Source organism: Chlorocebus sabaeus, chromosome X, assembly GCF_047675955.1.
Source record: "Chlorocebus sabaeus isolate Y175 chromosome X, mChlSab1.0.hap1, whole genome shotgun sequence".
NCBI lineage: Eukaryota > Metazoa > Chordata > Mammalia > Primates > Cercopithecidae > Chlorocebus > Chlorocebus sabaeus.
The window spans coordinates 4,325,595-4,613,952 of record NC_132933.1 but is presented as its reverse complement, the minus strand read 5'-3'; the positions used below and the strand labels follow the sequence as shown (position 1 = coordinate 4,613,952).

The window sequence follows — 288,358 nt, the reverse complement described above, 5'->3', positions numbered from 1 at the left end:
TGGTGGCTCACACCTGTAATCCCAGCACTTTGGGAGGCTCAGATGGGCAGATTGCTTGAGCTCAGGAGTTTGAGACCAGCCTTAGCAACAAAGCAATACCCTGTCTCTACTAAAAAAAAGCACAAAAACAAAATTTAGCCGGGTGTGGTGGCGTGTGCCTATAATCCTAGCTACTTGGGAGGCTGAGGCATCAGAATCACTTGAACCGAGGAGGCAGAGTTTGCAATGAGCTGAGATCATGCCACTGCACTCAAGCCTGGACAACAGAGCCAGAGCCACACTCTGTCTCAAAAAAAAAAAAAAAAAAAAAGGATTTGTATAGATGGGGGTCTCACAATGTCTCCCAGGCTGGTCTCAAACTCCTGGCCCCAAGCAATCCTCCTGCCTCGGCCTCCCAAAGTGCTGGGATTAAAGGTGTGAGCCACTGCACCTAGCCCCTTATATGTTTTGAATATATCAGAGGTATAGTTTGCAAATATTTTCTCCCATTCTGTAGGTTGTCTTTTCATTTCATTGTTTGTTTTTTTTGTTGTTGTTGATTGTTTCCTTTGCTGTGCGGAAGCTTTGTAGTTTGATGTAGTCCCACCCACCTATTTTGCTTTTGTTGTTCATGATTTTGGTTTTATATCAAAAAATTCATTGTCAAGACTAATGTCAAGGAGCTTTTCCCCTATGTCTTCCAGGATTTTTACAGTTTCAGGTTCTTACATTTAAGTCTTTAATCGATTTTGAGTTAATTCTTATATATGATTGAAGACAATTTCATACTTTTGCATGTAGGCATCTAGTTTTCCCTAAGTCACTTATTGATGATAGCCTATTGTGTGTTCTTAGGACCTTTGTCACAGATTAGCTAACAATATATATGCATGAATTCATTTCTGAGCTCTGTATTCTGCTCAGTTGTTCTATGTGTCTGTTTTTATGCCAGTACCATACTATTTGGTTACTATAGCTTTGTAATATAATTTGAAATCAGGGAGTGTGGTGCCTCCAGCTTTGTTTTTCTTTCTCAAGATTGCTTTGACTTTTCAAGATCTTTCATGGTTCCATGTGAATTTTAGGATTGGTTTTTCTGTTTCTTTGAAAAATGTCACTTGAATTTTGATCAAAATTGCTTTGAATCTATAGATAGTTTTGGGTAGTATGGGCATTTTAACAGTATTAATTCTTCCAATCCATGAGCACAGGACATCTTTCCATTTATTTGTGTCTTCTTTGATTTCTTTCATCAATGTTTCATAGTTTTTAGTGTACAAGTCTTCCACCTCCTTGGTTACATTTCTTCCTTTTATTTTTCTTTTTGATTCTATTATAAATGGGATTGTTTTGTTAATTTTATTTTTTTGATAGTTTGTTGTTACTATATAGAAATGCAACAGATTTTCTTTGAGTTTGTATCCTGACAATTTACTGAACCCATTTATTTATTTTTACTTATTTTTACTTTTATTCTTATTTGTGAGACAGAGTCTCATTCTTTCTCCAGGCTGGAGTGCAGTGGCGTGATCTCAGCTCACTGCAACCTCCACCTCCCAGGTTCAGGTGATTCTCCTGCCTCAGCCTCCCAAGTAGCTGGGACTACAGGTGTGCACCACCATGCCCGGCTGATTTTTGTATTTTTACTAGAGACAGGGTTTCACCATGTTGGCCAGGATGGTCTCTGTCTTTTGACCTTGTGATCTGCCCGCCTCAGCCTTCCAAAGTGCTGGGATTACAGGCATGAGCCACCATGCCCGGCTGAACCCATTTATTACTTTTAATTTTTTTAGTGGAGTCTTTAGGGTTTTTTATATATAAGATCATGTCATCTATAAACAGAGACAACTTAACCTCTTCTCTTACAATGTGAATGCCTTAAGTTTTGTTTTTGACATTAAAGTCTTAAATCCGTCTAGATTTTTTTTACTGTATGGTGTGAGCTGAGTCCCAATTTTTTTCATATTGGTAACCTACTTTTTTTAGCTCTAGTAATTGAATAGTCTCAAATGCCTTCATATCTACCTTTTTGAATTTGCTGGGTTTTTTTGGAGGGGGGGAGTGTTATAGTAAACATTTATCTCCAAGAATGTCCACTTTGTCCTAGCTAAGTTAAGGAAAGTAGGATTTTCCACACGTAGAAGGTCATTTTATGAAGAATAGGCAGTGGTTGGGTTAGTTAATGGGTAAAACAAACAAACAAACAAAAACCAGAAAGAATAAATAAGACCTAGTATTTGATAGCACAATAGGGTGACTATAGTTAATAATGACTTAATTGTACATTTTAAAATAACTTAGAGTGTAATTGGACTGTTTGTAACTCAAAGGATAAATGCTTGAGAGGATGGTTACCTCCATCCTCCCTCATGTGCTTATTTCACATTGCATGCTTGTATCAAAGCATCTCTTGTACCCCATAAATATATACATCTACTATGTACCCACAATTTTTTTTTAAAGAGTAGGCAGTAGTGGTGGTAAAAGTGTATGACCACAACCACTTTTCTTGCTGTCTGGTGAGACTGGGGCTGGTACAGCTTTAGAGCACTGACTCAACCACACAACTCTGGATTCAAAGTCCAGCTCTTCCACTTTACAAGATGTGAAATCTTGGGAGGGTATTTCACCAATTTGAGTGTTGGTTTCCTTCTATGAAAAATAAGAGTAGGGATATGTTTACCTCATAAAACCACTGTAAGAATTAAAGGTGAGGATACATGTAAAGGGCCAAGCTGAGGGTTCAGCATACGTAGGTGCCTTGGGTAAGGAGAGCTGGGAGTATTGTTAAGTCCTTTAGCCCAAGTTGGCTGCCCCCACCACTTCCATTCCCATTTGAAAGTGTGGTCATGGTGTGGTAGAAGAGCATCCTTGATATATAAACCTATATAGCTTTATATGCCTATATACCTCTTATATACCTATACACTTATATATGCCTGTTGATACCTGTATCCTTTATATCCAGTGTTTGGGTAGAAGAAATAAGATGTTAGTGACTGAGATATTGCATGATAGAGTGTCAGAGCATGGTTGCAGCTACTGTTGGGGGTAATTCATGCAAATTCCTTTCAGGTTTTGCCACCTCTCATTGTTTATATTTTATTCTTTATTAAAGCTTCTGAACCATAGTCACTTTTAAAGCCAGGATGGTCTTTTCAATTGCCACTGAGGCCCTCAGACTGATTATTTCTCACTTTCTCAGTATTATTCTAGCACTGTTCACTTCTCTTTTATGGGGTACATGTGAGGTTTTGCTATAAGCATACAATGTGTAATGATCAAATCAGGGTAATTGGAGTATCCATCACCTCAAGCATTTATCTTTTTTTGCGTTAGAAATATTCCAATTCCATTCCTTTTGTTCTTTTGAAACATATAGTAAATTATTATTAACTACGGTTGTCCTACTGTGCTACTAAACACTAGATGTCATTCCCTCTATCTAACTGTATTTTTGTACCCATTACCCATCCTTTCTTTATACCTCCTCCCTGTTACCCTTCCCAGCCTCTAGTAATCATCATTCTACTTTCTATCTCCATGGGTTCAATACTTTTTTAGCTCCCACATTTGAATGAGAATATGCGATATTTGTCTTTCTATGCCTGGCTCATTTCGCTTAACATAACATCTTCCAGTTCCATCCATGTTGTTGCAAATGACAGGATCTCATTCTTTTTTATAAATGAATAATATTCTATTGTGTATATGTACCGCATTTTCTTTATCCATTCATCTTCTTTTGTCTTAACCTTTCATTTTCTTTCTAGTTCTAAGGTACCTGATCACTTTATTTCTCATTTTCCTATTATGAGTGTTATTTTATTTTTTACAACTTGAGAAATAGAAATTGGACTTTATAATTTATTTTATGTCTTATGCTTTCAAAGCTGAATTGTGAAACTCTCATTTCTCTGAGCACTCATTTTTCTTTCCATTGTACATGGGATTCTGTGTATTGGTGAATATATATATATATATATATATAGCATTTTTTCTGGCACTGTTCACTCTTTATACATATGTGTGTGTGTGTGTGTGTGTGTGTGTATATATATGACTTTGATTGAAGTATATATTTCCATGGTCATTAAAAACAGATCTTATTAAGCCATGTAGAAACAGATGCCCCTCACTCCTTGTTTTTAGGGTGCTATAGTACAATTTTTGACTGCTGAGGTCATTCTTAATATTATTTGCTTGATTTTTATCTCTTGAATTTCCTTAGGAATCATCCTTTCAGGAGCCAGCATACAAGGAAAAGGACCATGGGACTCTGTGGCCTTCTTAACGTCTGCCCATATACTTTTCTGGAAGGGTTTTGCTGTTTCACATGTCTTTCAGATGAGAAATAAAGTCCTTCCTCACCTATATACTTTCTAGATTTATTACTAATATTTTTCCTTATTGCTGCAAAGCATATTAGTAGATAATTATGTATTTTTACAAATTCAATTCGCATCTCTTGCAGGTACATGGAATTTGTAAATCATCTTTTTTGTTTTTTTGGTCTAAGGATATCAGTGACCGATGTCCCCAGGGAACAGCAGGGCTATTTTCTTGCTTTTGTAAACATTATACTCTGTTAGTGAGCATAGGAATGTGGTTTTGATAGAAAAACATGTTTGGCTTGTAGATGAGACACATGTAGGTACTCATTCTCACTGGGTGATAGTAAGGTACATTGAAAAGAACACTGGGGGGCTGGGTACAGTGGCTCACTCCTGTGATCCCAGTGCTTTGGGAGGCCGAGGTGGGCAGATCACCAGTTAAGGAGTTCAAGACCAGCCTGACCAACATGGTGAAACCCTGTCTCTATTTAAAATACAAAAATTAGCTGGATGTGGTGGCATGCGCCTGTAATCCCAGCTACTTGGGAGGCTGAGGCAGTAAAATCGCTTGAACCCGGGAGGTGGAGGTTTCAGTGAGCTGAGATCGCACCACTGCACTCCAGCCTGGGTGACAGAGCAAGACTCTGTCTCAAAAAAAAAAAAAAAAAAAAAAAAAGAAAGGAAGAAAGAAAGAAAGAAAAAAAAAAAAGTAAAGAACACCAGATTGAGAATCCAAAGCCCTAGGTACCATTGCTCCTGCCACCCTCATTAGCTGTGTGACCTTGGGTAACTCTTCTATCTCTCTTTACCTTAGTTGGCTCATGAACAGAACAGGAATATGGATCCTTGCCTGGCTAACTCATAGGGTCAGTATGTGAGTCATGCAACACAATGCCAAGTGGAAGCATCTTGACACTATTATTTGTGTCACCATCACCACTGCCAGCACTACCAGCATCATTATCATTAGTGGATACCCAAGTATTGAACAGGGAGAAAGTCTCACAAGGATGTCAATAAACGATGCACTGAAAATATAACAACAATAACACCCAACATTTGATGAACTGTTACTATGTGTGCCAGGCACTATGTGCTAAGTACCTTACATGTTTCATCTCATATAATGCTCACAACAATACCATAAGATAAGTGCTTGTATTTTCCACATTTTACAGGTAAGAAAGCTGAGGCACAGAGTGGTTAAGCATCTTGCTTAGGTCGGAACTGAGACTGAATCCAGGCAGCCTGCCTCTAAGCCTGTACAATAATACTCTACTCTATTAGGGTTCTCCTGGATCCCAGTAATACATAATGAGAGCTCTGCACATGTGAAGAATACCTTTACAGCTTGCAGAATATTTTCCTGTTATCTTATGTAAGTCTCATATCTGACTCATTTTATAGATTGAGTCAAATAGCTTCAATATCTTAGTCAAGGTTATCCAGCTTGTCAATGATAAATATTACCTAAACTCCAGCCAGTTCTCTTTCCACTGTCTGTCCCTGCGTCTTCAGGTGATTTGATGGATTCTTACCAGTAATCTCACTCCCCTGAACTCATTGTCCCATCTTTGTTTTCTTTAAAGAAAGAGGAATGCCAAAACCATAAAATTATATTCCTGATGAAAATCTTCTATAAAAATCAGTGTCTTGTTCGATCTTTTTAGTAGCTGGTTTCTCAGAGAATCCTAAATCAATACAGCTGGGAGGGGCCCTAGCCCTCTCCTGCATACAGACCACTGGGTGCTTATTGAATGATTCTGCAAGTCCCCATGTAAGAAAACTGTAACATAGCCTGTGGCTAAAAGGAATCCAACCGAATACTTCAAGCATATTAAAGACATAGTTATCTAATTATTCATTTGACACATGCTTGTGGCCATGTTGTACTGATATCCACAGTGTGTTTATTTGTGAGAGACTTGGCATTTGGTAAAGACACTTGACTAATTAGATAAAAAAGATATTCTGTTAATGCAAAGGCTGACACTTCACCCGTGTCAGGTCTCGGCAGTGATGGTCTCTATCAAAGAACTCATTCAGTGTTGTTTCTAGTTCTCCAGCTCCCCCAAAACAACCTGCAATATGAGGACTTCCAGTGCCCTCTCTTCTCCCACTCCTGTTTTTTATTTGTTTACCATTCTTTGCAAGGTGGGTGTTTTCAAATACAACTTGAAATTCAAGTGGAAAAAGCAAGACCTCGGGAGTTGTGTGTCTGAAGCAGGTTAATGAAGCATCTCTAGTCGATAATCAGACAGTGAAAAATTAATCAGTCACGACCTTTCTGATCCTTCAGAACACACCCTTAGGTCACTGCCTCATTAAGATCTTCAAATCATTTATTTTATTCAGGAAATATCTTTACCTTTTAAAGTAGGCTGCATGAGGTAAGAGGTAAGAGGATGTTCCTCCCCAGAGCAAAAATTGGCACCATTTTAGGGTTTTATTTTTTTTGTGCGCTTTTAAAAAACTTTACTTTTTATTTTAGATTCAGGAGGTACCTGTGAAGGTTTGTTAAATGGATTTACTGTGTAATGCTGAGGTTTGGGCTTCTAATGATCCCATTGCCCAAGTAGCAAAACATAGTACCTAATAGAATCAATAGGTAGTTTTTCAATCCTTGTCCCTCTTACCCCCTCCCCGCTTTTGGAATCTCCACTGTTTATTGTTCCTATCTTTGTGTCCATGTGTACCCAATGTTTAGCTCCCATTAAACATGACAACATATGGTGTTTGGTTTTCCATTTCTGTGTTAATTAGCTTAGGATAATGGCCTGCAGCTGCATTCATGTTGCTACAAAAGACATGATTTCATTCTTTTTATGGATGCATAGTATTCAATGGTGTATATGTACCACTTTTTTTTTTTATCCAATCTATCATTGATGGGAACCTGGGTTGATTCCACATCTTTGCTATTGTGAATACTTTGACTCTTTTGATTCTTTCCTTGCTCTTAGTGAGTTTTCCCCACAGAAGTTCCAAGCTGTTAGTGATGGCTCAAAATGAGCTTTTGGAAATTCAAATCTGAAAACAGAAAGGGCTCTCAAAGGCCTGTTCCTGGAGCCCTCCAGGAACAAGGCTACTCAGTGTGTATCCTCAGTCTTCTTTTTTTCCTCAAAGAAAAAACTACTGTGGTATTAAAATGCTAAAGCTCCATTGACTCAAGAGCCACAGTTTGGAAAGACTGTTTCAGTCAGCACAGGATTATAGTGTCCAACTCTTTGCAAAGAGGAGCTCAGTAGCAGTTAGAGTGTCCAGGGCCTAATTTAAAAGACTATTTCAAGAAGTGAGTTCTAATTATCTCTGGAGATGATCAAATAGGGGTTGGATTACCTCTTGGTTGAGTGCTGTCAGAGGTGTGGAGTGACAGAGAGTTGAACTCAGTGGCTGTTTAAAGTCTCAAACAGCCTTAAAATTCTAGGACTTCACACTTTTTACTAATGGAAGATCTATACAGGAAAGCAAACCTAGCAAACAATTGGAGAATTTGCATGGTGAAAATAGTCTATGATTTTTTTCTAGGCTAAGTTCCCCTAATCTTACTTTTATGAAATTAAATTTGGATAATTGCAGTAGTTCAGGACTGGTCAAGACCCTAACCTCAGGGAATATCTAGGTAAAGTGAAGTTCCATAAGAAAGTGTTAAGTAATTGAAATCCAGATATCTTGCTCACTTGTTTTTTCCCATCCATTGGACAATTTCATTATCTTTGTGTCCCTTGGATCTTCTTCCAAGGAAAAACGTGCCTTGGCTTGTGAACCAAGGGCATGTTCTCCTCGGCAGCTTTCAGTCAATGGTTGTGCACAATGAGCGCACTAGGGCCTGGCCAACTTTGTTCAGTGTGAGACTCCTCTAAGGGGTAGTCTTTGCTCTGGAGGTCTCCATTGGTTTGGTCAAGATTTTGTCATCTCTGCATCCCAGTCCTTGGATCTCCCTGCTCAATCCTGCTTACTCTTCTCGTTCCTTTCTTAGGTGTTTGGTGCAACCTAAACAGCATTTTGCCATTTATTAGGTTGCACCAACCTAAATGGCATCAATGCAATGTACCTTTTTATTCTGCCCGGAGTTTTTTGCCCTGTCTCTCTACCTCTTTTCTTAGCTCAGGGAACTAGGTCAATGGTGACTAAGAGATGAGCTTGTTCATCTTTATTTCTGGACCTTGATGAATGCCAGTGGGGCATTGTGGTTAAAAGGATAGGCTTTGGGGGCAAGCAAACCTCTCTGTGTTCAAGTCCTTAACTTAAAGGATCAAGGTGAGATGAAAAGACATAACATATGAAAAACAAATGGTAAGCACTCAATAAATGCCAGCCAGTGTAGGGGACAGCTGTCAGCAACCTCCACCCATGGGGCTTCTCCCGTCTCTCTTTGCTCTGTAGAACTGAAGAGGCTTCCTGAGCAGAAGGCAGTCACACTGGGGAAAGCAGAATGGAGTCCTTGGATCTTCCAACAGGTCTCACTTTTACAATACCTTCTAAAAGCATCTCATCCCATTTTATCAAACTTTAAAGTGGAGAGGATTCATGTCTGTCATTCTCTCTGCCCTAGGGCAAAAGATTTCTTCACCTCTTTCCGTTCTTTCCCTGTCTTTTACTGTCTGATGATGAATTTGCTGATACTTTGTGATCATCACCTCTTCAGTGTTGTTCAGATGTTCTATCCAGCATCTCCCCAGCATTTCTTTGTGCCTTCTTCCATACCTTTTACCACTGTGGGTCCCTCTAAGTAGAAGGCTGGGTGAGAGAATTCCCTCACTGCTCTTCAGAGATCCCACTGGTGAGGCCATTTGGGCATATCCAATGCTCCTTCATGAAAAATTCATGGGCTTCTCCTCTAACTCATTTCCATCTCCAAGGGTTGATTAGAAAAGAAAAAGGAGAGAAGAAGATGGTAGCATGAAAGAGTCATGTGCCCTTCCATTTCTTCCATTACTCTTTGACTGCTTCCCATCTGAGAGTTCCCAAAAGAGTGATGGGAGATGTAGACAGAGGGTCTTTACTTTCCTTATTGTTGTTGCAGCCCAACCTGAGGTCAAGGCTACAGAGTCATTCAAAACCTTTTTTTCTTTTTGAGTTTGCAAGCTATTCTGATCCTGCAACAAACACAAATCTCAGAGCAAACAAATCCCATAACACAGTGTGATAAGGTAGCAATGCGATGAGGAAGAAAGAACATCTGACTCCTGGTTTATCTGCGGGCCTGCTCCTGAGTAGCCAAATGACCTTCGGCAAACCCCTTCTGCTTTGTGGACCAGTATTCCATGTGTGGAATTAGGAAGTTGGACTAGCAAGAGGCTGTTAAAAGAAAACTTTAGACAAATTAAATTTAACAGAGTTTAGTTGGGCAAAGAATAATTCATGAATTGGGGAGCCCCAGAACCAGAATAGGTTCAGAGAGACTCCAGCACTGCCTTAGTGTGTAAGAAGATTTATGAACAGAAAAAGGAAAGCAAAGTGCAAAAATGGAAATGAGAAACAGCCAGATTGGTTACAGCTTAGTGTTTGCATTTTTTGAACACAGTTTGAAAAGTTGGCCTCCTGTGATTGGCTGAAACTTGGTGATTGGCACAAGAGTAGTTAGTATACATCCAGTTAAGTTACAGTTCACTATGTATGGAGCAACATTTAGGTTGAATTTAACATACATCAGGAGGTATATCTGGACTAAATTTAACAAGGCAGGGCCTATGCTTCATTGGTCTTATACTTTTCCAGAAACTAGCACATATCTTGGCACATGGTAGATATTCATGATATATTGTCTCACTTTGAAAGCCCTTCCAGTGCCAACATTGTATGATGATGGATCAAAGATATTCCCTGTGATATTGAGTTAAGGGAGTAACTTTTAACCAGGGGGAGGATGGAGGAGTAGTTGATGAGTGTCCCAGGATCACTGATCCATCCTTTGAGGGCTCTTATCTCTTTCTTGGGATAAGGCAATAGGACTATGAGACTGTTGCTAATGCCTTTGCTACCCCAGGCCTGTCTTGTCCATCCTTTCTTTCCCTCCACCTTGCATGATCCAGGTGTTTATGCTTTGAAGTGTACCTAAGTGTTCAGTTGATATTGTAAATTAGTGAAAATTCTAATTTAAGGAATCAATTTGGCACCCGGAGTATATCCATTCTAAACACATTCTGGCTAGTTTGGTTTCTAGCTAAATCTTTGTGAAAAAGCATCCTTGTTTAATACTCCAGAAGCCCTGGGAGATTTCACAGGCAAGCGTGAAGGCACTCTAAATAGCTCATTTGGGGGCCTATTTGAGGGGGAAAGAAAGAAATCCATCCTAAGTACCCATCAGTGATTCACAAAAATAGGTCACATTTCTTAGCACATTTTTCCAGTGTTATTTTTAGAAATTATTGTTTACAAAATGAGTGAATCTATTCAATACAGGATCTTTTAAAAATCTTGCTACATTATAAAATGTGTTTTTGAGAACAAATTGTTTTCTTCCTAACAGGAGCACTTATTTATATTTTTGCAGTGTTAAGCAATGGGAAAATATGGTATAAACATAATATAATATGATATAATTCTATAAACAGATTTTCCCCTTAGCACAACTCTTTATGACAAGATCAGATATATCAAGCAAAGAAATATTAATGAAGATGTTCTTCTGTGCAATATGATTTAATTTTGAGCTTTTTCTACATGACTCACAGATATTTGTTGCCAGTGTTTTAATTCAAACTCTATTCAAAGGCCTCCAATAGTTACAAAAAGTCATTAACAATATTATTTCAAGAGAAACATGAAAGTCAAAGCATCAGGATTTATGTTTCAGTTGCTATTGGAAAGCAAGTGCTTTGAAGGGGAGAGATGTCTGGAATTGTCAGGAAGTCTAATTAAATTGACAGAGTTTTGCCAATTATTGCATGAAATGTGCTGCAAATGGTAGAAAACTGAAAGGGGTTTCTGAGAAGCAGAAAAGGAGCAGAGTCCAAGACTGCTAATGGGGTTGATCTACCTCTAAATAGAAACTATTAGAGGCAGAGAATGAGAGAATAAGAGAAGATGTGAATTTGAGAGAGCTTAGCAAATGCCTAGGCCTGGTGCAACATACTTTCAAACAACAGTTTAAGCAGAACAGAAACAATTGGATTTTACCTCACACGTTTAAAACAAAAACTCAGACATATGTTTTTCTGAAGCTTCCTCCTACTTGTCCCCATCCCTTAGGATGATAGAAACTTCAGATATCAGTTAGATGACAAGTCAGTGATTCTTGTCACATGCCAGTAGGTCAAATCTAGTTTAAGGAATAAAACTTCCTAATTAGGAAGACAGACATAAACACATCCTTTATATTTAAATGATCATAAAGAAAGAGGGTCTGCAGATGCCAAGGCCTTTTTCCCCCTCTTCACAGTAGCTACCTTCTTTAAGAGCCAGCTAGGTATCAGGTTGGGGCACTTGGGGCCCGGACATCTTTCTTATTGCTTAGTGCATCAGTCTGTTCTCAAACTGCTATAAAGAACTACCTGAGACTGGGTAATTTATGAAGAAAGAGGTTTAATTGACTCCAAGTTCCACAGACTTAACAGGAAGCAAGACTGGGAGACCTCAGGAAACTTACAATCATGGGAGAAAGGCAAAGGGAAAGCAAGCACCTTCTTCTTATGGCGGCAGAAGAGAAAAAGTGTGAGCAAGGGGAGAAGTGCCATATACCTTTAAACAACCAGATCTCATGAGAACTCACTCATTATCAGGAGAACAGCATGGGGGAAGTCCACCCTCATGATCCAATCACTTCCCACCAGCTCCCTCCCCCAACATTGGGAATTACAATTCAAGATGAAATTTGGGTGGGGACACAGAACTAAACCCTATAATTCCACCCTTGGCCCCTCCCTCATCTCATGTCCTTCTTGCATTTCAAAACCAATCATGTCTTCCCAACAGTCCCACAAAGTCTTAGCTCTATCCAGCATTAACTCAAAAGTCCAAGTTCAAAATCTCATCTGAGAAAAGGCAAGTCCCTTCTGCATATGAACCTGTAAAAAAAATAAATAAATAAAATAAAATTTGTTACTTCCAAGATACAATGGGAGTACATGCATTGGATAAATGCTCCTATTCCAAAAGGGAGAAAACAGCTGACAAAAGGGGCTACAGGCCTTTTCCCATGCAAGTCCAAAACCCAGTAGGACAGTCATTAAATCTTAAAGGTCCAAAATAATCTCCCTTGACTCCATGTCTCACATTCAGGGTGTGTTGATGCAAGAGGTAAGCTCCCAAGGTCTTGTGCAGCTCTGCCCCTGTGCTTCTGCAGGGTACAGCCCCCATGGCTGCTTTCATGGGCTGGCATTGAGTGCCTGAGGCTTTTCTAAGTTCACAGTGCAAGGTGTCAGTGGATCTACCATTCTGGGATCTGGAGGATGGTGGTCCTCTTCCCACAGCTCCACTAGACAGTGTCTCAGTAGGGACTCTGTGTGGGAATTCCAACCCCACATTTCCCCTCTGCACTGCCCTGGTAGAGGTTATCCATGAGGGCTCCACCCCTGCTGCAGACTTCTGCCTGGACATCCAGACATTTCCATCCATCCTCTGAAATCTAGGTGGAGGCTTCTGAGCCTTAACTCTTATGCACATCCGTAGGCCCAACACCACATGAAAGCTGCCAAGGCTTGGGGCTTGAGCCTTCTGAAGCAGTAACCTGAGCTGTACCTTGTCCCCTTTTAGCCACGGTTGGAGCTGGAGTGGGTGGGACACAAGGTGCCATGTCTGGAGGCTGCCAGAGCAGTGGGGCCTTGGGCCTGGCTCACAAAACCATTTTTCCCTCCTAGGCCTCCAAGCCTGTGATGGGACAGGGCTGCCACAAAGGTCTCTGACATGACCTGCAGACATTTTCCCCATTGTCTTGGCTATTAACATTAGGTTCCCCTTTACTTATGCAGGTTTCTGCAGGCAGCTTGAATTTATCCCCAGAAAATTGGTTTTTCTTTTCTACCACATGGTCAGGCTGCAAATTTTTCTAACTTTTATGCTCTGCTTCCCTTTTAAATACAATTTCCAGTTCCAGATAATTTTCATTCATTCATATGAGCAAACACTTTTAGAAACAGGTCACATCTTGAATGCTTTGCTGCTTAGAAACTTCTTCTACCAGATACCCTAAATCATCTCCCTGAAGTTCAAAGTTCTACAGATCTCTAGGGCAGAGTTAAAATGTTGCCAGTCTCTTTGCTAAAGCATACCAAGAGTGACCTTTACTCCTGTTCCCAACAAGTTCCTCATCTCCATCTGAGGCCACCTCAACCTGGACTTCATTGTCCATATCACTATCAGCATTTTGGTCACAACCATTCAACAAGTCTCTAGGAAGTTTCAAACCTTCCCATATCTTCCTGTCTTCTTCTGAGCCCTCCAAACGGTTCCAACCTCTGCCCGTTACCCAGTTCTAAAGTTACTTCCACATTTTCAGGTATCTTTATAGCATTGCCCCTCTCCCAGTACCAATTTTCTGTATTATCCGCTCTCACACTGCCATAAAGAACTACCTGAGACTGGGTAATTTATAAGGAAAAGCAGTTTAATTGACTCAACATTCTGCAGGCTTAATAAGAAGCATGACTGGGAGGCCTCAGGAAACTTACAATCATGGCAGAAGGGCGATGGGGAAGCAAGCACCTTCTCATGGTGGCAGGAGAAAGAGAGAGAGTGAGGGGTAAGTGCCACACACATTTAAACCATACGATCTCATGAGAACTCATTCGCTATCTTGAGAACAGCGTGGGAGAAGTCTGCCCCCATGATCCAACCACCTCCCTCCAGGTCCCTCCCCCAACATTGGGAATTACAATTCAACATGAGATTTGGGTGGGGGTACAGAGCCAAACCATATCACTTAATATCATTGGCAGCCCCAGAAAGCATTCACTGTGTTCTGTGTTATTTCATACATTTGTCAAGGAAAACAAACCAGAATCTTCACAGATTTTGTCCCACAGCATCCTCAAACCAGCCCTGTGGTAGAGCAGAAATGGCTGTCCTGATTTTTCATATGATGTAGCTGAGGCTCAGAGAGGTTAAGTGACTTGCCCAAAGCAAAAGAGTCAGTTAGTGGCAAAAATTGAACTTGAAAGTGGCCCTGATTCCAATCTCTCCTTGACAGCAACTCTTACAGTAGATTTATTTTTCCTGATTTCATTGACTTCATCCTTGGCATTGGACCCAAAATAGACCAGCAAATAAAATGGAATCAATGGAATTAGAAACTTTGTTAAGATAACTGTAATGTTGAGTCTATTTATAAACTGTCCAGATGCCCTGTTTCTACAACTTTTGTTCAAAGTTTAAAATTGAACATTTTCTTTATAGCTCCTGTCTCATACACCTAAAGTTCAGACCAGGAAGAGTCATGGAAAACTCCAGAGAAAGATAGAGAGGAAAAAAGTACTTGTTCCCAGAACACCTTGTGTAATATGAAAGGGAGAAGGCTCACACCAAGATCCATGGAGCACAAGAGATTGGTGGCTACAGTCCCTCACCATGAGTGGGTAGGTATTATTCTGCCATTTAAGCATTTAACAAAGTGACACTCTCCCCTTGACAATATCTATACATGGCAAATAGGAATCAATCATTTCAGGCCCCTTGGGGCTATTTGCTAAGTAATCCATCAAATAGCTGAAAGGTTAATCCAATTTGGTGGGCGTGATGATGAAATACAGTTATTTGAATCATTTGCATCATATACTCAAGTGGATAACTGAAGAGTTGATCAGAACCAAACTGCCAAAATAATTGAAAGAAGACAGATTTGCTGTGGTGTGACCTTTGGGTGCAGCAGGTGGTGGGCAGAACAAGGGCTCACAGACATGAGGAAGGCAGATTCCTAACCCAACCCCAGAAAGACCTTCCAATCAACAGGGCTGCATACATGGGCACAGACTGACTCCATGAGAGAAGAGGCACCTGCCACGTCCAGGACACTGCTTGTAGACAGTGAGACCCTTTGGCAAGGACTCTGTGGAGGAGATTCCTAGGTCTGGTGGGAGGCTGATCTGAGTTCCTTACCCTTAAAGATACTAAGGCTTCTATGATTACAGCACTACACCAGCTTATCCTCTATACTGGGGACTGCCAAGGACAAGACCATCATAAGGGTTCCAGAACATGGAACTGGTTCTACAAATGGCAAATATGTTCCATGTAGATACGGCCTGAGTTTCTCCTTGGACGTGAATAATGTATTTAAGATGGTGATTATAAATTTATTGAGGGGAGGGACGACATCTTATTCACCTACTTTGTGTTAGACACTCTACTGGGCACTTAAGGGAGCTATGAAGGTGAGGAAAGTACAGCCTCTACCCTAAAATCACTATGGCCAGTGTGGGGAGGTGAGTAGCACACTCTATAAAATGTTTGTAAATAGCACAAATCAAAGACAAAATATGAAAAGTGCCATGATAGAAGTTTGCAAAACTCTAGGAGCACAGAAAATGGAGGCTGATCAACAAGGAGGATCTGTGAAGATATCGTGAAGGAGGCAGCATTGGACCTCAAGAGATGAAAGGAATTTTGACAACTAAGGGAAAGCACTAGAGGAATAGGGAGCACTATGAGCAAAGACTTAGAGGTAGACAACGGAGGTACAGTAATGCCAAGTTGGAACCAGGCTGCCTGGATTTGAATTCCAGCTTGGCCACCTGGTAGCTATGTTTTTTAGCAAGTTGCTTAGCCTCTATGTGCCACTGTATCTAATCTTTAAAATTAGGATACTAATAGTATCTCCCTTATGGGGTTGTTTTGAAGATCACATAAGTTAATCTAGGTAAAGCATCCAGAACAGTGTCTGAGACTCAGGAAGCATTATCCATTATTTCTTTGTCATGAATGCAGTAGTCAAAACCCATTTATAGTTTTGCTCTTATCACATTCTGAGGTAATAAGTGTCTTGCTTTTAATTGTCTGCAGCTTAATGAGGCAGACAATGAAAATCGGACCACCGTTTTTCCTAATTAAAGTGTTGGAAGAACATAAGTCATCCCCAGTTTACTGATGAATAGGCTGTGCACCAAAAGCTTATTTGTACATCCTACTTTTGGAACTCTGAGGACATTTTTCCATAGAAACATTGCATTCAGTTATGTGTGACTGCACTAGTCCTCCAAAGCTAGGTAAGACACAATGGAGGAAAATACCGGGTCTAAGGGCACCAATGGGAGTTCTAGAGTCTTCAAGCAGAAATTTCCTTTTATGGAGTGGTAGGCAAAGGAGAGACTTACTCAAAGTTGGTAATGGAACAAGTCACTTCAACTCAACTACCATTTCCTAAACAAACCACTGTGCCAGGCACTGTGCTTGGTGCTACAGGAGGATTTTGGAGATGAATTTTGTGTTTTTTCTTTGAGTGTTGTAATTGACTGAGTCTTTTCCCTCCTCCCTATTTCCTGGTCTTCAGTCCCCTCAGGCTATACCAATGCTTTCACTCCAGCATTTTTTTAGGTGTGTTTCCTAACCCACTTCAGTAACAAAGAAAAAAAAAAAGGTTGCTGGGGGTGAAGGGTCAGTTTATAAGGCAACTAAGTGTTAGAAGGAAAGCAACTGAATTGAAAACATTCACCTTGAAGTTGGAGCTACAAAGTAGGCAGGTCAATCCAGTCCTCCATCCACCCACTGGATACTCCACTTACTTTTTTATTCTGCCAAACCTGTGTGCTCTGAGAAAGCAACAAGTTATTTGCACAAGGATTTCCCCCCAGTTAAATGACACTTCAGCTAGGAAACAGGGGCAAAGATGGAGTGGGAAAGTGCTGAGATGATGATCACTTTTAAGTCAAGGACTGGATTTGGCCTGACTCATCCATCATCTTCATTCATTTTCTTGCAACTTGTGTGTGTGTGTGTGTGTGTGTGTGTGTGTGTGTGTGTGTGTGTGTGTGTACTTGTTAGACTGAGGGAGGGAGATGGTCTGAAGTTCATATATAGAGAGCCCTCATAGCAACATCCCCTACCTTGATCACATTGACCCAACATCTAGCTGATAGGCCTAGCAGCTGACCCAATATCATTTAAGATCTGGAAAGGTGGAATTGGTGACAAGCGTATAGCCCCAGGTCTGTGATGTATTGGCCCCACTCCCCACAAGCCTCAGGTTTGTGATGTATTGCTCCCTGCTCCCCACAATGTGCTCAGTGAGGGAAAAAAGTCTTCTCCCAGAGGTGATGAAAAGTTTGACATGGCCAAGAAAGTTTCTGTTTAAATGAATTTTCCATAACAAAGGGTTGAAATTAAAACCTAGCCTCTAGGGTTTCTGATTTCAAAATAAGCAAGTCTCTGGTTATTGTCATATATCAATGCCATGTCATAGAGAAAGGCAGAAATATTTTTCTGCAAAAGCTAATGCAGACAGGCAGCAAGTTCCCTTTTAGCTAAACTTATTTAAAAACTCTCAAGAGAACAAATCTGAATTGATCATGGAACAATTGATCAATGGTGACTAAGTGTGGCTCCACATTGATTTGTCTTGCATAGCAATAGACCTAGCTAAATGACAAATAAACCCCAAAGCCACTCCCTTCAGCAATATGTGAGTGCAACTCCCACCTCGATACTTTTGACTTGTTTAACCTTTATATTGTATTAATTTTTTTCTGAAGAGACTTTTCCTCTTAGAACAGAGGGAAAGTGACGCATAGTGAACAGTCAATGCGCTTCCAAATTTAACTGGTAATTTTTTAAAGCGAAACTTATATTGACTTTTAAAATGTAGAAAATTGATGAAGGCAAATGAATCCTCAGATCCATTAAATGAAATCAGTTTTTGTTTTCCAGTTTGCTAAGATAGAATCTCGGAATAAGACAGATATAATATTGGAGACAGCCAACAAAAATATTTGAGGTAACAGAAGGAATGAAACTTTTTAATCAAATGCCTAATCAAAGTTTTAATCAAACATTCTCTGATGGCTCACCAACGGAAACATTAAATGAACATAAAATATGCTTTAGTAATGATATCTCTACTGTTTGGGAGCAGGTATGTGGGATGGGGGCCTTTACTGGTCCCACAGTTCCTGGGCCTATCTTATGTACTGTTCCTGGTCTGTGGTTTTCTGTCACAGTCAGTGCTTCCCTACTGCTGACCTCAAAATGCACACACTGTGCTCCTGCTGTAGTGTGTGGAGGTCACGATGGAAGGATTGAGAGTAAATTTCTGCTTTATAGGCTTCTTTTCCTCTGCTCAACTCTTAAAAGTCAGTGAGTCTCAGGGTTATTCTGCCCTAGACTGTCCTTTTTCCCCAGACCACATGTTCTCCAGGATAAGCTCAGTCAGTTTTGTGGCTTCAGTTACTAACTACACATATGATGGTATAGACCCAACTACCTACTGGTCATCTTTATCTGAATGGCCTTCAAATTCAGCACGTCTTTCCCGTAAACTTTTGTATTTCTGATGCTAAATGATATCTTCATCTGCTAATCACCCAAGCCAGAAACCTGAAAGTCATCCTAGACGCCTTTGTGTCTTCCAAATACTATCTATCATTAACTCCTATTGATTCTATCTTCTGAGTACCCTCTCTAATCTGTGAATTTTTCTCCTTGTCTACTATACTACTTTTAGTCCAAGGCACCCTATCTCTTGCCTGGACCTCCACTTTCCCTTCACCCACTTACAATCCATTATCCACACTGTACCCAGAATGATGCTGCTAAAGTTAACTAAACAAAGCAAAATCACAATCTGATCCTGTCACTCCCCTCCCCTTGAGAAATAGGCATTGCTCCCCACTGACAATAGAATCAAGTTTAGCTTTGTCTTCCAGCACTGGAGGCCTCCTTATTTCTGGAGCAAACCATCTTGCTTCTTCCAGCCCTCTGCACTTCTAGACACTCTATCCTCTTTGACTAAATTCCCAGTATAGCATAGTGGTAGTTAAGGTAACAGGTTTTGGTATCAGATAGATCTAGGTTCAATTCCTGGCTCTGCCTTCTACCTGAACTAGCTGTGTGGCCTCAGTCAAGTTAATCTCTCTGAACCCCAATTTTCTCATCTCTTAACTGGAAATAACAAAAGCACTTACTGCACAGAAATAAGTGAGCTAGTACTTGTGACACACATTATTATTCCCTGCTTTCTCAACTGAGTGAGTGCCCAGCTGAGACCCACCTCAAATATCACCTCTTCTGTAAAGGTTTTCTTGGCTAATGGCACCATAGTTGGTCTTTTTCTCCTTTGCATTCCATTGGACACTTTTGTGCACTCACAGTTTTTGCCACTTGCCCACTTGCAGTGTAAGTATTTGTTTGTACCTCTGTGCCCTCCTTAGCACCTGGCACAATAACCAACACAGTGAGCATACAGTAAAGCATTTGTTAAATGCTGAATGAGTGAGGTTGATTTTGGAATGTTAGATTTGTCCTCTAGATTTGAAGGCATAGTATATCACAGAGCAACCTCAGCAATGAGGAGGAAGGGATTCTCTTAGTGCTGCAGTTTTCCTTCAGTATTTTTATTTATGAAATAGAACTGTTTGCCAAGTTTTTGTTTATCTGTAATTCTGACTAGTTCTCCCTCTCTGTCCTGTGAGGGGAGAGTTTCAGTGATAATTCCACCTAAACATTCAGAGCTGTCAACATTTACCTACACCCCTCTGCTCTGCCAGAGATTGTATCTGGAGATGCCAAAGGCAAAGCCATACTCAGCCCAGACCATTTTTCCTTCCCTCTGTGATGATTATCCTACACGTGGCCCTTACCCTTTCTGGGCCTCAGTTTCCCCCTCTGTTACCCAAAGCCTCACTGGATAATCTCGAAGGCCCTTCTCAGGGAGGAAGTTACCTGATGATAACTAACATTTGCCTGTGTTATGATTATAAAACACACGTTATCTCTATGAAATAAAATCCATGAGGTATTATCATCTCTATTTGTTCAAATTAAACTGAGGCTGGAATAACTAGATCAGTCCTACAACTCCCACAGAAGTTGCAGGCAGCTCCTATGAATCCACATCCCTTGCTGTAGCCTGTTGTTTAAGGTCTTCCATGTAGACCAAGCTGAGCAACATGTGTGTCTGTGGTGTGCAGTTGAAAAAGCCATGTCTTAACTGGGCGTGGTGGTGGGTGCCTGTAATCTCAGCTACTCCAGAGGCTGAGACAAGAGAATCGCTTGAACCTGGGAGGAGCTGAGATGATGCCACTGTACCCCAGCCTGGGCGGCAGAGCAAGACTCCATCTCAGAACAAAAACAAAACAACAACAACAGAAAAGAAAAAGCCATGTCCATTGCCACAGCTGTTCTCAGGACCATCATCGTGGAGGGAAGGGCACAGAGCATTGATGAAGACCCCAGGTGAATTTAGGGGAGAAAGTGCTTAGTCAATGGGTGGTCTTTGGGAGAAGGTGGCTGTGGATCTAATTCTCTCAGACCAGTGATAAAGCAATGAAAACAAAGAAAAATAATGGAATAAAACAGAACACGGAGATCCTCAGTTCAGCTCATAGAGGCAGAAACTATTTTTACAGAATTGGGTTACATCAATACAATGTTTCTGAAGACATCTTAGATTCATAGATTTAATTACTGTCCCATATCTCCAAAAGCAGGTCACCCCAAACTGAAAAAATGCTACCTTTGAGAAAGGAACTGGGTTATATATTCCACTGACTCACATGATTTTTTAATTGGAAAAGGTATTAGAGATCACTTAGTCTAACACCCTTATTTTACATACACAGAAACTGAGGTCTAGAGAGGTGAATTGACTTGCTGAAGGTCACACAGAAAATCAGTAGAGAAGTGAAATGAGGACCTGGGACTCCCAACTCCCAGTCTAAGTCTCTTTTTATTACACCTTGTTTTATTTATTTAAATCCAGATGCTAAGTGTGACAATACCTCACCGGAAGAGAAAGGAAAAAGGAAAGATTTATTTACATTTCTGTTTAAAACAGAAAAAATGCTAAAACCAAAATGACTCCTAGATTATAGCCATTAATCAGTTAAAATAATATGAAAATATCACAGTCACCATTACCAGCACCTCCTCCCCACCACCACCACACCCATGTACACATACACCCTGTTTGCCATGAAAAATTCAGATCTGTTAGTGATCAAAACCAGCTCTGGGTCTGGAACAGCCTTTTCTGGGAATATATATACAAACTTTGGCAGGAGTTCAATCAGCGCAGCTCAAACATCCACACCCACACCAAATCCTGGGCAATATCAGTCTCCTGTCAAATGCAGACATTTTCTGGGAACTTGGGGATGATGATTATGGCAACCTGTGGCCCTGAAGGCCCACAGGCCAGTCTAGGTGGATTTGATTAAGCCAATGGGTGTAGCAGAATAAGCTTTAACATTCCATCATTTTATCATTCTTCATAAAGTTAAGTATCAAAAATATTCTCATTAGGAAAATTATCCTATATTTCATATCTTCTCAAAAGCTGAAATTCAGACTTAGAGGAAGAGTTGGTTTGTTTCCTATATTTCATTACTTTCACATTCTTGTGAGCATGATCTTCACTGGCTTAGGATTTTGAACACTCTAAAAGGGTCATTTCTAAAAGGTAGGTAAAAGTGATGATGTGGAATCAGTGTTACATGAGATTATGACTTTTGCTATGGAAGCAGGACCTTGGATGGCATTTGTTCTGCTAAGTGTAGGGTTCATGGGGTTCTTCACTCAGGCATTTGGATGCCTGAGTGGCTTACTGGATGGAGCAACAAGACTAGCTCGAGAGTCCACTTGCTGAGGATGGGGTAAGATGGTGAGAGCTCCCATCCCCATGCCAGGCTCTGTGGTTCAGGGACTGAGTAGGGTTAATCCTAAGAGTGAAAGATCTTCAGTTCTTGAGATTGAGTAGAGCTTGATCAGTTAAGGACTGACATCAACTCTCAGTAAGTAGGTGGCCAAGTGGAGAAGAAGGAAGAGGACATAGAAAAGCGAAACCATGAAAGATTAGGAAATGAAATTGCAAAGGAAATCCTGGTTTTAAAAAAATAGTAGGGAATTGATGAACTTGAAGGTAATTCCATAGAATTAGCTAGGAACGAAGTGGAAATATTCTGGGAAATGCCTCACAGACCCAATTACTCAGTTACTATCTTAAGTTGACCAAAAGAGGAAATAGGATTTCCCGAAACGAAGGGCACCAGAAAGATGCCCCAACCCTTGCTCTTTTATAGACTTTGAAGCCAATGGGTGAAGTTTATATGACAAAGAGTATGTAAGTCCAGGTGCAAAGAAAGAGCTTATTGAAAGGACTTAAAATGATAAAAGACAAAAGAATCGGGCTGTTGGGGAAAGTGATCTCTAATACTGAACTTCAAAAGTGTATGAGTGCATCAGTGGCTTAAGTGGCCAATAGGGCCAAGGATTGCAGAGAAGAGGAGGAGGAAGCCAAAGGAAGGGGAGCAGAGGAGGGGAAGCGAAGCTTAACTTCGATGATGCTTGAACTCAAATGGAAAATAATCAGTCCTATGTGAGGTTTTCTATAGAAACCACAGGCAATATAAAGTTCAAGCCGAGGCAGCATGAATGAGCTTCACTTCATCACCTCATGTCTTCACTTCATCACCTTATCCCTTCACCTATCATGACTTTATCAATGAAATCTGGCTTTTGCCCCTGCTACTCTCAGATTGTTCTGGCAAAGGTCGTTCATTCATCCATGCAACAAATATTTAGTAAGGACCTACTCATTGCTTTGCACTGAGCTGGGCACTTGACATTCAGACAAAATTAGACAGGGTCCCTGCCCTCAAGGAGCTTCTAGTTGTGTAAGGAGACATATTTACGTAAACAAGCAAGCTCTCTCAAGTCTTTAATGGTCTGCAACAGGAATTTTTGCCTGAATGGCATTGTCCCCAGGCACTCTCATGTTTTAATGTCTTTGCTCATGCTGGTGCCTCTGATTACAATGCCATTTACACCCTCCTACCTCCTGTTCACCATTCAAGGTGTACATCAAATATCACTTTCTTTATGTAAATAATTGTTCTCTCCATTTCTATATCTTTTTCTCCCAACTCTTTCTAAAAATCTCTGCCTCATCATATTTACTTGTTTGCTTATAGCTCTCCCCCTCTATAGAGAGGGTCAATTAACGAATTTATCTCTGTATCTCCAGTGCTCAAAACTATATATACTTGGGAATGAATGAATGCATGCATGATTAAATGAGCTGGCCGATGAGCTTAACCACTGTAACACTAGTTAACTAAGTAACTGCCTCTCAATTCTCTCTAACCTTCATGAACGTCCAGGGCAGTTTGGGGTGTGTGTGTGTGTGTGCACGTGCACATGTATACTATTGTTTTGTTGTTTGTTAATCAAGTTTTTAAGCTATCATCTTTGCTCTCCACCTTTTTTCGGCTCTAATGGGGGTAGCTGGAAGTCTGGCAGAACTGGTTTTGAGGCAGCAGAATATCCACAGTGGGTACTTATCATCTAGGACTAAAGCACTCTGAAGAGAAACTGATCCTCAAACCTGCTGCTCAGAGACCCAGGGATCCCAATTCTAGGCTTCAGAGTCTCAAGTTTATGTTACCATCACTCCTTGAAACAATGAGTGTTTATCCCCTTATCTCCTAGCATGTTGCCAAGAGGTTTTCATTGTTGAGTTCCTTTCCATTTCTTCTGCAGATCTCAGCAGGCTCCTGTGGCACTTTGTCACAGTGTTTTCACCAGTCATCTTGCTGGACCTCTTGGCTCTTCTGTGAGATGGTTGTTGCTAACATAAAATGAAAGTCAAGGTTTTATATAAAATTCCTCTGTATTGTCCTTAAATTATAGAAGAACTCATTAGATTTCAACAGAGTTACTCAGATATAAAAATTAAATTTCAGAGAGCCTTCTGTGCTTCCTCTTGGTTTTCACTTGACACCAGGCATTCTCTACTTAAAGATAAAGCATTAAAAATATAATTTGGAGATTTATTTATATCATTTATTTACATCATATGATGAGTACTTACTATGTTCCAGACACTGTTCAGGTTTCTGAGGCTACATACAGTAACATATAATACAGATCACAGGATCTTCCTTTATAAGGTTTACAGCCAAGGGTATATATAATGCAGGCAGCTATGAAAGTGGGGTGAGGATGGCAATGGGGAGATGCGCAACAGCAAGTAACCTGTCAAATACATAAAATCACCGCAATTTGTTAATAAGTGCTATGAACGGTGTGATCAAATGTAGATCTTCCAAGAACAGCACATTTTAAATTATATAAAAATTAGTTCCCGTAAGTGCCTACTGAAACATCACTGAGAAGACAGAAGAAGGAAAGAATAAAGAAAGAAATAGAAAAAGGCACCTGGAATTTTAATTATAGTCGAACCACTTTCAGAGATTCGTTGAAGGCTCTGAGCAAGGGAGACAATGCTATTTCTAAGTCTCCTTGGTGTCCCATAGCTGTCTGTCTCCACTGCCAGGAGAACTACCTGTAAGATTGCTCTGCCATTGGCTCTCAATGGACTTTCTCAAGACTTCCCTGGTTACATATCCGATGGCTATGAGCCCCACCACCCCACTACCCCACCACCCCATTTCCCTGACATAATTTCCTTTAACTTCCTCAGTCAAGTCTTTTAGTTGAAGGGAATGTTTTAATTTTATTTAAACTTTAAAAATTGTCAATTTGGTGACTTATTAGACAAGTCATCCCCTACATTTGAATACTTTGTTATCTTCCCTTGAAGAATCACAGTGAAAGATATGAGAGGGAGACAGTGTGCTAGTGAAATAACCATCATATAGGGAGTTAGGATATCCAGTTTCTAGTCCTGGTATAGCCATTTACTCACTCTCTGACTCAGAGAAGACCATAGTATATCTCTAGGCCTTTGAATCTCCACCAGGACAGTGGGGGAGATGGGTGTGTGTGAAAAATTCAGAGTAAGCAAAACTTAGAAAATCAAGACAAGGCATTTCAAATAATCTAGTGTAGTGCTTGGCTACAAAACTATTCACAAAATCTTAGCCCATCACAGAACTCTGTCCTTACACAACATGCCATGCAACACTGGCCCTAGAAAGCAGCTGCACTGTTTTCTTGGCTGACACCAGTTTGGACATCCTGGATTAGTACACAATCTAAATAGTTACGAAATACTGAAATCCAAAGTGATTTCTGTGTCTGAAAAGACTAAATACAACCAATGCTATGCTCTGGGTTGCTGAATAGCAACAAGAATGACCAGTTATTTTGACCAATGATTTAATTTCAGGTGTTCCTTTCCATGTGGAAGTGATTTCTAGGTGTGCTCAGCCTGGGTCCTTCCCCAAAAGAAGATGGTGCTCTCATGTGTTCTCAGATGGGCTGCTTGCATGTCCTCTTACCTGTATAGAAAAGAAAGCCTGTGTTTTTCTTCTTCCTGCTTCTGTATAATAAATTGCAAGACTAAAACTGAGCTGTTCAATAAATATTTCTTTTTATTACTGGAACTACCAGAGACCCAGGGCTTGGCTCTGTAATTTATGATGGTGTTTGCTCTCTCACTCTCTGCTAAGTTTTTCAAGATATAAAAAGTTTTGGCAGGGTCTGCTAGGTCTGATTTGAAAGCCAACTCTTATTTCTTCTATCTATCTCGGTGTGTCTCCCAAATTCATCATCTTTTCTTCTCCAGTCTCAGTGACTCTTCCCATGGTCAGGCCTTTATCATCTCATATCTAGACCATTGCAGTCATCTCCTCACTACTCTCCTTATGGTACTCTTTCTAGAACAGAACTCTGATTCCAGCACTTTTGCTCAGAAACCTTCCATGACTCCCCATTTCCTATGGAATTAGGTCTAGATTCTTCTATTTTTCATTCTCAGCTATATTCCTAAATTGTCTCCCACTGTTCAACTTCCTGAACTCTCTTTTATAAATTATGAAATATCTCAGATATATACAAAAGTATGGAGAATAACATAGAAAATACCAATGTGGTCACCACTTAGTTTTTTCAGGTCCTAAGAATTTGCACATTTGATTCAGATTTCTCTCTCTCTCTCTCTCTCTTTTTTTGAGATGGAGTTTTGCTCTTGTTGCCCAGGCTGGAGTGCAGTGGTGTGATCTTGGCTCACCGTAACCTCTGCCTCCCGGGTTCAAGCGATTCTACTGCCTCAGCCTCCCGAGTAGCTGGGATTACAGGCATGCGCCACCACACCCGACTGATTTTGTATTTTTAGTAGAGACGGGGTTTCTCCGTGTTGGTCAGGACTGGTCTCGAACTCCTGCCCTCAAGTGATCCACCTGCCTTGGCCTCCCAAAGTGCTGGGATTATAGGCATAAGCCACCATGCCCGGCCCAGATCTCTTTTTTAAGACAAATACTAAAGGTCTGATTGATGCAATTCCCTCCTTACTCCAATTCCTCTGACTTCCCAGAGTTAACCACTATCTTAAAATTGTCTTTTTTATCATTCCCATGTATGTTTCTCTAATTTTACTAAAAGTTTACACATTCTTAAACTATATATATTATATATATAAAATATATACATATATAATGATATATACATATGTAACTATATATGTATATACATATACATATACATATAATTGTTTTGTATGTGTTTAAACTTTATATAAATGACAACACACTTCAGCCTCCTGCAATGTGCTTTCTTCACTCAATATTGTGTTCTTGTAATTTTTCGTGTTGATACATATACCCTATAACTCATTTATTTTTACTGCTGTTATAGTATTATTTTATGAATATACTTCAACTTATCTATTCTCCTGTTTCTTTTTAAAATTTTTTTTACTATTGCAGAAAATATTGCCATGAATATTTATGTACAAGTCTCCTTCTGCACAGCGAGAAATTGTTTTTCTAGGATATTCCCTTCTTAGGTCTGGAACTGCTAGGTGTTCATTTTCAGTTTTACCCGATATTGCCATACTGCTTTCCTAGGTTGTACCATTTTATACTCTTACTTGCTATTAGAGTTCCAGTTCCTACACACCCTTAAGATATTTAGTATTTTCAAGTTTTTAAATATGCGTCTATTATATGAATGTGAAATGGCATTTTATTGTAGTTTTACTTTGTGTTTCTCTCATTGCTAGTGACGTTGAACATATTTTTATATGCTTATGGCCATTAGATTTCTACTATTGCTTGTTAATATTAACTGCCCATTTTTTGCATTGTTTTGTCTTTTTCTTGTTGATATTATGAGTTCTTTGCTAATTCTGGATATTAATATTTTATAAGTTATATATATTATATGTGTCTTCTTGTTTGTGACTTTTCTTTTCACTCTTCTTATGGTGTATTTTATTGAGTAGATATTTTACATTTTAAAATGGCAAAATGTATCAATCTTTTTAATGGCTTGTGTTTTTTGTGACTTGGTTAAGAATCCCTTCCTTAATCTAAGGCCATATGACATTTCCCTACACTTTCTTGTAAAAGTTTAAAATTTGCTTTTCACATTTAGTACTCTAGCCCACTTGGGATTACTTCTTGCATATGGTTTAAGGTAACAATAGATACATATTATTTATATTTTTATTTGTCATTATGTGAATACCTAATTTTCCCTTGCCATTTATTGAATAGTTTTTCTTTTCCTGGTTTTTTTTTTTTTTTTTTTTGAGATGGAGTTCTGCTCTTGTTGCCCAGGCTAGAGTGCAATGGCACAATCTCTGCCCACTGCAACCTCCGCCTCCCAGGTTCAAGTGATTCTCCTGTCTCAGCCTCCCGAGTAGTTGGGATTACAGGCATGTGCCACCACACCCGGCTAATTTTGTATTTTTGGTAGAGACAGGGTTTCTCCATGTTGGTCAGGTTGGTCTCGAACTCCCGACCTCAGGTGATCCGCCCGCCTTGGCTTCCCAAAGTGCTGGGAATCCAGGCGTGAGACACCGCGGCCAACTTCCTCACTGTTTTTCATACATCTCTTTTATATATCATTTCTGTAAATGTGTGGTATGTGTCCGAGTTCATTATACTGTTTCATTGATCTGTTTGCCTATCCCTATGCAATACCACATTGTCATAATTATCATTGTTTTAGAATAAGACTTGACATCTAGTAGAGAAAACCCCTTACCTTGTTTTACTTCTTAAGATTTTGCTAGTTATTTTTGGCCCTTTGATTTTCTGTATAAATTTTTTAAATCAGCTCATCAACTACCACAAAAAGTTAAGATTTTGGCTGAAAGTATGTTTCACATATAGAATAATCTGGAGAATTGACATCTTTATGATATTTAGTTTTTTGCATCCATAAGCATAGTATATCTTACCATTACTTAGGTCTCCTTTCATAATTTTTAAACAATGTTTTAGAATTTTATTTATAAAGATTTTGCATGCACTGTCATAGATTTTTGCCTAAGAATCTTATAATTTTGGTTGCTATTGTAAATAGTATATTTAAAAATTATATTTATATCTTACCATTACCTAAGTCTCCTTTTATGATTTTTAAGCAGTGTTTTAGAACTTTATTTATAAAAATTTTGCATGCACTTTCATAGATATCTAAGAATCTTATATTTTCAGTTGCCTTTGTAAATAGTGTATTTTAAAATTATATTTTCTAATTGTGTGTTCTTAATTTGCTTTCTAATCCATTGTAATCAGGATCTTACTTTACTATTCTGCTAAAATCATTCTCATTTATAGCTCCCAACTTAAAAAAAAAAGTCAAATGGACACATTTCAGGCCTTAATTTTTGTAGCATTTTATATGCTTGATTACTTTCTTATTCTTGAAACAACTATTCCTTCGTTTCTCTCCATGAAATCATGTTCCTGTTTTTCTCCAACTTTTTGCCAGTCTTTTATAAGTTCTTACATTTCTTTGTAAATATTTGTTTCTTAGTTCTTGACTCTCTTTTCTCTGATCATGGGTGATTTTTCATGGCATCTGCCACTCCATCTATGCAGTGAATCTATACGAAACTCCTCTAGCCTGAGATCCAGACCTATAAAGTCAATCACCGCCTGGAATTTCTACTTGGATTTACCATAGGCTTCCTAAACTCAACATATCCAAAAGGTAACTCAAAATTTTCACTTTTCAATCTGCCTTTATTCTTGCCTTCTCAATATCAGTGAATGAATCCTCCATCCACTCAGATGCCAGAAACTTGGGAGCCATCCTTGACTCCTCCATTCCCTTCACTTCATCACCTGCTTTGTGGATTCCACTTTGACATAGCAGTCAAAGTGAACATTCCAAATTGTAATATGATAATATCACTCTCTTGATTAAAATTCTTTAGAATTCCCTATAACCTGACTTTCAAGACCTTTCCTGTTCTAGCCTTGCTAGTGTTAACACAGCCTTCCCCAATAGGCCGTTGTCTATCTTTCTAGCCTCATCTCAGCTCATATCTAGTTCTCTTATATTTGCTCTCATGGTTAATGACATACTACCTCAGTTGCCTAGGTCAGAGACCCAGGATTGATCCTTGATTTCTACTGCTTTATTCATCCTATTGGCCACCAAGTCCTGTGTATTCTTTATCCTAATATTTCTCATGATTATCCATCTCCTTCTATATATAATGCCAATATCCTAATTCAGTGTACATCACATTCCCTTTCATGTTCTTGATTCCATGTGCACAGTAGAGTACTTGCAGTCCCTAAAAGCACCACACCATTTCATATCTCCATGTTTCTGAACAAACTTTGCCTTTCCCTCTTTCATAAATGCTTTTCTTTCTTCCTTCTCAACTTAGCTTCCAGGCAAATGTTTCTCCAACCTTCAAGACTTAGCTACTAAGTATCCCCTCCTCTAGGAAGATGATCTTGACTCTTTTAGGTAGAGCTATTAAGACTGGGAACAACTTGAGGGCAAGGGTTGTGTCTTACTTAGTCATCTCTGTATTCTTAGACTCTTGCACAGGACTTAGTGTAAAGTAGATACTCAAATGTGATGGTTGGAAGACTTGAATGATCAATGTTTCTTCTGTACCACTAAGCTGTCACAAACGGACTACTTAACCTTACCTGAACACACAATGAACCCTCCTGCCTTGTTAATTCTGTTGTACCACTTGCCTGTCTTCTTCCGTTAGCACTGGCCCAGTAAGCTTGGATTATCATTATACTACAAACTCTTTAAAACAGGTTTTAACATGCCCATGGCAGAGACTTGGAGAGAGCAAGCTTGTGTCTACAAGCAGATTAGAATGATATAAATGTCTCAGCAACACCTTCTTGGTCCTGCACTGAAGAACATTTTCTCTTTTTTTCATACAATAGTTTTAGGTACATGTATTAAACCAATCACAAAACAACTCAACCATACCCAGCTGCACATCCTGCACATGTACTTCAGATCTTAAAATAAATATTAAAAAAATAAAGTAGAAAAGTATCATTAATAGGAAAATAACAGCCAATGTAAGAAAAAGGGAAGCTTAAATCTAAAACAAAGTGAGACTTGCTAAAAATTGATAAAATGGTAACTGGAGGAAAGGAGAGGCCATTTAAAGTTTACGTTCTGATTAAACATGCACTCAACAGTGGAAAAAATGTCCACTATAAGAAGGCATTATAGTATTAGAAAAAGAAAAGATGCTTAAGTCCTATTTTGTTTTAATCTTTTCTGTCAAACAGAATCTTCAGGGGCACGGGGAAGGCTACATGTAAAAGACTTGAACTATCACATAAGTGAACTGATGAAAAAGCATCTAGGTGTTCTAAGTAACATTATATTCCCCTTCCTGAAGGACATTTTCTTTCATCCATTAATCCATCCACCTATCCCCTTAATATGTATCTGAGGTGATTTCTGGGAAGAAGAAAGTTGTTTCCAAGTTCGCTGGAGGTTTCCCTAAGAGTGGACTGGAATCTGTGAAGACGGGAGTTTCAAACTGCCTAATCTATTAAGAGATCCTGAGTTTATCCTCCTTGAGGTGACCACACACCATTGTTACCAAAGTAACAAATCACAGACAAATATTTGACATCAAGGATCTTCCCAATTCTAGTCTCTAACCAAACAACATTGTTTCAGAGAGTCATAGAAAAAAACAAAAACAAACAAACAAAAAAACCTTTCTGAAGTAGAAGGTCATCAATGAGATGTAGAAAGAGCATTGAATCAGGAGTCAGAGAAAGCAAACTGTAGTCCCTTCGCTGCCATCCATCAGTCTTGTTACATCTCTGCACTTTGACCTTCCCCAGCCACAATACAGGGAAAACAAAAGGAGCCTACATAGCCAACTTCATGAGACATCCTAAAGGAGCAGTAAGAGAAGAGATAGGAGCCTTCCTTGTGTTAGTCATCTGGAAACTGATTTTATCCTCCCTGCTAGACAAGCAAGATCTTTAATTTCAGGAATTGTTATTGTCTTCATTCCATCAATCAACAAATCTTTATCAAGTGCCTACTATAGGCCAGGCACTAAACTACGTGTTGGGGATACAGCAGTGACCAGGAGAGACAAAAATACCTGCTCTCATGGGGCTCACAATTTGAAAAGGCAGACAGTGAAAAAGCAACTGTGAAACATGATGAGAGTTGTGAACAGAGGAGCACAGGATGTGATGAGAGTACAAAGAAGAGGCTGCAGACACAGTGGTGATAACAACCACTCTGGTGCTTTCCCAGCCCTGCTCAGCAGAAGGTAGGATAGCCCCTCCTCTGAGACCATCTCCACGTGGTGCGCTATACAAACTTGATATGAACATGCATAAAGTATCAATAGTATTTTAATACTATGGTAAAAATACCCTCCTGAATTGCAAACCCAAATATATAAACCACGTTTTATTCTCTGATAGATATTTATGGAGTTCCCTTTTGTACCATGCAGCATTCTAGATGCATAAGACAAGGTTTCTACCTCACAGGGCTTACACGCTTGTGGATTTGTTATGGATTTTTAAAAATAGTGACACAAGTTCCGTCTCGGTGGCTCACACCTCTAATCCCAGCACTTGGGGAGGCTGAGGTGGGCCGATCACCTGAGGTCCGGAGTTTGAGACCAGCCTGACCAACATGGTGAAACCCCGTCTCTATTAAAAAAAAAAAAAAAAAAAAAAAAAAATTAGTTGGACAAGATGCCTGTAATCCCAGCTACTCGGGAGACTGAGACAGGAGAATCGCTTGAACCTGGGAGGCGGTGGTTGCAGTGAGCTGAGATCGCGCCACTGCACTGCAGCCTGGGCGGCAGAGCAAGATTTCATCACACACACACACACAAAAGACACAAAAATATATTTAAAAAATAGTAGCACCTTTGTTCTATTTAGGAAATAGAACGAAGTGTTAACAACTGTGGTTGCTTTTGAGAGATGAAACTACCGTTTTTTTGGTTCCATGTTTCTGTGTTTTTCAAGTGTTATATAATGAGCACAAGTTACTTTTACAATGTAAAAAATAAATGTTATTAAAACCTTTAAAAATTAGAAAATGGTGACATATATTTTGCAGCTATACACCAAAATAGGACATTTTTCAAACCGATTTTAGAAGCTTGATTTGTTGTAGCCTGAGCCAGTGCCATTCATAAATTCTCAGTTTCCAGCTTGTGGTTTTAGTTACCATGGAAAGGCACAAGGCAATTAGAAATACACCTTTGAAACTGTATGGAAATATAGTCTTCTGTGTACGACTCATGAAAAATCAAAGTTCAGAGAAATGGTATAAAAAACACCCAGCTATCAAATGTACAAGATAAATATTTTGTCTCTTTTCTCCTAACAAACAAGAAAATAATGAGAAGAAACATGATTCTTATAATATTTTAGCAAGAGATATGAGGGAGAATAAAAGAGAAAAGATGAAAAGAAATCATTGCGTAGAAGAAGCAACAATTACCAAAGAAAAGGAAAATAAATAAAGGGAAAAAGAGCAAGGAGGGAAAGGGAAGGATAGGCTAAGAGATGTTTACATGTAGAAGTAGACATGAGCAAGGCTTGCAGACAAGCACATTAGGACCCCAGAGAACTGACAATGGTGCCAGAGTTTATGTTCAATGCCAGAGTGAGTGAGTAAATATGCCAATTGGCTAGTTTTAGAGTTTGGGAAGAATTCAAGAAAGATCAAGAACCTGAAGTAAAAGATACAGGGCTCCAAGGCAGTCAGTTGAAGTAATGAGGTACAGCAGTGAAAGGGCATTGAGCCCTATGCTTGGCATCTAGGGGTAACCAAGGGGGTGGGGGGGCATTTACTTGCCCTTGAGTCCAAGGGTGAGAAGTGTGAGCCACTGTTCAGCACACTGGGGAAAGGCTGCACACTGGGACAAGGTCTATGAGCTGCAAAGTGGTTTTCCACCCACTGGCTTGTCAGACTCACCAAACCACGAGGTGGTTAGGATACTATCTATCACCACTTTTACAGGCAGAAAAACTGAGGCAAACTGAGAGCAGTAACATGGCTCTTGGTGAAGATCATGCACTGATGAGGCTAGACTAAAATTGGCTTTTTAGTGTGGTAGCTCTTCCCCTGCACCCCCATTTATCTCAAAATGAATTGATCCTGAGAAGAGCTATAGCTGTACCCAGGTAACTCACCACTCACCAAAGCACAGCAGCTATCATCATCCCCCACTCTACATGCGCGCGCGCACACACACACACACACACACACACACATACACACACACAGGAGAACTGACCCAGATCCAGCTTGGAGCTCTCCTAAGCCCAGGACGGAACTAAGGCTCCAGCAATGATGTGCATTCCTCAGATAGAAAGCACAATGGCCTAGAGACTGTGGAAGCCCAGGAAGCATCTCTTGAAGAAATAACAGGACTGCTCTGGGTTTCCTGCCTTGGTGATAATGGTGGATGCAGGACCATAAAGCACATCTGAGGACTTGAGCAATTAGTCAGAGTAGAGAGGTGTGGGGCAGGGTGTGCAAGCCTCTCATTTGTATTTACTTAGGGGAGGGAAGTACTGGTTACAGGCCCAAATCTTTCACCAACAGGCAAAAAAAAAAAAAAAAAAAAAAAAAAAAAAAAAAAAAAAAGCCTTGTCCAGAGATGCAGGCTGCAGAAGCGCCTCGTCACATTCAAAGCAAATGGGAAGAGAGGGGTCTGGTACCAGTTTAAATCCAGTGAGTGTCCATCACCTGAGACTATGAAGAGTCTGAACTTATTGGATGAAGGGCTTTGGGGTGAAGAAAGCAAATTCTTTCTTTATCTTTGCTTAAAAATCATGTGTGCATTTGTGCAATAGTTCTGCCTCAACAGGTCTTACCTGCCACTCTGTTCTCCAGGAAAGCAGCAGAGTGGGATGAGACAGTCCCGTGTCAAGAGTAGAGGGCAGAGTCCTGCAGTCCAGTCCCAGCAGAGCAACTTAGCTCTTGGGTAAGGAAGCCTGTCTGTGGTCTGACACCTCTAAGCTTCCCTTTCCCGATCTTTCAGATTGTGGGGAGGGGCAGGGTAATGCCTACCTATTAGGGTTCTTATGAGAACAGGAGAAAAGATGTCGAAGTCCCTTGGGCCAAGAGGCTGTTGGAGCAAGTGTGAGTGGGCTTGGGACCTTAAGGCTCCTGGCTCCAGAGAGGTGGGGAAAGTAAGGATCAGGTAGGGAGGCACCTGCCCAAGGTCACCAAAGAAGTCACAAATTTTCCAGCACCTGGTGAGGCTGGCATTGTCAGAACCCTAGCCTCTGAAAGCCCCTGAGCAACACTGAATGTATAGCCAGGGCCTGGTCAGGAGGCTGGGGTGTTGTCTAGGCAGCTGTTTGCAAGAAATAGCCTCTGCCAACACCCTTCCTTTCCCTGCCAGGGAAGGAAATGAGAGAACTGGGCTGCATTTACCTATTTCAGGTTCCAAAACTTTCAACTGTTTTTAGACAGTAAAGGAGCAGCTAATTTTTTTTAATTGAACAAAAGACAAAAAGAAGTTCAAGACATGGCCAAGTATGTATCTTATTCCCTCCAGACACATAGCCTTGATTCTACAACCTTAAACGAGGGGAGACGATAACTCTATAGTGACAGCATCCAGACGTGCCCAGTAGCAGACCACAGGCAAAGACAGCTCAACAGCAAAGCCCTTATTTCCTGTGTCTCTGCCCTAAGACAGGATGTCACCATGTCATGCAGAGCCCCTGTCTGTGAGGGCCATAATTCTATTTGTCCCCTGAATACTATTGGATTTTGGTCCCAATTACCATAAGTGCATATTTATTGAGTTATTTTATTTAAGAAATAAAGGGACAAGCTAGCTATGGAGCAATTGAGATAATCAACCGCTTTTGACATTTCAATCTGTGCAACTTCCTCAATTTGTACTCTGACCTTAAAGCTTCCTGTGCCCCAGGGTCGTGCTCCCAGAAAGATTTCCGTATCTCCTTCCAAGACCTGTACCACGTGCCCACACCCGCTCCCAGCCCTGCTACCCTTGTACTTGAGTTCTCTCGCTCCCTCAGGCGGCAGCAACAGCATCACCCCATGAGCACCACACTTTTGACTTTACAAGGTTCTTGCACATGTTAGTTCCTGTGACCTCGCAACAGTCCCGGGTAGATGGCAGAGTGAGATTTTAGTCCTTGTTCACAGGAGGAAATTAAGACTAAGAAAGGGGCAATAGCACCAAAAGCACACACCTGGAGGTGCTAGAAGTGGTGGAAGAGCTTAAAGTCATTGCCATGCCCTCTGCTTCCTAGCTGCATCTGCATCTTGCATCCTTTGGAATGCTGGGAACACCTGGAGATTCCGAAGGACTTCTTTTGTTCATGTCACTGCAATGAAGCCTTCCTTGGAATCACAGTGTGTAAGTGCCACATGAAAAACAAAACAAAACAAAACAAACCTGAAATTTGTACACCCATGTTGAGAGCAGCATATTCACAACAACCAAAGTGGAAACAGCCCAAATGTCCATTCATGATGAATGGATAAACCAAACATGGTACACACATATAATGGAATATTGTCCAGCCGTAAAAAGGAAGGAAATTCTGACACATGCTACAACATGGATGAGCCTTGAGGACATTATGGTCAGTGAAATGAGCCAGTCACAAAAGGACAAATACTGTAGGATCCAAATTTGGAAGGGCCTTAGAATAGTCAAACTCATGGAGACAGATAGTAGAATGGTGAGTGCCAGGAGCTGGTGGAGGGGGAGTGGGGAGTTAGTCATTGCTGGGTATAGAGTTTCAGTTTGGGAAGATGAACAAGTTCTGGAGAGGGATGGTGGTTAACACTTAAAGATGGTTAAGACAGTAATTTTATCTTATGTGTATTTTACCACAATTACAAATGTATATAAATATAAAAATCTTGAGTGTCCACATCCCTTCTCTCTTCCTCTCATTACATCACAGTCTGTTGAATCCTTTAGTGCCCACTGACTGCATGAACCATAAAGGCCACACTCCTGAGCTCAGTCTACATATTTACCCACCTCTTTTCCCTTTTGTGCATGTGATGCTGCAACCAATCCGATTTTTCCAGTCTCCTGCCTGGAGGGAAAGGATTTCGGTGCCAGTGTTCTGGGAGCCAAGAGGGTCAAAGCTGACAGGGTTCTCTGCTTTCAACATTTGGGTTACATGTTTTGTGAAGAGGCTACTGTCCTCAACTTTTCCTGGTGTCCCCAGTCTGGAGACCCTCTGTTTAATCCTCTCCAGAGAAAAACTTCACCATGCCCCAGTCTTGAGGTAACCGGGGCTGCCTGTTCTTGAGCCTGTGGAAAATTCTGTGATGTAGATTACATTGCTTCTCAGTCATCCCCACTGCCAACCTGGTTTCAGCTTCCTTGGGTCAGCTAAGTCAGCTACTCCTGGTTCATCTCTTAGCTTCTGAAATGTTGTTATGCTTGTCTCCCTTTCCATTATTTCTGTCACTGTGAGATTGTTTTAAAAAAATACTGATTCTCCCCTACTCTACTCATGATGGGGTTGTGTTCTGATAAAACCCATGGTAAATTGAAAATGCACATTTGACTTACAATATTTTCAGTTTACAACAAGTTTATCTGGATGTGATCCCATCTTAAGTTGACGAACATACCGAATATGTATTGCTTTTGTACCATCCTAAAGTTGAAAAATTGTAAATTGAACCACTGTAAGTTAGAGATTGGTATAATCCTTTACTGTGCTTTTGGGAGGGAGCGAAATTTAGATGCACATGACCATTCTACCATATTTACCTGGACTTTGGTCTGAATATTAAATAACTAGCAGAACTAATCCAGGAGACACCGGGAAGACAGCATTTCAGACAGAAGGGGCAGCATCAGTGAGTTCTTGGAGCTGTAAAACAGTGTGGCCTATGCAGGAAACCTAGGTGACAGAGGGCGCATGCTCTTTGTAGTGTACTGTCATAGCCTTCCTTTGCCAGACTCAAAGTTGGACACAAGGGGCTTGGAAAGCTGTATTGATGGCTGGTAAGGACCAGACCTGTACCAGGCTCCATAGCACATACTCCCACTGCTGTCTCCAGACTGTGGCTTGCACTCCATCCAGATCATTACTAGCCAGGCCATCTATTCTCAGAACATGGGTTTCTGCCTGCTTTGGCCTGGTTGAATTGATGAAGCAATGAACTGGTTTCTTCACTTATTTGAAATTTGAGAATTTAAGTTTTTGTTTGTTTGTTTGTTTGTTTGTTTTTAATAATGCCTCAATTTAGGGTTGCTTTGATGAATAGATAGCCACAAAATAGTATCAGTGATTACACAGGCACCAAGAAAAATGCAAATGCTGTGCCTTGCTCCCATCACGCCTGCCACTTTTTGCCATGAAGTGTAAAATGCAACTGCTGGGTGCCAGCAGTGGTTTTTCAAAAGGCTCATTCAGTTCCTTTTTAACTCCTAAGTCTTGTGGCTTTCACTAGCATAACCTAACCTAACCTAACATAACAGCACTTCAGATGTGACCCACACAAAGTTCAATCATCCAATGCAGAAATCAATAGAAAAATAAAATATGTGCTTAGGTGGATTGGTTTGGTTGCAGGATTGGGACTAAGGTGAGGTGAGTAAGTCACGTACCTTATGCACAAGAAAAGGGGATAGTCAATATAAATAATATTTCAGTGCAATATTTTAAAAATTCAAATTGACAAACTATGCCCAAGAAATGGGCAGCTTGTTTTTGTAACTGAGGTTTTATCAGACGTAGGGCCACGATTAGAGTGAGACAAATGAGACATGGTTGTACAAGTGCAGGGTTGGATTCTGTCTTGATTTTAAATTTTCGTATTTTGCTCATGGAATTTTAGCATTAATTTTGAGTTTTATAATATTATATTAAAATATAATTTATTTTAATTACTGAGGTTTTGGGTGTCCCTTTAATTTTTGCAGCTGAGGTGAGTGTCTCCCCTACCCCACCCTAGTCCTGGCCCCCCTTGATGAAACCAAACTGGAAGCTGCCCTCCAAAGGCTTCCGTTCTTCAACCTGGGGACCTCCTCTGTTAAACTCAAAGGTACAAATGAATTCCTCCTCAGAAACAGCTAAGGGGAACAGAGTATCAGATTATGAATCTTGCCTGCATATGGTACTCTTAATATCCATCAATCTTTCCTTTTTCCTTTGTTACAGTCAAGTCCCAGAAGAAGTTAAAATGTGGACCTTCAAACCAGTAAATACAAAGATCAAAGTCTAATTTAATTATGATCAAAGTCTAATTTGATTATGACATACACATTAAACCTAACTTGAGAGATGGACAAATGGGACAGTTTGGGTGGAACATGTGTATATACAGATATGTCCCCATCTATGCTTTTTGGCATAAACTATCTTAGACTCAGGTGAAATCCCATCTCTATGTAAAAATTTTTGAATTTATGGTATTTGATTATTTTCTAAAGAGATAGAGCCTCTTGAAAGTATGGTTCTGCTTTGAGCACATAGGCATAATTGAGATTGAGCATAGGAACATCCCATACATGAAAGAGCTGAACCAGATCACCTAAGACATCTGGAGATATCTTTAAAGTGTGAAGCTGCTAATACTTGCAATGATGGACACACATCCTTTGCAGCATGGGTGCAGTTGCTTTCTGGGCTCCAGTGACTTCCTTAGTGCTATTGTAATCTACTAAGTAAATGAGCATTTTCTAATAAAGAGCAATTTGTCTAATAAGCAGGGTTGGTTACTCACTGTGGCAACACAGCACGTGATTAAAATTACACTAGCAGAATAAAGCAGAGCAATTGAGTCATTGGCAGCCCCTTCCCATAACCTCATTTAAGTCTTTGTCCTTCCTCAGAATAGAGCTCTAACTACAAACTGCGTACAGAAGCATCAGGCATTGTCATGCCTTGTGATGGCTCCCATCCAGTGCCAGCAGGACTAACTGAAGCTTCAGGCCCCAGAGAATAGGGTCAGCCCCAGAAACAGTTAGGAAGGTGGAACGTGGTACCAGGAAAACAGCAAGCCATCAGTACTGGGGAGTCAGACCTCAAGTAGTAGCCATACTGCCAAGTAGCCATGGCCCGGCCACAAGAAATTGAGGAACCAGCAAGCCTCAGGGCAAATTGATCAGATTTTCTTTAATTAGTCATGTTTGCAGCTAAGACCTGTAAAAAGAGTTGGTGGGGAGAGGAAAAAATAGATTGGGATTTGATATTTATTACCTGAAACATCTGCCTTGAGTTTTAGAGGATGTCAAAACCAAAACTAAATTGCCAGGTAGATATAGAGGGCTGTTTAATATTTTAGTTGGTAGATTTAATTAAAGAGGTTAGGAAAATCAAAGTATAATTCATTTTGGACTAGCCAAATAGAATGCATCTGATTAATTTCTCAGCAGGTAGAAGGGCCTCAGTCATCATGTTAGCTTTGAAGGAAGGACTCAGGCCATGGGGGAAGGCCTGACAAGAGCAGGGCATGGCTTCTGTCTTAGGAACTGGGCTGCATTTCAAGACAAGCCCTTGGCCCTGGACATGAGATTCAGTTGTAATGACGGGGACATGAAGGGAGTCTTGCTCTCCACTGGTAGCAGACCTGAGTCTTGGGTATAAGGTAGGAGGAAGCAAGGAGGACTTGGCGTTAAAGTCTTGTTGCCGCTGGCTTCTGCCTCAGGACATGGGTTCTGTTGCCAGGTGTGTGCCCAGATGGGCCCAACTCTTGCTGAGGCTGCCAGTTAGGCAACTACTCCTGTTAGTTTCCTAGGGCTGCTGTAACAAAATACCAGAAACGTCGTGGCTTAAAACAACAGAACTTTATTCCTTCACAATTCTAGAGGTTTGAAGTCTGAAATCAAGATGTCGGCAGGGCCACATTCCCTCTGAAGGCTCTAAGGGATAATCCTTCCTTGCCTCTTCCAGCTTCTGGTGACTCCAAGCATTCCTTTCTTGTGGCCACATCACTCCAATCTCCGCCTCCATCTTTACATGGCCTTTTCCCCACTGTGTGTGTCTTCTCCTCTTCTGTCTCGTATGGGGACACTTTAAATCCAGGATGATCTCCACGTCTCAAGATCCTTTGTTTAATTATATCTGCAAAGACCACTTTTCCAAATAAGATTGCAATCACAGTTTCCAGGTGAACATATCTTTTGGAGGGACACTACTTAAGCCACTTCACCCTGAATTTTGAGTTTCCTGTTCATTTTGTCTGTGTGGAGATTACTTGAATTGGCACAGTTGGTGTGGCTGCCCAGCTCCTTTCAGAGTGTTCAGAAGCCTCACAGATATCCAGTGCTATTGCTCAGTGGGCCCAATTGTGGACAGGTCAAGGCCCAGACATTGAAGGCATAGTTCTGACACTCTCATCATCTCTCATCACACTACAGCAGGGGTGTCTGCCATAATTGCTACTAATCATAGTGAATGCTTTTAAAAATGGTTTTACAATCTTTTTCTGGAAGAAGATTTTTTTCCTCCATTCATAATAAAATGAGTGTTTTAATGAGCAAGAGGGCATTCAGCTCCACACCTCCATTTCTGTTAATTTTAATTTTTTTTTTTTTTTTAGATGGAGTTTCTCTCTTGTCGCCAAGGCTACAGTGCAATGGCATGATCTCAGCTCACTGCAACCTCTGCCTCCCGGTTTCAAGCAATTCTCCTGCCTCAGCCTCCCAAGTAGCTGGGATTACAGGTGCCCGCCACTATGCCCAGCTAATTTTTTTTTGTATTTTTAGTAGAGATGGGGTGGCACCATGTTGGCCAGGCTGGTCTTGAACTCCTAACCTCAGGTGATCTGCCCACCTTGGCCTCCCAAAGTGCTGTGGTTACAGGTGTGAGCCACCACGCCTGGTCTTCTGTTCCTTTTAAATTAGCAGGTACATGCAGGGGTAAGAGCCTTTGCTTGGACATCAACAGATACGGGTTCTCAACTCAGCTCAGGCACTACCAAGGTGTGTGACCAAAGCATATGTATTTTCCCTCTCTGGGCTCAATATTCTTCAACTGTGAAATAAAGGATTAGGAAACGTGTTCTCTGAGGACTCTTCCACAATCGAGCCTCCTTACCTTTCCATTGGTGGTGCTTCTGGAGAAACTGCTTTGCACCAGTCAAAGCCAAGCTGAATTTAGACAATGATGTGAATGTCCATGTCTCCTACACCAGGACTTGCTGACCTCACTCCACTTCCCTACTCTAGCCCCCAGATGTAGTAACATTCATTTCGGATAATTAGTCTCTCCAGTGGGCCTGCCTTGACTCACGTCTTAGCCCCAGGACTCCAATGACCTTGTTTCCTAAGACACCTGAATCCAATGGCCAGACCTTTCTTCTGAGAGGGGAGACTGAGGCCAGAAGAACCACATGCATGACTGCAGTGGCTCTCCCCATACACCCAGACACACATAACATGCGTTTCTCAGGTACGAACTCCTGGAGCTAGTTTATAATTATTTCTCAAGTTCTCTGAGTTTGACTCATCTCTTTTCAAATAAATGGATGTTTTCCTGTGGCTCAGTTATTATAAGTGTTCTTTCCACATTGAAGTTAGTAATATATGCTCACTAAAGAGGGAAACAAGATTTAGTTTTACAAATTCCATCAACAAACACAGATGAAACAGAATCACGGTTCTGTCAATATTTTCGATATAAGAAAAACATGACATGTTTCTCTTCAAAGCTACTTCGACAACTCCCTTCCCACAGGCCTTTGCATGTGAAGGCTGCACTTACTCCCACAAATTCAGAGGGCTCTGGGATGAGTAGAAAGTGGTACCCAGGTTCTGCATCCATCCCCATCACTTACTGGCTTCATAACCTTGGACAAGTCATTTCCCATCTATGAGCTTTGCATCTCTTCTCTGAAGACAGGGTCATGGTGTGCCTGGCCTGGCTACCTGCTTAATCCACAGTGCCACCAGTACCATCAGAGACTAAGGCCACCACTAGGAAATCACAACCAACCGTCCATTGCTGTCCACTTTATCCACTAGACAGGGTCTCCGAAGTACATGACCCAGGGCTACGACTCACATGGAGTGCACTGTGAACAGAGCTCCCTGGAGTGTGGCACTGGGAAGAGGACTGGCCTATATCACAATCTGAGGCAGACAGAACTGCTTCTAGGTCTCCTTGTTGTATGGAGGAAAAAAATATTTGATTGGCCTATGGGGTCTCTAACTTACCCTCATGCTTAGATAACATTTGGTGGTCTATAAAATGGTTTCAAATCAATTATTTTACCCTTTCAGCCATCCTATTAGGCAGAGCTTATTATCTTCATTTTCTAGAAAAGAAAAGTAAGGATCAGAGAAGCTGACTGACTTTCCAAAAGTCTACAACTCATAAGTGATGGACCTGGAGCTTACACCCAAGAGTTCAGGCTTCCAGATGTTCTTCCCACAATTCAAATAAACTCTGAGTTTGAGGATGTGAACAATGCAGTTTTTTACATATAAGCTTAGAGAAAATTTTATCCATATGTTTATTAATTTATTTATCCATCTAATATTTATTGAGCAAATACTAAGTAGAGGTTTCTGCTGTCCCAGGTGGGGCATTGGGCTCTCCATTTAAACTGAGGGTCAATCAAGTCAGATGTCATTTTTGCTTCTTTTTTCTCTTTCAGTCATAGACATAAGCTTGTAGTCAGAAGATCAGAATTTTGTTTTAGAATAATTTCAACATCTCTTTGTAAGGAGGATTGTCTTCTAATTTTCCATCTATTTTTCTTTGCTATCTGAAGTGGCTGTGTGCATAGTAGTTAAGAGTACAGACCATAGATTACGGACCTAAATTGTTTGAGTTCAAATCTTACCTCCACTACTTGCTAGCTGTGTGACCCTAGGCAGGTTACATATCGTCTCTGTTTTCTAATAAGTAAAATAGGGATAATATCAATAAGCCACCATATAGGGTTGAGGGGAGAATTAAATGAATTAGTATTTTCCAAGTGCTTAAAACACTGCCTCACCCATGGTAAATACTGTATAAGTATTTGTCATTATAACCATCATTGTCCTTATGATAAGAAGATAGAAAAGAAATGAGGAAACACTCAGGAAAATCACAGGGAAAGTGGGAAGCAGAGCAGCATGATATAATTAAACATAAGCAGACAGACCTTATTAAATTATTTGCAGTATCTCACCCTCTGCCACAAGCAGCAACAAATCCAATAGAAAAAGATGCCTTATGTCTGTCCTGCTTTCTATTGTTTGGTTTTGATGACAAAACCCATCTGTTAGAGACAAACAGTCAGAAAGGGCTGTTTTTGACAAATGCAGTGCAGAGGGGTATATAACTGCTTGAATGGAGGATTACACCTGTAGCCACCATGCCCAGGGCAATCTCTTGTCCTCCCTACCCACCTGAGATGTGTTGGTTCATGACAATTCCCTTGCTTAAGGACACAAATTAATTAATCTAGGAAAACAAAGCTCTTTTCTTTCATCCAGATTTTTAAGTCCCAACAAAGTTCTCAGTATGGTTTCTTCTTCTGTGAATTCATCACCACTGTGGAAAATAGGTAAGAACGCTGGACCACCCAGGAGTGAGATAATCTGGGATGGAGCCCTGGCTCCACCACTTGCTGGCTGTGCGACCTCTGGCAATTTGCCTCTGCTCTCTGCACCTCTACACCCCACCTTTGGTAGACTTTAGGGCTGAGGCTTAGCTCTGAAGTTAGGGAGTTTGATGATGAGATTATTTAGGTTACCTCTAGGAGGGAGATGTCTCTCATCCCAACTTACTCCAGGGCTTCCTGCCAGGCAGAAGCACCTTCCTCCATCCCTGTATCAATATCACTCCTCAGGCATTGTATCACCCTTGTGTTACAGCCATTTCTTCTAATAGCCAGGAAGTACCTAGATGGTGGGGGCTGTGTATAATTTTTCTGCTTTCACCTTCTCCTAGAGTACTTGATTAATATTCGTGACATATGAACAAATGAGCAAAGTGGAGCATATATTGCACAAGCCTGAACTGTGGTATGGTGCAGGGATCCCTAGCTAAGAAGCAAAAGTTTAGCTAACATTGGTGCTTGCTGCCCATGGGTCTTTGAGCTGAGCCTGTCTCACACTCTGGACCTCAATTTCCCCATTTGTACCATCACATGTCTCTAAGGCCACTTTTGAGAGCTTTCTGCTTTTTTCTACCAATGTGTACCCATGTCTCCTCTTTGTACACACACTGAGCGTCTTCTGGAGGAGACCGAGACTCTCTTCTGAGGTTGTCATGGTTTTACCCTTCCAAAGAGAGCAGCTCCTACTTTGGGGTCCTGCATCTGACAGCAGCTCCCAAATCTCTGAATGCACCAACCCCATAGGCTCAGGATGTATCCCTCTCCAAATCCATTCTTTTGCCCTGAACTCCACCCCTGACCCAAGTGGCAGAGTTGGGAGAGTTTGATAGATCAGTCAGTGGTTCCCCAAATTGGCTGCATGTCAGAATCACCATGAACACACATATAAAAATACAGATAACTGAGCAAACTCCAGTCTCTGCCAAATTTAACTTTCTGGCATGTGCCCAGAGATCTGTATTTTTAAGTCCTATCAGCTCGACACTGGATCATCACTCACCATTGGAGACCCATTGGACCATATTACTCCAAACATTTTAGCATCCGTGGTGACAGCTTCTTCACTCCTGTTGTTCTAGAACAGGGCAAAATATGTCCTCCATTCTCTCTCCCATGCCATCCCCTCAGAGTTTACTGTTGCCAAGATATAGCAATTGTATCAGTTCATCAGGGGAACCAGGCAAAACAACCTTGAGTTATTCACAAATGTCTTATTTTGTGTCACATAACAGCTTTCATCTTTATGCTGGTAGGTCTCAGGTTTCAAAGGGCTGCATTTTCACTATGCCGGGTGAGAAGTTTAAAGTTTCCCAACACAGACATTGTCTCCTGCTATAGCCCATGGACATATTTGCACTGGAAATTAATGGGAGGTTTAGAAAAACAAAAAGTGTTTATGAGAAATGCACCACCCTCCTCCTGTCAGGTTTTACATAATGATAATGCTTTCAGGGTGTCTAAGATGGGTGTTTTTTCTTTTTCAGAGTTGGGGCAGGGAGCAACAGAATTTGGGAGAAGAGGATACCCATACTACTCAAAAAGAGGAAGTTTGAATCCTAACATCACTGACCCCTTACTGGAAGATAAGCTTGGGAGAGCACTGACTTGGGAGTCAGCAAAGTTGAGTCATAATTCTAGCTCTGCAGCCAGTTTGCTGGAAGGTCCAGCCTTTGATGGTCCCATCGGTAAGTATCTCTTGCATGAAATCTAAAGGCAGCATCAATATGGGCAGAATAGTCATGGTCTATCCTATGCCCTCATCTACTCTGCAGCTTCCATCCCAGGACTGTGACCATGCATGTCACTTTCATAGGGACAGTGTACATTCTCAGTTCAAAATCAGCATTCAGTAGCCTCTCTTGGGTCCTCAACTGAAGGTTTCTTGAAAGCTTGTGAGATACTGCAGGCCAATAGCAAAATGTGAACTCAAGCTCCCTGTTGCCAGCATTCCACAGAAAGGATGTTTCCCACACACAGCAAAGCACAGACAGAGAGTATCTGGCTTCTGTTTCCCCTCTACCCTGCAAAACAAAACAAAACAAAAAAACAAAACAAACAAAAAAGCCATCCACATACAACCCCCTAAACCAAAAGCTATCCTAGAAGTTACTTCACCTAGAGGGAATACTTTTCACATTTCTGTTTGTTTGGTGGTGGGGGCAAGGTGGGAGAATTAATGATATTGGGAGGAGGGGGACATTCTCAGAACACTCTTCTGTGATGAGCAGTAACAGTTCAAAATGTGAGCCGCCTGAAGCGCCCAGCGATGGGACACAAGAGCTGGGGCCAGCCATTCATTAAGGAGCACCTGGGCCTGACTCATGTGCAGGAACCGCCTCAAACTTCTTGGTTTCCACTGGCAACCTGGCATCCAGAACTGCTGTGCACGGGCTCTGCAGGGGCCCCCATAGCAAGCATAGTGAGGCTGCCTTCCAAAGCACAGCCATCAGCCTCACAAGCAGTCCCGAAAATGGCCCCAAGATTGCTCCATTTAGATTGCTCCATTTAGAGGAGTCAACATGCCCTGCAAAGGAGGCATGCTGAGCCACACAACTCCTGGCATCTCTGTCTCAGACGCTGTCTCTCTGCTCCCCCTTTTGCTCTCTCTGCTCCTGGGATTGCATGAGCAGGGAAGGCGGGAAGGACAGAGGCATTATTCACAGAGAATTTACCTTCATCTATTTTATTCCAAAATCAGTTGAGAAAATGATAGCTCAAGTGCTACCTTTCTAGTTAGCCATAAGCGGTTCTTCTAGAAGTGCCCATTTTATTATTGAATAAACATCTGAGCTGTGTTGAAGTTGGCACAAACTGCAAGAAGACTACTCAGCTTGGAGGAATCTGTTAGTTTTTTCTTTTTCTGTTTTTTCTAATTGATCTATGGGTGACACCAAACCCACATGTTTATATTCCTTTTTCTTCATTGTGAAGAATAAATAATAGATTGTGATTCCCTGATTAAAGTTGAGACCTAAGCAGGAGGAGAACGTGCTCAGGTCACTACTGTCGAGACCTGTAAGGAGGGAAAGATTCCAGACACTGCTCATACCTCAAAGAAGTGACCTTTCGCTATGAATTAATCATTTGGAGATCGTATTTCTCATGTGCTTTACTCACAGGAGGAATTGATTAGAGGCTGAAATTAATTGCAAACTGGGATTAACCATTTCCTTTTATACTGTGGTTAAAATTTATTTTTTAGCTGTAGTTGCCTTAATGCCTTTATGCCAAGGTTTTTCTTTACTGTACTGCTAATTCCAGGAAATTCCCCGCAGTGAATGGGCATGTCTGCCCACTCAGTCACTCAAAAAAACATGAAGCCTGAAAGGTAATAAACTAAACACTGCCCCGGATTAGCAGAGTCTGGGCAGGGCAGAAAATGTTTAATTCTTAATCAGAAATGGATTTGATTGCTTCGTAAGTTTGAGGGCAAAGGCTGGAGCAGCTACAGTGAAAGTTATTCACAGTGACTGAAAGGGGAGAAAATACTGAGTGGCCCAATTCATAGCCAGTTTAACCTGAAATAACAAGGCAAGATGGTTACCCCAAAGTGGATGTACTTTTTGGATGCCTTTTTATTGATGACACGGAGTGTCCAGTTAAGCGGAAGGTGGAGAGTCTTATGCCCTCTGCTCTGGGCAAACACCATTTGGAATTCTGTGGGGTATTCTATGGACCACCCTTCCAGGGTAGCGGGCAGCCAGACTATAGCACAGCCCAAGAAAGTGTTACAGAGCATATCAGAAAGAATGCATGTTTCTGTGGGAAACTTTGTTTGAATTTCTCTTAAGAAGCTCACAGTTTCTGTGTAAGTTACAGTAAGAAAATGTAGTCAATAGGAAGCAGCATAAGGGAGGCCTAGAGAAATGCTAAGTGCCATTCAGAGGAGGAGTGCCCACTTCCACCTGGAGTAGCAGGGCTGGGGGCCTCTCTAGCTTTGTAGGGAAGGGGGCTTTGGTAATTGCTCTCTCCTCTGACCTCCCACAGCACATTGTTTACTCCTGTGTTAGAGTGCTCAGTATACTGGACTGCAATTGTCTGTTTATGTGTCTGTCTCTCCAATTAGCCCTCAAGCCCTCACAGGGCAAGGGGCATGCTTTGTTCATCTCCCTATTCCCAGGGCCAGACACAATTTCTGCACAGTGAAGGGCCTCAGGGAAGCTTTGCTGAACCTAGCAGGGAAAGCAAAACTTCTGAAAGCAGTGCTTTGGTTTTCTCTATAAGGAAGTAGGTGATTCATTCCACCCATAGCAGTGGGGGTTGGAGATAGATATCTGTGTAGGGGTTTGTGTCGTCTCCCCAACTGGGCTATGAGCTCCTTTCAGGAGGACTGTGTCCCTCTTGTCTCACTGTTTCGTGAGCACCCACCCCATCCCTGTGTCTGCCCAGGGACAGGGAACTCACTGGCAGGGAGTTCCAAGGTGATGGGATCCCTTCTCTTCCTACAAATTCATAGAAACATGGGTAAAACACAACTCCAAATTGCTTTTAATACTTGGTCCACACCTCAGAGATTACTTGCTTGTCAGCTACAAGGTGTGTGTTTGGGGCGGGGGGGAAATATAACTTTACAGTAGAGAGATTAGGCTGTCATTACCTTAACCCAGGCAGCAATCTTGGCACCCTTAATAATGGGACAACCAGATCTCCTAATGTGATGCAATAGGAAACACAAAGCATCCCCTATGAAATATTCTTGCAAGAAGTCAAGCCATTAAACCTTATTTTCGATTTACAGAAAATATAGAGACAGAGGATCAGGTTAAACAATCACAAAGAAATAATCAGTCAAAGCTAGAACATTGGAGAATGTACAACATAGCTGTACAAAAAGTTTCTACAAAAAGTCAATGTCAAAGGGATGGTTCCAGATTAAAATGGAATAAAAAGACATAACAGAAAGTGTCTTTCGTCATTGGTGTGTAATTCTTTGGATCCTGATTTTTTTTAAAGCAGCTATAAAATGTAGTTTGGAAATAATTTATGAAATTTGAATACTACTTGATAATAGGTTGATTTTCTTAAGTAAAATATTGGTATTATGGTTATATAGGAGAATGTCCTTATTTTTAGGAAATATAAATTAAACTAATTGGAGGCCAGATGCCATGATGGCTGCAACCTATTGTGAAATGTTTCAGAGAACTAATAGATAAAGTAAATGTGGCAAGAAAGAAAAAATACTTTTAAATCTCGAATATGAGTGTTTGGGTATTTGTTACACTATTCTCTCTGTCTTTCTAAAACAGAATTCTTAAAAATAAAGAATAAAATATAGCACAAAATTTGAAGGAAAAAAATGTGAAAATTTCTGATCACCTCAAACACAGAAAAGCAATAAAGGCAGAGCATTAAGTATAAGTAAATCTTGGAGTAGTACTTAGAAAATGTGAACCTGATATAAGTGCCAGGTGCTGGGCATTGGGTTCCAGGCATAGAGAGGACATATGTTCGGAAGACATGTCCGTGTTATGTAGAGGAGTTAGAATGACTTCCTTGCATAAAGGCCAGAACCTTGAAGAGTCCTTCTTCTCATAGACTGGAAAAAAGTCAATCACCCAGAGAAGGAGTAAGGAAGCTTCATGTCCACCCAGGCTTTGGAGGGACCCCATGAGAAATATCTCTTATGAGAAATCTCACACTTCCCATAGAAATGGGGTCAGAATTTATAAAACTTGCATGGGACAGGAATCACAAGTCAGGCCATCATTGTGAAAGTTGGTCTAAAGCCAAAGAAACTTCTGGGATTCTTGGCAAAAGAAAGCACCAAGACTGTCTGTAGAGACTCACAAACCAGGGCACATTGTCCTTCAACATAAGTAACCCTCACTAAATATGCCCTCACCCTAAAATAAAAATTGCAAACTGCACAAGAAAATGAACCTTTATGAGAGAGACTCAGCAGACACAGTGGAAGAACTATCCAGCTAAAATCTTAGAATAATGGAACAATCTGAAAGAAACTGTAAAGCACATATATTTAAAATAATGACAGAGATAAAAATAAGCCATAATGAAAGAACAGGACAAGGTGACAAAAGAAGACTTGAAAAAGAATCCTGGTTCTTCTCAAAATGAAACATAGTTTTAAATTGAAAAACTCAGTGGATGAGATAGCAGATGGGACACTGCTAAAGAAAGAAACAGTGAACTGAAAGATAGAGCTAAGAAAATCACCTGGAATGCAAGAAAGAGATACAAAGAAGTGGGGAATTTGAAAGTGTCATTAGGAAATTTAGAGAATAGAATAAGAAGAGCCAACATATCTAGTAGGTGATCCAGGAGGAGAAGATATGGACAGAGTGGGGAGACAGAGAGAGAGAGAGAGAGAGAGAGAGAGAGAGAGAGAAAGACAGAGAGAGAGAGAGAGAGAGAGAGAGAGAGGATATATTTGAAGGAATAAAGACCAATTATTGAAATATGATACAAGTGCTTAGATGGAAGAATCATACTGAGTCTTAAGCAGAATAAGTAAAAACAAATCTATCCCCTAGACACATTATGATGAAACTTCAGGACATTGAAGACAAAAATCTTAAAAGCTTCCAGGGAGAAAAAAATAAATATTACCCTTAAAGAAATGACAACTAGACTGAATATAGACTTTTCGTCAAAAAATAGATGCTAAAAGACAGATGAATATCTTCAAAGTACTCAGGGAAAAAACTGTCAACCTTGAATTCTATGCTCAATTTAATTAACATTTAGAAGTAGAGCAAAATACATTGTCAAGTGAATAACATTTCAGTAAAATTAGCAAATCAAATCCAGCAATATATAAAAATGATAATACCTCATGACCAAGGAGGACTTATCCCAGGAATGGAAGGCTGGTTTAATACTCAAAAATCAGTCAGTATAATTTACCATATTAACTAAATAAAAAAGAAAAATAATATGATCATCTCAATCAGTTCAGAAAAAGCATCTGGAAAATTCAATATCTATTTATTCTTAACAAACAAGCCCCAAAGCCTCAGTGGATCACGAATAGAAAGAACTTCCCCAATCTGATAAAGGCTGAATATTCAGAACTGACAACAAACACCTTACTTGATAGTAAAACCCTGGATGCTTTGTCCCTAAGATCAGGAGCAAGGCAAAGATGCCCATTCTCACCATGTTATACAGTATTGTACTGGAGGTCCTAGATAGTGCAAAATGACAAAAAAAAAAAAAAAAAAAAAAAAAAAAAGAAAAGAAAGAAAAGCATACAAAATAAAAAAGTAAAACCGTTTTCATCCATAAACTATGACTATATTCACAACATTTCTAAGACATCTAAAAACTTATTAGAAGTAATAAATGAATTTAGCAAAGTCACAAATATAAGATCAACATGCAAAATTCTAGTAACGGATAATACATATACATACTTGCAACAAACAATTGGAAATAAAGCTTTTAAAAATAACATTTACAATAGCATCAAAAACCGTAAAATACTTAGGAATGAATATGCCATTCTTCCATGTTGAAGCTACAAAACGTTGCAGAGAAAAATTAAAGAGAATCTAAATAAATGTAGAAATATGCCATGTTTGTGTATTGGAAGACTCAATATGAAGATATTGTTTCTCCTCAAATTGATCTATAGATTCAACACCAATCTAGTCAAAATCTAAGCAGACTTTTTTTTGGCAGAATTAAACAAACATATTCTAAAATGTATATGGAAACACAAAGAACCTAGAACAGTCAGACAGAGACTGAGGTTACTATTTATTCTTTCATTTAATGTTTGTTTATTTATTGAGCACACACTATGCATCAGGCTGTTCCATACCTTGGCCATAAAACACTGAGACAAAGACATAGATATTTGCCTAAAGACCTACTAAAATATGAACTCAAGTACAGAAATTAAACTGAGAAATGAGTGGAATGCAAGAAGCAATGATGGACAAGAAGCTGGTAAACATATTGGTACGAATACAGGCTGCACAAGGTAATATCAAATGAAAACTAATTGTGTTGCTTTGATATGTTGGATGCTACACTAGGCACGTTCAGAAATAGATTGATCAGATTCAAGGATGAAAGCCCACAAACGACTTCTGGTCTAGTAGGGGAGACGAAGTAAACAGAGAAATCCAATGGAGGGGCAACATCTACATAGGGCACAGAGAATACATAAGAGGAGAATGTCTGTACTATCTGGGAGCGTACATCCTGGAAGAAATTCATGGAGAAGATGATGGTTCAGTACACTTAGGGAACCATCAGGTTTGATAGTGGTTGGGGCGGGAAAAGGAATGAGTTTCCTGTACCAGGGCGAGGGGTTTGGACTTTAGCATTTATCCTGAAAAGGCTGCTTGCTACCTGCTTTGTGAATTTCAGATAAGGGTTGTGATTATTATTTTAAACTCTAGAATTCAAAATAATAATTAAAAGCCACACATGGCTTTGCAGATACAAAGCATTATGTATATAGTCTCTTACTTCGTCTTCACAGCAACCCTGTGATGTATAGAGTCCTAAATAAACAGGGATTCAACAAAGTTCAAGAATTTGGTCAAGGACATGTCATTGCTAAGTAGATGATTTGGCCTAGAATCTGGCATTTTGGACCTCCAGTGCAGTACATTGTTCTTAAATTAGGCTGCCCCATCAAGCACTACACTTGCTCCAGGACAGTGACAGGCTGAACTAGCAAGAATGTGTGAAGGTCTGTTTCTATTGTGAAGATATCCATGGCTGAATAATCCATAACTTATTTAGTGAAATTTTTAGTGTTCCTGATGGTCAGAAAGTCCTCCCTTATGTCTTATCAAAACAAGAACTGTTTCAGTGAAAGCTTGTTTCCTCTTATTTGATTTTTCACTAACAAAAGGGACTACCTTCATCAGATTCCTTTTTCTAATGTCCCACTCCATCCATATGATTGCAAGAAAAATGGAATGTAGATGCTTTCAAGGAGATAGTTTATCTTGCTATATGACTGTCCTTCTTCTCTTTCTAACCTGTTCTTTTTTTACTGATCCAGACACTCTTTCCTATTGTCATTTTTCTCTAAGTTTTGGATTTGACATGTTCTTTCTGGAGCAATTTCTGCCTATTAATCAATCATTAAATATTTCTGAAACACCTACACTGTGCTTAACACTTCACATTCCTAAAAGCAGCAATTTTGACTTGATGTTAAATAGCATTAAGTTTTAGAATAGTGATAGCTGACACCCCACCACACACTCTACATCAATTCCATGTAGCCTGAGTGGGTGAAAACCTCTTGTCAAATTGGAGTTTTTAAATTGGACAAATACAGCATGTATTATTTTCCTGTTGTATAATCAAGGGATCATAGTCATTTCTACTTGTAAACTGGCATTCTTTTAATTTCTTGCGAAAGTCAGAAGTATTTCATCTTACAGAAAAAGTGACCACTTCCCCCTCTTCCCACCCACACTGGTTTTTTTTTTCTTAGCTTCCCTGTGTATGGGGGGAAAGGATGGGTACTACTCTTCCGCCAATTCAAGAGATTTATAATTCTCAGGTCATCATTTTTTCCTTCTTTTCATCTTTCTTTCCTTTCCTCACTCGCTGCTTCTGTTTTCCTCTTTGCTTCCATCCTTCCCTCCTTCCTTCCTTTGGTTCATTCATCCATTACACACTCATTAGGCATTATATTCCAGGTTCTAGGGGCACAGAGGTGAATCAGACAAGGCCCTTACCCTTAATTTGCTCTTAGTCCATAGGATAAACAAACAAGTAAATAGACAATGATGATATGATATAGCCCGTGAATGGGGAAAGCAGAAGGAGCTTGTGGAGAGCAGAGTAAGGGTAAGGAAGAGGTGATGGCTCGGGTCCTCACGAATCAGGACAACCTTCCATAGACTCCTCTGAGGAACAGCAAGCACTACAGCCATCAACATTTTGCCTTACTTCAACATTCCTTAGTGCTTCTTTCACTCCCCACACCAAGTGAAGGGCACAGTGATAGCTTCTGTGAGAGCTACCAAGGTGAATAAGACAGAGTTCTTCCCTCTTGGGGTTCACAATCTATTAAGGGAGACCACCAAGGACACAACTGGGATCCCTGGCAGACTGTGAGAAGAGCCATCAATGGAGATACAGTGTGCCATGGGAACCCAGGGAAAGCAGAAGTTCATTCCTACTGGAGGGATATGAGAAGTCCATAACCCAAAAGATATTTCAACTTTCCCTTTTTGATATTGAGTTATATTTTCCATAATTCAGCAAAGATTTGAAGACATGGAAAATTGTACTCGATTTGAGAAAGTCTCTGTGGTTCACTTTAGTGCAACAATCTTCTTCACTTTATCTCCTGCTGTCAACTACTCGCTCTGGCCTGTACATAGATGTCAGCTAAACTGTGGAAATCAAGAGAGACTGAGAGCCACCTTTCTATAGTGGTCCATGTGTCAGAGGGGGTTAGGGGAGCCTGGAAGTGACTCTCAGGGTAGTTGAAACTTAGTTACAGGGCTTAGAATGTATGGAACTTCTTGCTCTGTTGCTCATCCATCAAGTAGCACCTATAGATTTCTTAGTTTATTGTCATTGTCTTACCCCTGAGGCAGACTCCAGTGACAGAGGCTTGCCCAGGTCAGATGCAATAATAATATATTTAACATGGCAATAGGCAACTGCCATGTATGGCACAGTTGTCAAGGGATGGACTTTGGAATTCCACAGAACTGGGCTCAAATTTTGTCTCCATCCTTTGTTGGCTGTGTGACCTTGGGTAAGTTACTTGACCTCTTTGTGACTCAATTTCCTCATTCACCAAATGGAGATGTTAGCATTTGCCTTAGGCAGTAGGTGGAGAATTTTCTGAGATATACATGCAACATTCTTAGCAGAGTGCCTAACACATAGTATACACAAGCTAGTGTTATCATTATTAGCATCATCCAAGATTTTAGGTGTAGCTGTCTGAGTTTTTACTTACTCAATTCTCACATTGTCCTGAGGTAAGGAACAGACCTTTTCTGCACTATGAATTCAACTTTTACATGACACATAGTCCTCTTCTTGGTCTACATACTCTCCTTGGGCAACCTCTCTCATCTACTCTCATGGTTTCAATTGTCACCTATATGCTGGTGATTCTTAGATATTTGTTTTTAATCTAAACCTCTCTCCTGAGAACCCAGATCCACATACCCCACTGTCTTTTGCTCATCTTAACTCATATGTTTCTTAAGTACCTCAACCCTATGTGTCCAAAACCGAACCCTCCTCCAGGAGTTGTCAGTCAGTAGAGGAAATCTCACTGCAGGGAGCGATATATGAGTTGAGCCTTCAAATAAGGGTGATTGATTTTAATTTAAATTTGGTAAAAGGAGACGGAAATCATTCAAGTGAAGGACAAGTGCATGGAGGCAGGAAAGCTTCAGGGTATACAGTGGAGAGCCAGGTTTGATTACGTATCTTCAAATCTTCCTTCTTAATGTTTTATTTCACCCCTTAGTAAATACCTGGCTCCTGATGTGTTTTTCCACATCTGGATGTCTGAAAGCTGCAGAAAATCATACACTGCTGCTGCGATGTCTGGGGCCAGACTGAAATGAACTAGTTCCTCGCCAACTAAAGTTCATGGTCTAAGGACTCCATGGGATGCTTCATGTTCAAACATGAGCCACACTGTCATCACCTCCCTCCCTGGTCTAATGGTACCAAAGTGAAAATAGAAAGGTCTTGTCTCCATTGAGAGTCTCTGAATGCCCCGAATTATCATCAGGGCCCATGGAAATGATTGAATGACTGTGCAATACCATCCACCAACAGCATTCAATAATCCTTACTAATGTGAGGACCCCATTTTAGAAGAACTAAACATGGATACCAGGTTCTATTTCAATGGAACCACCTCATCTCTAAAGTGAAGAATGGACAATCTGAGTAGTAACCACAATTATGTACCACTTGCTAAGTAAGTGCCAAAGCTGCATAATCTTTTATGGTGACGGTTATGGTTTCAGGCACAATAAATGGCAAGTCATTGATCCTAAGATACCAGTTGTAAGTATCTATCAACTGTTTGAATTCAATCATATCATCTATTATTTCACAAAGCGTGACTTTTTGTTACTTAAGACTGCACGATTGTGTGACTGTATTAGTTTCTAACGAGCAATTATTCATTTGTGAAAATCTTTAAATTATTCTCCTAGGCAGCAAAGAAGACATGCCTCTTCTATGTGCCATAGAAAGAACTGACTTGGGACCAGCCTGGAACTGGTTGCTGATCGGCTGTGGGTAACACAGACTGGCAACGCTTTGGGAGTACATTGCTGTGACACATACAAATAAGATGCAGAGACCAAGAAAGTCCATGGCATTTCTCCCAAGATAAAAAGAAAAAAGAGAAAAAACTGACCTTCCACTGTTAGATGAACACATGACTCCAATCCTCCCCCTGCATCTCTTCATACCAATGATCCCCAGAGGCTATGGTTACCTTGGTTAGCTACTCCAGGTGGTGGCAAGTTTCCTTGAAGAATTCAAGCCCAGGCTGGATAACCACATAAGATTTTTAGGAGAGGACTCAAGCATCTGAACATTCAAAAAGCATGACTTTTTGTTACCTAAGACTGCACAGTTGTGTGAATGTATTAGTTTCTAACGAGCAATTATTCATTTGTGAAAATCTTTAAATTATTCTCCTAGGCAGCAAAGAAGACATGCCTCTTCTAAACAGGGCCACCTGTACAGTGATTAGTAGTTAGTTTTCTTCAGGTCCAGACACAAATTGAAACAGGGCTTCTGAGAGCAATTAGACAAATGGAGGTATTCTTGTGTGGCTTAGGCCTTAAATCCTTTGGGATCTCACTTCTCGGGTCTTTTCTTTTTAATATTATGTGCTTGTTTGTGTCCCTTTTATTTGGCTGAAGATGGAAACAAGTGGGGGCCAGAAAGCCAGTTTATCCCTCAGGAGCAGGAAATTAGAAGATTGGGTACCGCCTTTAGGATTAACTGTTCCTTGAGGCCCAGGCTCCCCAACTAGTCATCAATCCTCTGGACATGTTTCTGGCCTTCTGCCCAGGATGTTGTTCAGAGGAAAAAATCTAACTATCTGATCAGAACAACTGGAGAGCTGTGCCACAAGTTTTCCATCTGTAAAGTGGGCATATCCCCTCTAGCTCTGTCATTCTGTGGTTCTATATTTAGAAATACTTTGCAGGGTTTCCTCTTAAAACCAGCAGCTGTATGGTTGTGCCTGGTGACAATAAAAATCTTAAAATGGGCCTGTGTTGGACCTAGAACCACAAATACCATTTGACCCAGCAATCCCATTACTGGGTATATACCCAAAGGAATACAAATCTTTCTACTATAAAAACACATGCACATATGCACACATATGTTTATTGCAGCACTATTTACAATAGCAAAGACATGGAACTGACCCAAATCCCCATCAATGACAGACTGGATAAAGAAAATGGGGTACATTTACACCATGGAATACTATGCAGTCATAAAAAAGAATGAGATTGTGTCCTTTGCAGGGACATAGATGAAGCTGGAAGCCATCATCCTCAGCAAACTAACACAGGAACAGAAAACCAAACACCACATGTTCTCACCCGTAAGTAGGAGTTGAACAATGAGAACACATGGACACAGGGAGGGGAACATCACACACTGGGGCCTGTTGGGAGATGGGAGGCAAGGGGAGGGAGAGAATCAGGACAAATACCTTATGTATGTGGGGCTTAAAACCTATATGACGGGTTGATAGGTGCAACAAACCACCATGGCAGATGTATACCTATGTAACAAACCTGCACAGTCTGCACATGTATCCTGGAACTTACCAAAAAAAAGGGCCTGTGTCTTGTGTTACAGCTGGTAGATGCTGTACTGCAGCAGATTGGTTTGCTTATTTCCTCCCTTCCTCCCATTCTCTCACCCTCCCTTCCTCCCAGCTTCTCTTCCTTCTTTTCTCCCTTTCTCCTTCGTCCCTTCTTCTCTTTTTTCTTTTGTTTCTCATTCCCTCTTCCCTCCCTCCCTCCCTCCCTCCCTCCCTCCCTCCCTCCCTCCCTCCCTTCCTTCCTTCCTTCCTTCCTTCCTTCCTTCCTTCCTTCCTTCCTTCCTTCTTCTTTTCTTTCAAGATTATTATTTCCACTGGATGTCAATACTTGCTTCCAATTTTAATTCCATGCATGCACACAGCAATCCTCTTACACCATGGTATGAGGGAATAATCATAGGAGTTCAGTGATGACAATTTCCCTTAAGACAGCACATAGCAAGGAGAGTCTTGAATTCATTAAGGAATTTCCCCCAATTAATTAAGAGGTGGGTGAATGCAGGCTATCCACCTGACATAAGCCAATATATGTAACTTTTAACTGTGCCCCATGTGTCTTTTATACACCTCTCTGTACTTTTTACCTTCTTCTTGCCCATGTTTCAGTATGATTTTTTTCTTTTATCTTCCAGCTTATTGACCTTCCTTCAGCTATGTCTAATCTGCTGCTAAACTCATATATCAAACAGTTTTTTCAGTTACTTTAGCTTTTGGTACTAGAATTTCCATTTAATTATTCTATATGACTCTCAGTTCTCTCCTGATAATCTCTAATTAGCCATGTGATTTCTTGAACCTATTAATCATAGTTATTTTAAAGCCCATGTCTGACAGGTCTAAAAGCTATATCTTGTATGGATAAGATTTTATCATTTATTTTTTTCTCTTGGTTTTGGGACACATGATTTTGTTTCCTGGTATGCTTGAAAATTTTTAATTAAATACTAGACTTTGTTTATACATATATCAAGAGATAATCTGAGGAGCCAGATGATGTTGTCTTCTTGAAGAGAATTTACTCTGCCTTCTTACAGGTAATAAGGGTAGGAGCAGATTACCTAAATCTAAGGAAGTCGTGAGCTTATTCAAGGCTGGGCTTCAATCTTTGCAAGAATTAGTAACTTTCTTCTTCACTCCTAATCTTAGTTGTAGCCCTTTAGCAATCACAACCTAAAACCTGTTTACAAGATCTGCTCCTTGGTGGGCCCTAATTGCCAATGTTCGACCCTCCAACCTCAAAAGACTGTGGAAATCTACTCAGCCCCCCAACCTCTTAGCTACTGCTTGGAATTGGCAAAAGCTTTTAGTAGAAAAGTTGTGTCAAATGTCAGGCTCACCTCTCTGTCTCCCTTCTTTTTTGGCACCTTGGTCTCTTTAGTCCTTGCTGCATTGGTAGCTCCCTACTGTCTTCAAATGTATTTTTTTTTTTTTTTTTTTTTTTTTTTTTTTTTTGCCAAATTTTGTTCAGCTGTTCTAGTTGTTCTCAGCAAAAAGGTCTGTCTGCAAGAAGCAATTCTGGCTTTATCAGTACATTTCCTCCTATGTCATTTGGCCTTGATTCTAGTAATATTTGGTAATTTTAGGCAGCACAACAGATCTTCAGCTCATCTTGCATATTTTCTTCTTGAGACCTGGAATAAACCATTTTCAAGGAGCTCTGGCGTGTTTCAATGAGAAATAGTATTTAAAGACCACTAGCTGGGCATGAGGAATGTTCTTTACTACTGGCTTGCATTATATCTTTGTCTTTTCAGTGGACAGAGCAAGAAAAAATATACCTTTTGGAGAGCACAAACTAAGGAGTTCATACTGAAAATTTCAATTAATGAAAAAACTATAGTGCATTTTACTTAATATCTTTTATCTGTAATGGATATCATTTTTCTCTTATGCTGAAAATCATTTTTCCTAATAGCATTCACATATATACCATTTGTTTTATTCTAATATATGTGTGCTGAAATAACAATACCATCATAACTACTAACAAAAGACTAAATGTAATTTAATATTTCTTTCTGCTTGTCTTCAATATATATTCCACCAGGGATATACAGTCAAAACACTGTTTCAAAAATCTTCAAATTATTCTGTTTTGTATGATTATGCCATCAACTTGATATACAGATAGATTCATTTATTTGAATTTGTTTTCAGCTTTATGGGATTGGTTTTTTCTCTTTGATTTGATTTTGTTTTTAAATTGCATGAAATATTAAATGGCTCTAAGTTCCAAAGTATAAAACAAAAGAAATTCAGCTTCCATCTCTGTTTCCTCTCCCCATTCTCTATTCTCTCTCTCTCTTCACCTACAGGCAGCACATTTTTGTTACTTTTTTATTTATTCTTTCACAATGAAATATATGTATTTTACTATATATATATATATATGGAGACAGAGAGAGAGAGAGAGATTGCCACATTTGGGACAAAATCTAGATTCCATCCTTAATGCTTCTCTTTTCCATACCCTACAAATTCTATCTATCGATAAATCCTAGGGCTACCTCCAAAGTATATCTCGAGTCCAAGGAGAGCTACCTTCATCTCCTACCTGGAGGGCAGCAACAGCCTCCAGCTGCTCTTACTCCTGCACCTGCACCTCCCACCTCCCAACACACTTTCCCTGCTGCAGCCAGAGGCAACCTTTCAAAGCATTTTGCAAAGAGAGCACTAATCTGTTCTTTCCTGTTGTCAGCCCTTATTGGGACCTGAAGGCCCAGCAAGCCCCTGAACCCTGCATCCAGCATGTATCAGACTCCCACCTTCTTCTCTTGGCCCGCTTTCCACCCCTTGCTAACATGCACCCTAGACTGCCAACCACACTGAAACCTGTGCCTTGATACACTCCTGAGAACATGCTAGATCTTCCCAACTAGAATGCTTTTCCCTGAGCCTCAGTTGGATGTACTCACAGCACAGTCCTGTTTTTAAATCCTCATATTTGGCATAACTTTATAGTTATCTGGTGAGAAAAGACAGTATCAGAGAGGGACATAAACTTGCTTAAGTGCCTACAAGAATTTTTCCCACTTGTTCGTTTAACAAAGTGTTCTTGAGCTGTGTACCAAGGTCCCTCCTTAGACATGTAGAAAATGGAGATGATTTTGCTTGGAGCTGCCTTACCCCTAGGCGGTCCTGGCTGTGAAAGACCTTATCTAATGCAAATTGTGAAGACAGAGGCACTGCTATGAGCACCTGAAGGAGCATCTGCTGAGTGTCCCTACCAAACCCAGCTCTCTCCGGCGCCCCGCCCTTCCCCTGTCTGGCCTAGTTCTCAAGGTCAGCTCGCAGGCGAACTAGCCAGCGAACTGTCCTTCCTGCTGCTGCTGGGGTGATTTATAAAGAGCCTTGGCTGTGACTCCTTCATGATGGCCTTGTCCGTGGAGCCTTAGCCACACCTGCCCTTTTAAAGAAGGTGGCGTGTAGTTCCGTGCCAAGGACTGCGGCGAAACCAAGCTGGTGTCCTCACCACCAGCAGCCTCTCCCTGCATCCCATTGTCCAGGTTCCTGGAGCCCCAAGACGACCAGGGTGCCCAAAGAGCCCCGGAGTGTATCCCAGCCTGTGCCCTCCAGGCGGCACAGAACGGCTCCGCAGTGCCACCTAGAGGCTTCCAGCGCCAGCCAGAGGAGAGAGTTTTTGTCTCTGTGGGCTTTGGAGGCTAGCTGGGCAATGGCTAGCACTTAGGAGGTTTGGAAGTGTACCAGGGTGAGCTATATTTGGAGAAGTTCTTTTCTGGATGTATGGCTGTACATTCAACACCCTCGGAGCCTGTCTTCTATAGCTACCTCTCCACCCCCAGTGCACACACTTAGGGCCACTGTGACTCACACAGCTATGGAGAAACCCAAGAGCTGTCTCCAAACCTCTAGTCTTAACCAAATGGTAGAAACAGGAGAGCAAGTCCTGCAACACACCCCAGTGCAAGAGTTGTTCAGTAGATGAGATAAAGATAGCATTCCCAACAGAACCGAAGTGAAGGGACCATCAGTGAGATTGTTGGGACAGCTAGCTAGCCATTTCTAAAAAGGACATTGAAACTTCCACCTTGCACCATGCACTCAAATTACATCCCGGTGGATTGAAGAGTGCAATGTCATACTAGAAGAAAATATTGGTACCTATTTGTATAGGCTTGGAGGGAGGATATTCCAAATACAATACCAAGCACAGAAACTATAAAGGAAAGAGACTGATAAATTTGACTCAAAATTTACAATCTTTTGTGCATTAAAAGAAAAAAAAAGGTATTGATAAAGTTAAAAACCAAAATAACGTACTTGGAAAATGACCACACATCTGAAAGACAGTGACTAATATCCTTAATATATAGGCAGTTTTTACAAATCAATAGGAAAAAGACAAATGCTCCAGTGGGAAGATAGGAAAAATACATGAACAAGTAATTCATGAAAAGACAAACAGACTACTAGGAACATTAAGAAATGTTCAGCCTTAGTAGTAATCAAGGGAATGCTAATTAAAACCACACAGAGATTATATTGTTTTCAACTACCGAATGAACAAAAATTTCAAAGAGAACTAACTCATGGAAGGGACAGATGAGGCAGAGATCAGGCCTGCCCACACATGGCTATGGGAGGGAGCAGTTGCGAGGCCTTTCTGGAAGGCAACTTGGTGTCATGGAGTAAAAGCCTTAACAAATATTGCACATCTTTGTGCTCACCAGTGTCACTTTTAAAAACTTATCCTACCGACACAATCTGTGGAAAGATATAACTGGTCAGGGATGTTTGCAGTAGTCTTGTTTTTAATAAGGGCATAAAAAGGAAACAACTTAAGTAAATATATATTTATTTAAAATAATAAGATAGGTGTCTTCTCATCAACTTGGAAAGGTGTTCTGAGATATCATTAGGTGAGAAACACAAGTTACAAGAAAATTGTATGTATAATGTAATTTATTTTATGTAAATACAAATGATGTATATATTACATAGATAAAAACAGATTGAGTCATGCAGCACAATATTAACAATGATTGCCTTGAGAGGGAATGGAGATTATGCATTGCCTTTTTTACTTTTTTTGGCTTATTGATATTTTCTTTTTATTTCAACATAGAAATATCCATACTGGCTCTTTTCTTACCTTTAGTTTTTCTTTTACTTTCTTAGAATATTTTTTAATTATAAGAATAATACAGGCTTGTTGTAAAAATTCAAATCCGACAAAAGTATATAGAGGCTTTCCCTCTGACCACCCCATTCCCCAGAGAGGATCACTCTGAACAGATTGGTATATATATTTTCCAGACATTTGTATGCACACATAAACATATATGTATGTGTATATTTTAATATAAATAGGATCACACTGTATACACTGTGCTGTAACCAACCTGCTTTTTTTCACTAAATAGTATGTCACGAACATCTTTCTATGTCAATACGCATAGATCTACCTTATGTTTTTGAAAAAATATGCTTTTCAACAGCTGCATATTATTACCTTGTACAGATATATTCAAATCTTTACTTTCTGATTTATGTACAATGATATGTACTATTTGTGTAATGAAAATATTAAAAAAGTTTTGTTGGAAAAAACAAAAAAAGAAGAGAGAGGGAGAAAAGAAGGAAGAGAGTGAAATGATATTGCTTGTTCACCTTCACTTTCATGTGAATTTGGGGCTTCTTCTACTTGGGAGATAGCTTTGATTCTAGAAAGCTGTCATGGTTTGACGAGGTACAGAAAAAGTCTCACTTGATCCATGATTAAACAAAAGAATCCCAGGGGTCTTGGGACTTCTGACGGGCTTTCCCAGCCCAGGTCACCAGGCTTGGAGAGGAGGCCGTGTCAGAGCAGAAGTTCTATATGGGACTCTACAGACATTTACACAAGAAAACAATAAAACTTAGAAGCAAAATCAATAACAACAACAATTATAGAAGTGAAACAAACCACTTTTTTCTTTTGCTTTTCACCTATATTTATTAACCATTTGTATTTATTCTTTGTTTTTTTCAATTTTTCCAGCTTTATTGAGTATAATTGCCAACTAAAATTGTATAAATTTAAGATGTACAACATGATGATTTGATAACATATATATTGTAAAATTATTACTACAATCAAAGTGGTTAACACACCCATTGCCTCACATTTTTTTTGTGTGTGTGTGTGTGTGGTGTGTGTGTGTGCGGTGAGAACTTTTAGGATCTATTTTGTGGCCAGGCACAGTGGCTCACTTTGGGAGGCTGAAGCGAGTGGATCATGAGGTTAGGAGTTTGAGACCAGCCTGACCAACATGGTGAAACTCCGTCTCTACTAAAAATACAAAAATTAGCTGGGCGTAGTGGTGCGCGCCTGTAATCCCAGCTACTCAGGAGGCTGAGGCAGGAGAATCGCTTGAACCTGGGAGGCAGAGGTTGCAGTGAGCCGAGATTGCACCACTGCACTCCAGCCTGGGCAACAGAGCGAGACTCCACCTCAAAAAAAAAAATCTATTCTCTAATCAAATTTCAAGTATATAATATAATATTAGTAACTATAGTCACCAAGATATACATTAGATCCCCAGAAGTTAATCCATCTTCAAACTGAAAGTTTGTACCCTTTGACCAACATCTGTTCAATTCCCCCACCAGCCAGCCCCCATCACCAACATTCTACTCTCAGTTTCTATGAATCTGGCTTTTTTAGATTCCACATACGAGTGAGATTATACAACAGTTATCTTTCTCTGTCTGACTTATTGCACTTAGTATAATGCCATTAAGTTTCATCCATATTGTTCCAAATAACAGGATTTCCTTTTTTAACGTCTGAACAATATTCTCTGTGTGTGTGTGTATGGTGTGTGTATGTGTGTGTTTCACATTTTTTTAAATCCATTCTTCTGTCAACAGACATTTCGTTTTTTCCCTTCTTGGCTACTGTGAATAATGCTGAAATGAATATGGGAGTGCAGATATCTCTTTGAGGTACTGAATTCCTTCCTTTTGATCTATACCCAGAAGTAGAAGTGTTCGATCATATGGTGATTCTATTTTTAATTTAAGAAGCCTCGATACTATTTTCCATAGTGGCTGTACCAATTTACATTTGGACGAACAGTACACAAGGGTTCCCTTTTCTCCACATCCTTGCCAACACTTATTATCTCTTGTCTTTCTGATAATACCATCGTAACAGGTATGAGGTGATATTTCATTTTGGCTTTGATTTGCATTTCCCTTATGATTAGTGATGTTGAGCACCTTTTCATGCACCTATGGGGCATTTGTATGTCTTCTTTGGAAAAATGTCTATTCAAGTTTTTTTTAACTCATTTTAAAATCAGATTATTTGTGAGAGTATTTATTTTTGCTATTGAGTTGTATGTGTTCCATATATATGTTGGATATTAATCCATTATCAGATATATGGTTTGCAAATATTTTCTCCCATTCCATAGGTTGCCTGTACATTTTGTCATTCCCTTTGCTGTGCAGAAGCCTTTTAGCTCAATGTAGTCCTTGTCTAGTTTTGCTTTTGTTGTTTGTGCTTTTGATGTCATATCCAAAAAAAAAAAAAAAAAAAAAAATTGGCAAGACCAGTGTGAAAGAGCTTTTCTCTTATGCTTTATTCTGGGAATTTTATAGTTTCAGGTCTTACATTTAGGTCTTTAATCCATTTTGAATTAAGTTTTGTGAGTGATGTAAATTGTGGTCCAGATTTTTTCTCTGCATGTGGACATTCAGTTTTTTCAACACCATTTATTGACGAGACTATCCTTTCCTCATTGCGTATTCTTGGCACCCTTGTCAAATATTAGTTGACTGTCTATGGGTGGATTTATTTCTGGGCTCTCGAGTCATGAATAGTCTATGTCTGTTTTTGTGCCAGGACCATGCTGTTTTGATTTCTATAGCTTTTAGTATACTTTGAAATTAGGGAGTGTGGTGCCTCCAGCTTTGTTCTTCTTTCCCAGGATTGCTTTGGGTATTCAGGGTGTTTTTTTTTTTTTTTTTTCTGTAGTTCCATAGGGATTTTAGAATTGCTTTTTCTATTTGTGTGAAAAATGCTGTTAGGATTTTGATAGAGATTGCACTGAATCTGTGGATCACTTTGGGTAGTATGGACAGTCTAACAATATTAATTCTTCCAACTCATGAACATGGGCTATTTTTCCACTTATTTGTCTCTTCCTCAATTTCTTTCATCAATGTCTTATAGTTTTCAGTATGAAAAACTTTTCACCTCCTTGGTTAAATTATTCTTAAGTATTTTCAAATCACCTTCTAATCTCTTGCCCAGACACAGGACAAAAGCTCCCCATAACTCCCTCCTCCCACACCCAAGTGATCTGAACTCTGAGCAAGACCTTACTCTAAAGATGGCCCAGTTTGCCTGCCTTCTTTTACAGATGAGAAAATGGAGGCCCTAAGAGGGGCAGGGCTAAGGTCAAGGCTAGCAGGGAGTCTGGGGCAGAGCTGGGCCTAGTACCCAGCAAGTCTGACTTCTGATGTGCTCCTTCCCTTCCCTTTCCTTTCCTTCCCTTCCCTTCCCTTCCCTTCCCTTTCTTTGTGTATTTACCAAGTCTATTTCAGGAATAAAACTTATTTTTTTCATCATAAAGCATACACATACTAATTACGCAAAACTTGGACAGTAAACATAAAAGTTAAAGGAAGAAAAGTACTCAAGCCACCACTTTTCTTGGCACAATTTCCCCACATCTCTCCTGCTCCTGTTTTCTGTATTTTTGTATTTCAGTTATTTTTCACAGTTTCAGGTCCACTGAGAGCTTCTCTTCTTACTTCCAGCATACCTTTGTGTGTGTATATGAACTTTTCTTTTTTTTTGTTTTTGTTTTTTAATTTTTTTATTTCTTTTATTATTATACTTTGAGTTCTAGGGTACATGTGCATAACGTGCAGGTTTGTTACATATGTATACTTGTGCCATGTTGGTGTGCTGCACCCATCAACTCGTCATTTACATCAGGTATAACTCCCAATGCAATCCTTCCCCCTCCCCCCTCCCCATGATAGGCCCCGGTGTGTGATGTTCCCCTTCCCAAGTCCAAGTGATCCCATTGTTCAGTTCCCACCTATGAGTGAGAACATGCGGTGTTTGGTTTTCTGTTCTTGTGATAGTTTGCTAAGAATGATGGTTTCCAGTTGCATCCATGTCCCTACAAAGGACACAAACTCATCCTTTTTTATGGCTGCATAGTATTCCATGGTGTATATGTGCCACATTTTCTTAATCCAGTCTGTCACTGATGGACATTTGGGTTGATTCCAAGTCTTTGCTATTGTGAATAGTGCCGCAATAAACATACGTGTGCATGTGTCTTTATAGCAGCATGATTTATAATCCTTTGGATATATACCCAGTAATGGGATGGCTGGGTCGTATGGTACATCTAGTTCTAGATCCTTGAGGAATCGCCATACTGTTTTCCATAATGGTTGAACTAGTTTACAATCCCACCAACAGTGTAAAAGTGTTCCTATTTCTCCACATCCTCTCCAGCAACTGTTGTTTCCTGACTTTTTAATGATTGCCATTCTAACTGGTGTGAGATGGTATCTCATTGTGGTTTTGATTTGCATTTCTCTGATGGCTAGTGATGATGAGCATTTTTTCATGTGTCTCTTGGCTGTATGAATGTCTTCTTTTGAGAAATGTCTGTTCATATCCTTTGCCCACTTTTTGATGGGGTTGTTTGTTCTTTTCTTGTAAATTTGTTTGAGTTCTTTGTAGGTTCTGCATATTAGCCCTTTGTCAGATGAGTAGATTGCAAAAATTTTCTCCCATTCTGTAGGTTGCCTGTTCACTCTGATGGTAGTTTCTTTTGCTGTGCAGAAGCTCTTCAGTTTAATGAGATCCCATTTGTCAATTTTGGCTTTTGCTGCCGTTGCTTTTGGTGTTTTAGACATGAAGTCTTTGCCCATGCCTCTGTCCTGAATGGTATTGCCTAGGTTTTCTTCTAGGGTTTTTATGGTATTAGGTCTAACATTTAAGTCTCTAATCCATCTTGAATTAATTTTCGTATAAGGAGTAAGGAAAGGATCCAGTTTCAGATTTCTACTTATGGCTAGCCAATTTTCCCAGCACCATTTATTAAATAGGGAATCCTTTCCCCATTTCTTGTTTCTCTCAGGTTTGTCAAAGATCAGATGGCTGTAGATGTGTGGTATTATTTCTGAGGACTCTGTTCTGTTCCATTGGTCTATATCTCTGTTTTGGTACCAGTACCATGCTGTTTTCTTTACTGTAGCCTTGTAGTATAGTTTGAAGTCAGGTAGCGTGATGTCTCCAGCTTTGTTCTTTTGACTTAGGATTGTCTTGGAGATGCGGGCTCTTTTTTGGTTCCATATGAACTTTAAAGCAGTTTTTTCCAATTCTGTGAAGAAACTCATTGGTAGCTTGATGGGGATGGCATTGAATCTATAAATAACCTTGGGCAGTATGGCCATTTTCACAATATTGATTCTTCCTATCCATGAGCATGGTATGTTCTTCCATTTGTTTGTGTCCTCTTTTATTTCACTGAGCAGTGGTTTGTAGTTCTCCTTGAAGAGGTCCTTTACATCCCTTGTAAGTTGGATTCCTAGGTATTTTATTCTCTTTGAAGCAATTGTGAATGGAAGTTCATTCATGATTTGGCTCTCTGTTTGTCTGTTACTGGTGTATAAGAATGCTTGTGATTTTTGCACATTAATTTTGTATCCTGAGACTTTGCTGAAGTTGCTTATCAGCTTAAGGAGATTTTGGGCTGAGACAATGGGGTTTTCTAAATATACAATCATGTCATCTGCAAACAGGGACAATTTGACTTCTTCTTTTCCTAACTGAATCCCCTTGATTTCTTTCTCTTGCCTGATTGCCCTAGCCAGAACTTCCAACACTATGTTGAATAGGAGTGGTGAGAGAGGGCATCCCTGTCTTGTGCCAGTTTTCAAAGGGAATGTTTCCAGTTATTGCCCATTCAGTATGATATTGGCTGTGGGTTTGTCATAAATACCTCTTATTATTTTGAGGTACATTCCATCAATACCGAATTTATTGAGCGTTTTTAGCATGAAGGGCTGTTGAATTTTGTCAAAAGCCTTTTCTGCATCTATTGAGATAATGATGTGGTTCTTGTCTTTGGTTCTGTTTATATGCTGGATTATGTTTATTGATTTGCGAATGTTGAACCAGCCTTGCATCCCAGGAATGAAGCCCACTTGATCATGGTGGATAAGCTTTTTGATGTGCTGCTGAATCCGGTTTGCCAGTATTTTATTGAGGATTTTTGCACCGATGTTCATCAGGGATATTGGTCTAAAATTCTCTTTTTCTGTTGTGTCTCTGCCAGGCTTTGGTATCAGGATGATGTTGGCCTCATAAAATGAGTTAGGGAGGATTTCCTCTTTTTCTATTGATTGGAATAGTTTCAGAAGGAATGGTACCAGCTCCTCCTTGTACCTCTGGTAGAATTCGGCTGTGAATCCATCTGGTCCTGGACTTTTTTTGGTTGGTAGGCTATTAATTATTGCCTCAATTTCAGAGCCTGCTATTGGTCTATTCAGGGATTCAACTTCTTCCTGGTTTAGTCTTGGAAGAGTATAAGTGTCCAGGAAATTATCCATTTCTTCTAGATTTTCCAGTTTATTTGCATAGAGGTGTTTATAGTATTCTCTGATGGTAGTTTGTATTTCTGTGGGGTCAGTGGTGATATCCCCTTTATCATTTTTTATTGCGTCAATTTGATTCTTCTCTCTTTTCTTCTTTATTAGTCTTGCTAGCGGTCTGTCAATTTTGTTGATCTTTTCAAAAAACCAACTCCTGGATTCGTTGATTTTTTGGAGGGTTTTTTGTGTTTCTATCTCCTTCTGTTCTGCTCTGATCTTAGTTATTTCTTGCCTTCTGCTAGCTTTCGAATGCGTTTGCTCTTGCTTCTCTAGTTCTTCTAACTGCGATGTTAGAGTGTCAATTTTAGATCTTTCCTGCTTTCTCTTGTGGGCATTTAGTGCTATAAATTTCCCTCTACACACTGCTTTAAATGTGTCCCAGAGATTCTGGTATGTTGTATCTTTGTTCTCATTGGTTTCAAAGAACATCTTTATTTCTGCCTTCATTTCGTTATGTACCCAGTAGTCATTCAGGAGCAGGTTGTTCAGTTTCCATGTAGTTGAGTGGTTTTGATTGAGTTTCTTAGTCCTGAGTTCTAGTTTGATTGCACTGTTGTCTGAGAGACAGTTTGTTATAATTTCTGTTCTTGTACATTTGCTGAGGAGTGCTTTACTTCCAATTATGTCGTCAATTTTGGAGTAAGTGCGATGTGGTGCTGAGAAGAATGTATATTCTGTTGATTTGGGGTGGAGAGTTCTATAGATGTCTATTAGGTCTGCTTGCTGCAGAGATGAGTTCAATTCCTGGATATCCTTGTTAACTTTCTGGCTCATTGATCTGTCTAATGTTGACAGTGGAGTGTTGAAGTCTCCCATTATTATTGTATGGGAGTCTAAGTCTCTTTGTAAGTCTCTAAGGACTTGCTTTATGAATCTGGGTGCTCCTGTATTGGGTGCATATACATTTAGGATAGTTAGCTCTTCCTGTTGAATTGATCCCTTTACCATTATATAATGGCCTTCTTTGTCTCTTTTGATCTTTGTTGGTTTAAAGTCTGTTTTATCAGAGACTAGGATTGCAACCCCTGCTTTTTTTTTGTTCTCCATTTGCTTGGTAAATCTTCCTTCATCCCTTTATTTTGAGCCTATGTATGTCTCTGCATGTGAGATGGGTCTCCTGAATACAGCAGACTGATGGGTCTTGACTCTTTATCCAGTTTGCCAGTCTGTGTCTTTTAATTGGAGCATTAAGTCCATTTACATTTAAGGTTAATGTTGTTATGTGTGAACTTGATCCTGCCATTATGATATTAACTGGTTATTTTGCTCATTAGTTGATGCAGTTTCTTCCTAGCCTTGATGGTCTTTACATTTTGGCATGGTTTTGCAATGGCTGGTACCTGTTGTTCCTTTCCATGTTTAGTGCTTCCTTCAGGGTCTCTTGTAAGGCAGGCCTGGTGGTGACAAAATCTCTAAGCATTTGCTTATCTGTAGAGGATCTTATTTCTCCTTCACTTATGAAACTTAGTTTGTCTGGATATGAAATTCTGGGTTGAAAATTCTTTTCTTTAAGAATGTTGAATATTGGCCCCCACTCTCTTCTGGCTTGTAGAGTTTCTGCCGAGAGATCTGCTGTTAGTCTGATGGGCTTCCCTTTGTGGGTAACCTGACCTTTCTCTCTGGCTGCCCTTAAGATTTTTTCCTTCATTTCAACTTTGGTGAATCTGACAATTATGTGTCTTGGAGTTGCTCTTCTCGAGGAATATCTTTGTGGCATTCTCTGTATTTCCTGGATTTGAATGTTGGCCTGCCCTACTAGGTTGGGGAAGTTCTCCTGGATGATATCCTGAAGAGTGTTTTCCAACTTGGTTCCATTTTCCCCCTCACTTTCAGGCACCCCAATCAGACGTAGATTTGGTCTTTTTACATAATCCCATACTTCTTGCAGGCTTTGTTCATTTCTTTTTCTTTTTTCTTTTGGTTTCTCTTCTTGCTTCATTTCATTCATTTGCTCCTCAATCGCTGATACTCTTTCTTCCAGTTGATCGAGTCGGTTACTGAAGCTTGTGCATTTGTCACGTATTTCTCGTGTCATGGTTTTCATCTCTTTCATTTCGTTTATGACCTTCTCTGCATTAATTACTCTAGCCATCAATTCTTCCACTTTTTTTTTCAAGATTTTTAGTTTCTTTGCACTGGGTACGTAATTCCTCCTTTAGCTCTGAGAAGTTTGATGGACTGAAGCCTTCTTCTCTCATCTTGTCAAAGTCATTCTCCGTCCAGCTTTGATCCGTTGCTGGCGATGAGCTGCGCTCCTTTGCCGGGGGAGATGAGCTCTTATTTTTTGAATTTCCAGCTTTTCTGCCCTGCTTTTTCCCCATCTTTGTGGTTTTATCTGCCTCTGGTCTTTGATGATGGTGACGTACTGATGGGGTTTTGGTGTAGGTGTCCTTCCTGTTTGATGGTTTTCCTTCTAACAGTCAGAACCCTCAGCTGTAGGTCTGTTGGAGATTGCTTGAGGTCCACTCCAGACCCTGTTTGCCTGGGTATCAGCAGCAGAGGCTGCAGAAGATAGAATATTGCTGAACAGCGAGTGTACCTGTCTGATTCTTGCTTTGGAAGCTTCCTCTCAGGGGTGTACTCCACCCTGTGAGGTGTGGGGTGTCAGACTGCCCCTAGTGGGAGATGTCTCCCAGTTAGGCTACTCAGGGGTCAGGGACCCACTTGAGCAGGCAGTCTGTCCCTTCTCAGATCTCAACCTCCGTGTTGGGAGATCCACTGCTCTTCAAAGCTGTCAGACAGAGTCGTTTGCATCTGTAGAGGTTTCTGCTGCGTTTGTTATTGTTTACTGTGCCCTGTCCCCAGAGGTGGAGTCTACAGAGACAGGCAGGTTTCCTTGAGCTGTTGTGAGCTCCACCCAGTTCGAGCTTCCCAGCGGCTTTGTTTACCTACTTAAGCCTCAGCAATAGCGGGCGCCCCTCCCCCAGCCTCGCTGCTGCCTTGCCGGTAGATCACAGACTGCTGTGCTAGCAATGAGGGATGCTCCGTGGGCGTGGGACCCTCCCGGCCAGGTGTGGGATATAATCTCCTGGTGTGCCCGTTTCCTTAAAGCGCAGTATTGGGGTGGGAGTTACCCAATTTTCCAGGTGTTGTGTGTCTCAGTTCCCCTGGCTAGGAAAAAGGATTCCCTTCCCCCTTGTGCTTCCCAGGTGAGGCGATGCCTCGCCCTACTTCAGCTCTCGCTGGTCGGGCTGCAGCAGCTGACCAGCACCGATTGTCCGGCACTCCCTAGTGAGATGAACCCAGTACCTCAGTTGAAAATGCAGAAATCACCGGTCTTCTGTGTCACTTGCGCTGGAAATTGGAGACTGGAGCTGTTCCTATTCAGCCATCTTGCTCCCAACAACCCCAACTAATGAACTTTTCTTTTTGTTCTCTCACATTTGTGGATTTAGAGCAAGGCATGCAGCTATCATCTTTACACCACAAATCTGTCTTGCATCCTTTCCACTGCAGCCTCCAGGGCCAGGTTTCATCTTGTTTACCACATACTTTGTCATAAAGAGATTTGTGGTTTAATTTTGGCACCAAATGTAACATTGAAACCTTCAGCATTTTAGCTTTATCACTCAAGTCCTACTTAATTCTTGGAGTTAATTCTGTGGATATGAGCTGAAGAAGAGGCAAGATCCTCGCAAAGGAGTTACAAGTGCATCTTCAATGAAGGGAGAGTTCCCCACCATTGTGGGTGCCCGGGGTTCTCCTGCAATTAATTACATGGAGTCTTTTTGCCCAGTGGGCAGGGTAGGCACTCCAATTTCAGCAATTAGGAAAACTCAGATTAAATGGGTGGGTCATGTCTGTAAGGCACCCAAAAGAGTCTGCTGATAGTAAGTTGCTACATCAAATAGGTGCTACCATCCAATGTGCCCAAGGTTTGAGACACCAAGTTCCATAACAAACAAGTCAGACACCCATACAATCATTTATCTTGTTGAAATAGTTGTAGATAATTCCTAGCAGCCAAAAGTGGAGGCTTGGGGACAGGCTGTCTTCCTGTGATGGCTCTACCCAGAAAATAAATAGCCAGACTCAGTTCATTTCCCCTCATTTGCAATCAACTCTCTTGTGGAGAGGTCCTCACATAGCCTGGGCTGTGCATCTGCTATAAGAAGTGCATATTGTTGAAAAAGTCACACCCAATGACTCTGTGCCCTGTTATACATCACTCAGGTGGTCTCTGCGAGTGGGCTGCCTTCCTGTTTTATAATAGCAAAGCCACTTTATTTACATGGGAAATATGCCAGACATAAATCCCAGTAAAAAGAAGAGGTCCCTTTGGAAAAAGAAAGAGGCCAAGAAAGAAAGCTTGAACTGTTGGCCCCAAGATTTCACTAGAGAAAAATGCCTTCAAAGGAAGCTGTCCATAGTGAATTTCTTTGTAAGGAGATGGCAGTTAAACTGTAGAACATAAAAGACAATAGGAGTGGTGAGAGAGGGCATCCCTGTCTTGTGCCAGTTTTCAAAGGGAATGCTTCCAGTTTTTGCCCATTCAGTATGATATTGGCTGTTGGTTTGTCATAAATAAGTCTTATTATTTTGAGATACGTCCCATCCATACCTAGTTTATTGAGAGTTTTTAACATGAGACGCTGTTGAATTTTGTTGAAGGCCTTTACTGCATCTATTGAGATAATCATGGGGTTTTTGTCATTGGTTCTGTTTATATGATGGATTACGGTAATTGATTTGCATATGTTGAACCAGCCTTGCATCCCAGGGATGAAGCCAACTTGATCATGGTGGATAAGCTTTTTGATGTACTGCTGGATTCAGTTTGCCAGTATTTTATTGAGGATTTTTGCATGGATGCTCATCAGGGATATTTGTCTAAAATTCTCTTTTTTTGTTATGTCTCTGCCAGGCTTTGGTATCAGGATGATGCTGGCCTCATAAAATGAGTTAGGGAGGATTCTCTCTTTTTCTATTGATTGGAATAGTTTCAGAAGGAACGGTACCAGCTCCTCTTTGTACCTCTGGTAGAATTCGGCTGTGAATCCATCTGGTCCTGGACTTTTTTTGTTCGCAGGCTATTAATTATTGCCTCAATTTCAGAGCCTGTTATTGGTCTATTCAGGGATTCAGCTTCTTCCTGATTTAGTCTTGGGAGGGTGTATGTGTCCAGGAATTTATCCATTTCTTCTAGATGTTCTAGTTTATTTGCATAGAGGTGTTTATGGTATTCTCTGATGGTACTTTGTATTTTTGTGGGATCAGTGGTGATATCCCCTTTATCAATTTTTAACACATCTATTTTATTCTTCTCTCTTTTCTTCTTTATTAGTCTTGCTAGCAGTCTATCCATTTTGTTGATCTTTTCAAAAAACCAGCTCCTGGATTCATTGATTTTTTGAAGGGTTTTTTGTGTCTCTATCTCCTTTAGTTCTGCTCTGATCTTAGTTATTTCTTGCCTTCTGCTAGCTTTTGAATGTGTTTGCTCTTGCTTCTCTAGTTCTTTTAATTGTGAAGTTAGGGTGTCGATTTTAGATCATTTCTGCTTTCTCTTGTGGGCATTTAGTGCTGCAAATTTCCCTCTACACACTGCTTTAAATGTGTCTCAGAGACTCTGGTATGTGTGTCTTTGTTCTCATTGGTTTCAAAGAACATCTTTATCTCTGCCTTCATTTTGTTATGTACCCAGTAGTTATTCAGGAGCAGGTTGTTCAGTTTTCATGTAGTTGAGTGGTTTTGAGTGACTTTCTTAATCCTGAGTTCCAGTTTGATTGCACTGTGGTCTGAGAGACAGTTTGTTATAATTTTTGTTCTTTCATATTTGCGGAGGGGTGCTTTACTTCAAACTATGTGGTCAATTTTGGAATAAGTGTGATGTGGTGCTGAGAAGAATGCATATTCTGTTGATTTGGGGTGGAGAGTTCTGTAGATGTCTATTAGGTCTGCTTGGTGCAGAGCTGAGTTCAATTCCTGGATGTCCTTTTCAATTTTCTGTCTCATTGATCTGTCTAATGTTGATGGTGGGGTGTTAAAGTCTCCCATTATTATTGTGTGGGAGTCTAAGTCTCTTTGTAGGTCTCTAAGGACTTGCTTTACGAATCTGGGCACTCCTGTATTGGGTGCATATATATTTAGGATTGGTAGCTCTTCTTATTGAATTGATCCCTTTACCATTATGTAATGGCCTTCTCTGTCTCTTTTGATCTTTGTTGGTTTAAAGTCTGTTTTATCAGAGAGTAGGATTGCAAGCCCTGTTTTTTTTTTTTTTTTGTTTGTTTGTTTGTTTTGTTTTCCATGTGCTTGGTAGATCTTCCTCCGTCCCTTTATTTTGAGCCTATGTGTGTCTCTGCATGTGGGATGGGTCTCCTGAATACAGCACACTGATGGATCTTGACTCTTTATCCAATTTGCCAGTTTGTGTGTTTTAGTTGGAGCATTTAGCCCATTTACATTTAAGGTTAATATTGTTATGTGTGAATTTGATCCTGTCATTATGATGTTACTTGGTTATTTTGCTCGTTAATTGATGCAGTTTCTTCCTAACATTGATGATCTTCACAATTTGGCATGTTTTTGCAGTGGCTGCTACTGGTTGCTCCTTTCCACGTTTGGTGTTGGAAGTTCTGGCCAGGGCAATCAGGCAGGAGAAAGAAATAAATGGTATTCAATTAGGAAAAGAAGAAGTCAAATTGTCCCTGTCTGCAGATGACATGATTGTATATTTAGAAAATCCCATCATCTCAGCCCAAAATCTCCTTAAGCTGATGAGCAACTTCAGCAAAGTCTCAGGATACAAAATCAATGTGCAAAATTCACAAGCATTCCTATACACCAATAACAGAGAGCCAAATCATGAGTGAACTCACATTCACGACTGCTTCAAAGAGAATAAAATACCTAGGAATCCAACTTACAAGGGATGTGAAGGACCTCTTCAAGGAGAACTACAAACCACTGCTCAATGAAATAATAGAGGACACAAACAAATGGAAGAACATTCTATGGTCATGGATAGGAAGAATCAATATTGTATAAATGACCATACTACCCACAGTAATTTGTAGATTCAATGCCATCCCCATCAAGCTACCAATGACTTTCTTCACATAATTGGAAAAAACTACTTTAAAGTTCATATGGAACCAAAAAAGAGCACGCATTGCCAAGACAATCCTAAGCCAAAAGAACAAAGCTGGAGACATCACGCTACCTGACTTCAAACTATACTACAAGGCTACAGTAAAGAAAACAGCATGGTACTGGTACCAAAACAGAGATATAGACCAATGGAAGAGAACAGAGCCCTCAGAAATAATACCACACATCTACAGCCATCTTATCTTTGACAAACCTGACAAAAACAAGAAATGGGGAAAGGATTCCTTATTTAATAAATGGTGCTGGGAAAACTGGCTAGCCATAAGTAGAAAGCTGGAACTGGATCCCTTCCTTACACCTTATACAAAAATTAATTCAAGATGGATTAAAAACTTAAATGTTAGACCTAAAACCATAAAAACCCTAGAAGAAAACCTAGGCAATACCATTCAGGACATAGGCATGGGCAAAGACTTCATGACTAAAACAGCGAAAGCAATAGCAACAAAAGCCAAAATAGACAAATGGGATCTAATTAAACTAAGGAGCTTCTGCACAGCAAAAGAAACTACCATCAGAGTGAACAGGCAACCTAAGGAATGGGAGAAAATTTTTACAATCTATCCATCTGACAAAGGGCTAATATCCAGAATCTACAAAGAACTTCCAGCAAGTCTGCATTTTGAGCCCCCAGAGTTCACATCTGAGATGGGCGTGCTTCCAATAAGAAGCACTGGGATGAAGGTGTGGGGAACTCACTGTGGGTGGTGGGGAGGAAGAGAGCACTTTGTCCCAGAACAAGCAGACCCCACTGATTGCCCCCTACCCCAGGGCTGACCCTGCCCTAGCACTATATGATGAGCAGAAGTGCATGTCACTCTTATATCAGTGTCAGTGGTAGGTAGACTCTATTTGCCCATTTCACAGAATAGAATGCAGAAGCAGATAGGTTAGGTGTCACACAGCTACCAAGTTGAGAAGATGTGAACCAAGCTGGTCTGATTCCAGAATGTCCTGTGCAAATCTCTTAGTTCTATTGCCTGCTGGCTAGACCTGCTCTGTACTGATGAAATCACAAAGAAGTTAACTTTTCCATTACAATCCCCTCATTTGAGACTGACCATTATTCCAACCCACCCATTGATTGTAGGGAAATTGCTCCTTGGGTCAGTCCAATATAAACTCCTCCATTTGGTTTCCTCTGAGAGAATATCACGGAGATTAAAATAAGAGGACCCTAAGGAAGAAGTGCCTTTTATTGTATTTCCCTAAAGCATCATATAGTTTAGCAAAGGGAATTGTCTCATTAATCCTCGTCACCACACTATGATGAAGGCGTGGTTAGCCCCATTTTGCAGATGAGGAAAGTGGGCAAGGGGGATGTCACCCAGGCAGCTGCCCCAGTCCAGGCATTTGTTCCTCCCAAGACCTGTCTCCCCTATGCCCCCGGGAGGGTATTCCGTTTTTGTCTATCAAGGGGACTAGTTCTTATAGAGATCTAACGATGAGATTGTTGCATGGATGGATTTTGTCCACTTTTTTTCTCGGTGCATTTCTCAAGGAGTTCCTAAAGCAAGACACAGACACCTGGTTCCTAAACAAATAAGATGGTTGGGTTGCCATTTAGTTTTCCCCCCTTCTTACGACATCAAAAGAACCCAGAGGAGAATAGGAGGGGGCCGAGCTGGGCCCCCTGCATGCAGTCCCACCCCTCTTTGCTTGCGCCCAGTGCAGGGTGGTACTCCACTGACACTCGGCTTCCCTGGAGTTGGAGACCTCGCCTGGGCCTGCTGAAAAGCACAGCACTCTTCCTGATATGGGAATGTGCAGAGTGGCCCGTTGGCTCCCAGGTGACTCACTTAGGCTGGGGGAGATTAAAGAGGGCTTGGAGCCAGGTTAAACAAATCATCGCCCGCTGCCTCCAGGGCCGCAGTTGCCCTCCGGGACACTGCCCTCGAAGAGCACCTGACAGGGCCAGGCGTGGTGGCTCACACCTGTAGTCCCAGCTCCTCGGGAGGCTGAGGTGGGAGGATCCTTGAACCCAGGGGTTAAAGGCTGAAGTGAGCTGTGATTGCGCCACTGCACTCCAGCCTGGGCAACAGAGCAAGACCCTAAAAAAAAAAGAAAGAAGAAAGAAGAAAAGAAAGAAAGAAAGAAGGAAGGAAGGAAGGAAGGAAGGAAGGAAGGAAGGAAGGAAGGAAAGAAAGAAAGAAAGAAAGAAAGAAAGAAAGAAAGAAAGAAAGAAAGAAAGAAAGAAAGAAAGAAAGAAAGAAAGAGAGAAAGAGAGAAACCTGCCTTCCAGGATGTCCTTACCCTCTCCATGACCAGGGCCACAGACAGGGAAGACAGGTTGGGGACAGAAGAGATTTCTTAAATGACCTTTTACTGCTTGTAAGAGTAAGTATACACATTCCAGACAATTCGTAAAACCACGAGCACGGGAAAATATGAAACAAAAAATACCTCTCACTCCCCAACCAGTGTGAACCACTGTCAACTTTTTGTTGCATATGTAATACATATATATTATATATAAAATATATATAATATATATATAAATAACATATATACATACATACATATCTATGTAAATATACTGGGATTTTATAAAATTGGGGTTACCCTCACTATCCAGTTTGGATCTTGATGTTTCAAACTTAATATGATTTGAAAATTTCCCAATACCATTCAATAGTGTTTAAAACATGAATTAAAACAGCTCCATTATATGAGTATGCCAAATTAATGTAACCAGTCCCATATTTCTGTACATTTAGATAGTTTTCAAATTGTCACCTTTATTAATATCACTGTATTAAATGCCCTTGAACACAGTAATATGTAATATTTAATGATCAAATGCCAGACATTTTGCTAAAAACTTTACATGGATTCAGGGTCATCGTATATGTGTCCTTAGCAAAGGTGCTAGCCAGGGTGTGAAGTGCGTGCTTAAATCAAGCCCACTCTTCACTCTACAAGCAGAGTAACCTGGAGGAAGAGGCACAGCCTTTATCTTTGCACAAACGCCCTGTCCATTTGCCAAGCCCCTGGACATTTGCCTGGAAAAGAAGCAATTTATAAGCAGAGTGAGGGTGACTTTTTTTGTATTTCCCTAAAGCATCATATAGATTAGCAGCCCTAAAGGAATTGTTTCATTAATGCTCATCAGTACACTATGATGAATGCACGATTAGCCCCATTTTGCAGATGAGAAAAGTGAGATGTGCTAGTCTGATGACTTCCTTAGAACAAATGTCCTGAAATAGAATTGACCGGTATACATGGCCAAGTGTCCTACAGAAACATGCACATTTATACCCCCATCAGCAGTATAAGAGGTAGATGTTTTCTCTCCCTTGTCAACACTGTGAAGCAAAAAGCAAATATTTGCCAGACCTGTGGGTGAAAAAGTCTTGTTATTTTTTCCATTGTGTTATTTTTGTGGTTTACTATTCATTTCTATTACTTCTTGTGTGATTATTCTATTCCAACCTTTTACTCACTTTCCTCTTGGGAGGTCTGTGCTGTCCTTATTAATTTGTGATACTGTTTTATTTTAAGGATATTATTCCTTGGTCTGTAATGTTGGCTCCAAGTGCTTACTGCCAATTGTATCTCTCAGGTTAGGTTCATTACTGGGTATTTTATATTGTGATGTGAATGGGAGCTTTTATTTTCCATTATGTGTTCAAACTAATTGTTGCCAAATTATATTATCAGCAAGTTTTGGATTTTTGTGTATTTTAATCTGTGCCCAGTCACTTTACAGAGCTCTTGCATTGGTGCCAATAATTCTTCAATGGGCTCTTTTAATGGGCTCATGAAAAATTAAAGCAAGTAGGAATAAATCAAACAAGAGATGTGCAGGAGTATTAAAGAAAGCCTAAATAAAATAAGAAATATATCATGTTAATGGATTGGAAATCTCAACAATGTAAAGATGTTCATTCTCTTCCAAACTGATTTGCAGATTCAATGCATTTCTAATAAAAATCCCAACATATTTTTTTTTTATTGTACTTGACAAGCAGAATCATAAGTTTCTATGGGAGAACAAATGTCCACAAGAAATGCCAAGGTATTTCTGAGGGAGAATAAGGTGAGGGGCCTGACCTTACCAGGTATCAGAGTTGTCTTTTTAGATCATTGGGGTGCAAAGGGGAATGAACGACTTGCAAATTGGCAATGAAACAACCGATTATATATATAGAGAGAAAAGTGAACTTGGATCCCTAACTCTCAGCATACAGAAAAATAAATTCCTTGTGAATTAAAGGATTAAATATGAGTTTCCAGGTCCAGAAAAAACAGAGGAAATGCATTCCTCCCACTAATTACAATGGAAAACCATGGACAAAATATTTAATTATCTGAAGACTCTGAAAGATGGATAAAAGAGGGTGTACTGGCTACCTCAGGACTGAGGGAAGACCAAGCTGTGAGTTCTCTGGATGTGTTTTTGTTTTTGTTTTTGTTTTTTTGTTTTGCCTCATAACATAGGTACTAGAACAGCTCACAACTTAGAAACATAAAGTCCTAAGGAAATCCTATACTCTGTGGCCAGTCCTCTCTAGAACTGGGAAAAAGGCAGCCCTACAGGAAAAAAAAACCCCTTTAATTAATCTCCGTGCTCCAGGTAAACACCACAAAAGGAACCTGCAATACCCGCCCATTTGGTATTGCTGAGACTGGGAGGTAGAGCCCTGTCAGCGCCCCCTGTCCTGCGCTAGTGAGCTGGTGCCTCGCCCCCTCCTCACCTGGCCCCATCTTATTCAAAAGTTAACTCCAAGTGAATCACAGATCTAAATGTAAAGCATACAACTATAAACCGTTTAGAAGAAAACAGGGGAAAATCTTCTTGCTCTAGGATTCTTAGACATGAAACCAAAAGCATATCCATTAAAAATGTGATAAACTGGCCTTCCTCAAAATCAAAAAGACTTGCTTTGCAAAAGACATCACTAAAAAGAATAAAAAGACAAGCCACAGACTAGGAGAAAATATTTGCAAGTCACATATCTGACAAAGGACTTGTATCCAGAATATATAAAGAGCTCTCGAAACTCTGCAGTAAGAAAGCAATCAATTCAATTGGACTAAAAGACTTAAACTGACACTTCACCTAAGAGGAAATCAGGATGGCAAATAAGCACATGAAAAGATGCTGGCTAGCATTACTCACTAGGAAAACGTAAAACCACAATAAGACATCAGTACACACTCACTTGAATGGCTAAAACAGAAATAATAAATAATAAAATACATAGGCCCGGTGCGGTGGCTCAAGCCTGTAATCCCAGCACTTTGGGAGGCCGAGACGGGCGGATCACGAGGTCAGGAGATGGAGACCATCCTGGCTAACACGGTGAAACCCCGTCTCTACTAAAAATACAAAAAATGATCTGGGCGAGGTGGCGGGCGCCCGTAGTCCCAGCTACTCCGGAGGCTGAGGCAGGAGAATGGCGTAAACCCGGGAGGCGGAGCTTGCAGTGAGCTGAGATCCGGCCACTGCACTCCAGCTTGGGCAACAGAGCGAGACTCTGTCTCAAAAAAAAAAAATAAAATAAAATAAAAATAAAATATTGTGATAATATTAAATGCTGAGGATTTGGAGAAACTGAATTATTCATATATACCTGGTGGGAACGTAAAATGCTACTACCACTCTGGAATACAATTTGGCAGTTTCTTAGGTTTGGCATTTTCTTATAAAGTTAAATATACAATTATCATATGACCTAGCAATCCTACTCCTGTATATGTATCCCAGAGAGATACATCTTATGTTCATTCATAGACCTGTATATGAATGTTCCTAGTAGGTTTATTTGTGATAGGCAAAAGTTGTAAACAACCCAAATGCTACTCAATGGGTGCTATAGTTTGAAGGTTTGCCCTGTCCAAACCTCATGTTGAAATTTCATCCCAATGTAAGAGTACTGAAAGACAGGGCCCTTAAAATGTGACTGGGTCATGAGGGCTCTATGCTCATAAATGGACTAATCCATTCATGGGTTGATGGGTTATCCTAGAAGTGGGACTGGTGGCTTTATAAGAAGAGGAACGGAGATCTAAGCTAGCATACTCAGTCCCCTCACCATGTGAGACCTGCACGGCTTTGGGATTCAACAGAGGGTTCCCACCAACAAGAAGGTCCTCACTGGATATGGCACATCAACCTTGGACTTCTCAGCTTCCATAACTTTAATACATGAATTCCTTTTTTTAAAATAAATTACCCATTTTCTGGCATTCTGTTATAAGCAATAGAAACACAGACTAAGACAATGGGTGAATGGATAAAGAAAATATGATCCACCCATATAATGGAATACTACCGAGCAATAGAAAGGAACAAACTATTGATAAATGCAATAACACTGATGAATCTCAAGGGCATTATGCTGAGTGAAAAAAAAAAACCCCAGTGTTAAAGAGGTTACATACTGTATTATCCCATTTGTATAACAACCTTGAAATGATAAAACCATAATGAACACACCAATGATTGCCAGGGGTTAGGGTTGAGGGAAGGATAGTATAATGGAGTATACTGATTGTGCTGGTGGTTAAACAAATGTATACATAGGTTAAGTTACATAGAACTATGCACTAAAGTTAAAAAGTATGTATGTAAAAACTGGTGAAATCCGAATAAGATCTAAAGGTAATAGTATCATACCAATGTCAATTTGCCAGTTTTGATCATTAGATTATGGTTGGGTAGACATTATCATTCAGGAAAGCTTGGGAAGAGTGTAAGAATTCGAGGTACTTTTTTTTTTTCTTCAATTTTTATGAGTCTAAAATTACTTCAAAATAAAAAAAATGAAACCACAGAAGTGAAAGGCAAAGCTACAGGTATTTTGTTTGGCAATACAAGACCATGTCTTTGTAACTTTGAGTTAGGAAAAGATTTCTTACACAAGATGAAAAAAAACCCACAAAAACACAAACGATAAGGGAAAAAATTGATAATGTAAAATATGCTACTATTAGGAACTTCTGTTAATCAAAATAACCCCGTATGTTGTTTCCCAGAACAGCATATGGCATGGGGCCTTTTAAATAAAGTTAATAAAATAAGCAAAACTTAAAACTATACGATTTAGGCATACATAAATATGTAAGAATTTTTAAACAGTAATTAAACAGTAATTTTGTGTTGAGAAACACAAAATTTAATATAGTGATTAACAATGAGCAGCATAGTAAAATGGTTAAGGAGCAGACTGCCTGGCTTCAATCAAATTCTGGCTTTGTCACCACATGCTTGTGTGACCTTGGCAAGTAACTTAACCTCTCTGTGCTTCTGTGACTTGTGTGTATAACATAGCTAACTCACAGGGTTATGGTGAGGTTTAAGTGAGTTAGTAAACATAAAGTGCATAAAACAGCACCTAGCACCTAGGGAGAGCCAGAAAAGTGTTAGCTACTAGTATTATTTTGAGGAAATGAATGGCAGAGGGATGGAATAGGTGAGAAAACTGTTAAGTGAATTTACTACTAATGCTTTAGTTCTTGGATTGGCAGTGGGTTCACAAGTATTTATTATGTTATTAAAATAAAAAAAGAATAAGACTGTCTTCTTTTGAGAACTGTCTGTTCATATCCTTTGCCCACTTTTTGATGGGGTTGTTTGTTTTTTTCTTGTAAATTTGTTTGAGTTCTTTGTAGGTTCTGGATATTAGCCCTTTGTCAGATGAGTAGATTGCAAAAATTTTCTCCCATTCTGTAGGTTGCCTGTTCACTCTGATGGTAGTTTCTTTTGCTGTGCAGAAGCTCAACAGACACATGAAAAAATGCTCATCATCACTGGCCATCAGAGAAATGCAAATCAAAACCACAATGAGATACCATCTCACACCAGTTAGAATGGCGATCACTAAAAAGTCAGGAAACAACAGGTGCTGGAGAGGATGTGGAGAAATAGGAACACTTTTACACTGTTGGTGGGATTGTAAACTAGTTCAACCATTATGGAAAACAGTATGGCGATTCCTCAAGGATCTAGAACTAGATGTACCATATGACCCAGCCATCCCATTACTGGGTATATACCCAAAGGATTATAAATTATGCTGCTATAAAGACACATGCACACGTATGTTTATTGCAGCACTATTCACAATAGCAAAGACTTGGAATCAACCCAAATGTCCATCAGTGACAGATTGGATTAAGAAAATGTGGCACATATACACCATGGAATACTATGCAGCCATAAAAAAGGATGAGTTTGTGTCCTTTGTAGGGACATGGATGCAGCTGGAAACCATCATTCTTAGCAAACTGTCACAAGAACAGAAAACCAAACACTGCATGTTCTCACTCATAGGTGGGAACTGAACAATGAGATCACTTGGACTCAGGAAGGGGAACATCACACACCGGGGCCTATCATGGGGAGGGGGGAGGGGGGAGGGATTGCATTGGGAGTTATACCTGATGTAAAAGACGAGTTGATGGGTGCAGCACACCAACATGGCACAAGTATACATATGTAACAAACCTGCACGTTATGCACATGTACCCTACAACTTAAAGTATAATAATAAATAAAAAAAAAAAAAAAGAAGAAGAAGACATAAGATATTCTAGCATGAACCAATGAGAAAAGTGAAAAATTAGGAGAGTGAAAGGACAGGCCACACAATGGAGACTATATAGATTGCAATACATTAAAGTCTAGAATATATAGAGAAAAGTGGTAAACAAACAAGGAAAAGGCAAACAACCCCACAATAACAATAACAACAAATGGGCAAATGGCATGACCAAGTACTTCATGGAGGGGGAAGCCCAAGTAGTCCATAAACATCTAAAAGGATGCTCAAATTAAATAAATGCAAATTAAGATCACAGCAAAATACCCACGTTTTGCTAATTTGCTAGGGCTTCCATAACAAAATAGCACAGACTGGGTGCCTTAAACAAGGGAAATTTATTTTGTCATGGTTCTGGAGGCCAGAAGTCCAAGATCAAGATGGTAGCAGGTTTAGTTTCTTCTGAGGCCTCTCTTTTTGAATTGCAGATGGTCAGCACCCGGTCTGTGTGTTGTCTGTGTGCGAATCTCTTTTTGTAAGTACACCGACACGTTGGGTTAGAGCTCACCCATATAATCTATTTTATCTTAATTACCTCTTTAAAGGTTCTATCTCCAAATATAATCACATTCTGAGGTACTGGGGGTTAAAACTTCACCATGTGAATTTTGAAGGGACACGATACAGCCCCTAACCCACCAGAATGGCAATGTCTGTCTTCAGGAGAAACTTATGCACCTAGGCACCTGGAGATACGTATACGTACAGGAACATTAATAACTGGGGCTGGACACAGTGGCTTACGTCTGTAATCCCAGCACTTTGGGAAGCCAAGGCAAGAGGGTTGCTTGAGCCCAGGAGTTCAAGGTCAGCCTGGGCAACATAGCCAGAGCCTGTTATCAACAAAAATAAAAAGTAAAATATTTAGCCAGATACGGTGTTGTGTGCCTGTAGTCCCAGCTACTCAGGAGGATGAAGTGGAAGATTCACTTGAGCCTGCACGGTTGAGGCTGCAGTGAGTCATGACTGCACCACTGCATTCTGGCTTGGGGAACAGAGTGAGAACCTGTTTCGAGAAAAAAAAAGAATATTCATAACTGCATGTTTGTTATAGCAAATGTCTGTCATTGTTGAAAGTGTTAACAATTATAGTAGATGCATACAATGTGATCCTGTCTAGCAGATAAAATAAATGAAAGACAGTTACATGCAACAACATAGATTAATCTCAGGAGCATCACTTTTGGCCAAAAATAAATCAAGTCAGAATGATACACGCAATGCAATATAAAGATCAAAATCAAATGAAACTAAGCAATATAATGTTTAAAAATACATATGTGTGTTAAACTTAAAGAAAATCAAAGGAACATAAAAATAGAACAGTGATCAGTCCTGGGAGAGAGAGGAAAGGGATATATTTTTAAAAAATAAACTTGAGTGGTAATAATGTGAGCGATGTTATTCTTTTTGTCTTACATATACTTTATAAATATTTTCTATTTACTATTTTATTTTAAAATGATCATCAAAAAAAACTAGACATCTGAGGAACAGTAAAAAAGAGTTTTGAGTTGAACTAATAATCACAATTCTTTACAAACAATGAAAGGATTCTACTTGTTCTCCCAACCAACATTCCTTGCCAGACAGCCTCTAAAATGCCCTCCAAAGATCCTCACCTGCTCAGATCTGTGTCCTTATGCAATCCCCTCTCCTAGAATGTGGTCTAGACCTAGTGATTCATTTCTAATAAATAGAATATGGCAAAAGTGATGGGATGCCACTTCCAAGGTGAGGTTATAGAAAGACCATGACTTCTATCTTGCTTACCCTGTCTTGGTCTCTCAATTCCTTGCTTGCTCTGATGGAAGCCAGCTGCCATGTTGTGAGTGCCCTACAGGGAAGCTCATGTGGTAAGGAACTGAGCCACAACTGGGCAGTGAGGACTTGAGGCCCTCACCTCACTGGCCTGGGAGGAAGTGAATCCTGCCAACAATCATGTAAGTAAGTATAGAAGTAGATTCTCCACAAGTAAGGCCTTGAGATGACTGTAGCTCCAGACAACACATTGATTGCAGCCTTGTGAGAGACCCTGAGATAGAGGATCCATGCAAGCAATGCCTAGAATCCATGACTCATACAAACCATGAGATAAGACACCTTTGTTGTTTTCAGTCATGAAGTTTTGGGGGTAATCATTACAGAACAATAGATAACAAGCATAAAGCCCACTTCTAGAAATGTATCTGAAGGAATTAGACATTTCTACAAAACATGTGTATACATGTATGTTCATCACACAGATATTTATAATAGTGAAAAAACAAAAATAACCTAAATGTTCAACAATAACAGAATGGTTAAATAGATTATGATATATTCACATAATATCATATCCGGCAACCATTAAAAATGATACTATGTTACAGACATTAATAGATAATAAGGGACTACAAACAACACTATGCCTATAAATTTCAAAACTTAGGTGAAATAGACTTATGCATTGAAAGACACAAACTACCAACATTCATTCAAGAAGAAATAGATAACTAGAAGTCTTACATCTTTTAAATGAATTGAACAGAATTTGAGTTAGAAATCTTCCCACAAATTAAGCTCCAGGCCCATATGGCTTGATTTGCAACTTCTATCAAACATTTAAGGAATATTTAATGTCTACTCTACAAAAACTTCCAGAAAATAGAAGGTGAGAGGATACTTCTTAAATTATTTTGTGATGCTAGCATTACCCCAATGTCAAAACTACACAAAGACAATATAAGAACGAAATCCCAAAAAACAAAAAACCAATATCCCTCATGAACATAGTGTAAAAATCTTTAACAAAATATTGGCAAATGTATCAAGTAATATACAAAAATAATAATATGTCATGAGCAGGTGATATTTATCCTGAAAATGCAGTTGGTTCAATATTTAAAAAGCAAATCAATGTAATCCACCCTATGAACTATCAACAGTCTAAAGAAGGAAAAACCACATGGTCACACTTCCATTCATAATGAAACTCTCAGCACACTAGGAATAAAAGAGAACCTTATCTTCTTGACTAAGGGCATCATCAACAACAAAATATGCTCCTAAGAACATAATTTGTAATGAAAGACTAAATGCTTCCCCCTAAGATTTGAAGTAAATCAAAGATGTCTACTCACATCACTCCTAGTCAACATCATCCTGAGAGTCCTGGTCAATGCAATAAGGCAAGGAAAATAGATAGTACCTTCAGATCGGAATGGAAAAAATAAAGGTGTCTATATAAACAGACAACATGATTGTCTATGTAAAAACTCCCAAGAAATCTGCAAGAAAGCTACTAGAACAGGATACAAGGCCAATTTACAATATACAACAAAATCAACTGTATTTCTATATACTAGCAAAACAGCCACTGCAAACTGAAATTTTTAAAAAGTATTAATTTTAAAAAAGAAGAGCAAGGTTGGAGGACTGAGACTATTAAATTTCAAGACTTACTATAAAGCTATAGTAAACAAGACAATGTAGTATTTGTGAATGGACTGATATATAAATCAATCAAACATAACAAAGTCCAGAAATAAACAAACATAGTCTACTGGTTTTTGACAAGACGTGAAGAAAAGACGGAGAAAGTATAGTATTTTTAACCGATGGTGCAAAGTAATGAACTTGAACCCATATCTTACACCATTTACAAAAATTACCTCAAAATTTTTCCTAGGCTTAAATGTAAAACCTAAAACTATAAAATTTCTGAAAGTAAATATAGGAGAAAATCTTTATGATTTTGTTTAGATAGGGCACACTAAGTACAAACCACAATAGAAAAAAATTGATAAAACGTACAAATTGAACTTCATCAAAATAAGAATTTTAATTTTCAAATTTGTGCTCTTCAAGATATACTGTTAAGAAAATAAAAAAGACAAGCCACAGAAAAGGAGACAACATTTGCAAAGCACATATCTAATAAAGAACTGGTAACCAAAATCCATAAAGAACTCTCTAAGCTTATATGGTAGGCTGAATAAAGTCCCCAAAGTTATCCAGGTCTTAACCCCTGAAACCTGTGAATGTTACCTCATGTGCCAAAACTGGACATTGCAAATGTGATTAAATTCAGAGCCTTGGCTGGGCGCAGTGGCTCATGCCTGTAATCCCAGCACTTTGGGAGGCCGAGGCAGATGGCCAGGAGATCGAGACCATCCTGGCTAACACGGTGAAAACCCTTCTCTACTAAAAATACAAAAAATTAGCTGGGCACAGTGGTGGGTGCCTGTAGTCCCAGCTACTCGGGAGGCTGAGGCAGAAGAATGGCATGAACCCAGGAGGCGGAGGTTGCAGTGAGCGGAGATCATGCCACTGCACTCCAGCCTGGGTGACAGAGTGAGAGTCCATCTCAAAATAAATAAATAAATAAATAAAATAAAATAAAATTAAGAGTCTCAAGACAGGGAGATTATCCTGGATTATCCAGGTAGACCTTAAATGTAATCACAAGTGTCCTGACAAGAGGGAGGCAGAAGAAGATTTGACTACAGAAAAGAATGCAATGTGACCACAGAGGCAGAGTTTGGGGTGATGAGGACACAAGCCATGCAATACCAGCAAGCCATGGAATGCCAGCAAGCTGGAAGAGATAAGGAATGAATTCTACGCTAGGACTTCCAAAAGGAACCAACTCTGCTGACATCTTAACACCTCAGACGACTCAGTTCTCACTTTTGGATTCCAGAACTGTAAGAGGATATATTTGCGTTATTTTAAGCCACTAAATTTGTGGTAATTTGTTACAACAGCTCTAGCAAGCCAATATAGCTCAGCAGTGAGCAAATAGTCTAACCAGAAAATCAGCAGCAAAAAACTTGAACTGACATTTCACCAAAGAGGAGATAAGAGAGATAAGAATGGCAGGGCCAGGGCAGTGGCTCACGCCTGTAGTCCCAGCAGTTTGGGAGGCCAAAGTGGGAGGACTGCTTGAACCCAGGAGTTCGAGACCAGCCTGGCTAACATGGTGAAACACTAATCTCTACAAAAAAATATAAAAATTAGCCGGGCATGGTGATGCATGCCTATAGTCCCATCTACTCAGCAGGCTGAGGTGGGAGAATTGCTTGGGCCTGGAAGGTCAAGTATTTCAGTGAGCCAAGATTGTACCATTGCACCCCATGCTAGATGACAGAGTGAGACTCTGTCTCAAAAAAAAAAAAAAAAAAAAAGAAAAGAAAAAGAAAAAAGAAAACAGAAAACAGAAAAAGAAAAAGGCCAAAAGCACATGAAAAGATGCTCCACATCATTGGTCATTAGGGAAAAGCAAATTTAAACTACAGTGAGATATTACTACACACTTACAAGAATGGCTAAAATTAAAACAATACATATCACAAAGTGGAACAACTAGAATTCTAATACTTTGCTTGTGGCAATGCAAAATGGTGCAGCCACATTGGACATCAGTTTGGTAGTTTGTTATAAAGTTCAACACTCATTTCCAATACAACCTAGCAATCCCCCTGCTAGATACTTACCCAAGAAAAATAAAGACATGGCCATAAAGCAAACAAATAAAATAAACAAACAAACAACAAACAACAACAAAACCCTATCTGTGACGTTTATAATGATTTTTTAATGATCATTAAAATCTGGCAACAATCTGGTGTCCCTCAACTGGTGAATCAATAAACACACTGCAATATATCCATAAAATGGACTGCTATTCAGCAATAAAAAGAATAAATTACTGATATGCAACAGTGTAAACTAATCTCAAAAGGCATTATTCTAAATAAATAAGGTAGACACAAAAGTCTACACACTACATGCTTCCATTTATATGACATTCTGGAAAACTAAAATTACTGGGACAGGAATCAGATCATTGGTTGCCAGGGATCTGATCTGGAGGTGGGAGAAGACAATTGCCTACAAAGGGGCATGAGGAACTAGTTGTAATAATCGGAAAATTCACTCCCTTGATTATGGTGATAAATGGCTGCATACGTTTGTCAAAATTCATAGAACTGTACACCTAAAAGGGATGAATTTTTCTGTAAGAAATTTTAACTCAATAAATAAAGAAAAATTTAAAATTGGTACAAACACTAACTTGAAAAAAATAACAATGTAGATCGATGTGTATTGACATTGGAAATTGAATATGGCTAAATGAAAAAAAAAGTTTGCAACACAGCAATTGAGGGAAAAATAATGGTATGTGTGTGTGCTATGGCCTGAAAGTTTGTGTCCCCCTCAAATTCCTATGTTGAAATCCTAATCCCCAATGTGATGGTATGAGGAGTTGGGGCCTTTAGGAGGTGATTTGGTCAAGAGGGCGGAGGCCTGGTGAATAGGATCAGTGCCTTTTTAAGAAGAGACGTAAGAGAGACGATCTCTTTCTCCATCACTTGAGCAAACGATAAGGCAGCTGTCTGTAAACTAGGAGGAGGGCCCTCACCAAGAACCTGACCATGCTGGCACGCTAATCTAAGACATGCAGCCTCCAGAGCTGTGAGAAATACATGTTTGTTGTTTAAGCCACCCAGTGTATGGTATTCTGTTCTAGCAGCCAGGACTGACTAAAGCAGTGTCTATTTACATGCACACATACACACACGTGCATATGTTTATATATCTGGAAGGAAATACATAAAACATGAACAGAGGTCATACATAGTTGTTAGAATCTCTCATTCACTTACTCGCTCCTCGATGTGTGGCCCTGGAAAAGACACTTTCTCTCTTTTGACCTTAATTCCTACCTGAGTGAAGTGACAGAACTGTACCAACCTTCCCAGTCTACTCCAAATGAAATGGTCCCCCATCACTCTAAGTCCCCTTACTCTGCTCTGTTTTTTTCATGGCCAGCTTTGCTGCCTGACACTGTCTTATATATGTGTTATATTTATCGCCTGTTTGTCCCACTAGAATAGGGAACTCTATGAGGGAAGAATTTAGGCCTGCTTTGTTCATTACTGTTGTTTCCCAAACACTGAGAACAATGTGTGGCATTTAGTAGGTGCTTAACAAATATTTATTGAATAAATGATTGAATATATCTTCCTGAGTGGTCCTTGTAGAATTTGTCACCTTCTCAAAAACTTTCATGATCTTGAGGACCTTACGATCAAATTGCAGGGACACAATCCAAAAATGAAATAGCACCTTAGTCACTACAAACAGCATTGGAACAGAATGTAGGGCAGGAGATAGGTGTTGAGGCAGGAAGCAAAGGGTGGGGCTGGGATTGGCAAAATGACTTTTGAGTAACTTTTGTATAACTGGAGCTGTGGGGCTGCAGATTAGGATATGCCTTGATCTTTCTTATAGCTCTCATATCCCTGCAGAACATGACTTTATCCTATAGCTCTTTCTAGAGTCATTGCCCAAGAAACTCAGAAAAGTCTCTCTGAATGCCCCACAGCAAAACCCTCTGTACTTCATGCATCATTAAAAATCCAGAGCACTCCAAGTCTGTTCCACCAGCCTTCCCAGGTAAGAGGAAGCCCAGGTTAGGAAAAAAGTGATGTGGTCCCATCGAACGGAAAGGTGGGAGCCAAGCTTCATACTGCAGGCCCTCATTAGCTAAGATCACCAAAGGGCTTTGGCTCCCCTAGCTGCCTCCGCGCCAGCTTCAAGGGTCATGTTTGCTTTGCAGAGGCTCGGCTGCTGCCAGACTTGGCCACAAGTGTTTACCCTGCTGTGCTGGCAAAGGCCCCCGTTCCTCAGCAGCTTCTGTGCCTTCTCTAACTCAACAGCAAACAGCTTTTCACCCACAAGGCACCTGGCCTCTAAGAGCTCTCTTTCTAAGGATGTCCTCCTGTCCCCAAAGGACGCTCACGAGTGCATGCAACCTTGGGTGCCCTATCAAAGTTGGAGGGATGGTGAGCTGGCCAGTCCCATGCTGCAGGTCTCAGCTGAGGCAGTCAACACACAGGTCATCTCTTTGTGAGAAACACTCTGACCATCTTATCTATAATCGAGACTCCCACCTTCCTACTCTGAACTTCCCTTTACTTGCTCTGCTTCTGGACATAATTTCTTACCACCTAACATGATTTCCTTTGTTGCTGTTAATTGTCTGTCTCCCTCCACTAGAATTTAAGTTCAATAGGAGCAAAATTTTGGTTGGCTTTGTTCACTGATGTGAGCAGAATATATATTCACAGAGCATAAAATAATAGCCAGGGCTTATATAAAGCACACTATGTGCCAAACACTGTTTTACACACTTCATATCAATTAAATTATTTAATCTTCATAAGAACCTATGAGGAAGGCACTATTAGGATACCCATTTTATAGATAAAGAAACTGAGGCGCAGAGAACAAAATAATTTGTGTAAGATCACATAGCTAGTGAATGATAGAATTGGGATTTGAACACAGGCTTACCCTTCCTTAACCACTAGGATATACCACCACAAAACAAAACAAAACAAAACAAAACAAAACAAAACAAAACAAAACAGTGCCTTGCACATAGTAGGCACTCAGTAAATGAATGTAAGAGTAAATCCATGCATGAAACTACGAAGTGCCTGCCTTGTGTGGGGAATCTGATCTGCTAGTCCACCACCACAGCCACCCTCCCCAACTACCTCTCCCTAGGAGACTCTTGTTTTCTCACCAGTCTTTCCTTCCTCTCTCCCTTCCTTCCTCTCCTTCCCTTCCTTCTTTGCTCCCTTCACTTCTCCCTCCATTTCCTCTCCTTCTCTACATTCCTTCCCTCCTTTCCTGGGTGATGTTGGAGAGGGAGTGCTGCTTTATAAAGTGCTATAGCCGGGCAGCCAGCCCCTCTCCGATCATTCTTTCCTTTGGGCCACAAATGCCCTCTGAGCACCTGTAACACAGGCACTAAAGGAACCAGGAACATACATGAAACCAATTCTTTGAGTGCAATAAAGGAGTGATCTGAAGGGAGGTTGGGGCTGGGAGAGACACACTTCCCAAGAACTCTGATATTAAAGCACACTGAGATGATTGTTGAAGAAGGGGGACAGCTAGGGTCCATGGGAACGATGAGTTAGGACTTGGACACTAAAAATTACTCCATGCAAGAAGTGGCATTTTAGCTGAACTGTTAAGTATGAACAGGAGTTTGAAAAACATCGATGGGATGTGCATTCCAAATGATGGGAAAATCGAGGCACCTGAAGGCCACTGGAATTGTAAATTTGGGGTAGTGCATCCCCAGAAGAGATGGTCCCCTCAGAGGATATAGACTAGGCTTGTGGGCCATGCTTGTTGGCCAAAGAAGGTGTTCCCAGGGTCTGCCCCAAGTTGCAGACCTGTGGCACCTGTTCAGCATTTCCCAGCACCCTCCCTACAGGGAAGATGTTTTTTCTTGAACTTCCATGTCACACCTGATCCAGGTATAGGCTGCTGGGCATCTCACTGTTACTCTTGCTTATGTTATGTCACTGGAACCCAACTGGGCCCTCTATTGTCTTTTCCCTCCCTCCCTCCCTTCCTTCTTCCTTCCCTCCCTCCCTCCCTTCCTCCTTCCTTCCTTCTTCTCTCTTTATTTCTCTCTCTTCTCCCCCTGCCATGGTCTTATTTCTAGCTCATGTCTATATTGATTTCTTACCTCCAGCCACTCCTGGGTCTAATTTGGGCCCTGCTGCCTTGCCTGGTTAGTGGCTGGTTTCTCACCCCACTGTTATGGCCTCACTCGGCACACTGTCAAGCAGGCAGGCATGCAGCAGCAAGCCTCTGGTATGTTCCTACTATGTGCCAGGCTTCGGGCCAGGGAAGGCACCCCTCTCCTCACCCCCTGCAGCTGGTGCTTCACCATCTGGGAAATGAAAGGGCTGGATTCTGTGATCTTGAAAGTTCCTTCCAGCTGCAACCTTCTAGGGGAGTAACTGAATGCCCTCCTTTTGAAGCTCCGAGTTCTGTAGGAAAATGATTACCATAAAAATGTTTCCAGGTTGGTGCACTGGCTTCTGTCAGGGCCTCACTGTTTGACAACTGCTGTGCAGACTTAAGTGATATTTACACACAAAAATGTTTTACCGTGGGACACCATCATTACCCTGGTGTCAGGGGCCAAGGATAACACCCCGTCACAGGCCTTCCCTGTTATATGAAGAAAGATTCATTCATTCATTCATTCAGCTAAGCCCAACTGTGTACACAAGTCTGTACTAGGTGCTATAAAAAATATGCCTGATCTCACCACAGGCTCAGAGAACACAAAACCATCCACTTTGTGGAGGAAGGGACTAGTCATCTAGAGTAATCCATCCCCTCCTCCACCCTAGGGCAAGAACCTCTCTGCTCCACCCACTGCCCACAAAGGGGACAGAAGTCATTAAACCACAGCTCGAAAAGTCTCATAGTTAGAGTCCCTCTAGTCCCACCCTCATCTAGTTCTGACACTTGAGGAGGTCACATAGGAGCCCAGAGACATATTTGCTCTCAGATCTTTTTACCTCCAGTCCAGTTATTTTTCTCCTATGGCCAACCTGCTTCTTTTATCAGGTCTTTGCAGTTGATCAGGTGACTATTGCACCCATTAGGTCATCAGATCCTCATAATAAACCATTTCCAGATAAGATAAACAAATGTTCAGAAAGAGATAGTGTCTTGTCCATGATCCCACAGCTAGAAAATGGTGGGGGAACCCAGACTCAAGTACAGGCCTTCAACTCCAAGTCTAGTTCGCTCCACTGCAACCTGGCTGCTTTCCCACTGGATCCTGTGTGTCTTCCTTGTGGACACATAGGTGAGATGAACCAAGGATCAACGTGGGGACACACATTTGACTCTAAAAAATCCGCCAGGGGCAGGTCAGAGAAGACTTGGCAGTGCTTGCATAGATATTTGGGGGGCTTGTTGACAGTCAGGTCAAGGCAGTGTGATATGGTCACCGACAAGTCTCAGGCAAGGTTAACAGAGGTGAGCATCCTGAATGGGGAGAGAGGACACTTATGCTGACCTCTGCCACTGATGGACTACTCATGGAGGCAAGACATGCTAGTAGACTATCTTGGAAGACACCGAGCTCCTTGTTCCTGGAGGGCAAGGGGTATATAGAGTCTGGATTACCAGTTGGCAGTCTGCAATTCTAGAAAGGATTTTTGTGTGTGTGGTGTCGTGTGCTTCTACGGCCCCATGTATTCCCAGAGGCAGCACCTGCTCTAACTTGTCTTGTAGCTCTCAGGGCCTTTTTGAGAGGTGAGGTAGGGAACTCTGGCTGTCTGGGCTCAGCCCTGAGACATATGGAAAGCCTGGTTCCAGTGTCATATGTCCAAATGGAACATGAGGCACCAAAGTGGAGGTGACACTCCCAAGGTAATGTGCATTTTAAGTGCACTAGATCAGATATGTACCCAAAGAATCTAATGGGGAATTACATTTGGAACACATTTTGTAAATTCTCCTTCTTCTGGCTTCAATACATTCCTTAACCCTTCCTTAACAACTAGGTTATTAGAGTTCTTATAACAGCAGAGTTTAGTGGGTAGAGGAGCAGGAACAGGGTGGGTGAGGGTTGGAGGTGAGGGATGGGAGCCAGAAAAGTGGCTCTAGTAAGATTCTCACTGCAACTCAATGTCACAACTTTGACTGAGAGTATGTGTTCAAAACCCTGTGCTGTGGGCAGCACAGAGATAAAAAAGCCGCCAGCCATGATCTCCTCTCCCCAACTAGTGTACAGTCTAGTGGGAGAGACTAGAAGTCCCAACTAGTTGTAATAGGAGTTAGAAGAGATCAAGTTCTAACTTGTAGGCCCAAGTGCCATAGATGCTGAAAAAGGAGATGGCACTTGGGAGGTGGCAGAAATGGGGGCAGCAGCAGCACTTCAGAGGCAGACACAGCACAAGTCCACTGAGGACCAGCATGTTTTGGTTTTCCTACAAAGTCATCCAAGGTGTGTGTGTGGTGAAGAGACAGTATGGAGAGTGCAGGGATAGGAGGAACTGTGTATGGGAGAGCACCCTGGAGAGGTGGGTATGGTGGGGCCACATTTTGGGTAGGACAGACACACACAGATACACACACACTCACACACTTCTTGGCTTTTAGCACATCTATGTTGTAAAGGCAAATACAAATTAAGATACTTAATTCTTTCTGTTGAAAAATAAGAGAAGTGACTCCTCCTGTTCCATTTTATTAAATAATTTCTTTTTCTGTTGTTTTCAAATGTATAGAAATCTTCTCAGTGATTACATAACCCTCTTGCCACTATCATAAGTCAAGAATGTTTCCTCAGGGACCTGGGAGCCATCTTTTCGTAATGTGATTATCAAGGAAGATAATGTCTGATCTCCCAGTTTCCTGGAAGAAGATGGGCCTAACCTCCACTGTCATCTGACTTCAAAGCTTCAAAGGATAGGCTGACTCTCTTATTAGAGGTAATGCAGCTGGTGTCTTTAAGTTGAAGCCAATGCTTATTTACCATTCCAAACATCCCGGGGCCTTTAAAAACTATGCTAAATCTACTCTGCCTGTGCTCTATAAATGGAAGGACAGAGCTTGGATGACAGCACATCTGTTTACAGTATGGTTTACTGACTATTTTAAGCCCACTGTTGAGACTTTCTGCTCAGAAACCAGAGAGATTCCTTTCAAAATATTACTGCTCATTAACAATGCATCTAGTCACCCAAGAGCTCTGATGGAAATGTACAAGGATATTAATGTTGTTTTCATGCCTGTCAACACATTCATTCTGCTGCCTATGGATCAAGGAGTAATTCTGACTTTCTAGTATATTATCTAAGAAATACATTTCATGAGGCTACAGCTGCCATAGATACTGATTCCTATGATGGATCTGGGTAAAGTAAATTGAAAACCCTCTGAAAAGGACTCATAATTCTAGATGTTGTTGAGAACATATATGATTCATAAGAGGTCAAAACATCAACAATAATAGGAGAGTAAAAGAAGTTGATTCCAACCCTTGTGGATGACTCTGAAGGGTTCACGACTTCAGTGGGGGAAGTCGCTGCAGATGTGGAGGATATAGCAAGAGAACTGGAATTAAAAGTGGAGCCTGAAGATGTGACTGAATTGCTGCAATCTCATGATCAAACTTAAACAGATGAGGCGTTGCTTCTTATGGATGAGCAAAGGAAGGGGTTTCTTGAAATGGAATCTACTCTTGGTGAAGATGTTGTGAATATTGTTAAAATGACAGCAAAGTACCTAGAATATTTTATAAACAATTGATAAAGTGGCAACAGTGTTTGAGAGGACTGACTCCAGTTTTGAAAGAAGTTCTGTGGATAAAATGCTATCAAACAGCATTGCAAACTACAGAAAAATCTTTCATGAAATGAAGAGTCAATCGATGCAGCAAACTTCATCGTTATCTTTTTTTAAGAAATTACCACAGCCACTCCAATCTTCAGCAAGTACCACCCTGATCAGTCAGCAGCCATCCACATGGAGGCAAAACCCTACACCAGCAAAAAAATTACCACTAGCTGAAGCCTCAGATGATCATTAGCATTTTCTAGCAATAAAGTATTTTTAAATTAAGGTATGTACGTTGCTTTTAGACATAATGTTACTGTACACCTAACAGACTATACTATAGTATAAATGTAACTTTCATATGAACTGAGAAACCAAAAAAATTATGTGACTTGTTTTATTGCAATATTCGCTTTATTGTGCCGGTCTGCAACCAAACTGCAATACCTCTGAGGCATGCCTAGTGTGAGGTTTCTTTCTGTTCTTGCAGTACTTTTAGTTGGTTGCCTGTGATTCATATCACATTCTGATTTAAAGTTTATTCATGAAAATTGTTTTCTTTCTCTTCCTCTTCTACCTTTACGGACAGGTTATCTGGGCTGGGAGAAGATTTTGTTTTTATTTCCCCCAAGATGTAGACAAACTCACATGCATGCACACACACACACAGTCACACATACCCTCACACACACAGTGAAGCACACTCACATACTCAAATGCACACACACTCATATACACAACCCCACAAGCTAGCACACACACTCCCTTCACTCTGCCCCTCTTGGAAGGCGATTTCTTCTTCCCAGGACAGGAGCTAGAGGTGCAGCCTGGGACCACTAAGCCAAGAAGCCAAGGACCAGGCATGCCCAGGCCTGGAGCACTTTATTCATCATTTACGTCTTTTTATTATACATGCTCGAATCACCAGCTCCTCCTTGCCTTGCTTCTCCTGGGTTTCATTTGCCTCTTGCAGCAGTTTTTTTCCTCTCTCGAGTGTTTCTAACTTTTTCCACCCAATTATAGAAAAAGTAAGAACCAAGAACAGCGAAAACAACCAAAACAAAATCTATAGCTATTTCGCATTGAAATTCTGCAAGAATTTTGGGTTTTCCCTTGGGTTTCTCTCATCCACTCACGCATTCACCAATTATATATTTATTTACTCAAGGAGCGCAGCTCAGGCCGGCGGTGCCAGCCTCCACGGGATGAGGAACTAGACACTCTGATTTCACCCAGGCACCTGCTAGGTGCAGGGTGCTCAGTCTGCAGCCAGCTCTAGGTCCCGCCCCTTCGCGTTGGGCTGCGGGTGGGCGGGGCTGCTCCGCCTGCCCAGACCCGCCCACGGTCGGCAGGAAAGACATGCTTCTCCGGACCAATCAGAGTGGCCCGAGCTGGGAGCAGGCCTTGCCCCGCCCTCCCCTGCCCCGCCCACTCGGCGCTGGGAAAAGCCTCGTGGAAACCCAACTCCGAGGTCTCTGGCTCCGGAGCCTCGTGCTCCACGGTGAACAGTGTTTCCAGAACCCTAGGGCTCTGTCTTGGTGAGCCCAGGCCTAGCTCTCTCCGCGCCGACACTTGCTCTTTTATTCAGCCCACTGGTTGCAAGCGCCTCCTCAGAGCCTGGGCCTTTCGAGGAAAAGGGGCATGGCCTTGTCACATCTGTCTTCAGGGTGCCCTTGTCCAGTTGCTCTTCTGGTAGGGTAGCCTCTGGGTGCAGGCCAATCAGGAAAGCACTTGATCCAGGATCTTTCACCTGGGGGTTGGTAACTGGAGCGCTGCTGCCCCTCACAGGCAGGAGATCCTCTGGTTGTAGCAAACCACTGGTGTGCCAGGGGACATGGGATCCTAGGCTGAGCTGGCACCACGCTGGTCAGGCGGTGGGGCCCATTTCCTGACCCCCAGTGCCTATTTCTGTTTGCCGGAAGGCCCAGGGGCTCCACTAGTGCCCCAAAGGTGGGTCAAGTTAGTGAGAACAGTCCTGAGGCATGAACCCTGAGCATTCCCTGACTCCACTGGCAAGTCCCTTCACCAGCTCAGAGATTCCAGCTTAGCTATCTGGCAGACAGAGCTGGAAGAGGTAGCCTGACGTAAATTTTAGGGCATTCAAGAATCAGGAGGCAAGGAGCATTGTGAGGCCCTTACCAGACTGAAATTTCCCTTAGTTTCAGTATTTCTAGTATTTCAGTATTTCATTTCATTCTGGAAATGAAATGGAGATGGTATAAATTGTAGGGATTGTGAACACGCTATTTAAAATGAAGCACAAGACACATGCTTTAGGGCAGCAGTGGTGGCCAGAGGTTGATGTGAGGTAAGGAAGACCCTTGAGTAAAACCCAATTCATCGCCTGGGGTGAAGGGCGGCGCTGACAATGAAGGTTTTAACTATAATAACCCCTTAGATATTTTTTTTTTCTATAAGTGGAACTATGCTTTTTCACCAGGGGAATATTTTACCAATTTTTTTTAAAAGACATCACAGCCTACATTACAAAGAAGCCAGTTTCTCTCTCTCTCTCTCTTTTAATATGAGTTTTGTTGATTGTACAGTGGAGCTTATTTCTATTTTCCTTATGTCTTAGTTTTAAAAACACAGTGCTGTTCAGGTATAGGCCTTGGCAAGTATCAGTTGGTGTTTCAATATGGTTGTTCCATCCAATCCCACAGCCAGCCACCCAAAAGGAAACTTCAAAAAACTTAAGTTTTTTCAGGTAAGTAAAGCAATTTGGGGTTGCAAAAACATGTCTTTGGGTGTATACTTTTCACGTCACTGGGTTAATACAGAATTTTTAACAATATGGTGGAGAAAACGTGCCTTACAAGTAGTACAGAAGTTTACAACAAGATGGTGGAGAAAACACTAGACAGAATTAGGAACGATACATTCTCTAATTCTATCACTGACCTAGGGAATTTGGGGCAAATCACTTCCCATCTGTAGCTGTCAGTTTTCTCAAGTAAAATTAAAGTACCAAACTGGGGCTCTTTCCGTTTGAGAATCAGTTTCTGACTTTAAGGGGCTTTGGGAAGTCTTCACCAGACTCTGAAGTTTTCCCTGGCTTCAGTTTTTCCACTTATGAAGTGGGGATGGTATAAATTGTAGGGATTGTGAATATGCTCAGTAAAATGAAGCACAAGACACAGGCTTTAGGGCAGCAGTGGTAGGAAACTGCTACTATGGTTTCTTCTGTAGTGGCCACACTCCCTAACACACCATTTCATTCCCATGGCAACGGCTCTGTATGGGCTCCACTTGCCTCTAATTCTTTTGTAGCACTGCAGGTAGGAGGTTTTAGGGCTCTGTTGAGAGGGCTGACTGCTGGCTAGATTCTTTCCTTCTCGTACAGATTCTGAGTTTATTTTTAAAGTTCTCTGTCTACCTCCGTGAGCTCACAGTAAATATTGGTAGAGTGTGTAAGTCAGCATAAAAAAGAGATATGGCTGGGCACGGTGGCTCACGCCTGTAATCCCAGCACTTTGGGAGGCTGAGGCAGGTGGATCATGAGGTCAGGAGATCGAGATCATCCTGGCTAACACGGTGAACCCCCATCTCTATTTAAAAAATACAAAAAATTAGTCGGGCGTGGTGGTGGGCGCCTGTAGTTCCAGTTACTTGGGAGGCTGAGGCAAGAGAATGGCATGAACCCGGGAGGCGGAACTTCCAGTGAGCCGAGATCGTGCCACTGCACTCCGGCCTGGGTGACAGCATGAGACTCTGTCTCAAAAAATATAAATAAATAAAAAAATAAGAGATATCAGAGCTTTTGTTTATATTTAAAAACACTACTATGTAAATTAGATTAGATGAGCAGTTTGTCCCACAGCAAATCTCATTTATGAATGGTTCCTGTTTGAGTTATCACACAAGTGCAACTTAGGCTGTTAATGTGGGAGTGTAAAAGTGCCAGCCTGAGAGTCAGGAGTCAAGCTACGTCCCACTAGAAAAATGTGTGACTTCCCACAAGTCCTGTCCCCTCTCTGGGTCGCAGTTTTCTCATCTGTACAAAGAAATGTTTAGACTACTGTTACGGGTTGAATTGCCGGTCCCATCACCCACACCATCCCCAAATTCATATGCTGGAATCCTAGCCCCCCAGTACCCCAGAGTGTGACTTTATTTGGAAACAGCGTCGCTGCAGATGTAAATAATTAAGTTCATACAGGTGTAGGGTGGGCCCCTAATGCTTTATGACTGGTATCCTTATAAAAAGGGAAAATTTGGACAGAAACACAGACGCAGGGAGAAGGCCGTTTGAAGAAAAATGCAGAGATCAGGGTGATGCTTCTACAAGCCAAGAAATACCAAAGATTGTCAGCAAACCACCAGAAAATAGAAGAGGGACCTGGAACAGTCCTTCCTTCACAACCTTCAGAAGGAACTAGCCTCGCCAACATCCCCGTCTCAGACTTCTAACCTCCTAAACTGGGAGATGATTCACTTCTGTTGTTGAAGCCACTTAGTTTGTAGCATTTGTTATGGCAGCCTCGGCAAACTACAACAACGGTGGTTCCCAATTTTTTTTGTGGGGGCGGACAGAGTCTTACTCTGTCACCTAGGCTGGAGTGCAGTGCAGTGGCACGATCTTGGCTCACTGCAACCTCTGCCTCCTGAGTTCAAGTGATTTTCTGCCTCAGCCTCCTGAGTAGCTGGGATTACAAGCATGTACCACCATGCCAAGCTGGTTCCAAATTTTTTCACCATCAAGAACTATTTTGCTCTTTTTCCTTTTGTGGACCCAATTTATTTATTTAACAAATATTTATTAGTTCCTACTATATACCAGGCCCTACTCTAGGTACTGGGGAATAATAAGTCACAATTCCACTCCCCTACTTATGTTCATTCTATGTTTTAAAAGATTTATTCTACTAAGTATACTGTGGCTTATTTTCATAGTAATTTGTGAACAGTCTTTTCTTATGGGATAACTAGGATAACCTCATCATGATATAGTAAGTGCCAAAAATCAAAGAACGGTGATATTTTAAGTAGCTTTGGATGCCTTATAGAAAGTAAATAGATTAGGTTTTTAAAAATATTAAAAACTGCCTTCAGAATGACGATTACTACATTTATGGGTCCCTAGGACCTCACTGCAGGCTGATTAGCTAGAGCAGGGGTCAGCAAACTCTTCTATAAAAGGATCAGATGGTGAGAATTTTGGGTATTGCAGATCACTTTGGGCATTGCAGATCATACCATCTCTGTCACAACTACTCAACATTGCTGTTGTAGGCAATACAAACAAATGAGAATGGCTGAGCTCCAATAAAATTTTATCAATAGATGCTGAAATTTGAATTTCATATACATTTCACGTGTCATGTTATTCTTTTGACTTTTTCAACAATTTAAAAATGGAAAAACCATTCTTACCTCGGGGCTGTAGAAAAACGGGTGGTAGGCTCCATGTATTGGGTCTGCTGGCTCAGTTTGCCTACCCTAGAGCTAGATTCTATTTGTACCCCAAGTTCTTACATTAGGTGGTTCTTATTTACCTAAAGGTCTAGATGAGGCCCAGAGAGAGATTACTATTATTTTTATTAAATATTTTACAGTTTTTTTTTTTTTTTTGGAGACGGGAGTCTTGCTATGCTGCCCAAGCTGCTCTGGAACTACCGGCCTCACGCAATCCTCCTGCCTCAGCTTCCCAAAGCGTTGGGAATTACAGGCGTGAGCCAGCACACTCAGCCCTAGAGGGGGATTATTCAGTTTGAACTAAAACCCGGACTTCCTGCTGCCCAGTCCATTGCCCTTTCCACCACTCTAAGCTGCTGGTTTAGTCATAATTTCAGATGTGGTCTTTGTATCCATGTGGTGCAGAAAATAGCTGTGTGGTCAGCGGCCCTTTCCAGGCGCTGACCATGTAAGGGCTGTCCTCTTATTAGCAGCCAGTGGCAACCTAATTTTGTCAAGCCTGACTCCAGGCTTACCCACCCTTTCGTTTTCACCTCTCTTGGGTTGCGCAGGCCCGGGAGGCCCATCTGTTCTTACTATTTGAGTCCCTGTTGTCTCACTGGCGGCTTTCTGAGCAGCTGCAAAATATGTTTTTAACTTTTAAGTGGAAGTTGGGGGTCACTGGCATCGAGTCTGGAACAGTCACTCTCAGCAAGAGCTCTCTGAACTCTGACATTCTCTAGTTTTACGGACTCGGGTGAGTGTTTAACTCCTCCCAGCTGCCAAGGGCTGAACTTCCTACCACTGTGGGCAGTAATTAATGAGGCATTTATTTGCTCAAGTAGTGGCGAAATAATGCGCATTGCTTTTTTGTGTTGTCGTCGGCGGAATACGCTCAGTTGCCTAGCACCACAGCCCTCTGGCTGGTAGTCCCTCCTCGCGGCTCATCCGCTCGGGTCTCCTTGCCGCCCCCAGCTCGGCGACCGGGACGCAGACGAGGACAAGTGTTCGCCCGAGCTCAGGGGGCTGCGTAGCCGCCGCCCGCCCAGGAGGACCATGCTGCGCGGCAAGTCCCGGCTCAACGTGGAGTGGCTGGGCTACTCGCCAGGCCTGCTCCTCGAGCACAGGCCCCTCCTGGCAGGGCGCACGCCGCGGAGCCACCGCCGGTAAGTCATGTGAGCGCCCGCCCAGTATCCGGCGCCGACGCCGGCGCCGGCGCCCGCGCCCGCCACAGCCCTGCGTCGCCGCGCCGCGCCTGCGTACTGTGGCCCGCCACCCGGCGCGAACCGGCACTTCCGGCGCGAACCGGCACTTCCGGCGCGAACCACTACTTCCGGTGCGAACCGCCTCGACCGTTCACCCGCGGAGCTTACTGAGCGCGGCTGCCGAGCCCAGTTCCGCCGCCGAGCGCTTGTGCCGGCACGGCTACACCATGGAGCGCCCAGATAAAGCGGCGCTGAACGCACTGCAGCCTCCTGAGTTCAGGTAGCCCTGAGCGGGGCCTGGACCGCGAGGCGGACTGGCTGCAGCCTGGAGCAGGGCCTGAGGGAAGGCCCTAGCTGAATGGGTGGGCGTGAGGTCTGGACTCCGGGGACCTGGTCGCAGGGAGGGGGGTGGGGAAAGCAGGTGGGGCCTGAGATGTCTAAACGCCCAGCCCCGACTTTTCGCTCTGGAACAAGGGATCCGGGGTCATGGGGAATAGGTCAGTAGGCCTTCAGCTCATGCTTCTATCCTAGCACTTCCTCTCGCTATCGTCTATATTGCAGTCTCTTTCATTACTGCAGGGTCAGCCTTCTGAGACAGGAACGCGGTCTCCTTCATCTCCGTGTTCCCTAGGGGGCCTGCATAGTCGGGGCTTAATAAATGTTTGCCGTATGAATGAAGGAGTAGAAGGGAATAGTCCCCCTGGTGTGGGACTGCTTCACTTGGGGAATCAGTAAGATAGAGGCTGGTGGCTGAGCTAAAGGAATGTATGAGAGAGCAGTTGGTTCTGGCCCACCTCAGTAGGCAAGGTAGTGGTGAGGGAGTTAGCTACCATTCGTTAAGACCTACTGTATACCAAGCTCATTTCACGTGCTTTAGATACATTATCTGAATTCTTAATTTATCTGACTGCTTGATTTCCCAATTTTGAAGAGGATGCAGTTGAGGGTAAGTGACTTGAAACTGATGATGAGTGATTACAGAATTAGGCGACAAAGTTAGTAATTGAAGCTAACGTTTGAGCAAGCTCAAGCTCACTGACTCCAAAGCCCCTTAGAGCGCTGTGATGCTTTCTCTTTCCAACAGGGTCATTGTGGGGTTTTTTTTGTTTTTTGTTTTAACTTTTATTTTAGGTTCATGAGTACATGCGCAGGTTTATATAGGGAAACTGCATGTCACGGGGGCTTGGTGTACAGGTAATTTTGTCACCCAGGTAATAAGCGTAGTACGCGATAGGCATTTTTTCTGATCCTCTCTCTCCTCCCAGCCTGCACTCTCAAATAGGCCCCAGTGTCTGTTGTTCCTCTCCTAGTGTCCATCTCTTCTTGTTTAGTTCCCATTTATGAGAACATGCAGTATTTGGTTTTCTTTTCCTGTCTTAATTTGCTTCGGATAATGGCCTCCAGCTCCAGTCATGTTATGTTGCTGCAAAGGACATGATCTCATTCTTTTTTATGGCTGCATAGTGTTCCATGGTGTATATGTACCACATTTTCTTTATCCAGCCTCAGTGTGGGATTTTTAAAAATTATTCATTTATGAGAATACCAACATATTTTTATTAGATACACTTAGAGCATAGTCCTTCTAGACTGATTCTGGTTTCCTAATGGAATTTGCAGTGAATTTTGGCTGTGGAAGAAAGAATTCCTGTTGTCTTACTTGCTACAGAAGGGAATGTGGTAGGCTCTGTCTGCTCAATGTTAGCTGCAGAAGTTTGTATGAAGTGGGAAAACTAGGTGGTGGTATAAATGGAGGCAGAGTAAGGTTCATCCTGAACTTTTTCCTTTGTGTGAGGACAACTTTAATTCCAGCCTTTCTCATTCCTCATTTCCAACAAATCTCTGCTCAGTAACACCCAAAGATACATAGGATAAAGCAATTGAATAGCATTAGTTGCTTTGTCTTGGAATAAGCCACTGATTTTACCCAAGGTGGCTTGTGTCAGCAAAACCAACAGCTCTTGTGGCTGGAAGCCAAGGAGAAAATGTCCTATAAACAGTAGAGGAAGTTTGCTAGTTTTCAAAAGTTTGTATGTACATTTTGGCTTAATGCTTAGTCCCATATTAGTGAGGTCACAACACAGAAAAGTAGTCACATTTTTGAAGTTTGAGGTAAAGAGAGAAGTGAGAAGGAATTAGCTATAAATTATTAAGGTATGCTGTGTATAGATTGTGTGGGGGCTAGAAATTAACATGTAGAAAGGTTATATTTGGGTGGTGCGATTATAAGTGATTTTGTTTATTTTAAAACATTTTTATGGTGTTACATCATCTTTTCAATAATAAACTTTGTAAAAGCCAGGCCAGATAATAGATACTCAAGAGAGGTCATGTAAAGAACAAAACAATCAGTTAACACTTCCTTTCTTTTCCTTTAACAAGTTAGATAATCTGAAAGTTGGATTCCTAAAACATACTTCTTTACTCACCATAGAAACACCAAAGTCAAGTGCTTTTTTTAGGGTCCACAAAAGAATTGGCCAATTAGTGACTCTCTGTATTTTTTGTAGATTCTGCACTGCAGACACTCATATTCTTCATGAGGATTACACAATAAATTCCCCTAAATATTTACTAGTAGGAAACAGTTTAAGGGAGCTTATGTATATTAAATGAGAGTTGTATAGCTCAGTAATCAAAATGAGGCCTGTTAAAAGATGATCCATTTAAGTACCAAAATAAAATATTAGAACTTTTTTTTTAACAGCAATAAACATTTAATTTCTCACACATGTGCAGAGCATGTGATCAAGAAATAGGCATGAGGTTATATTTAATATATATTTTACTCAATGTTTTTGTGGGTCTTTCGTTCAGGTTATTTTTAAATAAATTTCATTGTGTGTATTTGAGGTTCACAACATGATGTTATGGCATACATATAGTAAAATGATTACTGTGGTGAAGCAGATTAGTGTATCTGTCATCTCACATACTTTTGTGTGTGTGTGACCAGAGGCAGCTAAAATCTGATTTACGAAAGTCCCTAATACCATGCAACTTTATTGCCTATAGTCCTCTTGTACATTAGATATCTAGGCTTGTTAATCCATATGTCTACTGCTTTGTGTCCTTTGATGTACATCTCCCTATTTCCTCCCCTCCAGCCTCCCACCCCCACCCCCATGGTAACTACTGTTTTATTCTCTGTCCCTGTGTAGTTGACTTTTTTTTTTTTTTTTTTTTTTTTTTTAAAAAGATTCCACATGTAAGTGAGCTCATGTAGTATTTGTCTTTCTGTGTTTGGCTTATTTTCCTTAAAATAATGTCTTCCAGGTCCATCCATGTTGTGGCAAATGGTAGATGTCCTTTTTTAAGGCGGAATAAAATATTCCCTTGTATATATACACTACTGTTTCTTTATTTTGTCTGTCTACATACACTTAGGTTGTTTTCAAATCTTGGCTATTGTGAATAATGCTGCAGTGAACATGGAAGTGCAGATATTTTTATGAGGTAGTGATTTCATCTCCTTTGGTTATATTCCAGAGGATAGATTACGGGGCTGTGTGGTAGTTCTATTTTTAATTTCTTTAGGAACTGTTTTCCATAATGATTATACCAATCTGCATTTCCATCATAATGTACTAGGGTTTCTTTTTCTCCACACTTTTACAAACATTTGTTATCACTTGCCTTTTTGATAATAGCTGTCCTTAGAAGTGTGAGGTTATATCTCATAGTGGTGTTGATTTGCATTTCCCTGATGATTTAGTGATGTTGAGCACATTTTTGTTTATCTCGTGGCCATTTTTATGTATTTGGAGAAATGTCTGTCCAGCTGTTGTCTATATTTTAATCAGGTGGTTTTTCTGCTGAGTTGTAAGAGTTCTTTATAAATTTTGGGATATTAACCCCTTTTCAGATAGGTGGTTTGCAAATATGTTTTCCTAGTCTGTAAGCTGCCTTTTCATTTTGTTGATTGTTTCCTTTGTGGTACAGAAGCTTTTTAGTTTGATGCAAGCCCCTTTATTTATTTTTTCGTTTGTAGCCTGAGCTTTTGGTGTGATATCCAAAAAATGATTTCCGAGGCCAATGTTAAGGAACCTTTCCCTCTATGTTCTTTTATGTCTTAAAACTTTTATGTCTTAAAACTTTATATCTTTGTGTTTTAGTTATTTTATCCATTTTGAGTTGATTTTTGTTTATGGTTTAAGAGTCCAGTTTTGTTCTTTGCATATAGAAATCCTGTTTTCCCAGTACCATTTATTGAAGAGACTATCCTTTCCCCATTGTGTTCCTCTTAACACCACTGTCGAAGATTAGTTGGCCATATATGTTTGGATTTATTTCTGGGCTCTATTCTGTTTCATTGTTATATGTTTCTGTTTTTATGCCAATACCATATTGTTTTGATTAGTATAACTGTAATATTTTAAATCAGAAAGTGTGACGCTTACAACTTTTTCAGTGTTGCTTTGGCTATTTGGGGCTTTTTGTGGTTCTGTATGATGAATTTTAGGATTGTTTTTCTATTTTAATGAAGAATGCTACTGGCATTTTGATAGAGATTATGTTATATCTGTATGTTGCTTTGGGTACTGTGGACATTTCAATAGTATTAATTCTTCCAATCCATGAACACAGGATATCTTTACATTTATTTGTGTCATCTTCAATTTCTTTCATCAGTGTTTTATACTTTTCAGTGTACAAGTTGCTCATCTGCTTGGTTAAATTTATACCTAAGTTTGTTTTTTTTTTTTTTTTTTTTTAAATAGAGTCTTGCTCTGTCACCCAGGCTGGAGTAAAGTGCCCCAATCACTGCTCACTGCAGCCTTGAACTCTGGGGCTCAAACAGTCCTCCCACTTCAGCCTCTTGAGTAGCTGAGATTACAGGCACGTGCCACCACGCCCAGCGAATTATCAAAAATTTTTTTTGTAGAGGTAGGTTTTTGCTATGTTACCTAGGCTTGTGCCAAATTCCTGGCCTCAAGCCTCAGCCTTCCCAAAGTGCTGGGATTACAGGCATGAGCCACTGAGCCTGGCCCCTAAGTATTTTTTTTAATGCTATTATAAATGAGATTGTTTTCTTGATTTCTTTTTCAGCTCAGTAAAAAGGATGCGGAAGTTTGTCAAGTGCTCTTTCTGCATCAACTGAGATGATCCTACTTGGTCATAATATATAATCTTTTTGATGTATTGGTTTTATTTTTATTATTTATTATTTATTTATTTCTTTATTTTTTGAGACGGAGTCTCGCTGTATCGCCCAGGCTGGTGTGCAGTGGCGTGATCTTGGCTTACTGCAAGCTCTGCCTCCCGGGTTCACGCCATTGTTCTGCCTCAGCCTCCCGAGTAGCTGGGACTACAGGCGCCCGCCACCACACCCAGCTAATTTTTTGTATTTTTAGTACAGATGGGATTTCACCATGTTAGCCAGGATGTTGTATTGGTTGTGTGTGTGTGTTTGTTACAGAGTCTTGCTCTGTTGCCCAGACTGGAGTGTGATTTTGGCTCATCGCAACCTCTGCCTCCCAGGTTCAAGGGATTCTCGTGCCTCGGTCTCCCAAGTAGCTGGGACTATAGGCACATGCCACCACGCCCAGCTAATTTTTGTATTTTTAGTAGAGACTGGGTTTTGCCGTGTTGGTCAGGCTGATCTCGAACTCCTGGCCTCAAGTGATCCGCCTGCCTTGGCCTCCCAAAGTGCTGGGATTACAGGTGTGAGCCACCACACCTGGCCTGATTATTGTTGAATTTGGTTTGAAAATATGTTATTGAGGAATTTTGCACCAGTGTTCATCAATGATGTTGTCCTGTAGTTTTCTTGCTGTGTCTGTCTGGCTTAGGTATCAAGGTGATTTGAGCCTCTTAAAACATGTTTGCAAGTATTCCCTCTAGCTCGATTTTTCACCCATAACAGAAGTTCCTATTCCAGCTGGGGAGGGCACACTGTTCCATTCGCTCTGCCTACCTCCTTCTGTGGTCTGGTGTCTGGTGCTGGTGGTCAGGGTTGCTGCATGGACTCAGGGACTGGTGCCACTGTCCACCGTGGCTTCCCTGGGCCAAAGCTCCGATTCCAGTGGGGCAGGGCATGCTGGTGCATCAGCTCCACCTGGTTAGTTTGCTGGTCCACTGATCCACCCGTGGTGCCTGCCGAGTTCCCTGGTCTGGTGTCTGGTGCTGGTGGTCAGGGTTGCTGCATGGGCTCAGGGACCAGTGTGACAGTGGCTTCCCTGGGCAAAAGCCCTGATTCCAGTGCGGGAGGGCACACAGGTGTGTCTGCCTCCTTAGTTCCCTGGTCTACTGTTTCATACTGGAGAACAGCAAGCTGGTGGCTTCCCCTGATGGAAGCTCCGATTCCAGCAAGAGAGGGCGTGTTGATCCACCCATGGTGCTTACTGCATTCCCAGGTCTGGTGTCTGGTGCTGGTGGACACACTTGCTGCATGGGTCGGGCACTGGTGCCACTGTCCACCGTGGCTTCCCTGGGTAGAAGCTCCAGTTCCAGAGGCAGGGGCACTGAGTTTCTTCACTTATTTTGTTCACCCAGCTTGTTGGCAGTTGATCTGAGGCGCCCTGATGCTTTGTCTCACACTGGATATGAATGACAGTCCCTGAAGGTGGTGTATAATCTTCATGTTCCAGCTCAAGAAATTCCCACTACCCACAGCTGGTTCTCTAGGATCTTCGGATTACGAGTCTCTGCCTGTGATCTTCCTCCTATATAGCATCTCATTTGTGGATGTTTATAGTTTTAGGGACATAAGAGTGTTTGGATATGGCTGTGCAGGTTCTGATTTTCTCTTTGTTTACTTTATTCCAGAAATGAAAGCTCATTAGCATCTACACTGAAGACGCTCCTGTTCTTCACAGCTTTAATGATCACTGTTCCTATTGGGTTATATTTCACAACTAAATCTTATATATTTGAAGGTAATCTTAGACCCATTAAAACAAGACGTTTTCCCCTGATTTAAGAATCTGTGCTTTTATGACCTCTTTATATCTGTAAACTGGGTAGTCTTATTTTTTTTTCTTGTTTAGCCTTTCAAAAAATCATATTGCTCATAATGAGTCTTTATGAAATAACTTGTTATTTCAGCTTGACAGTTTTCTTATGGTTTTCTGTGAAATAGCTTGCAAATCCTTTCTCTTAGTGCCCTTTAAAGAATAGGAATTGGCTGACATGGGAGGAAGAATTTGGGGGAATGGACTTCTAGTGTCAGATAATGGAAGGAAGAGAGAATGAAGTCCCCTTTTTGATGTTGAAGTCTTTTTTTTTTTTTTTTTTTTTTCCGAGACAGAGTTTCACTCTTGTTGCATAGGCTAGAGTGCAATGGTGCAATCTCGGCTCACTGCAACTTCCACTTCCCATGTTCAAGCGATTCTCCTGTCTCAGCCTCCTGAGTACCTGGGATTACAAGCACCTGCCACTACACCCGACTAATTTTTGATATTTTTAGTAGAGACGGGGTTTCACCATGTTGGCCAGGCTGGTCTCAAACTCCTGACCTCAGGTGATCCACCCACCTCGGCCTCCCAGAGTGCTGGGATTACAGGTGTGAGCCACCATGGCCGGCCTGAAGTCTTTATAATTATGGTTTTGTTTAAAATAATGATCTTAATATATAGAAGGTACTCATATCTTTTAGTGAATACTTTATTACCACCCAAAGTATTACTTTTTAATTGCCTGACTAGTTAAATAAATATATCATAAAAATTAGGATGATTTGGGTTTTTTTTGTACTTTGGTAAATTTTGCAATAAAATGGAAACTGTTTTTTTTCTCTTGATAGGCGCCCTTGGGATGTCCAATAGGGACAGCTATTTTTACGCTGCTATTGTTGCAGTGGTCGCCGTCCATGTGGTCCTGGCCCTCTTTGTGTATGTGGCCTGGAACGAAGGCTCACGACAGTGGCGTGAAGGCAAACAGGATTAAAGTGAACATCACCTTTTGATAGCATTAAATTCATTTTTTAAAATGATAAATGCTGGAGGGGGGACATCTGATTTGAATAAAGTTGAAAGAACATGTTAAAGTCAGGCTTAAGGAGGCACGTTTGAGTAGTGTAAATTTTGATCCTTCTAATGTGTTGGTTTGTATATTCAGTTTTAACTGTATGAATCTGATTTGCAAATGAGAATTTGGAAAAGTTAAATTAGTTACAAATAAATATGTTAATTACACAATATTCTAGAAGGAATTTTATCTTCTTTCAACAAAACGTGTTTTATAGTATTCTGACTTACGGTTGCTTTTGACTTTTACTCCTTTGGATATATTAAGAGGCACACAGTGAAGCAAATTAAACTCCACTTTATGTTGGAATGCTTTCCTTAGCATGAAAATACCAGGTCCTTGGATTTGGGATTTTAATTTCCTATGGAAAGTTGCTTAAATTGTGGACACTGGAATTAATCTGAATGTCACTAAGGAATTTCACATGAAGTGTAATCCCTAGTCAATAGGAATTTTCCATTACATTATTTTATGGGAAAACTAGGCTAAATTATATCCATTCAGGTAAAAGGACTTTAGCTTACTGAAGGATCAAAAGAGCAAAGCAAAGATCTCACTACTCAAACACTCAGCCTGCTTCCTTCAAGTCCCCTTGCAGGCCAGCTTTGTGCTTTGCAGACCAACTTTTTAATGAGATACTTTGCTTCCTCATTCAACATTGAAGCTAGGCTTCAATTAAAAGGTTCGAGGAGGCTCCATTTAAAATTGTTTTTCTACTATTTTTTAAAATTGTGTATATGATAGGAATTTGCATTTAAATATGTTCATTTTTGCATATGTTAGGAGTGGAAACAATCTTGAAAGCATCTTTTTTTCACCCAAAAAGTATTCTCCTTGGGCTTATCTGATGGAAAAAAACCTTGATTTTATTTTCGTATCTTTAGTCTGTGTTCTTTCTAGTTATTTGGTAATAATTGTGTGTAATCTAAAAACACTCCCCCAAATGTTTGTTTTTTAATTATAAAATCATAATATATGTTCTTTGTAGAAAACTGGAAAAATACATATTCAAACAGGAAAAAAAATCAAAATTCCCCATGATGTTGCCATCTGAAAATAACCTATATTTTGGTTTATATCCCGTATGCATTTTTGAAAGCCATTTCTTAATGCTAGTTTGATACACACTAAAAGTTTAGCTTACAAATTCAAATTCTGCCAGCTTTTCCTGACAGCTGTTTGCATTTTTTCAGATGAGTGATTATTGGCCATTTTCTTTTTCTTTTTTTTTGAGACAGTTTTGCTCTGTCACCCAGGCTGGAGTGCAGTGGCGCAATCTCGGCTCACTGCAACCTCCGCCTCCTGGGTTCAAGTGATTCTCCACCTCAGCCTCCCAAATAGCTGGGACTACAGGTGCCCGCCACCACGCCTGGCTAATTTTTTTTCTATTAGTAGAGACGGGGTTTCACCATGTTGGCCAGGCTGATCTTGAACTCATGACCTCCAGTGATCTACCCGCCTCGACCTCCCAAAGTGCTGGGATTACAGGCGTCAGCCACCGCGCTTGGCCTTATTGGCCATTTTCTAAATAAGCACATTCTATCTTTATTCTCTTAAAATTCAAATTTTCTGTTACTGATAATCCTAATACTTAGGATTCTTGCTTAAGCATGTGAAACCATTACCAATTTGTTGTTCACATTTATTATTTTTTGTGTTGTGAAACTGGACTAAAGGAATAGAGGGATGATTAGTCATAAAAGTCAAATAGGCATTCGTGTTTAACTGTTGAGAAAAGTGAAAGATCGCTATGATTATTATGGAACTGTTTAATTCTTGCTTAAAGACTACAATTTTAGTATAATGACATTTGAGTCTAGGGTAGTGTGTGGTAGATTTCTAGATGGTCCCTAATTAAAATGTATTGTTGTATTTACAATTGTCCACCTAATTTCTTTTTATATAATGTCAAGGTTTTTCTTGTGCTTTTGGGATCTTATGCTGTTTGTAAAATGTTACTGTCCAGTGTTGGATTATTATGTTTGGTTTCAGGCATTTGCTGAATAGGTAATGATATATGGGTATTTTTCTGCAAGTATTTAAACCAGGGGCACATGCAAAGGCAGTTGTAATTTCCTCTTGGAAAAAGCACCAAATGTTTGAAGGTTAAAATCGAATGCTAGGTTTGATATTTAGGATTATAATAAAACAGGCTTGTTTTCAAAGCAGTTAGTTTATTCCTAGAGTTTTAACTGTTAACTCACTAGTTTACTGCTGTTTTTGACTATGTTAAATAACATATGGTATTTGACAAATAGATTTACTTTTCAAAAGGTCTCACTAGTTTCCTTTTACACAATGTATATACTTCAAGATATATAGAAAGGAAAGCTACAGTTGAGCCCTTATACATGTTTTAAGGTAGAAATATGTTCCCTATTGTTTGAAAATTGATTGTAAGAATAACCTCAATTATATAACTTGAAATGCCAGTCCAAACTACTGATTTAACCCGATTTACGGTAACACATTACCTTTCTCACCTCCTGTTTTGCCCTGGAGAATGTAGTCCTTTTTCTCAGTTGTGTTGAGAAGTGAAAAGTCTGCTGTAGAATGCATCTGATGTCATTAGTTCTTCAAATGGGTACCATTGTACATGTAACAGTAGAATTTGGTTTGGGGTTGTTAGTGAAAAAAAATTGAAACCTGCCATTAAACCCCATGTTTCATGGAAATCTAACAGAAATACATTGTAATAATTAGAATATTTTCTTTTCTTTTCTCTCTCTCTTTTTTTTTTTTTTTTTTTTTTTTTTTTTTTTTTTTTTTTTTTTTTTTTGAGACGGAGTTTTGCTTTTCACGCCCAGGCTGAAGTGCAAGTGCGCAATCTCAGCTCACTGCAACCTCCACCTCCTGGGTTCAAGCAATTCTCCTGCCTCAGTCTCCTGAGTACCTCGGATGACAGGTGCGTGCCACCATACCCAGCTAATTTTTGTATTTTTAATAGAGATGGGGTTTCGCCATGTTAGCAAGCTAGTCTCGAACTCCTGACCTCAGGTGATCCACCTGCCTCTGCCTCCCAAAGTGCTGGGATTACAGGTATGAGCCACCGTGCCTGGCCTAATAATTAGAAATTTTCATCATGAAAATGTCATCAGCTTTGCCAAAAGAAACAACCAATTGACTTGTTTGGCGTTTGTTTTCCATTTTCATGTCAATTTTATGTATACAGTTAGAATACCCAAGGAGACCACTAAAATCAGTTAAATAGGGTATATCCAAAGAAAGATGAAACCCAAAAGTACATAAAAAGGATTTAAATCGCATTTCAGATGTACCTAGTGTGTATTTCTTATCTCTAGACAAGTTTATTTTTATTGTTTATGCCCAAGTGAAGTTGTAAACTTATGGTTCAACTCTGACACAGAATTTGTCACTTGTCTGAGGTCAGTGGCAGGTTTCTCTGCTGTCAAGCACTCTGTGTCACCCACCAGATTAGTATAACTATTAATTCAGACTCTACTCCTATGTTTAAGATAATTTTTACAAGAGCTGGTAAAGCAGCACATTAGTAACCTGACAAGATTTCTTTTTCCCTTTTCAGGGGGAAAGGGTCACCTTAAAAATAAATTATTTTCAGGGACTTTGGGAATCTAATGATAAGTATTACACATAATCTATGAATAGCTTAATCCTTTATATATTCCTTAAAATAGGAATTCCTCGACATCACTCCTGGCCACACTTTACTTGCCTGTGTTGTTGCTATGTGTATTTGAAAGTAATATCTGCATTCCTTTTAAGATATTCTATAAGTCATATTTGTCAGTTATACAGAGTAGTCTTCCTTTTTCCCACGTTCAGTGTAATCTCACTGAACAGTAATAATAGCAATAGCTAACAACATCTGCACAGCACCTTACAGTTTGCAAAGAACGTTCACACATTCTCATTTGAGTTTTGCATAGTGAACCTGTTACGAGATGTCTCTTGACGTCGATGCTAAAAGTGTTAGAATCTTTAAATCACTAGAGTCATTGAATATGCTGTAGTATTGAATAGTGCCCTGACTAGGGGGAGGATTTAGATGTGCTGCATTTCAAGCCGTGTATAATCATCAAAATGGGGGGCTTGAGTTCTTTAGCTACTTGAATCCGATTTACTTCTGTTAAGTGATGCTTTTCTAACCATTATCTGGATGGATTTTGTATTCACTATATTGTAGCCTGTAATTTGTATAAATTTACCATCTGTTGTCATTAAAAAAAAGTGTCTATAGTGCTACTTTGATGTGTCCTGATTCAATTAATGTTTTATTAACTGCTCTGTTTTTAAAAATTTGTTTGCTTCTCATTTTATAACATGTAGAATATGTACAGAGCTCACTTTAAAAATTTGTTAGTTGGCCTCTGTGCTATGTAGATTATATAGAGAGCTGTCAAGGATAAGTTTTTATGCAGTAAATGTCAACCAGAAATGCTCAAACTGATTGGGAGTGTGGGCAGGGGGGGTTGTTGAGCTGTAAAGGGCTGGTTATACTTCATCTGGGGTGGGCTTCAAATGCCCCTAAAGGAGAGTTGAGAAATACTTATGGCTAATTAAATGTGGGAGTAGATAATTCCTGACGACGCCCACATGCCATCCCCTCATGACTAATGTCCTGTGTCCTTTGTCCTCTAATCACCCGTTGATTGCACTCCAGCTCCTTCCTGTGCTTCTGAGGACTCCAGCTAATTCTTATTAATAAATATTAATATCTCCTTCCCACATTTGAGACATCTCAGTATCAAAAAATTTTATAGGTTATGAGATGTCCAGGGAACTCAGGAAACAGGTAATGGCATTGCAGAAACCACAGGACAGCGGTTCTGAAAGTTTGCTGGAATCACCTTGTAGGTTTTATTAAAAATAACTGATTGCCCAAACCCAGCCCAAACCTTCTGAATCGGAGTCTGTGGGTGTGGGGGCCTAGAAAGCTCTTTGGGGCTGGGCGCAGTGGCTCACGCCTGTAATCCCAGCACTTTGGGAGGCCGAGGCGGCAGATCATGAGGTCAAGAGTTCGAGACCATCCTGGCCAACGTGGTGAAACCCTAAGTCCACTAAAAATACAAAAATTAGCTGGGCACAGTGGTGTGTGCCTGTAGTCCCAGCTACTCAGGAGGCTGTGGCAGGAGAATCACTTGAACCCGGGAGGTGGAGGTTGCAGTGAGCCGAGATCGCACCACTGCACTCCAGCCTGGCAATACTCTGTCTCAAAAAAAAAAAAAAAAAGCTTTTTGGAACAGGCAGTGATCAACATGAAGCTGGATTGAGAACTGCTGGAGATTTAGAATTGTGCCTCTCCGCGTATGTTTGGTAAATATAGGAGAACATTTGTTCGCAACCTGGCAACCCAGGGATGCTTTTCCTCCAAAAGAGGATCCAGCAGCCCTGAGGGAAGGGATACTACAAATGGCACACCCTCGCCTGGAGCCCAGCTTTTATCCTCGCCTGGAGCCTCAAATTGGTTTCTGCTGCCTTTCTTGTGCCTGTGGTCACTGCCACAAGCAACTAGAAGTTTCCTTCAAAAATAATAGATCAGGCATACCATGCCTCTGCTCAAAATCCTCCCAATGGCTCCCCATCTCACTCAGGAAGATTTAGACTCCCTATGTGGCCCCCAAGCCAGGCCACTTCCCTTCATTTCATTCCCACCCCACTTGCTCACCACTTGCCAGCCTCCTGGACTTCTTGGTGTTCACCGAACCTCCCATACTCAGTCCCATTAGCTGTTCCCTCTGCCTGGTACCCTCTTCCCAGATATTCTCACAGCTGGCTCTTCCTCACCCTCCAGGTCGCAATGCTCATGCCACCTCAGAGAGGTTTCCCCTGACAACCTAAAGCAGTGAGACCCCCATTGCTATCACAACACTTAATACTGCATGAAATTATTTTATTAGCCACCTCCTTCCACTAAGATGTAAATGCAGGAAGGTAGGCACTTTGTCTTATTCATCACTGAATCCCTAGGACCTCAGAGTTGCATGAGAGTTTGGCCAGCCCCTACTAAGTGGGAAGATAAGCATACACGCCCCCTGTGCCAAATTGCCTGCTCTGCCTCAGGAAGAAGACCAAAATGGTTGGAGGGGTATCAGATTTTTTTCCTCCCATCTGTATCTGTAGCTCTCTGTTCCCAGGACTCTGCATTTTGCTCTGAAGCCCTAAAACACACCCCCTTTCTCAACCACACCCAACCCCATCCCTCACCATCACATCTGTGGTTTTTTGCACATAAGCAAAGCAGCAGGGAAGCTGGATGTGCTCTTCATGGATGTGGGGGCAGGGCTTTCCCATTTAGCATGGTTTCATAGAATGCTCTTGATGTGTCCTGCAGACACAGGTCCGGGAAGACCCACCAGTTCTCTCTCTTGCTCTGTTGCTGCGATTCTGCAATTATTTGCCATGTTATCATGTTTAGCTCTGGCCTGTGAACATGCACATAAACAGAATGAATTAGAGTAGAAACAATATGATTTTCTCAGCTATGTGTAAATTATAAAAATATACATTTTAAAGAAAAATATACATTGGATAGCCAGATTTTGTTGCTTTAAAAATATTCACAATAGAAAATGAAACTGGGGGCTGTGAAAAATGAAGTCTGTTCACATGTCTACCATTTCTTTCATAAGAATTGTGTGTAGGACAGGCCAAGGGCACCATGCATTTTTTCCTCTACCATTTCTGCTGTAGCTAGCTAGAGACACAGTCCTCTTCCATCCTTTACTCACCCTCCCTCCGAACTCACTTCAGACCAATTAGAATTAAGATAAAAAGTTGAGTGGGAAATGAATAGAAAGCCCAGGAAAATGGAATAAGCAAGGAAAGTTAAACAAGTTCTTCCAAATGGCTTGAACAGTCTGGTGGGGACTGTCACCTGTGGTAGACAGAATAAGATGCTCCAAGATTACCATTCCCTGTCCCCTTCCCTACAGCTTCCTTGATTAGATGACTGTACTGAGTTTCCTGTGACTGCTGTAAAAGAGTACCATGGACTGGGGGACTTCAACAACAGAAGTGCATTGTCTCCCAGTTCTGGAGGCTGGAAGTCCAAGATCAAGGTGTAGGCAGGGCTGGTTCCTTCTGAGGTCTCTCTCCTTGGCTTGTAGATGACCATCTTCTCCCTGTGTCTTCTCTTGATCTTCCCTTTGTGTGGTGTTTGTGTCCTAATCACTTTGTTCAAGGACCCCTGTCACACTGGATTAGGGCCCATCCTAATGACCTTGTTTTACCTTAGTTACCTCTTTAAAGAGCCTATCTCCATATATAGTCACATTCTCAGGTACTAGTGGTTAGGACTTCAACATATGAATTTTTTAGAGGGGACACAATTTGGTATATAACAGTTATGTTACATGGTGTGCTAGGCAGAATGATGACCTATCAAATATGCTCATCTGATTCCTCAGAACCTGTAAACATGTTACTTGATCTGGCAGGGGAGAATTAAGGTTGTAGATGGAATTAAGTCTGCCTCTCAGCTGACTTTAAGACAGGGAGAGTATTATCAGTTTTTGGGGTGGGCCCAGTGTTATTTGTCACAGGCTCTTGTGATTGGCTAAAAGTATGGTGCCCCAAAGATATATTCACTTATTATTTCCTAGAACCTGTGGATATTACCTTATGTAGGAAAAGAATGAGTATTACCTTATACGGGAAAAGTGATGAAGGATGTTGAGAGGGAGTGTTTATCCTGGATTATCTGGATGGGATAATTCTTAATAATTTTTAAAATCCTAAATGCTATCACATGCATACTTAGAGAGCAGAGGGAGTTTGAGACATACCCATGAGAGGAGGTAGCCATGTGAAGATGGAGGCAGAGATGGGAGTGAGGCAGCCACAAGCCAAGGAAGCCTGGGGCCACCAAAAGCTGGAAGAGGCAAGGAAGGATTCTCCCCCAGAGCCTCTCGGGGGAGTGTGGCTCTCTTGATGCCTTGATTTAGGATTTCTGGCCTCTAGAACTATGAGAGAATACATTTCTATTGTTTTGACCCATTTATGCCAGAAGTTGCAGATTTTTTGTGTGTGAAAAATCAGACCTTGGTGATGACCTTGAGCAGTAGGATATAAATAACTCCTATAAGCTTAGTGTTCCAATAGTGAAACACTAGGGATAAATGGGTTAAACCAACAAGTGTGTGAAAATTTGTTATGACTGCCATAAGGAACTAATATGGGTCCTTAAAAGTGGAAGAGGGAAGTTCAGGAGGAAGTCAGAGTGATGTGATGTCAGAAGGATTCAACCTGCTATTCCTGGCTTGGCTGATGGAGGAGGAGAGCTGCAAACCAGGGGCTGTGGGCAGCCTCTAAAAGCTGGAATCCCATGATCACAGTTCTCTGGCTAGGTCACCAGCTTCTCAAAACACCAACAACACAATGGTGTGCTGAAGAATTTGAGAGGGAACCTCATGAAATGGTTCTCAACCCCTACTCCCATTTCTGCCTGAGTGAATTCTAGAGGTCCATGCATTTCCATGCAGTTAGGCACCATGTCAATACATTTTCCTCCCACTCTGCCCAGTGCCTGGCACAGAATAGGTGTCTAAGGCATGTGGTGAATGAATGGATGCCATTCCATATTATGTCCCTTTTTAGAAATCTTTCTATTTAGTTTCATATTAATATGTGCTCTGTTCTCTTAAGCCTCTAAGGCAGCTAGGCCTGACATGTAGGGGACTACTAGTGGTGAATGACCTCCAGAACTAGGCCCCATCTCTGTCCTCAACACAATGTTTTCTACATAATGCACATTCTTCATAACTGATATCATTTGACCACACAGTTATTTATGTCTCAGAAGTCGATGTCATTTTCATTTTAGAAGATGTATGTTCTTTCTGTTAATGCAGTAGGTTTTACAAGTTTAATCTGTAGCTATTTCAAAATATCAAGTGATCATTTTAATGTTGGTTGTTATCTATTTCATTTAGCTTTGATTATTACTACTAATAATGACTCTTTATAATAACCTTCATATAATGTTATGATTATCTATAATCCAACCATAGACCATTGGGGTGGCTGTTTTAGGAGGACCCTTCTAGCTAGAAATAACAGATGTTTTGCTTGTCACATTGAACTCAAGGAGCAAGCTTCCTGAACTCTGACCACATAATAAAATACATATAATCATTTGAACAAAAAACATTGGTATATTGAATATTTAATTTTTTTCATTTTCATTATAAATATGCAATGTGTGTTATAGCAGCCAGAATGTAGGTTTTTGTTTTTTTAAGAAAATGAATAAATAAAAATAAATATGCTTTTTTTTTTTTTTTTAGTGCATTTCATGAGATCTTCTCTCTAACTTCTTTGGGATAAAGTGATTATCTTTCATATTCTAAAGAATGTTTAGTGGATTTTCTTAGAAGCTATCAGACTTTCCCTTGTAAGCTAGCCCAGTGGGCTGTGTTGTACTTCCTAATCCAAAATCTTTGAGTTGTATAAGATTCTAAAAGAAAATGACAGCATTAAAAAAAAAATTAATGTACTTTATATTTTAGAGGAGTTTTAAGTTTATAGCAAAATTAAGCAGAAAGTACAGAGTTTCCATATGTCCTCCTCACCTGCTCGCACACCCCCAGCCATCCCTACCATCAACATGAACCTAACACTGACACATCTTTATCACCTAAATTCCATAGTATACATTAGGGTTCATTCTTGGTGTTGTACATTTTTAACAAATGTATAATCACATGTATCCAGCATTATAGTATATCACACAGAATCGTTTCACTGCCTTAAAATTCTCCTGTGCTTTACCCATTCATTCCTTCCTCCACCCAAGTCCCTAGCAACCGCTGATCTTTTTACTGTTTACATAGTTTTGCCTTTTCCCAGAATGTCATATTGTTGGAATCTTACAATATGTAGCCTTTCCAGACTGGCTTCTTTCACTTAGCAATATACATTTAAGCTTTTTCCATGTCTTTTTGTGGCTTAATAGCACATTTATTTTTATTGCTGAATAATATTCCACTGTCTGGATGTACCACAATTTATCCATTCACCTGCTGAAGTGCATCTTGATTGCATCCAAGTTTTGGCAATTATGAATAAAGCTAGGATAAGCATTCATGTACCGGTTCTTGTGTGGACATAAGTTCTTAACTCATTTGGATAACTATCAAGGAGCAAGATTGCTGGATCATATGGTAAGAGTATGTTGAGTTTTATAAGAAACCACCAAACTGTCTTTCAGACTGGCTGTACCATTTTGCATTCCTACCAGCAATGAATGGGAACTCCTCTTGCCCCCATACCCTCACCAGTATTCAGTGCTGTCAGTGTTCTGGATTTTGGCCATTCTAATAGGTATGTAGCAGTATCTCATTGTTGTTTTAATTTATAATTTCCTGATAACATATGATATGGAGTATCTTTTCCTGTGCTTGTTTCCATCTGTATATCTTCTTTAGAGGGGTGTTACAACACATTTTAATAACAAGTATTTTAATCAAGACTTTTAAAAAACTGAGAATCTTTTCAAATCTTTTAAAAAATCATCTTCTTTGTTTTGGTTGCTGTTTCCTGTTACCAGTAATAAGAAACATTTTGTAAAATCTAAAGTCTGAAATGAAATATATGAATCAAAAATGCCTGATGTTTGGGAAGCACATTGATTAAGGAGATGAAAGACCTGGCTTCCCATTTCATCTTGCCTCTAAGTGTGTGATCTTTTAGGCAAGTCACTTTCCTTTCTGAATCTTGGTGTCTTCTGTAAAGTAAAGGGAAGGACTAAGATGATTTCTAAAGTTCTTGTGGCTCTGAGTTTCTTTTGTTTTTGTATTTTATGTGAGTCGCTAGAGTGACCACTGTCAACATATAAACATCTGAGCCTTTTGACTGCCTCATGATACATTTAATATCGTTATCGTGAAAATTTTCCATGTTTCTTGTCCGTGCTGAAATGAAGAGCTTTGAATGAGGCTGAAACCTAGCAACCAGCTCTCCTGAAATATCTCATTGAATTTTTTTGTTTGTAGAGAGTATTAGGAGAGAGTATAGACAGCAAAAATGGCAACGATGCTTCAGCGTTAATTTCATTTGATGACTCACCTATTCCGTCATCCAAAGATGGCATTGATCTAAATTGTGACCTTTTCTTCTATCTCATATCATTAAAATAATGCCAGTAAAAGGGCAGTGACTCACCACTGGAGCAGATTCTTCTTGAGAAAATTAGCAATGCACTGTCATGGAAAGCTTGGGCAAAGGATCTTGTATTAGCCTCACCTGGTGAGCAAGCAGCATCCTTTGCCCAGCTCATTAAGTGCCTCTTCTATAATATTTCCTGTGGATTCAATCTAGCCTGACTATGTTATTTTGTTAATTCTCTCCCATTTTGGCAGCATTTCCAGCTTTGAATGCACAAAGTAATTTTCCACCAAATCAGTTGTTAATCGTCATTGCTTCCATAGTTGGAAGGGGCTTAGGGAACTTGTTTTGCACTCTGGAACCGTCTTCATATGTAGTTTATGGAAATAGATTTCCCTATGGACATATATATTAATTGTAGTCTCTACTTGTGGAAGTAGATACTTGAAGTGACAGAAGTGTTGAAGTTACTTTTTTCCGCTTACCAAATGAGTACATCACAGGGAAAAAAAAAACCTAGGAGTTTGGGTCTGAAAAGTATGGCCAGGTAATTATACGCAGTTTGCTTATTATTTCAACATACCCTAGTCTTATTAAATTATATGTCATGGCAATGTTTAATAATAGCTGTCTCTTGTGTTCAGTTTAATCTATACTTCTCTAGCCTACCAAATTCTAGAAGACACTGGATGTAAGTGCTTATATTCCCTTTGTAAAATAGTAACATAACATTACATGTACTTGAAAACGTGATAAATACCTCACACAATTGGAAGAAACCATCTCAGAATCATCTAGTCTCACTCTTCATTGTACCGATAAGACCCAGAGGGCAGAAGTAGCTTGTTGAGGGTCACACATCAAGTCATGAAAAAGCCAGGATGACAACTTAGTTCTCCAACTCCCAGACCAGCTCTCTTGGTATCTCAGGAGCCCCTTGGCATCAGAGTTCTTGGCGATAATGTTGAGTGTTCACGAGAATGTTAAATATTCTGTCTCATCTGCTTACGAAATGTACAAAACATTTAAAAACATTGCTATCACAAATGGTCTGACTGTATAAGCCCTTGGATTTAAAGGGAGTAAATTAAAATATTTTAAAACTTTACTTATATGTCCCTTCTTGGTCCTCAGTAAATGAGACGCTTTTAGATTATATAAATCAGCAAGGTTGATTTCTACAAGATACACAAACAAATTTAATGTTATAACTTCATGGAACACCACATATGGACTTCTGCTGTGGCATAAAGTACTAAGAAAGGCTTTTCCTCAGAGTTGGTAGAAACAAAATCACTAATGAGTGATTAGAATGGATCCTTGGATCCTTCTGCTGAATAAGGAGCCAATTAACACTTTTTGGAGGTAACATTAACTCTTGGATCCCTGGGCTAGGCTACTAGTTATTGTCTGTTCATCCTTTTCATAAATTCATTTCCTAGTAGATATGGATTTTCTTTTCTCTAGAAGTTTACATACTTTCACAAGAAGTGTGCCTGAACTAAAGATAAATAAGTTGACTATGTTTCAGAATAGTTCTAAATGAATTTTAAGAAAACTTAGGGCAATACAATAATTGGTTGAATCATCCAACTAGAGTAAAACTTCGGAGGCTATGAATAGCAGTACTTTTACTGGTTTCAATATCTATGGGGAGGAGTTGATTAGATTGAATTCCATCAGTCTCACCCTAGTCTGTGTCATTCTTGAATTCATTTCTCTGGGGCTGATGCTGTAGAGGTCAGACTTTTTATTCATTCATCCAGATATTAATTTGTGAAATATTTAATGAGTATATTCCATGTGCCATGTGCTGGGGTACAGAGAGGCATGAAAGACGTGGTGCCTGAACATGAATAGCTCCTGGACTGGAGAGGGAAAATGACAAGTAAGTGAGGATACCCCCTTTTTTGAGGGGTTCCAATTGATATATGCAAGTGATAGGCAGATGGGAGTCAATTCTATGGGGAACACACAGGAATCAATTTCCCTAGGATCAGAGGAAGTTCACTAAAAGTTTTATAGGTGAGATGACACTTAGTTGCTTGGAGAAAGTAATGGAGTTGGCAGTGGGACGTAGGGGTAGGGTAGGATCTGGGAAAGGGCATTTCAGGTCCAGAGCAGAGGAGGAGGTGTGATACCAGGGTAGGAAAGGGTGAGAAGGACTAGGATTGGGGAGGTGACAGGACAAGGATACAGAGGACCCTGTGGATGCTGTGCTTGGCCAAAAGGGAAAGAACTTCGAAATGGCCAGAGCAGAGCTGGAAGGACAGAGAGGCCAGGGCAGAAGTGCAGGGCTAAGGGGCAGGAAAGTAGACAACAGGTTTCCAGCGAAAGGTTTTCAGCAGGAGAGGGACAAGATCAAACCTGTACTATCAGAAAGCTTCCTTACCAACAGCAAGAAGTGACACTACAAACTGTGCTGCAGTGAACTTTCTCCTTGGGCATGAGGGAAACCATAGAAAAACAACCAACTTCCCTCCCAGGAGAGGAACAATGGGATGAACTATGGCCTACTCATGTGGCTGTTTGCCCTTCATAATTCACAAAAGTGATGCACCAATTCTTTGTGTTTCAACATGTATAATATTGAGGGAAGAAAAGTAAGTTGAGTGTTTATGTTTAAAAGAGCTATAACTCCTAGTGTTTTTGTTTGTTTGTTTTTTTTCCCTACTCTGAAGAAATGGAGTTATTCGTGAGCAAGAACAATGTCATATATGGGTCCATTGTTTTGCAGTTTACAATGTGCTTTCATATCCACTATTTCATTTGACCCTCAACTCTGGGAAATAGGTACAACTGGATTCATCTGCATTTGACACATGAAAACACTGGGACACAGAGGGGACAGTCAAAGGCTAGACTGGAACTTTGTGTCCTCTCCTCCTAGGTCAGAACAGGGCTGTCCCTACAGAAGAGCATTGTCTTTAAAGGTTGACATGTTTACTTTTGTTTTTCTTTGACGTATACTCAGCTAAGAGCCCTCTTTGTTTTTTTCTTCTTTAATATTGCATGCAAACTTCACGTTATTTCACATTTTAAAATATCTTTCATTTCTTTTACTATTTTCATACCTAAAAACCAGGCAGTAATTTGTGCTGTTCACTTATTTTTTAAACAATTGCATGCAACTGTTTCGATTCATCTTTAAAAGCTTATTTCCACAGCACATAACAAAGTTAATTAAATTGCTTTTTGAAGCAAGGCTGCTTTGTTTCCCACTGCAAGATGACTCATGAGGTCTGACTGAGTCTCATTTATATTCCTCCCCAGCAGGTAATTTAAATGTGATTTATACGGAAAGGAAAAAAAAGAAAAAAGAAAACAAATGAAGAAAATTACCCCTTGCTTACGTCTTTAACAAGTTATTCTGGATGTGGAGTTAGATAGGAGAGAGCCGCCATGTTTCTTTTGGTGCCCAAACATTCTTGTTGACAGCGGCATTGAAAACTGGCATCTTTGTGCCCCGGGTTGTATAAATGGTGCAGGGAAGGCGGATTTTGGCTCAACCTGAAGAAACACTGATTCTCTGAGATGCCCAGTGGTGGTACCAGCTGGCTTGGGTGGCATTGAGCTCCCTAATGCATGGGTGTGATTCTCTGACAGAGAAGGTTGCTTGGTGGTGTTGGGATAGGGAAGATACCCTAAAGGACTCTTTATTTAGCAATGCATGGGTCCTGGCATATTGAAGGAATAGGAAGGAGCCCAGCCAGCCTGAATGGTGGGAGACTGGGGAGGGTAAAGTTGGGTAGTAAGGTGTGGCAGAATGATGGAGTTTCCTGAGTAGAAACAATATCCTGAATTAAGTTGTCATTTTGTCAAACATTTTTTATTTTATACTTAGAAACTTCTTGGCAGTTGGGAACCACACAGTAGACAGGCAATGAATGTTTGCTGAATGCACACCTGCAGGATTAGGGACAGGAAGAATGGCTGAATGAATGGACACCAGCATGACCTACAGGGGTGGAAGGAAGAGCCATGGGAGGGATTCAGGATGCCTTTTCATGGATTTGGGAAGGTTAGCTTTGAACTAAGGGAAACTTGGAGCCTGCATTCACTAATGTGAACATTGTGGTTTTGTTTTCTGAGTTGTGTATGGGCCAAGTGAGCATTTCACTGGGGTCTTCTAGTCGAAGTAGGTTTCAGGGGATGTCCAAGTAGCCCTTTTGTTTTATTTTTCCAGAAAGCCATCAAAGTGGATCTACTGAAATATATTGCCATTCCCTTCCTAACTGCCCCATTACCCTGACAGTCTCTTCCAATCCCTGCATCTGCCACTTTTATTTTTTTCCATTTTCAAGGGGCATGTCTGATGGAAAAGTATTAAGAAGTATACAGGGTTACAGGTCCCAAAGGATGCTTTTGGCTAATTCTCATAATCACTCTGTCCTTTACAGTCCTCATGGGTGAGTGGAGACAACACCCATGTGTTGCACACGGATTTGTACAAAGTTTAGCCAGATGACACGTGGGAGTTGCTTTGTATGCTGCAAGGGTGAATTCAAGGTGCCTTTATTTGAATTATTAATTCTATTTGCTGATTAATGGTTCTTATTTTAAAATCAATTCTGGAAAAGTCCCCAAATAAAATGAAAATCCTTTCTCAGTGCTAGTATAGTACACTTTTGGAGATGACAGCTTTCACTCAACGGCTACATTCTACAGAAAACAACTGCAATCTAAGAATATGAGCCTCTAATACAACTACCTTTGAGTCTGCACCCATTTCATTACCCTTCCAACCACAGCACAATTACCTCCCAAGCTGTTTGCTGACAATGCTTATTAACCACAGGCCTGGGAATAGACAGACAGATCCAAGTCACATCACTTTACCAGGCCCGACACTCAGATAGTACAGCAGAAACCTCTTATCATTTCCATTGGTCATTCCTCAAGCAAACTCTAAAAGAAATCCAACATTTTCTGTGTCCACAGAAAATGTTTCTCCCCAAGAAAATGTTCCAAACTTTCCTCCTATCTGTGTCTTCTAGCTGTCAGCCCCTATGCTTTCCTTGCATGTATTTTCTTCTACATAGCTACTGAGTCCCAGCGGGCCTGACATTGGTTCTTCACCTAGTGAATTTGAGAAGTGAACCTCACTGCCCCCCCAGGCCGTCGATACATAACTGCTGCTGAATATTAGGGATTAGCTGCAAAAGTCTCGGGAAGGCCTTCTCATCTTTCTGAGTATAACATTCTTTCCTACCAAGTACCTGCAAACAGTAAATAAAAGAATGATTCATAATATAATAACGACTACCCCCTCATTATTCCTTAATCTTTTATTCATCTCCTTTATGAACTAGGGGCATATGCTAAAAAAGAAGATATTATTATTCTTCCTGCCTGCATAATAAAAAACAGTAATTATCTGGTGAAATGCATCCCCCTTCTCTACAGGGAATGACTGCTTCAGGACTTAACAAAATGAGAAATTATGACATCACTGAATCTACTTTTAAAATTAATATGAAACTCTTGTCACAAAAATATGGATCTTCCCAATGGGGAAAGATATGACTAACATCAAATGAATCAGAAATATGAAAGTGTCAGGCTGTCATTTACCTGAGCAGTTTGTTTTGGTTCTGTACGAAGGCACCTTGGAGGCATTTGGCAATTGGGAAAACAAGACCAAAAATCAAAATCAAAACCAAACAAAAAACAGCTGCTTCCCAAATTCTTATTAGATGGCTGTATGTTCACTGACTTCTTATCAACAAAGCTGGAACCAACAAAGCTGCAGAAGAGATCACATAATCTTAGAGATTGATGAATCTAGAAGTTTCTCAACTATTGTTTTTTCTCCTTTTAAAGAGAACCTCTTTTCCTTACAAACTTAATGCAACATTTTGGGAGACCAAGGTGGGAGGATTGCCTGAGCCCAGGAGTTCGAGATCAGCCTGGGCAACATGGAAAAACCCTGTCTCTACTAAAACAAATAACAAAAATTAGCTGAGTGTGGTGGCACATGCCTGTAGTTCCAGCTACTTGGGAGGCTTGAGCTCTGGAGGCAGAGGTTGCAGTGAGCTGAGATCTTGCCACTACACTCTAGCCTGGGTGACAGAGCATGACCCTGTCACAAAACAAAACAAAACAAAAAAAACCCACAGGTTGTTATGGGAAAGTTTAGTGAGCACAGCTACCCTGGCTGAAATGCAAGCACACATGCCTGTTTGTGTATATGTGCGTGCACGCACATGTGTATTGGGGGTTCAGCGATATTCTCTCACACCCACCACTCCCACCAGCAACCCCTGAGTCCCTTTCTGGGAAGCTCATCGCCTTGAGGAGCTTGGAAAAAAGATTAGTCCATTGCAAACTCACCTAGTAAAGGAGGGCATGGAGCTTCTCAGCTGGCCCAGGACAGGTCTGAGTCAGCTGGCCAAACCAGAACTACAGTTGGACTGGGCCTTCCAAGCCAGGCCCATGCACCCCAAGGTGGGCTCCCAAGCTGGCCATTGAAGAGTGTTGCTATCATTAGCCAGCTTCACATTTCTGATGTTAAAAACTTCCCTGCTCTGATGTATGTGGACCCAGTCAGAATTGAATCCTAGGCATGAATAATCAGTGGTCCTTTTGTCTTTGATTAATTTAGTGACATTTATTCTAGAAAGGAAGCTTAGAATCTTGGAACATCCCTCCTCATTAATAATAAATTTTCAATTTTGTAATATAAACATAATTCAAGACCTGATTAAAATGTCCCACATTTTTTTCAGTAAGAAAAAAGCATTTATAACTTGATTAAATTGCTCGCAACTGTTTGGAATGGAGAAGCTTTGACAGAGCTGGGCAGTCATATTTCAGAGCCTGTGTATATGGCATTATCTACTCTGTTTGTATGGATGGTGATAATGGAGCCAGCTGGGATACTGGATCACGTGCTATTTTCAGTGCATATCTGAGACGTTAATTCAATTTAGTTGATCTCTCCTTCAACTCAAGTGCTTGGCCTGCCATCATTTAATTGATGAAACCTGGGACAGAACTAAAGGCTATCAAAATAAAGCTCAGATTAACTTTGCTGGTCAGTCTACTGTCTTGAAACTAAACTACAGAATTAATAACATACCACCAGTTCAGTTCTCTGGCTAAGAGAACCACTATAGGTGCTGTGCAATGGGCTCCCCGAGTTCTGGAGCCATTGCAAAGGAAGGTGCCAGGGTCTGGACCAGGAGCACAGCTGACCTACCCCACGCCATCTGCAATGCCCTCCTCTTTCCAGATCAGCTGTGCCGTCATAATGGAACCCAACCCCACATACCATCTGACTTGGCTCTAGGTGAGCAGTGCTATTCACTTCAGTTCAACAAATTACACCAAGTGTCTGTTTTTGACCAGGCTCTGTACATGGCAGCAGGGACCTGGAGATGGATAAGCATGGCACTATGTGTGTCTAGTGAGGGGCGGAAGGACAGAGGCATAGATTGACAGGCTAATACCACTTGAAAAGTACACCAAAGGAGGGATGGACAAGGTACTTTGGGGGCATAAGAAGAAAGCTGCTAGCTGGGCTCGATGGCTCACACCTATAATCTCAGCACTTTGGGAGTCCGAGGTGAGTGGGTCACTTGAGCTCAGGAACTTGAGACCAGCCTGGGCAATGTGGGGAAACCCCATCTCTACAAAAAGTACGAAAATTAGCCCGGCATGGTTGCACTTACCTATAGTCCCAGCTACTCAGGAGGCTGAGGTATGAGGACCACTTGAGCCTGGGAGGTGGAGATTGCAGTGAGCCGAGATCGTGCCACTACTCTCCTGCCTGGGTGACAAAGCCAGACCCTGTCTCAAAAAAAAAAAAAAAAAAAAAAAAAGAAGAAGAAGAAGAGGAAGAAGAGGAGGAGGAGGTTGGGAGGAGGAGGGGGACGGGGAGGAAGAGGAGGAAGAAGAGAAAGCAGCTAACCCAGGTTGCAGGGCAACAGCAGCAAAATCAGGGGTTAAGGGAAGCTTCTGGGGTGCAGTGATGCCTGGGCTGTCTTTTGTAAAAATTAAAAATATATACCCCCCTTTTTTTTTTCCATCAGAGGACATGTATTTCTACAATGGTAGGAAGCAATGACTACTTCCAAAAAGGAAAAATAAAACGTTGTAATACCACCACCAGAGATAACCACTGCCTGTATTTGAAGTACATCCTTTCAGTCTATCATTTATCTCTCTATAGGCGCAAATGCTTTAAAAATGTAAGTCACTCATATAGTAAACAACTGATTTGTTGCTTCCTTTTAAAAAATCTAACAGAATGAATAAATATCTCTTCTTTTTTCTCTTTATGTTTTAATATACAAATAAAAATTGTATATATTTTTGGTGTACAACATGTTTTGAAATATGTATACATTGTGGAATGGCTAAATCAAGCTAATTAATATATGCATAACCTCACACACTTATTTTTTTGTAGTGAGAAAACTTGAAGTCGACTCTCTTGGCAATTTTCAGGAATACAATACATTGCTATTAACTATAATCACCATGATGTACAATAATCTCTTGAATTTGTTCCTCTTGTCTAACTGTAATTCTGTATCTTTTGGCCAATATCACCTCATACCCCACTGCCTAACCCTCAGCCCCTGGTAACAACCGTTCTATTCTCTGCTTCTAGGAGTTCCACTTTTTTTTAGGTTTTACTTATGAGTGAGATCATGTGGTATTTGCCTTTCTGTGCCTGGGGTATTACAGAAATGACTTACTGGTATGAGACTCTGAGACTAGGTTATCAACGGCATTGCTTCTTCTTCCTGGCTCTCTTGGGTTACTTGTTCTGAGAGAAGCCAACACCATGTCATGAGGACACTCAGGCAGCCCTGCGGGAGTCTATGTGGTATGGACCTGAGGACTCCTGGCAACAGCCAACACCAATTTGCCAGCCATAGGTGTGAGCCACCTTGAAGCAGATGATCCAGCTTCATTTAAGCCTTAAGATGACTATAGCTCAGTAGACATCTTGACTAAGCAACCCACAGAAAATATGAAATAATCATTATTTATTGTTTCTGTAAGCCACTCAGTTTTGGGCTAATTTGCTATGCAGCAATAGATAACAAATGTAATTTTACTGTATTTTGCATTTCTTTGATTTTTTCTTTCAGTAGTAGATCTTTCTTATTGTATATAGGATGTACATGATGATGTACATTACGTTTTGATATACAAATATATATTGAAGTGATTACTACAGACAAGCAAATTAACATAACCATCATCTCTTATAGTTACCTTTCCTTTTTTTGTGGCAAGAGTACAAAAACATCTACTCTCTGGGCAAACTTCAAGTATACAATATGACATTAGTAACTCTAGTCCCCGTGTTGTACGTTAGATCTCCAGACTCAGCCTGCAGAACTGCAACTTTGTGTTCTTTGACTTTCGTCTTCCCATATCCTCTGTGCGCCTGCACCCTGCTCCTGCTAACCACCATTCTACACTCTATGTATTCAGTGTTTTTCTTTGATTTTTAGTGAAGTTTACATTGATTTTCAAATGTCTACTGACCACTTTCTTTTCCTTCTCTAGTCTATACCTTTGGTCAGGGTATGGTCTTTTTGCATTGATTTTAAGATCTTCATATATTTAAAGTATTAACATTTTGCATGTCTTAAACCTGATATTTTCCCTCAGTGTTTATTTTCCTGAGATGAATCTTGAAGGCAGGAGACAAGAATGGGAGAGGCTGTGAGATTGCAGGCAAAGGTGACGGCAAAAGCAAAAACATAGAGGAGAGAGGCATCCTAGGATGTGTGAGGAAGTCACGGGGAGGTAGATGAGAATAAGGAGGGAGCTTGGGAGTGGTAGGAAACTAGACCAGTGCTTCTCCAAGTGGGCATTCATAAAAATCACAAGGAAATCTGATTAAAATGCCAATTCAGTAGGTTTGGGGTCAGGCTTGAAGCTCCCAGGTGATGCAGATACTGCTGATCTGGGACCACACTTTGAATAGCAAGGATTTAGAGAAAGAGAAGATAGTTTGTGGAGGAAATTTTTAGAAATAGAAATATGCAAAAATACAAAGTTAAAATTATGTCTAGTTTCACAACCCAGAGATAACAACTATATACTATACCAATGAGCAGGCCCTTGTATTGCAGAGACATGGATATCTTGATATATATGTTTTGAAGGTAGCACTTAGCAATGCTTGTTGTGGGATCAACTACATTTCGGGAATGAGGGAAAGGAGGTACTTACGGTTTCTGGTGTGACCGACTGAGACTGATGACTGAGGGAGGAGCAGGTGATTTTGGAGGATGAAGGAGAGAATGGATTCTGCTTTAGACCTTCATTAAACCTGAGGTACTTGTCAGTATATTGAGAGGGCAAGAGGATACCCAATAGGTATTTGGTTATCCTGGTCTGGAGCTCAGGAGACAGGAGAAGCCTAGTATAGAGTTTGGAGGGGAAAACCATTACCTTGGTGCAGAGGTGAAGCATGGCATTCATGAGCTCCCCTGGGGAACTGTGTAGACTGTGAAAGGAGAACGGGACTCAGAAGAGAGCCCCAGGAGTCCAGGCTTTAAGAGGCAGGTGAAGGAGAGGAGTCCAGGAAGAAGACCAAGAGGGATGAGGATCAGAGTGTGTGGCTTCAAGGAAAAGGGCATGATCAACAGTGTCAAATGATGTTTTGAAAACCACGAGGATCAGGGCCGGAAATGGCCATTTCTGTGAATGTGACTGGGATTCAGGTTACAGCATTAAATGGAAGTGAGACCAGCATGGACAAGGTAAAGCTCGATTGTGGGGTGGGGGGAGGTAGGAGTGAGAAGCAGTGGGGGCTGGGTAGTCAAACTGGGAAATCATATATATCTTAGAATTCAATGATGTAGATTAGATAGATTTTTTTTCTGAGCTTTGGGGATATAAAGGCAGCACAACTGATTTCTCAGATAATAGATTAACTTTTATTCTTTCTTGAGAGAGAGATAGTAGCTAATAATATTTGGTACTCTGAACTGTTACTCTGTGCCAAATTATATATGCATATGTGCTCATTTTTACTTTTCCAGTAACCTCAGAGGTATAGCCCATTTAAAAGTGAAGAAATTAAGGGTCAGAGAACCGAAGCAGCTTGTCCAAGACTACACAGCCAGTATGTGGCAGAGCTGAGGTTTGGACCAAGGTCTGGCTGACTGAAATCCCTGCTCAACTCTTCTGCTTATAATGCTTCTCTGAGGGCTTGGTGGTGAGAAAGAGCCAGGGTCAACATCCCTGGCTTGGATCATAGCAGGCAGTATTGTAGTTAAGCAGGACAGTTGTGCCACCAGATTTTGTTCATTGCACAAGACTCTTTTCCCCCACAATTTAGTCATATGCTCTGTTCTGGCAGTATATATCAGAAAAACTCTTGAAATAAGCAAGTTGTGGTTGTGTTTTGTTCTCTCAGCTTCCAGGGCTCCATATTCTTCTGGTTTTCCTCTTACTACACCGGCTCCTCCTTTGCCCTCACTTCTGACAGTTCCTCCCCATCTAATCTGAAGGTTAGAGAGCCATATGGTTCATTCCTTAGGCATTCTCCCTTCTCTCACTATACTCGTTGCCTTTCTAATCTTATTTAATATCATGGATTTCAAAACCATGTATGTACTGTGCCCCAACATACATCTCCAGCCCAGGCCTCTCCCATGAGCCCTAGACTTGTACACCCAGCTGTGAAGTATGCATGGCCACTGGGTATGCAATAGACATCTCAAATTAAATCCCTCATCTGCTCCCCTGAATTTGCTCCATCTGCAGACTTCCACGTCTCAGAAAGTAGCAGTTGTTCAGGCTAAAACCTTGGAGTTTAAACCTTTGAGAAATCTCTCTTTCTCATACCCTAAATTCAATCCATTGACGAATTCTGTCTATATTTCCTTCTAAATACATAGATCCACTTCTCACTACCACTCCTGCTTCCACTGCAGTTCTAGTCATCCTTACCATCTCTCCCTTGAATCACTCCAGGAGCCTCCTGGCTACTCTTCCTGCTTCTGCCTTGCCCCATTCAGTCTTTTCTCTGCACAATTGCCAGAGTGATGTTTGAAGAGTAAGATTTACATCATGTTACTCTTCTGCACAAAACTGTAGCTTAGAGTTCAGCCAGAAGTCCTATATCATCTTTCAGCCACTCTACCCCATCTCCTGTTACTGTTCTGATTTTCTCTTCCCCTTGCACCTGAATGAACGAGGTTGGAACAGGGAATGCAATTTGCTTCAAAGAAAAGGTAAGGCACGTGGAGTGTAACATCAGATATGAACCAAAGAAAGACAGAGTGGTTTGTGGGACATGCAAGAACTTTGCTTCCTAAGTATAGTCGGCCCTTTGTATACATGGGTTCTGCATCTGTGGATTCAACCAACTGTGACTAGAAAATATTATTAATAAATGGTTGGTTGCATCTGTACTGAACATGTACAGACTTGTATGGTTGTCATTATTCCCTAAACAATTCAGCATAACTATTTACAAAGCATTTACGTTGTATTAGGTATTATAAGTAATCTGGAGAAGATTTACATTATATGGGAGGATGTAAATAGGTTATATGCAAATATTATGCCATTTTATAGAAAGGACTTGAACATCCATGGATTTTGGTATCCTAGGGGGGTCCTGGAACAATCCCCCATGGATACTGAGGGGCGACTCTGGTTAGGGAACCCAACAGTTCTCACAGTGATTCATGGCTAAAGAGCAACCAGGTGCCTCCAGTGATGATTAGGAATTCTTTTATAGACAGAGAGAGACTTTGTTATACTGAGCTTTCGGGTGTTGTAATTTTTGCTTGCTTGTTTGATATTGTTTTGCATCTTTTAGTCCCCTAAGGTGTGCCACAAAAAAACTGTAATAATCAAAATAGGCTATAAACACAAAAATTTGAGGACCACTTGTCTTGATTACAGTATTCTTAAACCTAACAAAAAACCCCCACAAAACAGTAGCAATTTTAGAGCCTGATGGCATCTGAGATCGACCAGTCTTGCCCCCTCATTTTATAGATTGGGAAGTGGTCTAAGAGAAGTGACGTTATGCAGTGTCACCTAGGGGGTCCTAGCCCATGCACCCATGCTGCCTCCTCTTGAGCTGTTGTAATGAAGTTTCCTAGCACTAGTTTGGAAATCAGTGAAGTACTCTGAAATACTTTAATATTTTCCAGATATCAATGATCTTGAAAATGGGTTCAACTTTTTTTCTAATTTCACATGGACTTGAAGTAATTTGAGGGTAAGTGCTCTAATCAGCTACAATTCATGAGAAGTTTTGATTTAAGTATTGTCAGTTGATTTCTGCCAAGGTGGTATTTTGAAATCAGTACATTATTTCAAGTGCCAGTAGAACATAGGGCTGTACTCATGTACTCTACCATCAGGGGAAGTTTAAAAGCTCCTAATGGATCAGTGGATTTTGAGTGAAACGGAGGTTATTAAAACCTTTATGCAAAAATGGATCAGAAAATAATGTCATGATTGTAACTCAAAAGCGATTATAGATTCACAAGAATAAACAGGCTTAAATTGCTTGTAGACATCTAATCATGTGTACTAACTTTCAACTTTTCAAATAGAACATTCTGTTATTAGTTTTTGAGACTTTGCTTGCATTTTGGGAGATATCAAAGTCAATGAGAAAATGCCAGACTTAACTAAACTACATCACATCAGTCAATGGATGTTAGTGAGAAACCTGGTCTGCTGTTGATTCTCAACAGTGTCAAGCCCAGGAAGGAGCTAGACGTGTTAAGCTAGAAACAAGCTTAGTCAAGAAGCACTCATGAGCTGCCTACTATGTACCCTAGCACTGTGTTAGACGATGTGAGGGGTCCCAAAGTAGAAGTGATCCTCAGTCTGCTGGAAGGAAATGAAACCAGAAGACATGGTTGTGTCTGCAGTCAAGTGTGAGATGAAGAGTGTGGGCCTTGTAGCAGGACAGTCCTGAGTTCAAATCATGCCTCTACATATCATAGCTGTAAACCCAGGTAAGGTATTCTAACTACTCGGAGCCTTGATTTTCCCATCTGCCAACTGGGGTTAATAATTGAGGCCACTGTGGTGAGGATGACATGAGATTGTATGTGTAAAATCTCCATACTTGGTATATACTGAATAAGTGTTAATTTCCCTTCTCCTGTGTGGCTCCTGTATGTGGAATAGTCCCTGACATTCAGAATGAGGCAATTAATGAGCATCTTTCCATCTGAACCCTTGAGAAGAGGGAGATAAATGTGTCCTGAACGCTGGGCTGGAATTGAAAGAGGAGACTGATAGAGGGGGTAGGAACTGATAAAAGTTGAGATGGCCAGACAAACCAAGAGCACTACATAGTCTAACGCTTCCCAATTATTTTTCATATAAGTACCTACTTAGAAAATGATAATATTGTACCATACATTGAGGTTGGACAAATGAGGCTGTTTACAGCTTGAAGTGTCCTTCCCACAGACTGAACCCCTGCTTGAGAGACTGCTCAGTCAACAGAAGGGCTGAGGAAATCAGTATCTACACAAGTCTGTGACTAATATGTAACCCACATGTTGGGAAGCTCTGGTAATAGAGAACTTAAAGGTTCAATGACCTGCACTGTTCCCCTTTGATCCTCTTTGAAACGAGGTAGGGGCTGAATGAATGACACACTGATCAGTCAATTCCCTACACCTGACTTTGCAGTGGCCAAAGATGGCTGGTGGCACTGTTTTCCAAGGTATGATGCCAAGGATGGGGGCGAGGGGGGCACATGTACACCAGGAGTAAGGAGCAGATGGAAAAATGGTTTGGTCCCCTATCCTGTATTTTCTACTTTCTGTAGGTAAGCTCATTGTACTGGCCTGCCCTAAGCCACTGAAGTTCTCTCTGCATGACCCATAGTGCTTTGCATATCCGCATTCAATAAACACATTTTGAGTTAGATTGAACAGATAACGCAAAAGACCTTGCCCTGCATGTTTGGGCTTGTGTCCTACACAGATGCAGGTGTGCAGGAGTGGGGAATCTCCTTGAATTCATCACTTCTCTACTGTCCTTTTTCCTTTTCTGTAAACCTTAGTCACTGGGTCCAGGATTCACTTCTAACATAATGACTTCCCAACTGCAGTTACACTTGGCCCTAGTGGCCTCTCCCAACGAAAAACAACCCAACAGTGAAGTTTTGAAAACTAGACCTTTTATAAAGGAGGAAATAGGAACGAAATTCCAACACATACTATAATATGGATGAACCTTGAAGATATTATGCTCAGTGAAATAAGGAGTCACACAAGGACAAATAGTATACAAAAATCAACTCAAGATGGATTAAAGATTTAAATGTGAGATGTGAGACATAAAAATACTAGAAGAAAACCTAGGGAAAACTCTTTTGGACATTGTTCTAGTGAGAGAAAGTAGAATGGTGGTTGCCATTTTACTGGGGGGTACTGGGGTGGGGGGAATGGAGAGTTAGTGTTTAATGAGTGTTGAATTTCAGTTTGGGAGGAAGAAAAAGTTATGTGGATGGATGGTGGTGATGGTTGCACAACAATGTGAATGTACTTAGTGCCACTGAACTGTACACTTAAAAATGGTTAAGATGATAAATTTTATGTTATGTGCATTTTATCACAATTTTTTAAAATTTTTATTTTATTTTATTTTAAGTTCCAGGATACATGTTCAGGACGTGCTGGTTGCATAGGTAAATGTGTGCCATGGTGGTTTGCTGCACCTATCAACCCATCACCTAGGTATTAAGCCCCACATGCATTAGCTATTTATCCTGGTGCTCTCCCTCCCCCTGCCCCCTATGATAGGCCCCAGTGTGTGTTTTCCTCCCTGTGTTCCTGTGTTTTCACTGTTCAGCTCACACTTATAAGCGAGAACATGCAGTGTTTGGTTTTTTGTTCCTGCGTTAGTTTGGTAAGGATGATGGCTTTCAGCTCCATCCATGTTCCTGCAAAGGACATGATTTTTGTTTCTTTTTATGGGTACATAGTATTCCATGGTGTATGTGTACTACGTTTTCTTTATCCAGTCTATCAGTGATAGGCATTTAGGTTGATTCCATGTCTTTGCTATTGTGAACAGTGCTGCAGTAAACATACATGTGCACGTAACTTTATAATAGAATGATTTATAATCCTTTGGGTATATACCCAGTAATGGGATTGTTGGGTCAAATGGTATTTCTGGTTCTAGGTCTTTGAGGAATCGCCATACTGTCTTCCACAATGGTTAAACCAATTTACATTCCCACCAACAGTATAAAAGTGTTACTGTTTCTCCACAGCCTCGCCAGCACCTATTTTTTCTTGAATTTTTAATAATCTTCATTCTGACTGGCATGAGATGGTATCTCATTGTGGTTTTGATTTGCATTTCTTTAATGATCAGTGATGTTGAGCTCTTTTTCATATGTTTCTTGGCCGTACAGATGTCTTCTTTTGAGAAGTCTCTGTTCATATTCTTTGCCCACTTTTTAATGGGGTTGTTTTTTTCTTGTTAACTTAAGTTCCTTGTAGATTCTGGATATTAGACCTTTGTCAGATGGATAGATTGCAAAATTTTTCTCCCACTCTGTACGTTGTCTATTCACTGTGATGATAGTTTCTTTTGCTGTGCAGAAGCTCTTTAGTTTAATTAGATCCCATTTGTCAATTTTCATTTCTGTTGCAATTGCTTTTGATGTTTTTGTCATGAAATAGTTGCCCATGCCTATATCCTGAACAGTATTGCCTAGATTTTCATCTAGGGTTTTTATAGTTTTGGGTTTTACATTTAAGTTTTTAGTCCATCTTGAGTTAATTTTTGTATAAGGTGTAAGGAAGGGGTCCAGTTTCAATTTTTAAAAAGGAGAGGAAAAAAAAGAGATACCAGACTGGTCTGCAGACCTCAGAGAGAGAAAACTTCATGAAGGTTGAGCAATAACTTTTAGTCTTCATTTTGATATTAAGAGAGAAAGCTCATATATGTCTGAGTTAATGCAGTTTTCAGTCACATTTTGTAATGATGAACTGAGTCATTTCACTTTATTTTCCACTTCTGGCTTCTTTCCTTTACTTTTGAAATGAATTTAAAATCTGCTTGGATAGGTGAAATAACCCATTTCAGTTGGACTCACTGTCAGGCCTCATGGATACCTAGAAATGGGATGAGGGTGGGGAAGAGGACATGGCGGGAGGCACAACAGCTGTCACCCACTATGCCATCACAGCAAGACCTTGGGGCAGTTCCAGCCTTGTGGGTTAGTCCTTGGAAAAGATACTCATCTTGCTGTCTTCCCCATCGCCTCTGCCTAGGGCTTCTGGCAACTCTAAGAACTGAGTCTCAACTAAGGCTCTGCCTTGTGAATTTGGACCAGTCCTTTGTGGGACCAGATGGTTTCTAGGAGCCCTTGCAGCCCTGAAAGTCCACGGGTCCAAGCCTCAAAGTTTCTTACCAGTAATAGGCTGCCCAATGCCGGAATGGTGCTTTTCCCAGGGACCAGATTATGTGCTTGGCAGGTGTTATGGGCTGAATTGTATTCCCCCTAAAAAAGATACGCTGGAGTCCTAACCTCAGTAGGTGACTCAACTCAGAATGTTACTTTATTTGGAGATAGTGTCTTTATAGAGGTAATCAGGTTAAAATGAGGGCATTAGGGTGGGCTGTAATCCACTATGACTGGTGTCCTTATTGAAGGAGAAAATCTGCACACAGAGACAGACACACGCATAAGAAGAATGCCATGTGAACACACAGGTAGAAGATGGCCATCTACAAGTCAAGGAGAGAGAGGCCTGGAACAGATGGTTCCCCTGCAGCCTTCTAAAGGAACCAACCCTCTGGAGACCTTGATTTCCAACTTATTACCTCCAAAACTGTGAGACGATGCATTTCTGTTGTTTAAATCACCCAGTATGTGGTACTTAGTTACAAGTAGCCCTAGAAAACCAATAGAGCAGGTAAAGCAGGGCTCCATCTCAGTGGTCATTTCTGTCTCTTCTTACCAGGTAGATTCTAGAAATGGACGGAAGGAAAAAAGGCTGGTGATGAAAGCTTTCTTTTACAAAGGATTCCAAGCAACTTTCTTGGTACAGGGACTGCATGAAGTATCCTCACCTCAATGATTCATCACTACAGCACCAGAGCCTCTCGGAGAGAAGGGAACTTTTCTGATTTACACAAACCTCTTCTTAATGCATTCTTGTCACTTACAAAGGGAACTAAAATTCAGTGCTGACATGGAGGGGCTGTTCTGAGGAACTTAGAATACTGAAGACTTAATCATATGGACTCTTGATGTTCCCTAATCAGTGTAACTTGGCCATTGCTAAGATTTTAGTAAGTCCATCAACAGCCTCTCACCTCCTCTCAGTTCATTATTGTGTGCAGCTAGAGTGCCTATTATGGGAAATATGCACTGTCATCAGCAGCTTAGACATAAAATTATGCTCTGTATATGGTTGGTCAAAGTACCTCTACTCAGTGTATCATAATTTTTCAACTAGGACCAAGGAAATTACTGTCTGATTATTCTCTTCAGATTTCCAATCCAGTGTCTAAAGACTTGACCAAAATAGGTTTTTGTCTAAAAAGCTTGATCTTGATAAATGAGATAAAGAGCTTTTCAAAGTGTTTTAGGGAACAAATTTCATCTCATCAAAGTACAGTGTCTTCCTCACAAATTCTTTTTGGCTTAATTTGTCTCCAGTAAGTTCCCCTGCCTGAATTTGTGCAAAATGTATAGCAGTTGCGGTAGCAAAGATGTCGTATTAGAAATTAAAAGAAATATGTTGATTTTCTACTGGAATACTGGTGTTTCTTCAAAGTTTTTTTTTTTTTCAAAGAACTGTCACAGAGAAGCAGCAAGGTGAGCATTAAACAAGTTACCCAAGTTTGTGTTTACTAAGTGGTTCTGTCTTCAGTGGGTCAGTCCTGTTCTTTCTCTCCAGTCTATCCTAGGCCATCTTGTCTACTCCCCAGTCACCATCTTTATGCCATAATGCCCAAATACATGCCTCCAGCCCAGACCTCTCCTCTGAATGCCAGACATGAAAAGCCACCTGCCTTTGGGGTACCTCCACTCAGTTGTCCCCCATGCTCCTCAATCACCACCATCCTGTCCCACCCAACCTACTTCTCTTCGACTATGTAGCATCTCAGGGGATGGCACCCATTGCCTTGCCAAGCACTTAGCAAATCCTTCACCAATTCCCATCGTTAACAACTTTCTCTTTATCCCGATATCAGTAGCCAAACCTTGTAAACTCAATCTTCTAAATCCCTTTCCAGTCCTTCCACTCGTCTCTGTCTTTGATCTCTCTACAATTAGTGTTGTGCCCTGAGCAAGGTGATAACCATCTGGGATTCACATTTGCTGTGGAGGATTCAGATAATGGCCTCAAGTATGAGAATAACCTCAAGTTTCTGTAGGTAGGCATTCCCACGGAGCCTTTCCCACCAGCAGGCATGAAGAATGGGTTTTTCCTTCTTAAGTGGAGGTATGGGGCAAGAGGAAAAGAGAGAAGCTCTTCCATGTGGCACGAGAGCAGGATGAATGGTGCTGGTGCATCGTACCCTTCCACCCCTAGAGCCTGGAACTCTACCAGAGGAAGATGGAGCAGGAGCCAACATATTCCCTTCCTGCTTTGGAGGCATTTTCCATCTGCTATCTGGGAGAAAGTGTGGGAGACAGGATGGGGCCTGATCCTAAATTAGGAAATAGATGGGGTTTGTCTTTCGTGTCTCCCACCTTCCTTTCTTTATTATCTTTTGCAGTAACTTAGGCACATAGCACCCTCATGCTGGTCTAAGGTGCCCACAGCCCTTGATTGCTGCCTGACCTACCTCTTCAAAGCTGTCCTGGATCCTAAATTAACTCCTTCACCTCCTCCATGTATTCCTCTGTGGGATGGTGAATGGCTTTGGGTAGGCAGTGGAGGTCGGCATTGTGATCACACCTGAGAATGGTCATGGCAAAGGTCTGATGGCTCACAGCCCTAACAGAGCCTGATTCTTCTTTAAAGGAGAAGGGGTGTCTCTAGCCCATCTTTTACCACCTTTCTTCCTCCTACTTCTCTATTCCTGCTGTAGTGTTCAGAGTTTGGACTGTACTAGAGAAGTGTTTGTGGTTGATTGACCTTGTTCCCAGGGCTTTGTTTTCTATTCTCAGCCCTACTTGAGAGAATACCAATGTGGAGGCATTTACCTTTAAGGTGAGATCAGAGAAACTGGGCTGTCAGCTGGGTGCAGTGGCTCATGCCTGTAATCCCAGCACTTTGGGAGGCTGAGGCAGGTGGATCACGAAGTCAAGAGATCGAGACCATCTTGGCCATCATGGTGAAACCCTGTCTCTACTAAAAGTACAAAAAATTAGCTGGGCATGGTGGTGCATGCCTGTAGTCCCAGCTACTCGGGAGGCTGAGGCAGGAGAATTGCTTGAACCTGGGAGGCAGAGGTTGCAGTGAGCTGAGATCGCGCCACTGCACTCCATCCCGGCGACAGAACGAGACTCTGTCTCAAAAAAAAAAAAAAAAAAAAAAGAAAGAAAAAAGAAAAGAAAAGAAAGTGGGCTGTCATCTGAGCTTACTTCTCTTCATGTTACTAATGAAATGCTAGCCCCAAGGGCTTGGTATTCACATGGCATAGTCCTTTTCTACGCACATTGTCAGTCAAGTACACTGGCAGATGACCTGGTTGGGTAGACAACAGCAATGGTGTGCTACTGCCACTTACTTGCTCCCAAACTCAGCTTATCTACAACTGTTCTCTTTTCCATCCCACCTGATGATTTACCAGTCCTTTGGCTTATGTTAAAAAAAAAAAAAATTAAGGCTAATTTTAGAGCACCTTTAGGTTCACAGCAAAACGGAGAGGAAGATACAGAGATAGCCCATATACTCCCTGCCCCGGTACATGCATAGCCTCTCCCACAGTCAACATCCCCAACCAGTGTGGGGCATTTGTTGTGATCAGATTAATTTTTAAATTATGAAATATGTTAGACATACAAATGAGCAAAAAAAGAGTAATGCAACCAAAGCTTACATACCCACTGCTCAGCTTTTGTAATGAAACAGTACAAATGCAATTGAAGTCTCTCATCCACCCAACTCTGATTTCATTTTCCTGCCTCCTCCCCAAAGAAATCACTATTCTGAATTTAGTGGTCTTCATTCCCATGCATTTCTCCATACTTTTACTCAAAATTTATGTATCCATAAAATATGTAATATTATTTTACACGTTTTTAAGTCTCACAAAATAGTATCATACTATAAATTACCCTTCTGCAACTTGCTTTATATCAGTCATTATCTGCTCTTAAGATCCATCCATGTAGATATATATGTACTTTTAGTTCATGTATTTTAACTACTGTATAGTATTCCATTGTAGGAATGTACTACAATGTATTACACATTCTCCTCTTGATGGACTTTTTAGTGTTTTCAGTTTTCTGACCTTACAAACAAGTGTTGCTGTGAATATTCTTATTCTTATCTCTTGGTGCAATAATTTCTCTAGGGCAGTTCTTTCTTCTTTTTAAAAAACTTTTTTTTGAAATAATTTTGGACTTACAGAAAAGTTGCAAAAACAGTACAGAGTTCTTATATACTGTTCACTCAGTTTCCTCTAATATTAATATCACATAACTATAGTACAATAATCAAAACCAAAAAATTAACATTGGCACAATACTATTACTAACTTATAGGCTTTATTAGAATTTCAGCAATTAAGGCAATGATTTCCAAACTTTACGTTGTGGCCCATTATTGCAGTGATTTCCAACTTTGGCTACACATTGGAACCATCTGGGGAACTTCAAAAACTACTGATGCTGGGGTCACCCCCTGAGATATTCTAACTTAATTTGTTTTGGTCGTGGCCTCAGCAATGGAAATTTAATAGCTCCCCCAGACGATTGTAATATGCAGCCAAAGTTGAGAAACACTGCATTAGTATATCATGAGATCAATTTAATTGGTTGTGCTAAGTAGTAAAAAAATAAAATGGAATAGAAAATATCATATGGCTTTTCATGCAGGATAAACATTCTTGCAGAACATTTTTGCTTCGACCATAAATATATATATTAGGCTACAATGTAAAATGAATTTCATACTATGACTCGTGAACCAAAAAGATTTTAAGCTGCTATCTAGGTTATAGATCTAGAAATAAAATTGTTAGGTCACAAAATACATGCATCTTCCATTTTACTGGATGTTGCCAAATACAGTTCTGAAGTGTTTCTACTAAATTACATGCTACCAGCAGTGTATGGGAGCCCCAGTTGTCCCACTTCCTTGCCAGCACCTGGTATTTTCAGACTTTTAAAATTTTTGCCCTGCTGGGCATGGTGGCTCACGCCTGTAATTCCAGCATTTTAGGAGGCCAAGGCAGGAGGACCACTGAACTCAGGAGTTCAGGACCAGCCTGGGCAACATGGTGTAACCCCATCTCTACAAAAAAAAAAAAAAAAAAAAAAAAAAAACTTAGCCGGGCCTGGTGGCGCATGCCTGTAGTCACAGCTACTCAAGAGGCTGAAGTGGAAGGATCACCTGGGCCCAGGAGGTTGAGCCTGCAGAGAGCTATGATCTCTGCCATTGCACTCCAGCCTGGGCAACAGAGGGAGACACTATCTCAGAATAATAATAAATAAAGTTTTTGCCAATCTGGTAGGTGTGAAATGGTTTCTTGTGCTTTAGTGGGCATTTCTCAGGCCTGTAGGATAGTTGATAAACTTTTTACATGTAAAGTGATCAGGGTTCCTCTTTGAGGAATCGCCTGTTTGTGTCTTTTACCCATTTTTTTTTTAAAACAGATTGTTTTGTAGTTTATTGGTCTATATTCTGGATACCAATCCTTTGTTAGAATCCTGTACTGCACATATCTTCTAGCACTCTGTGGCTTGTCTTTTCATGTTTGAAATGCTATTTGTTGCACAGAATTTTTGTTTGAATGTAGTCACATGTATTAATCATTAACTTTATGGTTTGTGCTACTTATGTTTTTAAAAGAAATCTTTCCTTATCCTGAGATCATGAAGACATTCGCCTCTATTTTCTTTTAAAAGCCTTCAAGTTATGTTTCTTACAACTGACTGTTGTGTCTTTAACGCCTCCTTCAATTTTATTTTTTAATGAGGTCAATGTAGATTAACATGCAGTTGTAAGAAATTATACAGAAATCCCTTGTACACTTTGCCCAATTTCCCCATATGTAGTTTCCCCATTATAGAGTAGATCAGTCTACTGATCTTATTCACATTTTTCAGTTTTACTTGTGTGTGTGTGTGTGTGTGTGTGTGTGTGTGTGTGTGTGTGTGTATGTTAAATTCTGTAACATTTTATCCCCTGGATAATTATTAATGATCACCATCAAGACACTGAGCAGTTCTTCCATTATTGTCACCAGGAACCCTTGTGTTGCCCTTTATAACCACACCCACCTCTCTCTAGCATCCACACTCTGGTCCCATTCCTAATCTATGTCAAACACTAACCTTCTCTTCATCTCTACAATGTTGTCATTTCAAGAATGTTATATAAATGGAATCACACAGTATGTAAGTTTTCATGTTTGGCTTTTTTACTCAGCATAAATCTTTATAGATTCATTCAGGTTGTTGCATGTATTGTTAGTTTATTTCTTGTTTTTGGTGAGTAGAATCCCATAGTAGGACTGTATATCAGTTTGTTTATCCAGTCAGCCATTGAAGGACATCTGGGTTGCTTCCAGTTTAGGGCTATTACAAATAAAGCTTTTATAAACATTCATGTACAGGGCTTTGTATGAACAAACATGTTCATGTCTGTGGGATAAATGCCCAAGAGTGCAATTGCTGGGTCGTGTGGGAGTTGCATGTTTAGTTTTATAAGAAATTGCCAAACACTTTTCCAGAGTGACTATACCATTTACCAGTAATGAATGAGTGATCCAGTTTCTCTGTATCCTCACCAACATTTGGTGTTGTTACTACTTTTTATTTTAGTCATTCTTATAGGCATGCAATGATATCTTATCGAGGTTAGAATTTGCATTATCTCATGGCTAATGATGTTGAGCATTTTTGCATATGCTTTCTGCCTTCTGTATATCCTTTTTGGTGAAATGTCTTTTGTTGTCTTTTTCTTACTGGATTATTATTTTTTATTGTTGAGTTTTGAGAGCTCTTCATATATGCCAGATACAAGTCCTTTGTTAGATATGTGGTTTTGAAAATATTTTTTTCCAGCCTGCAGCTTATCTTTTAATCTTCTTCATATGGGCTTTTGCAAAGCAAAAGTTTTAAACTTTGATCAGGTCCAATTTATTGACATTTTTTCCATTTATAGATATGCTTCTGGTGTCAAATCTATAAAATTTTTGCCTAGTCCAAAATCCCAAGAGTTTTCTCTTATTTTTTCCTAAAGTTTTATGTTTTACATTTAACGTTGTGATCTATTTTGAGTTGATTTTTGTATATGGTATGAAGTGTTGGTGTATGTTCATTTTTTTGCCTATAGATGTCCAATTGCTCCAGCACCATTTGTTGAAAAGGCTCTCCTTCCTCCATTGAATTCATTTTGCACCTTGACAAAAATCAATCAGGCATATTTATAAGGACCTCCTTGGGTTTTTAACCTATTTAAGGTTTTTACTGGCTCCAGGTCCCAATATACATAGCTTAATTTCCTCTCAGATATATAAAAAGTGAATCATCATTTTGTAATAATACCAACATGGTAATTAACATGAATTTTGCAACAATACCTAATTAAATACTGATCATGTAGTGTGCATTTAATTTGATCATTGTTGGTCTCTCTCAACTCCTCAGGGGTCTAATTTTAACAATTAAATTAGCCTGGAGCCATAGAGAATTATAAGATGAATCAGAACTCAAATGTAGAAAAATACAATGTTTTACCTTAAGAGACTAAGAAGGAAAACTTCAAAACTGTTAGATCATAGAAATATCAAATGGAAAACAGCAGGTGGAAGTGGCCTGGCTATGAGGTTCTGTCAGCAACTAAAACTAAAGGAGTTTTTCTATTCTACCTACTAAGTGGGCCTTTACTTATTTATGGTTATATTGCCCTACACAGCAGTTGTGTTATTGGAAATTTGTGTGTATGTCATCCTCTAGTGTGTAATGTACTAGAAAGATCCCTTTCTATACTAGGAAACAGCAGACCCGGCATCTAGTCCCAGTTGTGACTCTAACCCGCTGTGTGACCTTGTAACAGCTTAGATCTCTGGACTTCTTTTAGCTCTGTACAATGCAGTTCAATTTAGCAAATACCTTGAGTGTCAACTCCATGACAGATCCTGCAAGATACACTGAGATGAGCAAAACACACTTTTTTTTTTTTTTTTTTTTTTTTTTTTTTTTTTTTTTTGAGACAGAGTTTCATTCTTGTTGCCCAAGCTGGAGTACAATGGCACAATATGGGCTCACCGCAACCTCTGCCTCCCGGATTTAAGCGATTTTCCTGCCTCAGCCTCCTGAGTAGATGAGATTACAGGCGTGCACCACCATATCCAGCTAATTTTGTATTTTTAGTATAGATGGGTTTCTCCGTATTTGTCAGACTGGTCTCAAACTCCCAACCTCAGGTGATCCGCCTGCCTCAGCCTCCCAAAGTGCTGGGATTATAGGCATGAGCCACCGCACCCGGCTGCAAAACACACGTCTTAATTTCAAGTGACTTTCTGGCTTATAGGTTATGCCTACAATTTAGTGAGCACAATAGGTTAGCTGCTATGCTAAGTAAGGGACATGTCTTATGTCCCTTAATCTTCACACTAATCTTGTGAGGTAGGAGCTGATATCATTCCCATTTTACAAATATGAAAACTAAGACTTCGAGGGGTTAAACAACTTGTCTATGGTCATGCACTTGATGGCTCTTCAACCACCACATCAAGTTCGGGTGGACAGAATATTAATAGCTCACTTTGATCTGGGCTTCATATGCAAGTCAAGATCTTAATCTGATAGGACTGAGGGTAGCATTTTGACCAGCAGAAGGAAAAAGAGAAGTTAGATATATTTATTAGCACTTTACAGATGGAGAAGTTTAAGTATTAAAAAGTTGTATAGCTTGCCCGAAGTCCCAAGATAGTCTGGGACTCAAAGCCATGCTGTTCTTTCTTCTGTAGGGGAATAAGGGCTCCTGCTCCAGGCTAAAGCCAACCTCTTCACTTGTACTGTGGATCTCAACTCCTCCTTCTTGAGGACCTGGCTCTTCATCAGTTATTCTTTGTCATCTATAGGAGTCATCTCTTTCTCTGGGCTGCCTCTCTTCCCCATATGAAATTAAATATTTTTATGTCAAAAAATCTTCCTGTGTTAAATATCCCTCCTCTCATCCTGACCTGAACTGCTTCTGAAGCTACTGAGCTATCTCCTACTTTCACATACTTCTGGAAGGAGTTGTCTACCTTCATTCAGTGTCTCTAATTCCTCTTCTACCACTCACTCCCCTCCCACTGCAATCTGGCTTCTGTCCCCAACACTCTTACCAAAGTCATCAATTACATCCTTGTCACTAAGCACATATTTCCTTTCTCATCTTGCTTGATTTTTCTGCAACAGTCAATGAACTTGACTATTGCCTCTTTTCTGAAACAGTTTTTCCCTTGACTTATGATATAGTTTGGATATATTTTCTCTTCAAATTTCATGTTGAAATTTGATCCCTAATGTTAGAAGTGGGCCTAAAAGGAGGTGTTTGGCTCAGGGGGGCAGATCCCTCATAAATGGCTAGGTGCTGTCACCACATGGTAATGAGTGATTTCTCACTCTGTTAGTTCCCATGAGAACTGCTTATTAAAAAGAGGCTGGCACCTTCCTCCTCTCTCTCTTGCTTCCACTCTCATCATGTCATGCCTTCTTCCCTTTGCCTTCAGCCATGAGCGGAAGCAGTCGGAGGCCCTCAGAAGAAGCAGATGCTGGTGCCACACTTCTTGTACAGCCTGCAGAACTGTGAACCAAATAAACCTCTTCATTTTACAAATTACCCAGCCTCAGGTGTTCCTTTATAGCAACACAAAATAATTAAAACAGCTTATAAGATATAGTGTTCTTCTGTCTCTTTCTTCCTTCTTATCTCTTCTTCCCTGTCCCCTTTATAGGTTCACTGTCTCCCCATTTAGTCACATTGTATTATTCTTTTTATGTATTGCTGCATTCAATCTACTTTGATTTTGTTAAGGACTTATATTTCTGGCCATAAAGGATATTGGTCCATAGTTTTCTTTTCTTGTAATGTCTTTGTCTTGTTTTCTTATCATAGGGTAATATTAGCTTCTTAAAGTGAGAATGTGTTTTTCCTCTTCTATTGGCTGGAAGAGATTGTGTAGAATTGGTGTTAATTCTTTAAATGTTTGGTAGAATTTTCTAGTGAAACTATTTGGGCCTGGAGAGTCCTTTTATGGGGCTTTTAAATTTTGATTTGAGTTTATGTAATAGTTATAGAAGCTGGGTGCAGTTGCTCATGCCTATAATCCCAGCACTTTGGAAAGCTGAGGTGGGTGGATCGCTTGAGCCCAGGAGTTCAAGACCAGCCTGGGCAACATGGCAAAAACCCATCTTTACAAAAAATATAAAAATTAGCCTAGCACGGTGGCACACACTTGTAGTCCCAGTGACTTGGGAGGCTGAAGTAGGAGGATCCCCTGAGCCCAGGAAGCCAAGGCTGCAGTAAGCCATGATTGCACCACTGCATTCCAGCCTGGGCTACAGAGTGAGATCCTATCTCAAAAAAAAAAAAAAAAAAAAAAAAAAAGCTATGGAGCCATTTACATTATCTATAATATGGTTTGGCTGTGTCCTCATGCAAATCTCATCTTGAATTGTAACTCCCACAATTCCCATGTGAGAAGGAGCCTGGTGGGAGGTAATTGAATCATGGGGGCAGGTCTTTCCCCTGTTGTTCTCATGATAGTGAATAAGTCTCTCACGAGAGCTGATGGTTTTAAAAGCAGGAGTTTCCCTGCACAAGCTCTCTCTTTGCCTGCCACCATCCACGTAAGATGTGACTTGCTCCTCCTTGCCTTCTTCCATGATTGTGAGGCCTCCCCAGCCATGTGGAACTGTAAGTTCATTAAACATCTTTCTTTTGTAAATTGAACAGTCTTGGTTATGTCTTTATCAGCAGCGTGAAAACAGACTTATCCAATCTATTTCATACTGAATGAATCATGGTAGTTTGTGGTTTTTAAAGAACATGGTCTATTGGTCTATATTATCAAATTTATATGTGTAAAGTTGTTTGTAATATACTTATTATCATTTTGATGTCTTCAGGGTCTCTCATGACATCTCTTGTTTTATTTGTGATATTGGTCATTTGTGTTTTCTCTCTTTTCTTTTCGCTATCTGCCTTGCTAGAGGTTTGTCAATTTTATTGATCTTTGCAAATATCCCATTCTTTTTTTTATCTTTCCATTGTTTTTCTGTCTTCAATTTCATTGATTTCTGCTCTTATCTTTATTACTTCTTTCCTTCTGCTTGCTTAAAGTTTATTTTGTTCTTTTTTTTTCTGTATTCCTAAGACAGGAGCATAAGTTATTGATTTGAAGCTTTTCCCTTCCTTCCAATATGTGCATTTAGTGCTCAAAAGTTTTCTCTAAGTTCTTCTTTAACTATTTCCCACAAATTTTGATATGTTGTATTTTCATTTTCATTCAGTTCAATGTAGTTTTTATTTCCCTGATATTTCTTTTTTTGACCCATGGACTTCTTTTTAGACTCATTTAGAAATGTATTGTTTACCTTCTGTGTATTCATAGATTTTTAAAATTATCTTTCTGTTACTGATATCTAGTGTAATGATTAATACTGAGTGTCAACTTGATTGGATTGAAGGATACAAAGTATTGATCCTGTGGGTGTCTATGAGGGTGTTGTCAAAGGAGATTAACATTTGAGTCAGCAGGCTGGGAAAGGCAGACCCAACCTTAATCTGGGTGGGCACAATCTAATCAGCTGCCAGCACAGCTAGAGTATAAGCAGGCAGAAAAATGTGAAAAGAGAGACTGGCCTAGCCTCCCAGCCTATGTTTTTCTCCCTTGCTAGATGCTTCCTGCCCTCAAACATCAGACTCCAAGTTCTTCAGTTTTGGAACTTGAACTGGCTCTCCTTGCTCCTCAGCCTGCAGATGGCCTATTGTGGGACCTTCTGATCATGTGAGTTAATACTTAATAAACTCCCCTTTATATATATATATATGTATTCCATTAGTTCTGTCCCTCTAGTGAACCCTAAGTAATACAGCTTTTGGTTCCAGGAGTGGAGTGTTGCTGAAAAGATATCCAAAAATGTGGAAGCGACTTTGGAACTGGGTAACAGGCAGCGGTTGGAACAGTTTGGAGGGCTCAGAAAAAGACAGGAAAATGTGGGAAAGTTTGGAACTTCCTAGAGACTTGTTGAATGGCTATGCCCTAAATGCTGATAGCGATATGGACAATAAGGTCCAGGCTGAGGTGGTCTCAGATGGAGTTGAGGAACTTGTTGGGAACTGTGGCAAAGGTGACTCTTGTTATGTTTTAGCAAAGAGACTGGCAGCATTTTGCCCCTGCCCTAGAGATCTGTGGAACTTTGAACTTGAGAGAGGTGATTTAGGGTATCTGGCTGAAGAAATTTCTAAGTAGCAAAATTCAAGAGGTGACTTGGGTGTGTGTAAAAGTATTCAGTTTTAAAAGGGAAATAGAGCATAAGTTTGAAAAATTTGCAGCCTGACAATGCGATAGAAAACGAAATCCCATTTTCTGGGGAGAAATTCAAGCAGGCTGCAGAAGTTTGCATAAGTGATGAGGAGTCAAATGTTAATCCCCAAGACAATGGGCAAAATGTCTCCAGGGCACGTCAGAGGTTTTCACAGCAGCCCCTCTGATCACAGGGCCAGAGGCCTAGGAGCAAAATGTGGTTTTGTGGGCCAGGCTCGGGGTCCCTGAGCTGTGTGCAGTCCAGGGACTTGGTGCCCTGCATCCCAGCCGCTCCAGCCATGGTTGAAAGGGGCCAATGTAGAGCTTGGGCTGTGGCTTTAGATGGTGCAAGCACCAAGCCTTGGAAGCTTCCATGTGGTATTGAGCCTGTGGATACACAGAAGTCAAGAATTGAGGTTTGGGAACCTCTGCCTAGATTTCAGAAGATGTATGAAAACGCCTGGATGCCCAGGCAGAATTTTGCTGCAGGGGCGGGGCTCTCATGGAGAACCTCTGCTAGAGTGGTGCATAAGGGAAATGTGGGGTCAGAACCCCACACAAAATCCCTGCTGGGGCACTGCCTAGTGGAGTTGTGAGAAGAGGGCCATCTTCCTCCAGACCCTAGAATGGTAGATCACCGACAGCTTGCACCATGCGCCTGGAAATACATCTAGCTTGACTCCATTTTGGTCAGAAAACATACTCACTATATGAGTTCAATTCTTTAGATTTCTTGGGATTTGTTTTTGTATCCTAAAATAGAGTATATCTTAGTATATGTTACACAGGCCTTTGAGGTCAGATAATGTCAGTTTTCTGACTTTGTTCTCTTTTTCTTTTTCTTTTTTTTGAAATGGAGTTTCGCTCTTTTTGCCCAGGCTGAAGTGCAATGGCGTCATCTCAGCTCACCACAACCTCCACCTCCCGGGTTCAAGCGATTCTCCTGCCTCAGGCTCTCAAGTAGCTAGGATTACAGGCATATGCCACCATGCCTGGCTAATTTTTGTATTTTTAGTAGAGACGGGGTTTCTCCATGTTAGTCAGGCTGGTCTTGAACTCCCAACCTCAGGTGATCCACCCGCCTTGGCCTCCCAAAGTGCTGGGATTACAGGCGTGAGCCACCGCGCCCGGCCTGTTCTCTTTTTCTAAAAATTTGTTCGCTATTCTAGCTCCTTAGCCTGTCTATATAAATTTTTGAATTTGTTTTTTGTATCTACTATATCTACTAAAAATTTCCTGAGATTTTTATTGTGATTGCTTTGAATCCATAGATCAATTTGGGGAAATTTCACATCTTAGCAATATTGTCTTTCAAACCATGGATACAATATCAATCCATTTAGTTAGTATTTCTTTCATTTCTTTCACTAGTGTTTTGTAGTTTTCAACCTGTGGATCCTGCACAGATATTTTTTAGACTTATACCTTTTTCATGTTTTTGATGCTTTTGTAAATGATACTTTTAAAACTGCAAATTCCAATTGCCATTACTAGTACATGGAAGTACAATTAATTTTTATATGCAGTGCTTTTCTCATCAGCCTTATGAAACTTAGTAGTTCTAGGAGATTTTTGGTAGATGCTTTAGGATTCTCTATGTAAATATGTCATCTGGAAGTAGAGACAGGTTTATTTCATTTCTTTTAATCTGTTTGCTCTTCTTTTTCTTTTTCTTCTTTTACCTTATTTTATGGGCTAGGACTTGCAGTACAATGATGAATAGGAATGGTGATAGTGGACATCCTTGCCTTTTTTCAAATCTTAATGGGGATAACATTCAGTCATTCACCATTAATTATAGCGTTGACTATAGATACTTTTGCAGATTCTCTTTATCGGGTTCATGAAGCTACCTTATATTCCTAGTTTACATAAAGTTTTATCATGAATAGATGCTGCGTTTTATGCAGGGCTTTCTGTGAATCTATGGAGATGGTCACAGTCAGAGCTGTTTTTTCTGCAGTCTATTAATATGGTAAAGTGGTTGATTTTTGAATGTTGAACCAGCCTCAACTCCCTGGAATAAACCTCAGTTAATCATGTTGTATTACTCATTTTATAATTTGCCGGATTCAATCTGCTATTATTTTTTTAGGGACTTTTGTATTTTTGCTTATGAGGGATGTTGGTGTTTAATTTTCTTTTCCTGTAAGTCTTTGATTTTAGAACATGGGTAATTTTGACCTTATAAAGTAAGCTTGGAAGTGCTCTCTCCTATTCTATCTTCTGAAAGAAAATGGGTAGAATTATTATTTTTTATTCCTTAAATGTTTTATAAAATTCACTAGTGAATCCATCTAGCCCTGGAGTTTTTTCTTTATTGGAAAATTTTAAATTATGAATTCATTTTTTATAGATATAGGACGATTTAGGATATAAATTTTTTCAACAGACATCGATAATGTGAGTTGTTTCATTTCATCTAAGGTGTTAAATTTATGGACATGGATTTATCTGTAGTATGCCCTTATTATCTTTTTTAATTCCAGTGGGATCTACATCGATATTTTCTCTTTCATTACAGATGTTGGTAATTTGTATCTTCTCTGTTTTTTCTTGGTTACTCTTGCTTTCAGGAGATCTATCAATTTTATCAATTTTTTTTAAGAATTAACTTTTAGCTTCATTGATTTTTCTCTATTGTTTTTCTATGATATTGATGGATTCTTGCACTTATCATCTTTTAAATTTTATTTTCCTTGGGTTTAATTAGCTATTTTACTCTGGTCTTAAAGTGGAATCTTAGTTTATCAATTTGAAACCTTTCTTCTTTTCTAATATATGCATTTAATGCTGTAAACTTCCCTCTAAGCATTGCTTTATCTTCTTCCACAAATATTGATATGTTGTATCTTTATTTTCATTTTGTTGAAATATTTTGTAATTTCTTTTGAGACTTCATTTTGACCCATGGCTATTTAGAAGTATATGGTTTAATTTTTAAATATTTGGAGATTTTCTAAATATCTTTCTATAATTCATTTCTAATGTTACTCTGGAATATACTTTCTATGATTTCTGTGCTTTTAAGTTTAAAGCTTGTTTTGTAGCTTTATACTCTATCTTGCTGAATATTCCATAAGCATGTGAAAATACATATGTAGTCTGCTGTTGTTGGGAGGCGTGTTTTATACATATCAATTTAGTCAGGTTGGTTGATAATGTGTTATAGATATTTTATATTCTTAAGAATTTTTGGCTTGCCTTCTCTACAAATTACTAAGAGTGTTGAAGTCCCGAACTATAATTGTGGATTTACTGTTTCTCCTTTCAGTTGTATTGGTTCTTGCTTCATGTATTTTGAAGCTATGTTGTTGAATGCATACATCCTTAGAATTGTTACATCTTCTTCTAGAATTGACTCTTTATCCTTCTTTGTACCTGATAATATTCCTTGTTCTAATTCTATCATGGTAGGCAGAATAATTAGCTCCCAAAGAAGTCCATTTGGTAATGTCCAGAACCTGTGACTATGTTAGGTTACATTGCAAAGGGGGATTAAGGTTGCAGATGGAATTAAGATTACTAACCACCTGACCTGGAGATGGGGGAGATTATTCTTGATTATCTGGGTGGGCTCAATGTAATCAAAAGGGTCCTTACAGGTGGAAACAAAGGGCATAATAGAGAGAACCAGGGAGATGGTGTTGTGAGAAAGACTTGGTCCAGCATTGCTGACTTTGATGATGGAGTAAGGGGACAAAAAACAAAGAATGTGGGAACCTTTGGAAATTGGAAAGGACAAATAAATGGATTCTTCACTACGGCCTTCAGAAAAGAACACAGTAGCCAGAACAATCAAGCAAGAGAAAGAAATAAAAGGCATCCAAATTGGAAAACAGGAAGTCAAATTATCTCTGTTCAATTATCTCTGACAATATGATCTTATACCTAGAAAACCTTAAAGACTCCTCCAAAAGACTCTTAAATTTGATAAATAAATTTAGTAAAGTTATTGCTTACAAAATCAATGTACAAAATTCAGTGACATCTATATACACCAATAACAACTGAGCTGAGAATCATATCAAGAAGGCAATCCCATTTACAATAGCTACAAAAAATAAAATACCTGAGAATATATTTAACCAAGGAAATGAAAGATCTCTACAAGGAAAACTACACAATGCTGAGGAAAGAAATTATAGATGACACAAACAATTGGAAAAACATCCTATGTTTATGGATCAGAAGAATTAATATCATCAAAATGACCATACTGCCCATGGCAATCTACAGATTTGATGAAATCCCTATCAAAATACCAATGTCATTTTCACAGAATTAGGAAAAACAATCCTAAAATTCATGTGTAACCAAAAAGAGAGCCTGAATAGCCAAACCAATTCTAAGCAAAAAGAACAAAGCTGGAGGTATTACATTACCTGACCTCAAATTATATGACCAGACCTCAAATTAAAATATTATTTTGTTTATATAGTAAACAAAACAGCATGGTACCGGTATAAAAGCAGATACATAGATAAATGGAACAGAGTAGACAAATCAGAAATAAGCCACATATCTAGAGGCAATGGACCTTTTACAAAGTTGGCAAAAACATACAGTAGGGTAAGGACACCTTTTTCAACAAATGGTACTGGGAAAATTGGATTACTATATGCAGAGGAATGAAACTGGAGCCGTATCTCACATCATATACAAAAATCAACTCAAGATGGATTAAAGACTTAAATGTAAGATCTGAAACATAAAAATACTAGGGAAAACTCTTCTGGACATTAGTCTAGACAAATAATGCATGACTTAGTCCTTAAAAGCACAAGCAACAACAACGAAAACTGACAAATGGGAGTTAAAAAGTTTCTGTACAGCAAAAGAAATAATCAACAGCGTGAGGAGATAACAAGCAGAATGGGAGAAAATATTTGCAAGCTATGCATCTGGCAGGAGACTGATATCCAGAATTTATAAGGAAATCAACTCATCAACAACAACAAAGCAACCCTATTAAAAAGGAAGCAAAGGACATGAATCAACAGTTTTCAAAAGAATTACATAGAAATGGCCAACAAGCATCTTAAAAAATGTTCACCATCACCAATCATCAGATAAGTACAAATTAAAACCACAAGGAGATCATTTTACACCAGTCAGAATGGCTATTGTTAAAAAGACAAAAAAAAAAAACCCAAAAAAACAAAAAAAACCATGTTGGCCATGTTGGCAAGGATGTGAAGAAAAGAGAAAGCTTATGCACTATTGATGGGCAAATAAATTAGTACAACCTCTACGGAAAACAGTATGGAGATTTTTCAAAGAACTCTTGCAGGAGTGAGGTGGTATCACATTGTGGTTTTGATTTGCATTTCCCTGATCATTAGTGATGTTGAATATTTTTTCATATGTTTGTTGGCCATTTGTATATCTTCTTTTGAGAATTGTCTATTCATGTCCTTAGCCCACTTTTTGATGGGATTTTTTTTTTTTTTTTTCTTACTGATTTGTTTGAGTTTGTTGTAGATTCTGGATATTAGTCCTCGGTCAGATGTATAGATTGTGAAGATTTTCTCTCACTCTCTGGGTTGTTTGTTTACTCTGCTGACTGTTCCTTTTGACATGCAAAAGCTCTTTAGTTTATTAGGTACCAGTTTTTTATCTTTGTTTTTATTGCATTTGCTTTTGGGTTCCTGGTCATGAAATCCTTGCCTAAGCCAATGTCAAGAAGGGTTTTTCCAATGTTATCTTCTAGAATTTTTATAGTTTCAGGTCTTAGGTTTAAGTCCTTAATCCATCTTGAGTTGATTTTTGTATACGGTGAGAGATGAGGATCCAGTTTCATTCTCTTACATGTGGCTAGCCAATTATCCCAGCATCATTTGTTGAAAAGGGTATCCTTTCCCCATTTTATGTTTTTGTTTGCTTTGTCGAGGTCAGTTGGCTGTAAGTATTTGGGCTTATGTCTGGGTTCTGTATTCTGTTCCACTGGTCTATGTGCCTATTTTTATACCAGTACCATACTGTTTTGATGACTGTGGCCTTATAGTATAGTTTGAAATCAGGTAGTGTGATGCCTCCAGATTTGTTCTTTTGCTTAGTCTTGCTTTGGCTATGCAGTTCTTTTTTGGTTCCATATGAATTTTAGAATTTTTTGTTCTAATTCTGTGAAGAATGATGGTGGTAATTTGATGGAGATTGCATGAATTTGTAGATTGCTTTTGGCAGTGTGGTCATTTTCACAATATTGATTCTACCCATCCATGAGCATGGGATGTGTTTCCATTTGTTTGTGTCATCTAAGAAATCTATGATTTCTTTCAGCAGTGTTTTGTAGTTTTCCATGTAGAGGTCTTTCGACTCCTTGGTTAGGTATACTCTAAGTATTTTATTATTATTATCATTATTATTATTATTATTATTATTATTATTATTATTTTGCAGCTATTGTAGAAGGGGTTGAGTTCTTGATTCTCTGCTTGGTCGCTGTTGGTGTATAGAAGAGGTACTGATTTTTGTGTATTAATCTTGTATCTGGAAACTTTGCTGAATTCTTTTATCAGTTCTAGGAGCTTTCTGGAGGAGTCTTTAGGGTTTTCAAGGTAAATGATCATATCATCAGCAAACAGTGACAGTTTGCCTTCCTCCTTACCAATTTGGATGCCCTTTATTTCTTTCTCTTGTCTGATTGCTCTGGCTAGGACTTCCAGTACTATGTTGAAGAGGAGTGGTGAGAGTGGGCATCCTTGTCTTGTTCCAGTTCCCAGAGGGAATGCTTTCAACTTTTCCCCATTCAGTGCTATGTTAACTATGGGTTTGTCATACATGACTTTTATTACATTAAGGTATTTATTACATACAGAAAGATCCCTTGTATGCCAATTTTGCTGAGAGTTTTAATCATGAAGGGATACAGGATTTTGTTGAATGCTTTTTCTGCAACTATTGAGATGATCATGTGATTTTTTATTTTAATTCTGTTTATGTGGTGTATCACATTTATTGACTTGTGTATATTAAACATTCCCTGCATCACTGATATGTAATCCACTTGATCATGGTGGATTACCTTTTTGATATGTTATTGGGTTTGGTTAGCTAGTATTTTGTTAAGGATTTTAGCATCTTTGTTCATCAAGGATACTGGTCTGTAGTTTTCTTTTTAGATTATGTTCTTTTCTGGTTTTGGTATTAGGGTGATGCTGGCTTCATAGAATGAATTAGGGAGGGTTCCTTCTTTCTCTATCTTGTGGAATAGTGTCAAAAGTATTGGTACGAATTCTTTGAATGTCTGGTAGAATTCTGCTGTGAATCTGCCTGGTCCTGGACTTTTTGTTGTTGTTGTTGGTAATTTTTAAATCACCATTTCAATCTCACTGCTTGTTATTGGTCTGTTCAGGGTATCTAATTGTTTGTGATTTAAGCTAGGAGGGTTGTATTTTTCCAAGAATTTATCCATCGCTTCTAGGTTTTCTAGTTTATGTGTGTAAAGGTGTTCATAGTAGCCTTGAATGATCTTTTGTATTTCAGTGGTGTCAGTTGTAATATCTCCTGTTTCGGTTTCTTAGTGAGCTTATTTGGATTTACTCTTTTCTTTTCTTGGTTAATCTTGCTAATAGTCTATCAATTTTATTTATCTTTTCAAAGAACCAGCTTTTTGTTTCATTTGTCTTTCGTATTGTTATTTTGTTTCAATTTCATTTAGTTCTGCTCTAATCTTGGTTATTTCCTTTCTTCTGGGTTTGGGTTTGGTTTGTTCTTGTTTCTCTAGATCCTTGAGGTGTGACCTTAGAATGTCAGTTTGTGCTCTTTCAGTCTTTTTGATGTAGGCACTTAGGGCACTGCCTTTGCTGTATCCAGAGGTTTTAGTAGGTTGTGTCATTATTGTCATTCAGTTCAAAGAATTTTTTAATTTCCATCTTGATTTCATTTTTGACCCAATGATCATTCAGGAGCATGTTATTTAATTTCCATGTATTTGCATGATTTTGAAGGTTCCTTTTTGAGTTGACTGCCAGTTTTAGTCCACTGTTAGTTTGTTAAACTAAAACAAGTGGCTGTTAGTTGGGTTTTATTCACTCAGCAAATGAGTAGCTGCTCAGGCACTGTTGTGGGGGATTGGGATGTATCAGTAAACAAAACAGGCAAGGATCCCTGCCCTCATGGGGCTTCCATCCTTGTTGGGCATGGGAGGGCAAACAGCAAACAACAAACAATAAATATAATAAATAAGGTGTTTGTGATATGATAGAACAGAGAAAAAAGGGTCAGGTGAAAGATCTTTGAAGTACTAGCAGAGGTGGGAGGTATGGTGAGGGTTATAACTTTAAGTAATCTCTAAGGTGCTTACTAGCTTTTAAAATCTGTGATTCTATAGTGTTTATTCATTTAATAATCATTATCACAGCAATTTAATATTAAAATACTTGTCCACAAATATATTTTAAAATTCATCATTTTTTTAAGATATCTTTTGAGCGTGCAATCTCTCCAGTGCCCTGTGCTTTCTTCTCAGGGTTTGCAGCACTATTCACAATAACCAAGATATGGATTCAATCTGTGTCTATCAATGGATAAATGGATAAAGTATGGTACATATACACAATGGAGTACTATTCAGCTATAAAAAATAATGAAATCTTATCATTTGTAGCAACATGAATGGAACTGGATATTACAATGTTAAGTGAAATAAGCCAGGCACAGAAAGACAAATATCACGTTTTCACTCATATGTGGAAGCTAAAAAAGTAGATCTCATGGAAGTAAAGAATAGAATGATAGATACCAGAGAGTAGGAGACTCACCTAACACACCTAACACATAAGGACTCACATAAACCTAAAGTAAAGGGGTGGAAAAAGGCATTTCATGCAAATGGACACCAAAAGCGAACAGGGGTAGCTATTCTTACGTCAGACAAAACAAACTTTAAAGCAACAGCAGTTAAAAGAGACAAAGAAGAACATTATACAATGGTAAAAGGCCTTGTCCAAGAGGAAAATATCACAATCCTAAGCATATATTTGCCAATACTGGAGCCTCCAAATTTATAAAACAGTTACTATAGACCTAAGAAATTAGACAGACAGCAACACAATAATAATGGGGGACTTCAATACTCCACTGACAGCACTAGACAGGTCATCAAGACAGAAAGTCAACAAAGAAACAATGGATTTAAACCATACCTTGGAACAAATGGACTTAACAGATAGTTACAGAACATTTCATCCAACAACCACAGAATATACATTCTATTCAACAGCACATGGAACTTTCTTCAAGATAGACTATATGATAGGCCCGAGCCTCAATACATTTAAGAAAGTTGGCACTCTCTGAGACCATAGTGGAATAAAACTGGAAATCAACTCTAAAAGGAACCTTCAAAACCATGAAAATACATAGAAATTAAATAACCTGCTCCTGCATGAGCATTGGGTGAAAAACGAAATCAAGATGGAAATTAAAAAATTCTTTGAACTGAATGACAATAATGACACAACCTACCCAAACCTCTGGGATATAGAAAAGGTGATGGTAAGAGGAAAGTTCATAGCCCTAAACACCTTAATCAGAAAGACTGAAAGAGCTCAGGCTATTTTTGTGTTAGTATTTGCAATCTTTTTCTGTCTGTTTTGCTCCAAAGCGTTTTTCTTTGTACAAGTGAGAAATCAGTTTCAAATGATGGTTTACACATAGAGGTGATCTTTACCTTTGACTAACTCTTAGAATTTGTCCGGGGTTTACATGTAGAGGTAGGTGATCTTCAGCCACTCTTTAAATCCACTCTATGGATTTGCCTATTCTGCAATAAATGGAATGATATGATATGTGGCTTTTTGTGTCAGTATTGTTTCACTTAACATAATGTTTTCAGGGTTCATCCATGTTATAGCATGCATCAGTGCTTCATTCCTTTTTATAACTGAATACTATTCCCTTATATGAATATACCATATTTTGATTATCCATTCACCAGTTAATGGGCATTTGAGTTGCTTCCACATTATGGCTATTATGAATAATACTGCTATGAACATCTATGTACATGTTTTGTGTGGATGTATGTTTTCAATTCTCTTCAATTACTAGCTTCAATTACTGTAGCTATGAGTAGAATTGCCAGGTCACATGGTAGTTCTATGTTTAACTTTTTGAGGAACTGCCAATTGTTTTCCAAAGTGGCTGCATCATTTTACATTCCAACCCCCATGTGTGAGAGTTGTAATTTCTCTACATCTACAATAATGCTTCTTAATGTTTACCTTGGATTATAGATATCTTTCAGAGGGTGAAGTGGTATCTTATTATGGTTTTGATATGTATTTCCCTAATGGCTAACTATGTAGATCATCTTTTCATGTTCTTCTTGGCTATTTCTATATCTTCTTTTAAAATTGTATGTCTATTTAAATTTGTTGCCCAATTTTTATTGGATTATTTGTCTTTTAATTTTGAGTTGTAGGAGTTCTTTATATATTCTGGATGCTAGAGACTTAACAGATATATGACAGGCAAATATTTTTTTCCCATTCTGTTGGTTGTCTTCTCGCCTTTTCAATAGTGTCTTTTGAGCATAAAAGTTTTAAAATTTGATGAAGTCCAATTTATCTGTTTTTTTCTTTGGTTGCTTATACTTTAGGTATCATGTCTAAGAGACCATTGCCTAAAACGCCATTGCCTAATCCAAGATAACAAAGATTTATACTTACGTTTTCTTCTGAGAGTTTATAGCTTTTGCTCTTACAATGTAAGTCTTTGATCCACTTTGATTTTTTTTTAATATGGTGTGTGATAGGGATCCAACTCTATTCTTTTCCATGTGGATATCCAGTTTTTCCAGCACCATTGTTGACGACACTATTCCTCTCTTATTGTCTGACATTGGCACCTTTGTCAAAAATAAGTTGATCATAGATGTATGGGCTTATTTAGTCCATTGATCTATATGACTGTCCTTATGTCAGTACCTTATGTCAATAGGTAGATTTATAGTAAGTTTAGAAGTGGAAAATATGAGTCCTCCAAATTTGTTTTTCTATTTCAAGATTGTTTTGACTATTTTGGGTCCCCTTACACTTCCATATGAATTTAGGATCAGCTTGTCATTTTTGCAAAAAAGAAAAAAAAGTGAAGCTGGAATTTTGATAGGCATTGTATTGAATCTGTATATCAATTAGGGGAGTATTGCCATCCTAAAAATATTAATTCTTTTAATCCTTAAAAATGAGATATCTTGGCCAGGCATGATGGCTTATGCCTGTAATACCGGCCTTTGCGAGGGCCAAGGCAGGAGGATCACTTTAGCCCAGGAGTTGGAGACCAGTCCTGGCAATATAGCAAGACCCCATCACTACAAGAAATAGAAAGCTAGCTGAGCATGGTAGCCCATGCCTATAGGAGGCTGGGCTTGGAGGATTGCTTGAGCCTGGGGGCTGAGGCTGCAGTGAGCCATGATCATGCCACTGAACTCCAGCCTGGATGACAGAGTGAGACCTTGTCTCAAAAAAACAAAACAAAACAAAACAAAACAAAACAAAACAAAACAAAACAATAAAACAGTCTTTTACCATTTATTTAGGTCTTTAATTTCTTTCAGCCATGGTTTGTAATTTTCAGTGCATAAGTCTTGCAATTCTTTTGGCAAATTTATTTCTGAGTGTTTTATTTTTGTTGAAACTATTGTGAAAGAAATTATTTCATCTCATTCCTTGGTTGTGTTAATTCTACTGTTGAGTACATCAAAGGTCTTCATCTCTGTTCCTGTTTTTCATTTCTAGAATTTCCATTTGATTCTTTCTTTTTTTATTTCAATTTCTTTCTTTCTTTTTATTTCAATTTATTTCTTTTTTATTTCAATTTTTTATTTCTTTTTTATTTTCAATAGCATTTCCATTTGATTCTTTCTTTTTTTTATTTCAAAACTTATTTAAAAATAAGTTTTTTAGTGGTGATTTCTGAGATTTTGGTGCACCCATCACCCGAGCAGTGTACACTGGACCCAACGTGTAGTCTTTTATCTTTCACCCCCCTCCCACCCTTTCCCTCAAGTCCCCAAAGTCCATTGTATCATTCTTATACCTTCATGTCCTCATAGCTTAGCTCCCATTTATGAGTGAGAACATATGATGTTTGTTTTTCCATTCCTAAACTACCAGAAATCCCACTCCTCAGTATCTACCCAGAGGAAAAGAAGTCATTATACGAAAAAGATACTTGTACATACATGTTTAGAGCAGCACAATTTGCAACTGCAAAACTGTGGAACCAGCCCAAATGCCCATCAATCAATGAGTGGATAAAGAAAATGTGGTACATATATACCATGGGATACTACTCAGTCATAAAAGGAACAAAATAATGGCATTTGCAGCAACCTGGGTGGAATTGGAGATAATTTGATTCTTTCTTACAGTTTATACTTTGCTGGATTTTAAGCTCTATCGGGAATGCAGATAGTCAACAAATCTTTGGACTTTCTATCACGATCACTAAGGTATCCCAAGCACATAGCCCATTGTCTCGTAAGTACGCAATGAATAAATACTGACTTGAATGCAGTAGATATTTGAGTTTTTCTTATAACCTTATAGAACCTGGAGGAACCCAGGGTCAATCCTAAGGAGTCTTGACCTTTTCTGGAATGGGGAAGGCAGACTAAATTAGGGCTTCTTAACCATCCACAGAGAAGAACCAATTGAAAACTAACACAGGAATAGAAAACTAAATACCATATGTTCTCACTTATAAGTGGGAGCTAAATGATGAGAACACATGGACACATAGAGGGGAACAACACACACTGGGGACTATCGAGGATGATGGGTGGGAGAAGGGAGAGGATCAGGAAAAATAACTAATGGGTACTAGACTTAATACCTGGATGATGAAAATCTGTACAAGCCCCCATGACACAGTTTACCTATGTAACAAACCTGCACATGTACCCCTGAACTTAAAATAAAAGTTTAAAAATTTTTTCTAATCATCACAAATGCTTTTCAAAATAAAATAAAAACAAATTACTATAAAAATGAAAAATATATACAAAATACAAACTCATCTTTTAATTATTCAACAGACATAATAGTATTCTGTCAAATGGCTATATACATGTATCAATGCTTATTTTCAATTTCTATACCTGCCTTATTATACTGGAAACCAATATTTTTGTGTACTGGCACCAGTCTGTGAACCACACTTTGAGTAGCACTGGGTTGAGTAATTTCTGGGGTCTACAGTGTGGATCGCCTTCTCACAAGCATTTCAGGACACTGAGTCCGGTAGTTGAGGACGGATAAGACCAACAGCATCCTGCAGAGTTCAAGTTACTAAATTCCAGAGTGTACTGGGAGTTCATCTAGAAAGCAGTACTGTTGAACAGAAAACATACAATTTCCATATGGGCCAACATGTTATGCATTACTGACTGGGACATCTGGGAGAAAACCAGAACTCACATAGGTGTCTTAGCTAGAGCACTCATATTAACAACATGCATTTTTGCTTGTACTAATATACTAGGGGAAACACTGTTTTGCATTATGTGAAACCTACTACATAGAGCCAAAATTCAAATTAACAGCTACTATTTCAAAGCAAATTCACCCACCCAAAATATCTTGGCCTCAATTTTCACACATTTCCCTTATTAAGTATCACACTTCAAAGTCATTCAGTGTTATATTATTATTTTCCAGGATAAATTTCCTCTCCTTTCTCTTTTGTTTTTTTCTTCCTGGTTGATGGATATTAGGAGCTTAATCACAGAATATACTTGCAGCATCAAGACAGTGTGACTTGTGGCACTAGATGCAAACACAGACACCAAAAAGCATTTTAAAATGCATTGCACTTCCAGGGAGAAGTACTTCATAAAGGGATAAGACAGGCATTTTTACTCCAGGGTGCACAATGACCCCTCCTCAATCAGGCAAGGCACATGGAAGCCCAGCTGTCTTGAGAGGAGGCAGATAGAACCCCTTTATCCTTGAATGACTCCAAGTACCAGTGTTTGCTAATAATTTTCAACAATGTTTGGCTTTGTTTTTTCAGTATTTTTAGTTTTTATCTTAGAACCAGAAATATCTTTTTCTCTTCACTTCTGGGCCATGACCGTGCAAAATACTGGGGAAAAATATTCATAAAATAGGTAATGAAATTTTCCTAATGGGAAGAAATGTACTTGGAGTCTACAGTGCTTACTTAAGAAACAGTGCTTACTTAAGAAACATGTTGTTGAAGAATAGGGCAAAATTCTGGCCGGGCGTGGTGACTCACACCTGTAATCCCAGCACTTTAGGAGGCCAAGGTGGGTGGATCACTTAAGGTCAGGAATTTGATTGAGACTAGCCTGGCCAACATGGTGAAACCCCATCTCTTTGAAAAATACAAAAATTAGCCAGGTGCAGTGGCACATGTCTGCAAATCCCAGCTACTCAGGAGGCTGAGGCATGAGAATTGCTTGAACCCGGGAGGTGGATGTTGCAGTGAGTTGAGATCACACCACTGCACTCCAGCATGGGTGACAGAGCGAGACTCCGTCTCAAAAAATAAAAAATAAAATAAAATAAAATAAAATAAAAAATCTTACGGATTGAATTGTGACCCCTACCCCTTAAATTCATGTTGAAATCCTAACCCCCAGTACCTCAGAAATGTGATTTTATTTGGAGATAGGGTCTTTATAGAGGTAATCAAGGTAAAATAAGGTCATTGGTGTGGGCCCTAAGTGAGTATGACCATTGTCCTTATAAAACAGGGATATTGGGACTCAGATATAGAAACATATAGAGGGAACAGAATGCTAGATGCTGTGGAAAAATCAGCTATTAATATAGATGTGTCTCTGTCCTTCAGAGAACTTCCAGTCTGCTTTTGGGGACTGAAATGAAAATTTTGCTGTAGTGAATGGATGAAACTCTGGCCTTTTATTAAAGATTCATTTATTCATTCATCTATTCATTCAACAATTCATTCCTTCAGTACCAACTCTGTGGCATACACTGGGGATAGAATGGTAAATAAGGTCCCTCTATCCTCTCCCCTCAAGGGGAAACAGACGGTAAACAAACAATGGTGAGAGACCAGGAGGGATATAAAAAGGATGGATGCTTTGTGCAGGTTGGGGCAGCAGGGAAAGGTGGTGGGTGGGGCATTGAAGGCCAAGTTGGGACCAGAAGGATAAGTAGGAGTTCACCAAGTAAAAGGGGGATGGGAATTACAGGCAGAGGAGGGGTTTGGGGGGTGGTTGTCAAGGCTTTCTTCCAACATTTGGTCCCAATACGGGCAATCTGGTTTCTTGGGACACCCAGCCTGCCTGAGTGGGAAGAGCCCCTAGAAACTGGTTTTTAGAGGAAGTCTGAAGCCATGCAGATGTGAAAATGCATGAAGTATTTGAAGAACATGCATTTAATCTCATCTGGCTGGTTCTGGGATGTGGGAGCAGAAAAGAGGAATGTGAGTGTGTGTGTGTCTTCATCTGTCTTAGGGAGATTACTTGACATTGAGTTTGGAAAGGTAAATTGGAAAAGGCTTGCCAAGACTTGAATGTCAAGTTAACAAGTTCAGGCCTTATCCTGAAGGTTGTAGGGGGATAGTTCTTTGAAAGGACAGATATGTATTTTGGAAAGGGAAAGCTGACTGTATCTAGAGTATGAATGGATTGGCCAACTAGTTTAACCTTTGTGTCCTCTTCTGGAACATATGCTCCATGGGAGGAGGGACTGGGTGTGTTTTGCTTATCATTGAATCCTCAGCACAGTGCCTAGCATGTACTAGAGCCTCACTAAATACTGTTTGAATAAATGAATGAATGAAGTTGCTAAAAGTGTTCAGACAAGAGATGGTACAAGGTTGAACTATGCAGTGATGAGTGTTTCATGTGATATTAAGGATATAAAATCAATGGAACCAGATAATCAAAATGGACATACACTGTTTAGTGCTAGACAAGCATTCAGTAAGTAGTAGCCCTATTAGCTTTGCATCCGTGGTGAAATCTAAGCTAAGGTTTCTGGCTTGGGGTTCTAGGAACATGTTGGTCCTCAGTACTCACCAACAGTGTGAGAGTGGGTGAGCATGGAAAGGAAGATAATGAATTTAGTTAGACAATGAATTTGAGGAACTGTCGAGATTATTGGCAGTGATGATCCAGGAGGCACTGTAAACAATCCTTAGGTATTCTGTGCTATTATTAGCAGCAGTACCATGTGGCAACCAAGGCCAAATAACATAAATGCAAATGTCACTATCATCCTGAAGGCTTGGATCTAATTTGGGTCCTGGGCAGTGTGGCTCTCAGGAGCCTATGGTCAGGAGAGGCTCTCCATAGGGTTAGGGTTAGGTTAGATGAGCTTCTTGCTGAGATTTTGGGGAGTTTGAGAATTTTTTTGACTTGAGCTTGGAAAACAGAAAATGATGATGAGGATGAACAGTCAGTGTCATCAAGAAGAGGACTATTGAGTAGGCTCACTCATGGTTCATGTTCAGCAGATTGACGTCCTGCCTCTTCTAGCTCTCAGGACATGAGAAAGAACAGGTACATGACACCTAGGACTCCTTTTGCTCTTTGAAATACCTGAAGATTTTTAAACAACTGCAGATATCTAGACTGGATTCCAATCTGATGGTGAGAAAATAGTTGAGTCCAGTCAAATTATGTCTTCTTTCCTCCTGGCCAGCTGGTTCCCCCTGGTCACTATTCTCCTTCTCACCCCTAGCAAACCCCACCTGCTCAGCTGCCTGCCTGCCTGTATGTCTCCCCACCCACCTGGCTGTCTGGCTGCACAGGCTCTCAAGTGCCCTCAGGCTGCTTCAGTTCCAGCTGGCATTGACTGCCTAGACCACAAAAAGGATTATTCTTGTAGTAATTTACTTTCAGTCTCCCAGTGAAAAGAAAAGTCACCCAGTAAAGATAATGTTGTCAATGTAGCCAATTCTGCTCTTCATAGTTCCTGGGGATTTAGTGAGAATGGGTGGTGTTTTAAGAATCACCCAACTACTTGAGCCCAGGATGGAAGGCCTGTTCCCCTGGGGCTTCTGTGAAGCCCATTCTGGGGAAGAGATGAGGTAACCTGACTGGGAAAGAGGATGGCCAGGCTGGGCAATGCAACACTCCTCTCCATGGGATACTGATTTTATTTTCCACCTATCAAGCATATTTCCACCGTTTGCCATTGGGTAGTCAACAGTGGAGAGACCCAGACTTTTCCCAAGCCATGGAAGTTGGCTGGGCATGTGAGTACCCTACTCTGATTCTGGGCACACAAGGTAGGTGTACCATTAGTGGTCATGGCCAAACTGAATCCTACTCTTAAATCAAGTGCTGGTCTCACTTATTAGCTCCTGTCCTTAGATTCTTCTGGGAAGATTTCTTTGCTCAGCTTTTCGCAAAATACTGCCAGGGGAAGTTTGAAGTGTGACTGGTACCTCCTCTGGCTAGCTGCTCACACTGAATTCTGTGGAGAAATCCTTGAGCCTGGAGATATCTCAAGTCTTGTTCTCATTTACCTCATCGGATAAAATTTACATTGACCACATTACATTTTTAAGGTAGTTTGGCCGCCACTATCTCATTAAAGTGCACAACAATCCAGTGACAGTCACACAGAGCAAGAACTGTCACACCACTTTATGAAGGAGGAAGCTTAAGCTTAGAGAGGCGAAACAAGCGGCCCCAGGTGAAACAGCTCAGAACTGGCTGAACTGAGACCTGAACTTAGATTATTTACTTCCAAGGTCAGTACTTTCATTCCTTTACACTAGCAGGCACTTAGTCTGTAGAGGATCATGTGAAGCTAGCAGACAAATGACATTCATAAGAGTCATAATGGGGGAGGGTGGCAGCTGAACTAGACTTGATGTTTTGCTGTGCTGCATTGCAACTTTGCCCAAGTGGTATGGGGTCAGGCTACTTTGATTTTCAGCTCTTCAAGAGTTTCTCTTCTGTAAAATATTGGTGCCTACTACAGATCAGCTAGCCCACAAGCATGCACTCTAGTCTTGGAAATTCAAATCAGAGTACTTTGATTTTCACAAAGAAAAACTGATTTATTTTATATCTAGAGTTATAGAATTTCAGAGCTGGAAAGTAATTTAGATTATTAATCTAATTGCCTCAATCAATGAGCTAGGAAACTGAGGCTCAGAGGGGAGTAAACTAGTCATGGACACAGCTAGTTAATAGCAGAAATTATCTGTAGGGATCATGACCTCTCTTTAGTTTTCAGAAGGTTTTCCTTGTCAATCTTCATCATTGGGAGTAGGACCCACAGTAGATCTGGATGGGCTCTAAGGAAGCTGCCCATTCTATTTACTTTTTTACTCTGGGATTCTTTGGACTTAGCTGCATGCAAGTGAGATGGCTACTGATGAATCAGGGGGAGGCTTTAGGATAGGGTGGGCGAAGAAGACTGTCAGTAAAGCTCATGGGGTCAGATCAGACTGGGCAGGAAGCCGGGACCCACCAATTAGGTGCTTTGTGACTTTGGACAAGTGACAACCACAGTTGTGACTCTGATCCCTCCCTTGTCTATAAGATGAGTATAATACACACTATTGACAATAACAAATTAGGGAACAACGTATATATACACACACACATACACACACACACACATGCACAGATATGTGTGTCTATCAAAATACATATTACTTATGTAATTTTTTGTGCCCAGAAGTCATAAAAATATTCTTATAAAATTTCTTCTGAGTTTTAAAGATTTTATTTTCATAATTAGTTTTTTTATCTGCCTGAAAATTGACAAAGATTTTGGTATGATGTTAGAGGAAGATGTGCTTTTATGTTTTTATCTTTTTATAGAAAGATAACCACTCATCCAAGGATTATATACTGAATGTGCTGTTATTTTCCCTACTCATTTCCATATATGTGAGGAGCTGTTTCTAGAGTCTCTGTCTTGTTTCATTTGTTATGAGTTCTCTTGCATTGCTTTTCTTCTTCAAAATATTTTGGTTATTCTTAATATTTTACTCTTAAAAATTTTTATGAGATACATAATACATACAAAAGGGTATATACATTATTTGTGTACAGTTTAAATTATAAAATGAACAGATAGCTAGTCCCTTGAAAATCCCTATAAACTTCTACCATATCATATCACTCTTCATCTCTCAGACTATAAGCTAGCTATCCTTAATGTTAGGTTAAATAATTTATCTGCTTTTCTTTATACCTTTGCCAACTGTTGATGTTGTTTAGTGTTGTCTGTTCTTTAATCTTATATAAATGGAGCCATATTATATTTTCTCTTGTGACTTGCTTCTTTTGCTATTCATTGTGCTCCTGAGATTCAGCTTTGTGAGATGCATATGATTATAGCTCATTCATTTTCACTGCTTTCAAAGTATTGTCTATTCTACTACTAATGGGCATTTGGGTCATTGTTTCCAGTTTATGCACATTGCAAACACTACTTCTATGACTCTAGATGAACATATGAAAGAATTTCTCCAAACTAAGGAATATATGGATGGATAACCTGCAAACAATGACCCAAGTACCTATTAGTAGTAGTAGACTGTTAAATACAGGTCCCTTTGTATAGCTCCTGATATTAAAGGGAATGATTTTGAATTTTCATCATTAATGATAATATTGCTATGTTTTATTTTCCTTTTTTTACGTGCCATTTATCAAATTAAAGAAGTTTTCTTCTATTCCTAGTTTTCCAAGATTTTATATCATGAATCAATTTAAAATTTTGTTGAGCTTTGCTTATACATCTTTTTAGATGTTTAGATTATATGGATTGTCTGTGTTACTGAAGTGAATTACATTATTTGATTTTCTAACCTTGAATGCTGGGCTAAAGTTTACTGGGCCATATTTTGCTTAGGATGTTTACATCTCTGTTCACGAGGGATATTCATCAGTAGTTTTCCTTATTATGTCTGTCAGGTGTTGGTATCAGAGTACAGCTGGCCTCATGGAATATGTTGGGACATACTTCATCCTGTTCAATTTTATGAAATCATTTGTGCAGAATTGGAATTACACCTTCTTTTATGTTTAGGTAGAATTCACCAGGTAAGGTATCTGGGCCTGTAGTTTTCTTTGTGGGAAGGTTTTAAGTATGAATTCAAATTTTAAAAAATGTATATCCAAGTTGTCTATATACCTACCTACCTATATCAGGTATATATTATATATCAGATATATCTATATATTATCTGTATTATATATCAGGAGACATATGTATATATGTTTATTCAGATTATCTTTTTTATATCTGTAGATTCTGGAGTGATGCCCCTTCTGTTATTCCTGATATTAGTGATTTGCATCTTCTTTTTTTCCTGGTCGGTATGGCTAGGTTTATCAATTACACTGATGTTCTCAAAAACTAGCTTTTGAATTTATTAGTTGTCTCTATTGCTTTTGTGTTTTTCATTTTATTGATTTCCACTCTGGATTTTCATTATTTCTTTCCTTAGCTTACTTTTGGTTTTATTTGCTCTCCTTTTTCTGGTTATTTAGTGTAGAACTTAAGAAACTTCTAATAAAGATCTTTAGTTGTATTAATATCCCTCTGAATATTGCTTTATTGCCATCTCATAAATTTTGCTATAATGTATTTACATTTTTCCTTTTATTTAGACAATTATCTTTTGAAAGGATTTAAGTAATTTAAGAATGATATGTATTTATGCACATAATTACTATTTCTAGTGCTCTTCATTTCTACATGTAGATCCGTATTTGCATCTGGTATCATTTTCCTTCAGTCTAAAGGACTGAAGGAAATGTTCTTTTGATTTTTGTATGTCTGAAGAGCTCTTTATTTTACCCTTATTTTTGAAAGAAATTTTCACTGGATACAGAATTATAGGATGACAGTTATGTTTTTTTCTCAAGATTTTATAGTTTAAAGCTTCACTGATGTCTTGTTTCCAATGAGAAATCTGCTGCCTTTGTTTTTCTTTATTGTATTTTTTTTCCCCTTTGTTTTCTTCCTCTGTGCATAACATGTCTTTTGTTGTCCTCTGGCTGCATTTAGGATTTTTCTCTTTTTTTTTTTTTTTTTTTTTTTTTTTTGAGACGGAGTCTCACTCTGTTGCCCAGGCTGGGGTGCAGTGGCGCAATCTCGGCTCACTGCAAGCTCCACCTCCCGGGTTCACACCATTCTCCTGCCTCAGCCTCCCGAGTAGCTGGGACTACAGGTGCCCACCACCACACCTGGCTAATTTTTTTGTATTTTCAGTAGAGACAGGGTTTCACCGTGTTCGCCAGGATGGTCTCAATCTCCTGACCTTGTGATCCACCTGCCTCGGCCTCCCAAAGTGCTGGGATTACAGGCGTGAGCCACTGCGCCCGGCCAGGATTTTCTTCTTTATCAGTTGTTTTGAGCAACTGGTTTGTCTGTGTATAGTTTTCTTCATGTTTCTTGAACTTGGGCTCAATTGAGCTTCTTGGTTCTATGAGTGTATAGTTTCATCAAATTTGGGAAATTTTTGGTCATTATCCCCTCAAATATTTTTTCTGTTCCCTCCATCTCCTGTGGACTCAATTCTACATATATTAGGCTGCTTGAAGTTGTCTGAGAGTTCACTGGTTATTTGTTCTTTTTCTTTTCTTTCTTTTAGTCCTTTTTTCTCTGTGTTTTACTTTTGGATAGTATTTATTCCCATGTCTTCCAATCTTCTGCAATTTCTACTCTGCCATCAGTTTTATTCAGTGTGTTTTTCATCTCTGACACTGTAGTTTTCATCTAGAAATTCAATTTAGGTCTTCATTTATATCTGTCATGTCATTACACAATGTGTTTGTTCTTATCTGTACCTTTTTGAATATATAGAATACTGTTATAATAACTGTTTTATTCTCTTTGTCTGATAATTTTAACATCTGTTTCAGTTTGGGGTTGGGTTTGGTTAATTTTTCTCCTCATTCTGAGTCTTTTTTTTTTATTGTTTCTTTGCATGCCTGGTAATATTTGATTGGATGCCCTACATAGTGTGTTTTATCTTGTTGTGTGCTACATATTTTTAAAAAACAGCTTATTGAAGTAGAATTCACATACCATATAATTCATCCATTTAGAGTATGCAATTAAATGGTTTTTAGTCTATTCACAGATATGTGCAACACAACCATAGCCAATTTTAGTACATTTTCATCACTGTAAAAAGAAGCCTTATATCCTTTAGCTATCACCTCCTATCTTCCCATTACTACTCCGCTTCCCCCCAGGCCATAAGCAACCACTAATCTACTTTCTGTCTCCATAGACTTACCAATTCTGTGCTTTCAAATGACTGAAATCACATAATGTGTGGACTTTTGTGACTGGCTTCTTTCACTTAGTATATTTCATTGTATAGATATAACATATTTTGTTTATCCATTCATCCATTGGGTTGTTTTCACTTTTTGGCTATTGTAAATAATACCACTGTAAACATTCCTGTACAAGTTTTGTTTGAGTATATATTTCATTTCTCCTGGATATGTACCTAGGAATACAATTACTGGGTCATATAGTACCTCTATGGTTAATTGTTTGAGGAACTGCCAGACTGTTTTTGAAAGTGGCTCCCCATTTTCTATTAACATCTGCAGTATGTGAGGGTTCAGATTTGTCTGCATTCTTGCCTGTAACATTCTTGTTGTTCTCTGACGTTTATTCTAACTATCCTAGTGGGTATGAAGTGGTATCTCATTGTGGCTGTGATGTACATTTCCTTGATGACCAATGACGCCGAACATCCTTTTATGTGATTATCAGTCATTTGTATACCTTCCTTAGAGAAATGTCTATTCAGATCATTTGTCTAGTTTTAAATTGTACTGTATGTTTTTGTAAAAGTTATTTATGTGTTCTAGATACAAGTCTTTTACCAGTATATAATTTACAAATATTTGCTCCCATTCTGTGAGTTATCCTTTCGCTTTCTTGATTGTATTTTTTGAAGCAAAAACGTTTTTAATTGTAATGAAATCCAATTAATCTATATATTTTTGTTGTTGTATTAGTCCATTCTCACACTGCTGTAAAGATACTGCCTGAGACTGGGTAATTTACAAAGAAAGGACGTTTTATTGATTCACAGTTTCACATCGCTGGGGAGGCCTCAGGAAACTTACAATCATGGCGACAGGCAAGACAGAGCAAAAGAGCGAGGAAGTGCCACACTTAAAACCACCAGCTCTCATGAGAACAGCATGGGGGAAACTAACCCCATGATCCAATCACCTCCCACCAGGTCCCTCCCTCGAAACATGGGGATTACAATTTGAGATGAGATTTGTAATCTCAAACCATAGCCAAACAATATTATTCCACCTCTGGACCCTCCCAAATCCCATGTCATTTTCACATTACAAAACTAATCATGCCTTCCCAACAGTCCCTCAACCTCTTAACTCATCCCAGCATTAACTCAAAAGTCCAGGTTCAAAGTCTTATCTGAGACAAGGTAAGTCTCTTCTATCTATGAGCCTATAAAATCAAAAGCAAATTAGTTACTTCTAAGATACAATGGGAGTTCAGGCATTGGGTAAATGTTCCCATTCTAAGTGGGAGAAATTGCCCAAAACAAAGGGGCCACAGGCCCCATGCAATCCCAAAACCCAGCCAGGCAGTCATTAAATCTTAAAGCTCCAAAATCTCCTTTGACTCCATCCAGAGCACACTGATAGACCGGGTGGGCTCCCAAGGCCTTGGGCAGCTCCACCCCTGTGGCTTTGGAGGATACAGACCCTGCAGCTGCTTTCATGGGCTGACATTGAGTGCCTGGAGCTTTTCCAGGTGCACGGTACAAGCTATTGTTGGATCTACCATTCCGGGGTCTTGAGGATGGTGGCCCTTTTTTCACAGCTCCACTAGGCGGTTCCCCAGTGGGGACTCTGTGTGGGGGCTCCGATCCCACATTTCCTTTCTGCGCTGCCCTAGCAGAGGTTCTCCATGAGGAGCCCCTGCAGCAGAACATCTGCCTGGACATCCAGGTGTTTCCATACATCCTCTAAAATCTAGGCGGAGGTTCCCAAACCTCAACTCTTGTCTTCTGTGCACCTGCAGGGCCAACACCACATGGAAGCTGCCAAGGTTTGGGGCTTGCAACCTCTGAAGCTATGGCCCAAGCTGTACCTTGGTCCCTTTTAAGCACAGCTGGAACTGGAGCGGCTGGGATGCAGGGCATCATGTCTCAAGGCTGCATATAGCAACTATTTTTCCCTCCTAGACTTCTGGGCTTGTTATGGGAGACACTGTCTTGAAAATCTCTGAAATGCCCTGGAGGCATTTTCTCCATTGTCTTGGCTATTAACATTTGGCTCCTTGTTACTTATGTAAATTTTTGCAGCTGGCTTTAATTTCTCCCCAGAAAATGGGTTTTTCTTTTCTACCACATGGCCAGGCTGCAAATTTTTCAAACTTTTACACTCTGCTTCCCCTTTAAACATAAGTTCCAATTTCAAGCAATCTCTTTGTGAGTATATATAACTATACACTTTCTGGAAAAAACAGGTCACCCCTTGAATGCTTTGCTGCTTAGAAATTTCTTCTGCCAGAAATCCTAAATCATTTCTCTCAAGTTCAAAGTTCCACAGATTTCTAGGGCAGGGGCAAAATGTTGCCAGTATCTTTTCTAAAGCATAATATGAGTGGCCTTGGCTCCAGTTCCCTTTAAGTTCCTCATCTCCATCTGAGACCACCTCAGCCTGGACTTCATTGTGCCTATCACTATCAGGATTTTGGTTACAACAAGTCTCTAGGAAGTTCCAACTTTCACTCCTCTTCCTGTCTTTTTCTAATCCCTGCAAACTCTTCCAACGTCTGCCAGTTACCCATTTCCAAAGTCACTCCCACATTTTCAGGTTATATTTATAGCAGTACCCCACTACTTTGGTACCAATTCTGTGTATTAGTCTTTTCTTACACTGCTATAAGGATACTACCTGAGACTGAGTAATTTATAAAGAAAGTATGTTTAATTGACTCACAGTTCCTCATGGCTGGGGAGGCCTAAGGAAATTTACAATCATGGCGGCAGCGAGAGAGAGTGAAAGAGTGAGGAAGTGCCACACTTAAAACTTTCAGCTCTCATGAGAACTTTCTCACTATTAGGAGAATGGCATGGGGGAAACTGACCCCCATGATCCAGTCATTTCCCACCAGGTCCCTCCCTTGACAGATGGGGATTACAATTCGAGATGAGATTTGGGTGGGGACACAAAGCCAAACCATATCAGGTGTCATACCTAAAACTGCTTTGCCAAATAAATCTAAGATCATGAAGATTTACCTGTATGTTTTCTTGTACATATTTCATATTTTTAGCTCTTACATTTAGGCTTTTGATCCATTTTGAGTTGAACATGCTTTATATGGTATGAAGTAAGTATACAACTTCATTCTTTTGCATGTGACTATCCAGTTGTCTGAGCAACATTTGTTGAAAATACTATTGTTTCCCTACTGGATAATTTTGGCACCATTGTTGAAAATCAGTTGACCATAGATAGATATCTAGGCTTATTTCATGACTGTCAATTCTATTGCATTGACCTGTATGTCTATCCTTGTGCCACTACCATACTGTATTGATTACCATTGCTTTGTAGTATATTTTGTAATTGAGATGTGCATTTTACTTGGTTATTTCTTTTCAAAACTGTTTTGACTATTTTGGATTTCTTGCAATTCCATATGATTTTAAAATCTGTTTGTTAATTTCCACAAATAAGTCAACTGGGATTCTGATAAGGATTGCTTTGAATCTGTAGATCAAATAGAGATCATTGCCTTCTTAACACTGTTGTCTTCTGATTCATGAACATGGAATGTTTTCCCATTTATTTATATCTTTAATTTGTTTCCACAATGTTTTGTAGTTTTTAGAGTATAAGTTTTGCAGTTGTTTTGTTAAATTTTTTCCTAAGCATTTTATTTTATTTTATTGATGCTATTGTGAATGGAATTACTTACTTAATTTTATTTTTGGATTGATGTTTACAAATATATAGAAATACAATTGGTTTTTGTATACTGATCTTATATCTGCAATCTTGTTGAACTTGTTTATTAGTTCTAATAGTTTTTTAGTGCATCCCTTAGTATATTCTATATATAAAATAAGATGATATAATTGGTGAATATAGGTAGTTTTATTCTTTCTTCTCCAATCTTAATGCCTTTTATTTCTTTTTTTTGCTTAACTTCCCTGGATAGCACCTCTAGTGGAATGTTGAATAGAAGTGGTAAGAGCAGACATCCTTGTCTTGATCCTGATCTTAGGAGGGAAACATTTATTAAGTATGATGTTAGCTATTTTTTTAAAAAAACTTTATTTTTAGAGCAGTTTTAGGTTCACAGCAAAATTGAAAGTACAGAGAATTCTCATATATCCCCCTGCTCTCATACATGCACAGCCTCCCCCACTATCAACATTCCCCACTAGAATAGTACATATGTTACAAGCAATGAATACATTGACACATCATTATCACCCGAAGTCTGTCATTTACATTAGAGTTCACTCTTGCATTGTATATCCTGTGGGTTTTGACAAATACATAAAGCCACATATCTACCATTATACTGTCACACAAAGAGTTCCACTGCCATAAAATTTATCTGTGCTCTGCTTATTCATCCCTTTCTCTCCCCTAAGCACTGACAACCACTGATCTTTTTATTTTCTTCATAATATTGCCTTTTCCAGAACGTCATATAGTTGGAATCATATAGTATCTATCCTTTTCAGATTGGCTTCTTTCACTCAGCAATATGCATTTAAGTTTATTCCACATTTTTTCATGGCTTGATAGCTCATTTCTTTTTGGTGCTGAATGATATTCCATTGTCTGGATGTCCATAGTTTATTTATTCATTTATCTACTGAAGGACATCTTGGTTGCTTCCAAGTTTTTGGTAATAGTGAATAAAGATGCTATAAACATTTGCTTGAAGGTTTTTTTGTGGGCACAGGTTTTCAATTCATTTGGGTAAATATCCATGAGCACAATTTCTGGATCATAGGGTAAGAATATGTTTAACTTTGTAAGGAACTGTCAACTGTCTTTCAAAGTGGGTGTTCCATTTTGCACTTCCATCAGCAATGAATGAGAGTTCTTGTTGCTCCACATCCTTGCCAGCATTTGGTGTCATCAGTGTTCTTGTCATTATAGTGGTGTACAGTGGTATCTCATTGTAGTTTTGATTTGCAATACTCTAATGACATATGATGTTGAGCATCTTTTTACATGCTTATTTGTCATCTTCTTTGGATATAACTTCTTCTTCTTCTTTTTTTTCTGTTGAGATGGAGTCTCGCTCTATTGCCTAGGCTGCAGTGCAGTGACATGGGGTTGGCTAACTGCAACCTCCACCTCCCAGGTTCAAGTGATTCTCCTGCCTCAGCCTCCTGAGTAGCTGGGATTACAGGCGCCCACCACAATGCCTGGCTAATTTTTCTATTTTTAGTAGAGACAGGGTTTCACCATCTTGGCCAGGCTGGTCTTGAACTCCTGACCTCGTTATCTGCCTGCCTCGGCCTCCCAAAGTGCTGGGATTACAGGCGTGAGCCACCACGCCCGGCCTAGATATACCTTCTTTATGTATCTTCTTTGATGAGGTGTCTATTCAGGTATTTTGCTCATTTTTAAATTGCATTGTTCATTTTCTTATTGTTAAATTTTTAGAGTTCTTTGTACACGTGCAATGTGTTACCTGGATATGTTGCATGATGCTGAGGTTTGGGGTACAAATGATCCTATCACCCAGGTGCTGAACATGGTACCCAATAGGTAGCTTTTCAACTCTTAACTCTCTCCCTCCCCCAAGTAGTCTCCAGTGTCCATTGTTGCCATCTTTATGTCCATGAGTATCCAAATGTTTAGCTCTCACTTATAAGTGACAGCATGCAGTATTTGATTTTCTGTCCCTGCATTAATTCACTTGGGATAATGGCCTCTAGCTGCATCCATGTTGCTGCAAAGGACATAATATCATTCCTTTTTATGGTTACATAGTATTCCATGGTATATGTGTGCCACATTTTCTCCTGGATAACATTTTCTCTTTCTTTATCAGATATGTCTTTGCAAATATTTTCTCCCAGTCTGTGGCTTTTCTTCTCAGCTATGGATTTTTTTGTAGATGCTCTTTATCAGGTTAAAGAAGTTTTCTTCTATTCTTAGTTTGCTGTGTTTTTATCATGAAAGGGTGTTAGAATTGTCACATTTTTCTGAATGTATGGAGATAATCTTGTGATGTCTTTTATTCCATTGGTGTGATATGTTACTGTGATGGTTAATTTTATATGTTCATTTGGCTGGCTTAAGGGATACCCATATAGCTGGTAAAACATTATTTCTGAGTGTGTCTGTGAGGGTGTTTCCAGAAGAGAGATTAATATTTAAATCAATAGACTGAGTAAAGAAGAATCATCCTCAGCAATGGGAGTGGGCATCATCCAATCATTTGAAGAACTGCATAGAACAAAAACATGGAGGAAGAGTGAATTGGCTGTCTTTGAGCTGGGCCATATATTTTCATTGGCCCTTAGACATGAGAGCTCCTGTGTTTTTGGCCTTTGAACTCCAGCTCTTATACCAGTGCCCCTTACCTCCTCAGGCCTTTGGCCTCAGACTGAGGGTTATATCATTGACTTCCTAGTTTTCAGGCCTTCAGACTCAGACTCAATTATACCACTAGCTTTCCTAGTTCTCTAGCTTGCAGATGGCATATCATGGGACTTTTCAGCCTCCATAATTATGTGAGCCAATTCCCATAATAAATCTCCTCTTACATATATGTGTTGATATGGTTTGGCTGTGTCCCCACCCAAATCTCATCTTGAATTGTACTCCTATAATATCCACATGTTGTGGGAGGGACCTGGTGGGAGATGGTTGAATCATGGGGACGGTTTCCCCCACACTGTTCTCGTGGTGGTGAATGGATCTCACGAGATCTGATGGTTTTGTAAAGGGTTTCCACTTTTGCATCTTCCTCATTCTCTCTTTGCCTGCTGCCATCCATGTAAGACAGGACGTGCTCCCCCTTGCCTTCTGCCATGATTGTGAGGCTATACTAACTTTCAGTTAGTGAACCAACTTTGCATTCCTGGGATAAATCCTACTTGGTCATGGTAAATGTATATGTTGCTGGATTCAGTTTGCCTATGTTTTATTGAGTGTGCTGGATATTTTTTCCATTCTTGTAAATGATCTTGAACTTTTTTCATAGTAAACAGTTCTATCCTTTCAGATCTTTCTTTAATATTTTAGGAAGGAACAGGGCAGCATTTATTGTAGGGTTAGTTATTTCCTACTACTGAGGCAAAGCCCTTCAGGACACCGTATGCCCTGTGAATCATGAGATTTCCAGGCTGGCTGGTGGGAACTAGCTCTATTCCCAGCCCTATGTGAATTCCAAGAACAGATTCCTTGAATTCTTTGAGAGATTCCTTCTCTAGCCTTGGTTAGTTTTATTATGTGCATATGTTGATTAGTACTCTGCCAAATGCTCAAGAGAGACTCTCTAAGAATCTCCCTAATTCTCTCTGTGCATGTCTTTCTTCTTTGGTGCTCTGTAAGGCTAACTCCAGCTGCCTTGGCCTCCTCACATTCTCCGCATCTTTCCTCATTTTTAGGGAAACACAAAACAATTGTGGTGTAATGAAAAAAGAACTGGGCTGACAGTGAAGAGACCTGGTCTCTCTAGGCTCTGCCATACCATTACCTTATTGTGTGACTTGCCCCTCTCTGAGCCTCAGGATTCCTGTGTTTAACAAGAGGAATGCTTTAGATGATGCTTCAGCTCTAAAATGCCTAACAACTTACATGTGTCACATGCTTCACAATTTACAAATAACTCTCATGTATTTTCTCCTTTGTTCCTCCTTTAGATAAGTCTGCATGGTAGTCAGGGTAAGGGTCTTGCTCTTTTACAGGGAAGGAAACTGAATCTCAAGGATGTGGTATCACAAGCCTAATAAATAGTGGTATTTGGACTCAAATTCAGGCTTGTCTCCTGAAATCCAATGATATTTCCACTTCATACCCTAGATCTGATGATACTGGAGTTTCATTTGTTCACTCAACTAATACTAATTGATCATATATTATGTGTTCTAGGCTCTGCACTTTTGGGGCACTAGGCAATTTCAAGAATATCCCAGTAGGCCGGGCGCAGTGGCTCACACCTGTAATCCCAGCACTTTGGGAGGGTGAGGCAGGTGGATCACCTGAGGTTAGGTGTTTGAGACCAGCCCGGGCAACATGGTGAAACCTCCATCTATACTAAAGATACAAAAATTTGCCAGGTGTGATGGCGCGAACCTGTAGTTCCAGCTACTTGGGAGGCTAAGGTGGGAGGATCACTTGAACCTGGGAGACAGAGGTTGCAGTGAGCCGAGATCGTGCCACTACACTCCAGCCTGGGCGAGAGTGAGACTCTATCTCACACACACACATAAAAGTCCCAATACTCACCAGAAAATAGCACCAACAACATGAGCCAATTCTTGAGAAGGATGTTTTTGAATTAACAGACAGATGGTCAGGAGAGTTTATTCAGTGTACAAAGCCCCTCTTTTTTTTTTCCTTCCCATTTCAACTAAGATATCAGCAGAAGTAGCCCAACCCAAATAGGCTTTTTTTTTTTTTTTTGGAGGGGGTTTTTTGGCGGGTTATTTTCCAGTTCTGAGCTTGCTCAGTATGGTATTTCTTACCCCCTCTTGGAGGCTCTGCATATGCTGAGCAGTTTTCTTATTTTGCAGTTACTATTTGGAGAACATTTGATGTTGCAGCACAAATATGTCACTGGTATTACAGAGAGCCACTGTTGGCAGCAGCGGGGCTAGATCTTGATGTAAATCAGCCAAATGTCCCTGGGTCTGCCACTGTGATTCAGAGACCTTTCTGATATTCTCTTACAGGCTTTGCAGCAGTAGATTTGTGGCGGTGCTTTTTCCCAACTCTCCAAATTGCACAGTTCCTCCTTCCATGGCACTCAGGCTGCCACAGCTCATAAGAGCCTTTATAAAGACCATCTGGGAATCTGGCATTAGGAAGCTTCACACAAAGGATTGTTCTTGCAGGAGTTCATTCAATTATTCAGCAAGCATTTGTTGAGTACCTATTTTGTTCCAGGTAGTATTCTAGGTAATTGAGATATATCAGTGAATAAAGTAAAGGTCCTGGCCTCATGAAACTTATATAATAACAAGAAAAAACAGATATCAAACCTGATCCTGGCCAGGTGTGTTAGTTCATGCCAGTAATCCCAGCACTTTGGGAGGCCAAGGTGGGCAGATCACTTAAGTTCAGGAGTTTGAGACCAGACTGGGCAACCTGGTGAAACCCCGTCCCTACGAAATATACAGGAAAATTAGCCAGGTGTAGTGGTGCACCCCTGTAGTCCCAGCTACTCAGGAGGCTAAGGTAGGAAGATCACCTGAGGTTAGGACTGTTCAAGGCTGCAGTATTCTATGATAGTGCCACTGCACTTCAACCTCAGTGATTGAGTGAGACCCTGTCTCAAAAAAAGCCCCCCTCAAACCCCAAAACCTGATTCATATATGAATTTTGTGATACTATTTTAGAAGGCCATAGTGTTTATAAAAATGAAAAAGTAGAACAGGGCAAGGTAAATTGAGAGTACAATGTATGTGATGAGGGGGATGTGGTGAAGTTGGGACAGGATGCTGTATTAAGTAGGATGGTCAGGATAGGTCCTATTGAGAAAGTGACATTTAAACAAAGACTTGAGGAAGTTACCCTTAGGAAATTCTCAGGGAAGAGGGCAATATCAGTGCAAAGGTTCTGAGGCAAGAGTGAGACTCACATGTTTGAGGAACAGCAAGGATACCAGTGTGGCTAGAACAGAGAAATCAAGGTAAAGTGGTAGAAGAGGATTAGACAGGTAACTGGAAAAGGGATAATATAAGGCTTTACAGGACATTTGAAGGACTTAGGCCTTTTCCTTTGAGTGAAATGGGAAGCAAAGGAGTGACATGATCTGATTTAACATGTTAGAATGATGTATTTGGCTGCAGCATTGAGAATATACTATAGGGGCCAAGGGCTGAAGCAGCGAGACCCTTTAGAATGTGAATGCAGTAGTCCGAGTAATAGATGAAAGTGGCTTGGACCAGGGTGGTAGCACTGGAGTTGGTGAATAGTGGTAAGATTCCGGATATATTCTGAAAGTAGAACCATCAGGATTTGCTGACAGATTGTTGTCATGTGAGAGAGGTGGCAAGTTTGATGCCAATGTTTTTGGCCTAACCAACTGTAAGAACAGAATTGCATCCAATGAGAAAGGGAAGGCCATGGGTAAGGCAGATCAGAGGAAAAGGTTAATAATTTAGTTATAGACTTGTTTAGTTTGAGATACCTACTTGATCTCCAAATGGAGATATCAAGTTAGCAGTTAGGTAAGTCTGGAGAATGGAAAATAAATCTTGGCTGGAGGTGACTGAGAATTAGTAGTGGGTAGGTAGTATTTAAACCCATGAGACAGAATGAGATTACAAAGGTAGTGAAAGTAGAGAAGAGGTTCAAAGACGTTTTCCTGGGGCACCAAAAGATAAGAAGATGAAGATAAACTGAACAGTCCTATATTTATTAAAGGCACTTTCATATTGGAAAGAAGAAGTAAAACTGTCACTATTCACAGATGACATTGTTATCTACATAGAGAGCCCTTAAAAACATCTATTAAAAATCCTACTAGATCAAATGGTATTTCTGTCTTTAGGTCTTTGAAGAATGGCCATACTGTCTTCCACAATGGCTGAACTAATTTACACTCCCACCAACAGTGTATAAGCATTCCTTTTTCTCTATGACCTAGCCAGCATGTAATTTTTTGACTTTGTAACAGTAGCCATTCTGACTGGTGTTAGATGGTAACTCATTGTACCATTAGACCCAGCTATCCCATTACTGGGTATATACCCAAAGGAATATAAATCATTCTATTATAAAGACACATGCAAGTGTAAGTTCACTGCAGCACTATTCACAATAGCAAAAACATGGAATCAACCTAAATGCCTACCAGCGATAGACTGGATAAAGAAAATGTGGTACATATACACCATGGAATACTATGCAACCATAAGAAGAATGAGATCATTTCCTTTTCAGGGACATGGATGGAGCTGGATGTCATTATCCTTAGCAAACGAATGCAGGAACAGAAAACCAAATACCGCATGTTCTCACTTAGGAGTGGGAGTTAAATGATGAGAACACATGGACACATCGAGGGAAAGAACACACACTAGGGTGTTTTGGAGGGTGGAAGTTAGGAGGAGGGAGAGGATCAGGAAAAATAACAAATGGGTACTAGGCTTAATACCTTAGTGATGAAATAATCTATATAACGAGTCCCTATGACACAAGTTTACCTATATAACAAACCTGCACTTAAGTTTACCTATATAACAAACCTGCACTTGTACCCCTGAACTTAAAATAAAAGTTAAAAAAAAATACTAGAACAAATTTAACAAAGTTGTAAGATCAAAGGTCAATATACAAAATGAATTGCATATGTATAGACTAGCAATGAATGAAAACAAGTTAACAAAAATAGTATGATTTATAGCAGCACTAAAAAACACAGGAAATATTTATATATAAATCTAACAAAATATGTACAAAATATGGTAAAAACTATACAATATTGAGAAATAAATAAAACATCTAAATAAATGAAGAGATATGCTTTGTTCATGAATTGGAAGACTCAATATTGTTAAGATGTTAATTCTACCTCAATTTATGTATAGATTCAACACAATCCCGATAAAAATCTCAGAAGGATTTTGTCTTTTTTTCTTTTTAAAAAGGAATGACCAAACTGATACTAAAATGTATATGAAAAGGCAAAGACTCTAGAACAGTCACACGTTTTTTGAGAATGAACTAATTTGGTAGAATCACACTAACTGGCTTTAAGACTTACAATAAAGCTGCAATAATCAAGACAATATAGCATTAGTAAAAGATAGCATTGATCAGTGGACCAAGATATAGTCAATAATGGACACACACATATAACCATTTATTTTCAAAAATGGTTCAAAAAGAATGTAATGGAAAATAATAATGTATTTAACACTTGCTGAAACCACTGAATATTCGTGTGCATAAATATTCACTTCAACCTCAAAACATAAACAAAAAATAAGACAAATTGATTATAGACCTAAATGTAACAGCTATAAGAATGAAATTTCTAGAAGAGAACCTGATATGGTTTGGCTGTGTCCCCACCATGTCTCATCTTGAATTCCCACATGGGAGGGACCAGATGGGAGGTAATTAAATCACAGGAGTAGGTCTTTCCCATGCTGTTTTTGGGGTAGTGATTAAGTCTCACAAGATCTGATGGTTATTATAAGGGGTCGTTTTCCTGCACAAGCTCTCTTCTCTTGTCTGCTGCCATGTGGGACCTGCCTTTCACCTTCTGCCATGATAGTGAGGCTTCCCCAGCCATGTGAAACTGTGAGTTCTCCACTAAACCTCTTGCCTTTGTAAACTGCCCAGTCTCGGGTGTGTCTTTATCAACAGCATGAAAACGGACTAATGCAGAACCTAAGCTAAAATCTTTGTAACCCTGAGTTAGGCAAAAATGTCTTATATATGACACCAAAATCATAATACTTTTACGGAAAAAAAAATTTGATAAATTAGACCTCATCAAAATTTAAAACTCTATGAAACACACTGTTAAGAGAATGAAAAGACAAACTATAGATTTGGAGAAAATATTTCAAGACACATACCTGATAAAGGATTTGTAACCATAATATATTTTTAAAACTCTCAAAGCCGGATAATAAGAAAACAAACACCCCAATAAAATATTCAAAAATGTTTGCAGAGACACTTCATCAAAGAAGATATTTGGATGGCAAATTAGCACATGAAATGATGTGCTCAGCATCATTACTCATTAGGGAATTGCAAATTAAAGCCACAATGAGATACACACCTATACTAGTGGTTAATAAACTATAATTCTACATCTTGAAAAGGAAGCAGAGCAACTGGAAATCTCACATATTGCTGGTGGGAATGCAAAATGGTACCAACTCTTTGAAAAACATTTTGGCAGTTTCTTGTATAGTTCAATCTGCAGTACCTATACAACCCAACAATCCCACTCCCAGGTATTTGCTAAAGAGAACTTAAAACTTATGTTCACACAAAACCCTGTATGTGAATGTTTGTAAAGACTTTATATATAATTTTCAAAACTAGAAACAACACAAGTAGTCTTCAACAGATGAAAGGATAAACACATTGTAGTACTTTCATACAGTGGAACGCTCTACCAAACTATCAAGGAATGAACTACTGATATACACAACCACATTGATGATTCTCAAATGCATTATGCTATGTGAAAGAAGCCAGATACAAATGGCTACATACTGTATAGTTTAATCTACATAACATTCTGCAAGAAGAAAAACTAAAGGGACAGAAAACAGACCAACAATTGTCAAAGGGTGGGAATACTGAAAGGGTTTGACTACAAAGGGGCATGAGAGTATTTTTAGGACTGCTTGAACTGTTTCATATCTTGATTGTAATAGTAGTTACACAACTATGTGTTCATCAGATATCAGGGCTATACACTAAAAAGGATGAATTTTATCATATGTAAATTATACTTCTGAGTTGAAATACGATATAGCCTATTCTTCAGGTTGCTGGAGTTAAATGAACATAAATGAAGTCAATGAACGTGAAGCAGTGTTTGTAGTAGGAAAGACCAATTGCCTTTTTTGCATTGGGTTTCTGTTCCTGGGTGTCTTACACAGCAGTTAAAACCCTGTATTTCAATTCCAAGTGCTAGTACTTCAAAGTGGTCACCAATCCTGACCACCACTGTTAAATGTACAATGTAAAATTGTCCCGGATTCTGATGGTCTTGGTGAGGAAATAGAATGTGGATTAAAGCAGTCACACAAAGTGTTTGGCAGTACAGGTATACTTGAAGTCCTGATAAATGTTTCTTGGGTTATTCGTTTCTTTCTCATAGGGTTTGCACCTCTGTTCTATCTGTAACAAGAGGGCAGCTTTGAGCTGTGGCCCAATGGAAAATGGAAAATTCTGGAAGGATTTTTGAATGTGCCTATTGTACAAATTTAGCCAAACAGACTTTTCTTGACTTTTCTACATAGTTTGCTCCAGTTTGCCTCTGTGGGCTTTTGTTTAGATAGCAGCTTTAGAGAATTACAGCTTCCAGCCTCAGACCTCCAGATTCTATCTTTGCACATGTTGAAATTAGTCCCTGTTAATTTAGAGGCTTCAACTTGAAAATTCCCTCAGACCTCTTATGGGGCCCACTGAAAGGAGGCAGCCTGCTTTGGCCTCTGCTCTCCTGCTCTCTCTTGAATTTACAAAGTTCCAAGCAAACAAAAGAATTATGGCACCTTGTCAGGCACAGAGGAAGGCTCTACATTTGTCCCAGGTCCTTGGAGCTCCCAGTTCTCTTTATTGGCTTTGAGAGAAACTTTCAGTGGGGCCTAGTTAGACAATAGTCCCTAATCCATCATCATTAGATGGATTATAGTAGAAGAAATCAGCCTTAGACTCCAGAGTTGCCTGTAGCTTATCTTAATGGCACAAGAGCATTGAAATTTGTGTCTCTAATTAGCCAACCATATGGTTTTGCTGCATACATGAGCCCTACCAAATGGAGTCAATCAAAGTTTATGGGCTTGTTTCCATTCAGTCCCCAGCGTCATCTGCCCTTTCCCAACTCTGTACCATTGCTGTTGCTGTTCCCTCTACCTGCAATACTCCCTCACTCCCAACCTTCCTAGTTATGCCTGTTGAAATTTTCCTATTCTTTAAGGACGAATTTCCCACCCTTCTCTTCTAAGAAGTCACCCCAAGACTTTGCCCAGAAACACTCCCTTCACTGCCCTTCCTGAGTGATACATATGTTTCTGTCTTAATGTTCCATCTAGACCATGAGTGATGTGAGTAAAAAGACAAGGTCTTAGTCATGTCTATTCCTATCCATGCCTCGCCTTCCTCCACCTTCAACTCCACATTTCATCTTTGGGTCTACCACAGTGACCTGCTCAGAAAGGCCAATCAGAAAATGCTGACGTGGAAAGCCAGAATTCAGGATGAGCAGATGATTGAAATTCTACTTTCTGCATTAGCCCATGGGAAATTAGACAGGTTTGGAATGTGTGCCATGTGGCATTCAAGTATCTAATATTGTTTTGAAGTGTTTAGAAGTCTAATATATAAAGCTCAGTCATAATTAAGACTTCAAAACTCTATAGATTCATTCCATTTACACATAGAAATTAAAAAAAAAAAACCCCACTTCAAACAAGCATGAATGTCTGCTTGAATTCGAGAAACTTGTGGATCCTGATTGTTTAAAGAAAACTTCAAAGCAGAAGGCAACTGATCAGTATTTAACTCGAAGAGTTCATTTGATTACAGGTGAGACACACAATTCCCTGTATAAATGGCAGCAAAAGCTTTGCATTGTCAATTAGAGAAAGGAACACAAATCTGGAAGTTGAATTCATACCTTATCTGATTTGAAACCTGAATTCTTTGCTGTTGAGATTTATATGAGATTAGATTTCTCTGCTTAAACACTAAATCAAACTTAACAGGAAGAGATATTGCAGATAAACAATGTTCTCTCAAACGGTGTTTTTAATATTTTCATTAAATGGAAATCTAGCTGAGCTTTTTATTGCAGACATTGATGGCTCTATAAATTTTTATGAGATATGCACTAGAATTCGTGCAACCTTATTAAGAGGGAGTGCTCCTTGCTGACTTAGGGATGCAGCATGGGTTACAAAGGTCTGAGTTAGCACCCAGGAAGGTCTGGGTTCCAGTTCCAGCCCTACTACTGACTTGAGCAAGTCTCTTCTCCTTCCTAGGTCTTGGTTTTTACATCCAGAGATAATTGATTTATGTTTTTATTTTCTTTCAGCAGACCTTGGGCAATGAAGTAAAGATAGTTAAGTTGCAGTTCTCCCACTGTTTTTTTGTTTGTTTGCTTGCTTTTTGTTTTTCTGAGACAGAGTCTCAATCTGTTTCCCAGGCTGGAGTGCAGTGGCGCGATCTTGGCTCACAGCACCCTCCGCTTCCTGTGTTCAAGTGATTCTTCTGCCTCAGCTTCCCAAGTAGCTGGGACTACAGGCCCGCGCCACCACGCCCGGATAATTTTTATATTTCTAGTAGAGATGGAGTTTCACCATATTGGCCAGGCTGGTCTTGAACTCTTGACCTCGTGATCCGCCCGGCTCGGCCTCCTGAAGTGCTGGGATTACAGGCGTGAGTCACCGTGCCCGGCCTCTCCCAGTTTCATGTTATTACTCAGTATTTCGTTTGTTCTCAACCACACCCTATAGTTTTTAAGAATACTAAAAACTTAAAGACTGACACGGCATCAATACTTTTAAAATGTCTCTGGCATTTCCTCTCTCTGGATACATTAACTTTTGCATCATTGCGACTAATCAGTATTAAAGCCCAACAAGAACATGTCGGACTTCTCTCAATTTCCTCAGTTGCATTTGTTACTACGGAGAAACATCATTGAAAGTATTGTATTAAAGCAGCATGCTTTAACTTTCTCATTCTCCACCTGTGCCTTGAATTCACTGTTTAATGCATGCCTCTGCCATGTTGTGGCAGTGAGGAATCAAGAAGATGCAGGCATCAAAGCATGCTTGGAAATTGGATTGCCAGCACTCAGAATCTGGTGAATATGCCACTAACATCAGCAGAGATCTATTTCTGTGGGCCTTGACACGATATATGATGCCATCATGTCTTGGTACCCAGCGACCGTGGCCTGGTCACCGAGATTTGGAAAAATATCCAGTTTTGACACATAGACAAGTCATCCAGATGTCAGCAGAAATTACTTACCTTTCATCCAGATAGTTTGACTTCATGTATCTGGGCCTTATTGAAGTGAGGTTTATTCAATTTGAAAGGACCATTTTGATGCTTTGTGTTGACTGGCTATCCAGAGACAGTTTCCTTTGTGGGTTTGAGTGCTGAGTTGGGAATCTCACTATAAGTGAATAACTTATGGAAACAGAAATCTCATGCCTGATGAGTTAGCCCTGCTGTTCAGAGACATGCTTCTCCATCTATCTCCTAAGCACTAACATTATTGCATTTACAGGATCTTAGTGAGATTCTCATCTGCTTCAAGAGGGGAGGTAAAGGTGAAATGATTTTCTTTTTAAAACCTGGTTTTAAAGTTGTCAAGTTGCTACAAAGTTGTCAAGGTTGGCCTGTAATATTAGCAATTTTGAGTACAAAAATAAGCAATGACATTTTATTTCCTGGAATTAGATTGACTTTGGTGATGATAAATGAACATTTTCTTTGGAATTACATATCTGCAGTTTAGACTTATAACTGTCCTTCCCCTCTAATATCTTTTCTTTTAATCAATGCTATTCTTTCAAGAACTATTAATACATTACTGAGAAAATGAGGGAATATATTCCACCTTCTCCATCTTAAAAACTTTCACGAAAAGGAAAATTGGTACCTGATACAAACACAATAAGAGAGATGACAGTCCATTTACGCTAGCCACTTCAGAAATCCGTGTCGGTTATATTTTTGTCAGTACAGCTGAAACTGCTTACTGAAGTATTGATCTGATTATTCTTTTATGGAACTTTTTGTTCTTTTATGGAACAAAATCTAAAATGTTATCTATTTTTATGTCAGAAACTCACTTGAGCTTTGTTCTGTTTTGAACTTTATAACCTACTTTAAAAATTAAATTCCTTTCCTTCTATATGTCTTGATATGGTCTGAGGCTCAAACCAACTTGATACTTATTTTTACTTTGAACAATATGAATGCAAAGTGATATTACTGCTGGTGCTATTATTTTCTTTCACTGAATTCAACAAATACTTGTACCACTAGCAAGATACCAGGCACACTGTGTGTTGTCTATGGTCTGCTGCCATATCAGCCTTAAAAAGCAGTCAGGCTCCAAGAACCTCAGGTATAGCACTTTAATTTCTAGCTCCCACCATCCCTGGGATTTGAGCACCTCCATCAGGTGATCTTCTCTGCCTTTCTAAAGACTCAAAAACTCTTTGGTTTGGATTGATTACCTTGTAGGTTATCTACAGCAACCTTCCATGTGAGTCTATATCTTCCTTCCACATCTCTGACACATGATAGCCTCTACTTATGAGATACAGAGGAACCAATGGGCCTTGGCTTTGCAGTCAGACCGACCTTGGGCTGAATCATAGACAGGCTACTCTACTTGTCTGAGCTTCAGTAAAAGAAGTATGATAACATCTTAATTCCAGGGTTGTCATGATGATTAAATGCACAATCAAGACGACTCTGGGTAAAGACTCAGGGGCCTCAGTGACAGTGCTGAGTTCTGTTCTTCCTGAAGGACAGTCTTCCTCTCCTCCTAGTTGAAGTCACTGGCTCCCAGATACTGGGACTCACCCTGTTACTCAGGAAGATTGGAGCGTCCTCAGGTCAGGCTCTTAGCGTGCTCTGCTGCTAGTTAGTTTGGCTTCTGGTCTCATCTTCATCCTGCAGGACTTGCCTTTGTCTTCATAACTTGCCTTGCATTTTAGTGTCTCCAACCCTAACCCTGTCCTGGGGCAAAGTGGCTGAGAGCCTGCTTCCGCCCGCCCTAATGCCCTCACACCAATTTCCCACTGGCCTGTGCCTTTTTGTGCCAACCTTCAGATGTCAGAGGCAAAATGCCCCACTAGCTCCCCAGACTCCCACATGCTAATTAGTCATATGTAGCAGCTTTCTGCTGCCACCCACCTCCCATTTTAAGTAGTCACCCCTTGAAAGGAGAGGTCAGAGCAAAGTTCCTCATTTCCCTCCCTTGTTCCAATACCATGGACTCCCTTAACTTTCAGGAAATATTGCTGCGACATTTCTCAGAATTAAGTTTGGGAAATATATTCATGTATTTTCAGAATAAAAGGAAACTCTGCAAAGTTAAATTGAGTATTATAAAGTGATAAGATTTTTTTTTTTTCTTCCGAGGCTAAAAATATCTGATTTCTCTTTTATGTAGTCTAAAATCCAGTGAGCGTTCACACATGTCATAAAGACCTACTGTGTGCTGGGAATTGTGTCTGCCACAGTACATGCCATGCCACAGCAAGGCATGAGCTCTGCCCTCCAGGACCTTATGTCTGGTTGGCGAGAAGGGTGACTATGTGGGAAAGTACTCAGAATCATCCCTTATGTGATAGTAGAAGTCTGTCTCATTTGGGGAGGCAGGGAACAGGATTCAAAGGAGTGAGGGGTGACTTCCACATATGGGGATAAGAAAAGGCCTCACCCTGCACACTTGCACCAGGGGCCTTATGCACTGGACTTTGGCCCTAACCACACCTTGAACTCTGCTGGGAGGCTTTTGAAAAACTGTACCTTCTCTGCATCCAACTCTTCATAGGGTCATGGCTTCTATACATGCCCAAGTTTCTCAGCTTGAACAGCTGGATAGCCAGGGCTGTCCTTTAAATGGGGCAGCAAGTTTGTTCTTCAGAGAAACAGTATGTTTTGGGAATGGTCATTTCTGAAGTGCATCTAATGCAAGGAAACAGTGTTTTCTCCCTTTTGTTTCAAGATAGGAACTGGAAATGTCAAAATATATCAGGGTGATTTTTAGAAAAATCAGTACAGTGGGCTCTCTGTATCCATGGATTCCTCATCTATGAATTAAATCAACCATGGATTGGTTGTTATTTTTAAGAACAAAACATAACAATACAACAATAAAAATGAGACAAATTGGCCAAAGTGGATTATACCTGTAATCCCAGCACTTTAGGATGCCAAGGTGGGAGGACCTCAGGAGTCCGAGATTAGCTTGGGCAACATAGGGAGACCCTGTCTCTACACAGTAATAATAATAGCAATAATAATAATAATAATAAATTAGCTGAGTATAATGGTGCATGCCTGTGGTCCCAGCTACTCAGGACGCTGAGGTGGGAGGATCCCTTAAGCCTAGAAGGTCTGTGATTGCACCACTGCACTCCAGCCAGGGCAACAGAGTGAGACCTTGTCTCAAAAAGTAAAACAAGGACATATTTTAAAATAATAAAATATATCAACTATTTACATAGCTTTACATTGTATTAGGTATTACAAATAATCTACAGATGATTTAAAGCAGGGGTGTCCAATCTTTTGGCTTCTCTGGGCCACATTGGAAGAAGAATTGTCTTGGGCCACACATAAAATACACTAACAGTAATTATAGCTGTTGAGGTAAAAATAAGAATCACACAAAAAAACCCTGAATGTTTTAAGAAAGTTTATGAATTTTTGTTGGGCTGCATTCAAAGCCATCCTGGGCCACAGGTTGGACATTCTTGATTTAAAGGATACAGGAGGGACTGAGCACAGTGCCTCATGCCTGTAATCCCAGCACTTCGGGAGGCTGAGGCGGGTGGATCATTTGAGGCCAGGAGTTCAAGTCCATCCTGGCCAACATGGTAAAACCTGTCTCTATTAAAAATACAAAAATTAGTTGGGTGTGGTGGTGCACACTTGTAATCTCAGCTTCTAAGGTGGCTAAGGCAGGAGAATCACTTGAACCCGGGAAGCAGAGGTTGCAGTGAGCCGAGATAATGCCAGTGCACTCCAGACTGGGCGACAGAGCGAGACTCTGTCTCAATAAATAAATAAATAAATAAATAAATAATATACAGAAGGATGTGCATCGGTTATGTGCAAATACTATGCCATTTTGTATCAGGTACTTGAGCATCCCCATATTTTGGTATCTATGGGAATGCTGGAACCAATCCCCCACTGGTGCTGAGGGATCAGACTGTACATCTGATTACCCAGTGTCTCCACCATGCCATTGGAGTCTGTTCCTCCAGTTACAGTTGAGAAACAAGTGAGTCTTATGGAAAGATGAGTCTGCTGTGGATATGTGTAAGAGAGGAAAAAGGCGTTCTGATGAGTGGGATAAAGATATGTGTTGGGAGCGGGGAGGTGGAAGAATGGAGAAGAAGAGGAGATAATGCAATGACAATAGCAATGAGCCCAGACTCAAACCATCTAGACTCAACTCTAGCCTCCCTATCTCTTACTATTGTGTAACCTTGGGTGAGTCTCTTAAGTTCTTTGAGTCTCAGATTCTTTTATTTAAAATGACAGAAGAAAAATTAAAGTTCTATCTCATAGGGAGGAGATGTGGAGTCATACATCTCGAGTTCCTGATACAGTACTGAGCACAATCTGTGCTCAAGAAACAGCATGGTGAGCTCTGGGACAGACAAGAAACAGCCCAGGTAGAAAAGGAGAATTTAACCTAAGTTCTCTCCAAACATTTTGGGTTTCAGAATAGCTGACAAAGTTAGAGGCAGGAAATCTAGGCAGGACAGTTAACCTCTCCTGTCCTTGGTTTTTTCATCTGCTAAATGAAGATTCTTTTTTAAAAATTGAGTTATAATTCACATACCACAAAACCCACCCTTTTGAAGTATATGATTCAGTGTTGACAGTATATTCACAGTTGGGCAATCATCCCCACAATCAATTTTAGAATATTTTCCTCAATCCAAAAGGAAATCTGTATCCATTGGCAGTCACTCCTCATTTCTACTCCCATCCCTGCAGCTCCTGGCAATCACTAATCTGCTTTCTGCCTCTATGAATTTGCCTATTCTGGACTTTTCATAGAAATGGAATTATACAATATGTGACCCTGTGTGCCTGGCTTCTTTCACTTAGCAAAGTGTTTTTAGGTTGTAATATATATTATGTCATTCCTTTTTGTGGCCAAATAGTATTCCATTTTATGGATATACTACATTTTGTTTATCTGTTTATCAATTGATGGGTATTTGGGTTATTTCCATCTTTTGGCAATTATGAGTAATGCTGCTATTAACATTCAGGTGCATGTTTTTGTGTGGACATTGCTGGGTCATTTGGTAATTCTATGTTTAAGTTTCTGAGGAACTGCCAAACTGTTTTCCAAAGCAACTGCAACATTTTACATTCCCACACTCAGTGTGTGAGGGTTGCAATTCTTCACGTCCTTACAACACTTTTTACTGTCAGTCTTATTTGATTATAGCAATCCTATTCTAGTGGGTATGAGGTAGCTAAATGGGGATTCTAATTCTTGTTCTTTTGTGAGAATTATAAAAAGATAATTATAAGGAAGATTTTAGAAAACCATAATGTGTTCACCAAGTAGAAGGTACTAGTAAGAAATAACTCTAACTTCATAGCTTGGGTTTTCCATGAATGTTCGGTTTGGGGATTTCTTTTGTGAATAGTAGGGAACTGGGTCAGGATTTAGAGGAAAGAAGTATTTTTAGGAAGATTCATTAGGCACTGGTGAAAAAATTCTGTAGCTATTTGAGAACTCAAATAGCTTTACATCAGCTGTTTGTGCATGTCAGTGTAATTGGTAAGATTCTCAAAATGACTAAAACAAAAGTAGCTTAATTTTTCCAGTGTTGTTATGAAGTGAACAATATTTAAAATCATGTCCAAAACCAGGCCCTTAATTAAATTTTCTGCTCTAGGCCCTGCCAAGCAAGTCATTGGCATATGAGAAGGCTGTGGTTTTTTTTTGTTTTTTTTTTTTTAAGACAGAGTTTCGCCCTTGTCACCCAGGCTGGAGTGCAGTGGCCTGATCTTGGCTCACTGCAACCTCCGCCTCCCGGGTTCAAGCAATTCTCCTGCCTCAGCCTCCTGAGTAGCTGGGATTACAGATGCCTGCCACCACACCTGGCTAATTTTTGTATTTTTAGTAGACACAGGGTTTCGCCATGTTGGTGAGGCTGGTCTCAAACTCCTGACCTCAGGTGATCCACCCGCCTCGGCCTCCCAAAGTGCTGGGATTACAGGTGTGAGCCACTGTGCCTGGCCAGCTTTGCTTTTTACACACTGACTGCATTGTTGGCATTGACTAGAAGTGAAGGGCTTTTGCAGCATGGTAAAGAGCTCTTCACTTTTTAAAAGCTATTCGACCTTAGGTAAGTCACTGACCCTTTTTCTTTCCACATACATTTGCTATGAATCTTAAATGAGATAATGCCTATGAAAGCACCCAGCACTAAGCCAGGGACAAAGTAAGCACTCAATAAAGGGAATAGTTTTCCTCTGGTCGTTATCAGCCTGACCAGTAGCCTATTTACCCCGGTGGACCTTGGTTAGGGCTAAACTTAGAAGGAAGGGTCTGGTCTGACAGAATATTATAATTTATTATTATATTCATTATTATTATTAATAGCTTTGTTGAGGTATAATTGACATACAGTAAACTGCACATATTTAAAGTGTACAGTTTGATAATTTTTGACACATTTATACCTCCAGGAAACCATCATCACAATAAAGATAGTGAACATATCCTTCTCCTCAAATTTTCCTTGTGCCTCCTGGTCATCCTTCACTCTTCTCCTTCCCACCCCCAGTTCCCAGGTAACCACTACCTGCTTTCTGTCGCTATCCATTAGTTTGCATTTTCTAGACTATTATGTAAATAAAATCATACAGTGTGTACAATTTTTGGTCTGGTTTCTTTCACTCAGCATAATTATTTTGAGATTCATTCATGTGGAACATATCAATAATGTGTTCCTTTTTGTTGCTTTTTTATTGTGCAGTAGTATTGTATGTTGTTTGTATGACCATACCACAATTTATTTATCCATTCATCTGTTAATGGACATCTGTAAATTTTTTAGTTTTGGACTATTACACATAAAGCTGTTACGAACATTTATATACAAGCCCTTGTGTGAACATGTGCTTTCATTTCTTTTTGATAAATACGTAGGAGTGGAATAGGTAAATCATATCATAGATGTATGTTTTTAACTTTAAGAAACTACCAAAGTTTTCCAATGTGCCTGTGCCATTTTACAGGCCCACCAATTGTGTATGAGAGCTTCATTTCCTCTACATCTGTGTAGGCATATGATATGATCAGTCTTTTATTTTAGCCATTCTAATGATGGTGTAGTTTATGTCATTTTGGTTTTAGTTTACATTTCCCCAGTGATCTTGGGCATCTCTTCATGTGCTTATTAACCATTGATATATCTTCCTCGGTGAAGTGTCTGTTCAAATCTTTTGCCCAAGTTTTTAAAAACTGGGCTGTTTGGTTTTTGTTACTGAGTTTTCAGGGCTCTTCATATGTTTAGATACAATTTCTCTACCATTTATATGGTTTTCTTCACATATATGGTTTTCTTCCTATCTGCTGCTTGTCCTTTACTTCCTTTAACAGTGTCTTTCAAAGAGTAAATGTTTCTAACTTAGATGAAGCCCAGTTTACCAATTTGATCTATTATGAATTGGGCTTTGGTGTCACATCTAACAAATCTTTGTCTAAATTGAAGTCCCGGTGGTTTTCTCCTTTAGTTTCTTCTAGAAGTTTTATATTTTTAGGTTTTACATTTAGGTCTGTGATCTATTTAATATTTGTATATAATGTGAGGTATGGGTAATCAGAGGTTTGGGGGATTTTTTGCATATCTATATCTGAGTTTTCTAGTACCATTTCTAGTACCTCTTGCTCCACTGAATTTTCTTTGCACTTTTTAAAAAATTCATTTGTCTATATATGTGTATCAGTCAGGGTTCCCCATAGAAGCAGAACCAGTAGGATATAGATATAAAGATATTTATTATGACAGATTGGCTCACACAATCATGTAGGCTGAACAGTCCCATGCTCTGCCATCTGCAAGCTGGAGGCTCAGGGGGGCCAGTGGTGCAATTCCAGCTCAAGCCCAAAGGCGTGAGAATCAGGGGAGTCAATGAGGTAAGTCTCAGTCTGAGTCCAAAGGCCTGAGAACCGAGGATGGAGGGTCAATGGTGTAAGTCTCAGTTCAAATCTGAAGGTCCAAGAACCAGGACAAGGGCAAGAGAAGATGAATGGCCCAACTCAAGTAGAAAGAGCAAATTCTCCTTTTCTCTATCTTTTGTTCATTCAGGCCCTCAAAAGATTGGATGATGCCCACCCACACTGGTGAGGGCAGATCTTCTTTACTCAGTCTACTGATTCAAATGCTAATCTCCCCTGGAAATATCCTCACAGACACATGCAGAAATAGTGTTTTACCAGCTATCTGGACATTCCTTAGCACAGTCAAGTTGACACATACAATTAACCATCACAGTATGTATCAGTGTATTTCTGGACTCTCCATTCTGTTCCACTGACCCTTACGCTGGTACTGCATTGCTTTGACTGTTGTAGCTTTATAATAACCTCAAATGAGGCCCTGTTCATCCTGTAAATTAATTTTTTTCTAAAGTTGCTCTGGTCTTTTGTATTTTCATTTGAATTTTAGGATCATATTGCCAATTTTTACAAAAACACTGATGGGATAATGATTGGGATGGTGTTGAATCTGTAGACCAATTTGAGAAGACTTGGCATCTTAACAATATTGAGTCTTCTGACCTGTGAATGAGGGCTGTATCTCCATTTATTTAAACCTTCTTTATGTCAGCAACATTTTATACTTTTCAGTGCACAGATCCTTCACTATATTATTAAACTTTTGTCTAGGTATATCATTTTAGATGCTATTGTGAATTTTTAATTTCACCACTTGATTGGTCATTGATACCAATAGAAATAAAATTGATTTTTGTATATTGATTTTGTATTCTGCAACATTGCTAAATTTACTAGTTTTAGTAGTGTGTCATCTGCAAATAAAGGCAATTTTACTTATTTTTTTTTTCCAATTTGGATGCCTTTCATTTGTTTCTTTCCTAATAATCCTGTTGAATAGAAGTGGTAAAAGCAGACATTCTTGTCTTATTCCCGATCTTAAGGAGAAAGCTTTGTCTTTCCCCTTTAAGTATGATGTTAGCTGTAGTGTTTTGTACATTGCCATCATCAGGTTGAGGAACACTTCCCTTCTATTCCTGATTTGAGTGCATCATGAAAAGATTTGCATTTTGTCATTTAGATGATTATATATATTTCCCTTTAATCAATGAATATGAGGGTATTACATTAATTGATTTTTGGATATTAAACAAATATTGCACTTCTAAGATAAACTGCACTTGATCACGGGGTATAATACTTTTTACAGTTTGCTGGATTCAGTTTGCTAGTATTTTGTTGAGAATATCTGAGCCTTTATTCATAAGGGCTCTTGATCTGCAGTTTTTCTCTCCTGTGATGTCTTTGGTTTTGGTTTCAGGGTAATATTACCCTCAAAGAATAACTTTGGAAAGTGTTCCTTCCTTCCTTCTTTCCTTCCTTCCTTCCTTATTTATTTATTTATTTTTGGAAGAGTTTCTGAAGGATTGCTGTCAATTTTTCCTTAAACATTTGGTAGAATTGAGGAGTGAAGCCATCTGGCCTTGAAATTTTCTTCCTGAGAATACTTAAAACTGCAAGTTCAATTTCATTAATGGTTATAGGGTTATTTGGGTTATATATTTCTTCTTGAGTGAGCTTTGGTACTTTGTGTCTTTCAGGAGTTTGTCTATTTCCTCTAAGTTGTCAAATTTATTGCTGCACATTGTTCCTATTATTTTCTTATAATTTCATTATCTTTAGAATCTGTAGTGATACCACCATTCTGATTTCTGCTATTGGTTAATTTGTATCTTTTATCTTTTTTTCTCATCTCTCTTGTTAGAAGTTTATCAATTTAATTGTTCTTCCCAAAGCATCCCCTTTTGGTTTCATTGATTGTCTCTACTGTTTTTCTATTTCATTGATGTTGCTGTGATCTTTATTTCCCTTTTTGTACTTTCTTTGGGTTTCATGGGCTCTTCTTTTCCTAGGTTCTTAAAGGAAAAGCTAAGGCTGTTGATTTGAGATATTTCTTTTCAAATATAAGCATTTAGTAATATAAATTTCCTTATAAGTGCTACTTTGGTATCATCACATAATTGTTATGTTTTATTCTCATTTTCATTCTGGTTAAAATATATGATCATTTTCCTTTGATTTCTTCTTTGCCCCATAAGTTACTTAGGAGTATATTACTTAGTTCTCCAAATATTTGGTTTTTTTCCAGATATGTTTCCCTTATTGATTTCAAATTCAATTTTATTGTGGTCAGAGAACAAACTTTGCATGACTTAGATTTTAAATTTATTGAGATTTTACTTATGACCCACAATATTATGTACCTTGATTAATATCTCATACGCATTTGAAAATAGTACAAATTCTGATGTTATTGGGATTATTCTGTAAATGTAAATTAGGTCAATTTAATGGCTAGTGCAGTTCAAATTTTCTATGTCTTTACTAATTTTCTGTCTACTTATTTTTTCACTTATTGAGAGAAGGGTATTGAAATCTCTGACTATGATTATGGACTTGTCTACTTCTTCTTGTAGTCCTATCATTGTTTATTTCATATATTTTGATCTTATTGCAGGCATAAAAGTTTAAAGTATTTTGTTCTCTTGATTGACAACTTTATTATGAAATGACTTATTTGTTCTTGATGATGTTTTTTCCTCTGAAATCTACTTTGTATGATATTAATACAGCGACTCTGGCCTGTGGCTAACTCTATCATTTCTTTCTTCCAGGGACAAAAACCTGAATGAGACACCCTCTACCTAGGGAGGGACTGAAATTGATCACAAAGTGTCTCCTCCAAGAAGCTGGAAGCTTGTTAGAACTATTCATGAAAAATAATTCTATGAGTGTTTTCCCTTAAGGTAAGTTACATTTCTTCAGAAGGCCAAAAAAAAAAAAGAGGTGTGGAACAGGAAGGGCCCCCTCTTAACCAAGGTCCAGAAGCCCTCTGAAGGTGAGTGACCAACCCAGGCTCCTCCTCATCTACCCCTTGATTCCTCCCGCCCAAGACGCCTTACCCTGTCCTCACCTGGCACAATCCCCACCCCAGCCTGCACCCTTTATCGATGAAACCCCCATTCCCACCCCTCTTCCATCCTCTTTCCCAAAACCAGTGCCCTTTTGTGATCTCCCTGTTGTCCTTCCAGGTTCCAAAGGCAACTTGGAAGGGAAAAGGGACCCTTCGAGAAAGTTCCAGGAAAAAAGCCACTCCCAAAAAGACTACCGCTTCAAGAAAACCTGAGGAAGGCAACAGGCCAACACTATCCAGCCACTATGACCAGCTGAATGGGAAGCTCACTCAAAATGAGCCACAGCAGGACCAAATTAGCCAGGAGACCTCCACAATCTCCAGCGTCTCCCTGGACAGCCAGTGATTTCAAGGCAAGTTCAGAGGCCTAGATCTATCTGAGAGGTCTCCAGAGATCTGGCCCCAGAGAAATAGCCAGCAGGGTCTAGAATACATTCTACACCCCACAGGGTACGCCCCATGGTGATGAAAATAAAATGAATCTGTTGTAAAATGATGTGAGTGTCTTCATGTTCTAGGATGGTGGTGAGGGAGGAAGGAGGGAAGAGGAGGTGTGTGGGAAGGGAGAGAGGTGGGTGTTGCGGGGTTGGGGCCAGAAGGACAGGTCCACAGTTAACCAGACACTGAGGCATAAGGACTAGGTTAGCACTGAGCACTGAAAACAAATTTCTTCCTTATCACTGTCTCACTAGTAAGAAAATAAAAGGCCTGGTGGTTTCGCATTTATTTGTCGGGGGGGCAGGGGTAGGTCAGCAATATCAGCATATAGATTGCCAGAACCTAGATGGTGTGATATATGTGGGATAATAGTATCAACTCTCTAAAAAGCGAGACAAATATATCACCTCTGAGCCACCTACCTCATAGTGACGTTTCTTGCATCCTGCCTATGTAAACAACTAAAGGACCTTCAAAGGGTCCAAAAATCTCATTCTACTAAAAGCTGATGACAACACCCCCCCACCCCAAGGACTGAAACAATGGTGTTTGGAGGCTACAGACCCAACAGTGATTAGCCCACTTCATTGTCAAGAAAATTTGTGAAAGAATAGTTGGCTACTCAGGGCACGGCAACAGAAGTAGCTTGCCCCTGGTGCTTTGGGGACAATTTAATAATATGTAATGCTTATGTTGGAAAAAAAGGGAAACCTGAAATCAGTGATATAAATTTCTATCTTGTGAACCTACAACTATAAAATGTAAATCCAAAGCAAACGGAATGCCAAAGTAAAGAAATACTAAAGAGCACAAATCAGTGAAATTGAAAACAAAATTATTAGGGAAAAAAATCACTGAAACAAAAAACTCTTTCTTTTTTAGTGACAGGTTCTCACTCTGTCACCCAGGCTGGAGTACAGTGGTTTGATCATGATTCACTGCAGCCTTGAACTCCTGGGCTCAAGCAGTCCTCCTTCCTCAGCCTCCTGAGTAGCAAGGACTACAGGTGCATGCCACCATGCCCAGCTAATTAAAAAAAAAAATTCTGTACAGATGGCATATGTTACCCAGGCTGTCCCCAAACTCCTGGCCTTAAGCCATCCTCTCACCTCAGTTTCCAAAATGCTGGGATTGCAGGCATGCATCACCACATCTGGCCAAAAAGCCATTTCTTTATAAAAATCAATAAAATTGACAAACCTCTGGCCAGACCAATGGAGAGAAGACACAAATTACTGATATCTTGAATGAAAGGGAGGCTATCACTATAGATGCTATAGACATTAAAGGGATGATTAGGGAATAACATGGACAACTCGATGGTCATAAATATAACAGTTTAGATAAAACAAATTCTCTGAAAGATACAAATTTAGAGAAATCACTTAAGAAGAAACAGGCAACCTAAAAAGTCATATTTATATTAAAGAAATTGAATTCATAGTTTAAATCCTTCCACAAAATAAAACTTCAAGTTCAGATGGTCTCATTGCTAAATTCTCCCAAACATTCAAAGGAGAAACAAGACTCACTCCATCACACAAATTCTTCAGAAAATAGAAGAGGTGGAAATTCTTCCAAACTCATTTTATCGTCAGTACTAACCTAATTACCAAAACTAGACAGTCATTACAATAAAGGAAAACTACAGACCAGTATTCCTCATGAACATAAATGTAAAAGTTCTCACCAAAATACTGGCAAATTAAATTCAATGATATATTAAAAGGATAATGCATCATGACCAAGTGAGGTTTATCCTGGAAATACAAGGCTGCTTCAACATTCAAAAGTCAGCCAATATAACATACTAAAGAAAAAAATCACACAGTCATATCAGTCGATGCAGAAAAAGTATTTGACAAAATCCAACACCCATTTACGATTTAAAAAAATCTTCGCAAACCAGGAATAAAAAGTAATTCCTACATCCTGATAAAGAGCATCTATAAAAATCCTAAAGTTAGTATCATACCTAATGGTGAAAGATTGAATGCTTTTCCTCTAGAATGAGAATAAGGTAAAGATGTCTGCTTTCGCCACTCCTATTCAATATCATACTTGAAATCATAGCAAGTGCAATAAGGGAAAAGAAAGAAAATGCATATACATTGGAAAAGAAGAACTAAAACTGTATTAGGAGACAGCATCACTATTGAAGTAAAAAATTCCAATGAAATCTAAAATATATCCAATGAAATCTTACACGTACTCAATTTGAGAGTCACAGTGCAAGGTCACAGTGTAAAAGGTCTTTATATAGAAATTAATTGTATTTCTATATATCAGCAATTAATATTTGAAAACTTACATTTTTATTAGCTTTACTAAAGTACAATTGACATACAAAAACTGCACGTTTAATGTATACAATTTGACGAGTTTGAACACATGTATAAACCCATGAAACCATAACCATAATCAAGGTAATAAACATATTTATCACTTCCAAAAGTTTCCTTGTGTTCCATGTGTCTTTTCAATTAATGTGGTAAAATTGTCTCACATGAGAGCTATCCTCTTAAAAACTGTAAAGTGCACAAAAGGCACTATGTTGTGCAACAAATCTCTAGAACTTATTCATCTGCATAATTGAAACTTCATACCTATTGAGCAACAATACCACTTTTCCTCCTCCTTCGGCCCCTGGCAACCATCATTCTATTCTCTGCTTCTATGGGTTTGACTATTTCTAGTACTTAAAGACCTAAAAAATGTAAATACATTTGATAGTTATGAATTGGAAGACTCACTATCATTAAAATGTCAATTGTCTGCAAACTGATCTATGGATACAGTCCCATCAAAATCACAGCGGTATTTTTTTTGTAGTTATCAACACATTGATTTTATAATTCATATAGAAAGACATAAGAAATTTTGGAAAAGAAGAACAAAGTTGGAAAAGTCATACTACCTGCTTGTAAGACTTATATAAAGCTAAAGTAAACAAACCAGTGTGATGTTGATGGAGGAACTGACCCATAGATCAACAGAAAAAAAATAGGGAACCTATAAATAGATCCACACACATATGAATAATTGATTTTTGACAAAACTTCAATGGCAATTCAATGGAGAAAGAATAGTCTTTTCAACAAATAGTACTTAAACAATCAGACATCCATATGCCAAAAAAGAACTTTGACTTATACCTCAAATCTCATCACAAATTAGCTCAAAATGGATCACAGACATAAGTGAAAAGCATAAAATCATAAAATTCTAAATTAAAACATAGGAGAAAAATCCATGTGGTCTTTGGTTAGGCAGAAAGGTTTTAGATATGCCAAAAGCATGATGCATAAAAGAAAAATATATATTGGCTTTATACAAATTAAAAACATTTCCTTTGCAAAAAATACTATTAAAAGAATAAAAGTATAAGCTATAGACTGGGAGAAATTATTTGTAGTCAGATATTTGGAAAAGGAACTGTATTTAGAATACATGAGAAACTCTCAAAACTCAACAATAAGATCAAACAATTCAATTAAGAAAATGGATAAAATATTTGAACAGATATTTCACCAAAGAAGATACATAATGGACCAAAGAGGATACACAGAACATATATACCTAAGACAAATAAGCACATGAAAAAATACCTAGCATCATTAGTTGTTTCGGAAATGCACTTTGAAACCATAATGAGACACTACTGCATATCTATTAGAACATTAAAAAATAAAGAAAAGAGGAAAGAACTGACAAACCAAGTGCTGGTGAGGCTGTGGAGCTACTAGAACCCTCATCCAGTGCTGCTGGGAATGCAAAATGGTACTGTCATTTTGTAAGATATTTTGGCAGTATTTTTAATAAAGTTAAATATACACTTCTTATGTGACCCAGCAGTCCTATTCCTAGGTATTTACCCAAGTGAATGAAAGCACATGTTCATACAAAAGTTTGTAGTCAATGTTTATATAGCTTTATTCATAATTGTCCAATAAAAACTGGAAACAACCCAAACATCCCTTAATTTAGAAACGGATAAACTCTGACCTATCCATCCAATGGAATACTTCTCAGTAACAAAAAGAACAAAATCTTGATACACACAACATCATGGATGAATCACAGCTGTATCATCCTGAGTGAAAGAAGCCCATCTGAAAAGGCTACATACTCTTATTTCATTGCTATGACATCCTAGAAATGGGAAACCAGTAGGGATGAAAAAAAGATCAGTGGTTGCAAGGGATCATATGTGTGGGAAGGAGTTTTGATTACAAAGAGGTAGCATGAGAGAAGTTTTTTGGGGTAGTGATGGAACTGTTCTGTGTCTTAATTGTGGTAGTGGTTGTATAACTCTGTACATTGTTAAAACTCATCAAGCTGGACACCAGAAGAGTGAATTTTTCTGAATGTAAATGGAAAATACATTTTAATTAAAACTTACAAATGAGTTGGGCATGGTGGCACATGCCTGTAATCCCAGCTATTTGGGATGCCAAGGCAGGAGGATCGCTTGAGCCCAGTTCAAAAATAGCCTGGGCAGCATGGTGAGACTCTCTGTCTCAAAAACAATTATAAATGCAAAAAAAAAATCTGCCTGGCTAATTTTGGATAAAAGTCTGTAGGGGAGCAAGAGTGGATTGAGCAGACCAGTTAGTAGGTTATTCGAATTTCCCACGAGAGATGTAGGGTTATAACAGAGAAAGTTGATCAGAGTGGAGAGATTTGAGAGCGATAAGGAAGTAGAAAAAACAGCGTGAGGTGATTGGTTGATTGTGTGGCTGAGAAAGTAGGACTAATCTAGAATTACTCTTAGGTTTCTAGGTTGTTAACCAGAGTCAGTATTGTCATTTACTAAAATACAGAAGAGAAGAGTAGGGCCAGGTTTTGGAGAAAGATAATATGTTCATTTGGGGACATAGGACATTGTGCGTGGATGTCAACGTAAAGATGGCCAGCAATGACTCAGATATCCAAGTTTGGTGCTCATAAGGAAAATATCTGCATTAGAGATGAAGATTTAGGAGCCCATTGAATTGGAAGCATTCTATCAACAAGTAACACATTTCTTTATTTGGCCCCCTGTTGCATTTAACAGTTGTTCTCTACCTCCTTTTTGAAGTTCTCTATTCTCTTGACTTGTGTGCCACTGCACCATCCTGGTTTGTCTCACTTTTTTTTTTTTTTTCCTGAGACAGGGCCTCACTCTGTCACCAAGGGTGGAGTGCAATGGCATGATCTCGGCTTATTGCAGCCTCAACCTCCAGGGCTCAGGTGATCCTCCCACCTCAGACCCCCTGAGTAGCTGGGACTACAAGCGTGCACTGCTATGCCTGGCTAATTTTTGTATTTTTTGTAGAGATGGGGTTTCAACCGTGCTGCCCAGGCTTGTCTTCAATCCACCTACCTCAGTCTCCCACAGTGGCAGGATTACAAACGTAAGCCACTGCACCCAGCTTTCCTCACATTTTTATGTCTTTTTTTTTTTCTACTTTCTTTGTGGACTCCTCTATATCCATCCAATAAATATTTTTTCTAGAACCTACTAGGTGTAAGGTTACATACTAAGTGTTGAGGTAGCAATAGTAAGTAGGAACCAGTGCCTGCCCTCAGAATGCACAGCCTAGTGAACTCTTCCCTGGCCTTCCCTTTAAATGTTGGTATCCCCAGGCTTCTGCCTACTGCTCTTCCTGGTTTTTGTACACTGTCCTGTTGGAGCCTAGTCAAATAATTCTCCATGCTTACCTGCAGACTTCTCTTTAGTCTTTGATCAAGTGACCTATATTTATCCATGGAAGACTTGAACCTAGGTTCAAGTGGTAGCCCAAGAAGCAGAATAGATGCATTTTAACCCTGGCTCTGCCATTCAGTGGTTGTGTGACTTCGGTAAGTCCCTTGCTCCCTCTCTTGGCTTTGAGGTCCCATCTATACAAAAAGAGGATAGTATTCAGGCAATGTCTTTTTAAGACGGACTGTGATTCTGTTTCCTCAGGCTCTTCTCCAGATTTTTCTTCCGCTTGTTGTTACCCTCAAATTCTGTAAGCCTCACACCACCAATCATATCTCAGAGGCTGAAGGGCACTTACAACTACGAAGTTATCTCCAAGATTTCGGGCCTCTGACCCAGTGTCTAATCTGTTAACCAATGATCTGTTAACCAGATCATTCTTTAAGGAGATGTTGAGGCTCCTTCCTTACCACTACATCGATGAGCATACCTTGAACCACTGATGCCAGCCAACCTGAAACATGCCTGCCTCTTCCTGCCTACCTCCTGCCTAAACCTATTCTGTTCCAGAGATACAGGTGTACATTGGGAAGGCAGCCCCATTCATCATCAAGGCTGATATGTCTGCTTCTCCCAGATTACAATCTGTGTCAAAACTAGCTATCCTGCCAAGGGGAAGCTTTTAGCCACCTGGATAAGGATATCTTTGGCCACTTGCTCCTCTGTCCGTGTGGTATTTAGCCTTTGTAACATCAGTTTTAATGCTCTACAAGCCATGCCTGCTTTTTCAGTAGGGATCCCAAGCAACCAAGAACTCCTCTTTTTTTGGGGGGGGGGGTGGGGGGAAATGATTATAAAGATTTATTTGCTATAGCATTATTTTTTTCCATTTTTAAATTCTTTTTTTATTATTATTATACTTTAAGGTATAGGATACATGTGCACAACGTGCAGGTTTGTTACATATGTATATATGTGCCATGTTGGTGTGCTGCACCCATTAACTCGTCATTTACATTAGGTATTTCTCCTAATGCTATCCCTCCCCCAGCCTCCCACCCCACGACAGGCCCTGGTGTGTGATGTTCCCCACCCTGTGTCCAAGTGTTCTCATTGTTCAGTTCCCACCTATGAGTGAGAACATGCGGTGTTTGGTTTTCTGTCCTTGTGATAGTTGCTCAGAATTCCAGAACATTTTCTAACAAAGACTTAAGATTTCCATTTTTGAGGACATCCAGCTGACTTTGTCCAGGATTTGAAGTTACCACCTCTAACAAGCTCCACCATTAATCCCTAGAGGGTAAAAATAAGGTGATTATTTTCTCATACAGGGATGAAGAAATTGGACTCATTTATTCAAGTAGTTTGGGTTTCCAACTGTGTACCACATTATCAACACTTCTCAAGGGCTTCAATTGGAAAGTACCTGCAATGCTGCCCTGTTACAAATGTATTCAGACTATCCAGTGGAGAGATGCAAGCTAATGAATACATTAACTCCCTCTTCATCAAGTTGTGCTTACTTATTCTGTTGCATTAAGCTCAGACATCAGAGAACAGATTGAACCTTGTTATCTTCCCAACTGGCAGAAATGCTTCCATCTCCCTCTTTCTGGAGGGTATAGTCCATTCTCCCAGGCTTGATGGTGCCATGAGCAGAAGCAGAGTTGCCATTCATTTGAGGCAGCACTTGCTGAAGTCATAGTACACTCTTATGCAGGTCCTAAGTGAAGACTTCTCAGTTTAACTGAGTTTCAAGACTCACTGGCCTTGGCTGCTACTCAGTCAGCTTTTGCTTTAATTTTTTTGTTGCCAGAGAATAAACACCACAAAACCCAGTAAATTTCCCTTTGTGCCTTAGCTTCCAGAAAGCTGCCAGCCAAGGTCAATGCCCCATGCAACTCTCTAATACTCTGTCTCCACAGTAGGGAACACTCTCTGCCTTTCTTAGCCTTAATTGCCCCACTGGGCACTGTGTTTTGGCCTCTAGGTGGCCCCAGAGCATCTAAGATGAATGAGAAGAGGCTGAATAATAAATTCATAAGCATTCATAGGGTCTTCAGGAGTCTAGGTCCTACTCAAGTACATTCAAAGCAGGCTTAAAAGGGGTTGTTCCCCAGCCTTCGTGATCTGGCTTCTGTTCACTCTCCAGGCTCATTTTTCTCCAACTTCCCCTTCACTTGTGCCACTTCAGCCACATAAGTCTCGTCTTTTTCCTGTAATACTCCAAGTTCTTTCCTATCCCAGGGCCTTCATTCATGCTGTTCCATTTGCTACCCCACCGCCCTCAACCAACATTGGGTAACTCCTACTCCATCCACTAGGAGTAGGAGTTGAATATGATTTCATTAGAGATGATTTAATCTTCTCTGATCTTCCCAAACTGGATGAAGTTCCCTTCTTATTCTGTTTCATAGAACCCTATACTCTTCTTTGATAGCATCTATCACAATTTGTCATTATTTCTGTAATTTTCAGTTCTTTGGATCTCTCCTCTACTAGGCTATAGGCTATAAGCTCTAGGAAGTCAGCAATCATGTTTGGCTTTGTTCTCTGCTAGATTTCTAGTGCCTGGAACATACTAAAGGCTCAATACATACATAGTGAGTGAATGAACAAATGAATGACTACCCTGGAGGACAGGCAGAAATGTCAGTCTTGAAGGTAGACAACTCAAGAGAAACTGTTTGAATTTGCCACTACATTAGCCAGACACCTGAGGTGGTCAGGGCTCTTGCCATTCCATTTCAGTCGGAAGACAGATCATAGGAAACATTCCCTATTTGAGCTCTGGCAGAGGCCTGAAATCTAGATTCTTCTTCAAGCTCTTCTACTTATTACTTTTGTGATCCTAATCAAGCTTTTTGCCTTCTGGGACCTCAGTCTCCTCCTATGACAATACTAATTCTTATCCTGCTGTGTTAGTCAGGGTTCTCTAGAGGGACACACACACACACCCATATGGAAGTTTATTAAGTATTAACTTCCATGATCACAAGGTTCCACAACAGGCTGTCTGCAAGTTGAAGAGCAAGGAGCGCCACTCTGAGTCCCAAAACTGAAGAACTTGGAGTCCAGTGTTCGAGGGATGGAAGCATCCAGCACAGGAGAAAGACGTAGGCTGGGAGGCTAAGCCAGTTTCTCCTTTTCACATTTTTCTGCCTGCATTATATTCGCTGGCAGCTGATTAGATTGCACTCACCAGATTAAGGGTGGATCTGCCTTCCCCAGCCCACTGACTCAAATGTTAATCTCTTTTGGCAACACCCTCACAGACACATCCAGGATCAATAATTTGTATCCTTCAATCCAATCAAGTTGACACTCAGTATTAACCATCACACCTGCTTATCACAAAATACTGATGTAATAAATAAGACAAGCTACATCCTGTTGCACTTTGTTAGCAGTGAAGCACTGTACATTTGTGAAGAATGGCTGCCACTATTGATGTCTCACCTGAATTGTCATTGCTATTGCCAGCAAAGGTTTCCTCAAGGCTCCCCCAAATCAAGGCGTTGTATAATGCTCTAGAACTTTCGAGTGAGCTGTTTGCTTCTTGTGGAGCCAAAAGAGGTATTCTTTGAGAAAGCACATGTATCAGCCCAATTCAGCTATCTGCAGTAGATTACAGGGTTTTTCTTTCCTGAAAAGTTAAATCACAGCAATGGGACATTTTGAGGCCACAGCTCACTGTTTCAATAGCAGTGTGCCTATAAAGAGCCGAGGGATGTCCCAGATGGACTGACAGCTCACCCTTATATGCAGAAAGTTTGCCATGGTCAAACTCCAAGGATGGGTCATGTCACAAGATGAGTAAGTGTTCATTTGCAAAACAGAACAGAGCCTCAAGGAGACATTCAATCCAGGAAGGGCTATACTCCACCAACCCTCAGAGTAAAGAAGGGTTTGCAACCCAGGTTTAAGGAGGCAAAAGTAAGAGAGCACCTAGCAGTTTTAAAGGAATAAAAGCACCCTTGTCCAGACACAATTCATTTCTAGGGCTTGAGAAAATTTTAGATATGTTAAGAAATATACTGTTTGGGCCAGGTGCGGTGGTTCACGCCTGTAATCCCAGCACTTTGGGAGGCCGTGGTGGGTGGATCACCTGAGGCCAGGAGTTCAAGACCAGCCTGGCCAACATGTTGAAATCCCGTCTCTACTAAAAAAAAAAAAAAAAAAAAAAAAAAAAAAAAAAAAATTAGCCAGATGTGGTGATGGGCACCTGTAATCCCAGCTACTCAGGAGGCTGAGGCAAGGAGAATTGCTTGAACCTGGGAGGCAGAAGTTGCAGTGAGCTGAGATCACACCACTGCACTCCAGCCTAGGTGACACAGAGAGACTCTATCTCAAAAAAAAAAAAAATATATATATATGTGTGTGTGTGTGTGTGTGTGTGGACACACACACACACACACACACACTATTTGTAACAGCAGTACCTGCTTGGCTTGTAGTGGTAATTAAATATGTGTTGAATAAAAAAGAAATTTCTTCGCAGAATCACAAAGAATGGAACTTCAAAGAAGTAAAAGTTACCCTGATTTTTCAAAAGCAGAAAGAGGAAAACTTCAGAAACTGAAGACTGCATAATTTTGAAGGCTGGTTGGACATCTGTTCCCCCCCAAAATTGCTTTCAGACTGGAGGAGCATCTTTTAATGATATGCACCATAGGACTCAGCATCTGACACTGCTGTCACTATTATACCACAGGTGAAGACATATCCACCAGGCAGATCAAATTTAAAGATTCTCTGCCTGGCCTCGTGGAAATAGGCTTATTCTTCTCTGGGGAGATGTCTAAGTATGAAGAAAGGTCTGGACAGTTCAAGCAGAGTGGCCGGGTAAAGATCCACGGAGTAAAGTGCCTGTGAATAATGGAAAAAGAACATTCAAATAAGCAGAGCAGAAGGCAAGAGCATAGCCAAGGTGAGCAGGAGAGATTATGCAGGATGCTTTGGAGGATAAGAGAGCAGGCCTGATGGGCAAATATGAAGAATTTGTTTTGAGAAGAAGACTACAAGATGTTAACATTGGTAGGACAGGGTGCAGGGGCCAGATTAGGGAAGCCCAGAAAGCCTGGCTAAGAAGTTTGTGTTTTATAATTCTGGAAATGTGCAACAATTCATTGACCTATTCATTTATGTAGTCAGTATACAATTATAGAGACCCTACTTTATGCCAGACCCTGGACCTGTTCCTGGCTAGGCATGCAGAGGTAAGGAAGATGGGATCCCTACTTTCAAGATGCTCACTGTCTTGTAAGGCAGTCCGACTCCTCGATAAACATCTGACGACAAGAATGTGCCCAGAGAGCAGGGAGGAGGGTGTGTTAGGAGATTCACTGTGCAGTTGCTGGTGTGGAGCTTGAGGGGTGAGAGTGCGTTCAGATGTGTTCAGGAAAGCGCTTCCAAACTGCCTTCCCATGGGCCAGGACTCGCTGTGTGAATGTATACCCCAGGACAATAGGGAGAATTTTTCATAATGAAAAGCTGTTCAAAACATTTTCCTATCAGATTTTAAATTTCTTACTTTCTAGATAATAAATGTTCATTGTTTTTAAAACAGCAATGATTAAATAGATAGTAGCTGGAATTCTTCTATATGCATTTACTTGGAATAACAAGAAGTTGCACCTTACATCATTCCCTCCTCAGGTTGTTTCAAGTTATGCCAGTGGGAGCCTTTTAGGGTAGGGCAGATCCAACCTTGGAAAATACACAGCACAGCAGCAGAAGCAATAAGAATGGAAGCAAAAGACAGACAGTCTAGATAAAGATGGAAGGAAAGGGAACCAAATTGCAACAGGAATCAAGCTGACTAGGACAAGCTTGTGGCTCTCCTAGCACATGTCTCCATGACACACACAGGAAAAGAAGGTACAGAGACCTGTCCAGAGAGCACCCGGCATAAGAAAGTGGGCTCATTTAAAATGGAAGGGATTCATGTGGGTATCAAAAAGAATGCCAGACTGGAGAGACAATTGACAGGAAGGCAACACAAAGAGCTCTGATCCCTCTTCCTAGTGAAACAACCATAAATGGTGAATATTACTAAGGAACACAACAATTTAAAGTCTGGAAATTCAGAGAGTATTCAACAAATGGAGAAACATTTATTCAAAAAAATTTACTAAATCTCAGTAAGAGCAGCAACCAGCTCCCTCATCTGCCCCCCAGCTTAGCTTGATGGCAGCTCTACTCATTCCAGCCACAGCTCAAACAGACAGATCCTTATACAGCCAGTTTCCTGACTAAGGTTCTGCCCCTAACCCCAGTGGCAGACTGCCAGCATTTTTCATCCCCTCACCCAGCTCCACATTGCAGAAGCTTTGCTCCAGGAAAGAGTATCTGAGAAATCTGATTCTGTCATTATCAGACGAGAGGAGGAAACGGGGAGGGGAAAGGAGAGAGGGAGAAACAGAGAGAGGAAGGGTGAAAGAAAGTATTCAAAGAAGCAGGTTCTAACAAAAGATCAATAAAATTGACAAATGTTTATCTAGGTAGACAAAGAAAAAAATGTGAGAAGACTCAAATTACTAAAATCATGAATGAAAGAAGGGACATCATTGCCCATTGTATAGAAATAAAAAGGATAATAAAGGAATACTATGAATACGCATATACCAACAAATTAGATGATCAATTAGATAACCAAGAGGAGATAGAAAAATTCTTAGAAAGACACAAAATACCAAAACTGATAGGAAATCTAAATAGGCATTAAGAAGTAAAGGGACTGAACTTAATAATTCTAATAACCTCCCACAATGAATAGGCCAGGTCCACATGACTTCATGACTGAATTCTACCAAATGTTTAAAGGAGAATTAAAACCAATCCTTCTCAAACTTCTAAAAACTAGAAGAGGATAGAACACTTCCTAACACATTCTATGAAGTCAGTATTACCCTGATACCAAAACCAGACAAAATCATCACAAGAAAATAAAAGTATACATCAAAATTCCTAATTAATATTGACACAAAAATCCTCAACAAAACGATAGCAAACCAAATCTGCCAACATATTATAAGGTTTATATAACATGACAAGTGGAATTTAGTCCAGAATTTGCAATGATTATATATATATATATATATATATATATATATATATATATATATATATATATATGGGTGTGTGTTGTGTGTGTGTATATTGTCTACACTACCCTGACTTTACCTGTAGAGTATTTTGCAGACTTTTTTTTAGTCAATTATTATGAAAAACACTGTGATTTAGGAGCCAAATAACCACAGTCGACCTGGGACCAAATCCTGCTTCCAGTTGCCTGTTTTCATAAGGTTTTAATGGGACACATGGAACATAGCCACGCTTGATATTTACATATTGTTTATGGATGCTTTTGTGCTTTGATGGCAGAGTTGAGTAGTTGTGACAGAGACGATTTAATGTAGCTTGTGAAGTCTAAAATATTTACTATCTGGCCCTTTACAGAAAATATTTGTCAAGCTGATATTTTCCAGATGAGAAAAGTAAATATCCAAGTTCAATATCTTGTCCAACTTCATACTACTATGAATGTGGTAGGGTTGAGAAATGGATGCAAGTCACCTGGTTTTAAGGCCAGTGCTTATAACATATATCATACTACCTCATTATCTGATAGAACTGTTATCATCCCATCACTCCCAACAATGGTCCTCAGGCTTTAATATTTCCTTTCCAAGATACTGGCATTTTTTTCACTTTTTAAATGATAAAAATATTAAAAGGTATCTATTTACCTCTGAATACTTTAGATACATTTCATAGACTTGATATTCACTGTATTGCTTTTCATTATTTTATAGTCTAATATTTCATTTATTGCCTCTTTGATCTGTTGTTTGTGAGAAGTTTTTACTTCTTCAATTTTGAGGTGGTTGCAATTATTTTTTTAATTAAAATATAAGTTAGGTAACATTTTATTTTCCAGTATGAATAGATAGTTTTCCATGCATGCAGATTAAAGAATACTTTTCGTATTATATTGTAAACCAAAAAGTATCTGAGACAGGTCTCAATCAATTTAGAAGTTTATTTTACCAAGGTTAAGGACCCACCTGGGTGATATGTCTGTGCCTTTCTCCAAATATTATTTTGAGGGCTTCAGTATTTAATGGGGAAAAGCAGGCTGGAGGGGAAAGAGGTAGGGTATGGTCACATTACTGAATCCACATATTGCAAGAGAAAAGGAGCAGTTAGGGGAATGGTCAATTACGTATTCATCTCATGCTCTGTAAATCAGCACTTTACATAAGATAAAGTGAACCTAGAGTAGCTACCTGTGGAGATATTTAACCTTTTATCTGTAGCTATTTGCTTAGGAACAAAAAGAAAGGCAGCTTCTTGCATTACTCAGCTTTCAGCTTAATTTTCTCCCTTTTGGCATAGTGAATTGGGGTCCCAAGTTTTTATTTTCTTTTTATATTTCTCTCCCGTTTTCTTCTTATAATCTTTCAGACAAAGCATTTTAGAAGAAAATGAGTCTGTGGTCTTGGGTTTTGTCTGCTCTCTCGTGGCTAGGACAGTTTATTTTTAGACAAACAGGTCCCACGTTGTTAGGAAAGCTCATTTTTTAGCAGATTATGAAGTCTCAAGTCCTACAAAGAAAAAGTGAGGAGAGGAAAAGATAAGGGAAGCAACAATCAAATAAAAAAGAACAATCCTGGAAAATGACTATAGGTCATATTGCTCTGAAGTCCATACATCAGTAGGCAGGTATGAAAGTGGTTTATATACATAAATAGGTTATTGTTATTTTATTCCGAAGTTTAAGTTGTCTAGCTTCAGTTTACAGGGATTTAGGAAAAGCACAGCTTAATTTTTAGTGATTTCAAATCAGGACAAATGTGAGAAAAAAAGGAAAAGAAAGAAGGGAAAAAGTGAAAATGTTATTTGAGACTTGCAGTCAGGAAAAATTTTAGAATTCAGTCCAAATAGTAGACAATAATAAAAATTGAAAAACATTAAGCAAGACTAGAATCATAAACAAGTATACTATAGTTTATTTTGAAACATAATTTTTCTCTCTCCAATTCCTCAATTTTACTAAAGACAAAATCATAGTAATACCGGTTTATTTGTAAAATAAGTTTTAGTCCTATTAGACTTGGCTTGATTATTTGCATGAAGTGCAGCAAGAATAATCATTTTCTATACAGCCACTCTCACTCTCTTCTTTTTAGTTGGTCTTGCTTGAATGTATTTCATAAGGAGTCTAAGATTAGGCCTTTTTAAGAGCCTTAAGCCAGGCCAAGGATTTATCTGTGCTTGCAAATACCTGTGTGAATTGCGTGAATTCCTCTCTTTTCCAGGTCCCAAGACAACTTGGGGTTCCTGGGCCTATCAGAAAGTGATCCCTTTTACTTACTACAGGTCAGGACACTAGAAAGGACAAGATATGGGACTAGTTTTTCCAAGGGGCTTTTTATTGGCTCCATAGGTCAGGTCAGCTTCATTTTCTCAAGCCAGTCTGAAAATGTCATTCCAGTCAAAGCCTTGGTAAAATAACCAGTGTATCCAGTTATGCCTGTCATAAAAGAAAACAGATTCTTATTCAACTTGTGTAAATAACTATATTGTCATAAATTAAGAATACTCACAAAATAGTTTGCACATTTTAGAGAAATTGAGAAAAGGGGAATATGTTTTAAATTTTGCTCAGAAGGGTATAATTGACTCAGTTGTTAAGAGCTGTAAATAGCTTAAAAGAGGAGAAAGTTTTCTTGACTCTGAAAAACAAAACAAAATGAATCAGCAAATGTTTTAAACAAAAAGTCATAAAAGATTATTTCAGTCTTCTATTAGTTCAGTCCATGCAAATAACTCCCATCCTGCTCAATACTGGATCAGTAAACCTCATGAATATATCAGTTCTCCTTGAGAGTCCTGGAAGATTTTCTCTCTATTCCAATGGCTCAATCTCTAAAGTTATCAGAAACCTATATTTAAGAGTTATCCTCAGAGTTCTATAGCTGATTATAAACCACTCTATAAAAAGATCAAAATAAAACAATTCTGGATGACAAAAGTCCTAGGACAGCCATGGTTAAAGACACAATTGACAAGGAAATTTGGATACTTCTGTGGCATAAAACAATTTTACATAATAATCATAATTATTACTGATAACATATACTAAGACATCAGAATCACAGGAATTTCATATAATTATGGAACAAATAACTAATAGCACATTTATATAAATACAATGCAAAGAAGATTAGATAGCATTTCATATTTGACAATGCTTTCTGTATAATTTTATTACACCAAATAAGCTGAATATGTCTCTTTTGGACTTCAGGGGACCTAATATCAAAAAATTGATGACTGAATTTGGAATTTGGTTTTGGAAAGCATCAAATATAGAAAGTTTAAAACATTTGATATCATGAAATAGGATCACAGGTCATTGTTTAAAAAAAAAAAGTCATTCATGCAGCCATAGTAATAACAAAAAGATTTTAGGCCTGGCATGATGGCTCATGCCTCTAATCCCAGTGGTTTGGGAGGCTGAAGCAGGCCTTGAGGTCAGGAGTTTGATACCAGCCTGGCCAACATGGTGAAACTCTGTCTCTACTAAAAATATAAAAATTAGCAAGGTGTGGTGGTGCATGCCTGTAATACTAGCTACTCAGGAGGCTGAGGCAGAATAATCACTTGAACCAAGAAGGTGGAGGTTGCAGTGAGCCGAGATTGTGCCACTGCACTCCAGCCTGGGTGACAGAGACTCCATCTCAGAAAAAAAAAAGGAAAAATTTTATTCTTTGGAAGAGGAAACTTACTTTCCCGAACAATAAGCCCTAATAAAGAGCATGAGGTCAATTAAATCTGTCTCTCAAATCTTATAAACAAATCTATTAGATTTTAATCATTTTGAACATAGGATATCGTTTCTATAAACCGTCTTATAATCTTTTATATATTTTTTTAAAACCTGGGTTAATACTCCAAGAGAACTTTGTTAATATGACACAGGGGCCTAGATACTGGTCTTGGATCAGTGTGCCTTTGACATTCGTAATTCGTTTATAGAGAAACTTAACTTATTTTATCTTTCAAAATTGGCCCTTAAAATCTCACATGCTCATGTCTTCTGTGATCGTCCCTGGGCCCTGAGGAGTTGAATAGCTTTAATTCCTCACCCTGTGTCTCAGGAAGGCAGATTATTTTAATCTGTACCTGAAGATGAGGCTTTAATTGCTGTTAGTGTTTAAGATTTAGCAGGTCTTGGTGTTCTTTTTAGACCCAGGAGACAAAGCCCTGTAACTCAACGTCACAAGTACTTCAAAAGCACATACAGGAAGATATAAGGATATAATAACTTTAACTTTTAATCTCAGTTTTCCTAAGTGACTGAAATCTTAATAACAATGACATAGGAATTATTTTAATAAAATGTAAAATCTGTTTGTTAGGCCAGTTACCAAAAGCAAAATAAAGACTTTCTGCAGCATGGTTGCTTTTCCCTACGGTGAGTCCATTTAGATAACTTGCAGTCAAAACTAAGAAAACAGTACTTGAGTTAGTTAGTGTTAAATCAAGTTTAGCCTAAAGCTGCCTCCTTACATATTTTAAGTTCAGCCTAAAGGTTTTTCTGTACTTTGTGAACTATAACAAGTGAAGGTATAAACAGACTGTAGTCTACACTTGTGCAGTCACCGAATTTTGGCCAATGAAATGTAGCCAACTGTTCCAACCATGTTCAAATAAGGCAAATGCCAACTTATAACCAATCCAGTTGTTTCTATACCATGTTTCCATTTTCTGTATGTCACTTTCCTTTTTCTGTCCATAAGTCTTCTTCCACCACGTGGCTGCACTGGAGTCTCTGAGCCTACTTTGGCTTGGAAGACTGCCCGATTTGTGAATCATTCATTGCTCAATTAAACTCCTATAAATTTAATCTGGCTGAAGGTTTTATTTTATCAGATGACGTCAGAAGTGGAATCCAAAGTAGAGCTTCTAATGGCCACCAGTAGTGCCGACTGACCAAGTGAGATGCCCGCTGGACCCATTGTGTCAATTGAACTCTCAGAGCAGCTGAGGATTGTGGTAAGTTCTCTCTGGAGTTCTGAAGCTCCACTGATTTGTGTTTTGAGCTCTCCAAGTCTCTTTGAGCAAATTTCTGATCTAAACTGGGTTTGGAAGTTGCAACAAAAACTGGTCTGAGTCTGGGATCACATTTGATCTGGTTAGAGGCCTCTTACATCTGACTGGGTCAGAAGGAAACTGGAAGTAAATGGCAATAATGCAGGGGGTGTAAAATTTGGCTTTTGGACATTCACAGGGATTTTTGTGTTCTACCCCTTTGTTTCATTTTTCTTATGCACTTAAGTAGGAGAAACTTATTGGCTACATTGATCAAGGGACCCTGAGAGCAAAGCCAATATGTGAGGCAAAAATGGGATCCTTAATTTCTAAAGAACTGAGTTTCTTTTTTTTTTTTTTTTTATTATACTTTAAGTTCTAGGGTACATGTGCATAACGTGCAGGTTTGTTACATATGTATACTTGTGCCATCTTGCTGTGCTGCACCCATCAACTGGTCATTTACTCCCAATGCAATCCCTCCCCCCTCCCCCCTCCCCATGATAGGCCCCGGTGTGTGATGTTCCCCTTCCCGAGTCCAAGTGATCTCATTTTTCAGTTCCCACCTATGAGTGAGAACATGCAGTGTTTGGTTTTCTGAACTGAGTTTCTTATGGCTTATACATGCCTAAGTGTTATGCCCCGGAAGCAGCGAAGTCTTACAGAAATGGCAAAATCTTACTAAAGATAGCTTACAGTGGAACATTCCAAATGAACAACACTGCACTAAAACACATTTAAAAATGAAAGCTATTGATGCCTATTGATATCCAGAAGCTTCTAAAAATTTCAGTTTTTTAAATTTAAAGTCTTTACAAAAGGCAAATAAAAAGCTCAAGCGATTGATTTAAAAAACATTAAATCTTCTAAACTTTTAGCTTATTTACTATCCCAATCCAAAGGAAATAGATAGAAGCACCAATTGGCAAATGTTGGGTAAGTAATGGGGTACATTTTACCTGGGCAAAGGATGGGATTGGGTTAAAGGCCCTCCCCTCAGTAAAGTCCATCTTGGTTAAAAATGGATTTGGCACTATGGGATGTTAACTGTTATTCTCTTACGATAAATCTACCTTGCACTATTTGCTGATGGCTGCGGGTGACAGGATCAGGCATGTACAGGATCACAGAACACGGGGAACTTTTTCCTCCCTAAGGGGAGAAACTAGAGAGTTGATCGGATTTCTGGAAAAGATCCCTTTGCGACTGACAAGTGGCTGCCTGGAGTTTTGATTAAGTGTTGTTGCAGTGGGTGGGTCTTTCTGGCCTCCCTGAGCTCCTCACCTTTCCCACCCTGCTGCAGGCAATCCTATTCTCATTTCCCTTTCCTCTCTGTGCAAACTGGTAATAGAGATGGTAAAAATCACTATCTCTTGCAAAGTTTTAATTAATGAGAATAATGATTCATGAGGTTAGTCTTAAGCTGTACCAAATCTGGGATCCTTTGTGCTACAAATTTACTTTTCTATATTATTCTATCATAAAGAGGAGTATCTCAGGATAGAACACAGACTTACGACCCCATAAGCCTGCTGTTCAAGATGGACCAGCAAGCTGATCAGTAACAAAACTGGATGAGGTTTCCATCTTGTCTTGTTTTATGTCCTTAGGAGCCTGACCTTGTAACCATGTGGCTGTGCTTTCTCTTGGTCTCCACCATCCAGGCAAGAGGAATTTTAAGGTTTATATCATAGTTAGCTCTAAAAATTATCTTGAGCAGTTAAAAGTCATTGCAAGCTCAAAACTGGCTGCTCTAGACTCCTTCTGGGAAAAGCAATGGAAACTGCCCAGTGCTGTAGCTTAGTAGCTAGCTTTGTCTTTTCACAATGGCAGCCCAGGTTCAATCGTGGTTTAGGGAATGAGTACTTTCTGACTGATATCTGTGTGACCTTTACCATTTGTTGATTCTCTTCCCCTCCATGTACAACTTCTGGCTTCCCTTCTTGAATTCTCCTTTCTCTGAGGAAGGGAGGTTACCTTTGGTAAAGTTCAAAAGCCAGAAATATTGGCCATTTGGCCTGGCTAAAGTTGGGTAATAAGAGATTTAAAAGGACATTTTTCTTAAGTTCTATGGTTAAAAGTCAGCATAATTAAAAGTGGATATTCAAGCTCTAACAGCCTGGGACTCTGGGAAAACAGAGGAGGCACCACCGACCTCCTTTTGGGAAAAAAAACTCTGTTTTCTTCATGGAACCCCAGAAATTGAAGGTGTATAGATCCCTCTCAAAATCTAAGGCTCTGTTCTGTTTTACATTGTGTTATCTGACATTTTTTACTTTTGGGGTATATCAGAAATTACTTTGCGTGATGGGAGAGCTTTTAGCCTTGGTGCATAATAACTAGGCAGGAAATACACTTTAAGGGCTGGCTAATGGCAGTTATGGAGGGATACTTGGTTCTTTGCATGCTGGAATCAGAGAAGTATGCTCTTGGCCAACTGGAAGGTAGGGAAAAATCCCCCTCCCAACTGAGAGGTGAGACTCCCATGGGGGATGGGCTGATTACAAAATGGGCTGATTGGATTTGGGTTGCCTTGCAGTAAAATGCACTGTAAAAGCATCACACTGTCTTCTTCCATAGCATTTCTCACATTTTGGGGATTCAGGATGTGATTTAAAAATGGGATCCTTAATTTTAGGAATCTGTTTCTTCCTTCCAGGTGTGCCTGCTTATTAGACCTTAGAAACTGCATGTTTTCCTAGCCCTGCTCCTCAAAGAACTCCAGCCCAGAAGCCAGTAATCCAATTAAGAAACTTAAAAACTGCCAAATGAAAAATATTAGAACTGTTGGATCCTCTGTGTATTTATATATGTTGTGTGTGTAATTTTTACATAAAAGAGTTCTAATTAATTGGCTTAAAATAAGTGCTTAAATTGAATACATTGTCAGAGAAATTAAAACTAATGCCATCTAGTTCAAGTAAATTTAGTAATCTTTCATAAATAAAAACCATTTTAAAGATTATTGGTAAAATAAAAATGTCTTAAAAATAAAGATATTTGGTCTAAATTAGGCAGGTCAGCTATTAGGTTTGCTAAATTCTTTAAGGTAATAATCTGCTTCTTTGACTTTTAAAAATTGTTCAACTTGCCTGCTTTGGAGCCATTAGATTCTGGGTAAGGCCTGGTGACATGTGTTGTTAGTCAAGTCCCCTGGCTATGCAGAAAGAGTCAGACTTTATCTGCACTTCTCTCTGGTGTCCTAGGCTCCACACCTAGTACATAATTAAAATCACTTACCACGTTTTTCACCAAAAATAAAAATTAATAAGAGTTAACATTGTAACATATGATTGAGACTACTGATCAGTTTTTACATGCAAGGTGTGTGAGGAAAGTGAAATGTGCTTTTACTAAAAAATTCTAAGAAGGCGTAGGAATGTAATTTTTGCCTGGTTTAGAGGGTTAAAGGATTGTTTTAAATTAGATGGGATAAAGCTGAAGGTTTGAGCAAGTCGTGGAAGAGTTGTGAAAAGTTAATCTTGTAAAAAAAATTCTGTGTATGAATATATTGGCTAAATGTAAAGGGGCATTATTCAGTTTTTCTGTAAGTTGAACATTGAAATAAAAGCACAATACGGTTTTCTTAGAGCACTGATCTGCTCTTTAACAAACATTTGTAAAGGGTTATAAAAGGTTTATGAGAATCACCTTATGGTCAAACTGATTAACACTGGATAAATGTGTCTATAAGGTTTTGTTAAAGATTGGGGTTGACATTAATAGTACACTAATGCAAGGGTGAAATTTGGCTTTCTCTCTTGAATAAGATTTTCAGGTAATATTAAAGGATAATGAAATATTTCTGTTTGCCTTTTGAATAAACTACAGGAAAAAGAAGGGAAAGAGAAGAGACAGAATGTTTGGAAAGCAAAGTCTTCCCTCTATAAATGAGTACAGGTTTTTGCCTTTAAAAAATTTTTAAGTCATCATTTTGGCTAAATGAATGCCTTATGTTCACATGGAATTCTATTTTATAATATCAAGTGTTTTAAACCTTTAAAATATTTGACAGGTTTCCCAAAATCAAATTCCACCTTCAAAATTATCTTTTCTGACCTTTAATTTTGGGATGCTACAAAGGGTCCCTGAAGCATCCAAAAGAGAGGTAAACAGGATTATTTGACCTGTTAAGTTACATGGGAAGCATTGCCAAAATAAAAAAAAAATAATGTTTAACCTTTTAACCTTCTTCAGAGTTGACAGAGAAAGAGACAGTCTTGCCCTGCCACCAAGGCTAGAGTGCAGTGGTGCGATTTCAGCTCATTGCAACCTCCACCTCCTGGGTTCAAGTGATTCTTGTGCCTCAGCCTCTGGAGTAGCTGGGATTACAGGTGTGCACCACCACGCCCAGCTATTTTTTTTTTTTTTTTAGTAGAGATGGGATTTCACCATGCTGGCCAGGCTGGTCTCAAACTCCCAGTCTCAGGTGATCTGCCTGCTTCAGCCTCCTAAAGTGCTGCGATTACAGGTGTAAGTCACTATGCCCAGGCAGGTTATGTTTTAGTGAATGATATTAATATCTGTTCCAAAAGTGTATGGGATTTCTAGAATTCAAATATGTCCAAGGATATGCTATCAATCATAATTAGAGTTATATGTTATTGTAGACCACAGAAATAACCACATTTCCTTGTCAATTGTGTCTTTAACTATGACCATTTAAAGCCATTTCCACAGCTAATTGTTTAATGCTGATACAGTTTCTGAAAACTTCACAAGCATGCAAAATCCTAGAATATGGTGTCTTTTAGGAAGTTCAGGAAAGAATGGAAACAACCCTGAAAAGCACTCTTGAATATAGGTTTTTGGTAACTTTAGAATCATATCATTTGGACTGGTTAAGAATTCCTGGAACTGGGTTCCAAGATGGTCGAATAGGAACAGCTCCAGTCTATAGCTCCCAGCATGAGCAACGCAGAAGACGGGTGATTTCTGCATTTCCAACTGATGTACCGGGTTCATCTCACTGGGGCTTGTCGGACAGTGGGTGCAGTCCATGGATGATGTTTGAACCCATCACAAAGAAGCTAAAAACCTTGAAAAAAGATTAGATGAATGGCTAACTAGAATAAACAGCATAGAGAAGACCTTAAATGACCTGATGGAGCTGAAAACCATGGCTCGAGAACTATGAGAACTACGTGATGCATGCATAAGCTTCAGTAGCCGATTCAATCAAGTGGAAGAAAGGGTATCAGTGATTGAAGATCAAATTAATTAAATGAAGTGAGAAGAGAAATTTAGAGAAAAAAGAGTAAAAAGAAATGAACAGAGCCTCCAAGAAATACGGGACTATGGAAAAAGACCAAATCTACATCTGATTGGTATACCTGAAAGTGATGGGGAGAATGGAACCAAGTTGGAAAACACTCTTCAGGTTATTATCCAGGAGAACTTCCCCAACCTAGCAAGGCAGGCCAACATTCAAATTCAGGAAATACAGAGAATGCCACAAAGATACTCCTCAAGAAGAGCAACTCTAAGACACATAATTGTCAGATTCACCAAAGTTGAAATGAAGGAAAAAATGTTAAGGGCAGCCAGAGAAAAAGATCGGGTTACCCACAAAGGGAAGCCCATCAGACTAACAGCAGATCTCTCTGCAGAAACTCTACAAGCCAGAAGAGAGTGGGGGACAATATTCAACATGCTTAAAGAAAAGAATTTTCAACGCAGAATTTCATATCCAGCCAAACTACGCCTCATAAGTAAAGGAGAAATAAAATCCTTTACAGACAAGCAAATGCTGAGAGATTTTGTCACCACCAGGCCTGCCTTACAAGAGCTCCTGAACGAAACACTAAACATAGAAAGTAGCAACCGGTACCAACCACTACAAACACATGCCAAATTGTAAAGACCATCGATGCTAGGAAGAAACTTCATCAACTAATGAGCAAAATAACCAGCTAACGTCATAATGATAGGATCAAATCCACACATAACAATATTAACCTTAAATGTAAATGGGTTAAATGCCCCAATTAAATGACACAGACTGGCAAATTGGATAGAGTCAAGACCCATCAGTGTGCTGTATTCAGGAGACCCATCCCACATGCAGAGACACACATAGGCTCAAACTAAAGGGATGGAGAAAGATCTTCCATGTACATGGGAAACAAAAGCAAGCAGGGGTTGCAATCCTAGTCTCCGATAAAACAGACTTTAAACCAACAAAGATCAAAAGAGACAAAGAAGGCCATTATATAATGCTAAAGGGATCAATTCAACAAGAAGAGCTAACTATCCTAAATATATATGCACCCAATACAGGAGCACCCAGATTCATAAAGCAAGTCCTCAGAGACCTACAAAGAGACTTAGACTCCCACACAATAATAATGGGAGACTTTAACACCCCACTGTCAACATTAGACAGATCAACGAGACAGAAAGTTAACAAGCATATCCAGGAATTGAACTCAGTTCTGCACCAAGTGGACCTAATAGACATCTACAGAACTCTCCACCCCAAATCAACAGAATATGCATTCTTCTCAGCACCACATCACACTTATTCCAAAATTGACCACATAATTGGAAGTAAAGCACTCCTCAGCAAATGTAAAATAATAGAAATTATAACAAACTGTCTCTCAGACCACAGTGCAATCAAACTAGAACTCAGGAATGAGAAACTCACTCAAAACCGCTCAAATACATGGAAACTGAACAACCTGCTCCGGAACGACTACTGGGTACATAACGAACTGAAGGCAGAAATAAAGATGTTCTTTGAAACCAATGAAAACAAAGACATAACATACCAGTACCTCTGGGACACATTTGAAGTAATATGTAGAGGGAAATTTATAGCACTAACTGCCCACAAGAGAAAGCAGGAAAGATCTCAAATTGATACCCTAACATCACAATTAAAAGAACTACAGAAGCAAGAGCAAACACATTCAAAAGCTAGCAGAAGGCAAGAAATAACTGAGATCAGAGCAGAACTGAAGGAGATAGAGACACAAAAAAACCTCCAAAAAATCAATGAATCCAGGAGCTGGTTTTTTGAAAAGATCAACAAAATTGATAGACTGCTAGCAAGACTAAGAAAGAAGAAAAGAAAGAAGAATCAAATAGACTCAATAAAAAATGATAAAGAGGATATCACCACTGATCCCATAAATACAAACTACCATCAGAGAATACTATAAACACCTCTATGCAAACAAACTAGGAAATCTAGAAGAAATGGATAAATTCCTGGACACATACATCTTCCCGAGACTAAACCAGGAAGAAGTTGAATCCCTGAATAGACCAATAACAGGCTCTGAAATTGAGGCAATAATTAATAGCCTACCAACCAAAAAAGTCCAGGACCAGATGGATTCACAGCTGAATTCTACTAGAGGTACAAAGAGGAGCTGGTACCATTCCTTCTGAAACTAATCTGATCAATGGAAAAAGAGGGAATCCTCCATAACTCCTTTTATGAGGCCAGCATCTTCCTTATACCAAAGCCTGGCAGAGACACAACAAAAAAAGAGAATTTTAGACCAATATCCCTGATGAACATCGATGCAAAAATCCTCAATAAAATACTGGCAAACCGAATCCAGCAGCACATCAAAAAGCTTATTCACCACGATCAAGTTGGCTTCATCCCTGGGATGCAAGGCTGGTTCAACATACACAAATCAACAAACACAATACATCATATAAACAGAATCAATGACAAAAACCACATGATTATCTCAATAGATGCAGAAAAGGCCTTCAACAAAATTCTACAGCCCTTCATGCTAAAAACTCTCAATAAACTAGGTATTGATGGGATGTATCTCAAAATAATAAGAACTATTTATGACAAACCCACAGCCAATATCATACTGAATAGGCAAAAACTGGAAGCATTTCCTTTGAAAACTGGCACAACACAGGAATGCCCTCTCTCACCACTCCCATTCAACATAGTGTTGGAATTTCTGGCCAGGGCAATCAGGCAGGAGAAAGAAATAAAGCGCATTCAATTAGGAAAAGAGGAAGTCAAACTGTCCCTGTTTGCAGATGACATGATTGTATATTTAGAAAACCCCATCGTCTCAGCCCCAAATCTCTTTAAGCTGATAAGCAACTTCAGCAAAGTCTCAGGATACAAAATCAAGGTGCAAAAATCGCAAGCATTCCTATACACCAATAACAGACAAACAGAGAGCCAAATCATGAGTGAACTCCCATTCACAATTGCTTCAAAGAGAATAAAATACCTAGGAATCCAACTTACAAGGGATGTGAAGGACCTCTTCAAGGAGAACTACAAACTACTGCTCAACAAAATAAAAGAGGACACAAACAAATGGAAGAACATTCCATATTCATGGATAGGAAGAATCAACATCGTGAAAATGGCCAAGGCAATTTATAGAATCAATGCCATCCCCATCAAGCTACCCATGACTTTCTTCACAGAATTAGAAAAAACTACTTTAAAGTTCATATGGAACCAAAAATGACCCACTTTGCCAAGAAAATCCAAAGCCAAAAGAACAAAGCTGGAGGCATCACACTACCTGACTTCAAACTATACTACAAGGCTACAGTAACCAAAACAGCATGGTACTGGTATCAAAACAGAGATATAGACCAATGGTACAGAACAGAGCCCTCAGAAATAATACCACACATCTACAACCATCTGATCTTTGACAAACCTGACAAAAACAAGAAATGGGGAAAGGATTCCCTATTTAAGAAATGGTGCTGGGAAAATTGGCTAGCCATATGTAGAAAGCTGAAACTGGATCCCTTCCTTATACCTTATACAAAAATTAATTCTAGATGGATTAAAGACTTAAATGTTAGACCTAAAACCATAAAAACCCTGGAAGAAAACCTAGGCAATACCATTCAGGACATAGGCATGGGCAAGGTCTTCATGACTAAAACAGCAAAAGCAATGACAACAAAAGCCAAAATAGACAAATGGCATCTAATTAAACTAAGGAGCTTCTGCACAGCAAAAGAAACTACCATCAGAGTGAACAGACAACCTACAGAATGGGAGAAAATTTTTTACAATCTACCCATCTGTCAAAGGGCTAATATCCAGAATCTACAAAGAACTTAAACAAATTTACAAGAAAAAATTAAACCACCCCATCAAAAAGTGGGCAAAGGATATGAACAGACATTTCTCAAAAGAAGACATTTACGCAGGCAACAAACACATGAAAAAGCTCATCATCACTGACCATCAGAGAAATGCAAATCAAAACCACAATGAGATACCATCTCACACCAGTTAGAATGGCGATCATTAAAAAGTCAGGAAACAACAGGTGCTGGAGAGGATATGGAGAAATAGGAACATATTTACACTGTTGGTGGGACTGTAAACTAGTTCAGCCATTGTGGAAGACAGTGTGGTGATTCCTCAAGGATCTAGAACTAGAAATACCATTTCACCCAGCCATCCCATTACTGGGTATATACCTAAAGGATTATAAATCATGCTGCTATAAAGACACATGCAACACATATGTTTTATGCACAATAGCAAAGACTTGGAACCAACCCAAATGTCCATCAGTGATAGACTGGATTAAGAAAATGTGGTACATATACACCATGGAATACTATGCAGCCATCAAAAAAGATGAGTTCATGTCCTTTGTAGGGACATGGATGAAGCTGGAAACCATCATTCTGAGCTAACTATCGCAAGTACAGAAAACCAAATACCACATGTTCTCACTCATAGGTGGGAATTGAACAATGAGAACACTTGGGTACAGGAAGGGGAATATCACACACCGGGGCCGGTCATGGGGTTGGGGGGTGGGGAGGGATAGCATTAGGAGATATACCTAATGTAAATGATGAGTTAATGGGTACAGCACACCAACATGGCACATGTATACATATGTAACAAACCTGCACATTGTGCACATGTACCCTAGAACTTAAAGTATAATTTTAAAAAAAGAAGTTTAAAATTTTAAAACTAAATTAAAAAAAAAAAAAAAAAAGAATTCCTGGGACTTTAATGAAAAGACTGACTGGTTTATACAACTGCTAACCCAAGTAAAACAAAAATTAATTGTATACCAAGAAAATACTTTGCCAGATTTTCATGCTAAATCAGCCAGTATTAAAATTGTTTAGATAGCCAGGCACGGTGGCTCACGCCTGCAATCCCAGCACTTTGGGAGGTCGAGGCAGGCGGATCATGAGGTCAGGAGATCGAGACCATCCTGGCTAACACGGTGAAACCCCGTCTCTATTAATAATACAAAAAAAAAAAAAAAAAAAAAAATCAGCCGGGCATGGTGGCGAGTGCCTGTAGTCCCAGCTACTCGGGAGGCTGAGGCAGGAGAACGGTGTGAACCTGGGAGGCGGAGCTTGCAGTGAGCCGAGATCGTGCCACTGCGTGAGACTCTGTCTCAAAAAAAAAAAAATTGTTTAGATATACAATTTGATTGAACTCCATGGTCTAAGTCAAATTACCTGTGACAACCCATCAGTTATCAGTGCTATGCACCTAAATTGGATAAACAACTGGTATTCAAGAGGATATAAGTCCAGTGTTAAGCATGAACTCATGGAGAACCATGACAATTACATTGTCCTTCCAGGGTCCTTACAGCTTTTGTTACTGAAAGTTCTGCATTCCATGACTCATCATGAAAAAGATAAAATGATCCAAATTAAATATATATTGATGTGGTGACTTCTATATTGCTAAAATAGTTTATGACTATAAACTAAATGTTTGGTTTGTCAAACCCATATTCCTGGAAAGAGAATCAAAGCTTCAGATAGATTCAGCAACCTGATGGTCCATTTAAACATTTACAGAGGGATTTCGTTCAATTGTCATTTTCAATGCATGTTTTCTAGTTGTTTAAAAGCTTTCCCATGCAAGAGGTCTGATGTTATAACAGTGGATTATTATGCCACAGTGTATTTTCACCAGGTAAAGAAAGCTTTTTATGGTCCACTGATGGAGGACCATCAACCCTTTCACAGTCTAGAACCAGAAGACTGGATCTTCTGAGAACATCAGAGAAAGACTGCCCTTGCCATCCACACTACAGCAAAACTTTGGTACCTTGAACTTTGGATTCATACTCTCACAACTGAGAAGGTTCCCTCCACACTCTTGGAACTTCACAGTCATTGGAACCCTTAAGGTAAAACTAACCAAGGCGGTTTCTCCCCAGAAGATGGCATCCTTGATGTGAACTCCTTTTCCCAAGATCCCAGATAACAACTTCTCTACTATTATGAGACTCTTACCTTTGAATACTTTTTCCCTTGCTTAATAAGTCTCTATGAACAATAGAAGTGAAAAGGGGTCTGTCGTGTGCATTTATGGACTATACTTTTATTTGTGAAGGATTTTGCAGCCAGTCTTATACATGGATAAATTTAGACCTTAATAGATGGAAGATGAAGGCCCAATGTGGGTAAGAAATTTTAGTGGTACATATGTTGCCTCATAATCAGTCAGAAACAGAACATTGGTTCAGTCGTCTTAACCCACATCATGGGTTGAAGAGAGCATTGCCAGGAAGCCTTCAATACTCTAGAAGGGCATCATTTGTTAGGTCCTTTATACCATGGTTTGGAGTAAAAGAGGCAATGATTAGAAATGTATCCCTCATGATAGGCTCTATAGCAGATTCTATGGTAAAGGCCATGGTTACACAGCAGACTTTAAATTCTCTTGTGAAAGTTATGCTTGATAATAGAATTGCTCTAGATTACTTACTGGCTAAACAGAAGTATCTGTACAGCTGCTGGCACTTATGGCCTACAGAGAAAACATTGGTATTATAGAGATTCAGTTGCAGGGGATTAACGAAAAGACTGCTTAGTTAAGTGAGTTGACTCCTTAGCTCATTCTCGGATCTATTTAATTTTAGGTGGTTTGGTTTATGGAGACCCTGGGTAAAGAGCACACCCTAAACTCTTGGTATTATCCTCCTGACAGTCATAATAGCAGTCTCACTGGTGCACTGCATTCTCTCAAAAGTTTTAGATGTTTGCATGCAGCCATCTCTAGAATGTCAAATGGTCTCTCTTCAGCTGGAATGACAAGAGCTGAAAGAAATGTGTGACCATGAGGGCACTGTAACCTATAAATGACATGCTGAGACTGGAAATCCAAAATGATGGTAACTGGTAACTGAGAGTGGTACTAAGGCCTTAAGTTTTGGTCACACTCTCATCTAAGTGAGAACATGACCAAGAAGGGGGAATTTTTAAACAAAATTAAGGGAGACCATTGTTTTGGACTGAGCTCATGCACTAGCTCCCAACACACCAGACCAGTCCAAAATGGAGTCTCTCATGCTAAATGTCACGTAAAGTAAGACTCCAAAGAGAAACACAGGTCCTAGAACAGACCAGATTTTGTTTTTTTTTTTTTTTCCTGTAAACAGGACATTCTAGCATATGGAGGTACTCGCCATTCTAAGCCTGAAAAAAAAAAAGCAACCCAAAGTCCTTGTTCCCACCTTGCAAATCCCACTGTTCTACTGTTTACCAGTGTGTTTTAAGACCAAATAAGTACATTTATGATGGTGATAGTGATATCAATGACTAAAGTTTTGGTCAATCTCAAAATTGAGAAGATGACCAAAAGAGGAAAAATGTTAAATCAAGTTTAGCCTAAAGCTGCCTCCTTACATATTTTAAGCTCAGCCTAAAGTTTTCTCTGTACGTTGCAAACTATAACAAATGAAGGTGTAAACAGACCATAGCCTACGCTTGTGCCAATCACTGAGTTTTGGTCAGTCAAATTTAGCCAACTGTTTAAACTATTTTCAAATAAGGCAAATGTCGAGCTGTGGCCAATCCAGCTGTTTCTGTGCCTCACTTCCATTTTCTGTGGGTCACTTTCCTTTTTTGTCCATAAGTCTTCCACCATGTGGCTGCACTGGAGTCTCTGAGCCTATTCTGTCTTGGAAGGCTGCCTGATTCATGAATTGTTCATTGCTCAATTAAACTCCTTTAAATTTAATGTGGCTGTTTTTTCTTTTTTATCATTAGACATAGGATGAGTGTGTCCTGGGTCATAAGTGAAAATTTTGGTTTCATAGGACAATTTAAAGCCAAGAGTACAGAATGCTATATTGGAAGAAAGCATCTCCTTTAGACCTTTAAGATGAAACACTGTTAGCATCAGGCCAAAACAACAGTTAGAACCTGAGCAAAGAAGTTACAGGAGCTGACTAAAAAGTTTACAGAGAGAGTTGTTATCTCAGACTTTCTCAAAGGGGAAAGAAAGCTGAAACTAGTGAGATGCAATAAAGGTTCAATTTTTGAGTTAAAAAAATTAAAATCTCTTGTATTATTATTAATTTGGTACCATAAAATGTTGTTGTTCTAACCAATTCTTTAGTGTATTAGTGTTTTTTTCATATTAAAGCCCAATCTCTAGAAAGACTATTATAAAGAATTTCCTTTTAATTATAGGCAAATTGATGACAAAGACTTTTTTCCTCATGAATTCTTTTTATAAATCTTATTATGACTTACACAAAACACTTGTGACATGCTTGGACTTCCTGTTTTATCCTAGATATCCCTCTTCCTTAAATAACCAGTCATTTTATTTTAGGACAAAAATTTCCGATATAAGATTCTTTTTCATATAAAATTATTTTCCTTTTAAACTTTCTTACCAAAAATACTGCTTTAGATCTGTAACTTTCTTTATATCTCTCCTATTTACTGGTTCCTTTTATCCTGTTTCATAAATAACTTTTGAATTTAGACAAAAATTATTTTTCTTTAAATAAGAACACTTTTAAGAAAAATATTTTCCTATAATTTAAAAAAAATTGGAAATGACTCAGACATTTAATGAGTATCTCTTCTTTAGTGTAATATAACTTTAGATTCTTAATTATATGACAAATTTATCTAAAGCATGTGTTCCATTACATTTATCTAATTATCTTTTTAAAAATAGTTTACCTAGATTACTTATGAAAACTGTGACAGTCATCATTTAAGGTTATTTCCCTGTTAACCATTTTTATAGCTTGTGAATTTCAGGCATTTACCTAAGTAAGAACCTTAAGGTTAAATAAATGGGTTCTTTTGCCAATAACTCAGGATTCAGCTATTTTCATTAAACTAATATTAAATGCCTTAATGAAAAAATTACACAAACAAAGATAATTCTCTTTTGGGCTGCAAGCTTTATAACCCTCATGCCAAGTTTTGACACCTTATACTATCTAGCAGAGATTAAATATTAGACTGCTTGACCAATAAATCTAAATAATAATGTACGTTGACAATTCTGAGGACATTTCTAATTTTATTTTACCAATAATGTTAAAACTATCTTACTTATTAAGGACTTATTTAAGTCACATGAACTTTAAAAAGCATTTGGACTTAAAGTTTCTATTTTCCTGATAAATTATTTGTTTCAGTTTTTTTCTTTAAAGCTCTTTTATACTTTTTTGGTACTGATACATTATATACATGAAATAGATGTATTAGACATGCAGATAGACGTAGCTTTTATAGATTCATAAGACCTCTTATTTTTTCTTCTATTTTAGACTTCCAATTTGTTGATAACCTGTTTCATTACCCTAGGTAATTGTCAGCTAGATAACTCTAAATTTGCATACTAAAGGAACAACTCTTAGGTGAAAATCAGATAGTGAAATTTACATCTCAAGTCCCCTCTCCAGCCACACACACACATAGTCTGGTGTGCTAGAGGGAGATTAAAAATGGATGCCAAGTCAAACATAAAATTATAGAAATCTACCATAGCATTGTATAAGGAGACCAAGTTTATTTAGACAGGTAGTTTTTAATTTTAGTTTCTGTCTTTTAACTGGATCTCTGAACTCCTGGGTCTCCAAAAATATCATGGGACTAGGTCACATAATGCTTTTACAATGCACTTTGTTATAAAGACATTTCCCTAAGTGTCTAAACCACACCCTTTCTTATCTTAAACTTCCAAGAGTAGCCCCTGTTGTAATAACTACTTTACTCAAAAAAATCACGTAACACAATACAAAAGCAAGCAGTTTAAGATATGAGAGAAACTAGTCTGTTTACATTCTTGAGGTTCCATAGGGAAAACAGATGTTTCTCCCCAAAAAGGAGTTTGGTACCTTCTGGGTTTCTTTAGGGAATCGCAGGCTGTTAGAAATTATTTTAGATCCTTAATGCAGCAGAGGGCGGCAAGAGTAAGGAGAGAGAGGCAGAAGTAAATGGAAAAAACAGAATTCAGTCGACTGAAAAGAAAAGAAAAACTGTCATGCGCGTCCGTGTGAAGAGACCACCAAACAGGCTTTGTGTGAGCAATAAAGCTTTTTAATCACCTGGGTGCAGGTGGACTGAGTCTGAAAAGAGAGTCAGCGAAGGGAGATAAGGGTGGGGCCATTTTATAGGATTTGGGTAGGTAAAGGAAAATTACAGTCAAAGGGGGGTTGTTCTCTGGCGGGCAGGAGTGGGGGTCACAAGGTGCTCAGTGGTGGAGCTTTTTGAGTCAGGATGAGCCAGGAAAAGGAATTTCACAAGGTAATGTCATCGCTTAAGGCAAGGACCGGCCATTTTCACTTCTTTTTGTGGTGGAATGTCATCAGTTAAGGTGGGGCAGGGCATCTGCACTTCTTTTGTGATTCTTCAGTTACTTCAGGCCATCTGGGCATATACGTGCAAGTCACAGGGGATGAGATGGCTTGGCTTGGGTTCAGAGGCCTGACAAAAACTTTTTATAAAACGAGATCCTAGGATAAAAATAAGGCATAAAAGGCCTTTTATACACATATATATCTTGGATATTAGCTTTTAACTAAACTGACTCTTAACCACTACATGCTTTAAAAAATCCTTTTAAATCTCATTACCATATTTTAACTGGGACAAACTGGTGATATTTCAAAAGTAACAGAAATATCAAACCAGAAAGGACTTGATTTAGGAGGCCAACCCAGGCTGTCATGGTGAAAAAAGGGCAGAATCTTAGCTAGTGAACTATAGCCATTGCTCTTTCAGTTTGGCTTGGCTACCAAAGATGACCTTGTTATGCAAATAAAGCATGTTAGATAGTAAAAATCTTCTTTTTCTTTTCAGCTGCAGGAATTCAGTCAATTCAGAGGGCTTGTTCCCCATGATTTGCAATTTTCCTTTGGATTTGACCAAGTCGGGTAGAGTTGGTCAAACCCAATGGAAAAAAGACTGAAATAACAACAAAACAGAAAACAAACAAATTAGCAAAAAATAGTTCAACAAAGCAAACAAACGGTCACACAGTTTACATAATTACTGAGCACTCTAACTGTAAGGAGAAATTAAGACCAGGTGGCTGTTATCTTAACTTTTAGTCATTAAGGAGAATTTCCAAGCCAAAATCCAAACTCAACTACTTACCTAGAAATGGGGTCCAAGTTGAAGATTGCTCTCTACCATCCCAGAAGGAGAAAAAAATCTTAAACTGGACTTCCCCATTGGAAGCAAGCTGAAATTGTAGAAGGAAGTTACCTGCCTTCCACTGTCATGGAAGCAGGAAAACTTGCTTTCCTTGTTGGAAGCAAATAAATCTGTAGAAAAGGAGTTGTATAGCAAAATAAACTTTATATCTTGACCAAATTTTGGGAGATGAAAGATTCTCTGGAAGGGGAGCTCCTGGTCCCCAGCAAAGTATCCTGTTGGTTTTGTTAAGAGTAGGTAGCTAAGCAGACATAAGCAGGGCAGGAGAGCCCCCACCCCCCACCCCAGGAATGTTAGACAACCACCAGGTGATGGTCAGGCAATTGTTAAACTGTCGCTCTAAAATAATATTTGGTCACAGCTGGGACCAGGGAAAGGCAGTCTCCCAATGGTAGGAACACCTGCAACTGGTGATCAGTAGCTTCCCAATAAGATCTCAGGAGTTGGTGAGCAGGCTCAAGCAAGTGCAATAAAAGGCAAAATTGCAGAGTTTAACTGGTAGATGACCTTCCTCTAGGAACACTCGACTGGTAATGGAAAAATGCCTCAAGTGAGCATGTGCATAACTTCAGTAAACACACTGTGCACACGACCCCTTCCAAGTGCTGGCAGGTCACTGCCCATGCGGACAACCTGCCCCACCCCCTCCACAAAAAATAATAATAATAAAGGGAGAAGAAATGAAACCTTACAACCATACGAATGTATAAAAACCTGAACTCAAGGATGGGATGGGGCACTTGGATCTCTTAAGTCACCTGCTTGGCCCTCTTCCAAGTATACTTCCTTTCACTCCTGCTCTAAAACTTTTTAATAAACATTCACTCCTGCCCCAGTACTTGCCTCAATCTCTCACTCTGCCTTATGCTCCTCGGCCAAATTCCTTCCTCTGAGGAGGCAAGAATCAAATTTGCTGCAGACCCATCAGATTTGCCGCTACTAACAGTTTGAGCAATAAAGCTAGCCCAGGTTGGTACCAAGCACTCATAGATTTATCAAAGGCCAGGGCTACCTCCACTGACAATCCCATCCATTAGTCACCAATTTGTAAATGAGAAGGTATCTCAGACAAGTCTCTATCAGCTTAGAAGTTTATGCTGCCAAGGTTAAAGACACATCCAAGAGACAGGTCTGTGCCTTTCTCCAAAGATAATTTTGAGGGTTTCACTATTTAAAGGGGAAAAGCAGGCTGGAGGGGAAAGAGGGATGACATTGTCACATTGCTGAATGCACATGTTTCAAGAGTAAAAGAAGCAAGTAGAAAAATAGTCAATTATGCATGCATCACTCACTCAGTAAATCGGCACTTACTTAAGTCAAGATGAACCTACAGTAACTACCTGTGGGGATAATTAAACTTTTATCTGTAGCTATCTGCTGAGGAAGAAAAGGAAAAGCAGCTTCTTGCATGACTCAGCTTTCAGCTTAATTATTTTCTTTTGGCATAGCCAGTTGGGATCCCATGTTTTTATTTTCCTTTCACAGTATATGATTTATCAATTTGGATATTTCTTGCTTCTGTATAATATATGATACTTAAATGTATTCAACTGTAACACAGTTAGAGGAAGAGTGCACAAGTCATAAGATACAACTCAAAAAAAGTATCAGAAAGTGATCATGTATACCCTGCACCTATGATGAAAAATAGAAGCTTAACTATCACCCCAGGAGCACCATTTTAACTTTTAATTTTTAATTTTTTTAGGCTAATCACGTGAAACAGTTGGAGTGAAGAAGGAGCAAAGAAGTCTGTAAGTACTTATGACCAATTAGTTGTAAACACCACTGCACTTGTGTCAGAGGCGTGTGAATCAGAGCAATTCTATCTTAAATAGAAGCTGGGTAAAATAGAGGCTGAAACCTACTAGGCTGCATTCACAGATGGTTAAGCCATTCTAAGTCACAGGATGAGATAGGTGGTCAGCACAAAATACAGATCATAAAGACCTTGCTGATAAAACAGGTTGCAGTAAAGGAGCCAGCCAAAACCCACCAAAACCAAAATGGTGACAACAGTGACCTCTAGTCGTCGTCACTGCTACAGTCCCACCAGCGTCATGATAGTTTACAAATGCAGGGCAACATCAGGAAGTTACCCTATATGGTATAAAAACGGGAGGTATAAATAATCTACCCCTTGTTTAGCATATCATCAAGAAATAACCATAAAAATGGGCAACCAGCAGCCCTCGGGGCTGCTCTGTCTATGGAATAGCCATTCTTTTATTTCTTTACTTTCTTAATAAACTTGCTTTCGCTTTGCACTACGGACTCCCTAAATTCTTGTGCAAGACCCAAGAACACTCTCTTGGGGTCTGGATCAGGACCCCTTTTCTGTAACATTTGGACCAGCCAAAGCACCATTTAGTTTTGTTTCCTACCACTGACCAGGTTTCTTCCTCAAAGATGACCACTGCCATGACTCCTAACATCACAAATAAGTTTTGTCTATTTTTGAACTTAAATATAACTGGAAATAAGCAGTATAACTTTTTAAACTAAACTTTTTATTTTGAGATAACTGTAGATTCACACGCAGCTGTAAGAAATAATACAGAAAGCTTCCTTGTACCCTTTACTCAATTTTTCTCAATAGAAACATCTTGCGGTATATATCACAACCAGGACATTGACATTGAAAAGGTAAAGATACAGAACAGCTGCATCACCACAATAATTCTTATTGTTGCCTTCTACTTCTTATGCCACCCCCCACCCCATCCTGAACCCCTGACAATCACCATTTCTATAGCTTTGCCATTTCAAGAATGTTATACAAATGGAATCATACAACATGAAAAATTTTGTAATTGGCATTGTTTCACTCAGCAGAATTTTTTGGAGATTCACCAAGTTTGTTGCATCCATCAATAATTCCTTCTTTTTTATTGCTAAGTAATGTTCCATGGTACGCATGTTCCACAGTTTAACTATCTACCTATTAAACTACATTGGATCATTTGTAGTCTTTGGCTCTTATGAAAAAAGCTTCTATGCATACGTGTATCATTGGTAACTTCATGTGTCAGCAGTGATTTCCATGTTTCAAGAGTAGAACACATCTCTCTTGGCATGGGTTTTCATGGATGGTTCAAAAAATAAGCATATTGAATAACAATAAGTCTGGCCAGGCACGGTGGCTCACACCTATAATCCCAGCACTTTGGGAGGTCGAGGCTGATGGATCACTTGAGGTCAGGAGTTCAAGACCAGCCTGGCCAAGACAGTCAAACCCCCTCCCTACTAAAAATACAAAAAATTAGCTGGGCGTGGTGGCACATACCTACAATCCCAGTTTCTCAGGAGGCTGAGGCTGGGGAATAGCTTGAACCCAAGAGGTTCAGTGAGTTGCAGTGAGCCAAGATCGCACCACTGCACTCCAGCCTGGGCGACAGGGCAAGACTCTGTCTCAAATAATAATAATAATAATGATGATAATAATAATAATAAGAAGAAGAATAAGAAGAAGAAGAAGAAGTAGTTTGTGTATTTAAGAACATCCCCCAATCTCCCGTACCTTGCCTAAAGCCCCAAAACCTAACTTGCAGACTCTTTTTCCTTTTGTTGAATCCATGTAGGAATTCAAACGTAGATGCCCCCTGGGATTATTCCCTCTAAGCCCTATCTGGCTCTCAGCTTCTGCCCAAGGCCTGGGCCACTGATCTCTCCTCTTCCTTCCCACACAGCACCAGTCTACCCCATGAAGGAAGTACTTGAGCTGACGCCCTTCTTGAGGTTTAGTTGCAAGCCTAGCCCCAATGGTGGCCTTCAGTTTTATTCCCTGTGAACCCACAAAATTCCAAATCCTCTCCTCACTCCCTTAACCCACAGAGGGAAGCCCTGGCTTTGGTCTTTGGACCTGGCCCTCTCCATCCTCCAGCTCTTGGGAGGACCACTCCTTGACTAGTTTATCCTTTTCCCTGAGCCTTGAGCCCTGATACTATATCAAGCCTAGGGCCTGAGTATTGGTCTCCACGGCTAAGTCTTCTGGATGCCTCCCACTTGCTCTCATGCCTTGGCTCTCCTCAAGACACTGGGAATGTTTTTGAAGATATTGATGGCAGTAGGAGAGAAAAGAGATAAATAAGGCAAGCAAATAAGGAGGCAATGAGCGCACAAGGGCCCTTAAAGGTCATCCATTTGAACTCCTCACTGGACAAATGAGGCAACTGAGGCCAAATGTGGGATCCAGCTTTTACGCAATTTTTTACTGTGCTCTTTTCAATCTTGAGAACTTTTCCACAGTATTAAATATTCATCATAAACATATCTTTTAATGGCTACAAAGTATTTCATTCTATCACTGTACCATAATTTCTATCATCATTCCCACAATATTGGTTTGCTTTTCATTATCATAAACAATGTTAAAATTGACACAATCAATAAATATAAATGTATGACAATGTCTGATTATTTTTCTAGATTAGAGTCCAATGTGTGGAATTATTGTGTCAGTGAATATGAATGTTTTTATGGCTAATGATACATATTGCTAATTTACTTTCTGGAAAGTTTGCGCAAACTTATATTCCTATTGACATAGCATGAGAGTGTTTATCTCAACATGTTTTTGTCAACATGTAAATTTTTTAAAATATTGGCTACTGATAATCATGAAAAATGGTAACACTTATTTTTATTTGCATTTTTGATTACAAATAGTGTTGAGCATCATGTCTAGATGCCTTTTTCATTATATATTATGTCATCCTTATATTGACATATTACTATATTACATTAATTATATTAATATAATCTTCCCTTAATTACATTAGATTTTGTATATTAATGCAGTCACTTCAGCCTGTGGGTAACTCTATCATCCCTTTCTTCCAGAGACAAAAACCTGAATGAGAGGTCCTATACTTAGGGAGGTGAATGAACTGAAATTGATAACATAGTGTCTCCTCCAAGAAGCTGGGGCTTGTTATAACTGTTCATGAAAAATAATTCCATGAGTGTTTACACTTAAGGTAAGCTCTATTTCTTCAGAAGGCCTCAGGAGAAGAAAGGAAAGTAGGATGTTAAGAGATAGCAGTAAAATAAGACAAGAAAATTATCTGGTGGATGAGGGCACATTTTGAAAAGAGCTTTTCACATAAGATGTGCATGACTCTGGTTAAGCCAAGCTCCTTCCTGTATGCATTCATCAGTTTGAGGTTGTGATTTTCTGCATGCAAACACCCAGCACAACTTGGAGCATGTATAAATCTGCCTCATCCCCCTAACACTGTTAAAGCTCAAGTCTGAGTATTATACTTGTTGAGCTAAGCAGAGTTGAAACAAGAATAGGATACCCAGAAGAGCAAGTCTATTCAAGGAAGTCCCTCCCCTCCCCTTCTCATTCTTTTTTCTTTCTTTTCCTTTCTCTTTTCTTTTCTTTCTTTTTTTCACTCATTCGTTCTTTCTCTCTTTCTCTCTTCTTTCTTTCACAGGGTCTTGCTCTATCACCCAGGCTGGAGTGCAGTGGCATGTTCATGGCTCACTGCAGCCTTGACCTCCTGAGTTCAAGGGATCCTCCCACCTCAGTCTCCCAAGTAGCTCGCACTACAGGCACGCACTACCATGCCCAACTAATTTACTTTTCGTGGAGATGGGGTATTGCTATGTTGTCAAGGCTGGTCTTGAACTCCTTGGCTCAAGCAATCCTCCTGCCTCAGGCTCCCAAAGTACTGGGATTATAGGTGTGAGCCATCATGTACAGCCCTTCACTGAAGTCTTCATAGTCTGAAGGCAGTGGTTTGAGACTGGAGATCAGAAAACTGAGGAGAGCTACATGGACACTAGAAAAAGTACATGGAATAAAGAAGTTTCTTGGTAGTAAGTAAAGAAGTTAATGGTTTTCAAAATGCTTAGAACATTTGTAGGTGGGAAATGAATGATTGACATCTCCACAGACACTTACATATGGCCATGATATATCAGCATAAATTGTTACCGTGAATAGATTGTAGGTAAGACATGCAACAACTAGATAAAGCTCAAAGGTGGAAGAAAACAGGATGTACCACTGAATGGGTTGGCAGTGGAGAAAGGCTTTGGAAGACACACCCTATCCTTGCCATGTGACTCACCAGAACTGACACGAGAAGATGAGGAGGGTGCCAGGTCAGTTTGGTAAAGTTTTTAGGGGTGCTAAAGAAATGCCCCTTTTTTTTCAACCAGCCTGGCCTCTTCATAAGACTCCCCACTCTTCCCCTTGTCCCCTCCTCTTCCCTATACTTGGCCCCTCCTCCTACTCTCCACTACCCTATGACAATGTCCTGATGGGATTGTGTGATGTCTAAGCCCCTCCCAACAGGCCTACCATTGGCTGGGTAGTGGCTTGCTGGCCAATCAAAGCTTAGGGGTGTGGCTCATCATTGTCCTGGAAGGGTTATATATAGTGAGGCCAGGTGCCCTGAAGAAGACAGTTGAGAGAGGCTGATGTGGTGAAGATGGCCAGCAAAGCACAAGCCTCCAACCCAGTTGTTGAGGGACAACCACCCACAACACCAAAGAGGTGAGGAAGAGGAAGGCCCCCTCTCAACCAAGGTTCAGAAGCCCTCTGAAGGTGAGTGGTGCACTCAGGCTCCTCCTTGTCTTCCCCTTGACTCCTCCCTGTCTTCCCCTTTACTCCTCCCTCCCAAGACACCTTACCCTGTCCTCGCCTGGCACAACCCCCACCTCAGCCTGCACCCTTCTCGTGAAGCCCCTGTTCCCACTCCTCCCCCATCCTCTTCCGCCAAACCAGTGCCCTTCTGTGAGCTCCCTGTTGTCCTTCCAGATTCCCAAGACAACCCGGAAGGGAAAAGAGACTCTTTGAGGGAGTTCCAGGAAAAAAGCCACTCCCAAAAGACCGCCGCTTCAAGAAAACCTAAGGAAGGAAGAGGGCCAACACTATCCAGCCACTCTGACCAGCTGAACAAGGAACTCAATCAAAAGGAGCCACAGCAGGATCAAGAAAGCGAGGAGACTTCCACCATCTCTAGCATCTCCCTGGACAGCCAGTAATTTCAGAGCAAGTCCAGAGGCCTAGATCTATCTGAGAGGTCTCCAGAGGCCTAACCACAGAGAAATAGCCCAAAGGGTCTATGGTACATTTTACACACCACAGGGCACCCCCCATAGTGATGAAAATAAAATGAACCTGTTGTAAAATGATTTGAGTGCCCGCATGTTCTAGGATGGTGGGGAGGGAAGGAGGGAAGAGATGGTGTGTGAGAAGGGAGGGAGGTGGGTTTTGCGGGATTGGGGTCAGACTGACAGGTCCACAGTTAATCAGACAAGCAGGATAAGGACTGTGTCAGGACCGAGAACTGGAGACAAATTTCCACTTAAGAGGCTGGCTCTGCTTCTTGTGAGGTTTCTTTCACAAGGCCAAAGGTCAGCTCAGCACTCCTGGGCTACATGCTTTAACCCTGAGGGACTGGGACCAGGCTTGCAACTTTGTTCTCTGGCCCGTTGAGGTTAAGCACCCGCTGTGATGGAGAGGCCAGAGTGTTTGTGTTGCGTCCATGGCAACAACACTGTGATGGGGGCTGCTGGCAAAAGTGCTCCAGCAGGGCAGCAGAGGCCCCCGTGTGTGAGCACATGCAGAGTGGCAGGGGACCCCATGTACGTGTGTAGGCGGGACAGTGTGGGAGGTTGCAGGTGAGTGCATGGTGGCGAGGCAAGGCTGCAGGTGCAAGGTGGTGGGGGTCCATCTGCAAAAGTTCTCTGACAGCTGGGCAGGGTCTGCCAGCAAAAGAGCTATGGCAGTGGCTGCTGGGAAGCTGAGGCTGTGCTGCAAACGGGTGTGGCCAGGCAGGGACCTTGGTAGATGTCAGCAGACAGGGGGGCACTCAGATCATACTGGCCCCATCCCAAGACAGCCTTGCTCTGTCCAGGTCCAGCAGCTAACAAAGGCTAGAGCCAACTAGAGGAGTATGGAGAATCTTGAGAAGTGGGCATCCATGGCCATGTTCCACTGCAGCCGTTCCTGCGCCAAACCCTCCGGGCTCCATGCAGGCTGGAGTTGTGTCTCTGCCAATTCTCCAGGAAGTTCTCCCTGCCAGTTCAGATGACCATGGTGGTTGTGGGGTCTCCCACAGCTAGACTATCAGGGGTTTGTGGCAAAAGTGGGCTACTCCATGCCCATTTCACTCACCCCTTCCCTAAGAGCTGCTCAGGGACAGGAACTAAATACCGCTTCTTGGCGACCCTGTGCAGGACCCTTCTCTTTCAGCTGGGGGTCTGCCTCTTCCCTCTGTTCACTCTCAATGCCTTCTTTCTGAAGATCTGTTTGGAGTGTGTTGGTCTACTTGATGATGTCTGGTCTCTCTCAGTGAGAGAAACTCTTCCTGGCTGTATCTATTGGCCATCATGGCTCTCCCCGTCTCCCTTCATATTTTGAATGTCCAAGATATTATTCTTCGTTTCTAAATGCTCCTTTTTATGCCCTCCTTGTCCTAATTTATACATGAATATTGTTTTGTGTCTTTTTGAATGTCCAAGATATTATTCTTCGTTTCTAAATGCTCCTTTTTATGCCCTCTTTGTCCTAATTTATATATGAATATTATCTTGTGTCTTTGATGACATTATTTGTAGATTTCTTTGAAGTTTTATTTTGTTCCCTGCTGTGTCTCTATTTCATTCAATTTTCCTTTTTCTGTTGGTTACTATGTTTGCTTTTGGTCTTGTTTTTCATGTAAGCAACTTTCCTTAAATATCTCATAATTCTTGGCCCACTGTCCAAGAAATTGCAGTGGAATTGGTGGATCATATAGTTACTCTATTTGTAGTATTTTGAGGAGCCTCCAAACTGTTCTCCATAGTGATTATACTAACTTACATTCCCACCAACAGTGTATGAGGGTGTTCTTTTCTCTACATCTGCACCAGCATTTGTTGTTGCCTGTCTTCTGGATAAGCCATTTTAGCTGGGGTGAGAAGATATCTCATTATAGTTCTGATTTGCATTTCTCTGATGATCAATGACGTTGAACACCTTTTCATGTGCCTGTTTGCCATTTGTGTGTCTTCTTTTGAGAAATGTTTATTAAAATATTTTGCCCATTTTTTGTTGGATTATGAGATTATTTTCCTATAGAGTTGTTTGAGCTCCTTATTTATTCTGTTTATTAATCCCTCATCCTCAGAGGGGTAGTTTGCAAATATTTTCTCCCATTCTGCAGATTGTATCTTCACTTTGTTGATTGTTTCCCTTGCTGTGTAAAATCCTTTTAACTCAATGTGATCTCATCTGTCCATTTTTGCTTTGGTTGCCTGTGCTTGTGGGGTATTACTAGACATTTAACTTTCAAACTTTTGTTCTTACATTTCTGTTCCAGACCTGTAGTTCTATAAAATCTTTGGTTAATAGTAATAAAAATATCTGGCTTCCTGTATAAAGTGATTATAATGGATTGACTTGACCAAAGTTTAAAATATCCCATCACAGGGATTTCTAATGTTTAAAAAAACCCTGCAAGGCAGTATAGTGCCATGAGAAGAGTACTAGGTTGTGAGTCAGTAGACATGTAGCTTAGTTTTAGCCAAAAATCCCTGTGTCACCTGGGGCATGTCCCACGCCCTCTTTGCTTCTGAAGTCCCTTCTGTAAAAGGAGTTGAAAGTAGATGCTTACCAAGATACCTCAGTGCTCAGAGACATTCAGAATTCTATTAATAGAAATACTTTTATATGTGTTAGGTTACTGGCTATTTGGTATTCGATAGTCTGGGACTAAAATGTAAAACCAAAGGTACACTGTAAGTAAATCTGGCCCCTTTTAAAGTTAAGTTATATTTAAAACTTGGTCAGACAATAACTTAAACTGAAGAATTCAGTGGTTGTGAAAAGTAATTTTTAAAGTAGAAAAGTGCCACGTTTTACTATCCTCTGGCACAATCAGAAAAATGATACCTAGAAGTGGAAATTGATTTGTTTAAAATTGAGATAAATACAAAATTGTCAGAGCCATAGAGAGACCCAGCACCCAAATAATAAATCCAGTACTTCAGAATATACCAATTAGACTGTATTCGGAGCTCTGCACTCTCTAGTTATAGAAATAAAATAATCTCCACATTCACCTGTGGATATATCAATACATGTGTTAAAATTGATGTCGCTATGTAATTTAAAAGTCTGAAGTCTTTTTGGTCTCTAATCTTATTTTTGTGCTCATTTACAGACACTCTCAAAGTCAGATTTTAATTCTGTTCTGTTTCTTCTATTTCAACTATTTTACTAGCTGCAAAGAAGCTTCTTCAGAGGAAGGATAATGTAATTCTTACATATTGCTAAAATGAAGAATTCAACATTACTTTAGAACTTCTGTGTATGATTGATTCTGAGGAAAATATTAGGAGTCAAGTGAAGGTGATATTTTTCAAGACAGTGATTATGACAAATTTAATATAGTATTAAAATATCAGAGAAAAGGGAACATTCTGTCTTTTTTTAAGGAGTAGATCCTAAATTCATTTCACAACAAAGAAATGCGTGACTTGATCAGAAATGTTAATATAAAAAGTTGTAGAATTTACTAAATGATGTTTGTTTTCTCCAGTCTTCATAGTCAGACTCTAAATTATCTATATGGATAACTTCTGTAATCAATCAACTTATTCAGCAAAAATCATTTTTAAAGGGTTTGTGTTGGACTATTTTATCTTCAGATTCTATAAATATCATAGTGCCTAACACAGGTATGGTCAACTAGGTGGTTACTTTGAATCCAGATAAAAGGAGAGTTCAATCCTTAAAATGTAAAAATAAACTGTAAGATGGGCATAGTAATATCACTGTTATTTCTGGGTGAGTCAGTATCATTTTCTTACTATATCATGCTCATCATATGTAAAAGTGTATCTCCTATATCTAATCTGAGGTCTCCCAGACTGTATTTCTGGTTTATCAGCAGGCATGAGACAACAGTGTTTTTTGTCCATAATAATGTCTGAATGATTCCACATGAAAATATAACCCAATATGGTGTTTTTAAGTGAAGTAGGATTTTAGAAATCTGACCTAATGTCTTATTTTACAGATTTGGAAATTTGAAGTCCAAAGAAATTTAGAGACCAGAGTGAGTTTCCATAGTAATTAGTAACTAATCTGTGCTCCTCCCTCCCAAGCTAGGATCTGTTCTACTACATGTCAAAAATAAGAACTTTTCAGATAAAATTACAAATATCTCTAAGTTTTTCTTAACAATTTCTTTTCAATTCTACTCTCTTTTCTGTCAGAAACTATGCTGGATTGCATCTTTTCCACAAAAACTTTGTAGATAGTTATAGCTCATAGAGGCTTGTACCATGAAGTAAATCCAGTGCCTGATGGAAATGATTGGCTACAGAAGGCACTTAGTTGTGTTTTTGTTGTTGTTGTTTTGTTTTGTTTTTTGAGACGGGGTCTCGCTCTGTTGCCAGGGTGGAGTGCAGTGGCGCGATCTCAGCTCACTGCAACCTCCGCCTCCCAGGTTCAAGTGATTCTCCTGCCTCAGCCTCCTGAGTAGCTGGGACTACAGGCTTGTGCCACCATGCCCAGCTAATTTTTGTATTTTTAGTAGAGACGAGGTTTCACCATGTTGGCCAGTATGATCTCAATCTCTTGACCTCGTGATCCGCCCACCTCGGCCTCCCAAAGTGCTGGGATTACAGGTGTGAGCCACCACGCCCGGACAATTTTCTTTTTTAATATAGCAAATATATTGTTTTTTAATATAGCAAACAAACAGGTAATTGTCATTATTTTCAAATAATGCATGACAGCTGGGAGAAATCACCTGCTTTTTAATTTGAAAAGTAATTTTTTTAGTCATTTTCAGTTAACAATTTGGCAATGTGTATTAAGGAACATAAGACTTTTCTTGACTTAATAATTCCATTTTTTGACTCTAAGGAAATAGTATTATGCATACCATTTCTTTGACACTATTCTAAAGCCATAGTTTTATGCACAAAGATGGTTAAAACATCATCCTTAATTATAAAAAGAACATAGGGAGCGAATATGCAAGGTTTACCTACTTCCATCCACATGGCTGGACAAACAGCACCTACTGCCTATGATTCAGCAATAATTTGATGTATTTAGGGCCTTTTGAGCATTCATTTCCATTCTCATCTCCTGTGGAACAACTCAAAAAGGACCCTTGCCCCTTTGTTCATTTCAAAATAGACTGATCTGCTTTTGAGAGAAGATGCAGAAACAACTTAAAAGTACAATAGTAGAGCTATTTTAACATAAATTATTGAATCTCCACATAACTTGTTATTATGCAGCCATTATTATCAGGTTGTATAATTTTATTTAATAACACGAAGAACTTTATTATAATGGTAACTTCTAAAATCAGAAGATAAAATTGTATGTACGATATGGTCTCAATCATGTAAAACAAATATAAATAAAAGGGAACATGCCAAGATAGTATTGATGATTACCTCTGCTTAATGAGATTTTTTTGGAAACTTGTTTTTCAAACTTTTTATTTTTCTACAATAAGTATGTATTGCTTTTATAATCATAAAAAGAGACAAGATGATGTATGTTCAATTGTTCCAAAATGATTAGAATAAAGTACTTGAAAAATAATAGTGAAAAAGACTTTGTTTTCTTTCTCATGCATTATTTATAAGGAAAATAATTCCTATCAGTCTCTGTTTTCAAAAAGCACAATGTGTACTCTTCACACAGTTGCCAATACAATGCTGGCGTAATATTGGTAAAAAGCACAAATGATAACTCCAGAGACCTCTCTGTTGATTAACTGATCCTTCGAAATTGCTAAGTTCTAATGAAAGGGTCACTTACTCTCCAACAAAAACAACATTTTGTCTATGTCCTCTAATTTCACACAATGAGAGTGTAATTTAAATATACATGGTTTTGACATTTTCAATCTAGTTTGAAGAAGTACTATGTAAATATTTTGAATATTCAATTTAAATTTCAACATAATGGAGTAGCACCTATTTAACAACCGTACTGTTCCACATAGGGACAAAGACAACTTTCACAAGTTTTAATTGGTAGGTACCATTTTGTACAGAAAGGTTACCTTCATTTGAATAGTCTTTGTATTTATGTGGTACTGGCTGCCTTAATAAATCACGAATCAGCAGATGGATCATCTGTTCCCATTTGATAGATACTTCTCCCAGATGCAGATTAAGATTAATCTATTTTGAAATGAACAAAGGGGCAAGGGTGCTTTTTGAGTTGTTCCACAGGAGATGAGAATGGAAATGAACGCTCAAAAGGCTCTTTATACATCATGTTGCTGCTGAACCTTAGGCAGTAGGTGCTGTCTGTCCAACCATGTGGATGGAGGTAGGTAATTCAACCTTGCATATTTTCTCCCTAAATTCTTTTTGTGATTAAGGAGATGCATTTCCAAAATGGTAGATTGACAGTGTCTGGGTAGCAATAACTGGCAGAGAAATAGTACACACATCCTACTTCCTGCACCTCATTCTACCTCATTCTTATAGAAGGCACCAACTAATCATCAGGCTTGATCTAGCCCTGTTCTGGCCCTTCCATTCTGTAAGTTGTCATTTTAGCATCTCTTTGCCCTCAGCTGCCCAGTCTTTATCTTCATGCATCATCTCCTCCCTCTATGTTCTATTCCAACCTTGTAACTGCTCATATAATATCTTTCTTTCTCATTTCCCAGGATGAGACCCTTCCAGGTCTCTGATTTGCTTCTGCTTTCATTCCTTGGAAACTGGTATTGATTTACCTATGACCCTGACCTCTAGCCCCTTCCCCCTCACCCGACACAGGGCTCTTGTGTAGAGGCTCCCTACAGAGCTTTAGACAGAGCTGGCTTCAAACATCTGCTGAAATTAGCCCTTCACATTTTACCATTGACCAGAGCTAAGACTAGTTCAAATAAACAAATAATTAGAGTTAAAAGAGATATGTGGATGTTCAACAACAAACCAACATGCAACGTTATCCAGAGGGGCCGTCTAAATTAAAGCTTATTTTACCACACCAGTAGGGAAGTATGTAATTTGAAAACATTCAGAGGGAATCATTTTCTGCTCTTGTGCCCGACGCTAAACATTATCCAGTCCCCCAGTCCAATGTTGCAATATTAACCCATTTTCAAGTATTAGGTGTGAAAAAATACTGCTTGCAGGTAAGTGAAGGACACAAAACTCCGTTTCCTGTAAGGCAAAGCTGATTGCACTCCTTTCAATGTAAAGTCAGGACGTTTTAGGAAATCGGGCTCGAACACTTTGTTAAGTCTTGCACATTTTTGTTAAGGCGCTGTTTTTAGGGTCCTATTGCTTGCATGCACAGGACAGCTTATAGCTTTTGAGATGCATGTTAAAATCGGATAGTCTCTCTCTGGTAGATCATTAAGTGATTACTGGAGGGGTTCAGATATACTGAAACAGCATCACCGAGAGTTTCCACCCCTCACAATATAGATGTGGGGCTTGAGGAGTCAGCAAATTACTCAGCAGACAGTGAATATTAGCAAGTTCATTAACTATTTTCTCCTAGCCCCAAAAGCCAAGAAGCTAATCCCTTGTTTGCCAGGCAGGGTGGGCCTTACTCTCTGGTTCTTAGTGATTGAGATAACTAAAATTTGTTTGTATTTTCCAGCCAGAAGTCATTCCACTTAATGCTTTCAATATGGAAACACTCTGGTTAAGGCACTGAGCAAAATTTAAAATAATTGTTGAGTCTTCAAAATTAAAGTATAAACAAAAAAGCAATTTTAAGAATTTTTAAATCCTTCTTCCTGGTTCTGAAGGCTTTCCCTGAGGCTGACATTAGGCAGGGCTTGGTCATTTTCCTTCAGGGAAGAACCACTAAGTCAAGCTCCCCAGGAGATTTTTTTGTTTGTTTTGGCTTGAACAGCCATGAGTTTCCTCCACAGTCAAACGTTACAGATTCTTAATTTTAAAATTATAAAGTAATGATAAATCAGGCTAAGAAAGGCTGAAGTTTCACATTTGGGAGCTAGCAAGGTGACCTTTGCTAAGTAATGTATGTGAATAAGTTGAAGGAGGTAAGGTAGACAAGAAACAGGTGAACCATGGAGACCTGGTTCTCAGGTAAATTTACCTCATCCATTTCAGGTGAGTAGTATCTGTTTGCATATCATTCACATCTCTTCCTTGGCACAGACTTCTGGTAAGTGTTTTCCTATCTTCATATGTGTTGGTAAATGAAATAATGAAAGTATTTCATTGGAATGGAAATAACGAAAATGCCTGTCTTTTGAAATATTCTTTAGACAACTTCTGAATGTTTCAGAATAACTCTTAGCCTCTTCTAGGATTTCTGAGACTTGGCTACATTTTTGAACAACTGATTACAGGTTTTCCAGAATTTTAGGGAGTTAATATGTACATCAATTACCTAGAGTAGATTTGCAGATTATACTGCAGCATTGTCAAGCAATCAATCCACATTTACTGATATTCTCACAGCATGCCCAACAGTAGGATAGCATTGAAAAATAACAAGCCTTATCCCCATTTCTTGCAAAACGAAATTACAATCTGGCTGGAGAAATCAGTCTTAGAGAAGGTTTATAACCATGAATAGCTAATTCAATACAAAAAAAGATATACAACACAGGATTGATACTAAAGGTAGCCAGAGAAGGGCAAAAATCAGGGCTAGGCAAAATGAGTCGGGGTTTAATTAAAGAGGTGAAGCCTGAGTGGGATTTAAATGAAGCCGAGATATAGACACAGAAAGAACACAGTTATATCAATAATCTGAAAACAATGATGCTCCCTCCTTTTTACAAAAGCTTCTTTCTATGATCACACCACTGCATTCCAGCCTGGGAGACAGAATAAGACCCCATTTTAAAAATAAATAAATAGGCCGGGAGCGGTGACTCATGCCTGTAATCCCAGCACTTTGGGAGGCCAAGGCGGGCAGATCACCTGAGGTCTGGAGTTTGAGATCAGCTGGCCAACATGGTGAAACCCTGTCTTTACTAAAAATACAAAAATTAGCCAGGTGTGGCAGCAGGTGACTGTAATTCCAGCTACTAGGGAGGATAAGGCAGAAGAATCACTTGAACCTGGGAGGTGGAGGTTGCAGTGAGCCGAGATCATGCCATTGCACTCCAGCCTGGGCAACAAGAGTGAAACTCTGTCTCAATAATAATAAATAAATAAATAAATAAATAAATAAATAAATAAATAAAGCTTCTTCTGACTCGAAACTGGAAGGTAGAAAAAAAGATAGTTAAAGAATGGTGCATTTTGGCCAGGTGCAGTGGCTTGCCCCTGTAATCTCAGCACTCTCGGAGGCCGAGGCTGGCAGATCGCTTGAGCCCAGGAGTTTGAGACCAGCCTGGCCACATGACAAAACCCCACCTCTACAAGAAATAAAAAAAAATAGTAGTCCGGCATGGTGGCACATGCCTGTAATCCCAGCTACTTGGGAGGCTGAGATGGGAGGATCACCTGAGCCTAGGAGGTCAAGGCTGCAGTGAGCCATGATTATGCCATTGCATACCAGCCTGTGCAACAGAGTGAGGGCCTCTCTCAACAACAACAACAAATACAACAACAACAACAACAAATACAACAACAAACAGAAAAGAAGAAAAAAACAATGGTGCATTTCATTTGATTAATGTGTAAACACCAACTTCCCCAGCCCAAACCATGAATTTCTTTTATCATATAGCTCTGAAATGTTGCTGCTGAAATATTTCTGATGAAATGTTGCTAATAAAATATAGTTTCGTGTATAGTAGATATTCAAAGTGTTTTTATAGAATTAAATTGAGAAGTAAAGACATTAGCTTAATTCCTCTGGTTAAGAATAATTTAGTGGAGGCCATGTGCAGTAGCTCATGCCTGTAATCCCAGCACTTTGGGAGGCTGAGGTGGGTGGATCACTTGAGGTCGGGAGTTTGAGACCAACCTGGTCAACATGGTGAAACCCTGTCTCTACTAAAAATACAAACATTAGCTAGGTGTGGTGGTGGATGCCTGTAATCCCAGCTACTCAGGAGGCTGAGGGAGAATGGCTTGAACCCAGGAGGTTGAGGTTGCAGTGAGCTGAGATCACACCACTGCACTCTAGCCTGGAAGACAGAGTGAGACTCCATCTCAAAAAAAAAAAAAAAAAGAATAATTTAGTGGAGAAGGGACTCAGCTTCACAAATATTCAGTAAATAATGCAAGAGCACAAATTTATTGATAGTGATATAGTTGTTTTTCACTTGCTAATAGATATAGATAATGTATATATAACATTTTTTAAAAATTAGACTTTTATTTAGCAGATAAACTGTGCCCCAAATATATGACTTGTATAAAATATAGTAGAATTTAAAAGGATCATCTGCATGCTGTCTTAAAAATCACATATTAACAAATATATTTGGTTAAACTTCATTCAAAACATTTGAAACTATGTAGCAGAATTAATGCTGATTAACAAGTTTATTGACCATAAGCAGCAAAATCACCATGACAAAAAACTGCCAAAAATATGTCTTTTCTCCAACCAAGGTGTTTAATAACTCTTGTTCCTCTTACATCTAAGTAGAAAATTCAGCATGAAAAAATGATATAAAGTTTTAAATTGGCTTTTAACTGCTTTCTGACAAAAAACACAGACGTGATAGTGAATGAGGCAGCCTTTTAATTTTCCTCATTTGTTAAAATCTCCATAAAGTCATCTCTTTATTTTATAATATTCATTTTACTATGCTCTATTCATTCCCAGAAAAATTCATATGGTGTGTAAAACTGTAACAAGTAGCTTTATGCATAGGCTCATCCCCCCCACCCCGCTTTGGAGATTATGATCAGGAAGGAGGTCGCTGTGTCAAAGGTTGTGCTCACATGTGTCCGCACTGTTTTCCAAGGACTGACTGGCCTTCTAATAGAATTAGTCATTCAATGTGTAACTGTAACATAGAGAATCAAGATATTTTATTTCCCTCAATGTTGCATCCCTAGGGCTTCCAAATTCTTACTTGAGTTCCACAGTTTTCCTTAGCTCCCTTTGTTAACCTGTCTTTGTTTTGGTCCTTCCTCATTTATGCCTTCATGATATATAGAATCACTGGACAATGCATTCTTTTACTTCACTTTTTTTTATGTTTTTTGCTTTTCATAAATGTTTTCGATCTTCTCCCATTGAATTTTGTCAATATTATAGAATCTGTTAACTGCAACAATAAACACAGTCCTAAACTTCACTTCATCTGTTCTCATTAATTAGTGTTCTAATTAGATTTTACTCCACATAGTATTCCTCTCTGTGTTTTACAAAATCATGTTTTAACCTTTTGCTTATATGCACCCTTCTTTCAAATTTAGAAAAAAAATTTATTAAAAAAGATGGAATCTCTTCTGAAGATATAACAAATTCAGATGCTGCTAAACCTACAATTAGGTAATTGTGAGCAAAATTAGCTACCAGCTGTTTGTTCTAAAGTAACAAGTGTTTGCCTGTGTCAGTAATTATTTCTACATAAAATTTTGCACTTTTGCATTTTGACAATTAATTAAATCATGCAGTTAAATTATACATGATAATTAGTCATGAAAGAACAAAATGCAAATAAAGAAAACTTAGAAAAAGCAGCCCTCATAAAGAGTAAGCCACATATGAAGATAAGCCTATTGAGCAACCATCTAAAATACCTTTTTACAGAACTAGTTATACAGTTAAGGTGAGAGATATACTGAGAATTGTCTGCCTTTGTGCTGCATATTCTGGCATCCCTCAAGAATCCCAAGAATCCCTGGTGATGCGACAGGTTTGGAGCTCCCTGAATGCGCAACTGTTTCTCTCTGGATGCTTTCTGCCCCTTTCTGCTTCAAAATACAATGCCTCTGGGAAGTGACTTGTCATCTCTCCCAATACCCTCTCCTCCCTGATCTGGCCATAGGTTCCAGGCACTGTTCTAGGCACTGGAGATATAACAGTGAACAAAAGAAAGCCCCTGCCCTCATGGAACTGACTTTCTATAGGGAGGAGACAGAACAAATACGCAAGTAAGTACGTGCAATTTTAGGTAGTGATAAATTCTATCATGAAAAATAAAGAGAAGGGAATTGAGATTGAGAATTGAAGCTTACTGTAGTGGTTGTTGGAAAAGGCCTCTTTAAGGAGATAGTATTTTATCAGAGACTTGCAAGAAGTGAGGTAGTGAGTTATTTAAACGTCTTGCAGGGATTACCTTTCCAATGAGAAACCAAAAGGTGAAGCCACCAAAGTGAAAACATATTTGTTTCAATGACCAGAAAGGATACCAGTGTGTCTAGGGAAGAGAGGGTGAAGGGAGAGTAGGATGAGTCCAGAAAGGTATCAGGGACCAGATCATGTAAGGTTTTGTAGGCTACAGTAAAGACTTATTTCGGATTTTACTCTGAGGGTACTGGGAAGCCAAGGGTGTTTTTTTGTTTTTGTTTTTGAGACAGGGTCTTACTCTGTTGCCCAGGCTGGTGTGCAGTGGCACGATTACGGCTTACTGCAGCCTTAATCTCCCAGGCTTAGGCGATCCTCCCACCTCAGGGAGGGTGAGACTACAGGCACATGTCACTATGCCTAGCTATTTTTTTAAAATTTAATTTTGTAGAGATGGGGTCTTACTATGTTGCCCAGACTGGTCTCAAACTCCTGGGTTCAAGCAATTCTCTTGTCTCAGCCTCACAAAATGCTGGGATTATAGGCATGAGCCGCTATGCCCAGTCCAAGGGTGGGTTTGGAACTGTAAAAACAAATCACCAAATTGAGAGGTTTTTATGGACCAGGCACTTAACCCCATCCAACTGCAAGAGAAGCTTAGTTCCAAAGTTCTGGTGACAGAGAAGGAGCATATTTAATATGCTTTGTCCTCTGTATTCGTTGTCTACCTCTCTACTGTGGCATAAACAGTTATCCCAAAACTTAATGGCTTAACACATATTTATTATCTCACAGTTTCCATGGATCAGTTGTTCTGGTGTGATTTAGATGGGTTGTCTGATTTTAGAATCTCTAACAAGGCTGCACTCGAGGTGTCAGCTAAGGCTGCAGTTTCATCTGAAGATTCAGTTTTGGGAGGATACACTTCCAAGACAACTTACATGGTACATGGCAAAATTCAGTTCCTTAAAGGTTTTTAGTCTGAGGCCTTGGTTCCTCATCACCTATTGATCAGAGGCACTTCTTGTGTTTCTTTTTGCCATGTATGCCTCTCCATAAATTATCTTACAACATAACAGCAAGCAAGCTAGAGAGCAAGAGACAGTAACAATAAAAGAGACAGAGAGACACACACAGAGAGAGACAGCAAAATGAAATTCAGTCTTTTGTAATCTTATCATAAAATTGTAATTCCATCACTTTTGCCATATTCTGTTGGATAGAAGGAAGTTACTAAGTCCAGCCCACACTTAAGGGGGAGGGGATAACCCAAGGTCATGAATTCTAGGAGGCAGAAATCGCTGAGAGCCATGTCAGAAGTTGTCTACCATATCCTCTATCTGCACCAGGCTCTACTTAGCCTACAATATCTGAAGCATGGTTCAGACCAAGGCCCAACCCAGGCCCAGAATGTGAAGAGCTGAGGACCTGGGACAAGGTGAGCAGGAGAAAGTCAAAACAGAATATCATATGTTTCAGAAATCTACAATGTCCAGGAAGATCAGCAAAGTCAGAAAAAAAGAGGCAGGTACCACTGGAGCAGAGGATTGAATTAATCACACTCTTTTGTTATAGACACATTCTTATCATAAGTCCATGCAAACCCTGCTTATGTTTTTGTTTACTATTGCATGCATTCATTCATTCCTTTTTTTATAACAATTTTATTGTATTATAAGTCACATACTATAAAATTCACCCATTTGAAGTATACAATTCAATGGTTTTAGTATACTCACAGAGTTTTGCAAATTTTACTATGGTCTAACTTTAGAACATTTTTATCATCCAAAAAATAAACAACAAATCTATTGTTAGTGAAGTTCCATGTCCCCAACTTCCAGCACCTGGCAACCATAAATCCCCTTTCTGTCCTTATGGATTTGCCTATTCTAGATATCTCATTTACGTAGAATCATATAACATGTGTCCATTTGTGTCTGGCTTATTTCGCTGAGCATAATGAACCTTTTCAAGGTTCATTCATGTTATAGCCTATATCAGTACTTCATTTCCCTTTCTTTTCTTTTCTTTCCTTTTCTTTCTTTTTCTTTCTTTCTTTCCTTCTTTCTTTCAGACAGAGTCTTTTTCTGTCACCCAGGCTGGAGTGCAGTGGTACAATCTCGGCTCACTGCAACCTCTGCCCACCAGGTTCAAGCAATTCTTCGTAGCTGGGATTACAGGTGCCCGCCACCATGCCCGGCTAATTTTTGTATTTTTAGTAGAGACTGGGTTTCACCATCTTGGCCAGGCTGGTCTTGAACTCCTGACCTCGTGATCCACCCGCCTCATCCTCCCAAAGCGTTGGGATTACAGGCGTGAGCCACCGCACCTGCCACTTTATTTCTTTTTATTGCCAAATTGCATTTTGTTGTATGAGTGTATTTTATTTATCAATTCATCAGTTGATGAACATTTGGCTTGTTTTCATTTTTTGGCTATTATGAATAATGCTGCTATGAACATGTGTCTATTAGTTAATATTATATATATACACATACTCCTATATATACATACACACGTACATACATATATGCACACATACATACAAAAGCAAAATTGGTGGACCATGGAGACTGTGTATACTTAATTTAACTGAGCAGTATTTGCTTAATTTCTTTCCAATTGGCTGGCCCTGTCTATGTTCCCACAACAAAGCATGTGAATTCCTATAATACCTCAGCTCTGTTAATACTTGGTAATCTCCAGCTTTCTACTTTTTCCTGTCTAGCAGGTATAAGGTGATATTACATAGTTGCTTTAATTTACATTTCTGTGATTATAATGAATTGGAGCATCTCCTCATATGTGTGTTTGCTTTTGGGGTTAACTCCTTTATAAATTACGTGCTTGTATTTTCCATTTTCACACTGCTATCAAAATCCTACCCAAGACTGGATAATTTATAAACAAAAGAGGTTTAATTTATAAACAAAAGAGGTTTTATAAACAAAAGAGGCCTACCTCATGGCTTGGTAGGCCTCAGGAAACTTACAACCATGGCGGAAGGTGAAGGGGAAGAAAGGCACCTTCTTCACAAGGTGGCAAGAAGGAGAAGTGCCTAGTGAAGGCAGAAGATCCCCTTATAAAACCATCAGATATTGTGAGAACTCACTCACTATCACGAGAACAGCATGGGGGAAAATGCCCCCACAATCCAGTCACCTCCCTCCACACGTGTGGATTACAGGTTGATATGAGATTTGAGTGAGGACACAGAGCCAAATCATATCACTGCTCCTTTATACTTTAACCATTTTTCTATTACGCTTTCTGTCTTTTTTTGTGTTGCTTTTTAGAAGTCTTATCTAGCTTAAAGTTAGTTCCTCTTGGTTTTAAATATTGCAAATATTTTCTCCCATCCTGCCATCCATCTTGAATTTTGTTCATAGTGTCCTTCATTGAACATAAATCCTTAATTGTAATGCAATCAAATCAATTAGCATAGACTTCACATTTTTGGTTTTAGAGTCTTAAGAAATCCTTTCCCATTCCAAGACAAAAACAATATTTCACAATTTCTTTTTTGTTGTTACCATTTTTTCCTTTCATAATTATTCTTTGTTTGTTTGTTTTGAGATGGAGTCTTGCCCTGTCTCCCTGGCTGGAGTGCAATGGCACTATCTCGGCTTACTGCAACCTCCACCTCTCGGGTTCAAGTGATCTTCCTGTCTCAGTCTCCCAAGTGTCTGGGACTACAGGTGCATGCCACCATGCCCGACTAATTTTTGTATTTTTAGTAGAGATGGGGTTTCACTATGTTGGCCAGTCTGGTCTCGAACTCCTGACCTCAGGTGAGGAGGTCACCCACATCAGCCTCCCAAAGTGCTGGGATTACAGGCATAAGCCACCATGCCTGGCCCATGATTATCCTTGAAATCATCTGGAATCCATCTTCATATAGGTTGTTAGACAGGAACCTAGCTTGATTGTTCTCACATAATAAGACAATTTTCCCAGCACTGTCTACTAACTGATCCATGCTTTTCTGTAACCTGTGATACCACATTTATTGTATCCTATAATCCCATGCATAGCTGGATCTTGCTGGGTCTCTGAGCTCTTCATTCTGTACTGTGGTCTACTTAAATTTGACAATATCTCTAGCATGACTTTAGCTTCATTCTGTACGCATTCACTTTGGTCATTTTATTCATTGCCAGGAATAGAATAACTTACTTGAAAAAGGAAAAGCAAAGAAGCCAATCTTGCAAGATGAACCTGAGAGGAGGCTCACCTGCTGGATTCAGTGGTACTTAGCTACAGAGCGTTCGCTTCAGTATGCCAAGAGTGCTGAGGGTCCCTTGCAGAGTTAAAAGCTCAGTCCACTTTCCAAGAACCTTCTCACTTTTCTTCATTCTATAAGGGCTTCCGGCAATTTCCTTCCTTATGGGGCAGCCAGGAACTCACGTCATACACTGTTATAAATCAAGAGGTTTGATGTACTTCTAACAAGTCCAGTAGGAACCAGACTTTCTCAAATAGCTTAATTAAATGATGGCTATTGTTAATTTAGTATCCTATTAGTGTCCACAGAGATTTCTATTATCCAACAACAGTAGTGAGAATGAGGCAGACATTATTAGAAAAGCATGAAATTAGGACATATAAGTGCCATTAGGCTGTATTCAAATAGAATATTAGTATCTATTCATATTATAATTATTTTTTGTATCTTCAAGTTAGTTAGCCACTGACCAGCCATTAGGAGTGGTTATCAATTGGGTTTCATGGCAATCTTGTGTTATGTTTAAAATAATCATAATGGATATGTATTTTGCGTATTTTATCTCCAGCCATGAAGCCCACTCTTGGTTTGAGCTAACTGGTGTATGACTGTCTGCACCTGCAGACAATGAGATGTTCGTGAGCAGGGAAGCAATGTGTTGCTTTTGCATGGTTTCTCATAATCATCAATTTCCTGTTTTTCCTTTTCCTTTCATCTCTGACATACACTCCAGCTCCTACTTCCAGATTCTTTTATTTTCTTGTATCAAAATTTTGAGATAAAATTTACCCTTTTAAAGCATACAGTTCAGTGTTTTTTCAATGTATTCACAAGGTTGTGCAAATATCACCATTATGTAATTCCAGAACATATTCATCACCACCAAGAGAAACCCCATGCATTAGCAGTCACTTCCCAGTCTCCCTCCTTCCAGCTGCTGGCAACCACTAATCTACTTTCTGTCTCTCTGGATTTGCCCATTCTGGACATTTCGTATAAACAGAACCTATTTTTTTTGTTATGGTAAAAACATATCACATGAAATTTACCATATTAATCATTTTTAAGTGTACACTTCAGTAGTGTTAAGTACATTCACATTGTTTTGCAACCAATCTCCAGAAGTCTTTATATCTCGCAAAACTGAAATTCTGTCCCCATTAAACACTAACTCCCCATTCCTCCCTTGCCCAGCCCCTGGCCACTACCATTCTACCTTCAGTCTATTTGAATGTGACTAATCTAGAACCTCAGACAAGCTAATCATATAGTTTTTGTGTTTTTGTGACTGGTTTATTTCACTTAGCATATGTTTTCAAGGTTTATTCATACTGTAGCATCAATCAGTACTTCATTTTTGTGACTGAATAGTATTCTATTGTATGGATATACCATATTTTGTTTATCCATTCTTCAGTTGATGGACATTTGGGTTGTTTCCACTTATCGGCTATTATGAATAATTTGAATTAGGAGCATTCATATGCAAGTATTTCTTTGGATGTAAATATTTAAATTTTCTTTGTCATATACCTAGGAATGGAATTGCAGGGTCCTATTGTATCTCTGTGTTTAACCTTTTGAAGGACCACTAGACTGTTTTCCACAGCAGCTGCATCATTTTACATATCCACTAGCAGTGTGTGAGAGGTCCAATATCTCCACAACCTCATCAACACTTGTAATTATTTGTCCTTTTGATAGCCATTCTTGTGGGTTGCAGCAGGGGTTCCTTGCCTCCCTAACCCTGCAATTTCTGATCTGACTTAGGGCAGAGGGAGCCAGGTGAGAGGGGATTATAGTTGTTCCAAAGGTATACTGACAGGAAGACTAGTAACTGGATCAATTTTATTTTTTAACAAAAACTCTTAGTTTTCTATTTGAAAAAGATCATTCTGAACGCTCAGTTTTTGCTTGATTATAATAATTAGGTGACCAGACTGCTTAAACAAACAATGTTGTGATAAGCCAGAAGAGAATGATGACTGGAGCAGGTCTGCCCTGGGTTAGCCCTGCCTCTTTGGACGAGTGATTGAACTTCTGAGTGTTCTTCTCTTCTGTAAAATGAGGTAAAATTATGATAAAATGAAACATTGTATGTAAAAGAACCTGCACACATCTTCAGAATATGTCCATGATAAATCTCTAGTTTGTCATTCTTTGATTTTTCATGACCTGGCTTTTTATGAAAATTTCATTTGATTTTAGCCCTTGGGTATTCCTTGTTGAAGTCTTCCGGCTTTCTGTGACAAGTAACACAGAGAAAGTGGAGAATAGTGAGACGGTTTTTCTAAAGAGAAGAAAACTTTGTTGATTTTTTTTTAAAAAAGGAGGCATATTAGAGTCCTACATATTTCAGTATTTTTGAAGCTTCATTGTATTGAGACAAAACTGTTATAGTTGTCATGGTAAGTGTTTTGTTTTTTTTTTTAATAGCAACTGAAGACACAAATAATTACACAAATGCTGAAAAACAAAACACAACAAAACAAAATAAAAATGACCAGAGGGCAAAAACATGGCTTGCTCACAATCTTTAGGTGAAGACATTTTCTCCTATAAAAACATTTTAAAGTTCTGTGCCTATAGCCTGTGCTTTTGATTTAAGCTACCCTAAGATTGCTTAGGCAATAGTAACTGCTTCAGAATGGAAAGAGTTAGTGCCCCAAGGCTCTTTACTTGGGCTGGCTAGGGCAATTCTAGGGTCTTATGTAAACCAATTTAAAAAGATGGACACAGTTCATCAAACTGGATACCAGTTTTAAAAGATGGACAAGATGGCATAAATTGCATGGAACCAGACGGCTCTCTGGTTGACTTGAACCAGGATGTTTCCTATTGCAGAGGCCCAGAAACACAATTTAGAGATGGCCCAACTTGCCTGAGATCCCACATAAAAAGAGAATTGGCAACCAATGCTGGAACTAAGAAGTAGCAAGTGGAGTGCCCAGGGCACAACATTTAAGGAGGCATTTACTCTCAGGATCATGCAACATTACATGGGCTACTTGGAAATGTAAAATGTGTGATACTAAGGCAGCTCAAAGGAGAAATTTATCTGGGCTACTGTAGCACTAAATCACAATATTAAATTGATCCTTACCCTGCTCCCTTTCCTATTCGTCCACCAAACCAGGCTCTGACGCTGTGGTAGGGGCTTGGGAAGACAGGGAATCCCCCATATGGTCCCTGCCCTCTGTGAGCTACCAGATAGTGGTACACATAATTCTGAACCCAGATCAAAGAGATGTAGAAGTGCTTCCCAGTTGAGAAGTCTTGGGCGGGTGAGAAATGTGGCATGGTTAGCACAGAAGCTGTACTTTATGAGGCAGGAGACATGAAATGGGAAAGAAGCCCTGGATTAGTTCAGGAAGGCTAAGAGGAACTAACACCTATAGTGTCCACTATTTGCCAAGCAAAGCAAAGGCCCCCTGGGTTTTGATGACCAGATAGGGTAGAGAAAGCCAGAACAGTTAAAGGACCATTGCCATAGTCTAGCCCAGAGATATACACTAGGAGTCCAGGCCAGGGACTGGATCTCCCACCTGAAACTCACTGGGATGTAGTGTCCATATGGAAAGATTATTGTGCCCTGTACATTCCTCATTTTCTTACTAAAGAACTGCATAGAGTTTGGAAGATATATTTGGCCAAAATAATTTCTTTTAAAAAAAATTAATGTTCATGTCTATTTTTTGGCACCTTTATAAAAATAGTAAACTTGGTCATGGGAAATTAGGATCAAGACTCATTCTGCCTCTCCTGTGATGTGCGGCAAGACCCATCTGGAACTTCCTAGAAAACTCTGACTGCCTGGTTGTGGCAGTCATGAGCATGCATGTACTAAGTACCCATGAGAGAGACGTCTTTGATGTGTAATAAGAGGACAAGATGGCATAAATGGCATGGAGCCAGCAGGCTCTCTGGTCAACTTGTACCAGGATGTTTCCTATTGCAGAGGTTCCAGGAACACTCCCTTCTGTCCTTTCTCACTGGAGACACCACACTAATCTGTAGCCTGGAGCTGCCTGCTGCTGGCCAGGCTTTCCTGACAGTCTTTTATTCATTCCCATTCATTCATTCATTTTGCATCTACTTGTTGATTTTAATAAACTCGCATGGAGCCCCTCACTTGTGCAAACCTTTGCCTGGTATGTCCACCTCTTCCTGAAGGTGTATAATCTCCAACTTACTAGCTATACTGTATGACCACCTAAGTAGGGTTTAGTTTTGCCCATTTTTGAAATTTATGTAAATAGAATCATGGAGTGTGTACACATGAGTGTGTACTAAAATGGGTTTAGTTTTGCCCATTTTTGAAATTTATGTAAATAGAATCATGGAGTGTGTACTTTTTGGGGCCTGGTGAATTTCTCTCAGAACTGTGTCCACAAGATTCATCTAGGTTGATGTGTGTAGCAGTAGTTTGTTCATTTTTGATGCTGTATGGAATTCTGTTGTATGAACATAGCACAATTTCTTTCTCTTTTCTGTTGTTGATGGACATTTGGGTTGTTTCAAGTTTGAGGGTATGATGAACAATGCTGCCATGAACATTCCTTGTGCTTGTCTCTTGGGGCACAGGTGCACACAACTCTGTAGGGTAAATACCTGGTAGTGGAATTGCTGGGTCACAAAAGTATGGATATCTTCAACTTTATTAGATGAAGTCAAACTATTTTCCAAAGTGCTGCAGCAGTTTTTACTCCCACCAGTGTATGAGTGTTTCAGTTGTTCTGTATTCTCACTGATACCTGGTATTATCAGTCTTTTAATTTGAACTCATTCTAGTTAGTATGTAGTGGTATCTCAGTGTGGTTTTAATACACAATTTTAGTATGTTTATGTTATACGGAGGGGAAGGGAGTGAGGATGACAGTGATGTTGTAGAAAAAAAGATTCTTGTCACATGACCAGGAAGGACTAGGTGCATAGACACATTGAAGGGTAATTAGAGAGGAATTTATTGGGTGAAAAGGAAAAAAGGAAAAAAAAAACCTCTCAGCAAAATGAGATGGAGTTCTGCTAACAGCCCCACAGACCCTCCACCTCACAGATTGATTTCCAGGTCACCACATGAGCTGAAGAGAGCAGGCTCCTTCCCTGCGTAAGGTGTGAATTCCCTGTGGCTCCATCCAATTCCCCCAGTGCACACGTTGGGCTCTAGTCCACTGTGGGCATGCCCAGACAAGCCCTGGGCAGGTTTCCTCATAGCACAAAAGCATCTGATATAAACACTTGTTAGGGGTGGGTTGGAGATTCTCCAGGGACCCCCTTTTTATCTGCCTGGGCATTGGCTGTCTCATTTCCCCTTCTAAAGAAGTACATCTAACTGCTGTCAGAATAAGGATAAGGACAAAGAGTGATCTTAACTGCTTCCTGCTGACAGCAGGTGCTGTTTTGGGAAAATGACAGTCAGAGCTCCCTCAGAGGCCTATCAAAGGGTCCCTGGAAAAAGGGATCATTGTTTGAGGCTCTGGTTGCATGCCAGTTTGGAGTTTGCTGGCCTGAAGGCAAGAAAAGACAAATTGGTTATTAGAAAACATGTATTAAAACAAAACAAGGGTCAGGGGTAAGGACAGTTCAAAAATTCCAAGGCCTTTTACCAGTTTACACAGGGAGAGGGAGGCCAAAAGACTGGCAGGCAAAAACAAAACAAAACAAAACAAAAAACTGTTTAAAGTGTGGGAAATTAACTCTTCCCAGTTTGGATGATGCATCTGAAGGAAGTGTCCCATAGTATGGAGATGCAATTACCTATCAGTGAAGAGAAGACAGAGGAGGAAAGAAAAGAAGGTATTTTTTTCAGAGGACTCCCAGGGTTTAGGGTGCATTCAAAAAGGGTACAGGCTGAAGATGAATGTTTACTCATCTAGGAAGAGGAGAATAGGCATCCCTGGTTCCTTTCTCTAACTAGCAAATACCTGGGGTATATGAGACAGGGAAAGCAAGGCATTCCTCTTTCTTTCCTCCATCTTTGTATCCCTGAGTCCTGGCGACTAGGACAGGGTGTCACCCATGGGTGTCAAAGTGGCTTTCACCCATGTTAACAGAGGGGCCCGGAGGTGGGAGTACCTGTTCTTACCTACGTATGCCCTATCTCCCCTACTGTCAGTAGCCTTTGAATTCTCTAAACCTCATTTATGCCATGGATACTAGCATGGCCTTTATCCGTAAAACAGGAAGCTTGGCTTAATTGGCAGGAATCAGCCATGCTCACCTGCACTGGGCTATTTAACTCCCATTATCATCTGCCTCTGGATCCCTCAGATCCAGTTTTCTTTCCTAATGCTTTGACCTGAAGCTTGGAATTGAGTTTGAGACAAAACTGTGTCTTGTGTGTGTGTGTGGGGGGGGTTGCATGGACTCCTTATAAGCCTATTGCTAAGGTGAAGCTGTGGAATTGAGTCTTCCTCCAACGAGGGAGAGAAAAAGATGTTTTGTAACATGCTCAGATAACTGGTGGCTATAGTTTGGCTTGCTAAGGTTTGGGTGCATGGGGCCTGGCTTTGGTTAGCTCCCTTGGTCCTACTTTCCCCAAAAGGAAACCTCCAAGTGATGGGAATCCTATTTATTCCCATCCCCTGGAAGGATTTGCAGGATAATTGCTCAGAACTAGAATGTTGAACCAGATTTCTACATCACCTATCCCTTTTGTTCTTTCTGAGCTGCAGCTGGAGATTGCTGCTTGGTTCACATGAATAAGCAGGGTTAGTCTAAAATGTAGGCAAAAACTTAAAAACAACTAATGATTCTAGAATTCAATGACAAATGTATGATAAGTTTTATAACATAATTTCTCTCTCTCCAGTCCTCATTTTTGTTAAAAAACAGATCATGATAGGACTAAGTTGTTTGCAAAATAGACTTGAGGTTTATATTTGGCCTAATTATTTACATAAAGTACAGCAAGAATTATTATTTCTACATAGGCCTTTTAGATCAGCCTTGATGGAACTTTGCTCCACAAGGAATCTCAGATAAGACCTTTTAAAGCCGAGCCCAATAATGGGTTTGTATCCTCAAATACCCGTGAGTTGGCTGATCCTCTCATCTTAAGGTCCCAAGATAAACTCAGAGCTCCTGGGCCTGTCAGAAAGTGACATTCTTTACACCACAGGTCAGGAACCCTGTACAGGGACTGTGTAGACAAGAGTATGAGGCCAGTTTTCCCAAGGGGCTTTTATCAGCTCTGCAAGTCGAGCTTGACTCCTTAAAGGAAAGCATACCCTTCCAGTCAAAGCCTTGGTAAAACAACCAGTTTCTCCAATTGCATCCTGTTGCAAAAGAAAATGGATTCTTATTGCACTGATGCAAACAATTATATTACCATGAGTTAAGAATACTCACAACTAGTTTCTAAATTCTGGAGAAGCCAGGCAGAGAGAGACAAATGTGCTCCAAATTTTGTACACAGGAGTATATCTTACTCAATTATTAAAGGCCTTAAATTGTTCAAAGTAAGTTTCCTTGACTCTCAAAAACAAAACAAGCATCAGCAATCTTTCAAGCAAAAGTCAAAAAGACTACGCCAGTTTTCTATTAGCTCAGTCCATTCAACTAACTCTTGTTTTGTTTGATATTTGTGAACATTTCACCTCTTTATTAGTCCTGTACATTTTTCTTTTATTCCAATGTCACAGTCTCCAAAGTTATCAGAAACCTGGATTTAAGAGCACCTGTCAAAGATCTATAGATTATAAATCATCTTTTGAAAAGGATCAAAACAAGACAACAATTGTCTGGGAATAACAAAATATCCAGGATAGTTCCAGTTAGAAACACAATTGACAAAAAGTTTGGTCATCTCTGTGGTTTACAATAACTTAACATAGACACCTTAATTGTGATTGATAGCATATGCTTTAGACATTAGAATTTTAGAAATCCCATATAATTTTGGAACATATATTAGTATTATTCACCAAAATATAACCTAAGGAATACCAAACACGATTTTAGAAATCCCATGTAACTCAACATATCAAATAATCCTGTTTACTTCTTTTTTTAGATACTCCAGGGGCCCTCTGTTGTATTCAAAAGCCAGGCATCAGGAAAGACAATTTTGAAACTGAAGTTTGATTTTTGGAAGCCTGTTAAATATGTTAGAGGTTTACAACACTTGATGTTATGAAATAGAAATCCAAATTACCACGTTATTTTGCCAAAATGATGACTTAGAAATTTGAAAAAGCAAAAACCTTCTACAACTCTTTACAAGTTTTGCTAAAGAGCAGATTAGTGCCTTAAGAGTACCTTGTTGCACTTTTATTTCAATGATCAATTTACAGAAAAACCATATAATATCCTTTTGAATTTAGTCAATAAGTTAACACACAGAATTTCTTTGGCAATATTAATTTTTACAATCCTTTCACAACATATTTGACCTTTTGTCTTTATCTTATCTAACTCAAAACAATCCTTTAACCCTAGGCAAGAATTTACATTTCCACACCTTCTTATAATCTTGTATTAAGAACACACCTTACTGTTCTTACACACCTTGCATGTAAATTTATTTCTAGTAGTTTCAATTACATGTTATAATGGTAGCTCCTAGAAATTTTTAATTTTAATGTAAAACCTGGTAAGTCGTTTTAATTATGTGCTAGGTACAGCCAAGTTTGACTCCTTCCAGCATAATTAAGGGTGTAGTTAGTTCCATATGTCCCCAGGCCTTACCAATTGTGAAGTGGGCCAGTTAAATAGTTCTCAAAAACCAAAAAATCAATTATAACCTTAAAACATTTAGCAAACCTAGTATCTGACCTGCATAATTTAGTTCACCTATTAATATTTTGACAACATCTGCACTTTACCAATAACCTTTAAGGCTGTTTTTATTTCTCAAAGATTGCAGTCATGTGAACTAAAAGGTACCAGAGCTTTATCTTCCCTTTAAAAAATATTTGATCCAAGCACTTATCTTCCTTTAGAACTCTTTTTCATAGATACCACACATACAACACATATATGGCTACACAGACAGGTAGAAGAAAACCCAGTTGCCATAAGATTTTTTGTTTGCCAATCTCCTAATTGGATTATTGGCCTCCAGGTGGAGTCCTTTTAAGAGACAGGGCTCAGAAAACTTGTAGCTTCTAAGGCCTAGTAAACAGACATAGGTGGGGTGAAAACGGATTTTGAGAGGGATCTATCTGCTTTTAATTCCTGGGGTTCCATGAGGAAAATAGAGGTCTCCCCATTCTCATGTGTGTATTAAGAATGACAAGGCAAAATGGAGAAAAAGAATTCAATCGACTGAGAAAACACCTTTTTCCAGCAAAACAAGGTCCAAGAAAAGAAAAACATAAAGGCCTTTTAAATATACCTATAACTGTGCTCGCTTTGGCAGCACATATACTAAAATTGGAATGATACAGAGAAGATTAGCATGGCCCCTGCACAAGAATGACATGCAAATTCATGAAGCATTCCATATTTTTTTGCAATCTCCTCATTTGACAAAGGGCTAATATCCAGAACCTATAAAGAACTCAAACAAATTTACAAGAAAAAAATAACCCCATCAAAAAGTGGGCAAAGGATATGAACAGACAATTCTCAAAAGAAGACATTTATGCAGCCAACAGACACAAGAAAAAATGCTCATCATTGCTTGCCATCAGAGAAATGCAAATCAAAACCACAATGAGATACCATCTCACACCAGTTAGAATGGCAATCATTAAAAAGTCAGGAAACAACAGGTGCTGGAGAGGATGTGGAGACATAGGAACACTTTTACACTGTTGGTGGGATTGTAAACTAGTTCAACCATTGTGGAAAACAGTGTGGTGATGCCTCAAGGATCTAGAACTAGAAATACCATTAGACCCAGCCATCCCATTACTGGGTATATACCCAAAGGATTAGAAATCATGCTGCTATAAAGACACATGCACACGTATGTTTACTGTGGCACTATTCACAATAGCAAAGACTTGGAATCAACCCAAATGTCCATCAGTGACAGACTGGATTAAGAAAATGTGGCACATAGACACCATGGAATACTATGCAGCCATAAAAAAGGATGAGTTTGTGTCCTTTGTAGGGACATGGATGCAGCTGGAAACCATCATTCTCAGCAAACTATCGCAAGAACAGAAAACCAAACACCACATGTTCTCACTCATAGGTGGGAATTGAACAATGAGATCACTTGGACATAGGAAGGGGAACATCACACACCGGGGCCTATTGTGGGGAGGGGTGAGGGGGGAAGGATAGCATTAGGAGATACACCTAATGTAAATGATGAGTTAATGGGTGCAGCACACCAACATGGCACATGTATACATATGTAACAAACCTGCACGTTGTGCACATGTACCCTAGAACTTAAAAGCTGAGCACTCTTTAAGAAAATCATTTTAACTCCCTTATTATCCAACTTTAGCCATGCCAAGTGGCCAATATTTCTGACTTTCAAACCTCACTAAAGGCTCAGAGAAAGGACAATCCAAGGATTAGTGGAGGGAAAGATAATCAACAAATAGCAAAGGATGCAAATATATCAAACTAGAAAGGACTCATTCCCTAAGCCAGGATTGAATCGGGGCTACCACTGTAAAATGGCAGAGGCTAAACAAAGCATTGCTATGTGGTTACAGGTCATGCTCCCAAGGAGGTAAAACAAGATGGAGGCCTGCCACAAAGTTTGCTATGTACCATATAGAAAGACACACAAAGCATTGGCTTTGGCTACAGCCCAGGAACACCCTCACAAATCCTTTTTCATAATTAAAACTTTATAGAGAATATAAACAGTGAACTTTATCATTACTGGCCTAGTAAAACATTTTTTTGAAAAGAAAAAAAAAAAAACTTCACTTAAAAGTTAACTCATGACCTGGTAGAGAAAGAAAGAAAGCTTAAAGTACAGGGCTGTGTTAACTGCTGACAAGGTAGAGAAAAGGAAAAACAGTTTAACGTGAAGGGTTGGAAAGATGCCTGGGGAAAGAACCTCTTATTCTTATGTCAATGGGCTCCTAAGGGAGAGAAACTTAAGACAGGAGCTGGGGAGCTATGGGTTCCCCGTCCATCCCGAAGAAAGAAGGAAAAAGCTGACATTCCCGACCCCCAGGAGCAACGTGAATGGGGGAAGCATAATTTTCTCTACCCTCAGAAGAAGTCTCAGGACAAAAAGGCTTAGAAGTAAAAGGAAGAAATATTTTTTGGTTTGCATGTTACTAACCTTTTCTCATGTCCCCATACAGGCCACCAAAAATGTAGAAAAAACCAAGTTCTTGTCACACGATCAGGAAGGATTGGGTGCACAGACACATTGAAGGGTGATTAGAGAGGAATTTACTGGGTGAAAATGAAAGAAAAAAACCTCTCAGCAAAGTGATATGGAGTCTTGCTAACAGGCCCTCCACCTCACAGATTGTTTCCCAGGTCATCACACAAGCTGAAGAGAGCAGAGTCCTCCTCTGCTTAAGATGTGAATTCCCTGTGGCTCCACCCACTTCTCCCAGTGTATATGTTGGACTCCAGTCCACTGTGGGCATGCCCAGACAAGCCCTGGGCAGATTTCTTCATCTGCACACAAGCATTTGATGTAAACACTTGTGGGGCAGGTAGGAGATTCTCTCCAGGGACCCCTTTTTATCTGCCTAGGCATTTGGCTGTCTTAGTGAAAAGAAAAGTGTTGCAGTTCTAAGGCCAACAAGCCGACCACCACAGGGTAGGAGGAAGGAGACTTAAGGAACAGGAGCAGGAAATAAACTTGGTCAGCTTTGCCATGTTTACAGTTTGCCAAAGAGGTTTTACCCACCATCATGAGTCATAGCACTCGGGAGGAGCTGGGAAGCATCATCAGTCCTGTTAGCTCAGGTTCTTGGTAGCCCACTTAAATCAGGAAAGTCAAGATATGCCGAGGGAATCCATTTCTGTTCTCATTACACACCCAGTTAGAAAACAGTCCACCCTCTACAAAAGGCAAAAGTAGGGCAATGTCAGCCAAGATGGAAGATGGTTGACCTCAGAGCTTAGTTTGTTGCATTCTGTTGAAATGTCTTGAGTTTCAAGTTGCAATGAAAAGACCATAGTCTTCTTTGGTTGTGTTACCATCCTGTCTCTAGGCAAAACAGTTCTGGCTGTTCCTGCAAGTCTGAAAATGTTTAAGGGCAATCTTGTTCATGTTTGTTACCAAGATTTTCAGTCTCAAGGCTTTATACGTTCCCTAGTAGTACTGGCTATGAAGTTAAGGGCCTTGTCCTGATGCTGTGCAGGTAGGGTGCATGTAGCCTTCCTTTCTGCTGTTTTTTCTAGTATATCCCATCTGACTACATCTTTCTCACTACATTTCAGTGGCTCCTGAAAGACTTGAGGATTGAACCTCAAAACAGCTTGAAGTTAACTGATTGTTTATCCCATTAAGACTTTTATTTATTCTTTCACCAAATATTTATTGAGTCAACTACATGCAAGATTTCAAGGTCTTGCATGATCTGGCCCCTCCTTACATGTCTAGATTCATCTTCTTCCACCTGCCCTTCATACTCTATGCTCCAGGCCAAAAGAATGATACCCAATTTCATCAGTAGGATGTTTTTGGTTTTTTTTTTTTTTTTTTTTTTTGAGACAGAGTCTTGCTTTGTCGCCCAGGCTAGAGTGCAGTGGCGCAATCTCGGCTCACTGCAAGCTCCACCTCCCGGGTTCACACCATTCTCCTGCCTCAGCCTCCCGAGTACAGTAGGATGTTTAATGTCTTAGTGACTTGCATATGCTATTTTTTTTCTGCTTGGAAAGCACTTTCATCACTTTTTTGTTTGGCTTGCTACTTGAGACTCATCAGGACTCAGCTCTGCAATCACCATCACCCTCTCTAAGAAGCATTGCTAGAATTGTTGCCTTCCTCCCCATCTCTGTGGTGTTACAGTCCCTCCCTGGTGCAAGTATAGCACCCTGTGCCTTCTTTCACCACAGCCTTCCCCTATTACATTGCACTGTAACTTGTTAAATCAACTGTCAACCCTTACTTCCAAGTCTATGAACCCCTAGAAGGCAGAGATTGGGATTTCCTCATTTATGAATCCCCAAGGCCCAGGCCAGAGTATTGGCCACCATCTCTGAATGCTGAGTGAGTGAATGGATGAGGCTAGACTTCCCTCAAAGGACCTGCCAGGCAGGTCACAGGAGCTGTCATCATGGAGAGGGGAAGGGACAGGATCCTGTTTCCAGTGAGCTATGGTGGAAGTTCCTACTTGGCGTTTTCTGACCCTGGCTTGAAAGAGAGATTGGGGTGCCTTTGCTGGCTGGAATGAAGGTGGGGTCACAGTAATTTTTCTATGGTATTTAGCTGAATTAGAGAAGTTATTGTCCAAATGTTTTCTGTCCTAGGCACCCCTTTCCTGGTCCTTTGGCTGGAGAGAGCAAATTTTTGTTGGAGTATTTTTGTCCGCACCCATTAGTGTTTCCAGATTGCTAGTTTCTTCAGCTCCAAGTTTGGGATCTGTGAGGCAGAAAGAAAACCCACAGAAGTCACCACAGAGAAGTTCCATGGGTCCTGAAGTCCCTAAAGAGTCAATTTTCTTCTTTCTACCTTTCAGTGTCTACTTCTGTTTGTTTTATACCTATTGTCCAGGGATTTTAGTTGTACTTAGTGGAAGGAACAGGGAGAAGTATGTCAACTCCATCTTCCCAAAAGTGGAAGTCCCATAATTGATTTTTTCCCCAGCTTCAGTGAGGCATAATTGGTAAGTAAAAATTGTATATATTTAAGGTGTACAACTGGATATTCTGACATATGTATATACTGTGAAATATTAAATGATTTACACATCCATCACCTCACATAGTTACCATTTCCTTTCACTTTTTGTTTATTTATTTACTTCGGTTAGTTAAGATCTATGCACAGTTGATTTTTGTACATTGACTTTGTAACTTTTGACTCTCCTGTATTAACACCTTAAATCTAGTAGATTTTTTGTAGATTCCATAGATTTTCTATGTGCATATATATGTCATCTGAATAGTTTTGCTTCTTACATTCTAATATCTTTGTCTTGTATTTCTTTATTATTATTTTACTGAATAGGCCCTCTGGTATAATGTTGAATAAAACTGGAAAGAGAGGACATATTTGAATAGTTCCCACTCACAGAAAAAGTAGTTAGTCTTTTATAATTGAGTCTTACTTCTGATCTTAGGAGGAAAGCTTTCAATTTTTCATCAAGTGTGATGTTAACTGTAGGTCTTTTTTAGATGCCCTTTGTCAGGTTGAGGAAATTTTCTTCTATTCCTGGATTGTTGAATATATATTTATATTTATATAAGGAATGGGTGTTGAATGTTGTCCATTTTTATATCTCTGTCAATGATCCTCTGGGTTTTCTCCTTTATTCTGGTAACTTTAATTGATTTTCAAATGTTAAACCAACCTTGTGTTTATGGGATGAATTCTACATGGTCATAATGTAGTATCCTTACTTTTTAATTCTAAAATTCATTTTATTGTGGTAAAATATACATAACAAAAAATTTACCACTTTAACCAGTTTTAAGTGTTAAGTTTGGGGTGATAACTACATTCACATTGTTGTGCAGCCATCACTGTCAACCATCTCCAGAACTTTTTCATCTTCCTAAAGTGAAACTCTGTACCCATTAAACAAGAACTCCTCATATATCCTCCCCCAGCCCTCATTTCTATGTGTTTGACTACTCTAGATACCTCCTATAAGTGGATTCAACTTATATAATGCTTTTGTGACTGGTTTACTTCACATAGCATAATGTCCTCAAGATTCATTCATGTTGTAGCATGTGTCAAAATGTTTTTCCTTTGAAGGCTGAATAATAATTCATTGTCTTTTTTTTTAAGAGATGGAGTCTCACTCTGTTGCCCAGGGTGGAATGCAGTGGTGCAATCATAGCTTACTTAGCTCACTGCAACCTCAAACTCCTGGGCTCGAGCAATCCCCCCACCTCAGTCTCCCAAGTAGCTAAAACCAGAACTATGTGCCACCACAGCTTGCTGATTTAAAAATTACTTTGGTAAAGATGGAGTTCTCACTATGTTGTCCAGGCTGGTCTTAAACTCCTGAGCTCAAGCTCTCCTCCCATTTCAGCCTCCCAAAGTGCTGGGACTATAGGTGTGAGCCACCATGCTTAGCTGATCTGTTTTCTTTATATATCACATTTTGTTTGGCCATTAATCTGTTGTTGCTTCCACTTTTTGGTTACTGTAAATAATGCTGCTATGAATATGGGTATACAAATATCTGTTCAGTCCCTGCTTTCAATTTTTTGTGTATGTACTCAGAAGTGGAATTACTAAATTATGTGACAATTCTATGTTTAGCTCTCTAGGGCACCAGCATACTACATATATATGTATTTTTTAACAGCTGCTGCACCATTTTATATTCCCACCAGTAATGCATAAGGGTTCCAATTTCTCAGGTATCCTCACCAATGCTTGTTATTTTCTGTTTTTAAAATAATAATTATTCTAATGGATGTGAAAATGTTATCTTATTGTAGTTTTGATTTGCATTTTCCTAATGATTAGTGATGTTGAGCATCTTTTCATATGTTTATCAGTCATTTGTATAGCTTCTCTAGAGAAATGTTTATTCCAGTCCTTTTCCTTTCGTTTTGTTATTTCTGTTGAGTTGCAGAAGTTCTTTATATAATCTAGATTTTAATCCCTTATAAGATATATGATTTACAAATATTTTCTACCATTCCATGAGCTGCCTTTCACTCTGTTGATAGTGTCCTTTAATGCATAAATTTTAAAAATTTTGATGAAAGCCAATTTATTCATTTTTTCTTTTGTTGTATATGCTTTTAGTGCCATAGTTAAGAAATCATTGCTAAGTCTGATATCATGAGGCTTTTCCCTTATGTTTTCTTCTAAGAGTTCTGTAGTTTTAGCAATTGCATTTATGTCTTTGATTAACTTTGAGTTAATTTTTGTATATGGTATAAGGTAAGGTTCCAACTTCATTTAAAACATTTTTGCATGCGGATACCAAGTTTTCCCAGCATCATTTGTTGTAAAGACTGCCCTTTCCTCATTGAATGGTCTTGGTACATTTGTTGAAAATCATTTGACTACACATGTGAACTTTTATCTCTGGGCCATCTAGTTTATTCTTTTTTTTTTTTTTTAAGATGGAGTCTAGCCCTGTTGCCCAGGCTGTAGTGCAGTGGCACGATCTTGGCTCTCTGCAACTTCTGCCTCCCGGGTTCAAGCAATTCTCCTGCCTCAGCCTCCGAGTAGCTGGGACTACAGGTGCCCGCCGCCATGCCCAGCTAATTTTTTGTATTTTAGTAGAGATGGGGTTTCACCGTGTTGCCCAGGCTGGTCTTGAACACCTGAGTTCAGGCAATCTGCCTGCCCTGGCCTCCCAAAGTGTAATGATTACAGGTGTGAGCCACTGCGCCTGGCCTAGTTTATTCTTTATATGTCTGTCTTTATGCCACGGCTACACTCTTTTGATTCATGTAGCTTTGTTGTAAGTTTTGGAATCAGGAAGTGTGAGACCTTCAACTTTGTTCTTTTTAAAGATTATTTTGGTTATTCAATGTCTCTTGAGATTCCATATATGTATTTAAGGACAGATTTTTATATTTCTGCAAATTGCCATCAGAGTTTTGATAAGGATTGGGATGAATCTGTGGATTGCTCTAGATAGTACTGACATATTAACAACATTAAATCTTCCAATCCATGAACTTGGGGATGCCTTTCCATTTTCTGTGTCTTCTTGCATTTATTTTAGCATTTTGTACTTTTTAGTGCACAAATCTTTAACCTCCTTGGTTAAGTTTATTCCCAAACATTTTGTTCTTTTTGATGCTTTGTTATGCCTTCTTCAATTGACTCTTTTATTACTATGAAATGTTATTCTTATTCCTGGTAAGATTACTTATCCTGCAGTCAATTTTATCTAGTATTAATAGAGCTACTCCATCTTTTTTATAATTAATATTTGTGTGATACCTGTTTTTCATCCTACTTTTAACCTCTCTTCATCTTTGTATTTAAAGGCATTTCCTATAGGCTGGATGTGATGGCTCACACCTATAATCCAAGCAGTTTTGGAGGCAGAGATGGGAGAATTGCTTAAGTCCAGGAGTTCAAGACGCCTGGACGACGAAGTGAGACTCTGTCTCTACAAAAAAATCAAAAAAGTATCCGGTGTGGTGGAGCACACCTGTATGTAGTTCCAGCTACACTGGAGGCTGAGGTGGGACAATGCTTGAGCCCAGGAGGTCAAGGCAGCAGTGAGCTGTGACTGCACCTCTGTACTCCAGCCTGGGTGACAAAAGGAGACCCTGTCTCAAAAAAAGAGGTGTTTCCTATATATGAGATTACAGTTCAGATTGCTTTATTTTCCCAGTCTGGTAATTTTTGTCTTTTAATTGAGGTTTTCATACTATTATTTTCTTTTAATCTAATTATTGATGTGTCTGGGTTTAAGTCTACCATCTTACCATTTGTTGGAAATTTAGGAACAACTTTAGAGCCTGTTCATGCTCTGTTTCAAAGCAACCTTTTTGTGGGAGCAAAATACATGTGGGCATGATAAAGTGGGAGCATCCAGGGCTTCTCATCAGGGTACAACTAGTCTCTAGCCCTGGGATTTGATAATTCTCCCCAAAGAACTCCCTGGGCTTCACTGTCCTCCATTAGAAAGTGAGGGGCTTGGACGAGACCATCCATAATGGCCATCTTGGCTATGCCAGGATCACTAAGGCAAGACCCCAAGTAAATTTCCTACTTTTGCCCTTCTCTCATCCTTGTGAGAGACTCTTCAGAGGTTCATCAACACTCTGTAGGTTAGAGGACATAGGTATTTTCAATGGTTTTGATTATTGTTTTTGTTTTTTTTTTGATGAAGTCTTGCTCTGTCACCCAGGCTGGAGTGCAGTGGCGCGATCTCGGCTCACTGCAACCTCCACCTCCTGGGTTCAAGCCATGCTCCTGCCTCAGCCTCCCTGAGCAGCTGGGATTACAGGCACACACCACCATATCCAGCTAATTTTTGTATTTTTGTAGAGACGGGGTTTTACCATATTGACCAAGCTGGTCTCGAACTCTCCTGACCTCAAGTAATCCGCTTACCTTGGCCTCCCAAAGTGCTGGGATTACAGGCATGAGCCACCTCGCCTGCCTTAAACTTGTTCTTGCTAAATTGAGAGTAGAGGAAGAAGAAATCATAGAGGTTTTGGCTCTCTAAGAACATATTTTAACATTTTTTTTTCTTTTTAGTTAGTGCTGTTTCTGAAAGGCATTATTTTTTTTTTCCTGGATTCCAATGCCAGAACATGTTTCTCCCACAGTTGGTCACATCAAAACATTTAGTAAGAACTCTAGGAGTGAAGACAAGATAGCCAAATAGTAACAGCTCCATTCTGCAGCTCCTAGCAAGACCAATGCAGAAGGTGGATAATTTCTCCACTTCCAACTGAGGTACCCAGTTCATCTGATTGGGACTGGTTAGGCAGTGGGCACAACTCAAGGAGAGCAAGCAGAAGCAGGGTGGGGTGTCGCTTCATACGAGAAGTGCAAGGAGCTGGGCGACCTCCCTGCCCCACCAGCCAAGGGAAGCCGTGAGGGACTGTGCTACCCAGACTGGGTACTATGTTTTTCCCATGGTTTTTGCAATCCACAGACCAGGAGATTCCCTCGTGTGTCTACACTACCAGGACTCTGGGTTTCTAGCACAAAGCTAGGTGGCTGTTTGGGCTGACACCGAGCTAGCTGCAAGAATTTTTTCATACCCCAGTGGCACCTGGAACACCAGTGAGACAAAACCGTTCACTCCCCTGGAAAGGGGGGCTTAAGCCAGGGAGTCAAGTGGTCTTCCTCTGTGGGTCCCACTCCCACGGAGCCCAGCAAGCTGAGAACCGCTGGCTTGAAATTCTCACTGTCAGCAGAGCAGTCTGGAGGCAACTTGGGAGGATGGAGCTTGGTGGGGGGAGGGGCATCTGCCACTACTGAGGCTTTAGTAGGCAGTTTTCCCTTGACAGTGCTAAGGAGACTGGGAGGTTTGAACTGGGAGGAATTCACCACAGTGTGGCAAAGCGGCTATGGCCAGAGTGCTTCTCTAGATTCCGCCTCACTGGGAAGGGCATCTCTGAAGGAAAGGCAGCAGCCCCAGGCAGGGGCTTACAGATAAAACTCTCATCTCCCTGGGACAGAACACCTGAAGTGAGGGGTGGCTGTGGGCGCAGCTTCAGTGGACTTAATCTTTCTTGCCTGAGAGCTCTGGAGAGAGCATCTGATCCTGACAAGGGGGATTCTCCCACCACAGTGCACCAGCTCTGCTAAGGGACAGACTGCCTGCCTCCTTGAGTGGGTCCCTGACTCCCGTGCCTCCTGACTGGGAGACACCTCATAGAGGAGAGCTCTGGTTGTCATCAAGCCAGCGCCCTTCTGGGACGAAGCTTCCAGAGGAAGGAGCAGGCAGCAATCTTTGCTATTCTGCAGCCTCCACTGGTGACACCCAAGTGCACAGGGTGTGGGGTGGACCTCCAGCAAACCACAACAGACCTGCAGAAGAGGGGCCTGAATATTAGAAGAAAAACTAACAAATAGAAAGCAACAACATCAACATCAACAAAAAAGACCTCTACACAAAAACCCCTTCCAAAGGCCATCAGCCTCAAAGATCAAAGGTAGATAAATCCATGAAGATGAGGAAAAACCAGCACAAAAGGCTGAAAATTCCAAAAACCAGAATGCCTCTTCTCCAAATGATCACAACTCCTCTCCAGCAAGGGCACAAAACTAGATGGAAAATGAGATTGATGAATTGACAGAAGTAGGCTTGAGAAGGTAGGTAATAACAAACTCCTCTGAACTGAAGGAGCATGTTCTAACCCAATGCAAGGAAGCTAAGAACCTTGGTAAAAGGTTACAGGAACTGCTAACTAGACTAACCAGTTTAGAAAAGAACATAAATGACCTGATGGAGCTAAAAAACACAGCATGAGAATTTCGTGAAGCACACACAAGTATCGACAGCTGAATTGATCATGTGGAAGAAAGGATATCAGAGATTTAAGATTACCTTACTGAAATAAGGCATGAAGACAAGATTAGAGAAAAAAGAATGAAAAGGAATGAACAAAGACTCCAAGAAATATGTGAAACTTCTTGGGATTATGTGAAAAGACCAAACTTATGATTGATTGGTGTATCTGAAAGCGATTGGGAGAATGGAATCAAGTTGGAAAACCCACTTCAGGATATTCCCCAACCTAGCAAGACAGGCCAACACTCAAATTCAGGAAATACAGAGAACACCACTAAGATACTCCTCTAGAAGAGCAACCCCAAGACACATAATTGTCAGGTTCTTCAAGGTTGAAATGAAGGAAAAAATGTTAAGGGCTCAGAGCAAGAAAGGTCAGGTCACCTACAACGGGAAGCCCATCAGACTAACAGCGGATCTCTATGCAGAAACCCTACAAGCCAGAAGAGAGTAGGGGCCAATATTCAACATTCTTAAAGAAAAGAATTTTCAACCCAGAATTTCATATCCAGCCAAACTGAGCTTTATAAACTAAGAAGAAATAAAATCCTTTACAGACAAGTAAATGCCAAGGGATTTTGTCACCACCAGGCCTGCCTTATAAGAGCTCCTGAAGGAGGCACTAAATATGGAAAGGAAAAACTGGTCCCAGCCACTGCAAAAACACACCAAAATATAAAGACCAATGACATTATGAAGAAACTGCATCAACTAATGTGCAAAATAACCAGCTGGCATCATGATGACAGGATCCAATTCACACCTAACCATATAAACCTTTAATGTAAATGGGCTAAATGCCCCAATTAAAAGACACTGACTGGCAAATAGGATAAAGAGTCAAGACCCATCTGTGTGTGGTATTCAGGAGACCCATCTCACATGCAAACACTCACATAGGCTCAAAATAAAGGGATGGAAGAATATTTACCAATATTCCAGCAAATGGAATATTTACCAGCAAATGGGAAGCATAAAAAGCAGGGATTTCAATCCTAGTCTCTGATGAAACAGACTTTATACCAAAAAAGATCAAAAAAGACAAAGAAGGGTGTTACATAATTGTAAAGGGATCAATGCCACAAGAAGAGCTAACTATCCTAAATATATGTGCACCCAATACAGGAGCACCCAGATTCACAAAAAAAACAGTTCTTGGAGACCTACAAAGAGACTTAGACTCCCACACAATAATAGTGGGAGCCTTTAACACCCCACTGTCAATATTAGACAGATCAATGAGACAGAAAATTAACAAGGATATTCAGGACTTGAACTCAGCTCTGGACCAAGTGGACCTAATAGACATCTACAGAACCCTCCACCCCAAATCAACAGAAAATACATTCTTCTCAGTCTCACATAGCACTTATTCTAAAATAAACCACATAATTGGAAGTAAAGCACTCCTCAGCACATGCCAAAGAAAGGAAATCATAACAAACAGTCTCTCAGACAGCAGTGCAATGAAATTAGAACTCAGGATCAAGAAACTCACTCAAAACTGCACAACTACATGGAAATTGAACAACCTGCTCCTGAATGACTCCTGGGTAAATAACGAAATTAACTCGGAAATAAAGAAGTTCTTGAAACCAACAAGAACAAAGAGACAACGTATCAGAATCTCTGGGACACAGCTAAAGCAATGTTAAGAGGGAAACTTAAAGCACTAAATGCCAGCATCAGAAAGCTGGAAAGATCTGAAATCAACACCCTAACATCACAATTAAAAGAACCAGAGAAGAGCAAACAAATTCAAAAGCTAGCAGAAGACAAGAAATAACTAAGATCACAGCAGAACTGAAGGAGATAAAGACATGAAAAACCCTTCAAAAAAATCAATGAATCCAGAAGCTGTTTTTTGAAAAGATTAACAAAATAGACCGCTAGCCAGACGAATAAAGAAGAGAGAAGATTCAAATAGACACAATAAAAAATGATAAAGGGGGTATCACCACTGATACCACAGAAATACAAACTACCATCAGAGAATACTATAAACTTTTATATGCAAATAAACTAGAAAATTTAGGAGAAATGGATAAATTCCTGGACACATACACCGTCCCAAGATTAAACCAGGAAGAAATCAAATCCCTGAATAGACCAATGACAAGTTCTATAATTGAGGCAGTAATTAATAGCCTACCAACCAAAAGAAGCCCAGGACCAGATGGATTCACAGCCGAATTCTACCAGAGGTAGAAAGAGGAGCTGGTACCATTCATTCTGAGACTATTCCAAGCAATAGAAAAAGAGGGACTCCTCCCTAATTCGTTTTACGAGGCCAGCATCATCCTGATACCAAAACCTAGCAGAGACACAACAAAAAAAGAGCCACTACATGTTCTCACTCATAAGTGGGAGTTGACCAATGAGAACACATGTATGCAAGGTGAAAGACATCACACACCGGGGCCTGCTGGGGGTTGGGAGGCAAGGAGAGGGAGAGCATTAGGACAAATACCTAATGCATGCGGGGCTAAAACCTAGATGACGGGTTGATAGGCACAGCAAACCACCATGGCACATGTATACCTATGTATACCTATGTAACAAACCTGTGCGTTCTGCACATGTATCCCAGAGCTTAAAGTAAAAGAAAAAAATGGAAATTAATTGGCAATTCACCAAGAAAAAATTAATGAAATACATGATCTATTACTCTATAAAAATATGTTCAACCCTAATGATAATATTTAAGAAATAAAAATCAAAACAATAAAAAACTATAGCAAAGTTATGTATATTCACCTGTTGCGGAGTGAGGAGAGAAAAACTATCATTATAATTGGGAGGGGTATTAGAGGAGGTGAGGCTGGCATTAGGCCTTTCTCCACAAGCAAAAACGGTGGCGGTGGCGGTAGGGGAGCTGACAGTATTCCCATTATGGAAGTGATATGACATGAACTTCATTTTAGAGGTCACAATGGCTACTAGGCGGAGAACAATTTGGAGGGGTCGAGAGTGGAGGCAGCAAGAACTCCAGTCAGGAGTGCAGACTAGAGTTAATGGCGATTTGAACTAAAGCAGTGCCAGTGATGGAGGAGAGGACAGTTCATATGGCATTTCTTGTGCCTAAAGAACATTTTTAGCACCAGAAAGCCTGACTGTTTTTGAGATTTTTGCCAGAGAGCAATAATCATGCTATATAGGAGAGACTTGGCATCTAGAAATGGATCTTATATCTGGTTTGTACTCCTGGAATTATGAAGACTATAGTAGGTAACGAAATAGAAGTCACCCATTGTATGTTTGAAGACTAGAGCTGACTGTATAGTCATAAAACAACTGTATAGACATAAAACAAGGATTCTTCTAGAATTAATTGATTTTTTAAAAAATTCCAAATGAATTAAAATAGCACTACTTAAATTCCTTTTATGTATTTATCATTAAATTTTTCCACAAGTAAAATAGAGCAGATGTCTTTAAGGTACACCACTATGTATTAACATCATACATCCCCCCCCCAGAAAAATGGAGGACTATTGAGGAAAACTCAAATCACACATTGATCAGTGTATTTCAGACGTAATGGAAATATTACCAAGGCTCCACAAAATTGCATTCAAATAAACTGGAGATGAACAAAAGTGTGAATATTCTTACAAGCCAAGATGACTTCATGTTGATTTTATACAAGTTTGCTCTGTTTTGCCTCAAGAGATGTGAAAATGAGATACTTATCTCCTCTGAGGATGAACCAAACAAATGACAGTTTGATGACCACATAGAAATAAAACCTTACCTCACTTGCCTTTATGTCTTCCAAGGAATTCCTCCAGAGATTTCTATGAAATTTTGGGGCTTGCTGTACAGGCTACTAACAACTGTCTTTTCTTCACAGACAAGTGCCTAGTCTTTGATATCGACCAGTCCCCCTGTGAGAAAGAGCAGAGGTAAGATGATACTTCCAAGAAAGACCACTAGAGTCTCAGGTCAAAGTTCCCCAAATCCTGCATCCCATGTTCAGGTGGGATGGACATCTAGAAGCCCTTCCTGCTTTTGGTGAGTATTCTATTGTGGTTCCCGGTGGTAATTACAGCCTCATTGACCAGGACCACCTTCCTGCCAGGCCCTTTGCTAAGTGCTTTGCATGCGTCATCCCATTGAAGCATCCCAATTTTGTGAGGCAAGTACTATTTATTACTGGGCCCATTGTCAGGAGAAGGACACCATGACTTCAGAGATATTAATTACGTTTTCTAAGACTGGTCAGGATTTATAGTTAAGCCCAAATTCTTCCCGTTCTTTGCTGCCGCTAATCTCTCTGCTTTTGTGGCGGAAGTCATGCCTCCTTTCTGAGGAAGCTTGGTTGAGATTTTATCAGGAGAAAAGCATGTAAAAATCCTTTTTGAACGTCGTTTCTGACAACTCACTACTAAATTTACAATTAAAGTTAATTTATGCAGACAATATACTCTACAAATGACAAGTATTACATACATACATGTTGTTATCACCCCTTTGCATGTAATATGGCACTTAAAGAAGGGAAGTGATTTGCTTAAGGACAAGAATTGCACGTGTGTTGGGGAAGAAGAGACCTGATTTCTCTGCCCCTAGAAGGGCATTGTGATTTAGGTTCCTAGAAGTGTTACATAAATGCCTGCCTCGCTAAACAACTTTTTTGCTCTATCATTTCCTGGTTATTTCAGATGTCACGTCATACTGAAGCTTTTACACTTAATAATTAGAGTTTGTTTGTAGAGACTGAAGGTTGCAGACACAGCTGCGAGTCAGAATGTTTTATTAAAATGCTGTCAGGAAGACCCATGCTGTTTTAAAATGAGTCCCTTCTGAAACTGGGTTTAGGAGCTTGTTTCTGAAGTTCATTGATCTTCAGTTTTGATGTGGAGAAAATAATACATCCAAAGACCACCTTCAGAGTGGTCAACTTTTGACATTACAAGGATTGAGTAGGAGGCTGAAAGCTCTAGGGCCCTTTCTGTGACATATCCTCCTTGTCAGAGGGGCAGGGGTTATCACTATTATGAATAAAGTTTAATAGTAATGATGTTAAATTAATATGTACTTTGTTCTTCCTGTGCTTAGTGATACAGCAGAATTAAAGTTGATTTTTGGGCCGGGCGCAGTGGCTCATGCCTGTAATCCCAGCACTTTGGCAAGCTGAGGTGGGCGGATCATGAGGTCAGGAGATCGAGACCATCCTGGCTAACACGGTAAAACCCCGTCTCTACTAAAAATACAAAAAGAAATTAGCTGGGCGTGGTGGCGGGCACCTGTAGTCCCAGCTACTTGGGAGGCTGAGGGAGGAGAATGGCATGAATCCGGGAGGTGGAGGTTGCAGTGAGCCGAGATCATGCCACTGCACTCCAGTCTGGGCAACAGAGCGAGACTCTGTCTCAAAAATAAATAAATAAGTAAACAAATAAAGTTGGTTTTTGATCTTTTAACTCTTTGAATGTCTTTTTAACTTGTCTCAAAATTGGTCAGTTTAAGAAAATAACATGTAGTCTTAAATCTATTCCTCATTGAGGATTTATTCAACTCTGGAATGAGTGGTGAGGGAGGTTGTGAGATCATCTTCCCCGTGAGTGTTTAGAAATAGACTGGAGAAATCAAATGGTATAATATAGGGCAACCCTGCAAAGCTCAGTGGGTGTGTCTCCTGGAAAAGGCCAGAGAGGAGGGCGGATTGGGAGGTGTGAAAACAAGGCTGGCCTTGTGATTGAGACAACCATACTAAATGAGGCAGCAGGTCAAGGGGAACACTGTGCAGTTGTTGCCCTCCCTCTGACCTCTGGGGTTCCAGACACCCACTGATGCCCTGCTAAGCTGGACTTGATAGTCAACAAGGGTCGCATTTTGCTCTGTGAGGCTACAAAGCCCCTTTAGATCAGGATGGGGTCCTACCTTCTTTGTTCCACAATAGAGCCGTGATTGGACTCAAAAAGACCCCTCTTTTCTGTGATCCATACATTTTCTGGGCTCCATTAGGTGCTGCTCAGGTAGTGTTCCAGGGTCCAGGGAGGGTGGAGAGCCCAGATTGGGGTGGAACCTTTTGACTCCACAAGGTAAGGGCTACGTTGAAGTGGTTTATCTGCACCCCCAGTTTCAGAGGCAGTAGGGATCTCGCACTCCAACATCGCGAGGTCTGGGGAGAAATGCTACCACTCCTCCCCCCACTTCCGCAGCCACGCTGCCTCCGTGCCTGCCCCCCCTGCTACGCCCCCACCACGCGCTTTGCACTCTGGGGCCCACGCACTTCCCTGGGGAGTTCACTGCGGGAGGAGTCAGTTAGAAGCTGCTCCTCATTTGCAGACTTTCCGGGAGCCCACCCGGTTCCTGGTCTCTCACCGGAGACCACAGGGAGGAGCTTCAAGTCACCCCAAGTGCCTCCAGCCTCCAGCAGTGAAGACTTCCACAAGGGTGAGTGAAGTCCGTTAATGACGGCTACTCCAAAGTAACATGACTTGGGGTGGCGGCGGGGAGCCAGCCCCTTTGTCCCTCGGTGGCTGAGGAGCTCAAGCTACTCCATCAGAGACATTTCCTCCAGGACCCTTGTTTTCCTGGTCATCCTGGGAAGGTTGGTTGGGATGAGGGGGAGGGGGAGAGGTGGCAGTGGGTAGCTGGGGGTTGCACGAGGAAGACCTGCACATTCTGAACCTCCTCCCACATTGGGCTCCAGCGCAGGTGCACCGTAGGAGGTACCCGTTGAGTTTTCTTTGGACATTTCGAGAAATTGAAGCAGAGTTGGGATGAAAGGAAAGCTTGGGGTGTCGCGAATAGGCCGGCCTGAGCGCGCGTTTGAGTGAGAACGCCAGGCTCTGTCCGGTAGGGCTGGGCGCGT

At 39.8% G+C, this 288,358-nt stretch overlaps 1 protein-coding gene, 2 long non-coding RNA genes and 1 other non-coding gene across 7 annotated transcripts; 3 read left to right on the top strand and 1 right to left on the bottom strand.

Annotated features, from left to right (window-relative positions):
* Positions 1–104,381: 104,381 nt before the first annotated feature.
* Positions 104,382–117,185, top strand: VMA21 (vacuolar ATPase assembly factor VMA21). 2 transcript variants are annotated; one of them, XM_073013357.1, is made up of 3 exons: positions 104,382–104,956; positions 111,764–111,873; positions 112,740–117,185. In XM_073013357.1, the coding sequence occupies exons 1-3, from the start codon at positions 104,847–104,849 to the stop codon at positions 112,880–112,882; spliced, it is 363 nt and encodes a 120-aa protein (XP_072869458.1). In that variant the 5' UTR covers positions 104,382–104,846; the 3' UTR covers positions 112,883–117,185. The 2 variants fall into 2 exon arrangements, with proteins under 2 accessions (XP_072869458.1, XP_007991179.1); XM_007992988.3 differs by lacking the exon at positions 104,382–104,956 and adding an exon at positions 105,103–105,275.
* A 5,140-nt stretch (positions 117,186–122,325) lies between these two features.
* Positions 122,326–204,020, top strand: LOC103232746 (uncharacterized). 3 transcript variants are annotated; one of them, XR_012091894.1, is made up of 4 exons: positions 122,326–123,265; positions 153,060–153,169; positions 203,226–203,357; positions 203,643–204,020. It is a non-coding gene; the product is annotated as an uncharacterized lncRNA (long non-coding RNA). The 3 variants fall into 3 exon arrangements; XR_497251.3 differs by lacking the exon at positions 153,060–153,169 and having other exon boundaries at positions 122,334–123,265; XR_005237528.2 differs by lacking the exons at positions 122,326–123,265; positions 153,060–153,169 and adding an exon at positions 173,588–173,708.
* Positions 204,021–217,725: 13,705 nt separating this feature from the next.
* On the bottom strand, positions 217,726–272,943 carry LOC140710721 (uncharacterized). The gene is made up of 3 exons (XR_012091826.1): positions 272,733–272,943; positions 218,938–219,186; positions 217,726–218,257 (listed from the first exon to the last, which is right to left on the bottom strand). It is a non-coding gene; the product is annotated as an uncharacterized lncRNA (long non-coding RNA).
* On the top strand, positions 270,872–270,978 carry LOC119621046 (U6 spliceosomal RNA). The gene has a single exon (XR_005237572.1). It is a non-coding gene; the product is annotated as a U6 spliceosomal RNA (small nuclear RNA).
* Positions 272,944–288,358: the final 15,415 nt, after the last annotated feature.

Excerpts from the sequence above, each read along its gene's own strand:
- VMA21 (XM_073013357.1), top strand. The coding sequence starts at position 104,847 with ATGCTGCGCGGCAAGTCCCGGCTCAACGTGGAGTGGCTGGGCTACTCG. Across the intron at positions 104,957-111,763 it reads ACGCCGCGGAGCCACCGCCG|AAATGAAAGCTCATTAGCAT; the intron begins GTAAGTCATGTG and ends ACTTTATTCCAG. Across the intron at positions 111,874-112,739 it reads TAAATCTTATATATTTGAAG|GCGCCCTTGGGATGTCCAAT; the intron begins GTAATCTTAGAC and ends TTCTCTTGATAG.